Source organism: Lepisma saccharinum, chromosome 2, assembly GCF_977018435.1.
Source record: "Lepisma saccharinum chromosome 2, izLepSacc3.1, whole genome shotgun sequence".
NCBI lineage: Eukaryota > Metazoa > Arthropoda > Insecta > Zygentoma > Lepismatidae > Lepisma > Lepisma saccharinum.
The window spans coordinates 145,353,569-145,641,926 of NC_139230.1; the positions used below are offsets into that span (position 1 = coordinate 145,353,569).

Genomic DNA, 288,358 nt, shown 5'->3' on the forward strand with positions numbered 1-288,358 from the left:
CGACCCGCACCATGTCCTCCTCCCTCCCCCTTTTTTGTGCAAAGTAACATTGAAATTTTGTGCAATTTATGATCCGTTTCGAAATTATTAGGCTGTTGCGAAGTAATATACACTTTCCTCGTACACACACACACAAACACACACACACCGAGCGAGAGTAAGAGAAAGATAGAAAATTATATGAAAAAGAAATAAAGAGAAGAAAGAGTTCTGTGGGATGTTGCAAACAAAAAGTTTACAAGAGCTTGTTTTAAATTCAATTTACCCAAACACAATGGCGTTTGACCTACAGTTGTATCACAATGTAGCTAAGTGCGTTGAGTGCTGGACTCAACGATCTTGCCACCAACGGTCCCAGGTCCGAATCCTATCATGGGTGTTCTTTTGTTTGTGTCCGCTTCATCAGTTCCCTTCCATCACCATGAATCGTCATCGTCAATTACATAAGTGATAGAAAAGAGACGATAAGTGACAAAAATACAAATACAGTCGTTTCACAATTACTGAAAAGAAGTGCACCATTGCCAATGGTGAAGTATTTGGTGTAGGTGGATGTGGGTTATTTTCTGGATTTATATAAATTCTAAATTACAAAATATATTTTCAAACTAACACACTTATTTTCAAGGAAATACATTCACAACGAAATGCAATTTTATTTAATTATAATGATACTTATGCAACTATTTATTTTGAGCTGCTTGCATGCAGAGGATCGACTCCTTTCTAGTTTATGAAGAGATAGGACAACATTCAAGGGAACATATTTTGTGGCGCCGCCTAGAGAAGGGGGGAACAACGCACTATCCCTCCCGCAATTGCACAAGAAGGCCACATATCCACAAAAAAATATCAGTCTTCCGCTTCGCTGTTATTCTTTACTAATATGTTTTTATATGTTAACAGCTCAAAATAGTTTGTTGCCTAATTATAAGTAGCATTAAAAATTAGAAAAATGTGTTCATTACGAATATTATTTCTTAACTTTGTTTTTAAGTTCAGCTTATGCACATAAAGGCTGAACATGGTTAATTTGTGGAATATAGTATTCGAATACTTCTCAGTATTGAAAGTAAACAATAAGTGCCAAACTGCAAGCAACGCGGCAGCATCTATAGATAAGATGATTTTTCCCTGTCTCTTTGTAGTACCATAATATTGCAATTCTGCAATTGTACGTACCAAGACTACAATAGCGTAGGTGATCACATTTAATACCCCAACGCAACGGGTTTTCTCTTTCATCAACATTTTAAGTTCTGTCCCCTTCCCTTCAATTCTGAGGGCGGGTCTGGTTTTCAATGTCTATTCACGTTTATTTAAATCGTCAAGAAGTCTTTGCTACCTCTGCATTTCATCTCATTTAATGCGTGAAATGAGACAATTTACATTAAGTTTTTTTTTAAATGCACCTTTTCATTGCGTGTGATTTTACGTGCACCTCACATCCCTTCCCCACTGGAAGAAGAAACAACGTTCAACTCTTGTCATCGGCTGGGGTGACAACGAGAACGAAGTGTGTACCGAAAGCGTAAACGCTTGCTGTTTTTCATTTGTTTCGCTTTAAACGTGGCAACATCTTAGCGCCAAGAAAGAAGAATGACTTTTTTCCGGGATGTACCGAACTGGGGTGAACAAGCCTGTAATCGGGACTGGGAATACAGTTTAAAGTGAGATCGGAACAACTGTGTACCTCCACCGGGTATGGAACCCAGGACTCCTTGATTACAAGGCGACAATGTTACAACTACGTCATCGTGAAGCACAGAATAACTACTGGATGAGAATGAGTTGTGAGTTCTGATTATTTAGGAGTCTAGGGGACTCCTTTCCAAAATTTTTGTGACCGGTATCACTTACCTTGTATGATGATGAGGTTTCGTTCCTTCATCAATCTGTAAAGAAATAACTGTTAATATCCTCCGTGAGTACTTACAAACGCTTACACAATATTAGGAGAAACCGAAACTAATAGCAACACCAACACACTGTTCAAATTATAATTTGTTGTAATATCGTTCAAATTCTCTGTATTTCTGTGAAAATACTGTTTTAGAGGAAATGTAAAATTAAAGAAATCTGCTCATAGAAACTGAACTGCCATCTACTGTCATTATTTACTACTAAACGTCAGGAAAGGTGAAAGAAGTCTGCGAGACTTGCGAAATTGTCGAATTTTCATGCAGAAGTAGATTGCAAATTGAAGTTTTTGCTTTAAACAAATACCATGGTGTCTGATTCAGAACATTTGTTGACATGCATTGAATATACTGAATATCACAGGCGTAGGAAGCGCACGAGCTGGAGGTGGGGGCAGGTGACCCCTAATCGAGAAACATGTTTTGTATGTAAAAATAATATTGATGTATGTCGTTTGGTAGGTGAAGACTGATACCCTCTTTATCCTATGCCACACTCGCTATTCCATTTCTGCCATGTATCGATTTGTGATATTCACCTACAAGTCTTGAAGCAAATCCGGAACAAAAATTCGAAATCTTTTTATTTGCCTATTTGCTTCATTAATAAGCTTTCTGCTGGAAATAATTTGTAATACTTTAAGAGTTGTATAATGAAATTGAAAAGGAATACACTGACGAAAACGTTAAAAGATTCTAACGGTATAGCCTCTACTTGCGTGTTTCTTGCAAGTACATTTTTCTTCCATATTGAAAGTACGTACTTCACATTAAAGTATGTTATTTCAAAATTAATTTGTTTGTTGCGTCCGCTTAGAATTTTCCTATGGCATAGTATGTAATTCCTTGAATTTTGATATTTGTGTTACTTTGACTTTATTGGCAATACTTACTTCTTTATTTTTTCCAAGCTTAGAAAAATATGTGCTAAATGTATGCAATCTGGAAACTCTTCTGTAAACATTAACAGACCAGTCTGATGTAAGATGAAATTCCCAATCTAAGATAATTTTATCACTATGAGGGCTACTTAAAAGATTACCCAATGAACAGAATATCGTGCAGATAGTTTAATGACAGAGGTGTAATGCTGCATTTTATTATTTATTTCATATTTGTTGACACATCATTATGTAGTTAAATATTTTGTATGTAAAACCACAGAGAATGGATAAAACTATCAACATAAATATTGTCAGTCGGCCTCCGTGGCGGAGTGGTTGGCTCAGCGCGCTATGCCAGGGGTCTCGGGTTCGAATGCCGGTGTTTGTGCTTGTTGGGGTATACTACCGGATAGGGGTATTCCTTTAAAAAAAAAAAGTGGTATCGTGGTTACCTTCTAATCAAGGGTACCGGGTTGGATATCCGGTGAAGGCACATAGTGGTTCGAATTTGTCAGTAGTAGGGATCTACGCCAGTGGCTGTTGCTATTTAATATTCGCAATTAATTTGCACGTACTCATAACTAATTTGCATGTACTTAGAATACTTTACATTTATGTATTTGCATGTTTATAACTTTTTATGAATATATAATTATTTATTTTATGAAAAATATGTATATAGAAGGTAATTAGAGGTACTAAACGCTATGCATATGGTTTTATATTCATTACTGCAAAGTATGTAATGTATAAAATGTTAATATTAATGTTTATAATATTGAAAATAAGAGTTTATGGTTTATGAACCGCTATGAACGGTGGTAATGGGTGTAGGTACAGGTCCAATTACGATTTAGGACGGTCCCGGTACTCGAACCCGCGATATGCAACAGTAATAAATGGTTAGGCCTATAGTGTATACAATGTATGTAATAATTTCATTATGTCATGAAAGACGATGGTACGACACGCTAGACAGAATACGGTCTCTGAATCTGAACTCCGCTCTGAGGGTAGACGAGAAAGGATGTCTGGGGAAGTTTCGGTCAAGGTCAAATGTCGCCAGAACGCCAGAACAAAGAAAGAACCCGATTGACCAATCAGAGAACGCGTCGGTAGATTTTCAGAACCGTTTTTTCCAAGGCTAATCTGAACGCAAGAACAGGGGAAAGCTATGCAATACTGTAGGGCAGGGGAGGGATTGAACCAGACAACAAAGGATGTCTGAGAATGCGCGATGTAAGTCAAATCTCTGAAGCTATGCGTCGCTTGTAGAACCGGTTTCCGCCGCCAATTAATATTCCGCTCAGGGTTGCCCCAAGGCACAGGACGCTTTAGCGCGGGTTTTGGGCTAGAACGCTTGCATGTCAGAACAGGTTTCTGTCTAAGTAAGCCAAGGTTACCGAGAACACAAGAAAAAAGGATTTTTGGATACCCAATTAGATTGGAGCGAGAATTTTACCTTGAACAAGGAGAACGAAGCGTAAGGGTTTTTTTATCTGTACTATGAAGAAGGGAGAGCTATCAGGGACGGGGCCTACAGTTTTCACCATTTGCTTTTATCACGGGGTAACGAACCTAGGACCCTTTGATTATTGATTTAGGTAGTAAATTTATGTTACTGTGTGCTATTTAACATAACATTGAGTTTATTTTTTACCAAACTTTGACTTCATGTCAAACATTCTCCCAGCTTATTTTTATTTTTATTCAAATAACACAATTTAAACGATTCTAGCAAGAGTTTTTATTATATTTTCAACACACAAACTGCGTTCTTCAATTTTTAATTGTTTATTTTTCAAGTTTTGGACACACAAAGTGTCTCTTGTCAACTTTTAAATTTTTATTTTACCAAAATAACACAATTCAATTTGTTCACAAAATATTTTTAGTTACATTTTCGATACACAAAGTGCGCTTAGTCAACTTCTATCTGTTTATTTCACAAGTTTAGGCTTATTATTACCAAAATAGTACAATTCAATCTGTTCAGGAAAGACTTTCAGTTACATTTTCGACACACTAAGTGTGTGTTCTCAACTTATATCTGTTTATTAGGCTTATTATTACTCAAATAACACAATTTCATCTGTTCAGGCAACATTTTTATTAAATTTTGGACTCGCAAAGATATTTTTACAACTTTTTAACTTATTATTTTACACTTTTATACCTATTTTTACCAAAATAACACTATTTATACTATTCAGGAAAGACTTTTAGTTAAATTTTCGACACACAAAGTGTGTGTTCTCAACTTTTATTTGTTTATTTCACAAGTTTAGCCTAATATTTACTCAAATAACACGATTTGAACGTGTTTTTTTATTTTTTATTTTGGACACACACGCACTCACACACATCGACACACACACGCACAGAGAGAGAGAGAGAGATTTTTTCCAAGTTTACAGGATTATTCTCTAGTTTACTCAAATAACACAATTTAGATGTGGTTTGAATTAAATTTTGTACACATGAAGTGTGTTTCGTCAAGTTTTACCCTTTTATTTTACAAGTTTAGGTTTAATGTTACTCAAATAACACGATTTGAACGTGGTTTTTTTTATTACATTTTGGACACACACACACATCCACACAGAGAGAGAGAGAGAGAGAGAGAGAGAGAGAGAGAGAGAGAGAGAGAGAGAGAGAGAGAGAGAGAGAGAGAGAGAGAGTGAGTGAGAGAAAGAGAGAGAGAGATATATATTTTTTCCAAGTTTACAGGATTATTCTCTAGTTTACTCAAATAACTCAATTTAGATGTGTTTTGAATTAAATTTTGTACACATGAAGTGTGTTTCGTCAAGTTTTACCCTTTTATTTTACAAGTTTAGGCTTAATATTACTCAAATAACACAATTTAATCCAGTCAGGAAGGATTTGTTATTATATTTTGGATGCACAAAGAGATGTTTTCAACTTTTTTACTGATTTTTTGCAGGGTATGTATTAATTTTTATTTATTTTGTTTTGTATCATATATACATTTACAATTTTTAACTTAGAGTTTAGTATTTATTTAAATCTTTTCAAAAACACTAAAGAAAAAGTACTTTTAGCTAAAATGTAAGCCACAGAATATATTATTACTATTATTATTATTATTATTATTATTAGTGTTTACTGATTTCCACTATGCTATTTTTGGTTCTGTATTTCTATATGTATTTATTTAGGTCAGGTTACGCCTGCTACGTAGGAAAGTTTGTTTATTTTAGAGTTTGCTGAGTATTTTGTTCAGGTAGGGCTCCATCCATATACTTTTGTTTTTGCTGTTTGGAGATGATGTGATCAGCATCACTCTCCATCTGCTTTTTATTTTATGTACCCAATATTATTTTGAGGCTTAGTGAATTCTAGAGCCTATTTATGCAGGAGAGAGGGCTTGAAAATTTTGATCTCAGATAACCCACAAATATTTGTAAGAGTATTTTAAAAGATATTTTATATTTATTATGTGCCACTAGAATATCAAAGCTTGCTTAATTTTTATGTTTTTAACGCTGTTATTGTATTTCTAGCTAAGGCTTACTGGATAAAGTACACGAAATGTTTATCATTTCGACTATTTACCTTTATACAGGGTCTGTATTTTAAGTAATGAGAATATTTTCTTTCTGCCGCGACTAGACGTCAGAGCCCGCTGGGACCGGTTGGAGTTGGTAGTGGGGTGTGTGACCTTGAAAACGCTCCAAGCGGCAGTTGCCTGCTGGCGTCCGTTGAGGCATGATCACGCGTGGCGTGGACGTCTGCAAAGTAGTGTGTGCAAGAGCAAAATGCAGCAAAGCATGGAACAGCGGTACGCGATCAAATTTTGTGTGCGCCTTGGAAAATCTGGTGCAGCAACGCTGGAAATGATTCGGAAAGCGTACGGCAGTGACAGTTTATCACAAGCGCAAGTGTTTCGGTGGCACAAAATGTTCAAAGAAGGCCAGAAGAGCGTGGAGAACCCCGCGCAGGGCGCCCGTCAACCTCAAGAACCAGAGACAACGAACAACGTGTGCGAGATTTGCTGAACGCGCACAGGCGTGTCAGTGTGCGGTTTATCGCGGATACGCTAGGACTCGATAAAATGGTTGTTCTCAAAATCATCACCGAGGATCTTGGGATGAGAAAAATTTGCACCAAGCTCGTCCCGAAAGTATTGACGAACGAGCAATTGCACAACCGCTCGGTTCAGACGGGTCAACCGAGTGCGACCAGAAATTTCCGCTGATTGGAAGCTCCATCATGACAATGCGCCATGTCACACGTGCTTCGTGGTTAGAGAGTTCCTGACGAAATCTGGCATCACAACGATTCTTCAGCCTCTCTACAGCCCCAACCTTGCCCCTGCAGATTTTTTCCTCTTTCCCAGAGTGAAAACAGCCCTCAAAGGACACCACCACGGAACCCTGGATGCTGTCAAAGCGGCTTGCACGCGTGCTCTGAAGGCTGTTTTAGTTGCTGGCTTACAGGGAGCGTACGACGTGTGGAAAACTCGCCTGCAGAAGTGTGTTGACGCTCAAGGGGCATACTTTGAAGACTACTAAAGATTTGTAGCGATATCTGTAATAAATTTTGTTTTCTGGATTTATTCTCATTACTTAAAATACAGACCCTGTACGAGGCCAAATTTTTAGTGTAACGAAAATTATTGTGTGTTTATAAAGACTGAAATTCCTTTACCGATGGGTCCATAACTGGACGCTTACCAACATTGTTCCTTTTTTTTAAAAAAATATATATAACCATTTATCAATATATTGACAATTCACAGGACAAGACGAAGTTCACAGACGACTGACTATATGGACCATAGGTCCACTTGCACAAGCACAAAAATATTATTAACTATCAACATAATTTCAATCACATTTTTCTAAATTCGTTTAGAATTTTGGAAGAGGTGTTATGTTTAATGCAAAGGGGAATGGGCAATATCATTTTCCAAACTTATTAACTTCTTTTATTTTCAGCCTAGCAGTGGACGAAAAAAGCATCGTGTTAGCTTTGCAAATGAAGATACAATATGGAAATTAGAGGAGGAGGAGATCAAAAGAGACATTTCATAAGTTATTGCATACATAACATAATTTATTTGTTGGATTGATACAGATACTTGGAAATGAATGCAATGTGTTTCTGTTGCCAGGCATGTACCCAACAACTCGACATGCCTCCCCACTCCCACCCCTCGAGGTATGAAATATTTTAATTTGAACCTATAAAAACATACGAAAACAACGTTGACGATTTTTCAGATTTTGCAAGAATTTGGATGTTTTTCTTGCAGAATTAATGGATTCTTTGTTGGGAGAGGCAGGCTCCAGAAGTCTGCAGTCTGCAGTATTTGGTAGTTTTAGTTTTATAACCAATGATGCAAGGCTACCAGACGTCCGATTTAGTCAGGGCAGTCCATTCCTTTTAACTCACATCCCGACTCTTTCCTCTCGGAATTAAACTCTGACACTATTTGCTATAAAGGGAGAGTCTTGCACCGCTCTGAGACTAATGCTAGTTATGTAGGGCATTCTGTAGACTATTGTGTACAGTGCTTCTTTTTTTCCTTTTTGGTGAGGTTTTTTTTTCAGTTATATGAAACTCGACAAATAAATAGGAACTCCTTGAGTAATGAATTGTTTCTTTGATTACAGTGTCATTAATATTTCACATTCATATTCATAGAGGGTAATTTTGTAAACTCTTTACATTATGCAACAATTTAGCTCTCAACCTGCACCGCAAAGTCTGTGGTTCCTATCGCCGCCGCTGAGCAGGAGGATTAAAAAACTTTGTCTTATTTCTGCAAGTGACGTCTATTCTGCCAGTGATGGAATGGCTTAGAATTAATGAATGTAATGTAAATAGAATCTACTTCACACCAGAAGAGTTGACAGATTTTTTTGCCAAAAATTTGCCTGAAGTACTTTTAGCAGACCGTTAATTTTCAAAAACATTCGAAATTAATTAGAATATTATTAAAGAGTTCTGTCAATTGGAATTTATTTTACTACAACTTTTCTACTTGTAATTGCCTTCAAAATAAATACAGAGTGTGACCGTACAACACCGACAACTTTCATAGTATATAGAGGACGTCAAGGCGAACAAATTATCTCAAAATGACATTTTTCATCCTATGTGTATGCAGCCCCATTCAATAGCTTCTTGGTTGCAACTGACATTTATTTTTATTGTCGGATAAGGTTTTAAAAGCAAAAATACGCTATGGAAACAATATTATGCCAGTAGAGACACTGCCAGGGTGAAGTCACTTATTTTAATAGTTCCATTCAGATAATTAATTTACAGGGTTCTCACGGACTTGAAAATCCGGGAGTGTCTGGAGAAGTTAGGGAAACTAGGCCAGGAGTTAGGTGGTCATTAACAGGAACGTTTATAAAAACCTTCAAAACCTGAAAAAATCAGGGGAATTGAATGATTTTTTGCTTGCCAGGATTGGGAATCGAAAACACATTTTGTTTTTCTTCCAAACAATCTTCCTTTTGGAGTAATATTCAATATAAAAAAGTTATTTTATTTTTCATTTGTTTCAACAGTGTTCAACAAACCTGATTCATTTGATAAACTTGGAAAGTTTAAGTGCAACACTTATTTAATGGGAAGTTAAATCACAATACAGTAGATTGGAAAGTTATTTTATAATACCTGGAAACGTCAGGATCTTTGATTTTGCAAATTGGGTGGAGTGGGAACATATCGCGAGCCCCTGGGCGAGATTAGAATGAGAGGGCCCATCGTTCTTTAAATTCGAAATCTCAATGTGAATAGCTACAAAATCTTCAGTTATATGTAAGCAATTTATCATATTTAAATAATAATTATAATAAATTAAAGACGAAAACTATATATTTAATAATTTAATTCACCATAGACATTTATTTCTATGTTTTCCGGGAGTTGGAAATCTGAAGCTGTAGGACAGCCCAGGGGAGGGGCCATGATCCCCCTTGAACTATCAAATAATACAATGTGAAGATATAAAAACCTACGAAAATAACATTGACGATTTTTAAGATTGTGCAAGAATTTCGATTTCGTCCTTGCATATACATACGAATGAGTTGTTTGGGGAGAGAGGCAGGCTCCAAAAGTCTGTAGTCTGCAACGTTGAGTATTTTTTTTTATTACCATTGATGTAAGTCTAAAAGAAATTCCGATTTAGTCGGGACAGTATATTATTTTTAATCCCTGTCCCGACTTTTTACAAACTGCAGTCGTGTTGCAATCATTTAAATAAACCTTGCTAATACGTATAATTTAATTTATAAATATATTATTTTCTAACCATAGAATTATCATGGCTGTTCAATGGTGCTGGCATAAGAAAATTTTTTAAAAAATGTATGATTACAATATTTCTGAGAATTGAATGTAAATAATAAGCACCAAGCTATACGCCATGTGACATTTGTTTGTAAGCTTCATTTTACTTCGCTTTTGTGCAACTTTTGGCTAATTTACGAAGATTGTGATGAGTGATGATATGATGAAATTGATGAATGGACACTCACAAATATCCATGCCCAGGCCGGGATTCGAACCCGGGACCCGTGGCGCCGTAGCTCGATGCGCTAACCACTCCGTCACGGGGGCCGGCTATTGTTTGTGAGCGACTGTGTTGCTCACCGTCGGGTCAGGGGTCGGGTTGTCTGCGAGTTGATTTTTCCCGTTACTTTGGACCATAACATTGCAACTCTACAATTGTATGTGCAGCTAATAGCAAAGATAATAGTAGGGAAATTGTTCATTATTTTCTGCTTTTACTCTATATCATGTGTTGTTCTAAGAGATGGAATTCTATTGAAATGAAAATGATGTTGACATCTGCTTAGTGGCATTTTCCCTTCAACCCATTAACATCATACTGTGGAAAACCTATTGAATGAGCTTTATTACTAGTAATTAAAATAAATTATAATAATAGTAATTACTATTGCCATTGGGTGTACACTTAGCAGTAGCTGCAAGTCTACCATTAATACTCCAACAGCATTTCGCCGACCACCGTGATGGAGTGGTTAGCACAGTGCTGTATGACGCCATGGGTCCAGAGTTCGAATCCCGGGCATGGGTGTTCTTTGTGGGATCCTTTACAATTTCATATCACTCATCCTCATCGTCGCGATTAGTCAAAAGTGTCGGAAAATCGACGTAAAATAACCTAACTAAATCAATCCATCATCATTTCGGATCTTCCCTTTGTTCCATCTTTTCGGAACCCCCCCTAAAAAAATCCTGGGTACGGGCCTGCTGTAGAAAGGTAGAAAACAATGCAAGCATTGCACACTTGCTTCGTGGCAGTTGGAAGTGCTTCATTGTTAATTTATTAAACTCTGGAATGCAATGTCAAGAGAAAGAAGAAAATTCAAGACGTGATTTTTATTCAAGAAAAGATTAAATTGTCATTGTGAATTTTTGCGTAAATGTTTCACATGAGAAATTAACTATAGCTTTTACTTTTTCGGCCTAGGGCCCACCTGCATGTATGTTACAGTCCTGATTTGGTGTATTCATTCAAATTATAACGTTTAAATAGAATTTTAAACCAGAGAAGAACAGATTGTTTAAATTTTATTGCTCACCACAATTAGCCTTTTCCATATTTGTTTAACTTCTATTTATTACATTTTCCGTATCAACCCCATGGGTCGCAAGGTCCATCTATCACTACACACACACGTATTTTGCTTATCGTAAGCTATTTGATGCTTTTACCTGAAAAATAAATTCGTAAGTTTTGCAAGAGATATTTACGCTGGACAGATTCCTATCGTCTACCATATCATACTACAGTTATTTTCACTCTGTGACAGAAGTATATGTCAATATCAATCGTGAATTTTTGTCATGTGGTTGCATACATATAGGTTACAAAATGCCGTTCTTTGGGGGTTCGTAGCATCGAAATTAGCAAAACCTGATTGAGTACATTAATATTGTTTATAACCATACAAAAGTCAACAAATGGAAAAGAATATATATATAGCATCAATATGTGTGAAACGAAATATGTCTCCAGTACTTTATATACACACCTCTACCCACCCTCCCCCACATACATACATACAATATGTGTGTGTGTGTGTGTGTGTTTACAGCATTACAGCACATGCTTTTACTTCCTAGAAAAAATCTAGATCTGCCTTGAAAAAATCCTGTGTATGGGCCTGTCTTGTCTGTTAGTACCCTATTAACTTATGGATTATTTTAATATTTATTCCAAGTTTTACATTAATACGCACAACTATAAGATGTAGTGGGGTTATATTTTTATTTTTAACATAAGACATCGAAAGATGATATTCTTAAGCTGTACACTATAAGAGTTACAATCTTATTGTGAAAAAGTTTGTTCTTATTACATATTAAATATATATTTATGAGGCCTTTCTTACAATGCAATAAAACGTCATTATTTCAATATGTTGTGTGTATGTGTTTATATATATATATAGACCCACAAAGTAGATATTTGCTCATATTGATGTACAGCGAGATATCCTTATTCTTTTTCATACTGAATGTGAAACAAAACCAGTTAAAAATCCATAATTGATTCTATTTAAAGTGGGCTATCAGACTTGAAACCCAGCATGAAATGCCTTCGAAGTGGAAAAAGTAAAGTTTGAATTATTCGATTGAATCAATTAACACAAATTTCTGTAAGAGTGAGAAAGTTATAATATTTGCCATTAAAGCTATTTGAATTGTTAACTATTTTGTAGTATATAGAATGATCTTACCATTGTATTTATGTCAGAAATAAAGTAGTTTATAGAATAATTTTACTATTGTAATTTTGTGAGAAATAAAGTGAAGTTAAAGTTGATCAGTTTACTAGGCATGGTAAAAAAAAAAACTAAAGTGTTGCTGACCTCTGGCCTGTCAGAAAAACTTTTCAAAATTTCTCACATTTCAAAGAAAGAAAAAAAAAAGAAACTACGATTTTCAGAATTCTGCAAAATTGTGTGTAGAATTTCTTCTTGAGCACTTGTGTGCTTTGCTTTCTCTATTGCCTTGATATGTGTGATAGTTTTCTGACAATGTAAGTCGGATCTTGAATGGTCTAGAAGGAATTCTAGACAGATATAATTCTGAATTTGGAATATTGTAGGAGCTCTATATTGTAATATCTATTTGCAAAATATTATATTGTTCTACTCAGGGGTGGTCCGTGACTTTTACAGCAAGGGAAGCACAGGTCGTAAGAAATTTTAAAAAAGCATTATTATTATTGATCGATTGATTTTCTTTATTTTACTTCGCTTTTTGTGCCACTTTTGGCTAATTTGCGAAGATGAGGATGAGTGATATGATGAAATTGATGAATGGACACTCACAAACATCCATGCCCAGGCTGGGATTCGACCCCTGGCGTCGTGGCATGTCATTCTATAGAATGATGGGATACGGTGGTGCGAGGTGCTAACCACTCCATCACGAGGGCCGGCCATTATCATTATTAATATTATTATTACTACTATTATTATTAACGCCTTCTTTATGAATTCTTCTATCACTAGATTGTAGAATTCATATTCTGCATTTTCATTTCATATTTAGCAGCTTCTTCTCAGTTACTGACCTTGGATATTTCCACATTAACTGTGAATTCAGTGAAGTGATGAAATGATCGTTCAGCATTAGCACATGACACTCGAATTGTTTAAAGCAACAAACTTAACTTGAACAATTCAAAAAAGCTTTTCTTCATGTAAAACAAATGTATTTGTACTCTCATGGAGATATATTAATCTGAGGAATAAGCAACACCTATAGTTCACTTCTGTGACGAGACATGTCAAATGTTGATCATAACTCAATTTCAAAGAATAGAAAGTGTATCATATTATCAACTAATTGTAAAAACATTAATTTCTACTTTTGATTCATTATCACCAGTTTGAGAGTTTATTCTCGTGGTTGCAAATGTCAGGAGAATTTCAGCCTGGATTTGAGTTTGTCGATGACGCTGTGATGTTTTAGTAAATTGTTCATGTCATCGAAACATAAACTACTCCACACACCCTTTTCATTTGAAAAGAGGTCCTTCCGGATGGTAGAGTGGTAACATTGTCGCCTTGTAATGAAGGGATACAGAGTTCGATACCCGGTGGAGGCACACACTTTAAACTGCAGGTTCAGTCCCAATTAGCTTGTCTTTGCATGAAGTGGGATTAGGAACAGAACTCATTTGAAAATGGGACACAAAACCAACAGTAGAGTTTTAATGCTCTTCTGCAACCACCTTTTATTTCACATTGGTCTGGATTAAAATGTCGAACACATTTTTTTCTCTATTACACCCGGTAGAGTCTAAATCGGATATTGATCTACCACCAGAAATAACTCCTCTCTTCTCTTCAAAACTTCTTGATCTCAAGTCCTGCACAAAGAGTGTATTTCCAGCACCCACCTGTCACAAGACCCAGAATGAGTTCTGTGGATTCATTCTGTTTAGAGTCAATTGAACTGCACTGATTTGGCCAACTGTTAAGTATGATTTTTAAAGCTATGTTTTTCATACAAATTCCAGAAATAACGCACATGAAATTCACTGCGATAACTGACAACACAAAAATCCTCATAAATAAAGAAAAAATATTGCAAAATAATTGTTTTTAGGAGGATTTAGTTCGAAAGAAACTGTGAGCCTGGAATGAGTAGCATGCATGCATTCCCTATGTCGAAGATCTACGAAGAATGCCAAATGCTTGCTTTCCCTTTGCCCAGGGTGAGCAACACTGACACTGATGGTTATCTGCTGGCTACCGATATAGTAGGACCACGACGAGGACACAAGTCTCGTGGTTAGCCTTTAAAAGTAGATATAAGACTACATACGAATAATTTGAATGAAACTGTAATAATAAATTGACCACATAAATACATTTAATACTTCGACTTTTTAAGGGAATGACTCAGTCCCTTCATCCCATGGTTCTGCTAGTGCTAGATGCATAGGCTATATGTACCAGTTTTGTCACGTACAACTTCAAACAAGATTGTAAAATATGATAAACAGAACGGATAATGCAATAACATTTCTTAGTAAAATATTCTTTATGCTCTTCTCACATTCCCTTTCTTGAAATTGAACTCTTTGATTCTCTTCTTCTATTATGCAAAATTTTCATGATATACATATTAAATAACCCCCTTTTTAATCAAATTAAGCTGATTTACTATTGAAATGTACTATGGGCCTCTCCGATGGCATCATAGTAACCTTGTAATCAACAGATTCCAGTCCCAATTCATATATCTAATCATAAAGTGAACATAAATATGTTTTTGAAACTTTATATATATAATATTCTGTTTTGCGTTATTTTCAGAAAATGGATTGGATATATTTTGAACTTTTTGAAATATCATAAAGATCTTTCAAACACAACACCAGAATAGTTGCTGTCACACTGCAGATTCAAACACACACATTTTGGAGCTTCATTGTCAACTAAAAAAAAGAAAAACTTTCCTGACCAGGGTCGAACATGCAACCTTTACAATGTGAAGCCATAACACAAATTACTCACCTAGGCCTTCTACTGCATATCGGGTATTTACTTTTAATCAGAGACAAAGCAAAGCATCCAGTCATCGGAAGATGCAGCAATGACCAAGCAAGATAATAAAAATATTGCATTTTAAATATTTTAGAGAAGTAAAAAATAACAAGTCAGAATACTCACATATTTGTGCAAAATAAGCCAAGCGACAGCATGAAACAGCTCGAAATACACAAGAGATTCCCTAATCTTAGCACATCGAAATGAGGGCCCAGTACTACCCGTTGTGCTGAACCCTCCCATCAAGTTTCCTATTGAAGGTAATGGTGTTATAGTGGAACCACGAGCAAAACAACCTGCGCAGACCCACGACTCCTGTGCACCGTACCCCCGTGAGTAGGGGAGGGGGAGAGTGGACCATGCTTTCTTATGGCCCGAGGTGGAGGGAACTGCACGGGGACTTTTCGTCCCAAGGTTTTTTTACTTGTGGTCGATCTATAGAAGCCTCAGCTCATCGCAAAAATGGTGCGAATCCCTCTGGTCTCTGCTGGTGCCGAGAACAGCCGAACGCTTCCGAACAGACAGATCTGGGTCATAACAGGTTCTTTTTTTAGCCTCCTCCCCTGTGTTTACAGCCATGGCAGGGTTTCTCTGGAGCAATCAAGATTATTCCGCATGTCCAGTGGCATGCTCAAGGAGGGGTTGGTGAGGGTCATAATCCCAGCTTAGGGTCAATATTATTAAAAAAGAAAGAAAAAAATCGTGACAGGCAGGAAAAGATGGCAAAGTGAGGAATGACTACTAAAAAGTACGCCACTGTGAATGTCTGTTATTTCTATCACAGAGAAATATTGTGCTCCCCCCTCCTCTATGTTAACTAGGTTAAAAGATCGACCCTGACGTTTGGCAAATCTTGCGATGACTACATAAAAATGTCACGCTTCGCCACCACTTTTAATGTAAGTTGTTTCAACACTGGCGACGTGTATTTCTTCTCACCCATCTTCCTTTGGATGTAGTAGTTTGTCCAGACTGCTATAATATTTTGCCTTCTGACACACTCAGAAATCCTTCTGGGACCCAACTCCCCGTAAAGAGAATATCCTACTTTCAAAAAACTTGAAGTGGGAATTGTGTGTTCAGTCACACATTTGATCGTAAAACTTTTCATATTTGAATTTTTGCTCGCAACGCTACCATCAAATGAGCATTTACTATCTAGACAAGAGATACAATTTAAGACAAAAATGTATGACTCTTACGTTATGAATTCTTGTAGGGAAGTTAGAATGAGTTTTGCAGCAGAATTCCCAGATGTTCCTGTTTCACACAAAGAGACAGTACAAGAAAACTTGTGAACAAATTTAGGGAAACAGGGTCTGTTCTTAATAAGAAGCGAAGGGTGAACAGCAGTGTGTGCTTACTGAGAAGAAACTAGGTGTTGTTGGAGCACGATTAGCACATACTCCTCAAAAATTCCTCCCGCATCTAGCACAAGAAACAAGACATTTTTAAGTCGTCTGTGTGGTGAGCTACCAAGCTTTTAAACCTGAATCCATACATTAGATGTATTAAAAGAAAATATCAGGAGACGAAGTGAAGCAATTTCGGAAGATGAACTGATGTGTGTTAGTGAAGATTTCCTATAAAGATGCCATAAATGTGTGGATGCAGGAGGAAATCATTTCCAACACCTCTTGTAACAAGGTACATGCTCATTTTCATTGTAACTGTCAATATAATTGCACGAGCTTATTTTCATTACATAGCTACTGGTTCCAGTTACGCGGATGTTGCATGAAGTTTGCCGGCAGATGCACTCTTACTTCCCAGCACACTAGCCACTGCTACACAGCCACCTTGACCATGAAAGGCACTGTATATTTCTCCATCTATTTACATTTATGAAAATTCAGTTTCAAATTATGTAAGGAAATTAAGATATATTTTCTTTTCCCTAGCAAACATGAAAATTAAGGTGTATGTATGATTCTTCTCAGATTCCAATTTCAGCAAAACAAAATATTGATTGTAGCAGAATATATTCATTTATATAATGAAACATTTTACATTTTGAAATGCTCAAATAACAAATACTTTTTTTACATTTTTCAGCAAAATAAAATCACAAAACTAAAAATAATACTTTCCTTGCCATTACTGTAACACAAATTAGGTGTTGATTGTACAGGAAATGCAACTTTCCACAATGAAAAGAAATTAACACCTTGGCACACAAAATCACATAGAAGATGAGCTTAAAATACGAGTATGAATATAAACTTAAATATTACAATGTAACATTTTTGTGGAATAAAGGCATAAAATAAACATGAAACATTTTCTGTGAAAGAGTAACATATATATTCTTCTATCTATTTATATTTATGAAAATTAGGTTTCAGATTACATAGAAATTAGAATGCAAATATATTTTAATATATTTATGAATATTCAGTTTCAAATTATGTAGAGAAATTAAGATATATTTTCTTTTCCCTAGCAAACATGAAAATTAAGGTGTATGTATGATTCTTCTCAGATTCCAATTTCAGCAAAACAAAATATTGATTGTAGCAGAATATGTATAATGAAACATTTTACATCTTGAAATACACAATAACATAAATGCCTGTACTTTTTTACATTTTTAGCAAAATAAAATAACAAAACTAAGAAAATAATACTTTCCTTGCCATTACTATATAATCAGGTGCTGATTGTAAAGAATATGCAACTTTCCACAATGAAAAGAAATTTAACACCTTGGCACAAAAAATCACATGGAGGATGAGCTTAAAATATGAGTATGAATATAAACTTAAATATTACAATGTAACATTTTTGTAGAATAAAGGCATAAAATAAACATGAAACATTATCTGTGAAAGAGTAACATATACACTTGTGTGCAAAGAAGTAGACCCATCTCACACTTTTGACATAAAATGTTTACTTGTTCTTACTTTTTCTTCCAACTGTTTGCAGATAAAATACATTACGCATTATTAACTGATCTTTCAAACAACATACTTCATACTTCTTTTATTGTCTTATTTTCTTATTATTTTTTCTGAAAAACATTTTATGTCAAAAGTGTGATGTGTGTCTATTTCTTTGCACGCAAGTGTATATTCTTCTATCTATTTATATTTATGAAAATTAGGTTTCATATTACATAGAGAAATTAGAATGTAAATATATTTTAAACACTTAAAACTATTTGCTGGAATAAGAACACAAATATTCAAAATAACATTTACTTATAAAGTAAACATAGAAAATTATTGCAAAAGGAATACAAAAAGGATCTCCTCAATCAAACCTGTGAATATCTATTTACCAACAGGACTATCAAAAAACAGTTGCTGACCATCAATTTGAGCTCTCAACACATATCAAACATTCAAAAAATTTTATGCCATGTGTAGGCAACAGTTTTGTTAAACAAAAGGATAAAAGGCACTTTAAAAGCCTTTAAGACTCCATTCATGAGTCATCATCAAGGCTGGTCAAGGGACAAAGAGGAAGCAGCAGCCAATTCCAATGTTGTTGCATCAGAACTGCAGCTGCTTCTTTTTCTCCATCCCTCGACCAACTCTCATGATGACTCCGAGATTGGAGTTAAAAGCTTGAATATACTTTTTAAAGTGTCCAAACTAAAACTTTGAGTTTTCAATTTGGGGTCTCAACACCAACACAATGATTTGAATTAACATGCAGTATCATAGCCATGGAAAAACACTTTGAAAAATTCTGCAAAAATTAACTTCAATTTTAGTGTTGTTCTTCATACATTGAGGATGAGCTATCAATTTGAGCTCTAAACACATTGAGCTAAGTTAACGTGCAGTATTGTAGCCAGGGAAAAGCTGTTTCAAAATGTTTTGAAGTACAACATTGACTTTAATCTTGTAGTTGTTTCCTAGTTCCCTGCGGCAGAGTGGACACTCAAATATCTTTGAAGCAAATGACCTCATCAAGCAATCCTGTGAATATACATTTACCCCATAAAGTATTAGATGTATGCATAACACTCACAATCACACAAATTCATTTTACAATACATCCAAATATGTTTGAGACAAGTCATCTGCACATTCTGTCATCTGTATTAAGTACATGTGGAACCTCCATCATAATTTTCAGAGTTCTGACTTGCCAGGAAATATAAGGGAGTCCAGGCTATTGTAACAAGAAAGGTCAACTGCATAATGTTCAACATTATAGACATACATAAAATCCATGTTCTACTGATAACCCAATTTTTAAAATTATCATGGAATTCATGGATTGAATTAGGTTCTTTTACATCACTTTCTGACACTTTTGGCTAATGGTGACAATGACAATTAGTTGGGTGTTTTAAGTCGACTTTATGCACAGTAAGGCTAATCGAGACTGAACCTACAGTTTAAAGTGGGATCCAAACCACTCCATGCCTCTACCAGGTATCGAACCTGGGAGCCCTTCATTACAAGGTGGCGATGCTGCCACTGCACGATCGGGTAGCAGTCAAATCAGTCAATGACAATGAGTGATGGTGTGATGAAACTAATGAAGGGACACTCACAAAGAATATCTATACCAAGGCTGGGATTCGAACCTGGGACCCTTGGCATCCAAATTTTCATGGGCTTTAACGAAACATATCACATAACATTTTAACATTTAGCCACAAGTCCATTACACAAAAAAGGTGTCTCACAGTTGTCATGCATACATAAATATAAATATCTTGGCATAATATATATATGTATGTGTGTGTGTGTGTGTGTGTGTGTGTGTGTGTGTGTATGTATGAGAGAGAAACAGATAAATATACAGGGTGAGAGAGAGAGAGAAACAGATAAATATACAGGGTGTTTCAGGAGAAATCAGCAATATATTTCGATAGGTGACAGTATTGATAATTCTATGCAAATAGATTACATAAACATGGGTCTGATTCATGAAGGTTACTCAAGAAATTTTGGTGTGTAGTTGGTAGTAGTTACCTGGTCAGGTGCATTGTGTGAAGCCTTTAATGACATGTGGCAGTACCAGTAGTTGCTTATCATGGGTGGATAGTGACATCTACATGCATGCAGAGCAGTGGTGGCGGGTGGCTACTATGATTGGTAGTGCCAATGACATCAAGAAATCGGGAGGGGGGGGGGGTGGCATCTGGCCACGTCACCAACTGGACGTCGAAAATATCCTACACTATTGCTGTAAAATAAATGTCAAAGGAAACTCGCATCACCATAGGATTTTTTACTTTGTAAAAAGATGGCCCTTCGGATGGATCTATCTTATATCTAAATGTTCATTAAACTTTGGATAAATACTAAGTTTTTGTTTTTTTTCGAAAGTAGGCAGAAAATCACGAATTACTTTCCAATGGGTCTTACAAATCAGTCATATTTAGCAATATATCTCTAAAAGTGGCAGCTATGTCCCTCGTCTTGCCAAGTGAAATGGGCTCGGCTGGTGTCTTATTGCTACCCCCTTCCCTCACCACCTTGTTCCCTGCTGAGACTACTTCAACCCTCTGCACTGCACATGTGTGAACTTGGTTAGGCCAGCTCTTGGGACGGCTCGGATCGTTGCCTCTTGAGGGTACGAAACAGCTGGCGAAGCTGCGTGGAGGTTGGGGGCGGTCGTCGGCTTGACCAATTGCGAGATTCAAATTTCCTTGTATGTAAATTATAAATGTATTAATTTAACACTACTTTGGCAAGGTAGGAGTTTCATCTGAGGGTAGTGCCATGTCACGGCTGCTCTGCCATTCACTTTGAGCTGCCACTGATGCAAAGTATGCAGATGTAGTGTTCATATAAGGATTATCTAATGGAAGTGTTAGTGCAACTGCTGACGAATACTGGGGACAATTCGCATTGTGCAGAGCACCAAATTGAGTGGTGACTGCAAGCATGTTTCACACATTCCAGGGATCTGGGAACCTTCCAAGTCAGCAATAGAATTGGAGAGTGTTAGCTGGGGATGTTTGGTTGAGCTGTGGAGTTATCTGGGGGAACGCTTCTATGGTTTAACATGGTGACCATGAGACAGCTGACAGGGGGTCTTGTGAAAATTTTGCTAGCTAGGGGGGGAACCAACCTTCAGCATCCCCCTTTGCATCGAGCAGTGTGCAAGTGTCATCAGAATGTGCAACTGCACAAAATGTTGATGAACAGGAGAATATTTTTACCATGGTGCAGCAGAGTCCGACTACCTGCATATGATGTGTGTCCTCACATGTGGGTGTGCCACAAAGTCGCATGCATAGTTATAATGTTGTCACCTTGTAATCAAGGGATCCCAGATTCGATACCCGGTGGAGGCACATAGTGGTTCAGATCCCACTTTAAACTACAGATGCAGTCCTGACTAGCTCATCTGTGCACAAAGTGGAGTTATAGCAAAAACTCAAACAAAGCTACACATTGAAAGCAGAGAGTTTGTTCCCATTTCACCTGCAGTGCACAATGATTGTCTGATTTATTTATTTTATTTAACGTTACATTTCTGTCAATTATAGCTAACCATGACTATGCAGATTGATAGTTGAATTGACTTGATTGATTGAATTGTTGTTTTAAATCCGCTTTATGCACAGAAAGGCTAATAGGGACTGGACCTACCGTTTAACCCTTAAAAAGTGCATCGTGGAAGTCAACATGTCTTGCAAATGTCTTGTGCAAGAGATACAGCAAAGAAAGTAGACAAACTCTGTTAAATTATTTCTGGTCACAGATTAATTTACTAAATTCCATTCAGCCAGACATGCCAGAACAGCAAAAACCTATTTTAGTAGCCCAACAGTTACCAAATAGAGTTAGAGAAGCAATCTTAAATCAACCTAATATTAGTCTTGGTACAGCTTCGAAATTGGTTGCGCATCATGAAGCTTTGTATGCAAGTGCTGAAGGTGAAATTAGGAGAGATGGAAGGCCTGTTGGTATTAGACAAGTACAAGTTGTTAATGAACCTATAAGAAATAATCAATCTAGAGTAAGCAATATGCAAAATCCTAATACAAGCCATGAGACTAATGTAAGGAATTCTGGTAATTTCAGGAGATATGCCACTGATAATAATAGTAGTAATGATAGTAGATCTGGTCAAAGGTCTTTGACAGTAAACAGTTTTCCATATTCTGGTAATAACTATAGGAATAGTAACTTTCGAGGTAGATACAATTATAGTAACCAGAATCGTATAAATGCTGATAATAGTAGGCCTAGGTATAGAAATACTAGTACAAACACTGTACCACACGATGATGATCAAAACAATCCTCAAAGAAGTGAGCCTAGATCTAGTACTAGGGAAGAAATAGAAAATGGTAATGGTGGGTCTTCACTTAGGGTGAATGCGACCTGGTTTGTGCCTGAACAAACTTTAAACTAAATAGTGAGTCTATTGTTATTGTGACACAGAATAGCATAGACGAAGATGAGAATATTGTGTCAGTAGTCAATCCTAATACTGAAAATTTAAGAAATAAACTTTGTAATGAAAATCCTAGTAAAGCAAAAAGTGAATCTCCTTAAAAATGTATGTAGGGTAGATATTAATTTTTATGAAGACTTGTTAGAAGATGAAGCGAAATATAGTTCTAATAACTTAATGTTACCTGTAAACCTCAGGAACAAAGTCAAGAATACAACTTCTATCTTTGCAAATATTAATGGGATCGAGAGTAAATGCTTAGTAGATAGTGGTAGCGAAATTTGTTTGTCAGAGAACAAATGCAAAAGCATTACTAGTGAAGTCACCAGATCTAAATTAGAGCCAATAGAAGACATTATTTTGGTTGACTATTCTGGAAAAAGAAAACAGAAGTACTTGGAAAATTTTGTGTGGATATAGAAATTGAAGATACTATGTTTTTTGTTCAGTTTGTTGTCGTCAAAGATTTGACAATAGAAATTCTTTTAGGTTTAGATTTTTCGTATAATGTAGAGGCCCTTGTAAACTTCAAGGAAAATTCTTTATTGTTACATACCAAACAAGATGAAAGGTTAGTTAGTTAAATTATTACCTATATCTTGCCCAACTTTTGATGTGAGTGAAGAGGCAGAGAGTAGTTGTCTTAATGTAACACAAAAGGAAATAACTTTTGCTAGTGTAGAAGATCTTAAATTAAAAGCTATCCAAGCTGAAATACTCGATGAAGATGAAAAGAAGCAACTGTTTGATTTGTTACTTGAATGTAGGATGTTGTTTGATGAAAAACCTGGTTTATGTACTAAATATGAACATCATATTGAATTAAGATACAACAAAACCTTTAGTTTCTAAGCCATATCGAATACCTTATCATTACAGACAAAATGTTAAGAGATCATATTCAAAAATTACTTGAGTGGGACATTATAGAACTTTCTGATTCACCTTATTTAAATCCACTAGTAATAGTTCCTAAGTCTGGTAGAAGTGTAAGGGTATGTACTGACTTCAGGAATATTAATCAACACCAAAAAGTTAGTCAAATTAGACCAATTAATATTGAAGAGGATTTGTTGGTAGACCATATGTATCACTGGTCGATATGTCCTCTGGATTTCACCAGATTTTGTTGTCAGAGTAATCTAAAAAGTATACTGCATTTTTGTTTGAAGGTAGACAATACCAATACAAACATTTAGTATTTGGTACATGTAATGGAGTACAAGCATTTACGATGGCAATGACCAAGGTTTTAGGCGACATTCTGTCAAGAGAATGTTATCATTTATGTTGATGATTTATGCATTAGAAGTGAATCTTTAGAAAGTAACATAGAACATTTAAGAAGTGTATTTTCTAAATTAAGAGAGTCTGGTATGACTGTACGTCTCAAGAAGACATTCCTCTGTAAAGAAAAGTTATTGTACTTGGGTCACATTATTGACAAAACGGGTATAAGAGTAAATCCAGAGAGAGTATAGGCTATTCTCAATCTTCCTACTCCGAAGGATGTAAAGACACTTCAAAAAATAATAGGTTGTTCCTCTTGGATGAGAAGATTCATTCCAAACTTTGCTACCATATGTGCACCTTTATATGAATTGTTAAGGAAAGGTAAGAAATGAATATGGACTAAGAAGACTAAGGACTAAGAAATTTGAAAAAGTTTTATGAAGTATGCAATGGAATTTTGATAAGAGATTTTCACTTTGAGAACATCTGGAAAATCTGTATACCTCAATCTTTAGTTTCTGTAATACTGAGGAATTATCATGACAATATGGGTCACTTTGGTTGTGAAGAAATACTCAGAAGAGTTAGGAAACTGTACTTTTGGAATGTTATGAGAAAAAGTATTCTAAGTTATATCAAAGATTGGGAACTATGTATGAGAACGAAGCCGAGTAGACATCCATCCAAGGGTATATTCCAACAACATTGTAACCAGGGTGAAACTATTTTGTTTTTGGATATACAAGGACCATTAATTAAAGGCTCGCAAGGAGAAAGGTTTCTTCTAACGTTACAAGATGCTAACACTAAATATCTGTTCGCTTATCCAATGAGGTCAGGTACGGCCAACAGTATTGTAAAAAAGCCTTGCTAGAAGGATATGTCAGGCATTTTGGCATTCCACACAGGTTGGTCAGTGATAACGCCACAGTGTTTCATTCTAACAAATATGTGGACACTTTAACAAGCTTAGGTATAAAATTGGCGTATACCCCAATATATCACCCTAGTTCTAATTTGGTTGAGAGAATTCATTCTGAACTCAACTGGCTCATGCGTGTGTTTTGTAAAAGCAACCACAAAGATTGGCTGAAATATATAGATGTAGTTGTAAGCTTATTAAATGATAGTGTACACACACAGCTAGGATTTGCTCCCTCCGAGTTACAACTAAATAGAGATCTTAACTCATGTATTTTGAATCATTTTAATTTACCCCCTAATGAAATTTCTCTGTGGAAAGATAAGCTATACATGGCTTTTGTAAAGGGTTTCCAAGCAAGGAAGAAAAGAAATGACAGGTACAACTTGCAACAAGAAAATAGACCTGAAGTTAAAATAAAAGACCTAGTATTTGTAAAAACCCATTATCTTAGCAGTCTCCTAGAAAATCACACTAAAAAGTACTGTGAGGTCTATGAAGGTCCGTATATGGTAATTGACAAACAAGCAACTAATGTATACATTGTAATAGATTTGAAAACTGGCAATATCAGTGGTAACCATCAGTGATAATCTAAAAATCTGGAATTGTTCCATTGAAAAAAAAAAGTTGTTATTTAAGCCAATTGGAAAAACTAAATCCAAAATTGTACAAACATTTCTTTGGGTAGATAAAAAAAAAAGATTTTGTTTAAATTTATTTATATTTGTTTGTTATGTTTATATTTTCTTTAACATAGATGTTGTATTGATTATAACCAGTGTATTTGACCATGATGTATACCAGTTTAACTGTAATTTCACTTGCAGGAAATATTTCTCCCAAGAGAGGGGAGTTATGACAGTTGTATCATTTGAATAATTTTGTACTCTAGTGTACTGAGGTAGGAGCATTGCTGTGACATGGTGGACGACCTCAGAGCTCCTCATGCCTCGCGGCTCGAGCGAGGTGGGAAGGGGGAGGTTCTAGCAGTTGAAACGGCTGATCGCTTGCCATCGGACTGGGTATCAGGCAGTGGCTCGACATTTGTACGGGGTGTAATATCTGCAATTACTTGTTTGTGTTGAATAAATAGTAAGTCAAGGAAACATTCTCATTACTTCCCGTCGTCATAAATTTTAAAATTACAGTACATTTAGACATCAGTTTCCTTAATATATTTTGATATTGTAAAAAAGTACGTACGAGTTATTGACTTCTTGCAGAAACTACAATTTTCTTTAGTTAATACACAGTTTCCAAATTTTTGTATTTATCCTACTTTTATGTCGCTTTTCTGTAACTTTTGCTAATCATGACAATGAAAATGAATGGTTTAATTAGCACTTCAATTTTCTAGAGTCTCTTTCTGCCACTTTTGGCTAATTGTGAGAATGAGGAAGAATGAAAAATGATGATGAGCAGTTTGTGAATGGAGGAGCAGGATGATCCCATCATCCCAACTAGGCGATTTTCCTAGTCTGTTTTGAGTCAGCTTAATGCAGAGATAAGCTAATCGAGAGTGAATCCGAACCACTATGTGCCTCCGCCGGGTATTGAACCTGGGGCACTTTGATTACAAGGTGACAAATTTCAACTGTGTCTTCAGGGAAGCATTCCAAACAGGAAAACTGACGTAAAGCATCCCTCCACCTGCTTCTCATTTATATCATAGAAGCATCATATAGAACCTATCCCCAAGGTTCAAGCAAGCAACTAAAATTTCCTTTTGCACAACTCATTATAGTTAATTTTGATACATTATGATAAATTCCAAATTATTTTTTTAAAGAGTACTCAATGACAGAAATAGTTTTACATGACTTAATGAGAACACGCACACATGTAAGACGTCATTTCATTAATCTTCCATGTGGGCAGCATGAATATTTAATTTAAAAAATGATCATTACAAAGCATAGTTTACTCTCCAATTATTGCTCCTTCTTTCATTATTTCATTATTAAAATCTGCACAGATGGTAAAATATGTCCATCTATTAAAAAATGAAATATTTATTCTCAAGAAATATAAACATAAATAATCCTACCAAATTTTATTTGTGTGTAGCTGTAATCAATAATTTGGGTATCATCCTAATTGCAATGATCATCTATCAAATTTGAATTGATTTACCGCTTACATAGGTATGTTACTCTCAAACACTATAGTAAAAAATAAATATTTGAAGTAACACTGTTATCAAAATTATTGAATGGCTGGAATCATGATAATAAAGAGCATCATCTATTTTCCAAAGTACACTTCTGTTCACAAAAAGTGGCACACTCGTTTCAGTTGAAGTCCAGCTTCGTGGCCGGAAGTACAGCCAAAGTAAGTGTTCGGAAAGCAGCAGTGTTGATTACTATCAATCAATTTAACCATATGCAGAGAATTTTGTGTCTCTCAAGACTCAAAGAAAAGGGCTAACGGAAAGATTGCAGCTTAAATACACATAACTGGAATTTCCACATCTACAATCAAAGTAATGTGTGAAATATTTCAGAAATTTATTTTAGAAAGAAACGAGTTTTTTGACGTTCGTGACGAAGTAGTTATCACAATTCGTAAGACTGCGAGGGCCCTGGATTCGAATTTGGCCTGAGCATGGGTGTTCTTTTTGAGTCTCTCTTCATCGTCGCAAGTAGCCAAAAATGGAAGAAAAGCAACACTAAATAACGAAAAGGAAAAAAATGCAACAAGAATAAGCAAGACAGAAATAGTGCTGTTGCAATTCCTGAAAATTATGCAAAAAAAAAATATTTTGGAAATAGTGTTATCCTAGTCCAGGAGAAGGCTTGAAGAATAAATAAACTCCTTCCCCATACACTTTGGCAAACAGAATCGCAAAGTTGGCACTGAATATGCGATGGGAATAATAATAGAAATCCTAAAGGAAGAAGAGTTTATGTCACAGCCAGGGGTGCACATGAGAGGAGGTAACCCCACCCCACATCAGTCATCCAGGCTATTAAAAATAAGTCAGTGGTTGTCCTCTCATTTAACTTTAACAGTAAATGGAATTTTTGTAAAATAAAAATTGTCGGGCTTTACTTTTTTTACACGTACATGTTGGTTTTGTAATGGAGCACAAAAATAGAATTGTGACTCTCGTAAAATTCTTACCGAATGAATGAAAGTCTTCGTAGATTCCAGAATAATGACTCTTCATTTGAAATAAATAGTTTAAAATTAAAAAAATAAAAAAAATATGTGCTGTTGGTTAATGAGATTCATAGAGATCCGCTATATTGACGGGAACTAGAGAACAGTAATCATTTAGGTTTGGAAACACTAACATTCCACAATAGCAAGACTTGCCAACATCTTCATTAATTTTCATGCACAAGCTTCACTTGCATTGTGTCAGCAATGTGTACAGCATATGAACCCTATCTGATGAAGCGTACTGCTTTCAAATTAATATAATTAGCAAGAAGCGACATCAAAAGTTTCGAGCTGGGCAGGAAAAGATGCAATCTTATTGATAAATTACTAAAATAGCTTGGTTTCTTCACCATGGCTTGTGGCCATGTTGGTCAAAGGCCAGCTTTGTAAGCTGAAATCCTAGTTTCAAATCCCAGTGTCTCCAAAATATTTTTTCTTATCAAATGGTGCTACATAATGTATTTTATTCTCGACACACCAATTGCAGACTGAAACTTTGTTATCGTTTGAGTGCCAATAAAAAAATATGTATTGAAACTATTACTCATTAAGAGAATGTGACTGTTACTCGAGACTACTTGAAATTGAGATTTTTTATTTGCTGCTAAGCCTCGATATTTACAAGTGCTAAAATTGAAAATTGTTGTGTGATAAAACACACAGTTAATATTCTCAAGAAAAACACTGAAATTAAATTAAATTAGTAAGTTGTGAGGAACATCAGCAGATGTATTTTAAGATGTTCCGTCATTCACGTGTCACTCTCTTCGTTTTATACATAGATAGATATGTACAAGTGACCCACTCAATGAGTGCTTGCACCTTAAGAGTAATTTTCAGATGGGAAAGAAAAAAGCCTCGTCCAAATTGTAAAGCCAAGACATGCGCAGATTGTAGATGTTATCAGAAACAAACAATTAATCGGTAACTACAATTATTTACCTAAACATCACTCATATGGCACTTAGAATAGAGCTGTAAAATATGTCTTTTGGATGATTAGCTGTTTGAGTTATTTCATAGTGCACGAGTAAGTGTTTGGATCAACCCTCTCTTCTAGATCTGTAATTTTGCGTTGTGAAGTACTGCAGAAAATGAATCTTGAAAAGTGAACTGGATAATATATCTGTAGGTTCGAGTGATTTATTTGAACATTCTAGTGATGAAAGTGAAATGACTGAAAATTATGGTGTTTTGTGTGTTGATAGTGAGCATGGCTAATCAGAAAGTGAATCTGATTATTTCCAATTATTGCTTGATGATTTGTTTCTTGAGGAAACTGTCACATACTGATCATACGAATAGTGGTACTCATTCTATGGATATTCCTATAGTTCGTCACATATACAAACAACTAAGCTGAAGAGATATTTCTTTCAGAAGGTATGAAGGTAAATTCACGGATTTCAATGTGGAGGGACTTGACTGTCTTCTTTTACATACTGGGACAGTTGCTGTGCCTCATTTACAGGACTATTGGAAAGTTGATACCCAGAGACGTGGCGTGCATGTAACCGGTGTTACCGCAGGTAACAGAAAAATGTAAAGAAATTAAGAAGTTTTTTCTCAATAAAATAACAACATTGTTAAATAAGTTAACCAACAATGTTGCAGTTGAGTTTATATTGCAGAGGACATTTCTTCGGCAGCCGACAAAAGCGAAGAGATAGGCCATTCCGCTACCCTCAAGAGACAACAAGAGGAAAGGGTGCCAATGCAAGGGAACAGCGGGGAAAGACTTGGAGGCAAGTGTGCTTGGGGGTTATTCATATGCCCAGTTGCCGCTGCCGCCTACCACATCAGCAAGTGTTTTCACATTGGATTTCCAGAAAAAGAGCTACATCCTGCCTAAAATGGGGATACTATTTCTCTGAAGCAACAAGAGCTAGACTGCAAAGCCAAAGCTGGATTTAACTACAACTGAGACTGTTTAGTAATAGATGAAAAGATAAGTACTTGATGCGATTCGTGATTTGGACAAACCTTGCTCCAAAAAACTAAGTTGGCAACAGTAGTACGTACATCTGGACTTCCTCCCACCGCTGGAGGAGGGGAATTCTGTCGTCTGCTCAACGCAGAAACGTCAAACTGACCCGAATGTGTGGTTCTTCTTCCCCTATCCACCTCTTGGTAACAGTAGTATAAGCCGGAGACGGATTTCTTCAAATTTACAGGAGAAAAGACGATATAAAGTACTTACGGAATTGCGTTCTTGAGGACTTTCTGAAGCCAGGGAAATTGTTTTTTCGAATGGTGCAACTTATTTGGCCTGTAAGTAAGGTATTTTTCGTCATTCATGCATCTCCGTTGTATGATAGCTCGTGCCGCCATTACCGTCGACTACATGAATCAAATGTTCCGTGCGTCCGGTTATGTAACCCCGTGTCAGTGTAGCAACCACGCGGTAGTTTTACAAGATGACGTGTGAGCGTTTTTTTTGTTTTTTTTTCAATTTAAGGTAAGACTCTAATTTACGTCCTTTTCCTAAGGAATACGTGTCATATATCGTTGGAAAGCTTATTTTATAAGGAATTCAACAACGTAAATCCCAAACCGAGCAAAAATTTCCTGAAGGAGTAAATCAAGAAAAACTGATGTTGTCTGGATATGCTCAATTGAACGTATTGACAGGGTGGCTACAAACAAGCAGAAATGAAATTCCCTGACTTTTCCAGGTTTTCCAGGACAAAATTTACATTTTTCCCTGACAATTACAAACTAAACTAAATCGATGTTTTTGCAAATGGATATAATAAACTCATACAGATCCACGTACGGTTTTGCTAAGTACCAATATTATCTTCTATTAAATTGACTTAATTTATCTATTCTCTATGATTTGAATTCAAACTGCAAAATAGTGAATTTGGAAAATTATTACAATTCACAAGCTAAGGAAGGATTATGGAATTTTGTCATATGCAGTAAGTTAAAAATAAAATACTTGATTTTTTTAGTTAGGACTAAATGAGATAAGAGTGAAGAGTGATTGATTAAGAAATACAATTTGTAATTTATCAGTCTCCTTATACATTCTCGGTATTATATGTTGATATTTCCACTGAGATTTGGAACCCTCTGCTTGCAAAAACTGAGTGCGGACTCATTTTTCAATGCATAAAGCTACTTCTCTCTTCTCTTTAAAGCAAACCACTTTTAACTCTTGCATATAAGTGAAACAATTGAATCGAACAAAATAAAGTGTCATATTTCCTTACATTATCGATGCGATTTCTGCTTCAATACAGTATATCCAAGTGAAGTGCTGTGAAACTGACAACATGCAGTTATACCATTCATGCTGACGAAAAGGGTATGTAGGTTGCCTATTAGAAATTTAACGCAAGGAATTTATAGAATAGCATTGTATATGTACCTGATTTAGCTAACCACACATTAAAACAGGAACACTAATAATATAAGCTTCTGAAAGTTCATATACGAGGGGAGTGCTGAAAAACGCTCCAAATGGTGCCTATACGCAGCACTAGTGGTCGGAGAGCGACACACACACACATGCAGGCAGGAAGAAGTGGCATGTAGCTGTAATCTGGTACAGTTGCAATGCAGCCAGTTTAGGACAGTTCTAGGTTAAAGATTGAAGCTCTCATACAGTCTCCCACCGACTGCGATGTAGCTTACATTGCACGCTCAGAATTTGGCACAGAGCCACCAGCAATTGTGTGAGTTGTGCAGACCTGACGTCGTGAGTGATAGTATGGTCAGACGATGGTGCAGACAATTCACGGAGGACCAATCGAATGTGCACAACCCCATACAGCTGAGTACACATGGGCCCTTGCGTCACTTCAGGTGAGAGATCTTACACCACTCCCTGTACAGCCCTGGCCTTGAATGTACCGACTTTCATCTCTTTGTTTAACTGAAGAGGTTTCTGGCAGAGCAAAGATTTGACAGCTACATTGCGGTAGAGATAGTTCCAGTCTTTGCTGTCAGACACATATACCATGGGCATACACAATTTAGTGCCATGCTACGACACATGCGAGAACAACGGTGGTTATTATGCCGAAAATTAGGTTAGAATTCACTATAACTAATGCAATAAATTACAACTGATATTCTTGTTTTATTTATGCCTAATCGGTAGGGACATTGATATTTTGTTATTTTTTTCAAATTGGTGTATTTTCTTATTTTTTACTATATTTTCCCCAAAATTCACATTTTCATTTTAGCGGATTTTCTGGCAAATATCTGAAATTATACCTTCATGGTGTTTTTAAACTATTGTTTCAAATTGTAAATCACATGGCTTACGCCTCTTCGCGAGAGTTTTATATCTTGAAAGTTATTTTGGGAATGTTATTTTCCATACCCCTTTTTTAATTTTAAGGTAAGAATTTTAGATAATGGAATTTTCCCCGTATATACTGAAGGGTGCATAATGACCATAAGTGGCGATGCACCCAAAAAATTAAAATCAATCAATCTCACATGACAGATACCAATATATCATGGCACCAAAAATTGGCATTATCTTTTTTGACTTGTTAGTGTTACGTTTCCCAAAATTCGCGTTTTTGTCTTAGAACATTTATCCGCCAAATATACCGAAACTTAATACTCCATTGTGATTTTAAACTATTATTTTAAATTGTAGGTCACATGGTCTACTTATTTTCGTGACAGTTTGATATGTTGGAACAGATTTTTGAGGAAGTAAAATTAAAGTGCCCCCTGCACTTTTCCATGAAGGTGTACAGGGGTGTGGAGTTAGGGCCCCACATTTTCTTGATCACGGCTGAAGGTGGGGTGATGTGATCAGCACCACACTCCTGACTACCTTTATCCCCCAAAGTTTCCTCAAAGTACCAGCTTCATATGATGCTGGGTGGGCGCCGGAGCAGTTTGAATAGGTGGAAAACATCCCAGTTCTCTCCCGCAGGGGATCGACCCCGTGTCTCTTGCATAGTAGTCAGATGCCCTAACGACTGAGCTCCATTATTACTCGCTCGACAAATGCCGATGGTACGCACTTAGCTTGGTAATTTAAAACATATCTCGTGCGACAAATACGAAGATGTGGCACCCGTGTGACGGTAGATACGCACTCGATCTCCTGTTAGAACCCTGCCACTTTGCTCTGTGATGGAAATGGTTTTGATACAAGTTGAAAAAATCGTGGGAAATAAATGATTTAATGTGGCTGTCTGAATTATTCCATGTACGTATAACTCTATAGTTTACTCTTGAGTAAAAAATGTTGGAAAACTTGTTCAGGGTGGCTACAAATAAGCAGAAATGAAATTCCCTGACTTTTCCAGGTTTTCCAGGACAAAATTTACATTTTTCCCTGACAATTACAAAGTTAACTAAATCGATCTTTTCGCAAATAGAAATAATAAACTCACACAGATCCACATATGGTTTTGTTAAGTACCAAAATTATCTTCTATGAAATTGACTTAATTTCTATGATTTGAATTCATGCAAAATAGTGAATTTGGAAAATTATTACAATTCACGGAATTTTTCATATGCAGTAAGTTTAAAATAAAATACTTGATTATTTTTAAAGTTACAACTAAATGAGATAAGAGTGAAGAGTGATTGATTAAGAAATACAATTTGTAATTTATCAGTCTCCTTAGCTATACATTCTCCGTATTATATGTTGATATTTCTACTGAGGTTTGGAACCCATTGCTTGCAAGAACCATGAGTGCGGACTCATTTTTCAATGCATAAAGCTACTTCTCTCTTCTCTGTAAAGCAAACCACTTAACTCTTGCATATAAGTGAAACAATTGAATCGAACAAAATAAAGTGTCATATTTCCTTACATTATCAATGGGATTTCTGCTTCAGTACAATATATCCAAGTGAAGTACTGTGAAACTGACAATATGCAGTTATACCATTACACTGACGAAAAGGGTATGTAGGTATTAGAAATTGAACGCAAGGAATTTATAGAATTGCATTGTATAGGTACGTGATTTAGCTAACCACACATTAAAACAGGAACACTAATAATAAAAGCTTCTGAAAGTTCATATACGAGGGGCATCCTGAAAAAAGCTCCTCCAAAGGTGCCCATACGCAGCACTAGTGGTCGGAGAGCTACACACACACATGCAGGCAGGAAGAAGTGGCATGTAACTGTAATCTGGTACAGTTGCAATGCAGCCGTTTTAGGACAGTTCTAGGTTAAAGATTGCAGCTCTCATACAGTCTCCTACCAACTGCGATGTAGCCTACATTGCACGCTCACAATTTGGCACAGAGCCACCAGCAATCGTGTCAGGTGTGCAGACCGGACGTCGTGAGTGATAGTAAGGTCAGATGATGGTGCAGACAATTCATGGAAGGCCAATCGAATGTGCACAACCCCATACAGCTGAGTAAACACAGGCCCTTTGCATCACTTCAGGTGAAAGATCTTGGACCACTCCCTGTACAGTCTTGGCCTTGAATGTACCGACTTTCATCTCTTTGTTTAACTGAAGAGGTTTCTGGCAGGGCAAGGATTTGACAGCTACACTACGGTAGAGATAGTTCCAGTCTTTGCTGTCAAACACATATAACATGGGCATACAAAATTTAGTGCCATGCTACGACAAATGCCAGAACAACAGTGGTGATTATGCCGAAAATTAGGTTAGGACTCACTGTTACTAATGTAATAAAGTACAACTGATGTTCTTGTTTTATTTATGCCTAATCGCTACGGACCTTGATATTTTGTTATTTTTTTTAAAAATTGGTGTATTTTCTTATTTTTTATTTTTTACTACACGTTGTTATTTTCCCCAAAATTCACATTTTCATTTTAGCGCATTTTCTGGCAAATATCTGAAATTATACCTTCATGGTGTTTTTAAACTACTGTTTCAAAGTAAGTCAAATGGCTTACGCCTCTTCGTGAGAGTTTGATATCTTGAAAGTAATTTCAGGAAAGTTATTTTCCATACCCCTTTTTTAATTTTAAGGTAAGGATTTTAGATAATGGAATTTTCCCCGTATATACTGAAGGGTGCATAATGACCTTAAGTGGCGACGCACCCAAAAAATTAAAATCAATCAATCTCACGTGACAGATACCGATATATTATGACACCAAAAATTGGCATTACCTTTTTTTCACTTGTTAAGTTGAAAAAATCGTGGGAAATACATGATTTAATGTGGCTGTCGGAATCATTCCATGTACGTATAACTCTATAGTTTACTCTTGAGTAAAATGTTGGAAACCTTGCATGTTCTATGTACACAAACATGGCCTACAAAAGACAAGAATGTTGGATTTCAAGGAATTTTTCGTTGTTTTAGGACATTTCTTTAAAAAAAATCGGTAAGAACGCCAACAATTCGCATTTTATGCCAAATTCACATTATTTCGAACGGGCGAAAAATGTGTCCAGACATCATCACTGCACATTCCTAAACATAACTTCGCAGCAATTACCATTTTTCACAGTTTTCGCGTTTGCGAAAAATCAATGTCCTTACTAATTGGAAATTACTTTCTGGCCACCCCTCGTATAAATTAGTAGATGGAAAGTGAAAATTTAGCAGGGCTGGCAGAGAAAAGTCAATTCTTGAAGAAAGTGATTTGCTTTTATGATTGACTGATTCGAGTAAATATGATATTAAAATATTTACGTATCTATTAGTAGTATTTTACTTCATAATATTGGACATTAACCTTACTCAGTGAGAGATTAATGACCATCTCTCATGAGTTTAAACAGACAGGAATTTACAGTGTTGCAGTAAATTTGAGGTTGGGAGCATGCACTTGCCAATTTTTATAACGTTCACTAATGCAGATTTATGTTTCACTTTTTCGTGATAGTATTCAATATATATTCCATTTGGTTGGATTCTTCTTGATATCTAAGAATAGTGCAATGTCATTGTAAACGTATGTTAACTTGTGCAAAACCAGTAATACGTCAGGATGATGAAAGAAAACCTTCGTAAGCACTGCTACATTAAATAAGGTGAAGTGAGCCAGAAGAGTAATAAAATTCCAGCAGCATATTTGCAGTCTAAAGCTCTTCTTGTTTATGCATTCGATTTTTGTTGGATGTTGCAGTCCATGCAATTTCAGTCGCATGTTGTAGTGAGATACTTTGTCGGGTGGCGATATTCGACAAAAATCGTATGTATCAAAGGAACCTATTTGTTTCCATGTTCCTTCAGTTTGCCCAACAAAATGCCTTAGTACGACGTCCGACAACTATCGGACGGCTCCACCCGCTCTTATCCTCTCCATCTGTTGACAAGTCCCCTTACTACTCCCATACGGACAAGAAAAAATGACAATTCAATGCATTTTCCACGTAATATTCAGAGGCTTAACCTTTACTCCCCCGATGATACCATATGGTATCATCAGTGTAAGGTCGTACTCGCCCGATGATACCATATGGTATCATGGTGCTGATTACGAAATGAATGTGCTTTTTGGACCTTCATACACTTATGTTTGGGTGGAAACTCTGACACAGGTCTGGAGCAAGCCTGGGAAATTCATATTGATGACCAACCCCCCCCCCCCCCCCCCCGCCCCTCCGCGACATATCCATGCCACATTTCCGAACAGAGTTTCACATGTTGGCTCATTATTCAACTTGTATGGCACCCAGGAACATGAAATATGTTTCAATCTCTTTGGAAACGTCAATTCTTTGAAGAGAATACTAAGGTTTGCGCCTTCTCCCCAAAATAGCGGCAGAAGAGGGGGCAAACTCGAGATTCTTGTTTTTTTTTTCATGGAAATTTGGTGGTCGCGAACCCAAACCCCCCTTCCACGGTTCGGCATTCTGAATTATACACGGTTGCATGCTATGATGATTTAGCTGCAAAAAAAAAAAAAATCCGAAATAGATTGCTCCTATAGTGCCAGAGTTATAACAATTTTCCTCCAAAAATTCAAATTACATATTTTTCGCAAAAAACAATAATCACATTTTGGCTTATTATTCAACTTGTATGGCACCCAAGAACATGAAACATGTTACGTGCTCTCGAGAATGTCCATTCTTTGAAAAGAATACTAAATTTCGCGCCAAATCCCCAAAATAGCAGAGGAAGTAGGGGCAAACTCCAAATTTTTGTTTTTTCCATTGAAATTCGGGATCGTGCCCCCAGCCCCCCCTTAATCGGTCCGGCGTTCTGAACTGTACACGGTTGCATGCTATGATGTTTTATCTGAAAAACAAAAGTTATCTGAAGTAGATTGCTCCGATAGTGACCGAGTTATAACAATTTTCCTCCAAAAATGCAAGTTACATATTTTTCGTAAAAATAAAAAATTCACATTTTGACTTATTATTCTACTTGTATGGCACCCCAGAATATGAAACATGTTTCATTCTCTTGAGAAATGTCCATTCTTTGAAAAGAATACTAAAGTTCGTGCCTTCTTCCCAAAATAGTGGGAGAAGAGGGGTCAAACTACAGATTTTTGTTTTTCTATTGAAATTTGGGGGTCGCGCCCCCCAAACCCCTTCCTTGGTCCGGTGTTCTGAATTGTACACGGTTGGATGCTATGATATTTTATCTGAAAAAGAAAACTTATCTGAAGAAGATTGCTCCCATAGTGCCCGAGTTATAACAATTTTCCTCCAAAAATGCAAGTTACATATTTTTCGTAAAAATAAAAAATCACATTTTGACTTTTTATTCTACTTGTAAGGCACCCAAGAACGTGAAACATGTTTCATTCTCTTGAGAAATGTCCATTCTTTGAAAAGAATACTAAATTTCGCGCCTTCTCCCCAAAATAGTGGGAGAAGAGGGGGCAAACTTCAGATTTGTTTTTCTTCTATTGAAATTCGGGGGTCGCGCCCCCCAAACCACCTTCCTCGGTCAGGCTTTATGAATTGTACACGGTTGCATGCGCTGATGTTTTAGCTGCAAAACAAAACTTATCCGAAGTAGATTGCTCCCATAGTGCCCGAGTTATAACAATTTTCTGTTCCCGTGCAGAGTTCCATAACGATATCTTTAAATTAAATAAAAAAAAGTCAATGAAGACGAAATTCCCTGACATTTCCCTGACTATTTTTGACACCTCAAATTCCCTGACTTTTCCCGGTTTTCCAGGTTTTCCAGGTCTGTCGCCACCCTGTTGTTGTTTGTTCTATGTACACAAACATGGCCTAGAAGACAAGAATGTTGGATTTCATGGAATTTGTGACTGACCCAATTATGTTTTGTTTAATCTTGTGTTTAATACACACGATGATATATCTATGTTATCAATTTCTGTTTTGTTATATTTTTGAAAACGTTGTTGCATTAATATGATGTATATTAACTATTATCACATTCTTTATAATGTGAAATTACGATGTATAGCTACATTTCTATATACATTTTTGACCATAGCAACGATAAAGAAACAAAACACAGTAGATCAATAAGTGAAAAAATGTATGGACATTTTAAATAGTGACGTCCGAGTTTCATTGAAGTTATCAAAATCCTAATTGGTATTTCGTAAAGTGAATACTAGGATGCTTCGTTGAATTTCAAGTAAAAGGCTTGCTTCAAATTTTTCGTTGTTTTAGGACATTTCTTTTAAGAAAATGCTAAAAACGCCAACAATTCGCATTTTATGCTAAATTCGCATTATTTCGATATTTCGAACGGGCAAAAAATGTGTCCAGACATCACTGCACATTCATAAACATAATTTCGCAGCAATTACTATTTTTCACGGTTTAGGCGTTTGCAAAAAATCAATGTACCTACTATTTGGAAATTACTTTCTGGCCACTCCTCGTATAAATCAGTAGATGAAAAGTGAAAATTTAGCAGAGAAAAGTCAATTCTTGAAGAAAGTGATATGCTTTTATGATTGAATGATTCGAGTAAATATGATATTAAAATATTTACGTATTTATTATTAGTATTTTATTTCATATTGGACATTAACTTCACTCAGTGAGAGATTAATGACCATCTCTCACGAGTTTAAACAGACAGGACACAGAGTGGCATTAATTTCATTGCAATACTAGTGTTGCAGTAAATTTGAGGTTGGGAGCATGCACTTCCCAATTTTTATAACGTTCATAAATGCAGATTTATGTTTCACTTTTTCGTGATAGTATTCAATATATATCCCGTTTGGTTGGTTTCTTCTTGATATCTAAGAATATTGCAATGTCATTGTAAACGTATGTTAACTTGTGCAAAACCAGTAATACGTCAGGATGATGAAAGAAAACCTTCGTAAGCACTGCTACATTCAATAAGGTGAAGTGAGCCAGAAGAGTAATAAAATTCCAGCAGCATATTTGCAGTCTAAAGCTCTTCTTGTTTATGCATGCGATTTTTGTTGGATGTTGCAGTCCATGCAATTCCTGTCGCATGTTGTAGTGAGATACTTTATCGGGTGGCAATATTCGACAAAAATCGTATGTATCAATGGAACATATTTGTTTCCATGTTCCTTCAGTTTGCCCAACAAAATGTCTTACTACCACGTCCGACAACTATCGGACGGCGCCACCCGCTCTTATCCCCTCCATCTGTTGACAAGTCCCCTTACTACTCCCATACGGACAAGAAAAAATGATAATTTAATGCATCTTCCACGTAATATTTAGAGGCTTAACCTTTAATCCCCCGATGATACCATATGGTATCATGGTGCTGATTACGAAATGAATGTGCCTTTTGGACATTCATACTCTTATGTTTGGGTGGAAACAGGTCACAGGACCAAGGTCTGGAGCAAGCCTGGGAAATTCATATCGATGACCAACCTCCCCCCTCTCTGCAACATATCCATGCCACATTTCCGAACAGAGTTTCACATTTTGGCTCATTACACTGTGTAACAAATTTACAACTTTTTTCTCTTTCCGAAATGAATGCAACTGTTTCCAATAGAACTTGTCACGCTCATTACAGTGGTGTAACTGAAATTCCTGTATCAGCCTCCGATTTCAAGAAATAATAGTTGAAAATTTTATTATGTAATGTAGATGCTATGCTATTTGGAGCACTGCAGGACATGTAATGTAACGAAGAATGAAACTAAAAGTAATTCGTTTTTGAAATTACACAGTACAAGAAGCAAAGATTACATGACGACAATGCTATCGATCTGCATAGATACCAGTACAGAAATATATACCCTGCCCGACCCTTGTCCCACATCCCTAGCTGCTCCCTTATCCCACCCTGAGCCAAAGGTACCTACGTAAACGCCTAAATGAAATTAACATCAATTCAAGAACTACAAATATATATTATGAACAAAATATGTATGTATTATGAACAAAATATGTGATGTATTACTCCAATATGTACCAGAAGTAACAATACAGATCAAATTAAGTAATGTACATACATCCAAGGATGGAAAGGATGATACATAAAGTAACATGTATAAAGATGTTCAAGGTAGTCTTATCGGCGCTTCCGTTTGTACTGAGCACCCTCATTTTCTCGTTTCAAGCTCCAACAATAGTCAGCTAACATAGTAATCCCAAACTTTCCCTTGTACCTTTCTTCCAAGACACGAATGGTCTGATGAAATCGTTCACCATGTTCATCTGAAACTGTACCTAAGTTTTCTGGGAAGAAGTCTAAGTGACTGTGTAGATAATGAAGCTTTAGGAACATGTGACAACCCATTGCATGAAAGCTCAGTAGCAGTTCTTCTACAAGTTCGGCATAATGTTCAGATTTTCGGTTTCCAAGGAAATTTTTTACACATTCTTCAGTGCAACCCACGCTCTTTTCTCGTTTTCATGCAGGATTTCGTCGAATGTTGAATGTTTAATGAGTTCTCTAATCTGTGGTCCGACAACGATTCCTTCCTTTAACTTTGCATCTGTGATATGTGGAAATATTGTCTTTAGGTACTGGAAACCACCACCCTCTTTATCTAGTGCCTTCACAAACACCTTCATTAATCCTAATTTTATGTGTAATGGTAGAAAGTACACATTTTTTGGATCAACAAGAGGCGTGTAACTAACACTTTTCTGTCCAGTAACCATCGACTTTCTTGTGGTGCAGTGTTTCACACGATTGTGTTTCTCTTTCTGCAAAAGCAGACCAAGAACCTTAAAATCAGCACAAATGTGCCAAGGATGATCTGCATACTTCATTCTGTCAAGCAAGAGCTTCATATTTTGGTATGATTCTTTCATACCTACAGCATAGGCGACTGGAATAGCAGGGTGACTATTGCCATTGTGTAATAACACAGCTTTAAGACTGAATTTCGAGGAATCAATAAATAAACGCCATTGATTCATGTCATACTCAATGTTTAATGCAGACATAAGTCCACACACATCTGTACAGTACACCAAACCTTCCTGACAGATGAAAAAAATCACTACATCACTTCCACGACAGCGATACATTGTTACTTTCGTGTCTTTCCCAAAAGGTTCCAACCTTGTAGTCTGGAAGCTAATAGTTCAGCCTGTGATTTGGACAATTGCAGATCTCTCACGAGATTCACAGGATCATTTAGTTCTGCTTGGCATATTCCTTTGCGTTCCCCACATACACAGGATCTTCACTTCCTTCACTTTCGGATTCACGTTCAGTATCACAGTCACTCAACGTCCAAGCATTTGGTGGCACAGGAACAGATAACTCATTACAATGTGGAACAGGCCTAATAGCAGAAGGTACACATGGATAGTTAATTGACTTGTTTGTTTTTGCGGTTATTCCACGAATGTTTGTTAAACAAAAATAAGTCTGTGGTGTGGTCTTATGGGTCACATCATACCATTGGCACGGCAAATGGCATTGCCCTGTGTGTTCCGTTCAACCATCCCCGAAGGTTCACAGCACAGGATTTACAACACACGTGCGGAGCCCATTTTTTATCCTGGTTCCCGACTTTGCAGGATAAGTACAATTCATAAGCCTTTTTCACAGCAGGTGTCAGGTGAGTAACATTGGACTTAACAGTCACTCTTCCACATATGTAACAGAAATTGTTTGGGTTATGTACACAACTTCTTGGCATGATTTACAGTAAAGATACATCAAACACATATAATGTCAGAATCGGAGATACTTGTCACATCCGAACAGGAATATCTAACAGTCATACGTAGCAACAAACTGAAAACTTTGTGCTGCAAGTCCAGCTTTCAGTACCTTCTGAGCAGTACATTAACACTGTGAACTCATATAAGAGTTCTCGGAACAGACAAACATCCAGAACAACAATGAATAACACACAAACACACTCTCAATAATGTACCACCGGCTTCTGATACGGATTTTCACACAGTGTTGCAACTCCACAAGGGGAAGTGTTGCCACCTTGAAAGAGGGAAATTTCGTATTTTAAAAATCCCTTTTTTCCCATTTGCGGGAAAATGGAGGCTGATACAAACAAATGCAGTAGTGCTCCTACATCAGGGTACCAAGGGGTATTATGGTCACTACATACCATCCAGGAAAGAAAACCTTTGTTACACAGTGTATTCAACTTGTATGGCACCCAGGAACATGAAACATGTTTCAATCTCTTTGAAAACGTCCATTATTTGAATAGAAGTTTACGGTTTGCGCCTTCTCCCCAAAATAGCGGGAGAAGAGGAGGTAAACTCCAGATTATTATGTTTTTTTCATTGAAATTCAGTGGTCGCGCCCCCAAACCCGCCTTCCTCAGTTCGGTGTTCTGAATTGTACACGGTTGCATGCTATGATGTTTTAGCTGCAAAACAAAACTTATCCGAAGTAGATTGCTCCCATAGTGCCCGAGTTATAACAATTTTCCTCCAAAAATGCAAATTACCTATTTTTCATAATAAAAAAAAATATATCACATTTTGGCTTATTATTCAACTTGTATGGCACCCAAGAACATGAAACATGTTTCATTCTCTTGAGAAATGTCCATTCTTTGAAATGAATACTAAAGTTTGCGCCTCCTCCCCAAAATAACGGGAGAAGAGGGGGCAAACTCCATAATTTTGTTTTTTTTTCATTGAAATTCGGGGGTCGTGCCCCCCAAGCCCCCCCTTCCTCGGTCCAGTGTTCTAAATTGTTCACCGTTACATGTGCTGATATTTTAGCTGCAAAGCAAAAGTTATCCGAAGTAGATTGCTCCCATAGTGCCCGAGTTATAACAATTTTCGTCAATAGTGTGTTCAAAGTCAATGAAGACTAAATTCCCTGACATTTCCCTGACTTTTTTTGACACCTCAAATTCCCTGACTTTTCCCGGTTTTCCAGGTCTGTCGCCACCCTGATTGAGGAATTTTTTAGATGATGAAGCACATATTTATGGGTGAAATGAGTGCTAATGGAACCTAACCTAACAAGCCTAACCTAACCTCGTAGGCATACCTCGACCCCGTGAATGGATAGTGGGGCTATCGTGAGCAGAAAGTGTAAAAAGAAAGAGGTACTTACCCGAAGAGATGCCGAGTGCCGCACCACGATCGCGCACCGCGAACGCAAAGAGGCAATCACCATGCAGATAAGGCCGTAAAGTAGAGTCTAGCCTGAATTTTCGCTTAAAAACCTTTTGTGAATAGTTTGTGCGGCATTTATCGGTTCATAAGTTTGGAAACACTGCACATCAGCTGACGATACTGCATATCAGCTGACGTGAGTCAAAATTTGCCCGCCGAATTAGCAACGACCAATAAATGATTATAATGTTTAAAATAACTCTTTTTCATGGAAAAAAAAAAGTGATCTCCAGCTTGAAAAATGTTCCGCTATGCATATGAGGTAAGTAGCAATGATTATTATTTGAAAATAAAAGAGTTTAATGTGTCTCCGGCTTATACTACTGTTACCCACCTCTTTGCAAAGAAACAGAGATGGTTGGCAAGGCTCGACTACTATTCACTGGATTTTCACGGTAACTCTCTCATGAGTGGTAGTTCATTCTAGGAGTGATTGTGGCTAAATAAATCATTGAGCGGATTGCAGAAGAAAAAAAAGAGAACAAAAATCCAGATCAAAGGCATGTTTGGGGGGGGGGGGGTGGTAGGGTGGAGATGATAACATCTGATGGCCGGTAACACTTTTGAAAAAGTCACGCCAAGATACCCTATTCTTGAGTTGTTTTCCTCAATTTATGAGCAGAGACAGATTTTTTATCCTACTGCGCTGTTTACATTTCTGCAGAAATCCTCGTTCTGATGAGCCTGAACCTGATGATCGTTTATACAAAATAAGATCAGTGTTAGACCATTTTAACAATAAGATGCACTCAGTATACTCTCCAGGAAAGGAGCTCAGCTTAGACGAAGCAATGCTTCCATGGCATGGTAGGCTTTTCTTTAAGCAGTACATAAAAGGTAAAGGACATAAATATGGTATTAAAATATATGTACTAACAGAACCTGATGGCCTTGTACTAAAGACTTTTGTATACAGTGGTGCATATGATGAACTAGGTGGAAAGGGTCACTCCAGTAAAGTAGTCCTGCATCTCATGGAGGAAAAATTATACAATGGACATTCCCTCTACATGGACAACTTCTACAACAGCCATGAACTATCCCAGGTTCCCCTGGAGAAGAAAACGTATTCCACAGGTACCCTTACAGCTAACAGAAAAAAACAAGCCACAGACAGTCACAGGAGCGAAACTCAAAAAGGGGGGAAAGCACAGGGAAATACTCTGATGGAGGCATCATGATCAGCAAGTGGCGCGATAAAAGAGAAGTGCTTTATATATCTACAGAATTTCCAAATGAATTAGTTGAGATCATAAATAAAAGAAATGAAAAACACATGAAACCGATTGTACAGTACAATTGCTACAATTGTCTACATGTCTGGAGTAGACAGGCCAGACCAAATGATGGCTTACTACCCAAGTGATCGCAAGACAATAAGGTGGTATAAAAAACTGTTTGTCCACTACGTACAGCTTATGGTTCTAAATGCTTCCCACCTCCACAACAATTACACTGTAAACAAAATAATGAACCTATATGATTTCAGATTGGTTATAATTAGACACTTGCTGTCATCCAAATCAGCCAGACTGGAAGTTCTTCCAACTCCTTCAAGAAAATCAGATCATGTACCAACAAAGTGTCAGCAAGGACCAAAGGGAAGAACACTGCAGAAGAAATGGCGGGAATGCAAGAAAAATGGAAAGAGAAACTACACTATTTACAACTGTGTAATCTGCCCTGGTACTCCTGGACTGTGTTTGCATTCATGTCTTTTATAATTATCACAAACAAGTAAAGTAATGATTTGAAAATAATGTCTGTATGTCATGTAAAGAATATGTAGAAGTTTTGATGTACCAATATTTTGTTTGCTGTATGTACAAGTAATAAGTATGTAAAATTTTTATCTCTAAAAACGAAAGCAATTATTTGTATAACATTGTATAACATATTAAATCATAATTTTTAACAACTCCATCAGAATTCATGATTGGGAAAAGAGAGACGCGGTAGTATATAAATACGGAGAAACTAGTACTCACTTTTATCCGCGAAGCTGTTTTTTCTTCTTTTTCGATTAATTTAATGGTGGCAGTGGCCACTGAAATTAATCGAAAAAGAAGAAAAAACAGCTTCGCGGATAAAAGTGAGTACTAGTTTCTCCGTATTTATTCCATCAGAATGTTGTGAATGTAGATAAAAACAAAAGTATCAGTGGGTGCCTTTCGGCATTTCAGCACACAGCAAGGAAAATTGATGCTGTGTGCTAATGGCACTGAAAGGCGTCCACAGCCATATTTGTTCATGATGACTTCCATAACCAAAAAAAAATGTGTTTTATGTTGTCTAGTAACTATAAGGAACCATAAAAGTACATAATGTGGAAAACAAAAAATTCATCACCTGGGGTGAGTATTCAAATTTTGATCAGCAGTGAACGAACGTGTTAACCAACGGCACATAAATTATATTATTTTAAACTATTTATTTCAAAATGAAGAGTCATTATTCTGGAATCTACAGACACATTCATTCATTCGGTAAGAATTTTACAAGAATCACGAGTCATGATATTCTTTTGAATATCCATGTGGTTGTTAACTTAAAAAAACTTTAAAATTTTTATTCAGAAGTAGTGTAAAAGTAGCAAAGTAGCGAGTAGCAAACAGGAGTAGCATAGCAAGATACTTTTTGGTAAATGTAGCTGTGAGTAGCTGTAGCTAAGCTACTTTTAAAATGTAGCATTCTGATCACTGACTCTATCCCTGAAATATGTGGAGCAAGGTTGCACACAGCAGCAGACAGGGGGGGGATCGAGTGAGCAGAGCAAAGCAGTACATGCTGCTGCAAAGGCTTGTAACTGCAGTTGCTCCCCCTCCACACAGTTCCGTTCCCTGTTACGTGTTCACTGGTAGAGCAGTCTCACATCACTACTTGCACAGAGACTTGTGTTCGTTCACTTGCTCCAGAGATACCCAAGACAGACTATAAAGATTTATATAGAGCTTGTTGGGATAAAGCGTTCACTGCACATGGAGAAATGGGCCAGTCCTAGTGATATGTGCATAGTATCATATACTCCAATGCAAAAAGTTTCATATATATAAATATATAATCCTAAAGTGAAATCACCTGGATGTCAGGTGACATGTCATGTTCCACTTGTCATTTCAGTGTGAAAACTCCATAAAATCCCCTTGCCCATGAAACAGCAGTCAAAATCAAATAAGGGCAAACACAGCTCCACAGAAGATATGGGTCCTTGTGTACTATATAGAAGAGAGGCAAAGGTGAGACTTGAGTGCCTTCTGAGATAATCATTTCCTTGTACAACAATAAACAAAATAGAGAATTCATGCCCTGGTTGGGGCTCAAACCCATAATCTTTAGCAGAAAAAAATGTAAGGCAATATCTCAACATACATCCATAATATTTTTAATAACACTTTGAAACAATAATTGCCAATAATATGAAATTCCTATACTTGTGCAATTTCCTAATTCCAATGAGAACCTGCAATGATAGATCAAATTTGCAGAATTAAGTTGTCCAGGGTGAGGAAATTTTACAAGAACTGTACATAGAGAAAAGACAAAAACTTAAAATAGAAGGGAAAAAGGTTAAAATCTGACTTCAGCAACTTGCTTGCATTGTGGTGACCAGCAAGTTTTACGGGCACACTGCACGATCATCAACAAAGCTTCTTCCCTCCCTCCTTTACAACCCTCTTACAACACTACAGTAACATTATTGCTCTGCAGTCCACATGTGCACATGAGTGCTCTTCTACAATTAGTAGGTTAAACAGACCTGGATTAAATTATTATAGAACTTACTTTTGAAGATCTTTCAAAATGCATTACTCTAAAATAATATTCTTACCTGACAAGTGTTGTGTATGCAGGGAGTTGTGGTGGGTTTGCTGACAAAATCTTGACAACATACACACTGAAAGCTCTCTGTCACCTTTTCAAGGAATTTCTGCAAATAGAAATATTACCCATTAACTAATTTTACAAAAATTCATACTCATAAAAAAAACTATTGCTAAGGTTAATATTATATTACTTACGAACCTAAAAAAAAGATAGGCATAAAACCTAGGCTCTTCATATTCCCTGGAATTATATTTTTAATTTATATACTCTGTTTCTCATTCAGCATGACAATAGTTAGAAAATAAGAGGTTTTGCACCCTTAAAATGTTCTCTCCAGTGTTAGTATAAAATTTAAAGTCGCAGTTTATCTGAATGCACATTTTCAGATCAGTCTACATTCCAAGTCTTCAAGAAGGAACACATGATGAAGTACAGGTGGTGGACATTGAAACTGAAACATCAGTGATTATAGAACATGTTGCTGGAGGGCTCGCCTGCACCACCTGTTGGTCATGCACAGCATAGTAGGCATTCAAGTCCATAGGCGTGTGTGCCTGCCAATATTAGCTGGACAGCATGTCGAATATTTGGTTTCCCGCAGTAGAATGGGGAACAGTTCCAAAGAGGACAAATTGTTGGTGTTCGAGATGAGTCCATCAGTAACAGAGACTGCGAATATATATAGGGTATCAAGAGCCACAGTATCACGGGTCATGGCAGCATACCAAAATGGAAGATGAACCACATTCAGGAGGAGTCAGGGGAAGCGAAAGCTGTCTGACAGGGACATCAGGGTACTGAAGAGGATTATGTAGAGTGACTAGCCATGTCAGATTATGTTGTTGTATGTATATCTTGGTGTAGCTTGAAAAGGTTCTGGGAAACTGGAACGAAATGTCACAGATAAAATAAAATTATAACCATTAAAAATAACTGTGTTAGATTATTTTGCATCTATAAAAAGTGGTTATGTGAACCTTTACTAAGAACAATATCATATGTATTCAGGATGATGTAGGTAATGCTATTTGTTGTTTTTGCTCTTCACTGCACACCTCCGCATTGTATGTGGTTGCCTCCCCTTCACAGGTTTTCGCTTTTAACTTTTGACTGGGGCATTTCCGGACCAGAGTTCCCTATCTCATTTTGTTGCATTTGTTCCCTTCCATCATCCCTGCAAGTCCACAACATGGTCACAGAAGCACCCTGTACTATTTACATAAAAAGGGTCTGTGTGATTCCTGTGTGTCCAAAAATTCTAATTCTATCCAACTGCAAGGTACACATCATGATTTATTGTAAAGTGTTACATCCTGGTATTCGACTAAAACTATAATAGAACAAACCACACACCACATTTCGCCAACTCAATATTTCTTGTCAGTAGAGCATATTTGACTGCTATGCGGGAGACCCTGATTTAAATCCCTATGGGATGATTTGAGGTGAGAATTTTTCCCTGTCACTTTATCCACCTTTAAATACTTTAGATACAGCAGAATTTATATCAGTTATACTGCAATTAGGGGTAAAATCATCACATATTTGAACTATTGAAAGGTGAGTACCAATAATTTATTTATTCAGTTAAAGTACATTTTATCACCTGTACTATAATGACATTTAACATGCAGACCTAGTTTATAGAACGAAAAATGGTTCTACCCAACCCTGATTTAGAAATATAATAAACCTAAAGTTTCAATTTATTTGTAAACCAATCCAAATTGATTGATTTGTTGTTTTAAGTCCACTTTATGCACAATAAGGCTAATTGGGACTGGACCTACAGTTTCAAGTGGGATCCGAACCACTATGTGCCTCCACCGGGTGTCGAACGCAGACCAATCCAAAAACGTCCCTCCTACCGTCCCTGTTCGATACAAAAATCTTTGCCACTTTGTCCAGCTCAACAGTGTGGAATATGTTCTGGTGATATAGCACAATGCTACGTGGTTAGGTCTTTTCTGTGTCACAGTTGATTGGATGTATGACTTCAATTTAAAGGTAAGCCTTTTGTACAGGATATTAAAATGCTTAAATTGATTTATAAAAAATATTTCTATGTTTTAATTAATTTGTAACAAATATAGAAGACGGGATTGTGTTTTTTCCTTGGTTCACCATTGGGCAAAATATTAGGAAAGGGCAGAGTCCCCGAATCCTCATAAGCCATGATGCCAGTGGTTCAATTAACTACATTTAATGTAACCTCAAAGATTTATAAATCTTTATGAAAAATATAGTAGTTTCATACACAAGCAAGAGTCTTGCTTGTATATTATTTTAAGCAGTAAAGACATTACGATATTTTTCAAACATTTTTCTTATCTAAAAGTTTTAAACTCGAATTTTGACATAATGCTCAGCTGACACAATATGAGCCATACTTATAAACTTTACTGCACTGACAACGCCAGAAGGGAGAGGCACAGAGCAACCCCCTCCCTGGGGTAAACCTACCCCCGACAAGAAAATGATAATTCAATGAATATTTGCCCTCAATATGCAATTTGCACGTGGTGCTTAGACTCCGTCCCTTCCCCAGAAATTTCTACCTCCTCCCGGACCCCAATCACTTTTTTCCTAGGGTTCCTCCATTGTTCACATGCTTTGTTCCTCTTGAGTTCAAAACTTTCTCAGTAATGTTTATAATAATAACTAGTAAAAAATAGGGAATACTTATGAGTACAAAAAATAAAATTTTAGAAAATGGAAACACTCCCATTCTTAAGTCTTCTTCCCAAAATCTTGCACTGTGCCAACAGACAACGAACTGGCACTAAATGCAGTCGAATTTAGGTTATAAAGGAACTCTGTATCTTAAAAGCTCGAAAATTGTTTGACTTGGTGCCATCCCATGACTTGCTGTCTGTCACATTGTTTGCAAAGGACGTTAACAAGTTACATGGATTAAGATAATGCTGCTTTGTTTTCCAAAGCAACTTTATTTTTCTTCCTGGAAAAAAATAAAAGGTAAGATGTGAAAAACACTTGTCATGACATTTATAAATATGTATGGATTCAATGAATTTTGGATTAATGAAAGTTGCATATTTTTAAAGTTTACGAAGAAAAATCCATGCAAAATTCACGTAGAAATCCCGGAGCCAATAATTCATGAATAATTCCCAGAATTCGATTTGATTTGATTTGATTTGATTTAGTTTATTTTACTTCACGTTTTGTGCCTCTTGGCTAATTTGCGAAGATGGGGATGAGTGATGAAATGATGAAATTGATGAATGGACATTTACAAACAACCAAGCCTGACCGGGATTCAAATCCGGGACCCTTGGTGTCGCAGCACGATGTGCTAACCACTCGGCCACAGGGTCGGGCCCCAGAATTCGAGGAATTGTATTAAGTTACACACTCCCATTTATAATAGTTTTTAACAAACTTTTTGCATGATAGTGTGTTAGCTAATAGGAACTTCAATGAGAAAAAGAGAGATGAAAGGGATATTTAAATTCTCAAATACAAAATATATACGAAATGAAATTAAAATAATGAAAAAAACTAGAAACATGAAAAATATTTTGGGGGGAAAAAAGGCATTGCATTTCAAGTCATAGTCAAATTATGAAGCAGATTTTCATACTATCTAAGTGGAAGTATGTGGGATCCTCCAGCTAGGAAAATTTACATAAGCTCCCCTCCATCCATTATATTGCCACAATGTTGAACGATACATCATCCCATCTACTTTCCTCAAGGTTCAAACCTAACTACAGTATTTCCTGTTCAAGCCCAAACATTAACAAAAATATGCATTGTGTCATTTTTCAAACTGGTACATCAGCAAAATAATGTAATGAGATAAGAGTTTGCTTGCAAGCTGGGTCATTGGATGAAATGTTTATCTACAGTCCTGGGAAATTTCCTGATCTCTGCAATTTAAGAGTTGGAACAGGTTACGAGTTCCACTTTTCTGGAAGACATTTCAATTGTAGTAGACAATCAGATGCCACGTGGAATGAACAGAATCATGTGAAGTAGTATATTCCGAGGTGGGCAATTTCAAATATTGAATGAGCAGAAAGTTTGTGGTTGTAATAAATATGAGATCAAGCTGAAATAAAATATTTTAGATGTGTAGTGAAGAACAAAAACAACAAAAAAACATTTATGAGAATTGTCTACAACATCCTGTTAAAAATGACTTATGATGCAAAACTGAATGGAAGAAAGTATTTACCAAAAAACCATGTCCATTAACTTAATATCACTGCTTATAACTGACTGCTCTGTAACGTTACAGAGGAGAAATTGCTTCAAATACATAGATGTTAGTGCAAGCAACCACCTGGCCATGTTTAGAACCATCCTTTGCCACATATCATGGAAAAGACACACTTTAACAAAATGCCACGTATTGTGTAAGGTATTTTAACTCAAATGTCACCGGAACTCATAAGAACTTTATCCCTGTGCTCAAATTTGACTGTGATTTTCCCCAGGTGGAGTAAAACTGGTTCAATTTCAAACCTCGCATAAACTTCTCTTTTCAATTTAAGGATAAAGTGATATTCTATATTCTACTTTTAGGAGTTTTTATGGCCTCCCCAATGGCATAGTGGTAATGTCACCTTGTAATCAAGGTATCCCGGGTTCGATATCTAGTGGAAGCATGTGACACAGTGATGCGTATTCCACTTTAAACTGTAGGTCCAGTCCCAGTTAGCCATTCTGTGCATAATGTGGACATGAAACAACAGCTTATATGAGTTTTGTTTGTGTCATAATAGCACTGATTTATAGTTTAAAACTTGATGGAATATTCGAGAACCTCGCATGATTCTCAGAGTTTCTCTTTCTCTCTCGGAGCTGACTTACAAATTAAGGACTTGGGGTTCTTTCAGGGTGATGACATAAGAAGTTGCAAAGTGTAAAAGTTTCAATTATTGTTCTATAAGTTTTAATTTTGCAGTAAATGAACCAAAATTAGTCACTCTAAACAAGTGAAATGTTAAGTTACCATAACCACACGTTACCATAACTGCAATAGAAAACAGAAGAAATCATGGCCCTCAAACTGTAATATTTAAATTATTAATCAATTACAAAAAGACAATGCTCAAGAAACATATTCATAAGTAGGTTACTTTGTCATGTGACCTCCAGGTAGGTTGCAGCATAGGTATCACCCAGGGAATTTGGAAAGGAAGCGTGTTATAGGGCGTAAGATGTTATAGCGCTCATAAACTTAACTGGACAATCTCAAATTATTGGACTTCCTTAAGGGACAATGAAATTAAAAATAAAGTCAAGTCACAAAAAGCATGTCGACATGCAGGTAAGAGCAAAGTCTACTTTCAAACAAAAAACCGTTACTCGTAGATATATTGAATTACATTAATTTAGGTGATCTCCGTACTCTTCTTATTTGTCTATATTTTCTGAAGTGATGCAAACACTGCATTCGTTATTTTCCCTAATAAGAGAACGAATGGTGTGTGCCTTCTTTCTGTTAAATAAGCACAAGATTTTGTTAAATAACAGGTTACAATTGCTCATTCACAATTCAATTGTGTTTCAATAGTAGATTGATAAATAACAGTCTTTCAATTCTAGCACGCAAACTAACAGTACTTTGTACATCATTATGCCGTGCATCCATTTCGATCTTCAGCCGAGAGATTGGGAGAAGCGTGGCGGGTAGCACTGACGGAGATGCCGACATTTGCGGCCTGTAATGCCCGCTTATTTTTATGGACATATGCAGACATTTATATAAATATTGCAAAACGAGCACTAACCTGTGTTATAAGAGTTGTTCAAAGTGATGTCCACCTACATATGAAATTTTGATACACACGCAAAAGTTCTTCCGTAATTCTTCCAAGTTCTGCCCTTATATTGTCTTTTAGTTCGTCGATGCTATGAGGGTTATTTCGGTAGACTATTTTTTAAGGTTCCCCACAAATAAAAGTCACATATAGTAAGATCTGGCGAATGTGAAGGCCATAAACCTCTAGAAATTATTCTGTCATCAAACACCTCCCTTATAGCATCCAAAGAATCAGCAGCGGTATGGGCTGTGGCCGAATCTTGTTGAAAATACCCATATTGTCTCTCATTATCTGATAACAACTGAAAAAATGGTACGAGTATTTGTGTGCGGTACACCTCTGAATTTATTGCATCTTCAAAAAATATAGGCCCTATTATTCTTTTTGCACTTACAGCACACCACACACCAATTTTTGCTTCATGTAACGGAACTTCGTGTATTATTCGAGGATTTTCAGTTCTCCACTATCTATTGTTCTGTGAACAAACATGACCACCCAAGTGAAACCATGCCTCATCCGAAAAAAAATATTAACTGTGGATCAACAATACCATCTACAATATTCTGCAAAACCCAATTACAGAAATTTACTCTACTTACGTTGTCAGGGAGCCATAATTCTAGCACTATAGAAACTCTGTACGGTTTTAATTTTAGTAGCTTAGTGGCTGTATGTACGTTTATAAGCCTAGTAGAGGAAGCTGCAAGAGTAGGACTCCAAATTAATGAAAAGAAAACTAAATACATGAATATTAATAGAACAAACATGAATAATAATAGATCAATATTAATAAATAATTACTCCTTTGAATGTGTTAGTAATTTTACATACCTTGGATCTATACTTAATGAAAACAATAAAATAGAATTTGAAATAGATGAAAGAATAAAGAAAGGTAATAAGGCCCATTATGCAAATGTATCCCTGTTAAAATCGAAACTTCTGAAACGAAATACAAAAATGAAGATATATCTTACTATGATAAGACCAGTGGTTACATATGCTGCTGAAACCTGGACCCTAACACAGAAAGATAGAAACAAACTAAGTATATTTGAGAGACAAATTTTAAGGAAGATCTTTGGCCCGGTACAGATAGAACATGATATATGGAGAATAAGAAATAATGTGGAACTAGAAAAATTAATCAATGGTGCAGACATTATACGATATATTAAAAGTCAAAGAATTAAATGGTTAGGCCACATACAAAGAATGGATAACATGAGAACTATAAAACGTATACTAGAATGGAAACCTATGGGAAGGCGACCAATTGGAAGACCTAGGATGAGATGGATTGAAGATGTATGCGAAGATTTAAAGATTCTCAAAGTTAGAAATTGGAAAGAAACGGCAAAGAAGAGGAAAGATTGGAATGATTTGTCTGAGATAGCTAAAACCCACAAAGGGCTGTGATGCTAATGGAAGAAGAAGAAGTGGCTGTATGTGCTGATGATTTTGAGACTCCCATCTCCTGTGAAACACGGCGTAGAGATTTGTTTGGAGAACGTTCTAATGCTGCACCAATTTCATCGAGATTTGCTTCGGTAAGAATAGTCGTTTTTGCTTAGGTATTTTAAAATTTAATGATAAAGTTTCTCATAATTTAAGGACAAGATGTCTAACCGTATCTCTATGTGGAGGTGAAACGCCTGGGAATTTCTGTACAAATTGCCTACACACGTCGTACAAATTGCCTACACACGTCTCGACACGAGTCTGTTTTCTTTGTTCTAACGTGAACCTTGCGGCTGGCATTCCAATCGTCTCACTGACACAACACACATACATACTGCAATAACACAGACAAGTAACAGCAAGTAACCAAGAATAACACTCTTGCGCACAGTACGAAATTAACACGCTCCTAGTTTACATCTGCTCTCCACAATATTCACAGCTCGGTCCTCATCTAGTCGCGAAGCAACAAAAAACTCGAGCTCTGAGATTTCAGATTGCAATGAAGCTCACAAAAACAATTGACTTTTAACCCTTAGTACGCCGCGCGGTCTGACGAAAGTAAGCCCAGTGTCGCCGAGGCTTTGAGCGGGAAATTTGAATTCGTATACGTAATGGAGAAAAATCGTAATAACTCTGGCACTATGGGACCAATCTACTTCGGATAACTTTTGTTTTGCAGGCAATACATTGGTGCATGCAACCATGTAAAATTTGGATGCCCCAACCGCGGGGGAGTTACGGGCAGGGGCTGCATGCCCCGAATTTCAATGAAAAAAAACATAAAAATGTGGAGTTTGCCCCCTCTTCTCCAGCTACTTTGGGGAGAAAACCGGAACTTTTGCTTTTTTTCAAAGAATGGACCTTCCGCAACAGAATGAAACTTGATTCATGTTCGTGGGTGCAATACAATTTGAATAATAAGGCAAAACGTAAAACTCTAGCGAATTTTAGCCAATTTGCATATTATTCATAAAATTGTTATAACTGACACTATGGGACCAATCTACTTCGGATAACTTTTGTTTTGCAGGCAGAACATCAGTGCATGCAACCATGTAAAATTTGGATGCCCCAACCGCGGGGGGCTTACGGGCGGGGGCTGCATCCCCCGAATTTCAATGAAAAAATCATAAAAATGTGGAGTTTGCCCCCTCTTCTCCAGCTACTTTGGGGAGAAAACCCGAACTTTTGCTTTTTTTCGTTCACACTTGCATCTTGTGTAGCTACTGTGAATCTATTTCTCCCTTTTGACTCGGCTCTTTGTGGAAATATGTCCGGGAAACGAGGGAAACGATTTTGCATTACGGAAATCGATGAGCTGTTATATGATACGAAGTGTTTATGGTGAGGCCTTTGTTAGTCCTAACAGAGGAGGGAAGGGAGCCTTTGCAATTGTTTGTTTTGTCTATACTTCTGGATAGACGCACGCTTTAGACTCATGCTTCTGGCCTCTGGCTATCGTCAACCTTCATTGCATTTCTAACACCGCCAAACCTCATCCAATCCCCTCTCTCCTTGCCCTACCCCCTCCCCCCCTGCCACTACTTCAGCTGGATCACCAGGTCTAAACATAAAGAAGAATGTGTGCCTGATCAGTACTAAATCACAGCCTTGGAAGCTTGGAGGAAAACAGCATCGTAAATACCAAGCATTTATTGTGTCTGTCAACTGAAGAGGGAACACGTGTTTGGGCTCAATTCCGAGAAAGGAGGGGGGGGATTTGGAATTTTCGAAACGCGATTTCAAAACATGTTCCCAAAACATGTTCCCCAACGAACTGTCAGTGTTTCAACCTCAATATACAAATATAAGTGTGGCAAACCCTCAATAATTGTATCTAAAGGTGTTTGTAACATATGTGTTACAGCGGCTACAAGGGACATACTTTTTTTGTAACATATGTGTTACGGCGGCGAACTAAGGGTTAATGGTTTCGTCTGCAGCGTAATCCTGATACAGTGTTGCACATTCAAAACCTCGAAATGATCCCCATCGACACAAAACTCTTTCAAGGATATAAACTTAAGCAGGACGTTACTGGTCAAAACTATGATTAAAATGTTTATTATCTGTGGCTCTTAACATCGTTTCTAAAGCGTATTTATTTGTGTATATAAGGGCAGAACTTGGATGAATTACAGAACTTTTGCATGTTATAACACAAGTTTTGCAATATTTATATAAATGTCTGCATATGTCCATAAAAATAGGCGGGCATTACAGGCCGCAAATGTCGGCATCTCCCTCAGTGCTGCCCGCCATGCTTCTCCAGATCTCTCAGCTGAAGATCGAAATGGACGCACGGTATAATTCATTAAACGCATGACCGTTTAATTGCATATGCATACATATAGCTTTGGTATCTTTACACAACAAATAAAAAATGGATAACTTATGTACAACTCCGTAATTTCAATTTCAAAAATGTTACTGCCTCTTATACATGCATTGTACTACAATAGAATTTGATCTCATGCATAATTGTCATTTAAGTTACTGTACATTGTAAAAACATAGCTTGGCTCGTATAAGCTATTTAATTAAAGAACCTCATTTATTTCTTGAAATACGACCTTATTGCATGTATTATGTCTTTCTTTAATGATACTGTATTTTCGAAAGTTTACAAGGGATAAAGTGGGCACGTTGTGAAGTTATTGTTGCCTTTTTGTTTCTGGTTGTAGAACATTTGTTATTTTTACAAATTTGCTAAACGATTGTTTCGTTAACAATGATGGAACGAACAAGGTCTTGCTTCTCAACGTTACTTTCAAAGGATGATAACTTGTTTCTGCCTTATTAAATTGATTGCGTTGTGACAAATCATTCTTTGCAAGTGCTGCACTAAAAATTGTGTTGCGTAAAGATTAATTGAATGCAATGTAACTCACGCTGCCGATATCTCGGAGAGAGAATATTCACTGTTCGATACTGTCACTAAAGTTTGCATTAACGTACTTTCACAAATAGAAAAAAAAAGGTTCTAACTCTGGTCACGTAATTTTAAAGATCACTGTTCTGAGATTATCCTGGATTTTGATTGCACTGTTCAGCAAAAACATAGAGGTTCTAACATACCTGTCTATCTGGTGTATTTTGGTATAAACTCATGACAAGCAAACCTGCCATTTTGAGATTGTAATCCACTTAATGTTCCTGCAATACATGTGATTTTGTAAAGAGCAAAATGGCCTCCTTCTTCCTTGTCTTACATTTCGACCAAACAGGTCATGTATGCCAAGCAACTCAATACTGCGGGAAGCCGCAGCAAATATGCAGCAGCTGTTCTCTCTCTTGTCAGCCAGTGAAGAAGCAATGACTTCGGGGTTTGAGATTGGGCAGACAAACGATGCACGAATTTTAGTTACAGAAAGCGCCGTCTGAGGCGGTAACTGTCAAAATAGAAGACAGTGAGAACACAGCCATCTAGTGACGAACAAATGAACTAGATGTGTCGAGAAGCATCACTAGAGCTATGTAGCGGATTTTTGGTAATACGTAGGAGGATGAGAAAATACGCTACAGTCAGTACAATAACAGTTATTATTAAACATATCTCACTGGGAAGTAATATATACATACTTCCAAAAAAAAAAGTCACTAGTTGCAGTCACCAAAACTACTCGATTAATTTTGCACACCATTTTAAAAACTGACAAATTACAGAATCAAATGAAAAAGTTTATTTTTACTGACATTAATGGCCATTTTTCACCCCTGAAATTATTTCACAAATCAAAAAACAAATTCTGGATTATGATACAACACCTGAATTTGTGATTCTGGCAGTAGTGATTCATGGCTTTCAATTAGTTTTGCATTAAAATCCACTACTAACTTCTGTAATGAAAATAAATTTGAATAAAACTTCGGGATCAAGAGTTAAGAATCAGAATGAAAATGTTGCATGTCTATACACAAATTTGACAGAAATAAGGTTAGGGGAAATATTAAGTGATAAAAATGTATGAATGAAACAAATTCTGCAACTTTATTGTGGGGAGGGTTCTTGCTATTCATATCACTAATTTGTAAAACTAGCTCCAAAATATTTACATCTTCAACAATCTGCTACATTTCCTTGGAAATTCTCTACCTACCTGTTTGCCCTCCTTCAGAGTTTCTATGCACTCTGCCCATAGTTTCTTGTTAACATCTTTGTCAATCAATGAAAGGATCTCCTCATCTAATTTGTATGGTGGCAATTTCCTCATTTTTGTAGGTGGTGTTGAATCATTGGCTCCCTTCTTGGTTCTCTTTCGAGATACTTTAGTAGCACTTGATCCTGCCATGGCCTCCTGATTCCCTTCAGGATACTGCAAGGAGAATCAGATTTTGAGATGAGGAATACACAAAGTTAAAAGTTTTTAGTTTCAAAGCATATAATGGAGAGAAAGAAAAATGAGATTAACAAAAGCAGAGCTAATACAAGTATTTTGCAGTTTTGATGCTCATGTACATGTATACAGTGTGTTTCAAAAGTCACGCAACCCAAACTTTGAAAATTGATATCATGAAAACCGTAAGAAATATTTACACCGGGTTTGCTGCATTATAAAGCCTCATCCTTTGAGATATTTTTCAATGCTTGACATTATAAGTTTACTCCATACAAAAAATTAAATAAATTAATAACTGGTGGACGGCAGCTTTAATTTTTTTCCAGAAATGCACTTTTGAGTGAGAAAACTATATAAGAAATTATCGGAGAACCTTAATTAGACGTCTGATGACTGACGCCATGTCAATCTGTCATTTGCAACCAATAATGATCATGTGCAGCATTTGATGGATTTATGATTGGTGATTTTATGGGTTGAGGGGTTGAGGAACAAAGTGTCATTTTTGGGACACATCTCCGAAGCTGGCAACACTAGCAGGTTGAAATTTTGTCACCAGACGCACGCAACACGTGCCTAAGTATTGGCCATACATTCTGTATGTTTCAATTATAAGTCCACAATATTTAATTGTCTTGGCTGATTTAGTCCAAATGTAATACCATATCTGTCCTCTATCTGGATGCTATGAAACATCTGGATTCAAAACATCTAATTTTATCGCAGATCCCATGGTGAAAACATTATTGACCCCCAATTTGGCACTGTAACACTCCAAACATGCACTATATTTTTTAAAAAAATATTGCCGAACTACAGCTTAAGTTTTAATTTTGAAAGAGTCATTTTCTACCAGGGTATCTACCAAAATAACAGAACCAATTTTTCATGACTTTTTCTCGACCTTTCTTTCCTTTTTCTTGACCTTTCTATCCTTTTTCTTGACCTTTCTATCCTTTTTCTTGACTTCCCTCCCTTTTTCTTAACATTTATTTAATCGTAAAGAAAAAAATTAAGTGTTCCCTGTGCTTTGCACCATGTCATGAAGGTGTATAGGGGGTGTCGTTATGGCCCCACACTTTCTTGATCACGGCCGAACGTAGGGGTGATGTGATCAGCACCATGCCCCTGGCTGCCTTTACCCCCCCCCCCAGAGTCTCCTCCAGGTACCCTCTTTATATAATGCAGTGGGGGCCGAAGCCGCTTGAATAGGTGCAAAAAATTCTGGTTCTTCCTCACCGGGGATCGAACCCGGGTCTCTCGCATGATAGTCAGATGCCCTAATGCCGCTACTTAATTAAGAAAATAGATATTTTTATTCAATGAAAAACCTCAACCTAGAGGTCGGTTAAGATGAAAACTGAGTTGTACTTAACAAGAGATTTAGACTTGCTTTAATTTGCATGTAAAAATTAATGCTTCAGACATATCCTGGATGAGGAATTAATATTTTTACAAAACTTCACGCATACAAGAATATAATTATTAAGAAACATAGTGAACAAATCTTAACCACAAATTAAATTTCCAAATATTCAAATTTATCAAATCTCATCACTGGTATATAACAATGTAAATTCATTATATTGTAAAAAAAAATAGCAAAAATTCTTAACCACAAGCATAATTTCTTGACCTTTTTCTCAACTTTCTTGATCTCCCTGTTAATTTCTAGAATTTTTCTAGACATTCTTGGCATTCTTGACTGGTAGACACCTAGATAAATATGTGGTAGTTGTGCAACTTTGCCACCTAAAGAGCATCTTTATGTGCCGCTATGGTTTTCCCACATAAGGAAGCAACAAGTGCTGACACATTGCAAAATTATAAGCTCTGTTGATAAAATGCACTGTGGCTTGTACTACATTAACTATTTGGAGTTTTGTAAGCTCTGCTAAGCATTTCTTACAAGTTTTATTAAACTGTTGACAATTATTCAACCTTACAAGTATTTAAAGCAATAATTTATGAAATATTCTGACCAAGATTTTTTTTTCTGGGGGGGGGGGGGGTAACATGTGGGGATCACTGAGCAGGTCCAAACCAGGTAGAATAAATCAGTGTAATTGTTCAGCTGGATAAATAGGCTTACCATTTTTTTTTTGGGTCCAACACAGGACATATTCGCGATCAACTCGTTACTGCTGAATTTCATGGTATTTTTACAAAAAATACATTGAAATTACTTAAAACCTTAACATTTTATTGGCACATTAAACTATAAATTGTAGAAGAAAAAATATTAACATTATTTTCTAAAATCAATAAATTAATTTTCAAATGTTTAATTGAATAATACATTTTCTGATGTTTAGGAAACCTCTCTGTTCTAGGTAGCATTATCTGTTAGTAGACTCAGTTGTACTTTTCACTAGACATGACTTTCTTCAGAAATGGCTTGTTTGTTTTAATAACATCATAAAATTCACAACATGAAAGTTCTGAATTAATTTTAACATTCAACAGATGTTTAACAGTGGATACAAGAAGTTTAACTTGAATTCCATCCTTTATGCTGAAATATTTTACAACAATTGGAACAAGTTCTACTTCAATTCTGTTTGAACTATCCATCGATAATGTAACATAATTAATGTTTTCTAAAGAATGCAACACATTATCGAAAATAAATGGCGAAATAACATTAACAATTATTGCCTCGGATTTGGTTCTAGCAGATGAAAATGTTGGGTCATATAACTTTTTAACCAGTTTAGGAAGTGCAGTCTGATGTGTTGAAACTGAGTTTGTGTCTAGCAGTGTGATACGAAAATATAGCTTCTTTAGCAGCACACTCCAGATCACTGTTATTCCCATCTTCGGCTTTAAAAAAATCTCTTTATGTTTGCTGAAGCTGTAGCATTAATACCACTCCTATGTTTAACTGTTTTCATGTGGTCTTCAATATCACCTCTTCCTTTATGTGCAAGAGAAAATACTCCATTACAGAGTTTACATTGCACACGTTCACTGTCACTGTCATTACACAGTTACAAGAATTTATATTCCTCCTGCAGGTTAACGTTAAAAACACACTTTATTTAGCCCATTTCCAAATGCAAGACCCTTATAAATAATTATAATTATCAAAAACGTGTAGACGAGTTACTTCACACACTTGCAAGACCAAGACGCTCACGGAAGTATGGAAACGGAAATGCTCGGAAGTCGATATCTCAAAGAAAGAAAAGGTATAATCGATCGATCCTTGCCGGTCATAAAATCACCCCGGACAGCACTAAAAAACCAGGACTGTCTGGGCTAATTCCGGACGTATGGTAAGTCTATGCATAAAGAATGGGAATGATCAGTTACGATAACACTGAGCACACCTATGTGTTTCTTGTCAAACTTTGAGAAAACGATTAATTGCCCAAGAATGATTGAAGCTATAATAAACCTGAATAGACTCTTGTGTTTGTTAAACCTTCTAGCCCATTTTGACAGCCACATGGTCACTTTTTCATGTAAGAAAATGAAGTTAAGATGAAGATGGTGGTTATCTTCTTAGCATGGCCGTGATGTCTCCCAATCACCCAACATCATGTTTCAGGACATTGGTCTGGTATGTGTCAGCTTGTGTATCTTTTATAGGGGTGGTTCCATACTTTTGTCCCACCCTGCATACATAGGAACGTAAATGTTGTAAATATGTGTTGTAGCAGAAAAATTCATGCACTCTATATTCTTTCATAGTCATAAATATAATAATTGTCACTTTGTTGAAAGTTATATTAAATAAAGAAAAGTCTTCAAAATGTGTAATATCAGTGGTTTCTTTTAACTGAACTCACTTTGAAATTTCAGATATTACCATCAATAAGCCATTGAAAATGCACAACTTCTTATTTCATATGATGTTAGAATATACTTAAAGGATTAATGGGAAATCAATATAGAGAGGTTCATTCAAATTCTTGTCTTTGGATAAATGTTAATATCTGTAATTTGATTTTTTCTTTCAGTAAGCAAAAACATGCTTTGCTTAAGTATGATCATTTTTTTGAAATGGTCAGAAAATCACAGAACCCTTCACTCACATTTTAAAAATATCTGCACACTTTGATTGGCATACAGAAAAAGTTTCATGGAACTACAAAGCTTGGATGCTGAATTGTATTTTTGTTCATTAATGTACAGTGGGAAACATTTGTATTCCCAGACAGCAGGGAAGCTTTACCCTCCAGACAGGTAGGATGCTGTCACTAGGTACAAGCCAAGTGGTGTCTGCCATGAACACCTGGCATGCTTGAAATTGCAGCAAAGCTGCAGAACCGGTTTTTGTGTGCTCACAACACTCCTCTAACAGCATTCAAGGAAGGGAATATATATGAAGTAACACATTTGTGATTTCAAGAGGGATGAAGTATTTGTTACTTTCAAAGCACATGTGATTATATATTTAAAAAATAAATATGATTATACAGTGCAGAATGTCAAGGTCATCGCCAGACATTTTTGTGATTCGTGTGGGGGGGGGGGGGCAGCAATCTATAGTAGAAATAATATAGATTTGAATCATTTGATTGAATTGTTGCCCACTTTATGCACAGAATAGATAATCGGAACCCGACCTACAGTTTAAAGTGAAATCCGAACCACTAAATGCCTCCACCGGGAATCGAATCCCAGACCCCTTGATTACAAGTCGATGATGCTGTAACTATGCTATCTGCGATGCCCAAAAATAATAATAATCATCATGATCATCATGGTTATGATTATTACACAATGTCATCATATCAAAGTATAAATTTCCATTGTTAGTGGAAAATCAAAAGTAAATAATACCAGGGAAGATCATCTCCCGTAGCTGGCCCGAAATGGCTGGCGCCCTCCTCACCTGGACCCTAATTAAGTCATCCTGACGTATTAGTTTTCATCTTCCAGATTCTCTTCCAAAGCATTTCTTCATTTTATTGTCAGAAAAGACAATAAAAGTTAGGTTCACAGTCCACCAATACAGAACAAAGAATTACTGAAATTCATATAATCTTAGGTGGAGGGGCAGTGCTTACCGAGACGTAACCTTTTTCTTTTTCAAAACATTGAAATAAATTACCATCACTTCTGTAAAATTAATATGAATACGTGCGCATAATTTTATACTAATCCAAGACTGGATTTACAGTTTAAAGTGAGACCCGAACCACTATGTGTCTCCAGCGACGATGTTACTGCTATGCCACAGAGAGAGGGGGGGGGGGGGTTGCACATGCATTGATTATGAATTACAATGACAAACTAAGGAGCAATTTTTAACTGAAAACATAACTGGTTCAAAATTACTTCTTTACAAATTAGACAAGATGGCACATATAACTAACTAACTCTCTAGCCTTCTTAAACCAGAAGGTTCATGGCTGTAGCAACACAGGCCTTCCATCTGTCCCTATCCTGAACAAGATCTATATACTCTTTTCCATCCCTACCGATAGGCGTAGGTTTGCCCATCTGCTAGGTAGGGGGGGGGGGGGGGGGCTAACTTTATTCATGCTTTTATTCATTACCAAAATCATCACGGACATTCATCTTCGAAGACATTTCATCTCATCCAAAAGAAATGGAATTGTTAAAAGAAATAAATATGCTATTATAGATGGCTGCAAATTTATTAAAGAACACGTTTCATCTTTAGAATAAAGAAGATGTAATTTTAATATGTGATAATAATATTAATGGGTAATCGTGTGTTTATGGTCCTGAGCAAATTATAATGCTGCAAGGCATTTAAAAGCACAATCTATGTAGGTAATGGAATAGTAAAAATTTAAATTTCCTTAATTCTATGCAATGAAACTTCGCATTTTCCTAATGTTACTACAACTGAGAACCACTTTCACCTATTTGTGAAGAAAACTTCAATATACAGGGTGGCTCAATCACTTAACACCCTCAGTACAAGGCCACTCCGGCATGGAATTTGAAATTGGCGATGACCAATCGTTATCTGGCCAAGGGGGAACCACATTGACGCCACCCACATGGTCGGCGGCCATCTTGAATTCAACTTCAGAATTTTAAATGGGAAGGGGGTCGTGCGAATATCAAAATGGGCTAGAATTTCACAAGAAATGCAATGGTGAAGGTTTTTTCGACGTATCTTTAACAAGTAAAAAGTTATGACTGAATTCTTGTACCAATTTGCTCCTTTTCGAGGTGTTAGAAAAATGCCTTAAAATTTGTTTAGCGCTTTGGTAATGCATTGAGATCAAAGTGACGTCTATGGAGAGACGTTCGCATGCCATTGCACATTATTTTAATCGGATACATCCATGAAGAGCTGTGCATTATGAATGGTTGTCGCGAACAATTTACAGTGTGACGCTTCCATTGAATTAAAAGTCCTTCACAGTGACAAGGCTAATGTTTATGTTCATAAGGAAGTTCATAAACAGAATATTCGATTTTATCTGATAACCCATTTTTGCCAGATCAAAGCTGAATGGTTAGTGTTGGTGAGTTAATGGTGTGGCGTGCTGTGTGGAACACGATTGGTTAGTCAATTTTCCATCAACGGAACCTTAAATGCTTAGGGCTACTTGGATTTGTTAAATAAACAGTTTTTTTCATCCTTGCTTATGGAAGAAGGTACTTTTTACAGTTTTTTCAATAGGGAAGAACACCAGAACACTTATATGAACGTTATGAACCAGTTTTTGTCCAAAGTTAGTTATCAGATGACAAGGGTCACATATTCTGTTTATAAACTTCCTTATGAACATAAACATTAGCCTTGTCACTGTGAAGGACTTTTAATTCAATGGAAGCGTCACACTGTAAATTGTTCGCGACAACCATTCATAATGCACAGCTCTTCATGGATGTATCCGATTAAAATAATGTGCAATGGCATGCGAACGTCCCTCCATAGACGTCACTTTGATCTCGATGCATTACCGAAGCGCTAAACAAATTTTAAGGCATTTTTCTAACACCTCGAAAAGGAGCAAATTGGTACAAGAATTCAGTCATAACTTTTTACTGGTTAAAGATACGTCGAAAAAAACTTCACCATTGCATTTCTCGTGAAATTCTAGCCCATTTTGATATTCGCACGACCCCCTTCCCATTTAAAATTCTGAAGTTGAATTCAAGATGGCGGACATCAAGATGGCCGCCGACCATGTGGGTGGCGTCAATGTGGTTCCCCCTTGGCCTGATAACGATTGGTCATCACCATTTCCATGTTGCGCGCTGCAGTGGCCTTGTACTGGGGGTGTTAAGTGACTTATTGAGCCACCCTGTATAACACTAATTACATATTTGCCTTATCTAAAACTTCAATAGAAGTGCACTGTTTTTTGCTCATCTGTATAAATTGCTGAAAAAATCTGTCAGTCAACTATAATTTCCCTTTTTAAGTTTGACAGTGGCGCGGAAGAAAAATTGTCTTGCCCATAGTTGTCCTTATCCATATTTTAATACATCTCATTGCAGCTGTAGCCGAAGACACTGACAGTCTTCCTTAGGTATGTAATAAATCTAAGTCAATTGAAAATGAACACCTACCCAGGCTGCGATTTGTGATTTAATCAGAGGGGAAAGAAAGAATGAACTTAGTTGGTTTGCTACCTTAATAATCTTATAGATGTTGAAAAGGTTTTCTCGGAAACCTTTTCAATATTTGCCGCCAGGAAAGCTTCAAGAATTATTTAATCTTATAGATGTTTGCAAGGATCTATATCTCCCTCAGAATAATATTTAGTAGGCTCTAATAAGTTTCCATTCATTTAAGTATCGCATCCAGATCTTTTTTACCAATATATTATGAATGCTTATAATTGGCTGTTAATTGCTTAATATCTAAACTAACAAAATAATGTGGGACTCTAAAATTAACTGCACTAAACTGGAAATGTCTTAAGTATTATGATGCTTTCAGATCTAAAGAAATTGTTATTTGAAGTAGTGAATAAAGGAAACAAAGAATAATGGACTATTACAAAATTAAGAACCTCACAAGTTACTTAATTAGCGTGAAAGGTGTGCTTATTCTTGGTCTCTATATGTAGACTTAAGGATATATCAGTTTTTAAAGAGAATTACCATTTCTGTCTGAAAACAAGGTCGAAATGAAACAAAATATAACTATAAAAGAGAATATGCACTAATAAATGATGGCATGAAGGATACAGAAAGTTGCTATCTATAGGCAAAATATTATTTAATTATCCTGAAAACTAAACTTTTAAATGAGGATAGTCGACCAAATAACTTTTACATAACCCTGGCCAGTTGATTTAAAAAGAAAACTGATTATGACATTCCAAGCAAGTTTTAATGATCACTTTGTCTATGCAATCTTTAAATTTAATTCTGAAATTCTAAAGTCTAAGCATGTTTGCTCGACGCCTGACTTTTACTATTAACAAACTCTCCAATCAAAAGGAATGATTATTTTGTCATCTGTCACAAACAGTATGAGCACAAAATCAAAGAATGATTTTCATATATTTTCCAATCTCCAAAAGAAGATTTCTTGCTGTTATATAACCAGCATATCCAACCTTCCACGATAATCTTCCTGTGGGTTACTTGAAACAACAAATAAGCTTCTAAGCTTCTTAGAAGAATGAATCTATCCTGAGACTCTAAGAGATACCAGAGATTCCAAGCATCCCTAGAAGTGATCGACAAGATTCACCCGTTACCAGGAAAGTTGTGCTTCATGCAATGAAAAATCCAAATAAACCCAGCACATCTGCATACTTATTGCTGACGTGGTGCAACGCACACAAAATGCTTCGAAAAGAGAGATTTCGCCAATGAACTGTAGTGATCACCATTTAATAAAGCAATTATGCGCGATTCAATTGCTTCTACACATTCATGCAACATTTAGGTGTGCACCTTTAGATTTCTCCCACGATACAAATCCACAGAAATGAAATTCACTTCTTTTAACTGATGCCTTTTCCCTATCAAAACTGATTCTGTTCAAGTCTCTACAATGACAGCTTCTATTTTTCATGTTCAAAAATAGCACAAGTATAGGAAGTCACTGTAGAAAGACTACATTTATGTAAACACTGGTCACAATGCCGCTATTGTTTGAATGTAACAATGTTTACCTAGCGCTCCAAGGTGGAAGGTCAAAATTAGGGATGTGACCGATTAATCGGTACTCTATCGGTATCAGCCAATAAAGGCATATCGGTGTATCGGTTTATCGATAAAATTACAGATTATTTTACCGATCCGATATATCAATAAATATCTGATAAATTAGTGCAAAATTCTGCCATTTTGTTGCATGTTTTATGGATAATCTCCATGCTCTACTTTCTAAAAAAAAAAAAAAAGTAAATGTCTAAATATGCAACTTCTCTTGCACTGCAGTCACCTTGAAACAATTTATTGAGGAGGTTAATGAAACTTTCAGGTTCTTCAAGGACAATTTCTAATTTTATATTGGATTGGTAGAATATCGGTAGACGCACATATTTTTGGTAAATAAAAAAGCAAAATTTCGGCACAAAAACAGTCAATTTTGGGTTCAAAAGCAGTAAATGAAATAAAATGTCGGTGTTATAGCGGTGAATAATCACATAAAAAGTGCTATATAAAATTACATTTTGGTTAAAAAATTGTGAATATAATCCTAAATTTGATTAAAAAACTGCCCTTATTACACAAAATTAACTTATCCCTTCTAATAGCACATTTATGTAGTTACCAGAGTATCAAGTCTATTCCTGTGTGAAGGGGTCCATTTTTGCTTCTGAAATATTTACAGCAGAATTAATCAATTTTCCGTTAATTGCATAACTCACAGGATACTTCAGACTTCAGAAAGTGTCACGTCGGTATATAAATGGTAAATTTCATGTTTAAGAGTATATTTCACATTTTGCAGTTCATTTCGCATTATTTTGTGACAACCCAGGGTAGAAAAATGCACCTCACGCCTTTCTGAAACATGAAAAATTAACATTACAGCATGTTATTTCATATTTCGTGTTTTCGTCAAAAATGAAATTTGCATGCCTCTAAATATCGGTTATTGGTATCGGTAAATTTTATATCGGTACTTTATCAGTATCAGCCAAAATTTCATATCGGCCCATCTCTAGTCAAAATAAATAATGGATATATTTTCTTTGAAATCTTGTTTGGAACATATGGTTTCCGTAAAAAGACGCTTGCACTTCAACTTTCATTTTATTCTACATCAGAACATAATTTGATATTCTTCCCCTATCTGCAACGGCCACACCACAAGAGTAGCAAATGATAATTATCTAATTTCTGTGTGCAGTTTCCCTTTTCCTTAAGTATTTTATGCATATGTCTCATACATTTGGGGGGAGACCGATGAATGGTTCTGGGGGGGGGGGGGGGGGGCTTAGGCCCCACTAGCCCCTACCGATTTCCTATAGATCCATCTCAACGTTATCCCTCCATCTTCATCTTGGCCTTCCTACAGGTCTCTTACCATCAGGTTTCCCAACAAGAATCCTGTAAATTCTTCTTTCTTTTCCCATTCGTGCCACATGGCCTGCCCACCTAAGTCTTTTTGATTTAATCTTAAGTTATGTAACCTTCTCCACTCACCTGTCTCCTCATCCCTTTTAGGTCAAAATATTTTTCTAAGGATTCTATTTTCAAATACTCTCAATTTACGTTCCTCTTTTAACGTAAGGGACCAAGTTTTGCATCCATATAATACTACAGGCAGAATTACTGTTTTGTTTATTTTAACTTTCTTTTTCCTTAGATATTAAATGAGAAGAGAAAAGTAACATGCATTTCCTGAATTAAGCCTGCTTTTTATTTCCTCTTTAATATCATTTTCATTTGTTAATATTACTCCTAAGTACCAGTGGCGAAGCTAAGGCGTAAATACTGGGTATTCTGAAAAATCTGCTTATATTTTTTTTATACAGCAGGTCCATGCATCTATTCTTGTTGGTCGCAAAAGTATCAATTACTCTTTCCTTGAAGCCTTGATCAATAGAAAGTTCTTTACCAGTTTTTTCAATAGCTATTGTACTGAGAGAACTTAATCTTTCATTTTTCATTGAATTACGGAGATAATTTTTTACTCTCTTGAGGGTCCTCATACTTCTTTCGGATGAAGCTGTTGTAACAGGGAATGTCAAGACCAACTTGATAAGTTGTGTTACTCCTTTGTAGATTGTTTGAAGATCATTGTTAACTATGAATTTTAGAAGGTCTGCAGGAGGTAAATGCTTTTCTTCATCAGCATAGATATTCTTTAAATCATTTTCTAATCGTTCTTTGTTGAAAAATGGATATGTGGACAGAAGGTTACTTAATTTCATCACAGGAAAATGTAGTTTATATTCCCAAAAACTATTTTGGTCTTCCAATTCAACAAATGTTATCTTTCCAAGCTCTCCAAAACGTATTTCCAGTTGTACAGTCAGTGTGTCCAAGATTTCGTAGGTTAAGCATCTGAGAGCCACGAAGTCTTGTTCACTTACATTTATTTTACTGCAAATCATCTTAGAGTTTTCAACACATAATTTCACAGTATTATATTTTTATAACATAAATACACTATGTGACACACACACAAACACACGCACGCATGCACTTGAAGTAAATTAACATTCAACAATGCAGCGCGTGAACGGCGCACTTTGCACAAGAAGACTAGAAGCACAACAGGTTGGTTCTGAGGCTAGCCACTTTTACCCAGCGAATCGGCAGTCCCCTCCCCTTACCCTCCCCTTCCACCTACACAGAGCTCACGCTGTAGCTGCCTTTTAACGCGAGGCTTTTCGTCAAAAGCCTCACAGTTCGGCCCAAACGCGCTCTCTCTTTCTGGCCTGACTGACGAGATATCTGGAAGGATCGGCGGAACCAAACGTTCGGATTACATAGTTTAATTCGTTTTAACGAACTTTGATTATTACAGGGTACAAGAACATTTTAATTTCAACATTTTTTGGGTAGGCTAAGCCTCAAAAGCCTCATAGGAGCTTCGCCACTGCTAAGTACTTGAATTTGGAAACTGGTTCAAACAAGTTATCAATAATTAGATTTTGATTATTACATAACACTTGGTTTCGGCCTGTAAGCATATATTTAGTTTTCTCTTTGTTAACTTCCAAACCTATCTCTTTAGCTGCTTTGAAAAATATTTTAGCATTATTCTTAATTGTATTTACATCATCTCCCAGTAAGTCTACTTCATTTGCATATGCTAACAGCTGAGTCACACAGTTTAATTTTAGTTCTTCCTCAGTTTCTTTTACCTTCCTAACAGAATATTCTAAGGCAAAATTAAAGAGTAATTAACCCATCATGAATTGTAACTTTGTCAGACACATTAATATCCACACGAATTTTACTTTCTGTTTCACTGGTGCATACTTTTATCATATTAACAAGATGGCACATATAAACAAGTTTTTATTGAGGTATGCATGTGCAGACATATATGCAATTATCATAAATTTATGTATAGAGTAAACATCTAAATATAGTTTCTGGAAACAACTTGTGCCCCCTTGTCCCCAGCTGGTCAAATGTAGATTTGGGCCTAAGCGAGAACAGTCTTAGATATTAAAACGACAATACACCCCTCCCTCTTGCAACTCTGGAAACACAGTGATTATATTAAACAACAAAGCTATAATATCATGTTCCGGTTCATACCAAAAGACTGTTTAGCCTTCATGTACGCAAAGTCCTTGCATTTTCCTAGAAACATGTTCAAGCCATTAGAATTAGTGGTAGAATTCAAGTCCAATCAAACAAAGATTTGTTTACTTTTTTTTCTTTTAGGGAATCAGTCGTCTTTCATTTACTATACTGTGTATTTACTGTGTATAAAAACAGAACTTCATAATTTTCCCACAAGCGTGTGCTTCTGGGAAAATTATTACCTCAGAGTAAATGTCGAAGTGTTTCAGAGCAGCCATAATTTGAACATATTTTACCAGTTTTAACCTCTTGACTACCACTACGTATGGCCCATACATAGTCAAGCCTGCATGCCCTCCTACCACTACGTACGGCCCGTATGTAGCTGGTAATATTGGCCGAAAGGGTTCTTGCATGATAATGGCCAAGAAAACGTACAAATGCCTCTGGTTGGGAAGGACTGAAGTCTACTTGTTGCTGTGACATCCTTTGAGCACGTAACTCACAAGCAATGAGCAAAGCATGCTCGTTATGCCATCTGTTGCTGAAAGTACGTAACCGTGCTATTGAGGAGACCTGTGTGTTTTCGTTATGTGTAATATTTTGTAAAACAAAAGTAGAAAAATATGGAGGAGGAGGATAGTAGTTCATCGGATTATGTTCCAGAAAAAGAGGAGAGTGACTGTAGTGAGTCTGAATATTCAGATATATCCGATGTGGAAGACTAGGCAAAATTAGTCTGAGATTGGACAGACGTGAACGATCCTTTCAGTGATGCACGTGAGAATCCGTGTTATACGTTTGAAAATGACCATGATTTTCATCCTGCCATCGTGGCTGAAGAACTGCAATACCTGGCAAATGTATTGAAGCATTTCTTTCGCATGTTGTAAAATATTTGTGTGCATGGACTAACATGAGAGCAGACATTGAGTATGATAAATCGGATCATCCGATATTGACAGTTTTTTCAAAATAGTTTGGATTTTCACATTCTTCTTGTGTTTTTTTAACACCCCTTTACATGTGTCTGATGGGGTACTGAATAATGATAATTCTAATCATTTGAGGGCCTCTCCAAAGGTGCAGTGGCAGCATCGTCACATTGTAATCTAGGGGTCCCATGTTCAATACACGGTGGATGCACATGGCACAGTGGTTTGGATCCCACTTTAAACTGTAGGTCCAGTCCCGATTAGCCTTACTGAGCATAAAGTGGACTTAAACAATAAATCAATCACAATAATAAATAATAATCATTTGAATACAAAAATTATGGAATTAGGAACCAATATGATAGATGATTTGCACTATCCCTAGCTGTTGCCTAATGTTCTCCACATAGCATGGTCATGGGATTCTGCTCTCTATCTACAGGCTTGGATTCAAGAGGTTAATAACATCTCAATCCTTCCATTCAACACGCAGTGCGGATTGGAATCAAAAGTCACCAAAACAAGAAGAAGAAATATTTAAAGGTTTTTCAGATATCTTCCATAAATTTTGAATGTGGACAGTCCACAGAGGGGAAAATTTACATATTCTGTGTAAAATTCTGAAGACAGAAAAAATTATTTCTGGAAGAAATAAAGCTAATGAATCTTGTAACTAGTAACTAAATTAACTCTCACTGGAGAAAATATGTAAATAATTTTAAAACATCTTTTATGACTGCAGGACAATGTTTCTACCTTTTTTTTATAATGACGAGGCCCGTAGCCAGGATATTATTTTTTGGGGAAGGCTCATCCCTAATCAGCATAGGCATCACCAGAAATATTTGTAGAGGGGGCAGGCCACTAATAAAACTTAATAGAAATAATAATGACAATAATAATTATTACCACGGTTATAATTGTTATTTAAAATTATAACTATTACAAGTTATTAAAAATAAACCAATTTTAATTCCAAATTTTTTGTTATTATTATTATAAGAATGGGGAGATTTTGCTACTCGATGCACTATATGAGTGAATATGAAACACTGTTGTCCATTATTTTTCTTACACTTTGTACAGTTAGTGTACTGAAATTCATAGTTATTGTATTTGTTATTAACTTTTACACAATCTGTTAAAAATGACTTTAAAAGTTAGGGCCAAATTTTACTCAAAAAGTTGATATTGTGTGATCTCTCACAAAGAAAACTTCATTTCGAGAGCTGTGGATCCATTTATTATTTGGATTAAATGGTAGAAAATAAAAATATAACCTTGTTCCTCTGTTAAACACTAAACTTTTTTCGATCTATTAATTACCACTACATACTATTTAAATTAGATATTGTGGGATTTCAGGGGGAGGGGCTTCAGTCCCCTTAGCCCTCCCCCTGGCTACGTGCCTGAGAATGACCCATATATTGTGTGTGTGTGTGGATTAGGGATGGCCAAACGGATCCGGATCCGGATCCAAAAGTTACGGATCTGGATCCGGATCTGAAAATTCCGGATCTGGATCCGGATCCGAGAGTTCCGGATCCGTGGATCCAGATCTGGGTCTGAAAGTTTCGAATCTGGATCCGGATCCGAGGATCCGGGTCCGAAAGTTTCGTATCTCAATCCCATTATAATATTACCACACCTTAAAAGGTATTATGATCTTCGATTACAAAGAAATTTTTCGTTAGTCCTACAATAATTTTTTCAAGTGTTGTTCCTAAAATACTTTGCTACGCATCGGCTAACACACTTGTGCACAAATGTCCGAGGTGATTTTGTAAATGCCATTGAAACGAATATGTATTCATTCGAATATATTGGAAATGAAAACACACATAAATGTGAGGCATTCCATTCCAGGATGAAACCTTTAACGCATATAACAAGATAGAAATGTTATACAATAATTATACAATTGTTCTACAGTTACAGGTTTACAAATTAAAATAAAACATTATATGCAGTGTTAAATAATTATAAAGTGTAAGACTAACAAGGGAAGTTATCTAAGTGTCCCCCTCCGAATTCCATGAAACTTGGCAGTATAGTGGGGCCCAAAGGAAGAATTACGTGTTTTTTTTTGTTTCAGTTAAAAAACTGTTTTAGGGGGCAAAATCCCCTCAAATGTCAAGATGAGGACAAATTGAAGTGAGGATCTGACCCCTGTGTCCCTCAGATTTCCATGAAACTTGGCAGGTGTATAGTGGGGCCCAATGGAAGAAATGTGTGTTTTTTTATTTCAGTAAAAAACGGTTTTAGGGGGCAAAACCCCCTCAAATGTCAAGATGAGGACAAATTGAAGTGAGGATCGGACCCATGTGTCCCCCTCCGATTTCCATGATACTTGGCAGGTGTGTGTATAAACGGGCCCAAATGAAGAAATACGTGTTTTTTTGTTTCGGCTAAAAAACTGTTTTAGGGGGCAACCCCCCTCAAATGTCAATATGAGTACAAATTTAAGTGGGCATTTGACTTATGTGTCCCCCTCTGATTTCCATAAAACTTGGCAGGTGTATAGTGGGGCCCAAATGAAGAGATACGTGTTTTGTTTTGTTTCAGCTAAAAAACGGTTTTACAGGGCGAAACCCACTCAATTGTCAAGATGAGGACAAATTGAAGTGGGGATCTGACCCATGTGTCCCCCTCCGATTTCCATGAAACTTGGAAGGTGTGTGTGTAAACGGGCCCAAATGAAGAAATACGTGTTTGTTTCGGCAAAAAAATTGTTATAGGGGCAACCTCCTCTCAAATGTCAAGACGAGGACAAATTGAAGTGAGGATCGGACCCATGTGTCCCCCTCCGATTTCCATGATACTTGGCAGGTGTGTGTATAAACGGGCCCAAATGAAGAAATACGTGTTTTTTTGTTTCGGCTAAAAAACTGTTTTAGGGGGCAACCCCCCCCCCCCTCAAATGTCAATATGAGGACAAATTTAAGTGGGCATTTGACTTATGTGTCCCCCTCCTATTTCCATAAAACTTGGCAGGTGTATAGTGGGGCCCAAATGAAGAAATACGTGTTTTGTTTTGTTTCAGCTAAAAAACGGTTTTACAGGGCGAAACCCACTCAATTGTCAAGATGAGGGCAAATTGACGTGGGTATCATCTGACCCCTGTGTCCCCCTCCGATTTCCATGAAATTTGACAGGTGTATAAAGAGGCCCTATGCCCCCTGTTTCTTCCTATACCATATTTACGTGGTTTCGGGGCCAGATCCCCACTTCAATTTCTCCTCATCTTGACATTTGAGGGGGGGGCCTCTATACAAATGCCAAGTTTCATGGAAATCGGAGGGGGAGACTTAGTAAGTGTATTAATTACAAATCGCGCACGCGTGCACACACACTATATATATGTGTGTGTATGTATATTATATATATATATGTATATTAGCAGGTAACAATATGTTATAAGCACATTCTTACTTTCCAAAGAAGCGCATGTGGGATGGCAAAACGGATCCGGATCCAAAAAGTACCGGATCCGGATCTGAAAATTCTGGATCCGGATCCGAAAGTACCGGATCCGGATCTGAAAATTCCGGATCCGGATCCGAAAGTACCGGATCCGGATCTGAAAATTCCGGATCCGGATCTGAAAATTCCGGATCCGGATCTGAAAATTCCGGATCTGAAAATTCCAGATCCGGATCTGAAAATTCCGGATCCGTGGATCTGGATCCAAATAATTTTAGAATCCGGATCCTAAGGATCCGGAACCAACCGGATCCGGATTTCGGATCCGCCAGGATCCGGATCTGGCCATCCCTAGTGTGGATACCAACGAAATTATAAAAGTGAGTGATGCAGGGTCACCAACAGTATTGCCAAATATGTTTGTCTCTATGTGTAATCTAGAATTACTCTCCCAAAACTACTGATTAGAACAAACGTTTGGCTATAACATATCATCATAATGGAGAATTTCTATTTTGTTTTGTCAACAAAACAAAAGGTGTGAAAGCAGATTAATTAAGAATAGTATTATCTATATTCATTCACAATACAATTCTGAGAGAAAATTCAACAGGAATGTACAGAAATAAAAAGAAATAGAGATGTTAACATCAACCCTCACATGCCAAGGTTCCTATTATGTCATGCAGATACAATAGCAATCGAATTACTCATGACAAGACTTAAAAGCTCGTGTATCAATACAAACATGAATCTTAGAAACATTATCAGAGCCACAAGTTGCATGTTAAATTATGTCACCTACTGGAACCTATCATGTCACTGTTCTCTGAATTAATGCAAATATCTTATATATATATATCTTAAATATCTGACCAGCTCATCATTTAAGTGTTACTCTATCCAAGTTATATTTTACAATTGACTTGTCACTTTAGTAACTTCAAAAAATTTTCCAGTTCTCCACAATTTTCCTAAACCCTAAAAACCTAAATCTACTCACCTGTACAGTATCCAATCCCAGTTCACGTATACACTTTTTTCCCTCTCGTGTCCAGGGAGCAGGTGATGGGTCATCTCGACGCAGCAAAAATTGCCAGACAAGGAATCCTGATTTCCCCTTTTTCGGCCAGTATTTGCAAACTTTGTATATGCCATCATACCTATTAAATAAAAACCAGAATCTTAACAATCATGGACTGATATGTGCCATATGCTAAATAATTCATATGCATCCTTTATGTTATTCAGAGCTATAGATATGACACTTTCAAAATTCCAGAACATATAATAAACATATTAAAAGTTCAAAGACTTGCTTGCTTCTCCCGAGTTAACATGAAAGTGATGGGTGCAAGAGAAAATGTAGACAATGACTGTGAAATGTGTATTTTACTTGCACTGTGCGACAAATGTTGCAGAACTTCTAATACCTTCAAGATAAGAATATCAATTATGGGGAGATTATTTAGCTTCATGTCTTCTGATGATCTTCTTTTGCCTGTATCTCTCTCCATCTTCCATATCATATTATAATACATTAATGTACTTTTAATTAGTGACAGTTGACCCATCATAAAAGTGCTCCATTCTCTGTGATAAAGGAAGTGTTTGGAAGTTTATGTAAGCTGCAGTGAGCTAGCTAGCACAATATGTACATTAAATGTAGTTTGAAAAAAGATAAAAACAAAACTTAGATTATTCACAATGAAACTGATTTGAAATACAGTATGTCCATAAATTCATGGTGGGGTTTCAGAGTCCTATAATATCTAAACAAAAACAAAGGATGATTATTACACTGCATTGAAGAGTAAAATCAAAGAGTTTCGGAAGCGTAGCGAAGCGAAGACTTACGATGTGTGTGCAGGTAATCATGCGACAGTGAAGCAAATTAAGAATTCCATCAATCAAGATGTTGATGGTGCAGAACAAAGTTCAATGCATCCTTTGGCTTGCAAAATTTGAATCTGTGACACATGTACGTTGTGAATATCGTCGTGTGTACAATGAAAGAGGCACCACATAAAAATAACATTCGCCGTTGGGAAGTGTGCAGTTTATTGCATGCAAAATGTTCCAGGAGGCCATCGGTTAGTGACTAGTCTGTTGAAGCTGTACGGGAGAGCTACCTAAGGAGCCACAAGAAACTATGCATGTCTGTGTTTGAAATCTAGGCCTAAGACAACAGTTCACAAAGTTTTGAAGAATCGTCTCAGTTTCCTGGGTTACAAACTGCAGTTGTTACATGCAATCAGTGCCACAAATTCAAGATGAAAGTGAAGATGTCATCTTTCAAAAAGATGGTGCTCCTCCACACTACGGCAAAATTGTTCACGAGTTTCTGGATAAGACATTTCTACAGCGGAGGATAGGAAGGGGTGGATGGAAGGCATGGCCACTACAATCGCCGGACCAGACACCTTTACATTTTTATTTCTGGGGCTACATCAAAGAATGTGTGTATCATGATCATGTCAACGACATTCATAATTTGAAAGAGAGAATCATAGAAGCTGTCCAGTCTGTTTCACCTGATGTTCTGAGTTGTGTGTCGCAAGAATTGGAATATCGATTAGATGTGTGTAGGGCAACAAACGGAGGCCACATCGAACTGCACTAAACATGTAAGGAAACTCTTTTGAGTTACTCTTCAATACAGTGTAATGATCATTCTTTGTTTTTGTTTCGTGTAAATATTATAGAACTCTGAAACTGCACCATGACTTTATGGACATATTGTAGTATGCCACATGGTACAGGAAAAAAAATTGATAGTTATATGTCAAATGATAATGTGGACAACACCTATTGACATGTTTACACACAACTTTCACAAATACATACACAGGGTGGCTACAAACAAGCAGAAATAAAATTCCCTGACTTTTCCAGGTTTTCCAGGACAAAATTTACATTTTTCCCTGACAATTACAAACTAAACTAAATCGATGTTTTTGCAAATATTCAAATAGAAATAATAAACTCATACAGATCCACGTATGGTTTTGTTAAGTACCAATATTATCTTCTATGAAATTGACTTAATTTCTCTATTCACTATGATTTGAATTCAAACTGCAAAATTGTGAATTTTGAAAATTATTAGAATTTACAAGCTAGGGAAGGATTACGGAATTTTCTCATATGCAGTAAGTTTAAAATAAAATACTTGTTAAAATAAAGTTACGACTAAATGAGATAAGAGTGAATGATTAAGAAATACAATTTGTAATTTATCAGTCTCCTTATCCATTCTCGGTATTTCTGTATATGTTGATATTTCCACTGAGGATTGGAACCCTCTGCTTGCAAGAACCATGAGTGCAGACTTATTTTTCAAAGCATAAAGCTAATTCTCTCTTCTCTGTAAAGCAAACCACTTAACTCTTGCATATAAGTGAAACAACTGAATCGAACAAAATAAAGTGTCATATTTCCTTACATTATCAAAGGGATTTCTGCTTCAGTACAGTATATCCAAGTGAAGTACTGTGAAACTGACAACATGCAGTTATACCATTAATGCTGACGAAGAGAGTATGTAGGTATTACAAATTTAACGCAAGGAATTTATAGAATTGCAATGTATAGGTACCTGATTTAGCTAACCACACATTAAAACATTAACACACTAATAATAAAATCTTCTGAAAGTTCATATACGAGGGGAATGCTGAAAAAAGCTCCAATGGTGCCTATACGCAGCACTAGTGGTCGGAGAGCGACACACACACATGCAGGCAGGAAGAAGTGGCATGTAGCTGTAATCTGGTACAGTTGCAATGCAGCCGTTTTAGGACAGTTCTAGGTTAAACATTGCAGCTCTCATACAGTCTCCCACCGACTGCGATGTAGCCTACATTGCACGCTCAGAATTTGGCACAGAGCCACCAGCAATCGTGTGAGGTGTGCAGACCGGATAGTATGGTCAGACGATGGTGCAGACAATTCACGGAAGGCCAGTCGAATGTGCACAACCCCATACAGCTGAGTACACACGGGACCTTTGCATCACTTCAGGTGAGATATCTTGGACCACTCCCTGTACAGCCCTGACCTTGAATGTACAGACTTTCATCTCTTTGTTTAACTGAAGACGTTTCTGGCAGGACAAGGATTTGACAACTACACTGCGGTAGATAGTTCCAGTCTTTGCTGTCAGATACATATAACGTGGGCATACAAAATTTAGTGCCATGCTACGACACATGCCAGAACAACGGTGTTGATTATGCTGAAAATTAGGTTAGGACTCACTGTTACTAATGCAATAAATTAACACTGATATTCTTTTTTTGCATATGCTTAATCGGTAGGGACCTTGATATTTTGTTATTATTTTTTCAAATTGGTGTATTTTCTTATTTTTTATTTTTTACTATACTGTCTTATTTTTCCCAAAATTCACATTTTCATTTTAGCGTATTTTCTGGCAAATATCTGAAATTATACCTTCATGGTGCTTTTAAACTACTGTTTCAAATTGTAAGTCACATGGCTTACGCCTCTTCGCGAGAGTTTGATATCTTGAAAGTTATTTTGGGAAAGATATTTTCCATACCCCTTTATTAATTTTAAGGTAAAGATTTTAGATAATGGAATTTTGGTGTGGAGTTAGGGCCCCACTCCCACTTGATCACGGCTGAAGGTGGTGGTGATGTGATCAGCACCACACTCCTGGCTACCTTTATCCCTGAAAGTTTTGTCAAGGTACCAGCTTCATATGATGCTGGGTGGGCGCCGGTGCAGTTTGAATAGGTGGAAAACATCCCGGTTCTCCCCCGCAGGGGATCGACCACGGGTCTCCTGCATAGTAGTCACACGACCGAACGACTGAGCTCCATTATTACTCGCTCGACAAATGCCGATGGTGCGCACTTAGCTTGGTAATTCAAAACATATCTCGTGCGACAAATACAAAGATGTGGTTCCCGTGTGATGGTAGATACGCACTCGATCTCCTGTTAGAAATCTGCCACTTTGCTCTGTGATGCAAATGGTTTTGATAGAAGTTGAAAAAAATCGTGGGAAATATATGATTTAATGTGGCTGTCGGAATTATTCCATGTACGTATAACTCTCTAGTTTACTCTCGAGTAAAATGTTGGAAAACTTGTATGTTCTATGTACACAAACATGGCATAGAAAAGACAAGAATGTTGGATTTCATGGAATTTTTTGATGTTTTAGGACATTTCTTTTAAAAAACTCACTAAAAACGCCAACAATTCGCATTTTATGCCAAATTCGCATTATTTCGATATTTCGAACGGGCAAAAAATGTGTCCAGACATCACTGCACATTCCTAAACATAACTTCGCAGCAATTACCATTTTCACGGTTTTGGCGTTTGCGAAAAATCAATGTCCCTACTAATCGGAAATAACTTTCTGGCCACCCCTCCTATAAATCAGTAGATGGAAAGTGAAAATTTAGCAGGGCTGGCAGAGAAAAGTTAATTCTTAAAGAAAGTGATTTGCTTTTATGATTGAATGATTCGAGTAAATATGATATTAAAATATTTACGTATTTATTATTAGTATTTTATTTCATAATATTGGACATTAACCTTACTCAGTAAGAGATGAATGACCATCTCTCACGAGTTTAACCTTTTAACATGAAAGCCCGAGTATATTCGGGTTTTTAATTCCCATGAAAATATAATATCCCGAGTATATTCGGGGTAACTTTTTTTTATCCGTACACATTTTAAAAGGACGATTATACTCGTTTTTCTATGTTTCTGCATGTTTCCGCTAGATAGTGCTGTTGAAGTTGTTGTTTACTTGTTTTTCCGGTAGTTGTCACAAATAGTGCTGTTGAAGTTTTATTTTCTTTTCCTTTCCAGTAGATGTCACTAATCTCTTTCTTTTGACGTTTATTTTCGTCTACGGCGTTGGTGTAAAAAAGTCAGTTAGGGTGCCTTTGTTTTCTTCAATGTTTCTTGGCGGTATTCTTCTTCTTTTGTGAAAATGGAGAGTGAAGAAGAGCATGATATTGAGTTTAGTGGTTCAGATACCTCCTAAGAAAGTCATGAAGGAAGTTCAGAAGAAAGTGATGTGACATATTCATCGGAAACTGACGTTGCAAGTGCCAGATAGTGGTTAGTGGTTAGTGTTTCAGTGCTACTTTGTGTTTATTTTCATTATTAAAATAACTTATCTTGGTTTTTTAACAAGTTCTATTTGCAATATTTTACTCATTGATAGCACGAGTATACTCGGGATTTTATCTTAGGGGCTTTTCAGACGCATGTATCTCATTGTTGAGTTGTCAACAATCAACATTATTATAACCATTTATCATGTTCTTAACTGATTATTTCAACCGAGTAATAAAAAAATTACATTAAAATCGAAACATTTTTTCTTTAAAAATCTGTATGTTAAGAGGTTAAACAGACAGGACAAATAGTGGCGTTAGTTTCATTGCAATACTAGTGTTGCAGTAAATTTGAGATTGGGAGCATGCACTTGCCAATTTCTATAACATTCACCAATGCAGATTTATGTTTCACTTTTTCGTGATAGTATTCAATTATGTATATCCCGTTTGGTTGGATTCTTCTTGATATCTAAGAATATTGCAATGTCATTGTAAACGTATGTTAACTTGTGCGAAACCAGTAATACGTCAGGATGATGAAAGAAAGCCTTCGTAAGCACTGCTACATTCAATAAGGTGAAATAAGCCAGAAGAGTAATAAAATTCCAGCAGCATATTTGCAGTCTAAAGCTCTTCTTGTTTATGCATGCGATTTTTGTTGGATGTTGCAGTCCATGCAATTTCTGTCGCATGTTGTAGTGAGATACTTTGTCGGGTGGCAACATTCGACAAAAATCGTATGTATCAATGGAACCTATTTGTTTCCATGTTCCTTCAGTTTGCCCAACAAAATGCCTTACTACGACGTCCGACAACTATCGGATGGCGCCACCTGCTCTTATCCCCTCCATCTGTTGACATGTCCCCTAACTACTCCCATACGGACAAGAAAAAAAATCATAATTCAATGCATTTTCCAGGTAATATTTAGAGGCTTAACCTTTACTCCTCCGATGATACCAACCATATGGTATCATCAGAGTAAGGTCGTACTTGCCCGATGATAACATATGGTATCATGGTGCTGATTACAAAATGAATGGGCTCTTTGGACCTTCATACTCTTATGTTTGAGTGGAAACTCTGACACAGGTCTGGAGGAAGCCTGGGAAATTCATATTGATGACCAACCTCCCCCCTCTCCGCAACATATCCATGCCACATTTCCGAACAGAGTTTCACATTTTGGCTCATTATTCAACTTGTATGGCACCCAGGATCATGAAACATGTTTCAATCTCTTTGGAAACGTCCATTCTTTGAAGACAATACTAAGGTTTGTGCCTTCTCCCCAAAATAGTAGGAGAAGAGGGGGTAAACTTCAGATTTTTATGTTGTTTTTTTTCATTGAAATTCGGTGGTCTCGCCCCAAAACCCCCATTTCTCGGTTCGGTGTTCTGAATTGTACACGGTTGCATGCTATGATGTTTTAGCTACAAACCAAAACTTATCCAAAGTAGATTGCTCCCATAGTACCCGAGTTATAACAATTTTCCTCCAAACATGCAAATTACCTATTTTTCGTAAAAAAATAATTTAAAAAATCACATTTTGGCATATTATTCAACTTGTATGGCACCAAAGAACATGTTTCAATCTCTTTGGAAACGTCCATTCTTTGAAGAGAATACTAAGGTTTGCGCCTTCTCCCCAAAATAGCGGGAGAAGAGGGGGGTAAACTCCAGATTTTTATGTTTTTTTTTATCATTGAAATTCGGTAGTCGCTCCCTCCAAACCCACTTTCCTCGGATCGGAGTTCTGAATTGTACACGGTTGGATGCTCTGATGTTTTAGCTGCAAAACAAAACTTATCCGAAGTAGATTGCTCCCATAGTGCCCAAGTTATAACAATTTTCCTCCAAAAATGCAAATTACCTACTTTTCGTAAAAAACAGTTTCACATTTTGGCTTATTATTCAACTTGTATGTCACCCAAGAACATGAAACATGTTTCATTCTCTTGAGAAATGTCCATTCTTTGAAAAGAATGTAGCAAACTCCATATTTTTGTTTTTTCCATTGAAATTCGGGGGTCGCACCCCCCAAACCCCCCTTCCTCGGTCCGGCGTTCTGAATTGTACACGGTTGCATGCTATGATGCTTTATCTGAAAAACAAAACATATCCCAAGTAGATTGCTCCCTTAGTGCCCGAGTTATAACAATTTTCCTACAAAATTGCAAATTACCAATTTTTCATAAAAAAAAATTTACATTTTGGCTTATTATTCAACTTGTATGGCACCCAAGAACATAAAACATGTTTCATTCTCTTGAGAAGTGTCCATTCTTTGAAAAGAATACTAATGTTCGCACCTTCTCCCCAAAATAGCGGGAGAAGAGGAGGCAAACTCCAGATTTTTGTTTTTTCCATTGAAATTCGGGGGACATGCCCCCCAGGCCCCCCTTCCTCGATCCGGTGTTCTAAGTTGTACACCGATGCATGCGCTGATGTTTTAGCTACAAAACAAAAGTTATCCGAAGTAGATTGCTCCCATAGGGCCCGAGTTATAACAATTTTCGTCAAAAGAGTGTTCAAAGTCAATGAAGACGAAATTCCCTGACATTTCCCTGACTTTTTTTGACACCTCAAATTCCCTGACTTTTCCCGGTTTTCCAGGTTTTCCAGGTCTGTCGCCACCCTGATACATATTTTGTAAGAAAGTGTTGCAAATAAATTTTAAGCAAATGACACAATTAAATTTGCTTCAAACTAGATATATTTTTTGTATGGTGGTGGCTTAAACAGTTGCATAAAAACCATTGGCTTGAAGAAAATTGAATACAGCATTTTATGTTTTGCTTCTTAGTGTTTCCACCATTTCATAACTCCAAAGGTAAATCACTATTGCAGACCCCTCCTAGGGGTAGAATCTGAGCTCCAAATCATGCACTGGTCTCAAGTCATAGTATTGACATAAATGTTGGCCATTTTGGCTATTTGTGACATTTTGAAAAACCAGGCTGCCCTTCAGTTCAGTTATGAAACTGAACTCACGGGAATGTACCTGCAGGTAGTAATACAAGCTGAAAAAAAACTTCCTGAAATATAATGTGCGATTTAGGAGGGATGTAGTGGAGGCAAAGATAAGAAAGATATCTATTTTGTGCCCAGAATAACCCCTGTAAAGCTACAATTCATTTTAACATCCTGGACGAAAAACCAATTTTAATTTGGTTATGTATGCTATATTATTCTCTATACATTTGTTTTCAAAACACTAACTACAAAAATACATTTTCAGTGTGTAAGAAACCAAAATCACAGTAGTTTCATGATATTTATTAGGCCAAAATTCTGAGGTAAGATTTAAAAAGATAATGCATACAGCCTACTGCAAATACTTTAACCTCAATAATTACTGTACATTTCAAGTTTTTGAGCTGAAATTTGTACAGCTGCTAGATACCATAAAGAATTGGTATTTTATTTGTGTGAAGGCATTGGAAAATGGTGGGCAAAAACATGATTTTTATTCAAGATATTCAAATCCTGCTTATATTAGTCTAGGCTCCGTATTTGAAAATTGAGAAAAAAAAATCTCGGCAGTTATATGGGAAAGCAGACAAACTTATTTGTAGAAATTCCCTTCTCAAAAGCAATACATATGTTCACACACATAAAAAAAAATTAAAAATCTGAATTTTTGCAGTAAATTTCTTCACAAGCCATAGTAATATGCAGCGTAGTTTATATAAAATTTGAACTGGTACTTCCCAATACTAATACCACTGTATACATTTGCACTGGCTCAGCCCTAGACAAATATCTACAGTGCTGTTCATCATGGTTCATTTACAATATCTTTGTTTTCTTAATATTTATATGATCAATTATGACTTCTGTATGCACTATGTCACCTGTAAGAATTTCAAATGAACAGCTTATTAACCTTTTGGGTCCCAAGCGTCTCGGTCAAGAAACCCTAATGTAACCCTCGCGGTCCCAAGCGTGTCAATCGAGACGCTGTCAAGGTCGTAGTTTTTACGTTATAACTTTTCTATTTTTGGCTAGAATTTCGATTTTTTTATATATATTGTTCCTAACACATGTATTTAACAGAAATGTTTCTTGCACTTTTTTTCTTCATGAAAATGGAGGGGAAAAGGTGGGAAAAGGGACTTCTCTTTTGCATCTCTTTTCAAGGGAAAATTTTTGCCCACAAAGGAAGACCAGCTTTGTTGTTCTAAAGCAATGCTTTTCACTCCCGCCTGGTAACTGCATTCGAAGGAAGCTTGTTAATCAGTATCCGATGTCAAAATGAAAGTTTTCCATGCAGGCACAAGCAGGGGGTGGGGGTGGGGGGAGGGGGAAGACTGGTTGTTGAATCTGCGTTGTGAGAATGGAATTTCGAGGCGCGCTGAAGGAAACCTTTGTTTTTGGGCACAAGTGTTCCACAAGTTGCAACACAGGTTACCCTGCATTGTCTAAAAATAGAATTCCTCTATGGATTTAGTTTTTGAGCTATAGTCATTCAATGTAACTCTGCATTTCGCTCAATTCCGAAGTTTGAGACAGTGGCGTACAAGCCTTTCATTTCAGGGGTACAACTCGCGTTACATTGGTCATATGACAATGATGCAAATATTTTTCAGTTTCTTACATGCCAGCAATAATTTCGATGTGAATTTTGAACTTTTCATATCCTTTTTTTTCGGGGGGGGGGGGGGGGGTGAGAAACCCAATTTTTTAAAAAAAAGTATTTTTCAGGGGGATTTCCCCCTTTTCTCCCTCCATATGTACGCCGAATGTGCATAAAGTATATATCGTCTGAATCTGTGATTCATTCTGCATACAACGGTATATCGTTCATATCTCCAGGGCAAATAGTCTCCAAGCTAAAGTCATTCCAAGGTACCGCTGCATTTTCAAGCTTGAATCAGTGGCGTGCCAACCATTCCTTTTGGAGGTACAACTCACATTACATTGGTCATATGATAATAATGCAAATATTTTTGTGTTCCTTACATGTCAGCAATAATTTCCATGTGCATGTCGACACTGTAATGTACTTTTTTCTTGGGGTGAGGGGGGGCCCATTTTTTTCCGCAATTTTGTAATTTTGAGATTTAGCCCCCTCCCCCACCACATATATGGCAAATTTGCATAAATTTCATATAGTCTGAATCTCCGGTTCATTCCACGTACAACGGTATATATCTCTAGGGCAATTAGCCTCCAATCTACACTCATTTAATTGAAACTCGGCATTTTGCTCAAATCGGCTCGGGACCAAGGGGGTTACATGTGAAAATGGCCTTGGGACTCAAAAGGTTAAAGGCCGTGATGGTCCAGTCAGTAGGGCATCAGACTGCTAAATAGGAAACTTGGGTTCAATTCCCAGAGTGAGAGATCACAGATGATCTGGGACAAACCCAGCCTCTAATCAATGGATACCTGGAGGAAAAACTTGGGGGTAAAGGCAGACTGATGTTGATCGCATCACCTCTATTATGGAACCTCTATTATGGATGAAATCGAGCTCTATTATGAATGAAATCAAGAATAGGCAGGGCACCAACTCCACCTCTCCTTCATGGCAGAGTGCAACGCACAGAGGACAACTTCACCTTTTAACTTGTTAGACAGAAATGTGAAAAAAAGCCAATTTATCACAGGAATTTCCATGCATTTGCAACACGATTTTGTAAAACCCCTGTCCTGTTCAAATTATGCAGCTGTTGATATTAAATGACACTTCTCCAGCAAAGTTTAAAATAATAATGTAATGTGACAAGAACTTACCTTCCGTGTGGTTATTTACTAAAACAAAAAGCACAAAATATATATTGTGGAAAAAAAAAACTTTTACTTAAGGTAAAGAGTATGAACATCAAAAGAAATTGTTCAGAATGACAATTATGATCAAGTTTTTCACATTGGAACTTTTGTGCTATTTTTTGATAAGAAGTTTCCAAACTGTTCTCTCACAAGTTGGGCCAACACTTAAATTTATAGGGCACTACAGGAGATCAAAGAGAGACAACTTGCATAAAGTGTAACCACTAGGCTATGCAGGAAGCCAAACATCATTTCACAATTTAAACAGGATATTCATGTTAAAGGGAATAAAAAATGCGGTTGATAATTAGAATATGTATGCGAGTACTAAAATGATTCCTATGAAACTTACTTGTAAATGTTTGATTAATTTCGGTGGCCTCTGCCACCATCCACTTGGGAAACTCAATGCTTCACTGTTGGGTTGACTTCCAGTTCCTGTTGTTTCCTCCCTTACCACTAGGAGCACTGGTGTAACCAGTTTGTCTGCTGCATGTGATAGGTTTGAGTTGTTGCAAAAGCGGGAGCCAAATAAGAGTACCTGATGACTGTCGATATTCAGCTCGTGCAGAAAGTGCATAATTGCATGCATCCAAGAGAGTAAGAGAGGAAACAACAGGAACCGGAAGTCAAACCAACAGTGAAGCATCGAGTTTCCCAAGTGGATGGTGGCAGAGGTCACCGAAATTAATCGAGCATTTACAAGTAAGTTTCACAGAAATCATTTTAGTACTCACGTACGTATTCTAATTAAGCAAGATGTTAAGAGAAAAAATTCTTTACCTGTTTCCTTCTTGTGGAGCATAGCGTGAGTAAGGCTTAAGTTTGTAGCTCCGCACTACTCTCACAGGCTTTCCTTTTTTCCAGTCCTTGGCTTCTGCACCTGTCTTGTTGTTGAGGCGAGCATGACAACTCCTGGCTAATGCCCTATCCAAAAAGAGTAACAAATAATGACTTTTCTCCTACTGAGCTTTCTATAAACAATTATCATTATACTAGGGATCGGCAGACATGAAAATTTGGTAGATACCAAACAACATAATGATTGATTGATCTGATTTGATTTATTTTACTTCACTTTTGTGCCACTTTTGGATAATTTGTGAAGATGGGGACGAGTGATGGTATGATGAAATTGATGAATGAACACTCACAAACATCCATGCCTAGGCCAGGATTCGAACCTGGGAACGCTGGCATTGTAGCGTAATGTGCTAAGCACTCCCCCACGGGGGATGGCAACATAATGATACAGATAACAAATAATACTACCAATCTGATAAAAGGTTGTTTGTGACCAGTTGATTGCAATGAGTTTTGCTTTGAAAGAAACCAAATATAGGCATTTATTTCACAAAACCAGTATATATGTTTATGTTTATATGCATAAAAATAATGACAAAAATGGCAGAATTCTTGAGCTACATTTCAAAAACTGATACACCAATAAGCCTATTTCTATCAATACCAACAGAGTACAGATTAATCTGTTCCATCCATATACTAAAATAAAAAAAATAAAAAAATCTGTGAAAAGTATTCAGATCTGTGGCACCCTCCTGAAAGCATTTTTTCTACAATGAGAAACAAAACATTTCACTGGTGTTGAAAAATATTGATTTCAAGTAAGTTATTTCTTCATATCTGCAAGGTCACTGGCCACTTCTAAAGCCTGTCAGGTCACCACACAGGCAAAGTTTTCTACAAATACTGTTTCTAAACTCTAGGTCTCCTTTTCTGTTATTCAACAGAAATTTATATATAAGCGACATTCACGAAAACTAAGCTTCTAATTCATGTTGAGGGAAATAAACAACATGGTTGATAATATAAGATGTAAGCGAGTTAATAAAGATGTATCCACGAAACTTACTTGTAAATGTTCTATTAATTTCGGTGGCCTCTGCCACCATCCACTTGGGAACTCAATGCTTTACTGTTAGGTTGACTACCGGTTCCTTTTGTTGTTTCCTCGACTACCACTAGGGGTGCTGGTGCAGCCATTTCGTCTGCTGTGCATGATGGGTTTGAGCTGTTGTAATAGTGGGAGCCAAACATGATAAGCCTGACCCCTGTCGATATTCAGCTCATGCGGAAAGTGCATAATTGCATATCTCTCTTTGATTTTGGTGTCGATTAGGGTGTGTGATGTGTGACTAACTGAAACTTTTTGGATCCTGTGTTTATTGAACTTGAGGTGCCTTGCTAGTCCGGTAGTGGGTTGGGATTTTTTTGCATCCACTAAGTGCTGTTGTACACGCTTGTTGACAGATCTGATGGATCTGCCAATGTAGTGTGAGTTGCATTCACACTGGGCGTCATATACACATGGGTTCTGTGGGGAAAGGAATGATCTCTTATGTTTGCTTAGGGCACTGGCTATTTTGTTCAACTCCCACACAAACCATCAGATCTGTTAATGAGTGTATACGACAGCACTTAGCAGATGCAAAAAAATCCCAAACCACTACCGGACTAGCAAGGCACCTCAAGTTCAATAAACACAAGATCCAAAAAGTTTCAGTTAGGCACACATCACACACCCTAATCGACACCAAAATCGAAGAGACGCATGCAATTATGCACTTTCCGCATGAGCTGAATATCGACAGCAGTCAGGCTCATCATTTGGCTCCCACTATTACAACAGCTCAAACCCATCATGCCCAGCAGACAAAATGGCTACACCAGCAAACCTAGCGGTAGTCGAGGAAACAACAACAGGAACCGGAAGTCAACCTAAAAGTAAAACATTGAGTTCCCAAGTGGATGGTGGCAGAGGCCACCGAAATTAATAGAACATTTACAAGTAAGTTTCGCAGATATATCTTTAGTAACTCACTAACGTCTTACAAGTTTCTAAATTGTAAATAAGTACTTACACTTCCACCATTTTCATCTTAAGTTTATCAAATTAGATTTCACTGACATTTTAACATAAAATGTTAAACTGTAGCAGACCTAGTCCCACACACCTGTAAACCTTCCCCAAATGGGAACTTTTCCAACTTTCCATGATGTATAAAAACAATTAGGCCTCGCGAACTAATTGTAGAAGAGATGACATCGGTTTTGTTTTTTCATTCTTGTTTTTTTTCTTTTCAGAATGGCATGGGTTTTAGCAGAGGTGAAATTTATATATTGTACCTCCCAATAATTAAATTCAAGTGAAGATGAAGAAGAATCAAAAATTTTCAAACAAATTGGTATTCAGCATGAGCCTGTGGCCACCACAATAGACCAGAGCGAATGAAAAATGTAGCATGTAGCAGTAGTACATTTACTTTGGGGGGGGAGGGATAATAATGTATAAGAGCAGCAGTGTTGACAAGTTACTGAAACAATTTCCATAATTTTGCATCTAGTGTCAGCCTTATGGATGCTGGAAGGACCAAATTTAAAGGGAAGCATGACAAACGAGGATATGCAATGACAGTTCCCTAATCTGGAAAAAAATTGAAATTATGCAACATTTTCGAAAGTTGAAATTTTTGGGAAATTTTGAAAATTGGGTATTTGCTCCTGGACCACTAATTGTCGTACATTGGTAAAGTGTTCTTTTGTCCCCATTATTACATGTATAAGTGAAATATGTCAGAAGAAAGTAGTGGTTGAGGATATATCCCATAATACTCAGGGGGAAAAAATTACTTTTTCAAACTCTGCTTGTTAATAATAGTAACAATGGATACATTGTTTTGTAATTCAAGTACATTGTACCTTCATATGACATATGACAAATGAACTGAAATATTGCGTGTAGTTTTCAAGAAATGGAGCATTAATTGCTGCCACATGGTGCTGAGAAGCCACCGTCAACAAGTTTACATGTGGTGGGAAAACCTTTTTGCATCAGTTGAATCTTGCTCTTTTATTTAATACAGTGGTATCGGTATATACCAATACATTGGCATCAGTATCGGCTCAGCCCTAACATCACAATTTTAAGGAGGTACGTAGTAGTTTGGATCAGACTTTAAGATGTACGTCCAGTTCAGATTAGCCTTCTGCAAATTGTGGACTTGACCTTTAGCAGATAGGCGGGAATGGGTCTTTCCACCAGTTGTAACCCCTATTCATAGAATTAATTCCATTTTGGTATTTTGTATACCTGTCAGAATACCTGGACACAACAACAGTTGTGACTATTATCTTCATTGCCTAGACCTCATTACTCAGCAGAGTCCTTGATGAAAGAACAATTCATCAATATAAAGTTTAAAAAAAACATCTAATGAAGGAACCTTCAGTGTAGAGTTTAAAGTTACATGAAACTATCCTATGTTGGATATTTCTTCTAGTTGGAGACCTTGGAATTTTTTAAAATGAGATAACACCGAAAAAAGTTAACTGTTGCAAAGAAGTGTTTATGTATGTTGCAATGACATGTAATAAACATGTTTTTCATGCACACAAAATAATGCAAATTTGGCATAAATTTTGAATTGAGGCTTTTCCCACAAATTTGAAGACATTTTGTGTTTAAAAATGAAAAATACTGTGAAATCCAATATCCCAGGTTACAAGAGTGTGAATTCATGTTTCGTTCAACATTTTAAAAAGAATGAAGTGAAAATTTTAACAAGGGACGATGTGGCAACTCGTGCAATCCCAGAGGCAAGTTTTCAAGGACAAAGAGAAAAGTTAGGTGCGACTGTTTAGCATCGACCTAGTTTCCTTCTGGATATTATATCAGTGTGGTGCTGTGGCATGCATTATTTTCATTTGCAAAATATTGCATTCACATTGTAAGAATAGCTTTTAAAATAATGGAGAACGAAGTCTGACTTCCCACACAAGAAGATAAGAAAAGCGTGTGGAAATTTCAAGTGAAGGTTAATTAATTATTGTTTAAGAGTTTGTATAATGGGAATCTGGAAAGCTCTAATTATGCAGTAATTTTGTAATGAAGAGTGTATTGCAACATTCTTGTGCCTGAATTTCAACAGCTAGAAATGCATTTCAGGTTTGAAAAATAAAAATATACCTATATTTATAATTATTTAATCTACCCTACTAACTACAATTCATCAATCAAAAAATGAAAATCATGATTGATGCAGTAAACGCAGTTTTATACTATTGTGTATGAGAAATTTTGTGTTTCAGTTTGCTAATTTGATAGTTTTTTCAATTAATTTTGAAGGCTCACTGACTTCATTCACTGAGAATATGGCCTCTGGGAAACCGCCCTTAGTGAATGAAAGCAGTGAGCCTTTGAAATTAATCCGAAAAAAACAACTATTAAATTAGCAAAGCAGGAACACAAAATTTCTTGTGCACAAATAATTACATGTTGTTAATATTAGCACTAATTTACTGATTTAAAACAAGTTGGACTATGATATGACCTACAAATTAAAATACTAGTTTAGAAACACAAAGAAGGTATAATTTTCAGTATTCTGGCCAAAAAATTGTGACAAATAAAAAACACAAATTTTGGGAAAGTAACACCAAAAAGTTAACAGAAGAGCAGCAAAGTTGGGGGGGGATAACAATGAAAAATCTAGTCTCTTCACCACAGGTTTATTGTGGTACTTCGCGAAGTAATGCGAAATGTGTGCTTTTCCACGAAATGAACGCTTTTTCGTGAAATATCATCAAATTAAGTAGAAAACACGCAAAAACCGGCAATCGAGGTTGCGCGCGCAAACTGTCGATTTGTAATGAAACGTTTGCCTAAAGTTTCCTACCACTTGCAGCTGAAGAACGTTTTATCTTCGATCACATCAGGAAGACGCTGCAAATTGGGATTTCCCATGCACATAATCTCAGTTCGAAAACTTCGTTGCCTGTCAAGCTGCATTCCTTTCTTCCCCCGAATGTCTACTCAACTTCCAGTTTCATTGAACTTGCTAGCTGTAGCAGCAATAAGATTAGTCTGTTCCCGCACATCGAGGGAAACAATGGTGTCATTGGTGTTCAGTCATGAATGAATTTTGTTTATCATCATGTGATTTTTAACATGTGTTTGTGTATGTACAGTAGTGATTATTTTATTTGTTGGACAGCAAGGATATCCTTTAAATACATACAATGAATAAATCACTTGAGATATGCAATTTAGAAATGAAGTGATTTTGTGTTGATGTTTTCTTTTTGGTTGGACAGCTAAGTACTTGTGCATGTGTACAGTATATAAAAATGAAGTAGTTTATCAATTTATAGCTCTTTTGTATGTTGTTTCCTCTCATAATGAAAAAGTGTGTGCAAATTATTTTTTTTCACCGCTGGTATATACCGCTGATCTAACTTTTTATTTACCGCTCTCCTCAGTTTTTATTTACCATAAATTTGTGTCCCTATAAATTAGTAATCAAACTTACAAGTTGTTCCTTTCTAGCACCTGATCTGAAGTCTGTTTTGCTGTCCGTTTGTTTCCTGACAAGTCTCGTCCTCCAGTACCTGAGAATATAACTTCATTTCCTCTGTCTATGTTATCATCATATCCATTGGCGAGGACAATGCTGTAAGCCCCTCCAGTTGCACAGCCATGTATGCCTGCGACGTGTGGTCTATGAACACCTGCTTCTGACACCTGAAATAAATTAATTCCAATAAAGACATATTTGTTATTTTAAAAGTGAAAACTTTATTTGTTGTTTTAACAGTGAAAACTTTTCATGAAATTTAATTGTAAATTTAATTAGAATCTGGTAATTTGACAATCTAATGTGATATACAAAAAAAAAAAGGTAAAGTGCTCCCCTGTGCTTAGCACCACGCCATGAAGGCGTATAGGGGGTGCGGGGGTAACGTCCCACACTTTCTTGATCCGGTCATGAGTGGGGGTGATGTGATCAGCATCACGCCCCTGACCGCCTTTACCCCCCAGGGTTTCCCCCGGGTACCCATGTTATTCGACGCTGGGTAGATGCCAGGGCCGCTTCCAACGTTAGAAAAGTGATATACAGCAATAGGAAAATTTCAATTTTATACTTAACGCAGAAGTTTGTACTAAACACTTGCACTATTTGACAATACAAATCAAATAGTACTGCACAATATTTAGTACAATGTTTTTCCCACTCCAACATGCACATTTTCCACACTGATTTTTCTTTCTTTTTTTTTTTTTTTTTTAGAACTTTGAGATTTACAAATTCACATGGAGAACATGAAGGTTCAGACAACATTATGTTGGGTATTCAGAAAATAAATTTTTCAGTTCCATTAGTCAGAAATGTTCTGGTGACAGATGTCATTACGAGTATGACGACCTAATTTTTAATGTAGTCCCCACTGGCATTAAGGCTCTTGTGTAGCTGCTTAACAAAGTCACTCTCATAAATGTGTGTGACCTGTGTACAAACATCTTTGTGAAGAGAGAAACTCCAGGTGTTCTTTGTCAAAAGCTGTTTACTTTTACAGAAATCAATCTGAATTTAATGACAAGCCTAGACAAAAAAAAATGAAAAAACCAACAACATTTCCAGATGCCAACTGTATCTTTGCTCTGACCTGGCAACCTTGGAGGCCCAACACTTACTTGTTTCAGCAATATTTTATGTACATCTGATTGATGTGTGATGGATGGATATGTAATATAATGTTCAAACTCTCTACAATAAACACCTAAATTGTAAATACTGCAAATGAAAAACATGTGCAAATACTAGGGATGGGCCAATATAAAATTTTGGCCGATACCGATAAAGTACAGATATAAAATTTGCCGATACCGATGACCGACATTCTACCAATCCGATATAAAATTAGAAATGGTCCTTGAAGAACCTGAAAGTTTCATTGACCTCCTTAATAAATGTTTGTTTCAAGGTGACTGCAGTGAAAAAGAAATTGCATATTTAGACATTTACTTTTTTAGAAAGTAGGGCATAGAGATTATCCATAAAAAATTACGACAAAATGGCAGAATTTTGCACTAAATTATCAGATATTTATGGGCATATCGGATCAGTAAAATAATCGGTAATTTTACCAAAATTAAATGGTGTGACTCAGTTGTTAGCATATGCAGATGATGTAGACTTACTGGGGGATGATGTGAATACAATTAAGAATAATGCTAAAATATTTTTCAAAACTGCTAAAGAGATAGGTTTGGAAGTTAACAAAGAGAAAACTAAATATATGCTTACAGGCCGAAACCAAGTGTTAGGTAATAATCAAAATCTAATTATTGATAACAACTCGTTTGAATCAGTTTCCAAATTCAAATACTTAGGAGTAATATTAACAAATGAAAATTATATTAAAGAGGAATTAAAAAGTAGGCTTAATTCAGGAAATGCATGTTACTTCTCTCTTCATAAACTTTTGTCTTCTCGTTTAATATCTAAGAAACTAAAAGTTAAAATATACAAAACAGTAATTTTGCCTGTAGTATTATATGGATGTGAAACTTGGTCCCTTGCATTGAAAGAGGAACATAAATTGAGAGTATTTGAAAATAAGATCCTTAGGAAAATCTTTGGACCTAAAAGGGATGAGGAGACAGGTGAGTGGAGAAGGTTACATATTTTAAAACTACATAATTTGTATTCATGTCCAGCTATTATTAGAATAATTAAATCAAGAAGACTTAGGTGGGCAGGCCATGTGGCATGAATGGGAGAGGAAAGAGGAGTTTACAGGATTCTTGTTGGGAAACCTGATGGTAAGAGACCTGTAGGAAGGCCAAGACGAAGATGGAGGGACAACGTTGAGATGGACCTAAGGGAAATCGGTAGGGATGGAAAAGAGTATATAGATCTTGCTCAAGATAGGGAAAGATGGAAGGCCTGTGTTGCTGCAGCCATGAACCTTCGGGTTTAAGAAGGCTAGAGAGTTAACCCAATACACCGATATGCCTATATCAGCAGATACCGATAAGAGTACTGATTAATCGGTCCTATGCCTAGCAAATTCTAATTATTTTTTGTTACAAGATTTTCCATGTAATGGACAATCCTCTATTTTTCAATTCTACTTGCAAAGCATTGTTTATTCTGGTAAATACAAGAAATCAAATTGTGAAATTGGCTCTCATTCATCCGATGATATTTCGTTCCTAGTTGGCCTGAAGATTTTGAGGACACACTACCAATGTGTAGAGCAACATTTATCAAATTATTTCATCAAATTATTTCAAACTGTGGATCCCTTTTCAACCAAAAATCTATATTTTTTCTATGCCCGTCTGAACAGAATTGAATTTTTGCAGCCAAGGAAATTCGGGAATTATTATTATGAGAAATATTGGTTTTAGCTCAATTTTAGTGTTTCTGATGTTCTAGCCATGTCGTAAAAAAAAATCATAATATGGTATCAAAGAAAATGCTCCTACATCTGCATGTTAAGTATTCATAAGAAAAAAAGTGTTTCAATTTCTGACCTCAATGTGACAAATGAACTTGTTTCTTCTTTCATAATATTTACATTTCTTAATGGAACAGTCAGGAGTTTTGCTTCTAGCAGCACTTTGTTCTTCCTTCCCAGTGAACATATCACTTGGACATCCTTCTGTTGTGGAGTCATTCTCCACTTCTGGTTTTGAACGGCCTGGCACTGGCTTTGAAACATCCACTGTCAAAGGAGCTTCTTTTCCGATCCATGACAAATGCTCACCACCACAACAAAAAATGTGCAGACTTATGATTCGACACCTTCACCGAATCAAATGAAGCCAAACAAACTGAAGAGATGGCAAGAAACTGGAGTAGACCTTGTGGTGCAATCATGTGTTTTAAATTCCAACAATAGAGCATCAAAGAAGAGCAACAGGGAAACTCTGCTTTGTGGCAGTTTATTCTTTCAGTCGTGCAATCATTGCATTTCAAAAACGCTGCAGTGACCTCACATTTTCGGTGCAATATAATAGGTCATGCTTCTTTTGCCTTTTAAGTTGCAGTGGGAACTCGGGACCTCTGAATGAAAAAAAGTTGCCTCGTAAGTATGAGTGTGTGATGAGGGATTGTTCACAGAAAGCATCGCAAAACCCTAGGGCTCCACGGAGCACACTTTGAGAATCAGTGGTGTAGAGGGTACAGTAACTAGCCATGTAACGTTGTGTATACAGATATCTTGGTAGTGTCAGTTCGAAAAAGTAGAATGAAATGTCACCCAAAGAATAAAATTTAGTTTCACTGTAAGATCTATTATGTTATTTTGTAATATACAATACTGGTTATGCAAACTTTCAAAACAGAATTCCTACCTGGATTCGGTACCTCCAACAGGTGCCTACATCAATTCCTGGAATTGGGCCATAGTAATGTGGAGTAACTAACGAACATGTTTTGCTACGTCCAATGCAAGCCATTCCTCTTCCCCAGTCCCTCTTGACCTTTGACTGAGCATCCTTCTTCCTGCTGTTGTTCAGTTCTCTCCCAGCCCCAACTATTTCATTTCTGTTAATTTCACAATCAGGGCAGTACCTACATGTAAGAAAAATACACAAATATGTATCAGTTTATTTATTATATAAATAGTTAATTTATTTTATGCAGTTTATTTAATATTTAAATAGTTAATTTATTCTATGACAAATACAGTTGATCAAGTTAATATATGAGCCCTAATAATGAATACATTTTTTTACCAATACAATACGGGAAAAAAATATGTATGTACTGAAAGCAGATATGACAAATTTGCACTTTGTTTGAATTTTTCTTTTTCTGAATCCCATCTCCCTATTTTTTCGCTAATTGTGGCAATAAGAATGAATGATGATTAGATGAAATTCATGAAACTTCGTCATTGATGATCACAAGGAACACAGATGCCCAAGCCAGGATGAAAAATTAAAACCTTCGCCAGCAAGATGGTGGGTCAACCACTTTACCATCAAGTTCATGAAATATGTAACAAGCTTCTGACAGCACCAGAGAAAGAAGTTACTTAATAAATATTCATATGCAATAATTAATTTTGATTTATTTTGTTTTGTATTGTAATCACACAAGATCAAAGATATCGGTACAAAAACTGGGTGCATTTCAGTGTTAAAATGGTGAATGAAATTCCAAATTTGACTTGATTGAATTGTAGTACACAAAATAAACATTTCCCTTCTCATGGCACATTTATGTACTTAACAGACTATTAAGTTAATTCCTATGTAAAGAAAGAAGAGTTCACTTTTACTTCTCAATCTTTCACATCAGAGTTAATCACTTTCAATGATTTTGCACCGCTCACAGCATAATTCAGACTTCAGAAAATGTTGTGTCAGTACATAAACTAAATTTTATGTTTCATAGTTAATTGTGCAGTTCATTTCACATCATTTTGTGGAAAAACATGGTAGAAAAATTTACCTTACCCCTTTCAAAACCATGAAAAATTAACATTATCACATGTTATTTCACATTTCATGTTTTTGTCAAAAACAAAATATGCATATCTCTAATCATCATGTTTGGGATATCAATCCTAATATAAATTGCAATTGACAAAGAGGCATTTTGAAAGAGATTTCAATAATACGAACATCCGTGTGTACTGAAAATAAACCTTAAGCTCTGATAGATAACTACATTTGGACCTGTAATTTAAACTATGGTCTGAAACACTGTTGTAGGTGTCTCAACTGTGAATCAGAAGTGGTACCCTTGATGACAAGATGAGAGTTTGTATTATACTGACGGGAAACTCAACATTTATAAGCAGTAAATAACGAAAGCTTAACAAGACTTCTGTTACCACAAAATAAGTGAAAAAGCAAAGCCTATATAATTTTGAAGAAAATTTGGTACAGTCAACAGACATTATGAAAAGTTATTATTTCTAATGTTGGGTTAGTGTATCTTAATGATGTAAGGAAGCAGAAAATTTACCAATTTAGATATAGGGCAGAATGGGGAAATGGCGAACACTGAGGTAATACCGAACATCCAGTTTTTGAACTAAAAGCAATCTTGAAGCCAACGTCTAGTGCTGCCACCTGCGCCGGTAATGTGTGAACAAGTTCCACTGCCTACAAGGTCAGTTGGCTGCTCGGCTTGGAAGAGGAAGTGCGAAACGTGTTTCCGCCAATTTCCTTGTAAAGTTCACTCTACTTTACAGTGAGGTAAGTTTAATTTTGTTACATTATCTTAGCCGTTTATAATGCACATATAGTATAAACATTTTTAGTAGATGTTTTACTTTGGTAGCTTCCATTTTACTTATTCGTTTCACGACTTACAAAGTTCAAACCATGATGGCGTGTAAAGGGGCAATGACGAACACTATGTTCGGCATTGCCCCTTATATGGTTTTAATATTAGCATATCAAGCAAAGAATAAGTTAACCTACTTGATTTATGGTTGAGCCTCAGCAACAAAGGCCACTAGCTCCCAACATAATATAAAAAATATGAAATAAATGAATATTGAACTAATACAATTCAAGAAAATTTCATTTTATTTCTTTTAAATCTTTATTAGAACATTGTAGTGTTTTCAACATAAAACTGTGTAGCCTAAACCTTGTTTTTGAAAGCTAAAAATATCTCAGGGATACCATACAATATATTTTAAGGAAATTCTGTATTATATGCCTAATGGCATTCTTTTCGAACCAGAATTTTTACACCATTACACACAATTCCAATTCACTGTCATCATGTGTGCAGCGCACTTTTTTTGAAGGCTAACTTCACCATTCCTTTTTCTATCTGTTGCAGATGAGAAACCCTAAATGGAAGACAGACGCAGCCCAATGGATGGAGGAAGACCTGGAGAAAGCGAAGAAGGCGAGGTCCATGGGGAAATCTTTGAGAGAAGTATCTAAAGTATGTAAAATTCCAATTACCACTCTACATGACAAATTGAAATCTGGTAACAACGATGCTCCTAGCATGGGTAGAAAACCTGTTTTTACAAAAAATCAAGAGTAAGAAATAGCCGATCATGTGATTTTAATGGCTAATTCGTTTTATGGTATTACTCCTCTTGGTCTCAGATGCATTGCATTTCAATATGCTGAGCAAAATCACATTGCAAAATTTGAAGCCAGTGAAGACTGGTTGACTAGGTTTCTAAAAAGAAATTCCTCCGTGAGTGTTAGGAAACCAGAAGCTACAAGCCTAAATCGCATTAAAGGATTCAATAAAGTTGAAGTAGACAGATTCTATTCAAACTTGAGTGATTTGATGGATAACTACAACTTCAGTACATCAAACATATTCAATGTCGATGAAAGTGGGATAAGTTGTGTTCAAAAACCTGGGTATATTCTGGCTTCCAAAGGGCAAAAACAAGTTGGTGCACCTACAAGTGGGGAAAGGGGAAGAACAATTACAATTTGCTGTTCAATGAATGCTGTTGGAACGTACGTTCCACCTATGATGATTTTTCCCAGGGGTATGACTTCCAAGTGCAGTGCCAGCGAGGTGATCCAGAGGGGACTATCTATGCTTCCTCGAAATGTTTTGTACTTGGCTCAAACATTTTGCAGCTTTTGTCAAATCATCCACATCACACCCAGTTTTGCTAATACTGGACAACCATTCAAGTCATACAATTTTTGTAGGGACAATGGAGTGTTTATGTTATCCTTACCTCCGCATACATCTCATCGTATGCAGCCACTGGACGTCACATTTTTCGGCCCTCTTAAATTTGCTTTTAATAAAGAGTGTGATGTCCATATCCGAGAATATAACAGAATATTGCCATCTGATGTTCCTGTTCTTTTCAAAAAAGCTTACCTTGAAGTAGCAAATATAGAAAAGGGGGTATCAGGTTTTAGGACCACCGGAATCTACCCTTTCAATCCAGATGTTTTCAGCGAAGAAGACTTCCTTAGTGCTTACATAAGGTGTGTCATGAAGAAAATGCCCCTAACAAAGGGGAACATATTCCTGTCGCTGATATTTCACCAATCCCAGGCCCCTCAGGAATAAACAACAACACCAAGCAAACAAACAAGGGTCGTAAGAAACAGCATTCGGAACATTTGACTTCTACTCCCATGAAACACAAGTTAGAAGACAAGAAGAAGAGAAAAGATATAAATGAGAAGAGAAAGAAAGTGATTGCTTCAAAAGAGAATATTAGGCATTTGTTTGACAAACAAAATGATTTAGACTCTTCAGAAGATGAGGATGTGGCGCGAAGTGTAAATGTCTCAAACATCTGCTACAGTGATGAAGATCTAGACTTGATTGATTTAAATGTGGATGGAGAAGAACAAAAGGGAACGCAAGAAGTGTGTTTATCTTTGTGACTTTTGTGAAAATTAACATCAAATTCTTTTCTTGATTCAGCAGGTGTAAAGTGAAAAAAATATAATTTTGCTACTACAAATAACTTTGTATCATGAATTATTACTTCAAGAAAACATGTAGAGGCCTTATTAAAAATAAAATGTATATCCCTTCTATCACGGTAGTTCTCATAAGGGGTAATGGAGATCAACATGTTCGCTCTTCCCCCGAACTTTGGGGTAATGCCGAAAAGTGTATACTTTTTTTCTTGTTAGCAGCTAAGATACTAAAATTTTAAACTTCTCTCAGTGGGGGATTGGTAAAGCAAAGAAGGTACTTTCCACTCAACATTTTAATTGTGATAAAAAAAATTAAAATCTCAGCTGTAACGAAGCTCAAAGCGTGTTTGCCATTCCTCCGTTCTCCTCTACTACTTATTTTTGGAACAGATTCTAATGTAACAGATTTCAATATACAGGGTGTTTCAGAGTGACCCAGACACTACCTTTTCTCGAGAATGGGAGATCGTATCAAGTTGAAACAAAAAAACTTTACCACTAAGTTGTGCCCAAAGAATCCGTAGAAAGTATTTGCAACAGCCCGAAAGCCACCCTTTGTGGTTTTAATGGGGGGCACATGCCCAGTTCGTGCGGTTTTCAAATGGGAAGGGTATGTTTGGAATGCAGATTCGGAAAGGCAGGGAAAAAATATGATGTCATATGAAACACTTGTCTGTACCACCTACCGTTTTCCATGTAGAAAATGGTTTTGCAAAAAAAGGAAGGTGAGCCAAATCAAGTATACCGAGCTTAACAATTAAGATAAGTGCAACACCATAATAGTTTCGGAAAGTGCAGGACACAAGCTTTTCAACGATATGTCATATGATGACTGCGGGACTAAAAAAGGATGAAACCGGTTGACCCAAAAAAGGGGGTCTAAAGTTAGGGAAGGACTCGAAAATTTCAAATGGCAAGGGGGGTCGAGTAATACCTCGTTTTAAAGGTCACAGAAAACCTGAAAAGGATGCGAACATGATTCTTTTAATCCACTGACAGGTTTCAAAATGACGACCAAAACAATTCGGACCCCTGAAGTTGGGTGTTCCAAAGTGAGGAATTACGTATGTAAATAGCAAAACACAAACACTGGACAGAGTACATGAGATCCTGTAAAAAGAATGCCAGCAGAACAGCTGTTTATTCATGACAAGGTTTCTAAATGGTTACATGCCTCTGTGAGTGTACAACATATAGTGAGTAGAACTTCAGGTCCATTGTGTACGAGTAGGAATAAGCATAAGCCCACATGTTGGGTAGGGTGCAGTACACAACACAGCATGCTGGCCCAGTCAACAAATTACAAAGTACGCCAGTTGCCGGTGCATCCAGTTCCATTTGACTGCACTACGCTGTTCCCACTGCCCAGTTCAACAAAGGCAATCCGAAAGTACCACGGGTCAAGGTGTGACGAGCTCTCCTGCATAGCAGTCCGTTCCAGTGTGCTTCCACTGATAATGCGAATACGCCCCTCCAATCTTGGTCTCATTCACCGTTGTCTGTTACAAGTGGTTGCATCGTCGAATGCATTGTGTGGTACCTCAGGACATTCTACAGTGCATTCCTCGCGGGTAGTGTGCATTCCTGTACTTCATTCACAGTGGCAAATTATTGAATGTTAACTAATAATGCCTTTCACGAACGAAGAAGCATTTGATATGCTCATGGTGTTGGGTGAGTGCCAACAACATAGTTCTGCTGCTGCTCGTGTGAATGCTGCAAGGTATCCCAATTGGGAACATCGTTCAAGACATGTTTTTCGCATGCTTGCCAATCATGTACGCAGAAGGGGCAATGTTCAACCTTCTAGCAGTCACAAACATGAATGCATTGCTCGGCCTGTTTGAGATGAGAGGTCTGCTGGTGTACTTGCAGCCTTCCATCTCAATCCTCACGTGAGTATCAGGCAAGTTGCTCGTGATTCTGGTGTCAGCGCAAGTACAGTGAGAAGGATTTTAAAGGATCACAGATTTCACCCGTACCACGCGTCCTTGCATCAAGAGCTACATGGAACTGATTTTCAAAGCAGGCTAGACTTTTGCATGTGGTCTCAAGCTCAAGTGAATGCAAATGTTCAATTCTTTGATGAAATGTTGTGGTCTGACGAGGCTACATTTAAAAGTGATGGTCAGGTAAATCAGCACAACATGCATTACTGGGCTGCCGAAAACCCACGGTGGATGCAAGAGGTTGCTCATCAACGTAGATGGTCTGTGAATGTGTGGTGTGGAATCATCAGCGGACAAATAATTGGACCTTATTTTTATCAAGCGAGGCTTACGGGTGTTGTGTACCGCACATTTCTTCAAGAACAATTGCCCAGTCTTCTCGAAAACGTTCCCTTACATATCAGAACACACATGTGGCTACAACAAGATGGCTGCCCAGCACATTCTGAGCTGACAGCAAGGAATCAGGTGAATGCAATGTTTCGTGGTTGCTGGGTAGGTAGAGGTGGGCCTGTGCCCTGGCCTCCTAGGTCACCAGACTTAACATGTTTAGATTATTACCTCTGGTGATGACTGAAAGATGATGACTGAAAGAAATTGTTTACCAAAATCAACCTACAACGAAGGGACGACATGATCGAGTGCATAGTTGCTGCATGCAGGCAGATTAGCGAGGCAGAAGTTATTGCAGCACAGAATGATTTCAGTGTTTGTGTGCAGAAATGCATTGAGACCGAGGGAAGACATTTCAAACATCTACTGTAAGTTGGTAAATGTGCATAACACTAGGTGCTTTACCTATTCTTCTCATTTTCTTTGTTCATTGGTTTCTGATTACTCTTTCGTTTTTCTTATCATCATTTCAGTTAGGCCTATTTCTCTTGTCAAACAATGGTTTGGCAATCAATTGTGAGAAAAGGACCTTTTTCGTTGGCGAAGCAGCTGTTAAACACACCAACGAATTCCTTATTGTGTGTGACAGTAAACCATTTGTTGCCAGTCCTAAGCCTGGAGAAAGTGTGAATGGCGGTCAAAGTTGCAGCTCAAACAAAGCTTACAGTAGTACGGTGTTTCAAGAGCGGACCCATTACCATAATTGTTTGTACAGGATCTTATGTACTCTGTCCAGTGTTTGTGTTTTGCTATTTATGTACGTAATTCCTCACTTTGGAACACCAACTTCAGGGGTCCGAATTGTTTTGGTCGCCATTTTGAAACTGGTCAGTGGATTACAAAATCATGTTCGCATCCTTTTCAGGTTTTCTCTGACCCTTAAAACAAGGTATTACTCGACCCCCTTTGCCATTTGAAATTTCCGAGTTCTTCCCTAACTTTAGACCCCCTTTTTTGGGTCAACCGGTTTCATCCTTCTTTAGTCCCACAGTCATCATGTGGCATATCGTTGAAAAGCTTGTGTCCTGCACTTTCCAAAACTGTTATTGTGCTGCACTTATCTTAATTGTTAAGCTCGGTATACTCGATTTGGCTCACCTTTTGTTTTTTTCAAAACCATTTTCTACACAGAAAACGGTAGGTGGTACACACAAATGTTTCATATGACAGTCGTATAATTTCCCCGCCTTTCCGAATCTGCATTCCAAACATACCCTTCCCATTTGAAAATCACACAAACTGGGCATGTGCACCCCATTAAAACCACAAAGGGTGGCTTTTGGGCTGTTGCAAATACTTTCTACGGATTCTTTGGGCACAACTTAGTGGTAAAGTTTTTTTGTTTCAACTTGATACGATCTCCCATTCTTGAGGAAAAGGTAGTGTCTGGGTTGCTCTGAAACATCCTGCATGTTGTTATTTTACAGAAATGCCACACAATTTTCAACATACGAAATATAAAAGTGTTATAAAAATACCATTTACTGGATTATAAGAGTATCTTGGGTTGTTCCTTGCAGCATAGCAATCACACTGTATTGTATTAATAACATGCAAAAACTTTTCCTCTGTAATCAAACTTTTGAAATACAAAATTGAGTATTTGAATCTGTTTAACCCTGCAAGTGGGCATGCTATCTGCAGTGGGTTCAATGGATATATTAGTTCTTGGCATTACTTGGCTTATAGCCCCTGCATATGGGGAGCTACGAACTGATATCTTTCATTATTCAGTTCGTTTGCATTTCCGTCACAACATTCCACTCTTCAGAATCTCCAAAGTATTTCATTTCGCACAATTACCAGGATAAATAGACTCTACTTCCCCAGTGGCACACTCTGTTTAACTTACACTTGTATGTAATCAAATCCAAAATTTCTGAAATCCAAAATTTCTGATTTTTTCACGACTTTCTCTTGACCTTTATATTTGTTTTTCTTAACCTCTATATACGACCCCTATTTATGTAAAAAAGTAAAGTGCTCCCCTATGCTTTGCAGCATGCCATAAAGGTGTATAAGGGGAGTGGAGTTTGAGCCCCACACTTTCTTGATCACGGACGGCTATAGGTGGGGTGATGTGATCAGCACCATGCCCTTGGCTGCCTTAAACCCTCGAGTTTCCCCCAGATTGGGTACCTTTATACCTTTATATGATGCTGGGTGGGTGCCGGAGCCACTTGGAACAGGTGGAAAAAAAAAATCCCGGTTCTCCCCTGCAGGGGATCAAGTCCGGGTCTCTCACATGGTAGTCAGACACCCTAATGACTGAGCTACCGCAGCTGAGACCTCCTATTTAAGTAAAGTTGGAAATTAGCAATTAAGAAAATAAATATTTATTTAATGAAAAATCCCTACCAAAACGCCAGTTAAGATGAAAATTGAAACTGTATTTAACAAGACAATTAATGAATCCTAGACTGCATTTGGGAGTCTAGCAAGCATCTAGCATCTGGACACTCAGCCAGTATAATCATATGTGGGGCTCGTGTTGTCAGCCCTATATATTTGCGATTGTCCCTTCATCCAACTTATCTTACCACCATTGGTAGAGTGAACTTCGCCCGTCAATAAAGAATTTATAATTCTAATTCTAATCTTCACAATTAGCCAAAGGGGCAGAATAGTGAAGTAAAATAAACTAAATCAATCAATCAGTCATTGTGATAGCAAAATATTCTTGACCACAAGTATTAATTTCTTTACTTCTTCTGGACTTTCATGACTTTCTTGACTGGTAGATATCCTGATAATACAGTATATTAGATGAGCTTGGAACCATGGTGCTTGCCAATTCAGGAGCCATGTTGAGAGTTTTTCTTGATCTAGGTTATTTTATGTCACTTTTCTGACACTTTTGGCTAATTACAACAAAGAGATTGAGTGATGATATGATGACATTGATGAAGAGACACTCACAAAAAAACACCCATGACCAGGCCAGAATTACAACCCAGAACACAGCTGGCTCCTTGCATTTTGAGTCTTGTATTTTTTTCTCTGATGTCTCAAAACACCAAAGGAGGATCAAGTACAGGGAGGTTATTTCAGTCGTTCACCGCCAGAGTGACGGCCGTTCCGCGGACTCTTCATGCAACAGGTCCCGGCAAATTGCGTTCAGGAAGTCCGTAACAGAAACCGCTTGTTTTGTAATGTTTCCACTTTTCACAATTACAGTTACAATTACAATTGAAATAAGCACGTACCTTGTCGCACGGATGCAGGAAAAGGTGTCCTCCCAAATACAAATATTTCTGGCACCTTATTTCTGACATCTAATCTTAGATTAGTCATCGCTACTTTATTCTCAGTTGTCGCGACAGCGCCTGCAGCTTATCGGGGGTTGGGTGAGTTGTCAGCCGCGAGAGGGCGCTTCATACTGCACGTGTCGGCAGTGATGCCAACCGTAGGGACATGTCCCTACGCATAGGGACTTTTCACTAAATTTCGCCCGCGTAGGAACGTAGGGACAGATTTTGCCAAATGAGGGAAAACGTAGGTACTTTTTTCAATCTTGGTAAATTACATTTTATGAATTACTTTATCTGGATACTTTAGCGAGGAGGAGAAAAAAGAACTAACTAACAGATCTCCATCAGAATTTTGGAACATGTTATCGGTTACCAAAAACTTTCAAGGCAAGTTCCTTTTTGAAAACATTTCCACTCTCGCGAAAATAGTGCTAACATTGCCGCATTCTAACGCGGAAACGGAAAGAATATTTTCAATGTTAAGTGATACAAAAACAAAAAAGGGAAATAAAATGGGACCAAAATTGTTAAAGAATGCAGGAAATACAGCATCACCAACCAACATCTATCTCTTCACAGCAGCAGCATGTATGACTTCAAATAACATAATCAACAGTAAACGACTCAACGTTATTCATTAGGGGTGTGCTGGATTCTTTACTTTAAAAAGTCGTTAATTCTCGACGTTTTCTGCCTTGTAAGTTTCTGGAACTTATCGAAAGTTGTAAGTTTTTATTCTAGAAATGCAAAAACAATCACTTAAAGTGAAAATGACTTGTAAAATTCGAGATTTCCAGTGCTTCGGGAAATTTCGAACATTTCCCGTCCAGAAAATTTTCCGACTTGGTCGGGAAATTGCAAATTTTTCAGTCCCGAATGTCGGGATTTAAAAAAATTACCGTCCCGACCCAAAAAATTCTGTCCAGCACACCCCTATTATTCATTAAGGCAAGAATTTACAATACCGGACCCTTCTGTAATTTCTATGCTACGTCTTATACTCACGAAATAATTATTCGTGATTATTTATCTCAAGTTAACATGTTGGGGTGAGGGGGAAAAAATGTTCATTAACGTGTAGAAGTTGTAAAATAAGCTTTTCAATTCTCGCAATGATTCTCCGTATACAAGTATGGTAGCCATATTTGTTGATATGAACAAATTAAAATTAGTTACGCTGTCTACAGCGTTGCCACACTGTTGATTTCATACTTGGAGAGCATGGATCGTGTAAGAATGGCGGAAGAGAACAGTAAAAAAGTTGTTAATGTTGTACAGATTGTTAGGTGGAGTGTGCAGGAGGATGGCTGTGGGCTAATTAATAAACTTATGGATTTTTAGTATATTGCCCAAAGAACGTGCTTACATGTGACAGCGACAATCACGATGTAGAAGAACTGATTTGATTACAGGTAAATTTGGCAACAGTACATCAATCATAAAATTGCAGGATACGAAAATGGCGTCTTCGATGATGAACGTTTGCCGTTAAAGTGCTACGAAAATAATATTTTTTATCGGTTCGTAATCACAATTACCGCAAAACCATTCAGGAATAGCCCCACTGACCATTCTCGGTAAGTTTAGGTTAAGTTAGGTTAGGCAAATATAGTTAAAATTTGGGCTCGAAAAAAACATGCACGGGTAGCCCAACAAACCATTGACGGATAGCCCCACGAACCATTCAGGTACGGTTAGGTTAGGTTAGGATAGGCAAACATAGTTAAAATTTGGGGCCGTAGTAATATCAGGAATGTATATTTCGTTTTTTAAGTATTGGAAACACAAAATCTTCTGGTAAATAATAAGCAATCGTGCCGATCGCGGACCACTCAATGTCACTTATTTTGCAATTTCTACACGTGACCCCCCAAATTTTAACTTCAAATTCGTGATTAGGAGGCCTCAATTAGTGAGTATGCGAAATATTACAAAAAATCGGGGAGAGGTCCTGTATTGTAAATTCGCTCCTTCATTAATTGTGGAAGCACCGAGCAGAAAGATTTGGTAAGTAAATGTGTATATTTTATCTTCTGTTTGCATGCTCATGAGGTGTTTTTTTTTTAGTCACTTTACTTGGCGTAGGGACATTTGGTCAGTTGTAGGGACATTTTGACTACGTCTGTAGGGACATTGCCGAAAAATGGTTAGCAACACTGTCGGCTACCAGACGTCAGTGTACATTCATGTTCACTTCTGTTCATTTATCAGTACGCGTGTTGCTTATACTGTGTTATTGTAATGTGCTTACTCGTGGCCAGTGCTTTATTGTGTGTTAATTGTTATTCATTCATTACTTATGTCGTTAAACAAATATAGTCTTGAACATGGAGTTTTTATGTACGATAATTACGTGAAAACGAATTCTTGCAGAAAAGTGGTCAGGGATTACAATAGACAGGATCTCTTGAACCTAAGAAACGTGTTGTATTGCTGTTGAAGGAAGTCATTTTCAACATCTCTTATAACACAGGAGGTTAGTGATCATCATTATTATTACTTTTAAATATCATTTTACGCTTTCGGTTTGCTTTATGCGCTGGGATGCTGTCTTCCCTTTCTGTCAACTGAGGATAAAGTAGCGATGTCTAATCTAAGATTAGATGTCAGAAATAAGGTGCCAGAAATATTTGTATTTGGGAGGACACCTTTTCCTGCATCCGTGCGACAAGGTACGTGCTTATTTCAATTGTAATTGTAACTGTAATTGTGAAAAGTGGAAACATTACAAAACAAGCGGTTTCTGTTACGGACTTCCTGAACGCAATTTGCCGGGACCTGTTGCATGAAGAGTCCGCGGAACGGCCGTCACGCTGGCGGTGAACGACTGAAATAACCTCCCTGTATATGAAATGCACTATGGAAGATGATGAGAAATAGTTGTTTCTTTAAAAAAATTTGGCATGCGCATATTACCCACTTAAGGGGTTAAATGTCAGATTTTTACAAATTCTGATATTCTATTTTTGGCCAATATTCAGATATCAGAAAATGGTTGTCACATCTTTAGTGTTCATTTCCTTTGAAATTTTAGTAAAAGAATTCCCTCAACATTTTCTAAAAAACTCTGATCTCCAGTTGCATGTGTGCATGTGTGTAAACAGTAAAAATATTCTAGAGAATATCGGACAAGATCAGGGGATGGCACAGAGCCATACAAAAATGCACCGTAAATAATGTCAAACACACTCATGCAAGTAAATAATATCATAAAATGAACACACATGGATGGAGAAAGAAATCACATGAATAATTCAGTGCAATTAAAAATTAAATAAACTGTTAAGTACAAGATTTCATCTGATAAACATCTCATTAGCAAATACATTGTTTTAAAAAAATAATAACAAATAATAACACAACTTAAAAACAGCATATCAAAGGTTTATATATGTAACTTACATATTAGATGACTTGATGCAACTTGAAATTTCACATGTAGGCTCTCTCCTTGATATGAAGCACAAATTTTACAAGCACAAAGATAGCGAAACAGACATGTTTTGGGAAGTGATACATTCTAGTTTCATCAAATGAAGAATTTAACAAACTTTATCATAGTGGTGTGTGAAAATGTAGTTAAGCGCAAAGAAATTGTATAATGCAACCAATGACAAAATTTTGAAACATGAAAAGGACTTGTCATGTCTATTAGAGATATGCATAGTAGCACATATTTTTGGTAAATAAAAAAGCAAAATTTCCGCACAAAAAGAGAGTCAATTTAGGGTTCAAAAGTGGTAAATAAAATAAAATTTCACTGTTATAGTGATGAAAAAGCTGTACATAAAATGACATTTTGGTTTTAAAACTGCACTTACTACACAAAATAAACATATCCCTTCTATGAGGGGATATCAAAAATTAATTGAGTAATTATTTTACAGGCAAATGGAAATGTATTCACAAAAACTGAAATACACATTTTGAAGGTTGAACATTAGTGTGCTTCAAAAGTATATGAAAAAAAATCAACTTTGTATTTTTCTTGGATCTCACACCCTTATTTCGTGACAATATATATAAAGATAATTTGTGTAAATTTTCAGTAAAATAGGTTTATGTATAGAGGTCGCGCAGACACATGAAATTTTGTAATATCTACGAAAATGGGCAAAATATGTATGTAAAAGCACTATACCTTACATAACACATTATCCTATGTATATGTAGCCTTCGTATGTCCATTCAGCTAATTTGCAATAGAAATTGATGGCGGAAACCCTGGGGGTAATAGCCTGTTGCAAATTCTCAGAAATGTGGCTGTAAAAAGTGTAGGAAGCATTTTTTGAGGAAAAGCGGACAAACAACCTTTTCTGAATGTAATTGATGTGCTGATTCCGAATATTTTGTTTGACACATTCGATTTTGATGATATATGCTTCAAATCGCTAAAAAACAAAATGGCGGCCATACAAAATGAGCTCCAAATAACTTTTGAAGGAGCAGAAACAAAATAGTAATCTTGGTGTCAAACATTATGTTTTTGGGTATGCTGAATCCAAATATGTTTTCTAATCTGAAATGTTAAGCTATATGCTCCAAATCGCTAAAAAAACAAAATGGCGGCAATACGAAATGAAGTCCTAATAACTTTTGAAGGAGCAGAAAAAAAATAGTAATCTTGGTGTCAAACATTATGTTTTTGGGTATGCTGAAAATTATGTTTTCTAATCTGACATTTTTGAAAATTATTGTACTCTTTTTTCCTCTTTTTTAAACAAAAGAACCACAAAAATGACTAAACCTATAATATTTTTTTTTTCTTTTTTTTACTTTATTTCAGAATGATAGAAATATAGAACCATGGATCCACTTATAAATTTGAAAAGACCTGCACCTGTGAGCCTTCATCTTAAGATGTTTCTCATCAGTTCCTCCAAAACATTGCCACAAAGGATTTAGCTACTTCAGACATTCAAGATACTCTCCTCAAAGCTGAAACACTGGGCCAGTTAAAGCTAGACACCTTCCTGAAGGAAAGGATGATGGTCCCTGATAAAAGTCACACACAAGTCAAGTTAAGTGATCCTCTACATAAGTCAAATGCAAAGACCTTTAAGTCCCTCTATGAAGTTAAATTGGTAGTAAGTGGCATGGCCGTAGGCAGGAAAAAATTTCGGGGGGGGTTCATTCATAATTGTTCCCATGGGCGTCGCCAGAAATTTGAATAATGGAAATAATAACAATAATTGTACAATAATAATTAAAATTTCATAATAATAAAACAATTTTATTCCATAATAATAATACTAATAATAATTATTATTATATTATTGTTATATAATTGAGGGGGCTTACTCAATCCAGCAGATGAGTGAATATCCAGCACAAGTTTCTTTCTCTTTTTTTTAAGTTTCATACAGTGTGTACTGAAATGCACAATTATTATACTTCGTCATTAAACTTTAGATACCTTCAAGAGAAAAGCTTTAAAAGTTAGATGGAAATTTTAGTCATAAAGCTTTTGTTGTTTGACTTTAAAATTAAATTTTTGGAATTTTGAAAAGTGTGGAACCAGTTATTCTTTTTAAAAACTTAGCCTGGTGCATGGATTGTAACCTCAATCGCGAACATAATGCGCTACAAAACTGGAGATCCTAGGTTTGAACTCCTATCAAGGGGGATTTTCGACTTATCGGACAGGGAATTTAAAAGCTGGAAATGGAATTTTGGGACAATCATAAGGGAATCTTCAGTCTATATTCCTTGTGACACAGGAGCAACACTGGAAAGATGACAACAGAAGTGATAATGGTGGGGTCGCGGGTTGGCTACGATTCTGAGAATAAATCCTGTTTCACTCAAGTTTCAGAATTCCAAATGTATGAAAAGTCTAGCTCGATCATTTCAACATTGTCTCCATGTATTTTTGTGATGCTTTGAAAAAAAAATTGAAAATTTGTTACAGATTTTGGTTTCTGAACTTCCATTAATCCAACATGTCAGAAGTTTTGGGGGGGGTTTGAACCCTAGAAACCCCCCCCCCCTCTAAATACAGCCATGGTAAGTGGCAAGGAAATCATTTTGAAAATTGACAGGAATATTCTCCAGCCCCTCCTAACTGCCTATGAGGCAGGTCGTAATGTGGATCTAAATTGCATTTTGTGTCATGAACTTATGCCAATTCCAATCTCCCTTGCCAACACAGAGGGTAGTCTGAGAACAGGAAACAAAGCCATTCTAGCTGATGTGATGAGCAAGGATGTAATTTGTCCACCTGATATATCAATTCTGTCTGTGTCATGCCTTATAATAAATGGTCAAGCATTAGTTGTTGCACTTGGAAAGCCTGCAGAAGTTTTTAAACTTTGGTCAACTGGAAGGTGTATTTCTTAACCTTGTTGTTTCTATGGGAAGAAGCTTTAAGACGATTGATGTCACCTTTGATCGGTATAACGCAACTTCAATCAAGGCTGGAACAAGGGATAGGCACTTGAAACATGCTCATTTAGTAAGGAGAGTAATAGAAAATGGATCCCTGCCAATCCCCAACAAATTCAGTGACTTTCTTGCTAACTCAGAGAATAAAAAAGATTTGGCCTGTTTTCTCTCTAATCATTTGATCAACAATGCTCCTGCAGACAAAATATTTGTGGTTTCCGGTGGATTTCACAAGGAGGATGACGTACGGACAAACAATCGTGATTTGTCTACTGAGGGTTTGCAGGCAAACCACGCTGCCACCAATTCCACAATGCTGCTACAACATTGTCACCTGTGGATGCTTGGGTGGTTGTATATCTGCTACATGTTCCTGCAGGAAAGGCCAGCTTGTATGTACTGCAGCTAGCAAATGTGCAGATACTGGCACTAAGAAGTGCATGGATATCCGTGACTATCAAAATGTTATACTACTTTTGTAGGCAAAATAAGGTTGAATAAGGATAACGTGTGGATTTATCATACACTGGTACTGTTAATATTTCAATATGGTCTTATGCTTTGAATAATATTATTATTTTGCATCTTTACTTTAGCAATGTTCTATACTTTTATCTGTATTAAAAACTTATTGTTACACAAGAATCACTGTTTTATTCCTAATTCAAAAGTATGGATACGAAACATTGCATGGATGCACCTAGCCACCATTTTGTTTTTTAGCGATTTGGAACAAACAGCTTAAAATTTCAGATTATATTATTTGGATTCAGCATACCCAAAAACATAATGTTTGACACCAAGATCACTATTTTGTTTCTGTTCCCTCAAACGTTATTAGGACCTCATTTCGTATGGCTGCCATTTTGTTTTTTAACGATTTGGAGCAAATAGCTTAAAATTTCAGATTACAAAACATAATATTTGGATTCAGCATACTCAAGAACTCAATGTTTGACACAAAGATCACTATTTTGCTTCTGCTCCTTCAAAAGTTAATAGGACCTCATTCCGTATGCCCGCCATTTTGTTTTTTAGCGATTTGAAGCATTTAACACCAAAATCGTGAGTGGCAAACAAAATATTCTTTATCTTTGAGTTTCTTTGAGTTTCTGTTTTAAGGGGATAGACTACGGCCGCCATCTTGAAAATTCGTCCCATTCATTTACATGTTAAATTGCTACTGTGATTGTGTAGCTCTGAAATGGAATTTCGACATTCTGCTTGCAGGACATTGTTCTTCGTACTCGTCCGTGTGTGTACTCGTACCTATATTATAGATTGTATAATTACATTAAGCGCAAAATAATAATAAATCGCAAAATACAGCTCTCACGTCTTTCCACTTAATTTTCTTATTTCACAAGAAGAATATTAAAAAACCGACTACGTAGATCACAAGAGGGAACATTTATGCTGCGATTGCTATACTTTTGTTACTGGCAAGATTGCGTATTATTTTGCAATTATGTTAACATTCCAAGCCTGCAACGTATTTTTATCACGGCAAATTGTGCTGCCACCTGCGACACCGCCTGGAACTTCCAGCGGGCGGAGGGATATTCGAGTTGGACAGCTTCTGCTATATAGCTAAACGTTTTTCGAGTCTCGCGAGTGTTGTGTTGTCAAAAAAAAAAAAATAAGAAATTACGTCACCGCCAAGAAAGAAGAGAGGATTGTTTCTATTAGCAAGAAAAAAGAGGAGAGCAATTAACTTGAAAATTTGGCGAGATAACAAAAGCAGTATAACTGTCTTTTATCACTTTCCTAATGCAGATAATATAAGAAAGTATAATTGTCACGCCAACAATTCCGGCCGCAAATTCATAGAACCGCGAAATCTGTGTTCTCCATACCCTCGAAATAGCCGGAGGGGAATGGACTGTACCGTTCCTCGACCCTCCCTCAGAGAGCTGTGTTGTCACCGCCAAATGGTCAAGGTCGAATTTCAGAATCCTTTTTTGGAATGAATGGTCGATTACCAGAGCCAGGCCAGGAAGGAACTTTCTTCTGTTGGGAGCAGGGCTATCTTTTCCATTGAAAAGGAAATATTACGTGTAAATGTACTGAACCCGTTTATTTTATGTTTGTCCAAGCTTTTGTTACATATTTATGCTGGTCGATCACATGACATAATAATAATGATGATAATAATTGACCTCTATGGTGGATGTATGACAGAAATCATAGGTTCGAATCCCAAGCAAATATCACAAAAGTTACAAAAGTGACGTAAGCAAAATAGAAATAACAATAACGTTTTCATTATTTTCTTTACATCCGGATATCTGCTTATTTTTTTCTTGTTTCCTTGAATATTTGAGAAATATTCGGTAACGCATTATCACTAAATTCTATGAAACTATTGGCTGCGTAAGGTCCGTCTCAAGAATAATAGCGAGTAAATTCTGTTTTACTCAATGTGGGGTTTGAGAAATGAAAAATAATGAAAATTAAAAATAAAATATTATTTAGAAGCGGAAATGACTGAGTGAAAATAATGGAAAGTAGTTTACCAGCTGATAAAACTTTTGGGGGCCACGGACAAATCTACTGTATTTTACTGGATAAAAAATGCTATGGTCCTAATAGGTAGAACACGGACTATCATGGTCATATGGAATGGAGGGGGCAAGGGGGCCACGCCCTTCTGGAAAATGAATGTCCACCTAAAACTTATATATTTCACACATAATTTCATTTCAATTACAGTAATTCATGTTCATTATTATAAATTAGTTGAAGAAACATAATAATTTCGGACTGAAATACTGTTTTTCGAAGGGGCATCACTATTATGGGGAAAAAATGTGCCTCCTTTGTTCCCACCTGGAAAGAAAATTACCTTGTTTGCCCCTCCCTGGAAAGAATCCTGGGGACCCTCATGCTGACTAGTGGTGCGATTATACCCAAATGACAGTCTGGCCTAGCTCTACTAACATGTAACGCATCATCATCTTTTATGTGAACGACAGAATTAAATTTTATATAATCTCATAGACAGTAGTGGTGACAATGAGAATGAAGATGCGAATGATTCTATTTCGATGAAAAGGGGCCAAAATGTGATTGGATTTAATGAATTAAATGTAAGAAATTGCTCCACGAAATTTGCAGAAAGGACATTTATATTGTAAAAGATTCTAAACGAAAGCAATTTTTTTTGCTTCAATGCTTCTTGTATTACTATATATTTAATTTACATTGTATACTGAGTCTTATACGTTGAAATACAAAGTGTTCAATTTCCTTCTCTCTCTTTGTGATATTGCAAACTTCATACGTTGTTCCACTATCCCCTTGTTGAAGATAGATGTAAGTTTTGACGCATTTAGTTTCATTATATTTCTTAATCTTTTCACATTGAGCCGAATACAATTGTAATACAATGAATTATTACTTTTCTAGTTTACAGTTAACTAAACACGCACTATATTGAGTGTGATAATATTTGTTTTTCCCATTTCACAATTCATTTTAAACAAACATAACTATGTCATCTTACCCAGAGTTACCTTGTATGTTGATTGTATATGTATGTGTTGATCAGTATGCATCCATTTGCGTAATATTATGTTTTTAGTTTCACCTCATGTCCTCACTGTACCCCTTAGGACTGGAAAAGCAAACGATTCGCCAACAACCAGAAACGATCTATGCACCTGAAAGATCATAATCAAGTGAAAATGCACAAAATCAAATGATCCCTCAAGTGCCGGATGAGGAACTCCCTTTAGTACGTACGGGAGCCGGCCCCCGTGGCGGAGTGGTTAGCACATCGCGCTACAACGACAGGGATCCCGGGTTCGAATCCTGGCCTGGGCATGGATATTTGTGAGTGTATATTCATCAATTTCATCATATCATCATCACTCATCCCCATCTTCGCAAATTAGCCAAAGTGGCACAAAAAGCGAAGTAAAATATAGCAAATCAAACCAAACAGCCAGTGCGGGGTGGGGGGTTATAACCCGGCTACCATTCTCCTCATAAGGGGATACAAATATTGGGAGGGCCAGTTGTCCCGAGGTAACAGGACCCTAGGTTGGACTCGTAATACATGAAATATCATCTGCATTGAAGACACAACATGAGATTTGGAACATGGAAGATCGTCACTACTACTGGAAAGGATAGTGAAGTAGAAACGATGCAAAAATATAAATTTTAGATGACTGGGATTAGAAAAAAGGAAGAAGAAGAAATTTAGTAAAGCCCTCCGTGCATTGTGCAATAATCTCTGAACAAGTCGTTGAAAATCTATCGAAAGGAAGTGACGTCAAATGAAACGTAATGTTTCTCCTACTGCTCTGTGTATGAATCAATGCTGCGTTTCTGTGTAACAATAGAAACTAGAAGTAACGTGTTCTATTTGCTTGTGTATGATAATAACAACAGTACATTATTATTTTCTTCGGGCGCTCTAGAAATCAGTATTGACAAGAGATTCTCTCCCCGCAGGAAATAAAAATTCTGGGTACACACTTTACTACAAAGAGAGAGAGATATCTGTAAATGCTAAAGTCGAAGATTTGGCGCATGAAATGAAAAATTTCGCTATCGAAGAGTTTTACTCATATTACTGCAGTTCAGTTACATTTTCCTTGTAGTTTAACGACCAATTCACATGCTCGATTTTTGGAATTACCGTTCTGTCTCAGTTTCCGTTCGTTCCTTCGTGTGTGTGTGAAGGGGACATGTGTATAAATTGATAATCGCGTTTCTATATCACGCTGATGCCACCTGATTTGCGTGAAAATTTAACCGCTAATTTGGCCACGACAACTGAAACAAAACCCACCAAAAATGTTTCAACCACCATTGAAAAATTACTGGTGACGTCACTGCTTATCTCAATTGGGAGGGGGGGGGGGTAGCACATCGCGCTGCGACGCCAGGGTTCCCGAGTTCGAATCCTGGCTTGGGCATGAACGTTTCTGATGTCTATTCATCAATCTCATCATACCATCACTCATCCCCATCTTCGCAAATTAGCCAAAAGTGGCCCAAGAAGCGAAGTAAAATAAATCAAATCAAATTTTTTTTTTCAATGAGGGGGCGGGCGGTTGGCCCTATTTTCTCGAGGAACAACCGCCCCTGGAGATAAACAGTGGCGTCACCAGTAATTTCTCTTGGGGTGGGTTCAAGGGTAGTTGAAACATTTTTCGGTAGGTTCGGGCTATCATAGCTTCCTCAGCCAAAACCGAAATTTAAAAAGATGATTTCTCATTTGTTGATTTTCTTACAAACTGTAGTTCAGTAAAACGTGATAGGAGCTTGACTGGCGTAGGAACATTTTGAACAGGTGAAGAAAGCTGGGAGGGAAGTGACGGATTCTGAAGTGATCGTTGGAAGATAGACCTTGCTAGGATATTGCGTCACGCCACTGGTTGACAGAAATTTCTGACCCCGGGGAGGGGAGAATAGAATTTGGTGTCTCGTTACCTTATTTCAGCATACTTTTATTTATGCCGAAATTATTTTTCATGGGAAAGAAATATTTGAATTGACTTACCTATTAAAAGGTTTCAACTCCTAGTAGAGCGATCGAGACCATTTATCTTATTTGCAAATAAAAAATATATTGATTTAACACAATATACGAGTTTCTCGCAGCGCCGCCATATTTACGAGCCGACTTGCAAACAAAAAGTAGGAAAGTAACTACGCGTTGCATAAAAGACAGAATGAGTGAAAGAGTGAAATTAGATATATTCCACTTTCTGAGGTTGTATTATTTAATATTACTAGTATTATTTTACTGTTCTTGGTTATTGAAATACTGTTAATTTATAATGTTCGTAAAAATAACACTATTTTCTGGTGAGATATTATGATTTTGCCTTGACGTTGTATTTATTTGTGCCTTTAATATATTTTTATGTCTATTTTCTCCAGATTGAAACATAATTTCTATTACGATTTTTAATAGCGATATGAATGATTAATTCATATGTAGTCCCAGGTAGTCAAATGTTGCTTTCGGTGTGAACTGTCTGGCCTTCTATACCCAATGGGAGTCGCAAATGTCAGTGTTGGCCAAGCATCTTGAGGATTGAAAAGGAGAAGGCTTCGCCAAGAAAGCCAAATAACAGCGTCAACTAGTTTGATTGATTTATTTATTTGGTTTATTTTCTGCCAGTTTCGGCTAATCGCGAAGATGAGAATGAGTGATATGATATTATGAAATTGATAAAAGGACACTCACAAAAAACATCCATACCCAAGACTGGATTTCGAACCCGGGAATCCTGGCGTCGTAGCGCGCTGTGCTAACCATTCGACCACGAAGGTCGGCACGGCACGATAAAGACAATTGGACTCGTTGGACTCCAAAGATAAGCCACTCGGCACGTATTGAACCTCAGACGACATTTTTACCAAGGAGCTTATTATTCCAAAACTGGGTGGTGCAGAACTGACTTCTGTTCTAAAGGCTCTAGGTTCGAATTATGGCCATGGTTTGGATATTTTAGTGCATTTGTTCTATTCCCTGCTTCATCGGCTCAACATTTAACCTCGCCGTGAAAAGCGACGAAGTTTTTGGTTCACTATTTGCTCAGGTAGGCAAATCGGAACTGGTGTACAGTGGAGTTTCCGAGCCACTGTATAATGTGTTCCCACCTGGGATCGAACCCGGTCCCTTTCATCACAAGGCGACAGCGTTATCCACTACGCTATCGAGGAGGCCTGAAATGCAGATTTTGGAATTTATTGGTAACAACACGGAATAACCATCACCAAAACAATCGCATAGGAAATTCCAACCCAACCTGAGTCGCTGGTCAACCTAGCCTCGGGCACAGACAGAAATCAAAACAAAAGCAGTCGAAGGGTGTTGGTTGAATGTTCTGCGAGGAAGGAATTTACAGTCCCGGAAGGATGGGGTGGGGAGCTTGAACTTACTTTGGGTCGGCGCGTGTTTCGTATTTTGTGGGCGAAAGTTTTATTTTTGCGTATACTATTTTTCGCTATTTGTAAGTAAAATACAGAGTGCGAGTGAGTAACTTATATTTTAGGAAAGGAATCAAATGGCAACATTGTACACAGATAACACTGTATAACACTTCCTTATAGTTTGGGAACATTCAACTACACCTTTCATTTTTTTTTCGCTAAATTAAATTGAAATGTAGAACAACCTTCGCATCTTGTCTAGTCTAACGCATAACATACGGCCAAAGTACATCTACGTTTCGTGTGCTGCACTAAGGATGGGTAAATTGTAGAGGAAGAACTGCAGCGACGGAAGAAAATTCAAATGAAACGGGGAACTATATTCCATCGCGGTATAAGCCACACTCTTGCGTTGGGCCGCTCGCGAAACTATCGTTGGTGGCTGCTAGTAATTCGGAAGTTTCACCACCAGATGTCTCAGACGTAAGGGTGGCAAACTCGTCTCCTTGATCCATCGCGTTAAGTCCACTTTATGCACAGTAAGGCTAATCGGGAATGGACCTACAGTTTAAAGTGGGATCCGAACCACTTGTGCCTCCACCGGGTATCGAACCTGGGACCCCTTGATTACAAGGCAAGACTGTGCCATGGGGGAGGCCCTAAAATAAAATATTCTTTATCAGCACATCAAATACATTCAGAAAATTATGTTTGCCCGCTTTTCCTCAAAAATGCTTCCTACAGTCAGAATTTTCGAAAATTGTCCCAGTCTATAAAGGCGGTCAGGGGCGTGATGCTGATCACATCACCCCACTCATGCCCGGATCAAGAAAGTGTGGGGCGTTACTCCCACATTCCCTATACGCCTTCATGGCGTGGTGCTATGCACAGGGGAGTACTTTCCTTTTTTCTTTTTTTTAAATTTGATGGCGTTTTGAAGCACCCTATTGAACATTACACTACTTTTCCACATAACATCCATTCATTTATACATTTGTCCCACCATGACACCAATTTTTCGATGCCCATGCGGTATAAATTGCTCGGCTGGACAAGTAACCAACGACACATGGCTGTCACAACTTCCTTGTCGTAGCTGAAATGTTTGCTGGCAAGGTGTTCCTTCAGTGGGCCGAACAGATGAAAGTCTGATGGGGCCAGGTCTGGACTGTATGCAGGATGCTTGAGAATTTCCCAATGCCAAGACTTGACCTTTTGCATCACTGATGCAGCCACATGGGGACGAGCAATGTCGTGGAGAATGATGGCCTACTCCAGAGATTTTTTGGAATTTTATGGGGCAGAGTAGGTCATAGACGATCCAGTGTTGCACAATATGCAGCAGCATTTACAGTTGCTCCTTTTACCTCAAAATCAGCAAGAATGACACCCTGGCTGTCCCAGAAAACGGTAAGCAAAACCTTTCCTGCAGACCTGAATCCTGAATTTTTTGGGTGGGGGAGAGTTTGTGTGTTTCCATACCATACTCTTGTCACTTTTGTTCAGGGGTGTAATGAAAACCCCCCGATTCGTCCCCAGTAACACTGTGGTTGAGGAATGCATTTCCAGCTCTATGGTACTGGAGCAAATTCTCAAACTATCACATATAGTCCTCCATATGCTGTGGTGTGAGCTGTCTGGGGACTCATCTCGCCGACACTTTTTTCTTTTTAATTTGCTTTATTTTACTTCGCTTTTTTGTGCCACTTTGGCTAATTTGTAAAGATGGGGATGAGTGATGAAATGATGAAATTCATGAATGGACACTCACAAAGATCCATGCCCAGGCCAGGATTCAAAGCTGGGACCCCTGGCATCTTAGCACGATGTGATAACCACTCTTGCCATGAGGACCGGCTTGCTGACACTTTGCAATACCAAAGTTTTTCATGGATGATGGTGTATGCACTGCCATATGAAATGCCCACTGCATCTGATGTTGTTTGGATTGTTGACTGCTGGTTATCCTGAATCAATGCCTCCACAGCATCAACATTGTTCTGTGTGTGAGATGTGCGAGGCCATCCAGAACGAGGTTCATCGAAGACATTTACACACCCTGTGTTGAACTTTACACACCAGTTACAGACATTTGTAAATGTCATGCATGTATCACCATACACTGCACACAACTCACAATACATTTCAGGTGGTTTCTGTCCCTTTGACCACAAAAACCAAATCACACTCCGCAACTCAACTGTGTTGAACGTCTCAAGCATAGCACCATTTTGAAACAACTGCCTCTTGGCATGCGCAAGGTGCACACACCTGCATCTCATGGAAAGGCTGGCAAAATACATGTACTTCCAAATACATATTTCAGTTTTTGTAAATACATTTCAGTTTGGCTGTAAAAAATTTACTCAATTACTTTTTGATATCCCCTCGTAATAACACATTTAAGTTGTTGCCAGAATATTAAGTTTATTCCTGTATAAAGAGGTCCATTTTTGCTTCTCAAATATTTACAGCAGAATTAATCAATTTTCCGTAAATTGCATAACTCACAGGATAATTCTGACTTCAACAAGTGTCACGTAGGTAAATAAACTCTAAATTTCATGTTGTAGTTCATTTTGAATTATTTCGTGACAAAAGAGAGTAGGAAAATGCACCTCACACCTTTCAGAAACATGACAAATTAACATTACCATGTGTTATTTCACATTTAGTGTTTTCATCAAAAATGAAATATGCATGCCTCTAGATATGTACTAACCAATAATCATCTTCAGGCAGTTCCTGCAGTGGTGGATCCAAGCAGCCAATATGATATGCATCATTGCAATCATCACACAGCAACTGTTTCTCGGGTTCTTCTTTCCCTCCACATATGAAGCAGGAACATTTTCGGCAGATTATACGAGGATCATCTTTACAGCTAGAACAGTCTGGAACATATGCTCCTACAAAAGAACATACCATTGTAATGTCTCGCCATAATTTGTGTGTGTAAATCCATTTGTGTAAATGGAATATGAAAGATCAAGGAGAGTGTCCATTCACACAACACATATTTTTACTTTATATCATCATATGTTGGGTGTATGTTTACACTGAATGTATTTTCACTATTATTTGGCCTTTACCTGATATCATCTAACAACACTACTACCCAGTAGTGAGACACAGACATGACAGGTATGGAACATATGAGTGAACAGCATATCACCTTCTGAAAGGTTTACATAACCACAAAACATGACCATGCACAAAAACTTTTAACACATGATTGTGATTTTCCTAAAAGATAGAGTTTAATGATTAATACAGTTGCAGATGTGGTAAAAAGTAACAGATTCCCAACAATTTTTATAGAACAGCACCTATGATTTTATACTGAACTCTCTATTTTCCCTTCAGTGGAAGCTAGGCCTACTATGGGATCTAAAAACAACTACACATGCAAATGCAACAAAAAATCTGTAAACAGATATAAGTTCACAAGGAATGTGTGTGATTTAGGAAAGATTGAGTGATTTGGTGTTTTAAGTCCACTTTATGCACAGTAAGGGTAATTGGGTAATTGTTCCTGTTTATAGTACTTCTTCTCCTTTGTATAGACTAGTGCAACTGTAGGTTGGATTTGATTTTCTGTGGGGTGAGATACCCAACTGAAATTCGCCCCTACCAACTGTAACTTCTGGATCCGCCACAGTTTTCCAGTTTCGAGATTCGAATCGGAGACCTTTTGCATCATAGCAATGTGTGCTAACCACTCTGTCATGGAGGCTGGCACTTTGGTATTTCATAAACGTAAATATTACTTAATAATCAAATTTCTCATTACGAGTTTCTGTGTCGCGTATGTATGACCCAAAAAGGATCTGCAGTCTGGGACACGTTGAAGGCTCATTTGGACAAAATTATAATGGTTGAACTCCCAGGTGCTCAATGAGCATTCCTAGAATACTTATTGCACCTCAAGTGATATGCTTTACATGTAAAATAACACCTGGTTGATCATTATGGGTGGAAGCATTTTTCCAAAAAAGGAGGACATTTACTGATTTCTAAAAAATCTGCCCGGACACCAGACAGACACCTAAAAAGGAGGACATGTCCGGATAAAATAGGATGTCTGGTCAGCCTACAACTGATGATCATACAAACGGAACAATTATTTATGTTTTCCCAAGAATAAGATTGTAAACGGCTCAGGTTCAGATTATGGTTCGTGTTTCTGATTACTTATTGCACTTGTTCTTTTTGTGCAGAAAGATTGCTCCAATACACTTGTGTGTGTATGTTAGGCAAGTCAGGTTTGGTGCTCAGTGTTGCACTGCCATGTGCTGGCAGACCTACTATTTATGTATTTTCAGTGCATTAGGATTGTTAGGTACGAGTGCCTAATTTTTACACATTTCTCTTCATTCTTTGTATGCTACAATGTTTCCCACACAAAAGAACTCTTCGGACAGTGTAACTTATGTATACAGTAACTAGCACAAACCTAATTTTCACAATATAATCCTTCACAAATTAATACTTTCTGAATCTTTAAAATGGATCTCAAAGTCATACTTACTTCCACAATAGCTTCCAAAATTCTCAATATCTTCATCAGTATCCTGTGCAATTTGTGAAAACTATTACACAAACCTATATAATAGCATATTGCATGAATTTGCCACTTGTTTAATTGCATGCATATAAGGCCATAGTTCAATTGTTTCCTACAGAAAATTAAAACTGTAAATTTGGCTGTATTGCTCCCTTCGAAACAATTGGACGGGTTAAAGTTACAGTGGACATAGAAACCAGATCGAGATAACCTGTTAACAGGGAACGTGAAGTAAATCAGAGATTCATTCAACTGGCAACAGGTGAGAGTTTAAGGTCTTGTAATAAAGGAAACAGCTGTTGTGTTGATCAGCAAAGTGCTGTGAGTCAGACTATTTTTTTCTTTTTAACAAAGTGACTTACACCACTGTAACCTTTCACCTGTCCAATTGCTATTTTTCCATTCTTTATCAAATTTTGTTAAGAGTCCACATTACACTCGGATAGACAAATTAAGACTCAGCCTACACTTTAAAGTGGGATCAGAAAGACAACATGCTTCCAACGGGCATCAAATCTCTGTTTCTTGCTTCACTTGGTTGGAGCCCATTAATTTTGAGGTCCTAATGCCTTCACTGTCTGAAGTGTGACAGATGCAAGTAGTTTTGTGTCCAGAGGCCTGCACGAGACCTGTAGAAAACCCATCCACATGGAGGAGCACCTAAAATAATATGCAACACACATGTCAAGCCAGGTGTTGGACGATTGTGTAAATGAGCTTGGCTGAGCAAGATTCCACATGCCTCGAGGCCTGCCAGGTTTTTCTCTTTACCGGGACCTTCCATTTACTTAAAATATCGCTTGGGTTATCCAAAAAATTACAGTTTTTATCTTTTATCAAAGGACCTAGGAGTCACGTGATACCTGATGTAGTTGCTTCAGGTCTGACGTGAGCATCACTGTCAGTGTTGTCAACTGCAATTAAATTTCACTCCACATGGAGACATTTGAATGTATGTTAGTCGCAGAAGCCCTGAGGATCTAAACCTGTTATATTTTTTTAACTTTGCAAATTAATATTTTTCATTAAGAATGTTTCATTATTATGTCAAATTGACAACCATAAATTCTAAAAATATTGATATTTGAGCTAATTCACCCTCTTTAAATGCTAGAAATCTATTCCATACCAGTTTTGCAGTGCTTCAGTCATTAGGACGAAACAAAGTGTGAGCTCTCACTTATCACACAATGGGCCTGGCCAAAGCAAACTATTGTAGGTGGCAGAACCCCTCTTGTCTCCTCATGCTTTTGATGGGCAATTGTTCTTCCATTTAAATGCATGGGAAATTTGATGCTGAACGTTCTGCTATTACATTAAATTACAAGTTTAATTTCACCTTAACCTCAGAAATAATGTTAAGACAATTTAGAATCTAAAAGTTGGCAACAGTGACTGCATGACTCATGTATCTGGAGCAGGAATGAGAGTTCAGCAAGGTGGGATTTTTGGGAGTGTGCAAGGCCTGACAGTTACACATGGGCTTTCAATGCTTGCAACTTCAAACCCCAGGCAGGCAGTTCTTACTCACCGACTTGCCAGGTAGGAGAAGGAAAACTCGACTCTGTGACTAGGTGGGCTTAGTAAGCAAAATGGGTCCGCGTGCAGTGCTCTGTTTGTATCAGTGATTTCTTGCAATCGTCTCCTGCCAGATTTAAAGTGGGATTCTAAGAGTGTACAATGTCCCTCCACAAAAAATCAAACCTGTAACCCCACTGATTACCATGAGAAAGCTTCAGCCACTATGCTCCTGGGGAGACCACACACTTGCTCCAATCAACTAATATTGTACGTGTACAACAGTGGCATATTCTCCCTTGTTATCTGGTTTACTGCTGGTAAACCAGCTTTTTTCATCCATATAGAAATTGCCAGAAAATTTGAAGTTGTCCAACTTCTGTTTTTTATTTGCTTGTTTGCATAGGTATTTTATTTCTATTACATCTAATTAATTCAGATAGTGTATTATTGTAATGAATATATACAATAAATGAAAATTGTCACAGAATTTTCAGAATATGCCACTGGTGTACAATTACCTTTAATTCTGTAGGTTTCAATTTTACAAATGCTGGAGCCGTTTCTTCTCTGTTTAGTGGCAGTTTTCTTTCAATACTTGAACTTCACATTGCATAAAACAGGCAATGAACATTGTGATGGACATTTATCATCTAGTATCTTTGCTCATGACTGTAGCAACTGAGCTAGGTATTTCTTTTTATGTCATTCCTACTCAAAAATAAATGTGTTCATTCAGGAATACAGGTGGGACATCAGGTACATTTCTAATGACTCATGTTTTCTGCATGTCTGAAGTTAAATTTTGTGTGTAAACTGAACAAATGCAGACTAGTTTGAGCCCTGAAGAAGGATGACATGCAAGTTAGAAATTAAAGTTAATGTTAATTTTTCCTTGCAACTGCCATAGTAGCAAGTGAAACACTTCAATACAAATTTATTTAAATAAAACTAATTACTAAATGCACGGCCATGAAAATAGGCAGCTGGGCAGAATTGTGTTGGTGCCATATGTGGGAAAAGCAAAGCGAGGGTGGAAAAAATTGCTGGTTCCCGAGCACTGTGTGGCAATGTCAACCGGACTGCATTGTCTAGTTTGAGCATCTCTTAAGAGTGTTCCCTCTGGGGCACTTTGTGTCATATCTGACCTTTCAAGCAAATACTGTCAGTTTGTATCACATGGATTACAAAGACTAACTCTCTCAGATCTTTCATTCTCTTGAACTTCCGACCACACAGGATTGTGCTCCCATGCGGCAACAGCGCAAACATCTGTTACCTGCCTAATTTCATGACTGTGCAGTTAGGTAGAGATTTCCAATGTGCAAATTTAAGACACACTTACGTGATGGACCAGCTTGCTGTATGTCACTGCGAGCATCTTCACTGTGATTGATGAGGAATGTAGGTGTCTCAATCCGCATAATTTCATTCCAGGAAGTCACCTTACAGTTTTCTATTGCTGTGCTATCTGGTCCAACAAATAGGGTTCCAACAATTCTCTTTGAATTTCTCAATTCGTTAATTGAGGTTATTTTCATATCATACCAGTGTCCTCTTTCTTTTGGATGATCCAAATTGTAGTTTACTAACACAGTAATTCCAACCTTCAATTCTTCAAACTTGTAGGTGTAATGTGTCCGAGGCCTCAAATGTCCACTTCCCAAAACTACTTCATCATCATAACTGAAAAAATGAAGTCAGATTTACACAAGACAATGCTCAAAATAATATTATTCCATATCTTATACAATCTACTGTTTTTTTGCTTATTAATATTATTCAAACTACTACCGTGCGTCCATTTCGATCTGCAGCCGAGAGATCGGGAGAAGCGTGGCAGGCGGCACTGACGGAGATGCAGACATTTGCGGCCTGAAATGCCCGCTTATTTTTATGGACATATGCAGACATTTATATAAATATTGCAAAACGAGCACTAACCTGTGTTATAAGAGTATGGTTTTAATTTTAGTAGCTTAGTGACTGTATGTGCCGATGATTTTCACACGCCCACCTCTTGTGAAACACGGCGTAGAGGTTTGTTTGGAGAACGTTCTAACGCTGCACCAATATCATTGAGTTTTGCTTCGGTTAGAATCCGTCGTTTTTGCTTAGGTGTTTTAAAATTTAACGATACAGTATCTCGTAATTTAAGGACAAGATGTCTAACCGTATCTCTGTGTGGAGTTGAAACGCATGGGAATTTCTGTACAAATTACCTACACACGTCTCGACACGAGTTTGTTTTCACGTAGGTACGTGTCATACATAAAAAAAATCTTTGTTCTAACGTGAATCTTGCGGCTGGCATTCCAATCGTCTCACTGACACGTCACACATACACACTACAATAACACAAACAAGTAACTGCAAGTAACCAAGAATAACACTCTTGCACACAGTACGAAATTAACACGCTCTTGGTTTACATTGCTCGCCACTATACTATTTACAACTCTGTCTTCATCTAGTCGCGAAGGAACAAAAAACTCGAGCTCGGATATTTCAGATTGCAAGGAAGCTCACGAAAACCATTCACTTTTATCGGTTTCGTCTGCAGTGTAATCCTGATACAGTGTTGCACATTCGAAACCTCCAAACGATTCCCATGGCCACAAAACTCTTTCAAGGATATAAACTTAAGCAGGACGTTACTGGTCAAAACTATGATTAAAATGCTTTATTATCTGTGGCTCTTAACATCGTTTCTATAGCGTATTTATTTGTGTATATAAGAGCAGAACTTGGATGAATTACAGAAGAACTTTTGCGTGTTATAACACAGGTTAGTGATCGTTTTGCAATATTTATATAAATGTCTGCATATGTCTATAAAAATAAGCGGGCATTACAGGCCGCAAATGTCGGTATCTCCGTCAGCGCCGCCCACCACGCTTCTCCCGATCTCTCGGCTGCAGATCGAAATGAACGCACGGTACTTGTACATTCAATAGAACCAGCATGATTCTAGTGCATGTTCCTTTCTTTGAAAATTATGAATTTAATCACTACAGAACTTTTTACTGCAAGGCATCCATCCATAGCTCATATTTTGACAACACATAAAGTGAGACTAGTATTACAGGTTTAATTTTTTACTTATTTCATATCTTTCTGTGCAAAATTAATTTGTATTTTTCTATGGTGTTCACACGTCCTTTCTCCTTCCTCTTGTACAAATATATGTTTATAATTAACTTTATCGGTGTACAAACGTTTATTGTCATTAATCTTTCTGTAATTTACCTATCACTGATAATGTCAGGATAGTGACTGACCTGTATATACTTATCTTGTTAAGAGCTGTTGTTAAGAGCTGTTACCATGGAAATTACGATTGTGTTTTGCCTTGACTTTGGGAGTTCGGGCTCTTGGAGTTTTAAAAGAGTGATAAAGGTGAATTGTAATATGCTGTTCTTTCTTTGAAATCTCGATGAAACTTCACACATAAGTATTTTTATTTTGCCAAGAAGTAAAATATACTTTCTTTTCTTAGTGAAAACTTGATTTTGATTTGGTTTGAACAACGAACGAGGGGAGATATTACCCAATACCCTGAGAGGCATCACGTGAATGCTACGAGTCTTCATGTGAATTTATTATTTGGTGTTTTAGTTAAACCGTGTCAGGTGTTTTAGCTAATGTTCAATAGTGAAGATACAATACACGTATAGCATATACGGATTGTACTAATCTTTGATGTCTTAATGCTAGCTTAGAGACTGTAAACTGAGCCCCAAAGATACTTAATGTTTGGCTTTTTCCAGCCTGATGGGGCCTGTCATGTGCACTTTGATCTAAAATCTCCCTTAACGGAGCGTGCATACCAAAGAGACAGGCAACAAGTAACATGGAAGTTTCATGCTGAAACAACAAGCGAAAGCAGTGACATGCACTGAGGAGTAGCTAGTCTAGCAGAGATAGATCAACCAATCTCACATCTCGAATTATATTCAAATCACAATATTTATTGTCTTGTTAAAGCCACCACAGCTCATACGCAACACTTCCCTTTCCACGCGCTTCTCGTCCATCCGTGTGATCCGCGGGCAAAGTTGGCTGGATACCCTAGCTCGCTCTTCTTCCGCCAGACCAGTTTCCAGGTAGAAACGGCCAGCCCGAAGAAAAGGAAGATATCTACCTCTACCTCCCTTGTCCCCTCGCCCCCCACTGCAATGGTTGAAAGCCCAGGCTTTCAGGTCCCCCAGTCTATCTCCTATAGGACAGATAGGGGTTGGTTTCTCATAATTTTTTTGTAAATCCTCTAAAGAACTCAGGGTAAAATTTTCTGCAGTACTTATGTTCTCTGTATTTACACAACCTTTTACACGTTGTACAATATGTGCGTATGTATAATATGGGATGTAGATTTATTATTTATGAAATGGGAATGTGTTATGTGCAGACAATAATGTTATGCTTTCTTTCTTTTTTTTCTTTTTCAAATATGGAATATATAATGATTGAATTACAAATATGTGCTCAGGCTCTCTCTGACTCTCGTTTTAGTAGTGTTTTATTTAAATATACTACTCTTGGTCTCTAACAGTCATAAATACGGATGTATTTATTTGGGCAAGAGAACGCGTGTTCATATTGTTGTTGGTTTGGTTTATTTTACTTCGCTTTTCTGCCACATTTGGTTATCGCAAAAATGAGGATTGAGTGATAATATGATGAAATTGGTTAAGGGACCTCAAATGAACAATCCAGGCCAGGATTCAAACCCGTGATGAGTGCGCATTCTTGTCCTATGTGTTGCAGTGAATAATGAAATAATTTGGAATGAAAAATGTATCTCAGAACTCAAAAAGTCAAATGATAATCATTGAAGAAACTACAAAAAAGTGTGTTGTGTTTTGTTACCGGTCACCAAATCAACCAAACGGGGGGGAGTGGTTATCACAGCGCACTACGACCCCAGGAGTTAAGGGTTCGAACCCCGACCCGGGCATGGGCATTCCCTGTGCTCGTCCCTTCATCAATTTCATCGTATCGTCTTCGCAATTAACCAAATGTGACAAAAAAAAGCGACGCTAAGTAACAAAAATGAAATCAAATCATTGATTGATTGCTCAATTTGGTTTATTTTACTTCGCTTTTCCGCCACCTTTGGTACGACAAAATTGATGAAGGGACACACACAAAGAACACAAATGGCCAATCCAAGATTCGAACCCAGGATCTCTGGCTTAGAGTCAAATCAAATAGTTTTTTTTATTTTTGAATGTGGGTGGGGGTTACGTGTACTTTTTTCTAGTACTCACTCATAATTTTGCAATCTTTTCCTGTTATTGATATTCTTCTTTTTTGTAGGAATACTGGCACTACAGGGAGGAGGGGTGTGACCCACACTCCCCCCCCTTGAGCATGCCACTGACTGCTACCCCAAGTGTCGACGTCACCGCACGTCACTGAGCGAAAGTTTAGTCAATCTGTATGCACTCACCATGCAAATAGTAAAACAAGGTAAGATGGTATTAGAGTCCGAGTGTCACGCTTCAGTTCAAAAGTTTTCATGTATTACGAGGGCCACTATTTATATTTTGAGCCTTGGCAACACTGATTGAAGTTAGGCGCGATTTGACGTTTGCACCAAATCGTCTGGCATTATTGACCATAACGCACTTCAAATGTTTTGTCAATAGCTTCATTTGTGTTGTTTATGTTGCCTTGGAGATTGCGCGACAACAATAAAATGGAATTAACTCATGAACATTTTCGTGCGATGATTTTTTACGATTTTCGACGTGGATTATCAAGACAAGAGTGCATCGATCAACTTACTTCCACATTTGGCGATGAAGCCCCATACTTTGCCACTGTGAAACGCTGGTATAACAAATTTAATCGTGGCCGCCATTCGCTCACCGATGAGATTCGCGAAGGTCATCCAAAATCAGTTGTTGTTCAAGAAAACATTGATGCTGTGCAAAACCTAATACTGCAAGATCGTCATGTGACATACTGTGAGATTGAGGCAACCATAGGCATTAGTTCCACCAGCATATATAAAATATTACATGATCATTTAGCTGTGAGAAAGGTATGTTCTCGTTGGATCCCACACAATTTGACAAAAACTCAAAAAGACGCTCGCGTCAATTGGTGCAAACAAATGCTCAATAAATACAATTGTGGTGCTTCAAAAGACGTATATAAGATTGTAACAGGTGACGAATCATGGATATATGCATATGAGCCAGAACGTAAACAGCAGTCGACTGTATGGGTGTTTCAAGATGAACCCAATTTAACAAAAGTTGTTCGCGCTCGAAGCACATCAAAACAAATGGTTGCCTGTTTTTTCGAGAAAACTCGTCATGTGGCAACTGTGCCTTTAGAGGAACGTAGAACGGTCAACTCTGAATGGTACACAACAATTTGTTTGCCAGAGGTCTTTGGTCAAATACGGAAAACAAACAAATGCCGTCATCCGCCGTACAGTCCTGATTTGGCACCCAATGACTTCTTCTTGTTCCCGAATGTCAAGAATAAATTGTGTGGACAACGATTTTCATCGGCGGAAGATGCCGTTGATGCAATCAAAAATCATATTATGGAGGTGTCTCAAGAAGATTCGAAAAACTGCTTTGACAAATGGTTCGAACGAATGCAAAAGTGTATTGATCATAAAGGAGAATACTTCGAAAAACAATAAAGCAGTTTTCAATGCCAAATTCCTGTTTTCTCATCGTTAGGCTCAAAATATAAATAGTGACCCTCGTATAAAGGGTTAGTTTCCAAGCAACACATATTGCTTGTCGCCTGTGAAGCGACACGAGACATGGGAATTTCATACGAAAGTGACAAACGATATGGCCCCTTCAATCTATAACAAAGCATTCATCGCGTATTCCAATACACCGAGCGACAAGTGATAAGCAACACCTGTAGCTTGTCGTGTCACTTCAGTGCGAAAGACTACGTGTTACAGGGCCACATATATGTATTAACACATGGAAATGAAAAAAACTTTGGGGCCTCATCCCATTTTCGAGAAAAAAGAAATTAAAATGTTAAGAAATGCCATGTAAATTATCACACTTCCTTCCCTATCAAAAAGTGGATCAGCCCTTTCTCCAACTTTTTTATGTTCCAAATGGAACAGCACACGTCTTGACCAGTTGTGGGACAGTTTCCGTTTTTCTTTCTTTGATGGATAGCGTAGTGGTAATGTCGCATCCTTGTAATCAACGGGTCCCGGGTTTAATGCAAGGTTGATATACAAGTTGTTTTGATTCCACTTTGAACTGCAAGTCCCCAGTCCCGATTAGCCTTCCTGTGCATAAACTGAGCTTAAAACAATGCTCTACATACATAAATACAGTGGTGTGCCAGACTTTAAAAAAGGGATGGGGATCTATATCTTTTGCCATCAATCCTGCCTTCGACATTCATTTTACTGAGCCAAAGAGAGAGGTTATTGCTGCTCTATATTGCGAAAAGAGTAAGTTTCCAAAATATTCTTTATTATTGTACCAAAGAAAACTTAACTTCCTTGTAAAAGTCTGTACGTGTAGCACCCAGTTTTCCCACCAAAAAACACACTCAAAATGTGTTGTAAATTATTACTTTAAATAATTGTGAGATTCTAGAATTGTCAACAGCTTAAGAAAACTTGTAAAGTAAAGGCTTAACCAAGCTTATAATACTCGAAATAATTAATGTGGTACAAGTCACAATGGGTTTTTTTCAAGATATTTTTCTCACATCGTGCTAGAAATAGACTTTAACAAGAAATAATATGAACATAAATCCAAGAAACAAAAAATCAAAAGGGTCTGAAATATTTAGATAAAACACTGAACAAACAAAGCTTATAATTTTTAATTGTGATAGTCCTTTAGATATCTGTCACTTCCGTATGTGGGCAAGCCACATAGTTTCACCTGTGACGATCAACTTTTACAATAAATTTTTTCATGTATAAAACATTACAAAGGAGAATTTAGTACATTTTATTGAAATGTCATGAAAGTAGTATAAAGTTAACTGTGGTATAATTAAAACAAACACTTTTCAAATTATTCATTTCATTTCTCAAAATTGAGTATGTGTGCAAGTGTTCTGTTTTCTTTCCAATGCCTTGTACTGAGACAGTGACCCCTCCAGTTCAGTGCATTCATTGAACATAATGGGTTGTTTGCCCATGTAGGATAAATGTTATTTGTGGTTAGGAGCTCTATACCCAAGAAGTTGAGCACAATTTCTTTTTTTCTTAAAAATAGGGGGTGTGGGGTACTCAAGTAAATACAATGCATACATATACTTGCACATTTTTACCATTTTTGACATTTTCAAACCTTCTTAGAGACTACAATTTCGAGCTTTATGCATAAAACTTTCAGGAGCATTGTGACAATACTTGCACTGTAAATTCACAATAAAATTATTGAAACATAATGCACGATTTAGGAGGAGAATCGGTGGGGTGGATGGGCAAAGAAAGACAAGTCGTCTATTTACTGACCATGATAACATGTTTCTGCAGCTAGGAAACTTGGCAGACTGCAATGGTATTGCATGTGAGTGAAATTGAACAATGTGTTTCAAGACGGTGAATGAAAAACTGATTTTCTTCATGTTGCATGCACACTCTATACCATGCTCTCTTTTCAACAAACCTGTCTGTCTGTAATGCATTTTTGGAGTATAAGGAACTAAATTCAGTCATTGTAGATAATCAGTCAGTCCACAATTTTGCAGTAAAACTTTTAAAATTATATTTCATAGTTTAAGAGAGAAGTGGTGGTAAAATTGCAAACATACATTTTGCCATAAATGTAAAGCTTTTGATTTGCAATTTTACAAGTTACAAGATAACTTAAAGGATTGTTGTCACATTGTATTCGAGAAAAAATTGGACGATTTAACATGCATTGACAGAGTTTTAAGTTATGCTAACATTTGAGGTTAGATTTTCATAAATTAAGAAAACAAAGTCTCAGCTACGTTAGGACATTACTTGAGCTTGAAGTTTTTAGTAAAAACTCTGTAATATAGTGTGTGGTTTAGGAAGGATGGGAGAAAGTCACCAATTTTGAGACCACGATATCTGTAGCAAATGTAGTTTTTAAGCTGAAATTCATATCACAAATAAGTACACCCAGGGAATGATTTTATTTTGTATTTGCACTTGTTGAAAGCATTTCAAGATGGTGGATGAAAAATTGATTTTTCATATTCTGAGGTAGCTCCAAATTCTGATTCCACTTTCAAATATCTGCCTAAACTACATTTTTGGACATTAAGAAAAGAGACTTAAATATTTTAGGGCATTCCTTAAGCTATGGTGTGACAAATAATTTTTTAACAATATAGTGCATATGTATGTATGGATCCAAATGCGGGCCACTAATGTTTTGTCTACGGAAATTGTTAGTTTCATAGCAATCAGATATTTTGGAGGATGGATACGGTATTCCATTTGGATGAAATCAGTCAAGACAAATATGTCAGCCTTATAATTGGCATGGTTAATGTTGATTGGTTGGTTGATTTGTTGTTATAAGTCCACTTTATGCACAGTAAGGCTAATTGCGACTGGACCTACAGTTTAAAGTGGGATCCGAACCACTTGAGCCTCCACCGGGTATCGAACCCGGGACCCCTTCATTACAAGGAGAAGATGCTACCACTGCGCCATCGGGGAGGCCAACATGGTTAATGCAGAGGAGATACTTAAACTTGAAACATCCACAAAAATAATGGGAAAACAAAATTGTGAACAAACTGCATTGAAGCAGATTTAAGAGTGTGTGTGTGTGTGCAGATACCATATGTTGTATACTAGGTAAAGGTAAAGTTCCCTGTGCATATAGCACTGCGCCATGAAGGCACATTCAGGGGATATGGGAGTAGGGCATGACATTCTTGATCTCGGCCATTTTGGAGATGATGTGATCACAACCAAACTTCGCCTGCCTTTACCCCGCAGGACCCATTGATTTGAGGCTGGGTGAGTTCCAGAGCTACTTTATGCGGGGACAAGACTGGAAAATTTATGACCTTAGATCATCCACCCCAAGATTCGAACCTGGGTCTTCTGCAAGGCAGTCAGCCAGCCTGTCTACTTTTTTTACATTTGTAATAAAAGTAATACCCCTAAGCAGTAGTATCCCCCATTTTCTCTCTCTTTTCACACACATCAATTTTCTCAATTTTCTCTGTATTCTCATTGGAACAAACACAAACATTCATGTCCGAGCCACGATTCGAACCTGGGGCACCTGGCATTGCAGCATGCTGTGGTAAGCACTGCGTCACGGAGGTTGACTAAATCACCACAGATATCAAGTATTAGTAATTAGTATAGTATTGCAATGTGCAAACCTGGGAACTTATCACAGATCTACTAACTGTTACACCATCCAAGAAGAGTAGAATCAAGCTCTTGGTCAAATATTTCAGAACATAGTATTTTAGATAATTTAATCATTTGTCTCACACTGTGGCTGTGCGGTCATCCTTTGGGCTCTGGCTATGAGACATATGCAGGTTTGAGTCTCATGAGATTTCAGCATGTGTATGACACTGGTGAACACTCACATCATGATTAAATTGGGGAGCTACTAATGAGTAACGTAACCCCATCATGAAAACCTACAACGACTGGGGGTTCGTCGTGCTGACCACACATCACCCTATAACTTGTTTGATGATCTCCCACCTCAGAGTAGGATCAGGTGGGAGAGTGGCCAGTAGTCGGTAGGTAGGCCTGGGCCCTCAATGGTCTGCTGCGGCACGGTTTATGTATGTTTTTAGTTTAATCATTTCAAGGTGTGAGACCTTCATTGTCAATTCTTAACTATGTTAACAGAAAATATTGAATAGTTTTTAACTCAGTAAACTAAAACAATACAAATTGAATGTTCCAATAAATTACTGTCAGAGAAAAATTTATTTCATTTTTTAAAATATATACATTTATATACATTTATAAATATAACCTGAAAAACCCTGGGTTTTATCATTTTTAGCTGAAAAAAACTGAAAAAACTGACCCAGGTTGGTTTTTTTTTTTAAGAAAAAAACAGGCAAAATGCCAAACCTGCCATTTTGTGTGTGCAAGGTTCCCAAAATAAACTAATTAATTGAGGTAATCCTAAGAGCAGATCTTCGTGGTGGAGTGTTTACACAGCACGCCACGATGCCAGGGGACCCGGGTTCGAATCCCGGTCTGGGAATGATTCATTGTTCTTTGTGAGTGTCGCTTCATCAATTTTATATCATCACTCACCCTCATTGTTGAGATTAGTTAAAATGACAGAAAAACGACGTAAAATAACACAACATCAATCTCAAATAGGCCTAGGAAAAGCAGGCTTAGGATATTTCCATCAGCTTTAATATTCTTACTGCAAATAACCAACGTGCTCTTTTCTATGATCATGGCAATTTTTTTAAGATAAATTTTGGTATATCAGACATCCAATTTATATTTTCGGGTGATTCACCTTGCAAACATAATTGGATATTCCAGATGTGCTTGGGTTTTCTTTGAATGGTGGTGCTGAAGCGATGATGAAGCGACATGCACAAAAAAACAATCATTCATAGACCAGGATTCGAACCCAGGTCCTCTGGCATCGTGGTGTGCTGTTGTAACCACTACACCACGAAGATCTGCTCTTCAGGCTACCTCATTTGAAATCTGTTTATTTTGGGAACCTCGCACACACAGCACAGTGCTGCGTTTACAGACTTTTACAAGAAAGTTAAGTTTTCTTTGGTACAATAATACAGAATATTTTAGAAACTTACTCTTTTCGCAATATAGAGAAGTGGCATGCCTAAGGGGGGGGGGGGGGGGTTGGTGCAGATAATAACACCCCTACCCCTTTGGCCCAGTAAAATGAATGTCAAAGGCAGGAAAAAATGGCACAAGATGACTGCCTACTAAGAAAATGTATAGATCCCCATCACTTTCTTAAAAGTCTCTAGCATGCCACTGTATGGAGAGCATTGTTTTTAAGCTCAGTTTATGCACAGGAAGGCTAATCGGGACTGGGGACTTGCAGTTCAAAGTGGAATCCGAACAACTTGTACCTCAACCTTGTATCAAACCCGGGACCCGTTGATTACAAGGATGCGACATTACCACTACGCTATCCATCAAAGAAAGAAAAATGGAAACTGTCCCACAACTTGTCAAGGCACATGCTGTTCCATTTGGAACATAGAAAAGTAGGAGAAAGGGCTGCTCCACTTTTTGATAGGGGAGGAAGTGTGATAATTTACATTTTTCTTGAAAATGGGATGAGGCTCCAAAGTTTTTTCATATCCATGTGTTAGTACATATATTCAGCTACAAGATGGCATACTTAGTTTATTTTTGGCTTGATGCTGTTTTGAGATATGTCTAATTCTAATGTTGCAGATTTCGCAATTTTTGAGTATTCAAAGGGTTATATCTGCTAACAGCATAAATATCCAAGTAATGTAGCTTGTCCTAATAGTGAGCTTCAATGCCAGTTAACAAACTTTTGGGGTACTGTTGCTTAACCAAGATATTAAGGGCTGAAAACAGGAAAAAACTGCATTTTGGACCCTCTTTGTTGCCACATAGCAATGGAAAGCAACAATGTCCCATCAAAACAATTGAATGTATATAAGCAAACAGTCTTATATTAACAATATATCAAAACAAAAGTTTGGGATGTTGTTGATTTCCAAAGCACTCTGAATGTTTCACTTTTTATGAAAAATTGGCAGTCTGACCTGGAACTTTGACATTTTCTACAGGGGAGGGAAAAAATTTTCAAGGTCTCAAAATTGCACAATATTCATTTCCCATGACCTACACTATGTTGCCATTCGTCACCGGACACCCCTTCAAAAAGTGCTTGGGATCGTCTGTACAAGTCATACAACCTATAAAAGGCATTTCCGGTTGAGAATACACTCATACCAGCTACAGCAGTCAATATGGACAGACGACGCGAACTGAGTGAGGTGGAACGAGGGATGATCATTGGAGCCCACAAATTTGGGCATTCGATCCGTGAAATTTCCAACAAATTTCAGATAGCCTGGTCGACAGCGAGTGATGTTATCGTGAAGTGGAAGCGAGAGGGGGGTCATGACATGCCGACCCAGACACAGTAAACCAAAAATATTAACAGATCGTGACCATCGAAGCTTGAAACGTGTGGTGAAGTCAAACCCGAAGGAGTTGTTACAGATGGTGGCACAGGAGTGTCGATCGGATTCCAGTAGTGCTGCAAGTGATCGTACTCTAACCCGGGAGATCATTGCACTTGGTTTCCATGGTCGCGCAGCAGTTCACAAGCCGCATATCACAGCCTGCAATGTGACCCGTCAGTTACAGTGGTGCAAGGAACACCACCATTGGACTCTCGAGCAATGGAAATCCATCCTATGGAGTGATGAATCGCGCTACCAGATGTGGCAGTCTGATGGATGTGTATGGGTGTGGCGTATGCCCGGTGAACGCTGTTTACAGGACTGTATCGTACCCACAGTGAAATTTGGTGGAGGTGGCATCATGGTGTGGGGCCTCCCCATGGTGCAGTGGTAGCGTCATTGCCTTGTAATCAAGGGGTCCCAGGTTCGATACCCGGTGGAGGCACAAGTGGTTCGGATCCCACTTTAAACTGTAGGTCCAGTCCCGATTATCCTTACTGTGCATAAAGTGGACTTAAAGCACCAACTCAAGCCAAACCATCATCGTGTGGTCCTGCTTTTCGTGGTATGGTCTTTTTCCTCTGGTTTTAGTTCGGGGAAACACAAATGCCGTTGCATACCAAAAAGTTCTGGACAATTCTGCGCTACCGACATTGTGGGAACAATTCGGTATTGGCCCATACCTGTTTCAGCACTACAATGCTCCATGTCATACGGCAGGCATTATCAACACATGGTTCGAGGACATTGGTTTTCCAAAAAGATTGGCCAGCCCAAAGTCCAGATATCAACCCCATTGAACACCTTCGGGAAGAGTTGGAGCGCCGCTTGAGAGCCAGGCAATGCTGCCCAAAAAACACCACTGAGCTGTTTGCAGCTTTGCATGAGGAATGGGGCAAGATTCCCGTAGACACGTATCGCAAATTGGTGGAAAGTCTTCCTCGAAGGGTTGCGGACATCATTGCGGCAAAAGGTGGCCCTACACGATACTGATGTGGTGCTGCGACTGGATTAATGTACTGGTATGGGGTGTCCGATGACGAATGGCAACATAGTGTACTTCAACATATAAAAAAATGAAGCCAATCGAAAAATACAACTATCCAAATATCCCTTTTTTGTTTGAATTTCAAAATAATGGCTCTTAATACTGTAGTAGGGTATCTTATTATCGTAAAACACGTCGACGCAGTTATTTTGTGTGGGCTAATTTGGCTGAACTATTCAGTGGACAGCTGATATGAGTTGAGTCAGCATTCAGGAATCTCAATCACATGGCGTGGCGTGGGAACACTGGCGCTGTCTAAAAATAGATCAGTCGCTGTGCTGCTGTCTTTCTGTTGTATTGTGCTTTTAACCTTTCTTTATTGCAGTTTTTGGTGGTAGGCCTACTGTTTCATATTGTTATTAAAGCATTTTCATAACAACAAAATAAAGCTATCACTGTAATAAGTTTTTTTATATTTTTCCATGTAATCTAGTATTATGGACCACCATAAAATACAAACTAATCACCATAAAAAGAAAGAGGTATTTAAAAGCCGAAGTGTCAAACGAAAGATTGCAAAAGAGAAAAAAAATAAGAATGAAGAAGTTATAGCTAAGTCACATTGTCTGACCGATTATATGAAGTTTGTGCCAAGTTCATCTGCTACTTCAAAACACAATGATGAATGATACACATTCACCTGCCAGCCCGAGTCAGCCTCAGAACTTTGAAGATGGCGAAGTGTTAAGTTCAATAAAGATAATTAAAAAAAGTTGTCGAGTGCCTAGGCCAAAATCGCTTTCCATTTTTGCTTATTGAAATTTCTTAAAAATATTTTAATGTTATTATTATTGTTAAAAACCCTCTTTTTAATGATTATATAATTTATTTTCTATTTTTTCACTCTAAATTAAAAATTATTAATTTCTATATATTTTTTCAGGTTCCACAAATTCCAGCAGAGATTTCTGAAAATGCCTAACAGGTTTTTTATGCGGAAAACATGGAACAGTGAAACCATAAAACGTTCATGGCTCTGTTTTTCTCCTAGCAATGGACATGTCTACTGGTATGTATGCAAACTTTTTTCCCGAACACACTCACAGTTTACTCATGGTGGTTATCGTGATTGGAAAAATACTGCTGCAAGTCTGGTGCATGTCTGGTTGAACACGAAACTTCTAAAAACCTCCTGAATGCTGTAATTGATTTTGCATGATGCTCTAAAGAAGTGGGGCATATTGATCAAGAACTGACACGACAAGCAAAAGATGTAGCAAAATACTGGTGAGAAGTTCTCAGGCGATTGATAAGTGTGATAGTTTTTTATCAGTGAAAGAGGTGAAAATCAGACAATTGGGTCACCGAGAAATGGTAATTACCTGGGGTCCTGGGTTCAAATCCCAGTCTGGGCATGGATATTAATGTCATTCATTCATCAATTTCATCACATCATCACTCATCCCCATCTTCGCAAATTAACCTACAAGTGACACAAAAAGTGAAGTAAAATAAAGCAAATCATTCAATCATTATTATTACATGTCAAAACATTTGCTCGGACCCTTACCAAAATATACATCTATATACATGCCTGCAATGTAGTATATAACTACAAGGAAAAAGTGGCCATCTTTGTCCCTGGTGATAAGGAGCATGGTTTCGTGTCAGCAAACAACATTAAAGTGGCCTAATCCTGTCCCTATTTCAGAAAACTAAAAGTACTTTGTGGAAATTACAATAAGATAATGATGGAACATTAATTAATTATGTAAATTGAACTATTATCAAACTAGGATGGTAAAATAGATAATGAAACATAAATTAATTATTAATTTATTATGATATTATCCTTATTAGTAAGTTAGTAAAAAAATTATAAATTATATGCTACAGATATTCCATGTTTGGATCAGTACCCATGGTGCATAGTTAAGGCAACTATTTAATAACAGCAGAAAGATGCTTGCTTTTGACGCTGTATTCTTCTTGTGAGACTGAAAGAAGTTTGTGATTTGCGTTGCCTCAAGAACTATTTATTAAGTATGATAACCCAAAAGCATCTTAATTCTGTAGCATTGTGTGAAGTACATAAGGAAAAACTAGATAATACTGACACTAAACGAACCATGAAGTATTTAATTGAATTGAATTTCTCTTTCTAGAAGTTGAAAATGTTCTGTTTTGAAATGTGCCACTGTTTTATTTAATCAGGATTAGTAAAAATTTTTACTTATACCTGTAAACATATGTGTGCTACTGTTTGTTTACTCCCAACTTTCTGCCAATTTCTGCCCTATAATTTCTTCACAAACTAAATATGGTAGGATAAAGAAAATATAGACGATGGATCGTGCATGGTTGTAAAAAGCTTGTTGCGGGGTCGGCATACTCCCTTTTGCTTGAAACATGTCCATTGGTGAAGTAGACATAATTTTATTTTTCTTTCCTGCAAACATATTCTTTTGAATTCAATATCCCTCTCCCAGGAACTGGCATATGTAGATTATGCTAGATTTTACCATTATGCGAAAAGCAGGTTGTTAGGTGCCAACAAAAATCAAATTGTGCTTTGTTTAGTACCATTTTGCTGGAGTTGGCATCGCTGATTGAGGAAACTCTTGCATGTTCCTCGGTCCTCGCCGATATCCGCATCCCACCCCCTTCCTACATGGAGGAACCACCCCTCATGCATCCCACGAAACAAGTGAAAAAGCGTTGAGTGGCAAGGTTCCAGGTCGCCAGCGTAAAAAAAATGTCAAGAGGCACACTGATGTGTCTGTCCAGGAATTTATGTGAAAACACAAAATTACTGATATGTGGAATTTATGTGAAAACACAAAATTACTGATATGTCTTCTTTTCATGGTTAAAAAGGGCACTGAAGGAGACATGGAATAGATACATTGCAATTATCCAGGTGGCTGCAACAGCTGAGGTACGCAGTATCATACAAGAGGCTTTGGCAGATGAGTGTGAATTCCAGAGGGGACTGTTTTGAATGTACCCAGACAATTACAAATAATTGGTGAATACAATATTTTCATAGTTATTTGACAAGTCTCGAAACTTTCCAGACAAAGGTTGTGTATGTTTATTTTTCTTCCCACTCCTAATGTGAATTGATGGCAACCTGCCTACAACCACCTATTGTGCCAGAGAAACCAGAAAAAGGACAGGGAAGTTCCAAAAGTAATACACCACTGGAAGAAATTTGCACTCTCACAAGTGGGCAAAAAGAAATTCCCTGAAAGCAATGGATACATCTCTCATTTTTTTCCCCATGATTATGTATATCAACTATTATGGATTATTAGGACATTCTAAATCTTAAAATCACAGACCCATGATTTTCCCTTCCTTTTATGTTATTTAGTTTAAGCAAATCAAGACAATGATGATTTTGCTGAAGGGATACTCACAAGGTTTAAGTTGGCGTTTTAAGTCCCCTTTATGCACAGTAAGGCTAATAGAGACTAGACCTACAGTTTAAAGTAGAATTCAAATCACTATGTGCCTCCACTGGGTATCAACCCAAGGACTCCTTGATTACAAGGCAACAATGCTACCACTGCACCATTGGAGAATACACACAAGCAGGGGCGCCGGCTTGTCAAAATTATTGGGGGGGCTCCGATCACTGAAATAAATGAATGAATGACTCATTTCCTCTCTTTTTTAAAAATAAAAATTACGTCTTCGTATAGCAGTTTTTAAGCAGCTATTATATTCCTCATGCAAATGAAATGTAACATGAAAAACGGGTGTCTGATCAATTTTTTTTAGATAACAATTAACATTATTATTTAAAAGTAGGCTATGTATTTACATTAAGAGGCCAACATAACAGTTTTATGCCGGCCTCGGCAGACGAGCGTGTTGGGTGGTCGGCTCAACTCGCTTTGATCCGGAGGTCTCGGGTTCGAGTCCCGGCGAGACATGGGTGTGTTTTAATGTCCTCAACAGACTTGTAAAGAAAGGACATGTGACGGGTGCAAAGAACCTTAGTGTTGATGTACCCATAAAAATAGCGAATATTTACAATATTTAATAGTTTTATTTAATTATTTACATAAATGCTAACACAAATCGCAGGCAAATAGTTGTACATTTTTGTTCTTGCTACAATATTTTACTTTTTAAATTTAATTTTGCAATAATAAATAAACACATAGCATGCCCTGATTTAGGAATAATGCCTTTGATCATAGCCGTTCCCGCTTTCGCAATACAGACCTTTCATAAGCTTTCCTTGCGTACTTTACTGCAAGCCAGTGTTAAATAAACTCAAATACTTTAGAATTATTTTCCCCTCATTCTTTGGACTAGAGGAAGAGATTTCGAGGATAACTAAATATTGTACATATCAATATTGCCTGAAAGTCGTGTTTACGACCTCAAATTGTTCAGAATTCACTAAACAACATGCTGGTATAATTGTCATATCACCTCGCTATTTTGAAACTCCTTTTAGTAAAAATGTTAACAATACTCATAATTATATACTTAGTATATAGTAATAAGTCATGTGTTTTTCTGTCTCCGTTCATAGCCCCCCCAAAGTTGATGGTTTAGCGGTCTCAGCCCCCCCAAGTTGATGGTCTAGAACATTTCAAATGTGTATTTAAAGTTAAGTTCATGTGGCACAATTCAGAGTAAACTTTTCAAGAGAAGCAAAATAATACATTAGATCCTCTTAAGCAAAATTATTTGGGGGGGCTCTGCCCCCACATCATTAACATTGGGGGGGCTCGAGCCCCCCCCCCCCCCCCAAGCCCCATGGAGTCGGCGCCTATGCACACAAGGGAACACCCATGCTTAGGCCAGGCCTCTTAACCCAGAATCTTCATTGGTAAAGTAACGAGTTGAACAATCAACAAACTCATTTTTGAGAGGATTCCTTGAAAACAACTTTTATGGGTTTGAGATTGTACTATTCATTATACTTACAACACAAACTGCACATGATGTTTGTAGCCATCATTGATATGGTAGTTGGCATTACTATGACATCCAGCTCCATCAGAAGGTGTTACAGACTTACGGATACGCAGCACTTTTGCCTCAAACCAAGCTCCAGTTACTGTATCTTTCGCATCCACAATGTCTCCAACCTGCAATATTAAAGAGTTGGATACATTTTCACAATTTAAAATAAACAAGAATATAGAAAACAATAAACACACACACATATACCATACCAGCCATATATGAGAAGGAAATAGGAAACACTAACCAGGCACTGGAAAAGTTTAAATTTTTGCAGCTTTATCTCCAATTGTAGAATAAAGATTAAGACATAACTTGCAGTTGCAAAAATTTAGATTTTTCCAGAGTCCATTGAACGTTTCTGGTTTCCTTCTCATTTGCTAGATCTATATCTATCTATGTATCTAATATCTACATATGTATATTATACACACACACAGCAGATAAAAGAAGCATATACCTAAGTAACAAGTGTCAATGTACAACACAACAAACTTTCACTGTGTAAACAACATCAGGGTTAACAATTTCTCTTAGTAATTTTTGCTCAGAAAGGCTTCTTTTAGACACTATGAGCCCTTGAATTTTTTTTATTCTGCAGGTATATAAACATGTGATACACATCACAGTTAACTCCACACCGAATCATGATGCATGTACCACCATCCATGCTCATGTTGCATTCCTATTTAATATTTCTGCATTAAAGAAGGGCTTTAAGTTTTGCCCAGTGATACTTTCATTTTGAAACTGTACTTGTCAGTGGAAACCATAAATCTATACCATATGGGGAGTGCAAGAGGTGACCATTTGCGAAGACACTAAGACACTCTCATGTCAACCTCACTCTCACATAGTACACTCTGGACTGCATTTTGCACATTAGCAAAGCTCTGGCATCTGAACTCAACCAGTATAATCCTCAGTGAGGCTCTTGTGTCCTCCATACATGTTTGTGATTGTATGAGTGTTTACATTCTCATGCCTGTAACTTTCTAAAGCAGTCATGTCAAACTCAGTTGGTGAGCAGGGCCACATAACATTAATGTCAAAACTCTCTGGGCCACACATCTCAAACTCCAACCCATTGAAGTTCAAAACTAAGGGGTTTGCTCCTGATGGGAAGAATTCCAGTAATTATCATTGCAGAATCAGTATATTATAAAAAATATATGTAGAGTCCCCCTCCCAAGTGCCATAAATTAGCAACCGCAGGAGATGCAAAAACCAGAAGGTGGAATTCACCCTCAAACCCCTTCATGTACCACCCTGCTTAGAACTGAATGATTACATGATTGTGTGTGAGGGTGTATAATTGTAGTAAAAATATTTTAATTATAATCCTCATTGGTTTTATTGAAATAAAATTAAACAGAAATATTTGTTCGTAGTCTGTGATATTATTTTACATGTGTAAATTGGTCACAATTGTGCAAACATTTTGGCAAGAAAAATTCTATGGATAATTCTAAATTTGTTTTCCAGAGATCAATTTTTTTATTATTATTATTATTATTATTATTACAAACTAGCTTCTCAATGTTGGCATTATGTTTTCGTGCACAACAAACTCTTAATGCAGAAAACAAATGTTTGTCAGTTATTCTTGATCCTTTGGCTGTTTTATTAATGTTTATAATGGAGAACAACTGTTCAAGGCAAGTGTTGCCAAAAATGCTAAAATTCTAGCAGCAAAATGACTAATCTGGCGATACTGCTGTGGGAGATATGAGAAAAATCTAGGAACACCCACTTCGTGATATTTCTATTTCAATTCGAGTAACATTGCAATTCAATAAGTTCCATTTGAAGATCGAGACTTGCATACGCAGTATCATAAGAAAAAAGAGCAGAGCAGTGAACAAGAAAATTGCCATTCGCACTCTGTGAAGTCTTGAAACCTCTTTCCAAATTCATCAATTGACTTACATCAGGTTCACAGATTAGCCACTGATATTCCTTACAAGTTAGGAAATGGCTGAAATTTAAAATCATATGCAACTATCTGAGAATAAGGAAGACTGCACCTTTTCAAAATGGCATCAACTTCCTTGTAAATATCTTGTTGTGTTATGGAGAGAAATCATGTCCAGCAGTTCTTCTTCACTGAGATGAGAATCGCATCCACAAATAAATACAGCTAACTGACCTACCCCACAGACGTCTGTAGTTTCATCTTTTGCAAGCGAAAATGCAACATGACCAGCAATTTCTGCTCTCAATTGTTCATTGATATTGACTGCTAAGTCATCGATCCTCTCATCAACTGTATTTCTGATTTTTTTTAATATATATATATATATTGATTTTTGTTATTTAGAATCACTTTTCTGTCACTTTTAGCTAATAGCAATGATGAAGATGAGTGATAATATCCTGAAATTGATGAAGGGACACACAAGAAGAACACCCATACCCAGGCTAGGATTTGAACCTGACCCCTGGTCTTGTATGAAGCTGTGTTAGGCACTGCATCACAGAGGTTGGAAACTATATTTTGTGAGAAAGAAATATTTCTGAATGAATTCTTTACCAGGGGACAAAATTTCCACCCTTTTCACTATTTCCTTCACAACAAAAGTAGGCAATCTTCCATTTCACTTGAAAAAGTTTACATTCCAGTTCTGCAGTTCTTTTCTTACTACCACAAGGCTTAGGAAGCAACATGGTTGTCTGAAACTTTTCCAAAAACTGATGTTCCTTCCAGGAACTGACTCATTGACAACAGAAAGTAAGCATTGCACACTTCGCTCCCCCAACCAGCAAGACATACTTCAGAAATAAACTGTCAATCAACTTGCTTAGTTTGACATTACACCTACATCTTATGTGTCTGTACAGAAAAAATAGCTTGATATTGGGAAGTTTCCATCGAGTCGGAGCTAAGTTTCTCAAGAAAAGGAAAAGTGGGATAATTATAAATAAATAAATAATATTGCATGCATGAATTGTATGTAGGGCGAAGGTGGGCCACATGGCCCACAAGTTTGACATGGCTGTTCTAAAGTAATATACAGTGAAACTAATTTTATATTTTATACTTCTGGAATTATATTCTCTCGCATAATATTACTTCCCAGGCTCTCCCAATACATAACAATGCTGGAATTATTTCCAGGATATTACACTTTCCCACATACACAGTCCAACAATTAAGTAATGAGACTGATTTTATATTGTCCCACATGTGCATTCTATCCACATACACAGTCCAACAATTAAGTAATGAGACTGATTTTATATTGTCCCACATGTGCATTCTATCTGTGAAGTAATGCATTCATGATGTAGTGTGGTCCATAATGCACAATCTGGCAACACCTCGTGAACTTTCCAGGGGCATGCTGGGAATTATGCCACCATGTCGTGAGGGAGGTGTAAGGGTGTTGTCAAGTAATAACTATGGAGCAGCGAGTAAACATCCAAGTTTCATGAAAGACATTCTGAAGACTGCTTCTGGAAATAAACATTTCTTGAATTCTATTGTTGTGGAGGACAAAACAGAGCATTTTCACTATGGTTCTTGTATGAACCGGCAAATCGCTGAATGGAAGTCACTAAATGTACCAAGAGGCAACAAAATGCAGCTCCAAAAGCCAAGGGTGAAGCCAATGTTGTGTTTCTTAATGACAGCAAAGGCATTACTCATATGTAATTGTTCCAGAGGGTGAAAGTGTAATTGGTTGTTACTATCATAGTGCTCTGAATGATTATGATAAAGAACTGACCATATCAAGACCTCAAGATCCTGAAATGGATCCTGCTCCACGATAATGCATGGTCCCACAGAGCAGTGGTTGTCTATGTATTCCTACTCCAAAAACAAGTGAGTGTGTTGAATCATCCGTCTCTACTCCCCAGATTTATCCCTCTGTGATTATTTCCTGTTCCAGAAAGTGAAGCTGCTACTGAAATTACACAGTTTTGATGAAGACAGAAACCATCCAACAGGTTGTGACATCCAATCTTCAAGTCATACCACATGACATGTCATATCGATTGTTGGCCAACCGTGGCAATTGCTGTATTGGTGCAGGAGTGAACAAACAGGTATAGGCAATGTTCAATTATTTTGTTTCCTTTTCATCCTGTCTCATTACTTAATTGTCGGACTTTGTATTTGAGTTTATTAGCCACAGATCCCTCAACTATTGTATAACAGAAGTTCCATCATATTGGATTTGATTTCAATATTCGCTACATGCAATACAACATTCACTTACCTTGTAGTAATTACTAGATTGAACATCTTCTGTAGGAGTCTCAGACTCGCTGTCACTAGAATTTGTTCCAGACTCGCTGTCACTAGAACCAGTCGCCACCTGAAAATCAAATCATATGAAAGTGAGTAATTTTATTCTACAATGAATCAAAGGGACATAAATTCCAGTGTGGAAGCAAGTGGCCAATTTAGAATTAATAATGCAATAAAACTTTTCCTTCTGCTTGCTCCAACCCCCTTGCAGTAACAATCTCTAGTTAGTGAAAGTTAATTGCCCACAATATTTATGCATTAATTTGGCACGTTTCAATGTGCATTATCACCCACTCTCGGATTAAACCTGGGCTCCCATGTGGTAGTCAGTTGGCTTGCTAACTAGACCATGGCAGCTGTTTCTTCTAAGTACTGTACAATATCTAAACTGAGAACAAGGTATTCGCAATGCAGTGGTATGTGTAGCACTGGAGTTATGGAAAGCAAGCTGATATTTAATTGACTTTGCTGCAAGTTCCTCAACAACTAACGAACAAAACTATTTTTGTCTAAACAAAATGGAAGTAGCCCTATCTACATACTGTTAATAAAATAACTTCTGTATTTTTCATCCTTAGTTTCCAAGTGGTTTCACATTTCCAACATGACTATTCATACAATATACTCAAGGATGTGAATCCTGAAGGTTCAAATCCCAGGGCAGGTGATTTGGACCAGGAACTTTTCCAGCTATTCCACCATTTGTGTGTAGTTTTGAGGCATACCCAGCCTCGTATAAATGGGTACCTGGGGGCAACCCAACTATGACAGAGATCAAGAATATGTGGAGCTCTATACCTCCACATCATCTCATATGCCTTCATGGCATGTGTGCACACTCACAGGGGTACCTTTAGCTTTGCCTGTGAACTTCAATTTCAATTATGCATTCAATCACATGATTAAATTACAAACTTTTCAGATAAATACAAGTGAACCAACACCACACTATCACTGGCACCAAAGGAAAGGTCTGCTTCTCTATCTCTTGCCCATACAATTTGTCACTGCATTCAATCTAATATAGATAAATATGAGATGTGAACACATTTGTAACACAAATCAGTAGGAGTTTAACTGAGGAGCTAAGCTACAATTTTGAATTGAAAGTTTGAAGAATTACAAATGTATATCCATACTTGTCTGTGTGTCACAAGAGATGGCTATGACTTGGGAAACTGAGTTTGGGATGGGGTTTAGTGTAGTGTTAGGGTTCCCAAAGGTATTGATAAGACCAGGGTGCCCATCCGAACCCCCTTCAAGACCCTGGATGCAGTTCCTCCCCAATTTGTTCATCATGATCCCCCACCAAAATTATTTTCATAAATATATAGTAACTGATCTTAATTTGGATGCATTAGCCTATCAAGTGGTCATGTTATATCTTAAAATGATGTAAATTTTGGACATGCAGAAAGTTAGCACATCGATTGGTAAGATAATTTGAAATGACAGAAAATAAATTATGTATAAACAGTTTTTTGAACAGTCAATATATGTTACATAGCCCACAACTTATGATAAAATAGAAAAATTTAACTGGGCACACAACTGGCATACGCAAGTTTTATTTTTCCATGCATTGTCGGAGGAGACAGGATACAGTATGAAATATTCCCAAATGTCACTTTTTACCTTCATTTTAAAAGTTGTACAAAGAAAAAAATAGTAATTGGGGGTTGTTTTAAGGAGAGTTTGATTTTATCATTTCTCCATTCCTGGGTTGCTTAAATTTGGAAAAAAATTATTTACTCAAAATTTCAGGAGATGCAGCACTATCAGCTCCTCTCACCCTGCATATGCCAGTGGGGCACACAAAATATTCATGCTGCAATTGTCTTAAGCAATACTGGTAAACAATACTGGTTTGTTCATATGACTGATTCAATTACAGTTTCATACAGAGTTGTTGACAGTGAAAACAGAATTTAGTGCCTCCTGCAAAACATTATCCCACTATGCTTAGATTATTTCATAGTCAAAATTTTCTGGATTGTATCTCAAGTGAAAAATTCACTTCCTGCAACAAGTTAGAAATGCACATTTTACATTATATATTTTTCTGTTGTATCTGGTATGATGATGTAGTATTATGATGTAGTATATTTAATACAATTATTACAGCACAGGGAATAGAAAATACAGCAGTATTCTTAATACAACATCATCGTTAAAAATGGTGCACCTGCAGGAAGAAATCGCACAGGGCAAGTGCTGTGAATAGGTTGGATGGGGAATAAATTGGAAGCAAGATTCATGCTATTTTGCCATTGTGATGCTCGATTTGTGAGACTGCAAGTTTTGCTGTTGAAGAAGCACTATTTTGGCTGTTGGGAAAGTGATCTATTCACCTAATGAATGGCATCATCTGCTGAAAACTTACTAAAAATTTAACCAAGCCTTGTATAGTAGTACACAAACAGTAAGGATTATATATTTTTTAAAACTGATGTTATTAATCCACCACACACGCCACGGAGGAGACTCTGCAACTAGGAAATTTTGTTTTATAAAGTGTAATAAAACATGTTTGGGAGGAGGCCTTCTTGTAGCTTCCCCCTTCACTCTTATGAAGGTAGTGGGGCAGCCGAAAGCAATAAACATTCGTCTGTAGTTGACAGTGAGTCGATTAGTTTGAAAGTGGAGTGATGCACCGTGCGTGCCTCTGTGTATTTAATATTGCCGAATCTCGCTCCTCGTGCGTTCTACTATGATTTGATTTATCTAATTTACAAATCCGGTATTTTTTTTGTTTTTCATTACTTTTATTGGTTTTGTATAGAAACATGCAAGTATACATTTTTTAAAGATTTTGTTTCCTAAAAAATATTGCTTCAATAGTCATCTAAGCAACTTTTGGTGCATTTACATGTTACACTTCCCTTTGTATTTTATTTTTAGTTCATGTCATGTTCAAGTTAGTTCATGTCTTTATTTTCTAATCACTTTATGTCTAGACATAGGCGCAACTTGGCGAGGGCAAGGGGGTCACTTTCCCCCCCAAAAATGTCATGTTCATTAATATTTAAGAGTTAGGGATACTTTCGTTAACATCTTTTTTGTTAACATCCTAAGACCTGGGGAGCTAAGTAATAAATAATAATATTTATGATTTTGCAAATGTACCAGTTATTTAGCAAATAATCCTGAACACTCATTTTTATGGGATGAAAGGTTTTTGACTCTTCCCCCCCCCCCCCCAAAAATTAGCTCCCAAGTTACGCCCATGTGTCTAGATATATATGTATGTATGAGACACATTGTTAGTTATGTATGCAGTGAATGTGATAATAAGATGCAAAGGGTGGAAATGAACTGTCATTCAAATAATCAGTAAGAGAAATTATAGGGGCATTTTTGTCAATATCCAGTGATTTATTAAACTATCTTACTATCATTGGTATCATCATAATTATTAGTAGTATTACTGGTATTTAGTCTATTCCAAATATTCATTTATATTTTAAGCATAAACAATTTAAACAAAAAACTTCAGTGTAATATTTACTTCAAAGAGAAGAGTTAAATCAATAACTTTGTATACAAAATGTAATGACTTTGTAAATGAAAAATGTACAGCCCAAACATGTGAAATATGTAAAGAAATATTTAAATATATGTTTAGAGGTAACAGCATGAATATTAACAACATATTTTTTAACAAATATTGGAAGTACGCATGCGGAGCGACACTCCGCACACGTGTAATGCTGTTACAAGTGCTCGTGCATGTGGCGCGGGGTTAATAAACACCAAGAATATTGTTCGTGTCCAGTAATGCAGCAGCAAACTTTCATGGAGGAGTGGTCAGTACAGCATGCTACGAGGCCAAGAATCATGGGTTCCAATTCCGGAATGGACATGGGTGTTCTTTGCGAGTGTCCCTTCATCAATTACCAGTGGCGAAGCTCCTATGAGGCTTTTGAGGCTTAGCCTACCCAAAAAATGTTGAAATTAAAATGTTTGTAACAATCAAAGTTCCTTAAAACGAATTAAACTATGTAATCCGAACGTTTGGTTCCGCCGATCCTTCCAGACATCTCATCAGTCAGGCGAGAGAGAGGAGAGCACGTTTGGTCTGAACCATGGTTCATGGTCCGAACTGTGAGGCTTTTGACGAAAAGCCTCACGTTAAAAGGCAGCTACAGCATGAGCTCTGTGTAGGTGGAAGGGGAGTGTAAGGGGAGGGGACTGCCGATTCGCTGGGTGAAAGCGGCTAGCCTCAGAACCAACCTGTTGTGCTTCTAGTCTTCTTGTGCAAAGTGCGTCGTTAACGCGCTGCATTGTTCAATGTTAATTTACTTCAAGTGCATGCACGCGTGTGTTTATGTGTGTGTCACATAGTGTATTTATGTTATAAAAAACATAATACTGTGAAATTATGTGTTGAAAACTCTAAGAGGATTTGCAGTGAAATAAATGTAAGTGAACAAGACTTCGTGGCTCTCAGATGCTTAATCTACGAAATCTTGGAGACACTGACTCTACAAATGGAAATACGTTTTGGAGATCTTGAAAAGATAAAATTTGTTGAATTACTAGACCAAAATAGCTTTGGGGGATATAAACTACATTTTCCTGTGATGAAATTAACCTGTCCTCCTGTCCACATATCCATTTTTCAACAAAGAACGATTAGAAAATGAATTAAAGAATATCTATGCTGATGAAGAAAAGCATTTACCTCCTGCAGACCTTCTAAAATTCATAGTTAGCAATGATCTTCAAACAATCTACACAGAAGTAACACAACTTATCAAGTTGGTCTTGACATTCCCTGTTATAACAGGTTCCTCCGAAAGAAGTATGAGCACCCTCAAGAAAGTAAAAAATTATCTCCGTAATTTAATGAAAAATGAAAGATTAAGTTCTCTCAGTCTCAGTACAATAGCCATTGAAAAAAAAACTGGTTAAAGAACTTTTTATTGATCAAGGCTTCAAGGAAAGAGTAATTGATACTTTAGCAACCAACAAGAATCGACGCATGGACCTGCTGTATAAAAAAATATAAGCAGATTTTTTAGCCTACCCAGTATTTACGCCTTGGCTTCGCCACTGTCAATTACATCATATCATTACCCATTCTCATCATAGTGATCAGCCCAAAGTAGAAGAAAAGCGACCCTAAACAACAAAACTCAAATCAAATCAAATCAAATTGGAATGCAGCTATAGTGTAATCATTCACAATCATCTTAGCAATATGTCAGAGAAAATTGCTAAAAAAGTGAGCAGGATTTTCTCTTCCTACCTATTTCTTTGCAAACTTACAAGAATATTATTTGAATTTAATTTGGCATCAATACTTTCACAGGATGCACTGATTTTAATCTTTCCCAGCTTTTTCTCCATTTGCTCATGGCTGAGAACAATGAAAAGGGTGCATCACTAAGAAACAGGGCAGAAAGTGGTAAGACAATCAAATACTCCATTAACTTTTATGTAGATAATATTATCACAAAATGTGAACCGTGAACATTTTACAGGTTTGTGAACATTTTACAGGTTTTTTGGAGAGGTCACTTCCAGCACCCAATTCCCAGTAATGGTGCCAGCCTGATATAAGTAGGGGGCTACAGATTTTGGTTACACTTTCTGGGGGGGGGGGGCTAACTAACAAGGGTGTTACTTGAGGCCTAACTTTGGGGGGAGGGATTTGAATCTAAAACTTTTCCATTTCATAAAAATAATGTCCAGGACAGTTTGGTAAATAACCATTACATTTGAGAAATCATAAAAAGCTTCTCATTTTTTTGTTCCTCAGGTCCAAGGAGGTTAACAAAAACGCCCTTATAAATTTCAGCATCTAAAAATTTTGAGATGCAAGTGCTCCCCCTTGCTCCACCGAGTTATGCCTATGTTAACTAATACCGGTTAAAAGATATTTTTTTAACATTTTACTATGGTATAATTTTAACAACGAGTCAATTTTGCAAAGTTTTTCTTATTGGGGAGAATAGAATACACACACCAAAAAGAAAATAACCTTCGGCCAAAAGTCTTGGTGCACATTCCCCTCTATATGTTCAACTTGGGCCATTAAAGAAGCTTGCTCCACTCTGCCCATCCCCTCCATGTGCAAACATGATGCACAAGAGATGCGATTCTGGGCACTCTTTTGCCTATGGTTCCACTATAATGTAGAAATTATTTTCTAACCTCAAAAATTATAATTGACATGTAGTCCTATCCCTACAAGCAACAACATTGTCCAAACAGGATGGTATATGCTGTATATGCATATATTATTTGTCACAGTTTGAACCTCCAATCTACAAAGAACAATCTCACAGCCACTGAACACATCCACCTACCATGTAGCCAGTCAGCAGAGTATCAAATCAATTTATGATTGGCCAGTTATTTAGTATCAAATGATCAGTGGCCAGTCAGAGAAAACACTGTAATAAAGTAATCTTGTAATATTACCAAAGTAGGAAATGTACTTGAACATGGTCATGCCCCAATGGAAGTTTTATAATTGAAACTATTATGTAAGAAAATTTCTAGTTCTTGTATAAAAATTGGGGGGGGGGGACTTCAGCCCCATAGACCAGTGTAGCACCATCTTGCCTATTCCCCCTTCATTCAATCAGCCTTTGTGTACTGTGAGCAGCAGTGTAAGCAAATCGAGCAAGAAAAATTTTTGGTATTGATTACGAAACTGGCAACAATACTAATTTAATAAGGAGTCATATTTTCACAAGGCCGTTACTCCTAAATTTTTCTCCTTTTGCTCCTTCAGCATGCACTTTGCCTCTGTGCTTGTGGCACCCCCTTGCCTCCCCCCCCCTACAACTAGTGCTGCTTTTAACCATTCCTCATCCTCATTAGCCTAAAGTGGTAGAAAAGCAACGTAAAATAAAAATAGCTAGACACAGAGTTCTTCTTTAGTAGTCTGTGCTATATTTTACTTCACTACTTTTTCAGACTATATTTTACTTCACTACTTTTTCATGTGTCCAATGTTTGCTTTAGGACAGAAGGAACATAAGTCCACTGGCACTTCACTTGGCGAATAATCCAGAGTAAAATCCACTTGATCTATCGACTTCCAAATGATATAGAAAAATGACAGCCTAATAATAATCATCACCATACAAATTTTGTACCAACATTGCCGCCTCATCAACTTCAATGTTTGATCCTCCCTTACTATAGAAATTCTGTGCTAATCAAAGACATAACTTTGAGATCAAATATTTGGTTATTCCCTCTCAAGATTCTCCCCCCCCCCCAAAATTTAATGCTCAATCCCCCCATAGTAGAATTACAGTGATAACCTAAGACTTAACATTGATAGTCAAAAGTTTCATAGTGCCCACCAAAAATAATTCTTAATCTCCCCACAAGAATGCACCCGACAATTTAAAACTTAATATGAACTGGGCACTGCCCACCCCCTCCCTAAATAATGCTTATTACTAGGGCTCTGATAATTATGCATTTTGCATATTGCATATGCAAATGCATATTTAAGGATTTTTAACTAATAATGCATCTCTCATATGCAGGTGCATATTTTTATGAAAATAAGTTGTTGATGTGCATATTTCTCTTGCCTGAAAGATTCCATTCGCCGATTAGAAAATAAAGGGTTACATCTTCAAACAAGCATCGAAATTATAGAAGACGTTAAAAGAGACCCTCACCCATGTTGAAGATGCTGTGTATGTACAGAAATTGGATGTAGAATTAAAAACGAACAGTGGGTATACAACATGCATACAAATGGACAACGTGTGGGTGATCTGGAATTTGATGTGTCTGACTTTGTTGCCCTAAAATACAGTCCCCTGAAAACAGAAGGAGTTTTTAGGTTCGAAATTTTGAGACATCATGTTGTTATCAAATGCAATCATGATCTTGATCTATAATGTATTGTGTTTCGTTAAACACAGAACCATTAATTGAAAAAAATATGTGTAGCAAATGAGCATTCAGAATAATGAATATTCATTGCCTGGCATGTAATTCTTTCATAGTTTGTAATATACAGCATTTATAAATTAAACAGGTTTTTAAAATGCAAATTTAAGTACATATTTTACACTTTTTAGTGCATATTTGCATGCATATTTTGCATCTTATTAGTGCACAACTATCCGAGCCCTACTTATTACTCATCCCTTCGCAGTATATTAGCAGTATACGAAGTGATTATTACATGTTAACGAAGTTCAACTTCTGTCCAATGCTGATTTTTTTTTTATTCAGTCAAATTACCATCACCAAAAAAAAAGCAAAGGAAAAAATCCTGCCCAAAATTTGGGTGGATGCAACCTGCATCTGCAAACCGGCCTGTGGGCACCCCTGGATAAGCCAAGGTACTTGTGTGCACTAGATAGCCAGCAATTTATGAAAAAAAGTGCTTCACAAGTTTCGAAGCTTTTCAAGCACGCCTCGCGAGGCGAAGATATTGTTCCACTGCCAAGTAAAATTTGAATTTTATTTACTGTACATATTGTTGAGAAATATTTTGTTTTCCATGTTATTATGATAATTAACACTCTGGAGAGTGTTCTAAAAAAATGAATGTAAAAGCATTGTGATTGTGAATAGTAATCTCACGTTTTGTTTCTTTTGCTATAGGCTACATAATGTTTTGTCAAATATAACATGTGGATAATTTAACACGTTAACTGCCATGCGAGTTGTATTTAACTCATGCTAGGTCCCATGTCTCATGAAGGGTATTTAACTCAAATGTGTCTTTACCTTGGGAGCCTCGTGGTGCACAGGCAACTCACGCTACCATACTATAACATACATGTTATGTGAAGAGTGGCCCCATGGACAAAATTTTGCAGATGGTTTGTGAAAATCTTATTTAGTGAGGCTGTTATTGTTATAATTAATACAAACAATTAAAAAAAGCTTGGATCAAATGAATAGATGTACATGAACTTCCTTTATATTTATTTTTGCCTTTAAATTTCACTTAAATCAAATAAACAAAAAAAAATGTTCATGGCCAGCTCCTTGCTCCTTGAACAATATCGATACAATAGTATATGGCAGAGTCATATTACAAATAACAAAAGACTCAATGCTCAGAAAAAAACTAACAATGATCAGAAGAAAAAAACAATAAATGTGCCGAGAGTCAAATATAACTCATGTGGGGTGCAGCATAATCATTGATTCTAGGGTTATATGACTCATACACAAAATATTACAAATAACAATTGTTCATCTAATTATCAAGAAAAATACTGTTTTCAACGTTTTCATTATATTCTCGTAATAAAACATCGTGGCCCCATGGATTTTTTTTCTATTGTGGCAGTCAACATGTTAATATCAAATGTTTTTAAAATAGTTATAAAGTTGAATATCAGCAAAAAAGTCATTCATAAATAAAATTGACAAAAATATTAAATAGTAGTATTTTAACCGAAAAAATTGAATAAAATTTCATTTCATCCTTATTTCAATAAATTATTAAATAAAAAAATTAATAAATACTTGCTCCGGTTAATAAAAAAAATAATGGGAAATCAAGTTAGAATCAAACCCAGAACCTTCGGCATGTGAAACTGATACATTAACACCATGCTACTTGGCAGTCATACAATATCTTCACCTCAAGAGGAGCACTTGATAAACTTCAAAACTTTGAAGTGCATTTTCTCTTGCTAGTGCATGCTAGCACCTTGGTACATCAATACCTATAGGCAGTGGCCGCTGGCAGCTAGTATGATGGGTAGTGCCAATGTGATCAAGAAATCGAAAGTTCCTATGATTGGTTTAAGAACGCCCAGGCCAGGATTCGAACCCGTGATCCCCGGTGTCGTAGCATGCTGTGTACGGAGGTCGGCCAGAGTTTCTAGGGAATAAATGCAAATATTAAAAATTCGATGCCTCTCACCTTTACCACTTGGAAAATGATATATGTCATAATGCTCTAATCTGACTCATCTTCACTGACTACCCTTCCTTTCACACACAATCGGACACTTTCATTTCACTAAAAAGAAAAACACTGAATAATTAGAGACACCGAGTAGAACACAGTATCCTCACCTTGCTTTGTTTATAATATGCAACCCCAGCATGGCAGACAGGTGTTACTAACAACAAAATGTGATTGTCTGCTAAATGAACCATGGACCTACAATTTTAAAAATTCAATGCAAGAAATAGATTTATATCTCCCAAGTGAAATTCTTATACTGATATATTTTCTGTGTGATTTTTACAAATATTAAAGTAAAACATCCCCTGGTGATGTGAATTCCCTTTGATATTTAGACAATTCTTTTTTACAGAAAATGTCTTCAATATTGTCAACGTCAGTTGCAACCGTGAGTGTCTGTGTGCGTGAGAGCAAGGGATATATATTTTCTTAAGGAAGAAATCGATAATAAAAAAAAAGTCTGGAAGGCTCTTTAGATGCATCTATCTAAATGGTTATATAAATTTAGAAAGATATTACATTCGCTCTTCCCAAGTAGGCAGGAAAGTATCTTTCTCATGAATTACTTCTCCAATGAATATTACAAATCAGTCAGGATTAGTCACTTCTCTACGAAGTTTGCAACTATGTCAACAAAATGCAAAAGCTCTCACGTCGTGACAGCCGAAAATGGGCACAGGTTGTTGTCTTATGGCCACCACCTCATTCCCAGTTTTGTGCGGAGACTTTTTCATACCTCTGCGCAAGGGCCATACTATGCTGGCTAGGATACCACAGAGAGAAACAGCTGGGGATTCAGTGCAGGAATTGAGGCGGCCGTGAGCTCAAACACTTGCAAGATTCAAATCTCCTTGTTCGTAAATGTATCAACTTAACTATATTTTGGTGCAGCACATGCTTTTTATGAGGGTAGAGCCATGGCACGGAGGCTCTCCCCTTAGACGCGCCACTGCTATAGGGTATCCTGCGATTACACTAAGTCCTGTCCCAAACTAAATTTTCTAAGACATAGCCTCTCCTTGTTAGTTCTACAGCTTACTTTGTAGTTGTCCAGAGACGATGTTTTTTAACATGCATACATGTAAGAACAAACCCATATATATTACATGCATTTTGCAAATTTATGCCCTCTTTCTTTTGCGGGGTCATGAGAAAAAATGTCCAGGAATGAAAGAAAAATTAACAATCCTAGACCTTCATTTTGTCAGACAAAACACTTTCCTCGAGAATTCCTTTTCCTTTGCCAGTTCTACATATTTTATATTACTTTTCATCATTTGTCTTTGCATTAATTGCAGTGAAACTTCATAAAACAGTTCAAACAACCACAAACTACTCAAAATGAGAAAATAATAACACCATCAACATGTACAGTCATGAGAAAATTGTTGCTGTTATAAAATATGATAAAAATCAAGAGGCAACATGGTTTTTCAGGATAGGGTTTGAGGTTTAGAATTACAGTGTTTCTTTTCAATAAGTCCCTAACAATAGCATTTTTCTCTTGAGTACACAAGCATAATATAATAAAAGCAAAAGAATGACAATCTATGTCCTGAGGATGAATGATGATTAAATGAAACTGATTGAGGGACATACCCAACCTGCAAAATTCAGTGACAGGATTGTGCGTCAACTAGCTCAGCCAGCAAGGTGTCATATAAAAGATGTGGCAAGTGTTTTGTTGATTGCATTTCCCATTATACTTCAAATCCTGGGCAAAAAAAAAAAATACACAACAGTTGTTTCCTGGGAAACATATATACATCAGCATACATGATGAAAAAATCATTCAGTAAAAAAGATTAACTCAAGCATGTGCTTCAAGACATGCACAGAATTCACATAGAATATGAAGGAGTTGATTTGATCTTTGTTATTTAGTGTCACTTTTCTGCCACTTTTGGCTAATAACGATTATGAGAATGAGTGATGGTAGATGAAACTGAAGAAGGGACACTCACAAAAAACACCCACACACAGAGATTTGAACCTGGGACTTCCCAACATCTTCATCATCATACTATGCTAACCCCTCTGCCATGGAGGTAAGAACAAATTTACTTGGAGCTATAGAATAAAATGGAACTTCTTGGCTCAACAGCTCTTTGAGGGTTCTTCTTAGATGCATCAGTGCTGTTTTCAAATTTTATGAGACAGAAGTTGCTTTCAAGTAGCTTAGCAATTGTCTGCCCGATTCTGGGTCAACACAAAATTCCAGAGTTACCTGGAGGTGCTTGCACCAAAGGTTTGAGCACTCTTGGAACTTTAGCCTACTGAGGGGAAGTGTACACTGTATCTGGAGATTTTAATGTCCAGATTGATGCCCGATGTGTGTTACATTCTCTAAAGAAAATATGTTAGCTATGGAAAAAAAAAAACAATAATTTATTCACCTCATATTCCTCGTATTCCTTTTCCTGTGTAGGGGGATGATTGCCATCAGAGGATGATGTCGCTTCTGCAATGTCTGGTTTTAATGCCAGCTGTATGACATCATTCAGCCCAATACCATAGTGATACAGCTCATACTCATTTTCAAGCTGAAATTTAAAATAAAAATCACAACAATAAAAAATATTCAACCATACGAAGTTTAGTGCTTCATCATTAGAACAATTTAAAAGGTTCAAGAATCTGACATGCTAATCACTACAAGAAAAATTAACAAAACAATAGAGTGGATGAAAGAAAAAACATCCATTCACATGCTGCATGTAAAAGTGTGGTATAAAGCCCATTTTATGCTCAGATAGATTAATCAGAACTGTATCTACAGTTTAAACTTGGGCCAATATCACTATACTGTGGGACACGAAAATGCAAGCCTCATGCCCACAAGTAGTCAGAGCACAGTGGCTCTAACCTTTTCAGCAGTTGGATATTCTCCATGATCAGAAAATCTAAACTCAGACCTATGCACTGCTTGTGTGAAAGGAAGTTTTCGGAACTGGATTGCTTATTTTCTTCAGCGGGATGTCCACCGCAACAAACGTTCTGCTTAAATTTAAATAACATTGCAAACACATTCAATGTCCTTCATTTGAACATACTGGGCTTCCTACTGGCATTTATCATGAATGCACATACCTCTGGTACAGCATTGAAATTAAGTGGAAACATGCAAACTGGTACAGATTGCATATATAGTTAAGCGGTTGGTAACGTGTGAGCGTGTTGCTCACAAAACACAGACTTTCATCACAATGAAGTTTCTGTCAGTGGCAAAATCCTGGGGGGACAAACTATTTTTATCCTGAAAGTTCCCCACTACCAAACTTATCCTGGGGGGGGGGGTAGTTCTCAGAACAAACATAAGCAATTAGTTTGAAGGTCAAATATACTTTACTGGAATAATATGATAACATACACAAAGAACTGACAACAAAGATTCTCATCTCTAAGGACACTGAATCCAGCAAACATCAGAACACAGAAATTAGTTAGACTTGTTATTTCTATTCCATTTCTAATCGCCTTTCTTTGGCTACCACAAATAAAAACACGTAATAGTATATAGATGTATATTCAGTGGCGGCCGGCAGCCAACGTGATCAAGAAATCGAGGAGAAAAATAAAAACTTCGCAATGCCCACCCCTGGCCCCTCCTTGAGGTTGTGCCACTGGAAGATGTTTATCCTAGTTTGGTAACATGGAAAACAGTGTGTGTTTAAGTAATAACTCACTAATCAGATTCATCTTCACTCACTAACCTCTTTATACACTACAGGACACTTCCCAACAACACAACAATTACAAGAGGAAGGGAAAAATAAATCCTCTCACCTTCTCCTCCCCCATGCACACGTATTCCAACTGGATGTCGAAAATATCCTAAATTGTCGAAATGCCAAAGGAAACCCGCATCACTATAGAATTTTTTATCTTTAAAAAAGTCTGGCCCTCTAGGCACATCTATCTATTATCAGAATGTTCATTTAACTTTGGAAAAATATGACGTTAGTTTCTCCAAAAGTAGGCAGAAAAGTAGATAGTACCTTTCTCAGGAATAACTTCCCCAATGGGTCTTACAAATCAGTCGTTTTTAGAGACTTATCTCTGAAAGGTGGCAACTGTGTCAACACTGCCACCTTGTTCCCAGCTCATGGTGGATATGTTCCCTGCTAAGACTTCTTCAACCCTCTGCACATGTGTTAGGCCAGCTCTTGGGCAGCTCGGACCGATGCCTCATGAGGGCATGAAACCACTGGCAATGCAATGAGGACATTGGGATGGTCATCACGTCAGCTTGACCGATTGCAAGATTCGAATCTCCTGGTCTGTAAATATCAATGAATTAATTTAACAATACTTGGGCAAGGTATGAGTTTCTTCTGAGGGCAGTGCCATGGCATGGCGGCTCTCCCCCTTGAGACACTTCTGATTTTATTAATGTCTCTTAATTTTTGTCCCTCCCCCTTAGTGACGCAAATCACTGTTCATAGCATATTACAATCTTGAATTTGCAATCTAATTTTGAATGAAGGACAGTCAATATATTGTAGAGTTTATAATATAATTTGATTATTTAATAATTGACACACCTGTCTACCTCTACCTCTCTACCTACCTACCCATCCCCCCCCCCTCTCTCTCTCTCTCTCTCTTCTTTTTTTATTGTAGTCTGAAATTATTTTGCCATCACTTCTACATGGGGAAATATTTGTGTCTGTGTTCCTGATTTCCTCCCCTTTCAAAACAGTTCTGATGCACTCAGAATTTCCTTTCTGTATTGTTGATGCTTCTTCAGTGAAAGTTCCTCCTTGTGGGGACAGATTGAAGCAAGATGCTTATCACAAATTCATCCAGCACTAGATCGCAAGTTTGCAAAAAATATGCGAGCATTTCTATTGCTGGATGCTGCATTCATCCTCATCTCAATGCCCTCCTCTCCCTAATTTCTAATACGAATTTTGAATTTATTTATTTTTTATTTTTAGATTTTAGTTTAATATTAATTCTCAATATCTTCACCATCTTCGATCGAACCTCTCAAGATAAATACTAATTTACTTTCATGCATTTGCACTACAAGTGTTCGGTTGAGTCAGGCTGAGAGTTGGCAATACTGGTAGGTGGTGGCATTCTTGTTTCAACCACTCGGCTCCCATACACCAAGATAAACACATGTAAAAGGATAGGGAGGCCTCAAATTCTCTCTTGAAGTGGCAGAAGCAGAGTACACCACCTCGCGGAAAGACTGAGATTTCCACGCAAAGGCAAAAAGAACAGGAAATGCTCAGGAAGAAATTTGCTTTAAGATTGTATTGTATAACTATTATTCACTACCAAATAAGTTTAATAATCCCTTTGGGTACTAATTTACTATAGTTCAAACAGATTTCTTCATTTTTACAGAAGAGACTACTTACTGTAATAAGTTCCTGTAGTATTGTCTAACATCGGGAAGGTGTTTTGTGTGATGTGGGAATGTATCATAGCGGAAATTCATGTTCTTCGTTGAAAATTCATTCTGTCTGTGTTTGCAACGAAAGTTCGAAACATGACGTGTCATGGATGCGTGGTGAAATTCGTACCGGGTGTGAAAGATCCAGTGGATTTTTTAATTTAGTTGAACACAGGATCGTGAAGAAAGGAAAGGAATGTCGAAAACTAGTTTTTACAATATCATAAAATGAGGAAACTGACATGCAAACCCAAGTATTCTAAACGTATTGAAATTTTAAAATCTGTGAACAAATATTATGAAGAAAATAACTAACTCAAGAAAGTGTATGTCTATCGTTCTTGTAATAATAATAATTTCTTGCTGGTGAGACCCTTATACACTGACAATTATCAATGCTGTTAACCTACAGTGTCATTGATTGCTGGCATTATTGCTTTGTCATTGTAGTGGAAAATGGATCGCTCGTCTTTGCACTGCAAGTTTTGTTTTAGACAGTAAATAATGGCATTTTGATATCCACAGGATTTGTTCCAGGGGTGACGCAAATGAGACATCTTGTTTTCCAGATGTGCAACAAACGAGGCATGTTTCTCCCCAAAATAGCAATACAACTCAAAAGAAACCTATCTGTTAGCCGGAATATATTCATATATGTCAGTTAGTTATCTGCATATTTGAATATTTAGATACTAATGAAATATATTACGCAGATATCTATAATCTACAATATCAAGATATTTATAATCTAGATTATCCGAATTTCCATGTAATAGACTGTCTTTGTGAACCTCCTGCAAAAGTAAGCATTATTGTCGATATTTTTATTTTATTTATTGAAATTTCCAGTACAGCAGAAGCCATTTTAAACCGAAAAGAAACAACAGTAAAACAGTACACTAGTGTTAAAATGAACACACGAAACAAGATAAAATAAAATAAAATAAACAAAATATAAATATAAACATAAACAAGTCGAGCCAGTTCCAAGGTAAACAGATGTGTTTCACAAAAGCATTACTTATATACAATTTTTTCTATATTGGTGATAAAAGATGGATATGAACTGAATATATCGGTTTGGTTTGAGATTACATTGAACTGATTTGGTAGCCTATGAAATAGTGAACGTTGAATGAGTGAGAGTCTTGGAGTTGCAGTGTGGAAAGTTTCCTTGTTCCGCGTTTTGTGTCTAGGCACTCTGAGGGAGAGTTCGTGAAGTGGGATGCTGCATCTTAGGTTTCCATTAATTATCTTATGTAGTAATTTCATATCTGCAACGTATCTACGTGATTCTGGAGTATTTATGTTTAAGTTTACAAGCAGATCTCTCTTAGGCAGGTGTCTCAGGGCCGGCACTCTATATTGAACGATGGAGAGGAAAAAGCTGAGAACACTCTCGATCTTGGAGGTATGAGAAGGGGCAGCCATGTTCCAGATGGGTGAACAGTATTCTAGAATGGGGGACACAAAAGTTTTGAAGTAAATGGAAAGTGCTTTCGGGTTATGGAAGTAAGCCTAGCATACGCATTGCCTTTTTTGTGATGGTTGCCACTTTTAAAATTTACCATTACAATATTATTGAAGATAAGACCTGACCAACTTATGAGCCCTCAATGCTGAACCACCTCCTGACCCCCCCCCCCCCCCAAAAAAAAATTATGGAAGCATTTGGGGATATTATTTTAATGCTAATGGCCCTCAGCCTGACTACCTAACCTAATTACAAAAGCATTTAGAGATATTTGCAGGGACGTAGCTAGGTTGATCAGTTTGGGGGGGGGGAGCAAACGTAAAATTTTTCTATCAAACTATTATAAATTAACAAACTATTTATACACCATATAGGCCTATACTGTATACATACATTATATATGTATGTGTGTGTGTGTGTGTGTGTGTATATACTTGCCTCATTCTTTGGATCCCCAGGTGGCATCAAAGCACGCCGGTTTCCTTTGGAAACCAGATCCTCCCAATCTTGAGAATATTGCAATCCTGCGACACGTGCAGGGTGAGCATGCTGTCAACAGGCTGGACGTTGCCAAGTCACTTCCTCCCCCAAGGCCTTCTCTTCGCTGCCTTTCACATTCACAAACTCGGCAACAAGAGAGCAGTGTGAGGTGCGTATGCGAGTTCGTATTCTTCGATTGACAAAGTGTATTTTTTTAAAAAATTTTCTAGTTTATTGTTATATCTTAGAAATCTTACAGGAAAACAGAGTTTGTATCGACATGTGGCGACCGTGGGACACAACCGAAGTTCCAGATCATTCAACGAACCAAGATAATCCTCAACCAAGCACTTCCGGAGCACCGAACAGAAAAGTATCCAAAACCAAAACATTGAACAAACAAAGTCAGTTATTTGTATGTAATGTGCACGAATATGTCGAAAAGAAAAAGCTAGGAAAAGGAGCCATTGCAGAGACAGCCAAAATATTAAAGTTAGACAGAAAAACCATGCGAAATGTGATTCGGAGAGGTCCAGTCACACCAAATAAGCCTGGAAATAAAAGAAGAAAATTTAACAAAGTGGACGAGTTTACTTGCGATTTTATTAGACGCGAGATTTACAAGTTCTATAGTAAAGGACAGTCACCGACAGTGAGTGAACTATTGAAACTTTTAAAAAGTGTGTCGGACTTCCCTTATGAAGAAACAACGCTTCGAGAACTAATAAAAAAACTTGGGTTTTTCGGTTTGGTCGTTTAAGGAAAAAGAATGTAATAATGGAATCGGCGAGAATTGTTGCTTGGAGATACCGGTACCTGCGGAGACTACAGGACCTGCGTTCGGAAGGCTGCAAACTCATTTACTTGGACGAGACTTGGTACGACACCTACGATGCAGTCAAGAAGGCGTGGGACGATGGTACATGCAATTGTATTTTGAAGTCGCCATCAGGGAGGGGGAAACGTATTATGGTGCTCCATGCTGGGGGCAGTGAGGGATGGGTACCAAATTGTCTCTATCTGTCAGCAAAGAACATTGGAGATTGCAAAGCGGACAGCCACGATGAAATAACAGGAAAAGTTTTCGAAAATTGGTTCGAAAATTATCTTTTGGCAAATATGCCAATCGATACAAAATGCGTCATTATCATGGATAATGCTAGTTACCATTCGTGCCTATTGGTCAAAATCCCAACAATGAATACAAAGTTGCAGGATATTGTATCGTTCATGGAACAGCACAGGATCCCGATACCAAACCCAGTTCCAATAAAAGCAGTTTTATTAGATGTCTTTAAATCTGCAAACATAAAAAAAAGATATGTAGTGGACGAGCTTGCACACTCACGTGGACATGAAGTGTTGCGTCTTCCCCCTTACCATTGTGTGCTGAATCCAATCGAACTAGTATGGTCTCAGCTCAAATTGTTCGTGCGAAAAAACAATGTAACCCCTACACTGAGTGCTAGCGTGTGTCAGCTATTGCGGGATGGTGCAGCGACAATTGACTCCCAGCTATGGTCGTCATGCATCAAGCATGTTATCAAGGTTGAAAGCCAGTACATGCATCACGACACTGATCGTAACCAGGAGCGATTCATCATTCATGTTGGAGAGAGTGACGACGATGAATAAAGGTAAGCCACATTAAATTCTCTTATTAAACGTTACAAAATGCTATGCAAGATTGGACGAATCAGATTATTATTATGATGTATTTTCGTGTCACAGAAATAATGAAACACCATAATTAATTATCTGTGTCGTTGCCTGGAGCTTTGTTGGGGTGGTCTTGCTAAGGAGGTCCTGGCTCATTAGGAGAGGGGCGGGCAGGGTAAGGTTCCAAAGGCAGCCGACTGGGGAACCAATGAACGTGGCAACTATATGTATATAGTCTTGAAAGAAAAGGAGCAAGGGCCTTCTCGGTGGCGCATGGTAGCATCGTCGCCTTTTATTCAAGGGGTTCCGGGTTAAATACCCTGTGGATGCTCATAATGGTTCGGATCCCACTTTACACTGTAGAACCAGTCCCGATTAGCCTTACTGTGTATAAAGTGGACTTAAAACACCAACTCAATCAATCAATAAATTGGAAAGGAACATCATTTACTTCTGTAGCCCCAAACAGAATACGGATATACTCTCGCAAAATCCATTATTGGGGAAACTATATGCAGAATGAACTCATTAGCTTAATGGTTGATACACCAAGAACAATGTTATTAGTCTTTAGATTTGTACATTTGCTGGAAAAAATTGAGAAGTAGATAAAACCATTTTCCGTTGTTTTAGATATAAAGTGCTGGAACCAGGTTTACAAGTATTGACAACAGTGCAAATATGAAATGTGTGCGTAATGAGTTCAAGCTAGGCATCTCATGTATTCAGTTTATACCAGAATCGAATCCGGTATCTCTCTCGTCTTTGGTTCGGCAGGTTCAACAACCTGCCCGGAACCGATTAGCCTTACTGTGCATACAGTGGACTGAAAACACGAACACGAGAATTGGAAGGTTTTAGAAGAACTAAACATGGCTTTTTATGCATCGTACAACTTTCAGGATATTACTACACATGCTGTAGATACTCTTCTGAGGATATCAGTAAAACACATAATGTTCATTCATATCCAATCAATGTCATCCTCATCCTCGCATTTAACCCAAGAGGTAGAAAAGTAGCGTAATATAGAAATATACAGGGAGGTTATTTCAGTCGTTCACCGCCAGCGTGACGGCCGTTCCGCGGACTCTTCATGCAACAGGTCCCGGCAAATTGCGTTCAGGAAGTCCGTAACAGAAACCGCTTGTTTTGTAATGTTTCCACTTTTCACAATTACAGTTACAATTACAATTGAAATAAGCACGTACCTTGTCGCACGGATGCAGGAAAAGGTGTCCTCCCAAATACAAATATTTCTGGCACCTTATTTCTGACATCTAATCTTAGATTAGACATCGCTACTTTATTCTCAGTTGTCGCGACAGCGCCTGCAGCTTATCGGGGATTGGGTGAGTTGTCAGCCGCGAGAGGGCGCTTCATACTGCACGTGTCGGCAGTGATGCCAACCGTAGGGACATGTCCCTACGCATAGGGACTTTTCACTAAATTTCGCCCACGTAGGAACGTAGGGACAGATTTTGCCAAATGAGGGAAAACGTAGGTACTTTTTTCAATCTTGGTAAATTACATTTTATGAATTAGTTTATCTGGATACTTTAGCGAGGAGGAGAAAAAAGATCTAACTAACAGATCTCCATCAGAATTTTGGAACATGTTATCGGTTACCAAAAACTTTCAAGGCAAGTTCCTTTTTGAAAACATTTCCACTCTCGCGAAAATAGTGCTAACATTGCCGCATTCTAACGCGGAAACGGAAAGAATATTTTCAATGTTAAGTGATACAAAAACAAAAAAGGGAAATAAAATGGGACCAAAATTGTTAAAGAATGCAGGAAATACAGCATCACCAACCAACATCTATCTCTTCACAGCAGCAGCATGTATGACTTCAAATAACATAATCAACAGTAAACGACTCAACGTTATTCATTAGGGGTGTGCTGGATTCTTTACTTTAAAAAGTCGTTAATTCTCGACGTTTTCTGCCTTGTAAGTTTCTGGAACTTATCAAAAGTTGTAAGTTTTTATTCTAGAAATGCAAAAACAATCACTTAAAGTGAAAATGACTTGTAAAATTCGAGATTTCCAGTGCTTCGGGAAATTTCGAACATTTCCCGTCCAGAAAATTTTCCGACTTGGTCGGGAAATTGCAAATTTTTCAGTCCCGAATGTCGGGATTTAAAAAAATTACCGTCCCGACCCAAAAAATTCTGTCCAGCACACCCCTATTATTCATTAAGGCAAGAATTTACAATACCGGACCCTTCTGTAATTTCTATGCTACGTCTTATACTCACGAAATAATTATTCGTGATTATTTATCTCAAGTTAACATGTTGGGGTGAGGGGGAAAAAATGTTCATTAACGTGTAGAAGTTGTAAAATAAGCTTTTCAATTCTCGCAATGATTCTCCGTATACAAGTATGGTAGCCATATTTGTTGATATGAACAAATTAAAATTAGTTACGCTGTCTACAGCGTTGCCACACTGTTGATTTCATACTTGGAGAGCATGGATTGTGTAAGAATAGCGGAAGAGAACAGTAAAAAAGTTGTTAATGTTGTACAGATTGTTAGGTGGAGTGTGCAGGAGGATGGCTGTGGGCTAATTAACAAACTTAAGGATTTCAGTATATTGCCCAAAGAACGTGCTTACATGTGACAGCGACAATCACGATGTAGAAGAACTGATTTGATTACAGGTAAATTTGGCAACAGTACATCAATCATAAAATTGCAGGATACGAAAATGGCGTCTTCGATGATGAACGTTTGCCGTTAAAGTGCTACGAAAATAATATTTTTTATCGGTTCGTAATCACAATTACCGCAAAACCATTCAGGAATAGCCCCACTGACCATTCTCGGTAAGTTTAGGTTAAGTTAGGTTAGGCAAACATAGTTAAAATTTGGGCTCGAAAAAAACATGCACGGGTAGCCCAACAAACCATTGACGGATAGCCCCACAAACCATTCAGGTACGGTTAGGTTAGGTTAGGATAGGCAAACATAGTTAAAATTTGGGGTCGTAGTAATATCAGGAATGTATATTTCGTTTTTTAAGTATTGGAAACACAAAATCTTCCGGTAAATAATAAGCAATCGTGCCGATCGCGGACCACTCAATGTCACTTATTTTGCAATTTCTACACGTGACCCCCCAAATTTTAACTTCAAATTCGTGATTAGGAGGCCTCAATTAGTGAGTATGCGAAATATTACAAAAAATCGGGGAGAGGTCATGTATTGTAAATTCGCTCCTTCATTAATTGTGGAAGCACCGAGCAGAAAGATTTGGTAAGTAAATGTGTATATTTTATCTTCTGTTTGCATGCTCATGAGGTGTTTTTTTTTTAGTCACTTTACTTGGCGTAGGGACATTTGGTCAGTTGTAGGGACATTTTGACTACGTCTGTAGGGACATTGCCGAAAAATGGTTAGCAACACTGTCGGCTACCAGACTTCAGTGTACGTTCATGTTCACTTCTGTTCATTTATCAGTACGCGTGTTGCTTATACTGTGTTATTGTAATGTGCTTACTCGTGGCCAGTGCTTTATTGTGTGTTAATTGTTATTCATTCATTACTTATGTCGTTAAACAAATATAGTCTTGAACAGAGAGTTTTTATGTACGATAATTACGTGAAAACGAATTCTTGCAGAAAAGTGGTCAGGGATTACGATAGACAGGATCTCTTGAACCTAAGAAACGTGTTGTATTGCTGTTGAAGGAAGTCATTTTCAACATCTCTTATAACACAGGAGGTTAGTGATCATCATTATTATTACTTTTAAATATCATTTTACGCTTTCGGTTTGCTTTATGCGCCGGGATGCTGTCTTCCCTTTCTGTCAACTGAGGATAAAGTAGCGATGTCTAATCTAAGATTAGATGTCAGAAATAAGGTGCCGGAAATATTTGTATTTGGGAGGACACCTTTTCCTGCATCCGTGCGACAAGGTACGTGCTTATTTCAATTGTAATTGTAACTGTAATTGTGAAAAGTGGAAACATTACAAAACAAGCGGTTTCTGTTACGGACTTCCTGAACGCAATTTGCCGGGACCTGTTGCATGAAGAGTCCGCGGAACGGCCGTCACGCTGGCGGTGAACGACTGAAATAACCTCCCTGTATAAATGATTGATTTGGTTTATTTTACTTCGCTTTTCTGACATTTTTTGGCTAATCGTGAAGATGAAGATGAAAATGAGTGATGTGAAATTGATGAGAGGACCATCTTAAAGAACACACATGCCCAGTCTGGGATTTGAACCCAGGACCCCTGGCATCGTAATGCACCTTGTTAATCACTGCAAAACAAATAGAAACAGAAAATGCTTGATAAGTTATTTGCTTCTCTATAACTCATGATTATATAGTAAGTATTATTCGCTGTATGACTAGGGATTAATCATATTTGTATGTCTAGCCAACCTAGCCATCTAAGCAGCAGCAGCTTCAGCATTTGCAGGTGGAAGCGAAATAAAGAAATATCACAGAAAGTCAGAAAGATATCCAAATTTCGTAACATAATACTTATAGAGCATGCAGATGGCTGTAAAAACAAATGCTACATACCTAGTTTCCTTCCTTAATTGAAACATGGTTTATTCTTCATTATACACGAGATCAACCACCCTGGGAATTGAACCCAGGATCTTGTGTGGTAGTCAGACTCTCTTTTAGAATGCCAATATGTTGGATATTTTGTCGATCAGTCGATCCTGATCCATTGTTTCCAGAGGAAGACAATCTGGCAGCTTCTCATTCGACATTTCACTCGCGATGAAGGAAAACGAGATCACAAACACTTCGCGATTCTATCTTCTCGCGTTTACAGAAGTTTACCACCGTTCGGACCACAAATCCTACTTCAAACTATCTGACAGATATCAATTGTCCACCAAATCAACAGATGAACCGACCGCTTCGTTGTTTCTCCAAATTTTCAGAAAATGGCATTTCTCCTCCTTTGCAGGGCAGGTCATTAGCAGGAGGGTTGAGTGCATGTGAGAAGAACCGCTATTTCATTCATTCTCGCACCGAAAAAGGGACAAGCAATAGAATTCTGTTCTTGGAATTTGAAACGCATGGGGATATCTTTTCCGAACCATAAAATAATAAACCCAGAATGTTCTAGCCACCCATATCTAAATCTTCCTGTTTGTGTCGTCCTTTCGGAGCCCATGGTGCCAGTGCAGGGACAGATGAAGAGAAAGTACAGGTTTTGGGGGATCCTGGATCTGGTGTACAGCAGGGAGGAAAAGTGCATTTTCAATAGGTCTCAGACTTCCCTGACCGGGGTGGACCACGAAACCATTAACTGCATCCTCTCCCAATACATCTGTTTATGTTCAACAAGCAAGAAACAGGGAAATAAGAAAGAAATACCTTGCTTGGGTTCGTGCTACTGAAAATTGAAGAAGTGTTGCAAACTGCAAGCAAAATTTACTGAATAATTATTTTGCAATATATGTCATCAAAGTAAAATTTCCAGCAAATACAGAACAGTTTCCCTAGGCCACGTGGACATTTGCCGGGGCCAGTACCCCCATGTGCCCCCCCCTAATGACGTCCCTGGGTATTTGGAGGGCATAGGACTGTAGGTAATGTGCTGCATGCACTATTTTATTACCCCCAGGAAGGGCAATATGTTATTACCCCAGGAAGGGCAATATTTGACTCTCCAAGAACTTGAAGTTTCAATGACATGTGAAATTAATAAGATTTAGTCCTAAAATTTTTCATATTTGAAGTTTTGCTTGCAACACAATCAGCAGCAGAGGATTTACTTTCTTGGCCTTAGCTCATATACAATACTGTACCTCAAAAATTTCTAAAAATACTTTCAAATACTAGTTTCAAGCTACTTAAAAATACGTAGTTTCAAGCTTCGGTTTCTGTAGACAATGGTCCACCTCTGATTTTTCATACTTCTAATTTTCTTAACAAATGAATGTATATGGGTTATTTCCAGAAATGTGTATATATAAATATATTACTAAACTATTTAGTGCATTGGTGGGGGAAATACAAATTACATATAGCTGCCCTGAAAAGAGAATCGACACGAGTTGATATTTCCAGTCTTTCGCTTCATTTGTAGTCAGTCACATGCTGTACAATATTTTCAATATTTGTAACACAGAATCCTTCTAAGATTACTAGCTAACCTGGGTATCAAGAAACAAACTTGTGTTGTAAATTATATATGCGCATACGAAGGATGATGAAACCGCAATGAATCAAAAGGAACATGGGCCGAAAATTTTGTTCCCAAAGCAGAACCAACCAAACCATAACAGACATGCAAAAAATGGTAAAAAAACAAAATTACACAACAGAGAATTTTGTGTGATTTCACCACGTAAAAACGTGAAAGAAATTATTGTTATGATTTAGAGCAGCAAGTTAATATTCTTCAAAACTCTAAATGCAAACAACCGAACATAAGCAGGATAACACCATGATTGATTGAGTTGGTGTTCAAAGTCCACTTTATGCACAGTAAGGCTAATCGGGACAGTTTAAAGTGGGATCCGAATTACTATGTGCCTCCAGCGGGAATCGAAGATGAGACCATAAGTCTTAAAAAAAAACATTATCTAATGAGCATGCATTACCTGTCTCTTTCCTTCAATATTCTGGAATATGGAATTTCTCTCTCATATCATGTCAATCACCAGTAGACAAGTTTCCTAAACTTAATTCAAATCCATGGGCTATCCATATTCCGATAACAGTTTCATACATTGCAGACACATTTCTTCAATACTTACGGAAATGAGTTTCTCCAAGGTTTACAACGTTCGTCGAGGTATTTTCTTTCATCATAGAATATATTTGACAGGGAAATCGTGTATTTTTCAAGAGAAATATCTCAGAGACCCACAATTTCCATTGCTTTCATTTGCTTCCCTACGACAACCAGATGCTGCATACATTTGATGACGTAAGCCCTTGTCAGTGTTTCAACCCCCCCACTTCTTTTTACTATGCTTGCCTAACGTACCCAAACCTAACCTAACCTTATCGTAAATGTTTTGTGGGGCTATCCGTGAATGGTTTGTGGGGTTATCTGTGTATGGTTCATGGGGCTATCCATCAACTACCCGTGCATAATGTATAATTTCCACCGGTGACAAACACGATAGTAGTTATTTTTCGGTGCAGAAGGCTGAAACACTGCATACCCACAACATGAGTCAAGATGTGCCCGCCATATTGTGTGTTCCAGAAGCGAAGACAGGAATAAAAAAAAGCACTCAGAATGTGAAAAATTTCATTTGTTTTCATGTAAAAAGCATAATGGCCCCTTGAACTATGTTCTGCGGTACTAGTTTACTATCCTTCGGACACATTTATTTATTTTTACAGAAGAAACTACTTACTGTAATAAGTTCCTGTAGCATTGTCGAACATCGGGAAGGTGTTTTGTGTGATGTGGGAATGTTACATAGCTGAAATTCATGTTGTTCGTTGAAAATTAATTCTCCGATGGAGAATAGTGTTTGGTGCGTACACCTTCGTACACCATCATGCATCTTCTTCTTCTTCATGCATCACTCGTCGTGATTGTGTTTTGTTCATGTTCATTGGGTATCCAGTGTTTCGAACTGTCTGCGTTTGCAACGAGAGTTAGAAGGATGGCGTGTCGCAAGCCACACGCATGTTCATTGGGTATCCAGTGTTTCGAACTGTCTGCGTTTGCAACGAGAGAAGGATGGCGTGTCGCAAGCCGCACGAACCATTTGCGCGTGGTTAGGTTAGGAAACATAGTTAAAATTTGGTGTCGTATTAGTATCAGGATCTAGAAATTGGAAATAATTGCGAACCATTGACGCTAGCCCCACGAACCATTGACGCTAGCCCCATGAACCATTGGCGCTAGCCCCACGAACCATTGGCGCTAGCCCCACGAACCATTGGCGCGTGGATAGGTTAGTTCAGTTAGGTTGAGATCGATAGTTAAAATTTGGTGTCGTGTTAGTATCACGATCTAGAAATTGGAAATAATTGTGAACCATTGGCACTAGCCCCATGAACCATTGGCGCGGGGATAGGTTAGTTCAGTTAGGTTGAGATACATAGTTAAAATTTGGTGTCGGGCATTTCTTGGGTTCCGAAGGTTGAAACACTGCATAACAATTGAAAATCGATAAAAGACACGGCTGATGTGTCATCCCGACGTGTCATTATTTACGAAGGAGTCTGCGCCATATTGTGTGTGAGGCAAGCGGAAAGGCTAGGAGAAAGAAGTACAGTAGAGCGTCGATTATCCGAACGTCGGTCAACCGAACGACCGCTTAACCGAACTGTGTACTCGCTCACTTTCAGATATCTGTAATGAAAAAAGTACGTGACTTAGCTGTTCGTAAGCATGTAGGCTTGCTTAGACAGACCAAAATAAAGGATTTTTTTTAAACGTTAATTTTGTGTAGTGTGTGTATTGTTCATGCAAAATGCGTATGTAATATGTACATATTTTTGTTTAATAAACTGTACCACATACTATATATTCCTACTAAAGTTGCCTTTGTACGTTACTTTGTAATACATACTTAAAGAGATGCCTGTTTTTATGAATAAATTTACTGTACAGTACTTCTTTTTGGCAAATAAACATGTACAGTTCGATTATCCGAACAAACCAGTTTTCCGAACACCGATGTCCCCCAATTACTTCGGATAATCGACGCTCTACTGTACTCGTAATGTGAAAAATTGCTCTTACTTTCATCAAAACAACGTCAATACACCTTGAGGAATGTTCCGCGAGGCACATACATAAGTACGAATGTCAAAAATTTGACAAAAGACAAGCACGACGCGCGATTATGTAGGAAGGTGTACTCGCCATATTGTGTCTCAGGCAAGCAAAAAGACGTACCAGAAAGACGTACTGGTAATGTGAAAAATTGCAATTAATTTCATCAAAACAACATTAATACACCTTCAGGAATGTTCCGCAAAGCAGATAAGTAAGAAGGATTCTTGAAGGTGGCCTTTCGTTTCTTCCACGCAAATAATCTCAATTTTAAGACATATCAAGTAATTTTTTTTTGTTCGCTTTCGCTTGTGTTACACGCGATACAGCGGAGAAATCTTGACTAGCGTTGTCCATGATCAGTGGTTATGCAGTGTTGCAATCTTCTTCATAGAAAAATACCTACTTTCGTGTTACTGATTTTGTATTTCTTTCCAGGTTCGAAAAACGCACGAACCATGCACTGATACCCCCACGAACCATGCATGGCAAGGTTAGGTTAGGTTCTGTTAGGTTAGGCAAACATATTTAAAATTGTTTTTTAAAATTAGAAAAATATTTTTTTCCAGGTTCGAAAACCCCACGAACGGTTGATAAATAGCCCCATGAAGCATGCATGGCAAGGTTAGGTTAGGCAAACATAGTTAAAATTGTTTTTTAAAATTAGAAAAATATTTTTTTCGGGTTCGAAAACCCCACGAACCATGCATGGCAAGGTTAGGTTAGGCAAACATAGTTAAATTTGTTGTTTTTTTAAATTAGAAAAATATTTTTTTTTCCGGTTTGAAAACCACACGAACAATGCACGGATAGCCCCACAAACCATTCACACAGGTAGCCCCAAGAACCATTCATAAATAGCCCCATGAACCATGCACGGCAAGGTTAGGTTAGGTTCTGTTAGGTTAGGCAAACATATTTAAAATTGTTTTTTAAAATTAGAAAAATATTTTTTTCCAGGTTCGAAAACCCCACGAACGGTTGATAAATAGCCCCATGAAGCATGCATGGCAAGGTTAGGTTAGGCAAACATAGTTAAAATTGTTTTTTAAAATTAGAAAAATATTTTTTTCGGGTTCGAAAACCCCACGAACCATGCATGGCAAGGTTAGGTTAGGCAAACATAGTTAAATTTGTTGTTTTTTTAAATTAGAAAAATATTTTTTTTTCCGGTTTGAAAACCACACGAACAATGCACGGATAGCCCCACAAACCATTCACACAGGTAGCCCCAAGAACCATTCATAAATAGCCCCATGAACCATGCACGGCAAGGTTAGGTTAGGTTAGGTTAGGTTAGGCAAACATAGTTAAAATTGTTTGGGACATTCCAATTCCTTCCATGGTGAATTACAAATTCTACTGGATCTTCAACGCTGTGCAATTTCACCACGCATCCTGTGCACATCATGTTGTCGCAAGTTGTAATCAGAAATGATGAACAGTAACACAAGTTTATTTACATTCCAGAATGGTATTGTTTACTATCCATCGGACAGATTTCTTACTCATTTGGGGGCAGGTGACTCCCGCCAATTTCTAACATGCCTTTAACAGGGAGTATATAGAAAAAGCCGGGGAGCCGGAGCGGAGGCGGTAAGTCAATTACCCCAGGGGTGGAGCCCGGAATCGGTGGGAAATTTGAGTCAAAAACTTCAAACGAAAATATTTTTTTTGTTTAAATTTCGCACCGATTCCGGGATGGATAGCCCTAAAAACCATTCACGGAATGTTCCGCGAAGCAGATAGGTAAGTAGGAATGTCAAAAATTGACGCAACTCGGAAATTATAGGTATCCGAGGGATAGTAAACTTTTACCATAAACTCATTTCGGTAAGTACTTTCTCCTGTAAAATTGAAGAAATACGTTTTGCGGAAACGAAAATTTTACGAAAGAAAGAATAATTTACGTCTTTTTTTACCATGAAAAAGCATTGCACCTTAGCAGAAAAGAAAACTTTCCTTTTTTAAACTGTTGCACAAAACTGTCACAACTTTGTCAGTGGCGTTGCAATCATTAACAAGTGAAGAGCCGTCATCAGCAGTTACTAAAGAACGCGAGAGAGCTCAATCCATGAAAAGGTGGGCAAAAATGGAAAAATTACATTCATATTGTAACGCGTTACCAGTTCCTAGGTTCCAATACCGAAGTAAGGTATGGGTACTTCGTACTTGTTAACCTTCTGTGAATTTATATTGTTATCCAGTGATCGAAGTGGAAATTCCTAGCTGATGCTGCTTAATTTAATTACTTGTTTGCTATCCCTCGGATACCTTCCTTCTTTATATTTCGGTATTTTCAAGTTCATCGGGTTGAATGATAAAATTGACATGGGCATCGCCAGGCCGTTGATATATAATGGAATAGTGTAAATAATAAAATACAAATAATTAGTATTATTATAAAATATTAATTACTTGGGGATATGCCAGATTAACATATCATACCGTTCATAATCTGAAATACTAAGTTTTACTGTTCTGTTATTAACTTTTCTCTTACACACCTAATTCAAGAAAATAATTTAAAACTGGGGAAAATTTTATTTTTGAAGTTCACGGAGGTGTGACCCCCTTTGCGCGGCCCGAGCAAACGGATGATGTAACAAACAAGGTTACAAGCAGGGTTTGGAGCCTAGGACCCTGTACTCTTCCTTGTGGGGTCTGGCTGGCAGGGCGCCATGCTGATCATTCCGCCAGAACTAACTGAATTGCTAACTTCACTTTATGCACATATAGGCTAATCGGAACTGGTCCCTACAGTTTAAAGTAGGATCCACACCACTGTGCAATGTACCTCCATCGTGTATCGAACCAGGGACCACTCAGCCAGAGATGTAACCACATAAAAGTTAACAATAGTAACAATAATGTCTTCATTCATTCTCGTAGTTGCGAGTATCTAAAGCAGAATTGTGACGATCTCTTTCATGCTGTTCATTCCTAAATTCCACTTATCAAAATTCATCCCCTAGTCGTGGTTTAAGTAAGAGATAAGACAGAGGACATAAAATAACCAAAACGCAAAAAGATAAAGAATGATCGATTTCATTTTAATGAAACTTGACCATTTGGGGATTGATTTTTTCTCACGTTCCACCTTATTATAACAAGACTGTTGGGTAATTGCATAACATAAAGTTAAATTCACGATAAATCCACGGGCGTTAACACAAGAGCCCAGCACATACATAAATTTCATTTCTTTCGAAGTATGCAACTCTATTCGCGCTTTCTACTGTCAATGCTAACTTGTAACATTGTAAAATTTCTGATTGAAATAAGTACATTATTCAGGGAAATGATAGTCAAAAAAATGTGAAAAAATTTACCTCTTTTCCAAGGTAGAAAAGGCGCTGCTTCTGGGAAGGCAATGCCTTCTTTTCTTCTATTATTGCCTTTAATTCTCGGACTGTAGTACGTCTCGAGGTATTAATGGTTTCCGTAGCACTTCCATTCAGAAACCTGATCTGCACATACATGTCCTAGATGTACAATACAGTTTAGCAACTTTGAAAATGAAAGCTCCGCCGCACTAGCACCACCGTCCTAGACGAAGGAAGAAAAATTGTGCAAGAAAATAAAGGTTTGGTTCAGTGTTGCCAGTTCGTTACAAAACGTGATCGGTCACTTTGACGAATCACAATATTACTTCATCTTCAGCCACGCCTGCAGAGCTTCTGCCTTGATGATTGGTTGTTGCGTTTGTCGGAATGAGGTCAGCGCAGTGATGTTTCTGGCCAGAGGAAAATTTCCCTTTCGTTCTTGAAATTACCCTCTTTCAAAACAGTAAAAAAACACTTATTGATGGTTTATCCTGCCACGTAGGAGAGTGTACGAACGTTTTAGGGGATGTAAAGGCAAATTTAGCATTAAATTAGACCTTTGTGAACACCTTTTTTGGGGGTGTGACGCGTGACAATAAAGATTATTAGTATGCTGAAGGAGAATCTTGTACTTCTATTATGTACTCAATTCATTTCCTTTCTATTATACATTAAATTTACAAAATTTGCTTTACCTTTCGTCTTTATTACTATTAATAATAATAATCCGTGGCTCGACAGCCATAGAAGGGCCTTGGTCTATCTCCCGACTGCCCGTCTCCAGTGGAGATATACAACCGGTAATGGGGTGACATGAAGTCAGCACGTCGAAACCTCAGCCGTTATAGATTTACCGGATTAGGCTAATCACTCGTAGCTCCCAAATTTCCTCACGATGATGGGTTGCCACCGGTCCTATACACAGGCCGAGAACCCAGAGGCGAGGACTCGAACCCATGACTTCCCCCAGCCGGGAGTCCAAAGCACAGCACAGCGCCTTAGACCGCACGGCCACGGAGGAGGACGTTTAGTCTTTACTATTAATTAAAATTAAAACTTCAAAGTTTTTACACTTGTAATTTCGTTCAATCAGCTGAGTTCAGATTGAAAAGAAAGACAATGAGAATTCAGGCGCTTATATACTCCACTAGAAGAGGACAAAGAGAAGCAACACTTTGTTGAAAATAAGCAATTGAGTAGTGCATTAATGTATGAGGTATAATTGCCCTGTTTCTTGAACATTTTTGGATGTTTCTACCTTTTTTCTCTTTCCTTTAATTTTCTGCTCCAAATTTTTCTCCTTTCTGGGGAAGTTCTCCGCTGGGAACATCACTGCTCACAACAAAAAGAAAAGGGTGTTTCTGCGAATGACATGGGATGTAACGGAATGGTTGACAGCTGTAGCTACGCCTTAAAGGTGACCATAATATTTTGTTCTAAAAACGGGACATCCAAGGAGATCAGTTAACCCCCCCCCCCCCCCCCGACCCGCCTCCTGAAATATCTGTTAGGCCTAATTATACAATTATTATTATTTATTAAAAAATAGATCACATAAATGATACACCATAAACAATAAGTGAATATGATCTCGTGAAACATGTTAAGTGACATTGTGGTCATTTTTTAGTTACAAAGTAAAATGTGCCATCCATCAATTTTCGAGTGAAATTGCAATGTCATACAATTTGCATTGGACTCAGTGAAGGCTTCTCAAATTGGTAAACACAACACAAAAACAATTTGTCTACAGTATAGCTTCAAATAACCTATTTTCTTAATGAACTCAGAAATGACCAAAATGTCACTTACCTTGTTTCATACCCGAGCCCTTCAATTAACATAATCTCGGCATGACTTACGCAGTGTTTTTAGTCCCTTCTGACGGACTTTTCATGTTAGTCCTACGCTAAAATTGAGGAATGCCAGAAGTATTTATCAGAAAAAACAATCTTCTTGAGAGCAGCTTTATTCTTCACCAACCGTTCATAAATCTCCCCAAAAACCTTATCTCACCTGTCAGACACACAACACGAGATTTGTCTTTTGAGCTTGCGTCAAGGTACAGGAACATTTAAATTGTTGTTGCAGTTCCGTATTGAAACTGCATGTACAAATAACGGAACACCCACAAAAAATAAGGGCCTTCCCTATAACGCAGTGGTATAGCGTCGTCGCCTTGTAATCAAGGGGTACCGGGTTCGATAACCGGTGGAGGCACATAGTGGTTCGGATACCACTTTAAACAGTAGGTCCATTCTCGATTAGCCTTACTGTGCATAAAGTGGACTTAAAACACCAAATCAACCAACACACAAAAAATAAAATAACTTTTTTGGCATGAAATAAATGTCTCTCAAATTTAGACTTGGTTTTCATGATAACTCCTAGACTTTCATAAAACGGGACAAATGGTGGCTGTTTAAATATATCGACGGGACGGCCAGGACACGCCTCTGAAACGGGACTGTCCCGGTCAAAACGGGACGTATGGTCACTCTAGCCTTAACGAAAGAGACAAATAAATATACGTAAAAAGGGCAAGTTATCCAGCACGAACTGGGTTTAATGCAAAAGTTTGATTTCTCTTTCACAGGACCGTAACCAGGAATTCTTAGTAGGGGAGGGGGGCAAAGTTAATCGTAGAGAGAGCAAATTTTTCATGTATGATGTCGCTGTAGTGTTATATTAGCTATATGGCTTGTGCTACCATGCAATGACTTATTTCATATTACCAAGAGACATTACGAACGAACTCGAACACCGCAAAAACAAAGTTTAGGAAAGGCCGAGTACTCATTCTCATTCCAGCCGAGGTGGTCTAGTAGGTAGTGGACCTCTGTGGCGTAGTGGTCCCGACACCAGAGGTCCCGGTTCGGACATGGATGTTGGTGTTTGTCTGTCCTGAATGAAAACGTCGAGAATATGAGGTTTGTGTGAGAAAAGTTTCTGCTTAGGGTGTTTCCTTAAAAAATAAGAAGAAGAAGAAGAAGAAGAAGAAGAAGAAGAAGAAGAAGAAGAAGAGGAGTCCGGTAGGGCGTTTGACTGCCACGCGGAAGACCTGGGTTCGATTCCCCAGGTGGGTGATCTAAGGTCGGAATTTTTCCGGCCTTGTTCCCGCATAAAGCGGCTCTGAGGCGTACCCAGCCTCAAATCAGTGAGTACCTGGGGGCAACCTTGGAGGGTAAAGGCATCCGGAGAGTATTGCTGATCACATCACCCCCAAAATCGCTAAATCGAGAATATGTGGAGCCCTACCATCACATCCTCTAAAGGTGCCTTTATTGCACGATGCTATATGCACGGGAAACTTTACGATACTCATTCTTAAAGAATAAATTTTATATAGTACTTCTTCCTAGAGTAGAATTCCTAAAATACTAATTACATTTTCACCATGTTTGCTAATTGACCCAATAAGCTGTCCTACATTTTTCACTTCCTCTCTATACCCCCTTTATGCATCACTATCACCAATTAGACATTGGAAACTAATTAGCCAGTTCAAACTTCACAACTGCACACCCAAGTTTAATCATATACTTGTTTTCTGAAATTTCTTTTATACGCAAATTTGTCAACACAAACGTAGTTAGTCAAGGTCTCACATCACATTTTCTATATCTTTTTTAAGTCTGTTCAATACCTGATCCACTCAAATAATAGCTCATTCTGCATCAAGCAATCGAAGCCTTTATTTTCAACACGAATACATTTTTTGTGCTTTCCCAATTACATCATATCTTCATTTGTTCTCCACAGCACACAATATAGTTTAATTTAGTTTATATATTTGAAACAGAAGAAAGTAATTTTATTAACGATAATAAGCACTGTGCTATTGCACATCATATTTGGAGCTACCGATTACATCAAATCTGCTGTAATCTTCTTTTTGAAGCGTAATAAAAATCTGTCCAAGTTAATTGTTTGTTTCCGTTTGGTTTTAAGTTAATTTACTCACAGAAAGGCTAATCGGGACTGGACTTACAGTTTAAAGTGGAATGAGAACCACTATGTACCTCCCTCCACCTGGTATGGAACTCGAGACGCCTTGAACAAGGAAACGGCGTCCAGGTCAAGGCATTCAGTTCATTTCTTTTCAAAGGCAAGAAGAACTAGATTTGGTTGTAGGGTATAGATCGACCACAAGGAAGAAACCTTGGACCAAAAGTCCCCGCGCAGCTTTCCCTTCTTCCCTCCACATCGAGCCATAAGGAAGCATGGTCCACTCTCCCCCTCCCCTACTCGCGGGAGTACGGTGCACAGGACTCGCGGGTCTGCGCAGGTTGTTTTGCTCGTGGTTCCACTATAGTAGTCATTGATCTTCTTGGGCTGTCCATCTGTGTTTGAACAGAAAATGTGGACTCACACATATAACAGTACTGCAGGAAAATGTTCTTACTTGTTGATATGCTCAAAAGATGTTCTCTATTTCTTAATAAGCCGGCCCCCGTGGCGGAGTGATCAGCACATTGCGCTACGACGCCAGGGGCACAGGGTTCGAATCTCAGCCTGGGTGTGGATGTTTGTGAGTGTCCATTCATCACTTTCATTATATCATCACTCATCCCCATCTTCGCATATTAGCCAAAAGTTCCACAAAAAGCGAAGTAAAATATAGTACATCAATCAATCAATCTATTTCTAAATATCTAGAAACACGCAAGGATCATCAAATTCTTGCTTGTAGTTTTTCACAGCTATTCCTTCTTCTTTTCCTTAGAACTTATACAAACGCCCAATACCTGAAAATGTTTTCAATTGTCATAAGGGGCAGATCAGGGTCTCGAGGGGAGGGGGCAGGTGCCCCCTATTCACTTTTAGCTAGAGGACTGCTATTACAAATTAGTGAAAATAAAATTTCAAACAATCTATGCAGTACTAGAGGGAAATGGCATCGGCCAGATGGGAAATTTATGCAAAGCATCCCCTACCCTCCAGAAGTCCAACCCCATGCTAAATCATAGGAACATCACCCACCTAGCCCCAACGCTGAAGCAAAAAGACATCCCTCTAAAAATTTCCACTCGAGCACTGATTCTACGTCTTATTATGGCCGACCTCTGTGGCGGAGTGGTTAGCACTGCGCGCAACGAATCCCGGCCTTGGCATGGGTGTTCCTTGTGAGTGTCCCTTCATCAATTTCATCATATCATCACCCTTCCTTGTCTTCGCGATTAGCCAAAAGTAGCAGAACAGCGTAGTAAAATCAATTGTTCTGATGCTGGTATAGGGCTTGTCAGCTGCTTCCTGGTGTTTTGTCTAAATTTCTCAACATCGCAGTCGTAAAACGAAGTGAATGAACATGGTGGCTGTCAACTTGCCTGGCATTATCTTTTGCATCCGACGTTATCTGTACATTAAGACGAAGGCTATGCTTGTGGTGTTTCCAAGATTTTCTTAAGACTAACTTGTATATTTTTCAGTATTAACATTTAGAACTGATTGAGTTTGAGTTTACTATCAAGTCCAGTTTATGGATAGAAAGGCTAATCGGGACTGGACCGATAGTTTAAAGTGGAATCCGAACCATTATGTGCCTCCACCGGGTATCGACCCCCGGAGTTTTGACTACAAGGCGACGACGTTACCATTACGCCATAGTTGATGCCCTTAGAACTTTTTGTTCAAAACTAGGCAGGACATTGTATTTTCTTAGTTACGAAACGAAGACGGATAATCTCGAAATGTGTAAAGATTATATAAAAAAAGTAATGTGCTCTCCTGTGCTTTACACCACGCCATGAAGGGGGTGTGGAGTTAGGGCTCCACACTTTCTTGATCACGGCCAAATATGGAGGTGATGTGATCAGTACCACGCCCCTGGCAGCTTCCCCCCCCCCCCCCGAGTTTCCTCGACCCTGTTCAGGCACGTTGCACAGTGATTCGGACTCACCTTAAACTGTAGGCCCAGTCCTGATTAGGCTATTTAAGCACAAAGTTGGTTTAAGACAGACTTTGCCAAGCTTATTTTGTCATTGGCCTTCACCAAAGATTCCGTTCAAGCATTCAACTGGTACGAGTGAGTGAAAACGGAAAACTTGTCAAACATGAAGCCCAATCCTTCCAAATACGAATATAATTAAAATCGTGCACATGTAAGAAATAACGCTATTTATCCATTAGTGTTCATGCAGCTTAGCTTTGAACAATGCCCCATGCCATGAAAATGGGAAGGCCCATTATTTACACAGAAAAATCAAACTTATTTTTGGTCATGTGAATGGAGAAAAGTTTGTTTCTTGACAGCAGCTCAGATCATAGATAAACCACTAAAAGCTCCGTTGTAGCAATTTCTCAGCTATATCCTGGAAATGGCCAGCTTAGCAAAGAAGTGTAAATGGAAGCGGGTGGGCGATAGACATCATGGCTATGTTACCACAGGCAACAAAGGGTCTACTGCGTATATAGTTGGATTGAAAACAGTGTTGCCCTTCCACTGAGAAGGAAAAGAACGATCACCACTAGTGACTGTAACAACAGCAGAATGTAATTCAGTGGGGTTTCTTCATTTTGGAACATCTCCCATAATTGAAGGAGTTAACACATTTTCATGAAAACTGAGAACAATAAGTTTATCTTTTAGTTTACCTCGACCAATTTCTAGGATTCAATGTAATTTTAAGTCATTAAATATCTTGAATTTGTATCAAAGTTAAAATAACTAATTGACCCAAAGAACAAAGAATGCTAGTCTATGACGTCATCTTTCAGAAACATCTCTTCTTCACGTACAGTCACCCGCAATAAAAATGGGAGACCCAAATCCTGAAGTACTTGCTTCCTTGAAAGGTGTTATGCAGGGTTGTTTATGGTCCAGGAATTTTAAGTAAATTTAATTCCGGTCCAAGTATCATTGAATGATGGATGTATTGTATAAATTACCGGTTATATTGTGTGAAGGAGAACTGCGTTATCCGTTGATTGGACGTTCATGGCTAGACAGTATTCATTCAGGTTGGAGGAACTTGTTAGCACAATGTATCACAATGTTCACAAATATGGGGTCCGGACGAAATGATAACGCTGATATTAATACTAAAATACCGGAAAGTGAAGGTTTGAGAGCGCAGCTGGAGAAGAAACTTGCTCAGAAAGAGGAGCAACGAAAAATGATTTTGGCCAGAGTAGATCCTGATAAAAGATCGAAGCTCCAGAGAGACAGGGAGAGGGACATTAGTGAAATGATTCCCCTTGGAAAGCCAGCTAAGAGCATGGGCAGTGAAGACACTCAGTTTGACCGGAGGCTGTTCAACCAATCAAAGGGGATGGACAGTGGGTAGGGAGATGACGAAGCGTACAACGCGTATGATAAACCTTGGAGGGATGCAGGGACTCTGGGCCAACATATTTACAGATCAACAAGAGATCTGGACAAGGCTGTGTATGGAGATGATTTGGAGAAAATAATGAAAACAAACAGATTTGTCCCAGACAAGGAATTCAGTGGCACGGAACATGGAGCAGCACGCAGCGGACTTGTTCAGTGTGAGAAAGATGAAGACGATCCTTTTGGTCTGGACTCTAGCTAAAAGAGCTACCAATAGACCTAAGGATGCAGAGAGAAGAGATAACCAGAACCAACCAAATACAGACGCTGGCCACACACCAATCAGAAGATCAAATAGACTTAGGAGATAGATATGGTGAGACCAGCACTTAAAACAAAAAAAAAAGAGACTCCAGGAGGAGATAATAGACGTATGATAAGAGGAAGAAGAAGAATTTGTATTATATATCATGTTATTGATTGGTTGTCATAGTAACAGTGTGTAAGATCTACGTGAATGGTTTCCATGCATTAAAGTTATGTTGTTTAATTTGAACCTACGTGTTTGTATGTCTTGTGTAAGTATAGATAAGAAATCATACACACACAACAGTACAGTATTTATTTTATTGAATATATTTATCATGTATTTTTTTATTTAAACATTATTAGTATCATTATTATTATTGAGAGACTTGGTTCGGGCCTCCCCCTCGAAATATACTGTTCTAGATACGTGGCTGTTGGTAAGTAAATATTCCATTTCTATTTCCGCATCAGAAGTAGTACAATACGTAGACTATGTAATTACGTCTAAATTACACTATATGCACACATGAACGGGGTTTTAGGGTTACCGGATCCTCCCTACGTTTTGTACGCTTTAATACAGAGTTTGTGAAACAGAGAGAGAGAAGGAATGCAGTTTTTTTTCCCCCCGACTGAACTCTTCACCTTTGCCACCGCCTCTCTAATCGGAGGACGTAAGCACGCCTATACCTGAGCTACAGTATATGCCATGAAGGCATATAGTGAGTGCATAGCCCAGCACATTCTCGATCTCGGCCATGACTGGGATGATGTGATCAGTACCACACTACTGAGGTGCCCCCAAGTATCTATTGATTGGATTGATTGATTGATTTGCTTCATTTTACTTCGCTCTTTGTGCCACTTTTGGCTAATTTGCGAAGATGAAGGCGAGTGATGATATGATGAAATTGATGAATGGACACTCACAAACATCCATGCCCAGGCCGGGATTCCAATCCTGGATCCTTAGCGTCGTAGCACGACGTGCTAATCATTCCGCCACGGGGGTCGGTTCTATTGATTGGAGGCAGGAAGACCCCAAGAGCCATTATATGCAGGGACATTTCAGGAAATACCCCCCTCCACTCCGAGACCACCACCCCAGGGAATCTTGCCTGGGTCACCCGTCTCCTCCCAAGTTGCAGTGAGAGGAACGACATAACATATCCAGATACCGGGTAAGAAATAATAAGAACGTACAGTGGGATGCATAAGAATTACCAAGCAAATGGTCTATCCCAATATTTATTCTCTTGTTTTACGCAATGAGAGCTTAAAGAATTGGAGCAAAACGTAAAAAAAGAGCTGCTGACAACCTCTGCAACAACATACAATACTAGTACAAAACAATCCATTCCTCATAAACACTTAAGATGCAAGAGAAAAAAATAATGAAAATAGTCATGGACATTTTGCCAAGCAATACTTGTGCATCACACTGTACATTAAATAATGAACACCTGTTTAACTCTGTCCCGCCTGTCTCTGGAGCAAGCGAACCAAAACAAGTCTCTGCGCAAGTAGTGACGCTAGATGACTCCACCAATAAAGACAGGAGAGGGAATGGGATCGCGCAAAGGGGGAAAGCGACTGCCTTCGCAGCAGCTTGTAGCTTGTACTGCTTTGCTCTGCCCACTCGACCACCCCTTCTCTGCCGCTATGCGCGGCCTTGCTCCAGAGAGAGCAGGAACAGAGTGTAGTATGCAGGAAAGACTTCTTGAAAGAGAGTCTGACCAAGAACTCATTAAGAGTTGTAATAGCAATAGGCTGCGCGAGAGCTAATCATATATTAACAATCCATTTCTGTCTAAAAACGGGGAGGCAAAGTCAGTCACGTGTTGGGGGGGAGGGGACTTTGGAGGTTTGTAACTCCATACAATAAACTCAATTAACACTGTTCTCCAAAGTGTAAAACCAACCATGCAAAACTGTTAATTGTGTGTGATACAGCAGGGGTTATACAACACCTCTCCTCTTCCCTATAGGTCAATGTAAAATTCCCATCCATTGGTTATTTTGGATAACACATTCCCATATGACGAATAAATTATTGCAAGCCATTTTGGAGAATTTTATGCCAAATTTAAAAATTCTCATTTAAATAATAAATATTCATTAATAAGTTCTAAAACAATAAAAACTTTCGCTAGGCAAGGTGTTTGAGGGCCAAGGTCTCCGCGACGACTCGTTGGGTGGCACATGGTGAACGCATCGAGTCCTATCGTCGCTGTTTTTCTGGCTTTCGAGACGGAAGCCCTTGTGCTCGGAATACTGCGTGAACACCAAAAAATTGGATCTCCCAGATCCCCTAGGGGATCGAACCCGCTACCCAAAAGCGCTAATATTCATTACTTGCATTACCGAAATGCCTGAAACAACCACTTTACGTAAAAGAACCAAAATAGAATAACACACACAGAATTAAGATTTCTAAGTTTTTCTCTGGTAAACTCGTGTGTATAAAATGTTAAAGAGAATATAACATCCGTCCCAAATTTATTTATATATCTCTGGTGAATCGTAAAAAATATCGAAAAAAAATGGGGGACTGGAAAAGCACCAATGCCACAACCTAAGTCAAGTTACAGTGATCCGAAGAATTGATTTGGTTTGTTTGAATTCGCTTTTCTGCCACTTTTGGCTAATCACGAAGATGAGAATGAGTGATGATATGATGAAATTGATGAAGAGCCACTCACAAACAGCAGCCATGCCTTGACCGGGATTCGGGCCTGTGACCTCTGTGCTAACCACTCGTCCGCGAAGGTTGGTAGAGATCTGAACATGCTGGCGTGTGTGGAGAGCTTGTCCGCTCTTGTTCTGGATTTGGGAAGAAGGAGACGAGGGGAGGGGGGCATGCAGGAAATGGGGATCATACGGGACCGATTGGAGGACATCAGCAAACAAAACGTTTTGGCAGAATGTGTCGGGAAAGTGCGAAAATACGTAGACATGTGTGGAGCGAGTGACAGGACGGGTTTGGCATGGTTCAGGCTAGGGGGTGGGCACGATTCAAGCGCGTGAGAGAGGACGGGAGTGCAGAATGTCCAATGTGTGGGGAAGACGAGACGAAATTCCACATTCTCCTCCAGTGCAAAGAAACAGCAGAGGCTAGACGGAAATACATAAAGGATATGAACGAATCTAAGATGGAGGGGCAAATGAAAGCCATTACAGGGAGGGAAATGACTGGAAGGGACGAAACTTAAATAAGGGACATGGGAACCTTCCTACATTACGTCTGGACAAAGAGAGCAAATAAGTTGAGGGACGTGAGTGAAAGTGCCTGAGAGCGGTGTGCAGAAAGCTTCTTTTTGACAATATAATAACTAGTGCTATAAGCGTAAAATTATGAGAAAAATGAAACAGGTTGATAGATTGTAGTGAGAGAAGAACCCTCAATTAGTATTATGTTAGTGTTATATTAGTATTAGAAAGGTAAAGTTGAACGTGTGAGGGCATAAGGAGAGGGGATATGGGTGGAAAAAAGAAGAGGGGGAAACCAACTTAATCGATGTATGGAAATGTGTGTACAGCCGCAAAGGCTCATACTGAAATAAACCTATATTCTATTCTATATTATAGTCTTTCACTCTTGGTCCTTTCACCCAAATTCGTGTTCTCTGTTGTTCGCTTTTACTATTGGTCATTTTTGCTGTTATTGTTCGAAGTGCGTAAGGTTAGTTTCGTCACAAATTCATGTCACAATCACGCTTTAGCTGTACTGGTTCAAAATTTCCCACTTGCACCAGTTTCCCCCAGTTCTAAATGACATACAACATGCATATTTGGACTAAAAAATCGTTTACTGTTTCTTCTATCTCTTATTTGATTGTGAGAAAGTGGTAGAGGTTCACCCTATAGTGCGATCACTGATATGTACTTTAATAATTCGGGATAGAAGTAGACTCGTGTCTTCTGGATAGCTGTGTTGTGAGGTCAATCAATCAATCAATCTTTACCCAATGGAGGCATATAGTGGTACAGATCGTACTTTAAACTGTAAGTCCAGTCCCGATTGGTCTATCTACGATTCCACGTGTCCCGGGTTCGAATCACGGCCTGGGCATGAGTGTTCTTTGTGAGTGTCCCTTCATCATTGATTCACTGATTTGGTTAATTTTATTTCGCTTCTCTGCCACTTTTAGCTAATCGCGAGGATGAGGATGAGTGATGATATGATGGAATTGATGAAAAGACGTATACAAAGAATACCTATGCCCATCCCGGGATTCGAATCGTGGATCCATGTCGTTGTAGCGCGATATGCTAACCACCCTTCCACGGAGGTCGGCTGTTCCTTATCAGTTTCATCATGTAATCACTCATCCTTCTTTGCGTTTAGCCATAGTGGCAGAAAAGCAAAATAAAATTAACCATACCAATCACAATCGATTGCCCTATGTGAGCATAAACTTTTTACACACCGCCGCAAGAAATAAATCACTGTGAACAGTGAAATTGTTTAGTATAGTGATAGACTCTGTATTGAAACAGATGGAATTGAGAGGAAACATATCAACAAGATTAAAGCAATGTATTGCATATGCCGATGACATCCTTATAACAGCAAGGACAAAAAAGACATTAATAGAAACATTTGAACAACTAAAACGTGAAGCTTTGAAAATGGGTCTCGTAACTAATATGAAGAAAACGAAATATCTCAGATGTGTAAAAGGTAAAAGCAAATTACAAGACCTAATTATAAACGAAGAGAGAATAGAAGAAGTGAGATCTTACAAATATCTTGGATCAGTTGTAAATGGCGACAACACAATTGAAGAAGAAATTAGAACTTCGCCAACTTCGCTCTATTTACGTAAGAGCGAACTAATATCTAAATCTGCGAAACTGAGACTTTATTATAGGATAATAAGACCCATAATCACATATGCATGCGAAACTTGGACCCTCAAAGACTCCTGTAAACAAACTCTCAATATTCGAAAGGAAAATGTTAAGAAGAATTTATGGACCTCTGAAAGAACCTGATGGAGAATACAAACCAACGAAGAACTCAACAAGTTAATCAGGAATGAAAATATCATAAATTTCATAAAAATCACAAAGACTAAGATGGTTTGGGCACGTAAATAGAATGTCTGATGAAAGATGAGGCCCGTAGCTAGGGGGGCAGGGGGCAACTGCCCCCCCTGAGAGCCTGGTTTGCCCCCCCCTGTGAAAAATACAGAACACATCCCTACCTGGAATTCTCACTAATCTTTACAATTATATCCTCTATTACTCCAGCAACATAACAAAGACACTTATTGTTGTGATTTATTAAGGGGTGTGGTATTCCGAATAATGTCGTACTAGGACAAGGGAGAGAAAATCCCTTTCTGATTCAGACTTCGGGGAATGATTTCGTAATTTTCAGTATCTAGAACAGTTGTGACATTTTGAAAAGTCTTGTATTAAACGTGCCTAATTTGTTTGGATGTTTTTCTTGGATGTGTTGCTCGAAGTTTGAACTGCTTACTTTTTTGTTTCCCAAGTCTACCTTTTGGTAATAGTGATTCATGCAGTAGAGAGAGGGAATGGATATTTAAATTTTGTTACTTAGCGTTGCTTTTCTGCCACTTCGAGCTAATCGTGGCAATGAGTGATGACGTGAAATTGATGAAGAGACACTCACACACAGTGTTGCAACCACAGCAGGGGGCAGGAGCATTATCCCCCCACCCCAATCTTGAACGGAAGTCCAATCTAGGGGGGGGGGGGGCAAACATTGAAGTAAGATGGAATTAGTCTTCAAGTGTTTCTTGCATTTTTTTCCATATGGCCAAGGCCACTTGCAGGGGGCACAGAGGGCCAACTGCCCCCTCGATTTCAAATTTTATACAAATGAAAGTACATTTCGTAAAATTTTCTTGCTCGCTTCGCTCGCATGCACAGGTTCTGCTCTTCATATAGTCCAAGTTCAGAGTCATAGCTATGGGGCGGCGGGAGTCAGCCCTGGGAACCAAAACGATCTAAATGAAGAAAAAAATTGTTAAAGAGAATGCCATGGCACCCCGTGAAATTATTTTCGCCCTATTAAATCAATATTGTTTTCAGTTTGCAAATATTTGGATCTAAAGATTTTCCTGCTCGCTTCGATCCCAAATGATTCTTCTCTCTCCAGAGAGAGAAGTAAGGTCAAATACATATATACTTCTGGTTGATACTGTTTAAATGCACGAACAATTATTTTGAGGAAAAGGAGCGTGCACATTTGAGAGACAATTTGGCTGATCAATTGATCATGTAGTGTATTTAAATTATATATATATATATTACAGAAACTTTGAATACGTACACAATTTAGCGTTAACATGTTGTATATGTATTTTCTTATTTTACGTCGCTCCATGTTGCATATATGTTGTACATGAAAGTTATACGTGTCATATGTACAAAGAGAATACGTTTGTCGTGCATATTCTGTCTTTGAAACATACAGTTTGTGAGTTTGTTTTCCATTATTAGCAAATATGAAATTGAAATTGAACCAGCTTGTTGTAATATAAGCAGAAAGGATGTAACTTTCCAATTCAGCCTCATGGCGGCGCTAATGTGCATGGTAACAAAGGTGGTGATCACGTCACAACAGCGCACACAGTATGTCGTATGGTATGCGAAATTTTCGAGTATTACATGGAGGCTACTGCCACCACGCTACGAGCTGAAGTCCGCAAACCTCCACTCATTCGAAACTTAAATCCTTTCTGCTTGTATTACAAGCTGCTCGGAGATACGTACATTAACCTCTTGTAATACAAAAAATGTATTACAAATTTTTACGCACTTCATCAAAGTGTAGATGTAATGTAATCATTATTATTTAATTAATTCTATTTTTCTTGCATAACACAACACAATGGTGGTGTTGGATTCTCGTTAGATTCCATTGTGCACAAAAATCTTGCATACTGGAAACTAGAGGGAAACATTATGAAGGAAGGACTTCCTTAATCAGTTCTGCAGAGAGGCCCAAAGCTGTTGGCACATATTAATCGTTTATTAACATTTTCGACCTGTAAATATGAAGTAGATGCAATCGCTATTTATGTTAAACTTTATCTTTGTATTCTTTGGTATTCCGAAAGGTCATTATCGAAATATTGTTATTTGATGTTGCTAGAACTTTTTATGTTCATTGGAGTTTCAAGATATCATCCCTTTTCTGTTACTTATCACTTTTGGAGGAGGGGGACAAGTGCCCCTCTGTACCCTGCTATATCTGCCAATGAAACACAATATATAAAAAATTTGCCCCCTCTAGGATTGACTGTGCCTCCCTAATAAGAATTCCTGGCTAAGGGCCTGTGAAAGATTAGTAAGAGAAACATATAAATGGAAACCACTCGGAACACGAGCCTTAGGTAGGCCAAAGAAAAGATGAGAAGAGGAAGTAATTCAAGATCTGAAAGAAACGAAAGTAAAGAATTGGACGAAGAGCATCCAGGAAAGGAAAAAGTGGAGAGATGTTGTTGGGACTTTCAATACATGAAGTTGTAGTGCCTCAAGAAGAAGAACAGTGAAATTTTCCTACGCCTGGCAACCCTGCTCCAGATCAAATGACAGGATTCGGCCAAGACCTGTGGCAGTCAAAACAAACGCAGAAGAGAGCGAACAATGACCAAGTGTTCCTGTTCCAGATTTAGCCTCTAACCCCAACCCCTATAATAGCAACGTCTCTGCCTCCCCCCTTTTCTTCTGATGACCTCTCAACTCACAGCCAGTTGATATTGTTCCGCTCGTAAATTCTGTCACACTCACACCCCTCCCTGGTGGTCACGACACCTTCTTTCATCACCACCTTTTCCCACGGCTTTTCCAAAACAAAGGAGATGCCTGTTTTCCGAAACAAAGGTGATGCCTGTAGAGCAGTTTTTCTCAACCGCCGGGCCGCGGCCTGCTACCAGGCCGAGGGAGGTTCTCCTGATATTTGGCATTTTAGTTTGCGCAACACTTCTCGCTAACAATTATAAAAACGCATGCTTTGCATATACATATAAATATTTGGTGTGCGAATGTGATAAGTGTTTCATCGACAAGTATTTGTCTCACCGATGGCATAGTGGTAACTTCGTTGCCTTGTAAACAATGAGTCCCAGGTTTGATACTCGGTAGAGTAACATCGTGGTTCGGGTCCAACTTTAACTGTATATCCAGTTCCGATTAACATTTCTGTGCATAAAATGGACTTAAAACAACTCAATAGAACGGTGTCCGGTAAAAATGGCAAAGGAAAAAATGGCAACGGAAAAAATGGCCAAGTAAAAATGGCAAAGGTAAAAATGGCAACGGAAAAAATGGCCAAGTAAAAATGGCAAACGGAAAAAATGGCAAACTGGAAAAATGGCAAAAGTAAAAATGGCAACGGAAAAAATGGCCAAAGTGAAAATGGCAAGTTTTCTTCTTTGGCAGTTGCCCCCTCTCAGCGTGCAGAATGATCGCTACCACTGCTTCATTTTCTTGCTGGATGCACCTGATTAGCTTCCACAATAAAGCCTACAGTCTTTACTCTGTAGGATGTTTGAATTTGAATTGCATTACTCCATGTAAATCATATACATTGGTATTTGGAGGGTTCAGTACAGTTCAGATAAAAAATATAGTTACAAAATTTCTATAATTTACAATCTAGATGTTCACTAACTCTATAATATTCTTTATTAACTAATAGTTTGTTTTTTTAATTTGTTTTTGAAACTTGTCATATTTCCTGATTTAATATCATTTGGTAGGTTATTGAATATTTTAATTGCCATATGTTCCGGTTCCTCTTGAACTAATGTTAAACGTTGACTGCCAGGTGAGGTGAGACAACGTTGACTGCCAGGTGAGGTGAGACACACAAGTGGGTATCACGGCTTCATGAATGACTATACTTGAGACCCACTTTCGGGTCTCATGGCAGTCAACGTGTTGTAAAGTATGGCTTTAGAAGCTCATTATTTCGGGTGTTATATGTATATTCTATTGAACTTCGTAGCGCAATATTTTTTTCTCGCATATAATGACATTTCATATGAAGGGAGGGTTAATATTTTGAATTTCTTAAACCTTCACAGCATCATATTCAGGCGAATGATTATGGTCATAGGAACACACAGGATTTTGTTTCAATAATTTTGTTTTTAGAATTCCTCGACACTTGAAATTGTTCCTCCACCTTATAACATTCTTCAGATCAGACTGTTGTAGAAAGAAGAGCTTATCTCCAGCTTTCCAAGATTTAACATTTTTCATTTTAAAAAAGTAAACAAGTTCGTCCCTCTTAGTGTGAGGGGGTTAGATAAGGGCTGACTTGAAGTCCTACTAGTAACAAACATGCGTGACTGGTCAGCAGGTGCGCGCAAAGCGTAAACTTGTTTCCAGTCAAGATGAAAATCCATTCTATGCTGCACCTCCCCCCCCCTTTAACCCTTTTAAGTTTCATCAATCACACATGCTTCAAATTATTTACAAAGGTTACCTTTTATTAGCATGCGATTGTATAGTGACAGTAACTCCTGCCAAAAGAAATAAAGGGCATTATTTTTGGAAACATCAAATAAAATGTTTCCATTCAAAGACAAATGAATGTTAAAAGACATTAAATTATATTAAATTTTAATTTCAAACTGTGAAATGCAAGACACATAATTTCTCAATTTTCACGTAAAATCGTAATAGGTATATTGTATTTGCCGTTTTCATTCTTGCCATTTCTACCGTTGCCATTTTTTCCCTTTGCCATTTTTTCCGTTGCCATTTTTACCTAAATTCACCAAATTAATTTAATAAAGAAACTACAAAGTTTCTTGCCGACGCACCCAAAAATTTTAATTAATTTATTCATGCATTCATACAAGGTTTCATTAGATCGAGTTGTTTACTTTTAATTTAATCTAATTTAATACTGTATTTGTCATCAAACCAAGACATAATCCAACTACGTATAACTCTTTATGATTATTTCATAATTTAATTATTAATATTTAATTTCAAGGCAACATAAATATTAATTACTCTGTAAAGTTAAATAGAGAGGCATTTATAAGTAATATTGTTGGGATGGGTGCATCGACTTAGAAGAAAAATATCAGGCCGCGATCTCACAAAGGTTGAGAATCAATGCTGTAGACCACATCAAAGGGTCCGTTCCATGAGCTATTCCAGGAAAAAGTTACTGGAAAACGTGTAGGATCATAGTCTCTTTCTTCTCATGTGCGAGACGGCTGGCTACCTGATAGCATGACAACGTCGTCTAGGGTTCGATACCCGATGGAAGTAAATTGCACAGTTGTTCGGATTCCACTTTAAACTGGAGGTCCAGTCCCTGTTAGCCTATCTGTGCATAAAGTGGATTTAAAACAACAACAACAAACGGCTAAAACGAGCTAAGAATAGCCCCGGCAAGCTCGTGAAGTGAAGTGCACAGTCATTATTTGTTTTCTTCTCTCGCTTCACCTTCTCTCGTTTCTGTGAGTCATTCTACTACAGCGCTAAACGGGCATTCTTATCTTGGTCAAGCTGTAAGCATTACATATATATTTTGTAGAGTTGTGAAATATACGTAAATACATTACTTGAATAATAATAATAATAATAATACAAAGGAATAGAAAAAAGATACGTCTAAGTGATCCGACAAGAAATACCATCTTAATTGCACACACATACTCACATACTCGTTGACCAAGTGTCGCTTTTTTGCCAATTTTGGCTAATCGCAAAGATGAAGGTATGTTGCAATATGATTAAATTGATGAAGGGACGCTCTCAAAGAACAACCCGGTGGAGGCCCATAGTGGTTCGTATCTCACTTTAAACTGTAGGTCCGTGCCCAGTCCCAATTAGCTTATCTGTGCATAGAAGTACACTTAAAACTAAACCCATTACGGGACTCGAAATCGGGACGCCTGCAGTCGTAGTGCGCTGTGCTAACCACTTCATCGCGGAGGTGGGATCAAGTACGCGTGGCAAACAAACAATTACCACATTTTTACTTTGGTGTGTGCAATTTGTCGCGTTCTTTCTAGCCGTATCCTCACTTCTCACTCCCCACTTCTTGTATCTTACTCTTTCTTTCCCTCTCGCTTTCTGAAGCTGTCAACCGATTCACCACTTCTTCATTCTCCACACGACAAATTTCCTCCGCTGCTGGTTTTTCTGTTAGTAGTTTTTTTTCCATAAAAAACCGTAGTATTCCACGAAGTGCAATTTGGTCCTTACTCATCGTGCCCACTTTAACTTCACGGTAACACTCGCTATACATGCAGTGCGTGCCTTCACTTGATCCCACTAACCTGCCCTCTATGCCTGCCAACAGGTTTTCACTGGTGGCGCCACCTACCCTCGTAAACTTCACCTCTTGGAGCTCAGTGTGCTGATGGTGCAGGACTTGTGGGACAGCCTGGTATGTAAAATATAAATATAAAAAATTGTAATGAAAGAAAGAAAGAGATACTTCTGGAATTCAATGTAGACGTAATTAAAAAGTCGAATTAATTTATTGTGTTGCTGGAGGAAGCAACGCTGAGGTTCGTTTATTTGTATATTTAGAGATTATTTTAATAATAAGCAGGCCGGGATTTATATATTTGAAGACCCGGAGCTTACAACACCAAGACCCCACCCCAATCCCCTCCACAGTTTCACTTATAACTTTTCGCCCCGCTACATGAGGTGGTTAGTTATACGTATTTCTACATTTTTACATCAGATCCAAACTACCAATTTTTTTCTTTATGTGGTACTTTTCAAAGCAGTTTCTTCCCCGGTGAAGGCCCGGAGTTGCAGCCCTGAAGCTCACCCTGAAACCTGATCTCATTTTGACCGTACCCTGCATAATTTTGTGCCTCTCTGCTTCTAATCATAGAAGTATTAAATTGGTCACAGTTTTCTTGTTTCAAGATCTCTAGCAATATAATATTCATTAGTAAAATATACATGTAATGAACACCACAATAGACTTATTTATTGCAACATTCACTTCACATATCTCGAAGTATATGTACTAAGTGAATTTGATTGGGTGGGCACAGGAATTTTTGGGTGGGCCCACCCCTGTCGCCGTCCCTGGGGTCATATGCCTTGTTTGTCCCTCCGTGGAAAACATCTGCGGACGTCCGTGATTAGGGGGGGATTTCCCTCCCTTGCCCCCCCACCGTGTGCAAGCCTATGCTGTGCATAAAGCGGACTTCAAACACCAACTCAATCAATCAATCAGAATGGTTCTGGTTCTGGGCAAGTTGCGGGTGCCAAGAAATCTATATTATTTATTTTTCGTATTTGTGGCGTGCCCAAGATGGGGCTGATAGGGGTCATAAATCCTACACCCATCGCTTAGCCCAGCATTCCTAAAAAAAATCAAATGCAGGAAAACATGACAAGATATAGAGTTTATTACTTAAAAGGAATGCTCACCCCTTACAGTCATATTCTCTCCTTACGATAATCCTAAGCACGTCATTGTTTCGGATGCTCAGGCCTTGTAGTTCCTGTTCTATCAAGTTTCTTACGGTATTATAACAATATTTTTTTATATATTTGTTTTATTTTACTTTGCTTTTCTGCCACTTCTGGAAAATAGCGAAGATAAGTATGAGTGATGAAATTATGAAATTGATGAGGTAACACTCACAAAGAATACCTATGTCCAGGCGCCAGGCCAGGAATCGAACCCGAGACCTCTGGCGTCGTAGCGTGCTGATGAGCAAACCACTCCGCCACGGTATTATAATAAATTGAGGAATGGCAAAGCATCACGGGGAGACTAATTCATTCTCTTCCCTTTTTATAAATTTTCTATACACACGATCCTATCTCTAAAAAAATTTTAAACCAGTTGTAGTTGCAAATATTTGCGTCAGCGCCTATGTTATTTGCACCTATCATGTCATATTAGGACAAGATAATAGCAACAATGAAATATAAGAAAGGGGTAGAAAATTCAAAATATGTGTCTGGGAAAAAATCATTTTACAGGTACGAACCACGTGTATTTAAAAGTACATAAAGTATACATGCTTGAGGACTGCAAATTTCATGACCGTGGCCAAAATGTCATGCAGTACACACAAAGAATCCAACACAGAACAACTCAGGTCCCGGGTTCGAATCCTAGCCTGGGCATGGATATTTGTGAGTGTCTATTCATCAATTTCTTCATATCATCACTCATCCCCATCTTTGCAAATTAGCCAAAAGTGGCACAAAAAAGCGAAGTAAAATAAAGCAAATCAATCAACAGAACAACTCAAAGAATTAGGAGAAGGAAACAAATGTTCTTGTAAGTTACTTCAGTATTGCCACTTGATACACCACAGTTGTGTGAGCCTCATGCTTTCCGTGTGGGACCTTGCACTTGAGGAGTCCAGCAAGATCTCCATGCGGTGAGAGCTTCACGCCTGCGCATATCTCAAAGTCAGTAAGCACTAATCATCAATGGAAATCTAAGATCTGAATTTCTGCTTAGAGAATTCAATTTCAGAGTTCCCTCTCGATCGACCCGAAACACTCAATTGTTCCACACCTCTAACGCTAGGCTCTCCCTTATACAGCGCTCTGTTCCACAGGCTGCCCCAGTTTTATAATAAACTAAGTCGCGCGTCAGGCTAAGTTTGCAGCAGGCAGCGGTGCCAACCTAGCATAATTTAACAGTCCTTGGCACCTAGCACCCTGTGTTTGGCATAACAGCCAAATCTAGTATAATCTGCAACCGCCGATAGATATTTAACTCAAAGGAAAGTGCTCTGAAGAAGTAAAAATAAAAGTAACTGCACATCTCTATTTCAGGAGTGGACATGTTTCCGACAAAAGAGAGTAACCAACCCAGGGATCCCGTCCACCACCGACGCCTTTCATCTCTTCCGCATCTTCCTGCCATAAAATCGAAGAGGAGGGTTGGGGAGGCCCACCCTCAAACGTTTGTCCTTTCCTAGCACCGACACAAGGGTCAGCCATTTGCGGTGCCTGTATTTTCGCGAGGAATGTTTAGTATAAAATTTCATTGACAAATATAGCTCATGTGGCGCCCTTGGCCCTTCTTTGTCGGCAAATTTGGACCATCTTTGTCTTCGGCTTGTGTTCGGTTCGGTTCAGTCCATGGGTTCAGTCGACTCGACATCTTACCATTTCCGAAGCCGTCTCCCGCGGCCAAAAAAGCGTTGTTCCTGTGTATGATTTTAATTCTTCGTGCGTGCGTCTTTCAGTGTATTTTTGAGCGTGTGTTTGAGTGTATCTGTGAGTGTTTTTTTTCCTGCTTTTTAATTTTTTTTATATAAAATATATATTTGGAACAATTTCGAAAAGTGAGTATCTTCTAGTAGCAAAAGAAGTAACTGTGAAACTCCCGAAAATAAAAATAAAGACCGTGGGGATTTAAACCAGAAATGGGAGTCGTATGCTCAGAAATATAGAAAGGAGTGGTAAAGAGGCAGTTTTTATTTTTTCGTTTTGCGAGTACCTTTTTTCCTTTTCTTTTTTTTATTTGAAAAAAATTATTAGTTTACATATAAATGCATTCTATGAGCATTTGAAAGTTGTAAAGAACTAGCACAAAAGTGTGTCTCTAGCAAGGTGTTGTTGGAGGTGGAAATGGGTTAATACGTCCTTCCATATAATGAAAAAAATGCAGCAGTATACGAAATATATTTGTGAATTATACACCGACCCCCCCCCCCCCCGCACCCGGCAGTAATTGAAAGGTAACGACGCTTAACTTTGTCATGTCATCTTCCTTCTCCCCATCTGCTAGAAAAAATATGTAAAGTATTTTTACAAATTTACTGAGCCACATTCCCTAGTTCGACCCCTGGTAAGGTATGGACATGTAATTATGTTTTATCCATCCCATAGTCCTTAGAACATTTCATCAGTTCTTCATTCACCCTCTTTGTCGTACTTACTCCGAGACCCTAAGGCAAAAAAGCGACTTAAAATAAATAGATCTTAGGGTGGTATAAAATATAACATCTGAAAATAGTAATAAAATATATTATTAATAATAATAGTAATAATAATAATACTGCCCTAGCACAATTGGGTGGCATTCTAGCATAATTTCACAGTTCGAACAGCAGTGGCGTCTCGTGGCCTCACATGAATTACAAAAAATAGGTATTTTTTTTCTTCCAGACTACAAAACTGGACTTACTTTTTTGAAAGAATTTAAAATGTAATGACAAATTACATGAATTACAAAAAAAACGGGTATTTATCTTCTTCTAAACTACAAAACTGGACTTATTTTTTTAAAAGAATTTAAAATATAATGACAATTCACATGATTACAAAAGAAACAGGTATTGTTGTGAAACATACCTTTCTACGAACGTTGACTCCTGTTCTTCTGCTCAGCAACTTTTGCTATTACTTTTTCGTTGAAGCCCTCTATGTTTGAAATGTATTCTTTCTCTATTGTAAGCAAGTGCCAAGGCATTTGGTGTGTCTTGGGCCTCCCCGATGGCGCAGTGGTAGCGAGGCCGACTTGTAATCAAGAGGTCCCGGGTTCGATACCCGGTGGAGGCACAAGTGGTTCGGATCCCACTTTAAACTGTAGGTCCAGTCCCGATTAGCCTTACTGTTCATAAAGTGGACTTAAAACAACAATTCAATCAATCATTTGGTGTGTCTTGTCCCATTGCATTTCTTAAGCAGGTTTTAATAAGCTTCAATGTGCTGAAACATCGTTCAGATTCAGCTGTTGCCACTGGAGTTATTAAAACTATGTTTGTCATTTTTACTGTTTCTGAAAAGGTACCCTCTAAATAATTTTAAATAAAAAATGAATGCAATCTACTGATAGAGTTTATGTTTTACAACTCTTCACTACAATAAAGAACACGAAGTTTCCTCTTTAGTTTTCCCTCTAATATGAAGGGATAATAAAAATCTGGGAAGATGCATCTGTTTAAAGATTGTTCTCTTTCATTATGTCCTCGTAGAGCAAGTTCATGTCGACCACAGAATTTTAAGCAATCGATAATTCTATTTAATATATGCCTATCTTTCCGGACAAATTCATTGTGTCTTGTAATTGACAGCCTATGTCCTTCATCAATTTGTGTTCGAACATGAACCCTGCCAAACTCACTCAAACATAGCGAATGAAAGCCACCACAACACTGCAGTACAACACGCGAGATCGAACGCGACGCAAGGGAACTAGCCCCGAATCAGCACTCAAATCTATTGCACTCTCCCCTCCTCTTTCTGCTAGCATGTGACCTTCACTGTAGCGTAGTAGGGTGTAGGCCACCCCTTCCTTTGCGACGTGCCCCGAAAACCGATAATTGACATCAATGCCGCTAGGAGCGCTGTCGTATCCATTCCAGCAGACGATGAATTTACGTGGGTAAAAATCGCCTTTTAAAAGACTGTGTGTTAGTTATGCGTTATGGTGATTAATAATTACGTCAATACGTACGTTTTTCTTTAGGGGCTTAGCCCCGGAAGCCCCAAGGGACGAGACGCCACTGTCGAACAGCAATTTTCGTAGCTGATGGGTTGGCAACGCTGGCAGCAGGTTTTATGTACCAATTCGCGTGAGAACTGAGCTCAGAATCTTCCGTGCCAGTCTTGCCTCAACCGCTGAGCAGCCTACATCGCAGACACTGAGAAAATCCACAGTATTGCCAACCGCACAACACATCAAAACCCGCATGCATGTCAAGAGGAATGTATTTTTGTTTCTTTTTGCCTCCTGAAACATAACATTTTAGAAGTGCTTTCGGCGCATAAATAATTTAAAAAATGTGTCATTACGCGAAATATCTTCGAAACATGAGAGCATGTGCATGGACGTCCGCAGGATTTTTTCCAAGGAGGGCCAAGGAAGGTATTTTTTTTCCAGGGGGGCAAACAAGTCACATTTTCCCTAAAAAAATTGCTTAAATTTGAATTTATGGTGTTAATGCAATAATTAACACATATTATTGTGGCTAAAATGAAATTATATGTGTGAAATACATAATTTTTGGTCGACTTTCATTTTCCAGGGGGGCCACGCCCCCCCTTCCGGACTCCCATGAACATGTGTGTATATTTCGAGCACGCAAAAATAAAAATAAACATAAACAAAGATATAAGTAAACAACGATAGGCTCTCTTGAATTTAATGACAAATTATTGTTTTTGGATTATAAAAAAATACATTTATGAAAAACTTGGTTACTGTAAGACACACGCACTTCAAGTTATACCAGCAAAAAAAAAAGCATGATTTGTTATTGGTGATATATACAATCAGGTGCATTGTCTGCTGCTATTACTGTGGTTTCAATTTATGAATCACTTCACTAAACCAGGATTCAAATCTTGGTCTGTCCATTTCTTGCTAATCATCCTTCCCTTTCTTTGCATGGAACAGTAAATATGCGCCTTCAACAAATACTTCATTGCTGCCAGTGGGTGAAACAAACGAGACTCTCACGGCAGCCTGGGCTCCCCCACCTCCTGCGCTAGCTTGCGGTGACGCATGCGCACGAAGGTTTTTTGTAGTGGACGGGCGAAGTTGAGCGTCGTTGTTTTTTGATTTGATTTGATTTATTTTATTTTAGTTCGCGTTTTGCGCTTGGCTAATTTGCGAAGATTGGGATGAATGATGAAATGATGAAATTGATGAATGGACATTAACAAACAACCAAGCCCGACCGGGATTCGAACCCGGGACCCTTGGCGTCGCAGCGCGATGTGCTAACCACTTTTTTTTTTTTTTTTTTTTAAAGGAAATACCCCCTACACGGAGGTATCCCCCACCATTCACTCTTTTTATCACTTTTACACTTTTCAATTCTTACATTTTCTTTGTTTCTTATCAACTGGACGAACACAAATACCCATGCCTTACCCGGGACTCGAACCCAGAACCCCTGGCGTTGTAGCGCGCTCTGCTAACCACTTCGCCACGGAGGTCGACACCACTCGGCCACAGGGTCGGGCTTGAGCGTCGGTGTGAACGTGGAACAAAACATATAACATTTTCATGCGCACGAAGGATTTTTGTTTTGGGGGAGGGCGGAGTAAGCGTCGTTTTGAGCGTGGAACAAAGAATATAACGTTTCCACTTTACTTATCGAGAAAATATGCCCACTGTTGATGAAATCATGCACATCAAATCACACTTCATATTCTTACATTGTAATAACAAATTAAAACACGTACCTGTGAATGTTGCCTTATCATTCAATGTGGGGTCCAACTGTTCATAAGTAAACTTTCAAGTGAACCACTGCTTCCTACACACGGTTAAGTTGAAGTTGAAAGGTTTGTGATATTATCCTCACGATTTAAGAAAAATCTAGACGTCTATACACACAAGTTCACTGTTTTCACTCTCGTATCTAGACAATTTTATAATTATTATTCGATGAAGATTTTTTTCGGAAAATGTGACCTGACCAGGATTCGAACCTCGGACCTTCGGTATTCCGTGCCGAATTATGTACAATGTCCCGGTATTTTATGATTAAAAATATATAGAGTATAAAACAGATGTATATACAAGTTTACTAATTTTCATACTCGTATCTATAAAATGTTATTATAATCATGTACAATGTCCAGGTATTTTATTATAAAAGAAACATATAGAGAGTATAACACATTATTTACAATTTCACACACGTCTAGGCAGACGGTTTTTCCTTTCAAAAAGATATGTTTCAGTGTTCTGTGCATAGATTCCAGATGCATGTTTGTGTTGATTCCAGCATTTATTCTGTAACAGTAAGCCCAAATCTTGCAGCACTTTGTGTAGTTTTGTTGGAAATAAAATGAAAAAACTTTCGTGGCTTCGTCCTCAGTAAGTTGTTGCACAAAAGTATCTAACATAAGCTGAAATGCAGTTTCATCTGTTTCCTGTAAAAGGGTCCTTAACAAATCGTATGTCTCTTTCTGTTTTTCTGAATCTTTAATTTTTTATAGATTCTTCTGCCAGGCTCTAAGCACATGCCAAGTACAATACAAGCGTTTCTTCGGTTCGCCCAATATGTCTCGCCATGCGTTATAAAAAGTGTCTGCCATATCCGACATAAACACATTGCAGCTTATGTGTCGACTTTTTGTTTCACAGCTTCAAAAAAATCCTCAGGCTTGTGGAATCCATTTTATTTGATATGAAAAAGGCACAAGGGAAGCCTTGCCTTGGGTTGTCAAGAACAAGCAACGTTGTCATTTCGAAGCCATAAGCATTCATTCCATGAGTGCTGTCGGCACATATGACATCTGATCCAAACTTCCTAAGTATTTCTTCTTGTGCCTCTGTCATTATGCAAGAATGAAATCTTTTTCTTGCAGTTGTGGATATTCGAGTAGTTTCTGTTTCAACCCAAGCTTCCACGCTGACTGCATCATTGGAATGCCTAACTGCTTCACTATTCAAAGAAAAATCTCTCTCAATATTATACAAATCATGTTTTGTTGTCAGGTGTTTTCGGTTCAGTTCGTCTTTGCTCACGGAAGACCGCACATTTGCTAAAATGACGTCATATGGCACTTTCATTGCAATTTTCGTGGCAATTTCTTTTCGTTCATCTAAATTTAAATATAAGTGAGCTAACTCATTTTTGTGGCCTACATGTGTTGCACAGTATTTCACAAGTACCTGCCCATCTTCACGTGAAATTATCTTAATCCTCGCAGGACAGTAGGCATCAATTTTTGAGGAACCCTGTATTTTCAACTCTCTTTTTCTACTATCAGGTGGAACTTTCGGAGTGTAGAATCCAGACCGATGACACTGGAAAGTAACTAACCGTGAATTAGAAGCTAATTTTGTTTCTCCTCTGGACTTAACAAACAAAGTATTGTCGCGATCTTCCACTGCTCTCTTCCAGCTGTAGAAGTCAGAAAGCGTAGTAAATTCCTTTGTTCCAGTTTTCAGAGTGATATCATTGGCTTCGGAAATATGATCCCCAAAACTATGGTGATCACGAGAATTAAGGTGGCACACAGGACATTTGAATGTTTTGCTTTCTAACAATGGAAGCTCTTGCAAGTCGTGCTCGGGATGAATATTGGAAAAATGAAACTCTTTTTAAATATTTTATTACACAAATGGCAGATTAACTGAGGTGGTATTCTTGTATTACCTAGACAAAATGATAAGAGAAAACACTCACGCACGCACAGTCAAAGAAAATTCACACATACTAAAGTTCCTTCCTACAGAAGACAGATACAGAGTACAAGCACAAAAAAAACACATTTCCTTTATGAGAAACAACAGAATTCGCGCGCAGGAAAACACGTACGTGAAGCTCTCAATCGAACCTCCCACTCAACAGCTGACGCTAGCGCATGCGCAGACAGAGGAGCCCAGGCTGCCGTGAGAGTCTTGTGTGAAACAATAAGCTTCTCCCTTCCCCTCTCCCTTTCTCGTCAGTTTCTTCAGCCCTGGCGGTGGTTTTGCACGGTGGTATATATATATAAAAAATTAATGTACGCCCCCACCCCTCCCCTCACCGAGTTAAAGCACGTCTGGACCAAATAATAAACATGTTTCTTCTCACGGGGATTCTTTTGTCGTCAAACTACAAACAATCGTTTCCTCTTCCTAAACTCAAACCGCAAATCATTCAACACCCGGGATACAGTTCGTGCGCACATAGACGGCAAATCACTTCACGCCCTGTTTTACTTTGATCTTGTTTCCGTAAGACGGATTATGCATTTTAAACACTCGCTGAACAGGAGACCTCGATTCAGCCATTCTCGCTCCTGTATGGCACGATTAATAATCACAATAAACATAGGGTTAAAATAGTGGGATGTGCAACACTGGTATCACGGATTCCACGCGCTCTGCAACATATTCAGTCTTGCTCGACTCGCACTTGGCCTTCAGCGATTGTTCAGCGCAATACAAACTCCAGTTAGCGAATATGCGGATCCAATTTCGTCTGCACAGTGATTGCAACCGATCAAGTCCACACCTGCTAATGGAGTATTATTTTGTCTGTATTTTACAAATTAAATAACTGTTTTCTTGCAAGTATGCAGTTGTGTCGGAATAGAACCCGTCTCAGTGGAAACTATATTCTGCGCGCACGTTTGGATCTACATATGCGAAAACCTGCTGCTTGGCTTACCCACAAACATCGACATTTTTGCCCCTGAAAGTATTTTCCGATCTTCTCTAAGAACGAATATGTAAATCTTTTGTTTGTTTTCTTGTTTACGTCTTATCATGTTTATATGTATCCTCTTTTGTTATTACCTAAAACCATCTTGACTTGTTCTTGTTGATTTATTAGTTTTCAGTGTAAAATGGCGTTACAAGTGCTGTATCTGAAACTTGGAATAAATAAATAAATAATCTTCTGTTCCTTCTGTCATGCTTAAAATGCCACACTGCACGGTTGCTCGCGAATCAGAGGACGAGAGGTTTTCCACTGTACGCACGCGACCGACGAAGCCTCCTACCTAGCTGCTCACTCTGCGGTCCACATGTGCATATGACAGTGCACTTTCACAAGTACGGCGGGTTGACCAGGACTAGTTGAGATGCTGGTATCTATCCAAGTACTTATTGGGCAAAATATGGATGGATCTTGCCGAGAACTTTTCGAGATAGGCACATTTCACGGAGTGCTGGATTCAAAAAACGTCCCACCTTAACACGATACTTAATAGCGTATTCTTTCGTCTAAAATGAAATAATTGTGTATTTTACATAGCTTTTCTGCATTTAAATTTAGTCGTGACGATGAGGATGAATTATGAACATGACATGCTTTCACGAGGGGCTAACAGAGTAGATTCTTGCAGCATAGACCATAAAAGTAGCCCTCTTAATATTCTCGCGGGGCAAGGGACCTTGAGCCCTCTGAAAATAAAATAATAAAGGTGAAAAAAAATTCAAGACGAATTTTAAAATTTAAAATTGCAACGAGACAAGGCTAGATTTTTTAAAATACGTGTAGCAACGGGACGAAGAACGAGGCATTCCTTCAACATCAAGACTGAGAAGAGAAAGAAACGGGTATTTATACATTGAGACAAGAACCATGACATTGAAACAAGACCCAGTACGAGACAGGCATTATTTATAGCTGGAGACAAGACCGAGAGCGAGGTAGATTTCACCAATGACATGAGACGAGAGACTGACAAGTACAATCTACTCTGCTCGCACGTTTTTATATATATATATATATATATATATATATATATATATATATATATATTATTTTGGTGCCCTGAATTTTGGACTATCTATTCTATTTTGTCCATTTTCCTACACATTCCAATGATAAATTGAAGATTAGAATATTTTTTTTTAAAAAAATCTTCTTGTCCAGTTTCTTGACACCAGCAAACATTGAAAAATCAAAAGAAGATACGACGTAGGCCAGGGAGGTGTATACCCTGTAGGTAACTAGATATATAACACCTGAGACTGCGTCCTGTTCTTTTACATAGGTCACGTTCATAGTAGCCAACGTGTCGCCTGGAGCCTATTCAGGAGCAGAGTAGTTTTCGTTTCACACATTCATTAGCAAATTCTGCCAACTTACTCCCCTTTCCATATTTAGAAATGGTCAGGCGACACAATTATTGTCCAGGGTTCAATAGCCGCATTTGAGCAGGTGTGTTTCGGCATCGGGGAACGCAAAGGAATGGGTTTGTTTGTACTCCTGCTACAGTTGATGCCGGCCTCCGGGGCGGAGTGATTATCACAGCACGCTACGGCGCCAAGGTTCGACTTGTGACTAACTCGGGAGAAGCGATCGCTTAGTTTCATGTCAAAAAGGCATAATGGCATTTTTAAACGTCTGGGTGTGTGGGAGGGGGGCGCCTTGTCCCCTCCGCCTTCCCTCTTTGCTATCATAAAATATTTCTCTAAAACCTGAAATACCTAAGAGAAGGGCCCGACCCTGTGACCGAGTGGTTAGCACATCGCGCTGCGACGCCAAGGGTCCCGGGTTCGAATCCCGGTCGGGCTTGGTTGTTTGTGAATGTCCATTCATCAATTTCATCATTTCATCACTCATCCCCATCTTCGCAAATTAGCCAAGAGGCACAAAACGCGAAGTAAAATAAACTAAATCAATCAATCAATCAATCAATCAATCAATCAATCAATCAACCTAAGAGAAGGGTCATTGATCTGTAATGGCCTGTGAAGTTGAGACCGGTAAAAACAACACTACCTCCTGGTACAATCTAATTTTTTCACACCGAACTTTGTGTTTCATAAAATGAAATGGTTAAAACACTTTCTGTGTTATTTTGGGTGCAAAATAGGAATAGGGGGGAGATTGTGTTAATACATGCCCTATAACAAGGAGAGCAAGATGTATTTGGAAATGCATAACTGTAGTAAATGTCTCGCCAGGGATAAACAAAATATCCTGGGTTTGATAAGAATTTCATTTTTCTGCAAATATCATCTGTCACCGTCACGTCGACGACAGGTTCCTGAGCGCATCAATTAACGCGTACATTATTAACACTTTATATACTCTACATTTCTATATGTGAAACCCCACCACATTCATGCTCCTACACGTCTCTTATAGAAATCTACGTTACAGGCCCAGTTTCGGTAAGCCCTGTGTATAAAGTTGAAGACGATAGTCTTCTGTCGATAACAGTATCATGAGCAATAATTCCATATGTTCGGTTTTCTTTTATAGTAAAGGATGCAGGAGATACACAACAAATTTCGTGGACCCCCTAAGGGGCGCCTAAGGCCGCGTTCGTTCTGTGTTTGCAAGATAAATCTCTTAAACACGCCAAATATATTTTCCATGGTTTAATTCCAGTAGGTCCACTACATTGAAACACCTTGATAAATTTCGTTCAAATGCAATACCAGTTATTTAGCTGCAATGAAAATTACAGGTCAAAATATCTAATTTTAAGCCAGTCACCGTAGTCAAGTATTAGTGACTTGCCTCATGACACCCAAGTACAGCTAAACCCTGTAAATTTTTGCATTCAAAGTTGACACAAAATTTGTGACTACATTTCGTCCCTCACTCCTCCTAAACAACGTATATAACAAACGTTATAAAGTTGTAATCACGTACTTATAGTTAGAATGGTGCCAGAAAATTGCTAATATTCACGTCTCTTGTTCAACAAGGTTGTATTCTAGAGTCTATAGATAAATACGACCAAATTTGAAGCTGTGACAAGATATAGGATATAGGGTTTAGTGGAGTGATTGTGTTCAATTGCAATTTTTCACTAATACTCTAAGGTATCATAAAGTATTAAAATTTCAGCTTGAAAGTTTTAAATTTGTGCCAGTTACTATAGTTAAAATGTTCTTTACCCCCTCCCCCTCCGCCCTGACCTGTCCTTTAATAATTACACATTACAATTTAAACGTTTTATACCCTAATATAACTTAATTTAGAGCGCCTAATGCCTAACATATAGGTTTTATCCGCCATTCGCGATCGATCGATCGATCGATTGGATGACTAAATATTTGGCAGTTAAGGTGGTCACACCATTTGTGACGAAAAAAGCCATTTCTTAGGTATGGAGGGGCATGGAGGCAATTCTACTCTTTCCCTCTAAACCACCCAAGAAAAAGGTAGCCGATAAACAACACTGAAACTTCCGTGATACAGTTATTGAACCTGCCTAAAAATAGATTTATTCATCGTCCTCTCACATGTCCCATCACACTTAAGATAACAGTGAGAATAAACGACTTTAAACAAGTCAAAGGATCATCAATTGACCTAGTTAATTAAATTATCCTGGTCTGTTTGAAAACCAGATGTAGAGGATGAAAGAATGAAAATCATCAAGGACCCAAACGACAGCTGCAGGTAAATGATGGCCACAATTTTCAGCAGGAAATTGCGTGTGTGTGTGAGTGTACAGCTAAACGTACACTCTACACATTGCACCAATATGCTATGAAGGCATATGAAGGATATGGAGGTAGGGCCCCACCCATTCACAATATCGGCCATTTGTGAAAGGAATGTGATCAGCATCACCCTCCGGTCGCCTTTATCTTCTAGGTACCCATTTATTAGAGGTTGATTGAACCCCAGAGACGGCGCTCGAAGGAACATTACTGGGAAAATTCTCACCTGAAATCACCTATCCCAGGAATCGAACTCGGACCTCCGCGTGGCAGTCAGACAGCATACCGACTGAACCAACGTGGCTCTACATGTATACATTCATTATGTATTGGAAAAAAATACTGAATGTGAGTTTAATAATGCTATCAAGAAATTGAAACCTAAAAAAGTAGCAGGTCCAGATGGCATACCGCCTTACGTATTAAATATCTTGGAAAAAACTTTACTGGTCATATTTAATTTAATATTGGAATTACATACCTTTCCAAATATGTGGAAATTAACACGGGTGTGCCCAGTTTTGAAATCTGTAGATAGTAGTAACATGTAAAATTATAGTCCAGTTGCAATCCTAAGTGCTTCACTCAAAGTACTAGAACAAATTCTACATGCTAGAATTTTTAATCATGTAAAAAGTTACATAAATAGTAACCAACATGGATTCTTTCCTCATAGATCCACTGTAACAAATTTAGTAAATTTAATTCAAGATGTTTATAATGCAATTTATAACCGGTGAAGTGTTCACACTATTTACATGGATTTCTCCAAAGCCTTTGATAAATTAAATCACGATGTATTACTATGTAAACTTGCAAACTTTGGTTTTACGAGTGACATGTTATCTCTTATTATTTCGTATCTTCACAATAGGAAACAATATGTGGACTTACAATCAGATTCACATCAATACATTGTAAAATGAAAAGCTGGAAAAAGTGTACTCTGTCAAAGATCTTGGTGTTGTTGTTGATTGAAACTTGTCGTTTGAGGAACATATCTCGAATATTGTTAAGGATACCTAGGTACATGTCGACGGCTAGGATTTCTCATAAGAAGCTCAAAGAGCCTAAATAATTTAAATGTCATTATGCTATTGTATAACAGTATGATAAGATATAAACTCAAATATGCGTCGGTTGTATGGTCCCCTGGGTATACATATTATAAAAATAGAATAGAGCAAATTCAAATTTCTACGGTACTTATACTATCTGTAAAGAAGACTCAGGGATCTGCTTACGAGATGAAATTATCTTATAAGTATTTGTTGAAAGAGTTTTGTTATGTAAGCCTCAGTAAGAGGAGGGAATTTGCACAACAAATATTTCTTTACAAAACAGTAAATGGAATTCTGGATAATAGTAACTTTCTTCATCAGTTTAAATTTAATACTAGAAAATCTAATCTCCGGATGCGACACGTTTTACTCTGTGATATCCCGAGAACAGAAAAATACAAATCATCACATTTATTCAGACTCTGTTCGACATATAATAATAATTCTTGTATCTAAAAACATTCAAAACCAATTTATGAAACAGACTACATATAGCTACATATGTGATATATGTGAATCCATTCTACTGTGCATTATTTTTAATTATTCTGAAATTATTTTACCTTCTATTTTCCTTACTCATCTCTTGTATGTATGGTGACTATGCATGTCATATATACGCTAAAAAAAATGTTCCAGTTCAATACTATGTCAAGGTTATGTTCTGAACAATGAATATATGTGTATATGGATGGACATATGTTCCTTTCCTGCAGTACTTCACTTATTATATTGTGTGTATAAATGCGTTTGTGTGTGTGTATGTATATATGTACTCTACACTGTTATATGTTTATTATTTGATTATAATATATATATATAAGCTTTCCTGTAATTGGAGATTCTTTCTGTTGGAGGCAAACGAATAAATAAATAAATAAATATGTGTGTGTTTTGTTAACAAAAAAAAAAGAAGTGCATTTATCTGTATTGATAAGCGACGACCTGCTCGGTGGAGTGGTGAGCACAGAGCACTACGACGCCAAGGGTACTGGGTTCGGATCCCGGCCTGGGGATGGATGTTCTTCTAGAGGTTTCCTTAATCAGTTTCACCATATCATCTCTCATCCTCATCTTCGAGATTAGCCAAAAGTGGTAAAGAAAGCGAAGTAAAATAAACCCAATGAATGAATGGATCAATCAATATGGATGAGGCTGTTACATGGACACATAATACACTAAAAAGTGCGGAAGGAAGATGCAAATGCGTAGAGCCAGATTATTTTCAAAACATCTCCAGTTGCGTGCGAGAGACTAGCTAGCGAGCCTACCAACAGCGTAGAGCGTGAGCAAGACAGTTAGCGATTGGTGCTGGGCTGACATGACGTCAGTGGACCACTTGTTGATTGCTGGCTTCTGGAGTTATGACTCGCTCCCAATAAGTGGGCATTTGCCTGTAGTGTTATGTCTTTAAATAAATAAATAAATGTTACGGAAATAAGCTCACTCTACTCTACAATGGTGACGGTGGGCGGGAACACTTATTCTTCTGCCAGGATCGTCTGTAGGATGAGAAGCTAGGCAATATAAGCTGGGAAAGAGTGCTCGAAACAATTGGAGGACAAAGAAACATGGAAACACTAGAAAAAGTGAGTGTGCGTACTAAAAGTTAGGGAGAAAAGGGGTGCGGTGCAGAGGCGGAAAAAGGAAGAGGACGAAGTGGAATCTTAAGTGACAAAAGAAAGAACAAACGAGAACTACTATGATAACACCTATACGGAATGTGTGGGAAAGTGCAAGCTATACCATAGAATAGCTATACTGAAAGAGAGGAAAATACGAAGTGATGTACTAAAGTTGATGTAGTGAGCAAAGCTGATGGCTCGCTCATGAGAATGAGAAATAAATCTAAAGAAGACCAGAAAGAAGTACAAGGAACATCGAAATTGTCGACTTAGCTCGGAAAATAATGTCACAATAATCTCCCTACTGTTTCACGGTACATACAAAATGCAGCCGCTCGACAATACACAAAACTCTTAGGTTTATTTTTAATTTTCTCCCTAAATGTATCTACTCTACATTAATGGTAATTTTATGTAACAGGGACCAACTTTGGAGCACTTATTCCAAGCTCTCAAATAGCTTCTGACAGACGGAGTCTTTATAAGGACTATAGTCAACTTATGAGATAACCTTTTCATTTCCACTATTAACGTTAAGAATATTACAGAAGAAAAAACAACAATTCAATTTACGTTTTTGTTATTTTTTTCTATATTCACAGTGTGCATACGCTTGCTTATACGCGGACCCCTTATTCTCAAGAAAAGCCTAACCCAGAAATTTGTCCTCGTGTGTCTTGACGTCTGAAATTTATGATACTGCAAATTTGTAAGTGGCAATATCAAATGGTATAAAACTTCTAATGTTACAGTGACTTTTTAATACATAAAAACATGCTTTCGATCGATAAAAAGTTACACTTAGACAGGAGCGGGGCCAAGGGTGAGCTAGCTGCCGACTCACAAAATGAAGTACACATTTACTTGAAGATTTGGCCAAACCAAATCTTTTGACAGTCATCCTGGACTAGAATGTTTGACACCTCCATTGCACTCATGGCGTGTCCAAGGGAATTAGTGGGGGTTATAACCCCCTTTGGCCCAGTATTCCTAAAAAAAAAGAGCATCAAAGGCAGGAAAAGATGGCAAAATAAAGTCTGAAAACTAAAAAAAAAAGTCTACGTAACTCCTTTCCCCCTTTCAAAAATCCTTGGCACGCCACTGCACGCATAGCACTGTTATGACATTCCTCTCTGATGTTGGTAAATGTAAAGAGTTAAAATAGCTCAAAGGCTTCAGAACGTAGAAAACACTGTGCAAATCTCAAATACGGTATTCATGTATTTAACGATCAGCATTAAGGTTCTGAGACTTTTGAAGCACCCTGTATCTCAATTTCCTCCGCGAGATCACCGCGGACCATGCGTGTTGTGCGCAAACGCGAACCACCGCTGCTGGTGTTTTGTACGAGATCTTCTTCGACGACGAGGGATTCCCCGGCACTTGACCGGTGACGCGGCAACTGAAAAGGACGCTTCCCTTCGGCAGTGTTGCCACATGAAGGAAAATTTCCTGTCTTGCAGGGAAAATCGGACCGAATTTTAAGCGGAAAGAAACACTATGTGAAAGGTTCCCAACTTTCAGAGAGCCGGCCCCCGTAGCGCAGTGGTTAGCACATCGCGCTACGACGCCAGGGGTCCCGGGTCTAAATCCTGGACTGGGCATCAATGTCCATTCATCAATTTAATCATAGCATCACTTATCCCCATCTTCGCAAATTAGCCAAAAGTGGCACAAGAAGCTAAGTAAAATAAAGCCAATCAATCAACCAACTTTCAGAAGGCATCAGACCCAACATTAGAATAGATTGTTTTGTGTGTCTTTACCTAAAAATTTACAATAATCTGAATTAGCAAACATTGGCCTATTAATGATTTTATCGTAACACCACTAACAGTGGCTAAAATATATTTTAAAAACATCAATTTTCAGATAGTATTATTAACCATTTGGAACCTCAGTGGTCCACTGTAAGATAAATCAAATCCAATCGATGTCCACTATTACTCGACAAAAACCATTTACGATGATTATTTGCCGTTATTAAACCACAATTATTATCAGTTTATAAATTACACAGAGCTGCTCCATAAAATCGGTTTGCACGTCTTTTTCCTGGGCGTGGTTTTGATTGCTACTGTTTTGTAAATAAAATTTCTGGATTGAAGAAGGGTGGGTGGGTGCATTAGCAATCGAAGCTTAGCTCGGGAGAGGGATAAGTCCGGGCTGTTTTGTGAAGCTCTGTTCTATTTATAAATTAAAAACATTATCTTTCCTACGTGATTACTGAGTATTATAGTAAACAATATCACATTGCTATTTTTTTGTTTTTAGAGAGGGGGGAGAGAAAGAAGGGGGACCATGAAATCAAATAACTTGTAATTTGTAACTGAACTGGTGGGAAAGGCGCGCGTCACTTGTCACTCTCTCTTCTTGGTTTCGTGCATAGCAAGCAACTGAACCAAAACCAAGTTTCGTTTAGCCCTATGTCGTAATTGCATAAGTTGGCAACTGTAATAGTTACAGACATCTCCTCGCTTTGGGCACCTCAATATTCGTCGCAATAAACAACGGGCGGTAGTGTTGTCCACGGGACGAGACGGGACAGGCTTTTAAAAATTCTAGACGAGACGAGATTGACCATGTGTCATGAGACAAACGTATATTTTCGAGACGAGACAGCATTTCCACGAGACAAGACAGGCCAAAGTCTCGTCTCGTGGGCAACACTAACGGGCGGCAACTTTCTTTGAAGAACCAGCAACAACCAGCGCCGTTAGCAAACGCTAACTATACTCACGAGGCCCTAATATTATGAAAATTAAAATAAAATATTAAATAATTATAGTATAATTATAATTATAATGTAATAATTACAAATAAAAATATTAAAACTATGTACACATTCAATTCCTTGCAAAATTCTACACTACGACAAAAGTAATTATGCCCTCCTCCCCACTGAATTCCGATCGTGTAGTGGTAACGTCGTTGCCATGTAATCAAGGCTTCCCGGAACAGTACCAGTATTGGCTCGAATCCCATTTTAAACTGTAGGTTCGGTCCCAATTAGCCTATCTGTACATAAAATGAACTTAAAACTCAACTCAAACTCCACCCCCCTTTACAGCGCAAGGAACCTTGGCAGCATGGAGAGGAGATCACGACGAACAGCTTTTCTTAACTTTTTGATAGTTTACGTCTTGTTTCGACGCTGCCACCCCTCGAGAAACAATATTGTACCCTGTGTGTATGTAGCCATGCACTGCAGGTGCATTCTTACCATTGATATTTTTTCTGTTAGATACACTAAAGACGTTAGTGCTCTACGGAAGGGAGATCACGCTAGCAGAGAAGCCGCTAGGATGAAACCCCTGATTTTAATCGTTTCGCTCAATGCATTCATTGTTGCTTATTGTATATTATACCCTTGCATTAGAGACTCAACTTTTATTCGGAGATATTCTGATGGCGATCATTTCCTATCTGTCCGTTGCGTACTTAAGATTTTGACATTTTCCTGCAGAAAGAAACTGCTAGAAGCAACCGTGAATGTGCTACGTGGCTGCAAGCATACAGGATAAAAATTCTGTTTCTTGAGGGTTTGTAGAGTTGAAGTGAGACCTCAACGAACAAAATGTTATAAAAAGAATCTTCACATTGAGGTCCTGTACATACCGTGAAAGTTCGTCGGTGGTTCACAGCAAAACCCTGGGTACATGTATATCCACATATATATATAAATGTGTGCGTGTTACTTAAAATCCTTATCGATGCTCTAAGTGGGGAGATGGTGTTCCCCCAGGTTGGAGATTTTATGCATAAGCATCCCTTCAGCTACCCCCAAGGTTTAAAAACATCCCCTCCCACTAACAATCTCTACTTCGAGCGCTGATCTTTACACATTGATATTCTGAAAGTGTGAACATTTCATATATTGTATGAATAGTATGAATTGTATTAATAGTATAGTATGGTAGAGGCAGGTACGTATCTAGAAATATATTTCCGGGGGGGTCCGAACTAAGTGTCTCAAAATAATAATAATAATAATAATAATAACTGTTGTTGTTATTATTAAGTATATTAAATTAATTAAAATAATTATAATTAATAACAATATTGATTAAAATATTCAATTAATTAATATATTTTTATTAGATGAATAGGTAAAAAGACGGCATAAGGGTAGTGATATATAGCACGTATTCATTATCTACCTTACATTAGCTAAGTTATACAAAGGAAATTAATGTCAAATAGATAAAGAATTGAATATTTATTGAATACCAAAAAGAGATGATCCAGTTCATGAAAAGTAAATTTATTGGTAATATTTTATGCATATTACTATAAGTACTATAGTAATAAATCTTGCATGAAACTTCTTTGGTACTGAATGGTCGTATGATCCCAATATAATCCATGCCTTACAATAAGTTTGGCGGAAATAAATAACCTTTGATTAAACAAGTATAATTTCATTGTTTAATTTTAGTTATTTTATTATTTCATTATTTTCATTATTTAATTTAAGTACTTAGTAACTCTTTCGGGATGGGTCCAGACCCCCTTAAATACGTCCTTGAGTAGAGGGAGACTGCTTTAAAGAATACAAATACAATGAAGATAAAACAATATAAATTACCTCTCATATGTAATTTACCTTGCCCCTTTGCGTAACAACATGGAAAAATGAATTTTTACGTCACACAACTATTGTGATAGTATAGTTTTGGAAAAATTTTCAGTGTGGTGATGGAAATTTCAGTCACTGCTCCTGAAGCATCGTGATATCTATATAAATTACATATACAAGGTGAGTCACCTAAAATTACCACCGGAAATACGTATTTCGTGAACAACAATAAATATTGAAAAACTGCTTTCGTAGATATAAAGGTATGAGAGGGGCTCATGAAATTAGTGAAGACAATACGTTCACCTACGTAAGGAAATATGGTTTTCAACACAAACTTAATTTTTTTTAATGGAAGCCCCATTTTATTTTAGCTCATTTGAAAGTACGGAAAAATTCATTAAGAATGGAGTTTGTTACATTGTAATACGTCAAGTAGTTCTCAAGTAATTGTAACGTGAAGTTGACGCTTGAAACAAACATTCTCACAAGTTCATTCGTGTGTCGTAACATACATATCCCCCCTTTTGCGGCATTCGCGTATCGTAACAAACATGTTACTCTTCCGCATACTCGGTGGAGGCACATAGTGGTTCGGATCCCACTTTAAACTGTAGATCCAGTCCCGATTAGCCTTCCTGTGCATAAAGTGGACTTAAAACACCAACTCACTCAATCAATCAATCTTCCGCATACTATGCGTTGTGCTTAGGAAAGTTGTTACGTTCCAACAACTGCGGGTTTTACAATAATGAGTATGAGTATATGAGTAAGCTTTGACAAATTATCTAAAAGGTTATGAAACATCTGTCTGAGTTAATAAATATTTGTACATTAAAAAGTATAAATTTTAAACATTCTGCCATCAGTTACATACATAAAGGTTAGTACATTAACATCTTTCCAATTTTTAATTGGCGTTCGTTCATTTACGTCATAATTTTTAGTACATCGGAACAATCAACTCTTCTCGTTTGGTCATGACAAATCTTTAAGTTTTCAACTTTTAAACTTTGCATCTTATACATTTTTTCTTTATTTTTTTTTCAAATTGAATTATCAAATTTATAAAATAATGCATGGGCGTAACAAAGTACACTGATTAACCAGACGTTTGTAATAGTGTACGTACGTCAGAACTATTGCTGAGAAAATAGTATTTTCAAACTGTGAAAAGGCCGAGATCATACTTATCTATGGCGAGTGTAGGAAAAATGCAGCACAAGCGTGCAGGCTGTATGCACGACGGCAATTGCGCTCGGCTCTGCCGACAGGCATAGTGGGGATGAGTATTCACGCTCAACTTCACGTTACAATTACTTGAGAACTACTTGACGTATTACGATGTTACAAATGCCATTTTAATGAATTTTTCCGTACTTTCAAATGAGCTAAAAATAAAATGGGGTTTCCGTGGAAAAAACTAAGTTCGTGTTGAAAACCATATTTCCTTACGTAGGTGAACGTATTGTGTCCACTAATTTCATGAGCCCCCTCACACCGTTATATCTGCGAAAGCAGTTTTTCAATATTTTTTGTTGTTCACGAAATATTTCCGGTGGTAATTTTAGGTGACTCACCCTGTGTAGTCCTCCGTGCCACAAATTAGGATCAGAGAGGGGATGCAGAAATTAGAGGGGGATTCTCCATCATCTACCCTTGAAATTCCACCCTGGAGGAGCATTTTTACTTTAAAAAAAAAGCCGTTAGTTCTTTTCAAACGAGAGGTGCTCATTTCGGCACTCTGCTATTAGCGATTTATTTTTTTTTGTTTTGAACTTAACCTGCGAATATAATACTTGAATGGAAGATACATGCATTACTGGTTGAAGTCAAACCATCATGACTTGAAACTTGGCACATTGACATAATGGCTTAGTGGTAAAATCTGATAAAATCTGCAATTTCCTCTGGGTTTGAGGAAATAAAAATAAAAGTATCTCCAATTCTTGATTTCAATTTTAGCAGCAATTTTGTTCCCCACCAATAGGAATATGCCGACTGAGACAAGTGTCCCTGCCAAAATCTTCCCCAAGGTCCGTTGACCTGCGATTGCCGCCTGGGTCTAACCTCTTGTCATCTTTTCATAGGAGAGCGGGAGGCGGCGCACCCTCAAATTTGGTGTATGTGGTCCTCCATACAAAGAATCAAGACCCTCTCGAACAATAAAGTTTATGAGAGGAAATTGGTCGAAGGTTCGGGTGGGACAAAAACAAGAAATACAAGTGCGCTACCGACAGCGGGATTTTCCTTTCACAAAATCTTTCCGCAGCAGGCGTGCGATTTCTGTCCGAACCTAGAGTTCTATCATTAATGTACGTGCCTTTTCTTTCCTTTCGTCTGTGCTAATGTGATATGTATGTGAATAGAAGATGCAATAATATTATGTAAAAAATATATCGGAAGCGCGCCCTCAAAGCGCAAGACCCTAACGGCGGCCCTGAGTCAACCAGTTCCTTTCATCACTGCATAGTTTATGCAGGATATAGAAGGTGCGGCGAGACTGAAAATGCCGCAAGAGAAGCAGGTGCTTCCTTTGCGGTGGTGGAATGACTATGCCACTGACTATGTTGTCTCGGAGGGGACGGGTGCCTTCCCACGCTCCCTCCTCTGAAGTTCTTTTTGATGCCCCGATCTTTCGCCGTCCCCTATATCCGATATCTGGCGTATGCAGAGGGGGCTGAAGGGGCTACAGCCCGAAATTGTTAGAAAATAAGAAATTGAAATGAAGACAGTGATGAAGTCGGAAAAAAACTTGGAAATGATCCACGATAAACACTTTTCTGTTTGAATATCTTCTAAAACGAAGGTTTAAAATGGTAAGTGCAGCTCATATCTCACGAAAATAAAACACCAACAACAAGGTATCATCGAAATTGATTTACGGCGATGCATTCTATGATCCAAGCAAATAGCCTATTTAATCTCACTCTGTTCAGTGTACAACGCCAATTAGATTCAAGGAACTGAACCCGCGTTCACATTCAGCTGTAGATATTGGTTTCAATTGATATTCAATTGTAGTGGTAACTTCGTCGCCTTCTAATCAGGGGACCGAATTCGATACCTGATGGAGGCAGTGGTTCTTGATTTGATTTGGTTTATTTTAACTTCGCTTTTCTGCCACTTGTGACTAATTGCGAAGATGAGGATGAGCAATGATATGATGGTATTGATGAAGGGAAACTCACCAAGAACACCCATGCCCAGGCCGGGATTCGAACCCGGAACCACTGGCGTCGTAGCGCGCTCTGCTAACCACTCCGCCAAGAAGGTCAGCGGATATTCCTATCGTTTAACACGGTGACAATGAGACAACTGGGGGATACTTTGCGAAAATTGTGCTATACCGGGGGGGATCCATTCCCCGCATCCCCTCCCAGTTCGAACACTCCAGGTACTGAAATTTGATAAAAAAAAGAGCAGATTCTCCTGAGCTGTAGAATCAAGATACAAAAATGGGAAGTTATAAATTTGTTACACCCTCCATCCCCTATGGTGTTCTCACTGCACAGAACCTACAGTTGCCGGAATCCTTGAGTCGTCAGTGTGACGCTCAACCAAATCAGAGGTTCCACGTTCGAATCAGTTAATACCTTGATGTTTGAATTTGAATTTAATTTTAAAATTTTGGATCTAACGTTGCATAACTAAAATTTTAAAATATTCTGACTTCCGTTAAAAGCTGAGGATGTAACGGACACTCAGCACACATAAGAACAAAAAAGCCAGGACAACACACAGAATCATACTGGCCATAGAACCAGTCGCCAGAGCCTCATTTGTCTGCAAAATGCAGTCCAGGGTGTACAACGGGAAGTGAAAGACCTTGATGTATCATTATGTTTCTCCACTCATTCATTTCAAGAGTCCATTCTCATCGTCGCGACTAACCAAAGAGGTAGAAAAGTAAAGCAAAATAAATAATTACAAAGAAAAAAATAGTTATAAGCCGGATTCACATTGCTGAAACGTGTCGCATCCTACCGGGAATCAAACCCGGGATGCCTTATGTGCATTCAGGAGAGTGCCCAAGAACTTTGTTAGGGTGAGGATACAAACTTATTTGCAACTTGGTAATCTTTCCAAGTACCTGACACACTTTCATTTTTAAAAGGAAATTTTTGGCCAACGAAACTGTAAAGGCAGACATTATAATGTTTCAAATCAGACTTAAATATCACAAAACTTCTTGAAATAAGGTATTCACGTCCACCTGTTCATTTCCGCTTTGCTGAATAATTTCCTCAGCTTGGGTGCAGGGATCATGGCGGACAAAACTCGGTTTAGTTCAGCCGAAGGCGCTGCAGGATTGCCAGTACCTCTGTAGTAATTCTCCCACCCAGAACGAAAGAGAGGGGAGGAGAGAGAGAGAGAGCGAGAGAGAGAGAGAGAAGGAAGTCAAATCACTGCTTAAAATCACTGTGATTCCTCCTTCAGGAGGGAAGAAAGGTGTCGCTGTTTAGCTCATCACCCAGTTTCTGTAGGAGAAGCATTATTGCATCAGACGATGAAAGCCATCTTTCAGCAAAGAACGAAAACATGTCATGTTTATGGAAGACCATTCCCTCTGCTTATCAGTAGAAGGGACTTCCCACCAAGACTCTCGACGAAGGGTATAATAGCATTTAATTGCCTGCGGACTAGACATATGGGCCATCTACTGGCAACGTAGGTAAACACTATGATAAGACAAATATTGATGGCACAAAAGCATTCAGCGTTGTTTTCCCATTCCTGGGCTCCAGACCCAGAGACGTGCAGAGTAACCTTTCCTAAAATAAAATAAAATATAGGTAAGGTAAAACCACAGCTTTAGTATCTGTGGTACAACTGCCCGTGAATGAAGGTACATTTATGGGATGTTGGGGTAGATCCCTGCACATTCTCGACCTCGGCCATTTTTGAGGTGATGTGATCAGCAACATGCTCCGGCCACCTTTAACCCCCCCCCCCCCCCCGGTACTCATATATTTGAGGGTGGGTGAATCTGAGAGTCGCTTTATACGGGGATAAGGGCAGAACAATTCCGATCTTAGACCACCCACCCCGAGAATCAAACCCGGGTCTGCCTCGTGCCAGTCAGACGCCCTGCCGACTAGACGACCTTATCTAAAATATAAGCAGTCAAATATACATGAACATTATAGAACAGAACTACGCAAAAAGTGAATTCTCTTTTGCGGTTCCTATCTCCTCCTTTCAAAATTCCTGCCCAGGTTACTGAATGTTTGTAATTCTCCACTGTTAAGTAGGTATCTTAATGCAGGATCAGCGAATTCACATTCGACGAAAATAAAATTCATGTTGAAAATAATTAAATTATGTAGGCTAATCAATCAGGAGTTTCCACGCCCATGCCTTTTCAGCAGATCTAGTTACAGCCTACAAACACACGTATTCACAGATGAAAGAGAAACTCCCGAAATGAGAATAGATCACGAGTTACTTCAGTCAATGCAGTTATGAAACAGAAATGAGAACTGTTACGGAAAAGGGGGTGTTTGAAACAGAGGCATAGTTCATAATGCTCCATATATGATTTTACATTCATGTATAATTAATTGACTTTCACATGTTCCGTGAAACACATATCCGTAATTAGAACAATAAAATATGGTTGATAAATTTTAGTATATCATTATGTTATTATTAACGAGGTATTCAGTGGTTGTATTTTATTAATAATAATAACTGATGAATGCTCAGCGGTGAACGATGAGACTTACTGAAGTACACAGACTCCTCTCAAGTACAGACAGAGGTTGTGTTAGGCAACGAATATTTCACAGCACCGAGGAAAAAACAAGATTACTGCCGTAGATGAAAATTAAAGGATTTGTTCTTCATTTATTACAAATATAATGCAAATATATTTGGAAGGAATGTTATAATTTAGCCTTATCGGTGTCTTGGCTCAACTATAAAACATAACCTCAATGCATGGCTATCGGCGTACCTATTGTCGCATAGGCCTAGCTTGCGCCCCGAACTACCATACCAAGATGTATGTACAACACCGAGCAGTTATTTTGAGTTTAAATTCTATCGACGATCTGAGGCGAATGTGTTAATTTCTTATTCGAAATCCTCGCTTTTATACTATTTCAAGATGGCGACTCGTGGCTTTTTCGGAGTGTAGGAAGAAGTTATGGTAAACGGAGGAAGGTTTTAAAAATGCGTTCAATTACATTCAAGCGTATTGCTTATACGTACTATCCTTTGCATTTAGAATGTTAGCCGCAGGCCCATGCTCAGGGTACTTTGAACTATGAAATATTTAAGTGTGAACCTATAAAAACCGATGAAAATAACATTGAAGATATTTCAGATTTTGCAAGAATTTCGATTCTCTTCCCCTCCCTGTCGTCGTGTGGAGTGAGGATAAAACGTGCTGCTTAAACTCTGAAATTATTTAAAATGATTCTAAATTGTGCTAGGATTTATTATTATTTATTTTCTTTTTAGGATAACTGTAATTCTGCGTCTACATTTCTAGAGTTTTGAACTTGCGTTACTTATTATTAACAGTTATCTAATAGTGTAAAATTTCCCACAAATTGTTTAAAATGGTGCAACAAGCGAAGTGGGTTCAACATCGAACATAAAAAGGTTTGAGAAAATTGTTTACCCCCAACTTTCTACCGATTTCCTTCCATAAAATCTCCTGACGAACTAAATCGGGCAGCATGAAGAAATGATAGAGGATGGATCGTGGCATGGTTGTAAAAAAGCTTGCTGCTGGGTCGGCATACTCCCTTTCGTTTGAAACATGTCTGCTGGTGAAATAGAAATATGATTTTGAGATAATTTTATTTTTATTTCCTGGAAACATATTCCCTTGAATTCGATTTCCTTCCCCAGGGACTGGCGTTTGCAGATTTCCAAAAGCAGTGTGGGTCCTAAGTGCCAACGAAGTTCAAACTGTGCTTGGTGTAGTACCATTTTGCTGGGGTTGGCATCGCTGATTGAGGAAAGTCTTGCTGGTTCCTCGGCTCTCGCCGATCTTCGCAACCTCCCCCCCCTCCCTTCATTGCCTCTTCTACTCCTCGCCCATCTATCTGTCCTGTGACCATCGTCTTTGGGCTGCTGCTGGAGCGAGCGAGAGCAGTCAACTCTTGACAGTAGCTAACCTAGGCAATTGTACGCAAATTGTGCTCATAATTTTATAACGCACATAAACTCCTAAAAAGCAGAGAACTGGAAATAAGTACAAATGAACTGTAGGAAGTTCCTCACTTCTTACATGGAGGAATCGCCCCTGTTTCAAGATCACAGATCAAATACAGATGAATCACTTGCTGTTTACAAAAAAATGCTACAAACGAAACTGACATCTACATGGGTGTCTATCACAGATTATACAAAACACTTTAAAAAAAAACATTACCCAATACACAATAAAACATAGAATACAATAAATCTTAAACAAGAGATATACATTACAAACAAGGTGCAATTTACATACAATAACACAAAATTTACGTGTTCTTTCACAAAAGAATACATAAGTGACATATTTTCAAGTTGTGACGTCACAAAAATATGGATCATATCATGGTTGAGATTCTCTGTATTCAATCTACAAAAAGATTGTTCATTCAGCGCTAACTTTTGAGCATTCAGTGGTCACCCCTCTTGCTCTCCACCCTATCCTGATACGTTTCGTGCTCTTTGCAATTATTGTCATAATGCTCAGCCATTCTCCATATTATCATCTGCAGTCAGAACTGAAGACCTAAGTTATAATTGAGAAATAGGAGTAAATATCCAAAAACACTGCCATAGAGAAAATGCAATCCGGTAACGGAAGGAAAAATTGTTGGAACCTGTCTGAATTCGGAAAGGGGGGGGGGGAGGTTCGGACACGGAGCACGACACAGAGAAAGATAGGAACTGACCAGCCTACATCATCTGGTAGTTCCATATTATGCACCTCCGGGTAGTAATACTACAACCTAACGCCACCAGTCCCGGCGAGAGAGCACAGCTCACGTATAGGGTTAATTAGTACCACAGATATACGTACAACATCCGAGCCCTCACTTTCTCATCTGTACAAGGGCGTCCGCAGAGGGAGGGCAGGGGGCACTTGCCCCCGGAGATATCTGGAAAGACTTCATATTTATTTATTTCATCTTGTTAAGAGTGTGGAGCCTTTTCTTCCACTTGACCATGTTTACACAGTTTTTGAATATGAATTATATAATTCTTATGGTGAAATTATAGGGTGAAAACATGGACGAGGGGTGCCGGAAAGACAGCAGATTAAATGTTTATGCAAATTATCCCAGTGAGAGATGCTTTGTGAGAATTTTCTTAACTGGGAAAAGCATCACCCGAAGTTTCCTCCACTATGAGAACTGCTGGCCCCCTGAGAAAAAATCCTGCGAGCGGACTAGCGTGTACAGTCACCGTCAATAAAAATGGGACATCTAGTTCCTGAAATACTGCCTTCCCTGCAATGCGTTATGTGTGTTGCCTAACTCTGAGGCGATATCAGAACTTCTCATTGAAAAGTTGCAATACATACAATGCATTGCAGGGAAGGCAGTATTTCAGGATCTAGGTGTTCCATTTTTATTGACGGTGACTGTACATGCCTTTCGACACACTAAAGTGCGGATACAATGGATCACAATTCTTGTTTTTGTTCTAAGTGCACTGAAAATCCTTTATGCTTTCTTGAAAATAAACTTAAAGTTTCATTTTACAGGTTTCAAGCATGAGAACATTTCCGTAACCTTTGTAAACTATTTCTGCATCAAAGGACAGCAAAGCTGACTGCGGAATGATCATTTCTGAACATTTCTAGAATCATCAATATTCACAAGAAAATTATTCGTGAAATTCAACCATAATATGTATATTTAATTGAAGCATATTTTCCTAAATGTATATGTTTTTTCATCAACTTGTTTGGGTGGGCAATCAGGTGTGCAGAGGAACTTTTGGCGCCCTGGTGGAACGAACCAATTCATCCTGAATTAATGCTTAAAATTCCAGCGATATAGGCAAATGAAAGGTAGGTGTTGTTCGTTTTGCGCTTTCCTGACGGAAGACGCGAACGTCATACGCATAGTCATCATGTCGGAGACAATAGAGGGGCTACAAAGGGGACTAAATAGCATATACGAGGGGTGCCAAAAATACAAAATGACAGTTAACATTAAAAAAACTAAAATCATGGCTTTCAAAAATGGGTATACTTTCAGCAAACAAGAAAAATGGAATTACGGGGGGGAAGTAATTGAGCCTGTCAAGCGTTTCACGTACTTAGGAGTAACATTATCTATGACTGGAAGTTGGACGCAACATATACAGACACGAAAAAGCAAAGCAAAGCTCGCAATAGACCAAGTAATACGTACCATAAGTAAAGTACCGCAAATGCCGTTCTCAGTGATTCAGGGTTTGTACAAGTCAATAATAACAGGAACTTTGAACTATGGGGTTGAACTGTGGGGGGCAAGAGGAGGGAGCACAGTCGCAAGCATTCAAACAGAATACTACAAAAAAGTGTTGTGTGTAAGTAGAAGTACTGCCAATTGTGGGGTACTTAAAGAATTAGGTCTAAGCAAAGAGACAGTACAAGCTAGGATGAGAACTTTAAAGTATTGGCTTCAGCTAGCAAGGGAGGGTAACACGACACTTAAGGGTCAATGTCTGATAATGCAAGTAAGAGAAGAAAATACACGGAACTGGGCGAGGGATATAAAAAACATGTTGAACTCTATTGGGATGGGGTGGGTTTGGGAAGCAGGAGGGAGGGTAGATACATCAGTTGAAAATCAAATTAGAGGGAGACTTATGGACATAGACAGACAAGAAATACTAGCCGACTGTCAGACGAAGACTTCACTAAGAGATCATTTGAAATCAAGGGATTGGGGGAAAGCAAGATACATAAACCTGGTAGGCAAAAAAGAAAGGGGAGGGATAGCATGGTTCAGACTGGGGGGTTGGAAACAAGTAAAAATTAAGAATGAAGCAGGGGAAACTATATGCTCTTTGTGCGGGGAGGGAGAGACGGGCGAGCATCTGCTCTCTGCCTGCCCCTCTACGCGTGATTTACGGGACAAGTGGGTTGAGAACGTAACAGAGAGGGAAATAATGGAAGTGGTAGAAGACAGAAGAGGAATCATAAGTGAGATAGTGCAACGAGTGGGGAGATATTTGTGGGAAGTGAGGGAGCGACGAGGAAAGGCGTTAGCGGACAGCGATAAGAACGAAGAAACCGCACAAAGTGAACCGAGCGTGTAATACGCGTACTGTGGGTCTAGCAGTGTGCAATGTATATGTGTTTTGTTTTGTTCTGTTCTGTTTTGTTTTTCACATTATTCAACAAAGAAATTCAAATTCAAGTAAGTCTCCAGACAGGAGGCCGAATGAACCGGACACACAACTTTATTTGCATGTGCAATATTTCGATTGTTAAAATATACTAATTATGTTTAATTTTTTCTTTTGTATCTGATCAACTGCTAAGAGTTATTTGTATACTAACGTAAAGAAGGTACAATATTAATACATGACTTTGAGGGAAGAGAAAGTGTGTGTAATGTAAAATTAATGTAGTGCGTACAGCGTACAGCTCGCACAAGGAAAATGTAAATAAAATACAAATACAAATACAAATACAAATTGAAACGCTGTCATGGCAAGTTTTCAGTTTTCGTCAAATCCGCCAGAGGCGCTAGTGCATAGCAGTTGCAAGTATGTGTCCGTCTACTGGAGACAAAAGCACATTAAAGGAGGTTCTACGCAATTAGTTTTCGTGCCCCAGGGCAGGCGGTAACTCGTTCTGGTGTATGGTTTCAGTTTACTGACTGATTCCGATATGGTTATACGTAGGGAACGGAACTTTATGTGCTAAAAAACTCAGAAATATTTATATTTTTATGTCTCATAAATGTTGAAAATATGTGATAAAAACAGGAAAATATGTGACAAAAATAAAAAACATTTGGTAACAAAAACAAAGTATTACATGCATTTTAAACACCTGAAATCAGGAAGAGTTGCAGTGGATCACCATAGTTTTTTCCAAATTCTCCATTGTAAATCTGTGACGATTATCTCTAAAAAGGATCTTATATTGTGAGAAAGATCGCTCCACGTCACAAGAAACAATTCTTGCATATTTGAAGCACGAAATGCCTCTAACGCTGAAGTTTTCCAAAGCTTCCTCTACTTCACCTCCTTCCAAAACAGATGCAAATTGGCACAACGTTTGAAAACCTTGGGTTTTCCAAAAAAAATATCTGTACATTTAGACATTAGCACTTGTGCGTTAGATCCAGTGGGGGGGGGATATTTTCCCCCAATAGGATCGTAGGCGAGGCGCCAGAAGTCTGCCAGCGAGCGTGTTCAAAGACAAAATAAACCTAAAACTCTGGATATGAAAAAGGTGCGGAGAATAAACCTTTTTTCCTTCGAGGATTTCGAGGTAGCTGAAGACAATGAGCGATTTTATGTATTTAAAACGAAAATTCGCAAAATATGTATTTACATACGGAAAACTGCAAAATATGTGTTTTTATGTAAAATAAAATTTGCTGTGTTGACATATAAGGCTATGATCAGAATTTTGGCAAAAACGAGGGTCTCTATCTTATCGCAGAAAAAAACATTTATTTACCTAAAATTCCGTTCCCTAGTTATACGTCAAAACATCGACGCAAAAACATCGACAACAAAAACATCGCCTACATTTCATCGACAGTACAAAACATCGACAGCACAAAACATCGACGGCACAAAACATCGACGGCAAAAACATCGACACCAAAAACATCGACGACAAAAACATCGACGCCAAAAACATCGACGACAAAAACATCGACGCCAAAAACATCGACAGCAAAAACATCGACACCAAAAACATCGACGCCAAAAACATCGACGGCAAAAACATCGACGGCAAAAACATCGACGGCAAAAACATCGACGGCAAAAACATCGACAGCAAAAACATCGACGACAAAAACATCGACGGCAAAAACATCGACGGCAAAAACATCGACGACAAAAACATCGACGCCAAAAACATCGACGCCAAAAACATCGACGCCAAAAACATCGACGGCAAAAACATCGACGGCAAAAACATCGACGGCAAAAACATCGACGGCAAAAACATCGACGGCAAAATCATCGACGACAAAAACATCGACGCCAAAAACATCGACGCCAAAAACATCGACGGCAAAAACATCGACGCCAAAAACATCGACAACCAAAAACATCGACAACCAAAAACATCGACGGCAAAAACATCGACGCCAAAAACATCGACAACCAAAAACATCGACGGCAAAAACATCGACGCCAAAAACATCGACGCCAAAAACATCGACAGCAAAAACATCGACGGCAAAAACATCGACGGCAAAAACATCGACGGCAAAAACATCGACAGCAAAAACATCGACGGCAAAAACATCGATCCCAAAAACTTCGACGGCTAAAACATCGACGCCAAAAACATCGACGGCAAAAACATCGACACCAAAAACATCGACGGCACAAAACATGGACACCAAACACATCGACGGCAAAAACATCGACGCCAAAAAACATCGACGCCAAAAAACATCGACACCAAAAACATCGCTATTTTTTGTCATTAAAGCCGTTAATTTATAATGCAGTCATGTTTTATTATTATTGGAGGAAGGCGGAAAGTAGGAGGAGCAGAGTAGAAAGACTGGGGTGAGTAACAGAATGGAAAGTAGAGGGGCGCTAAAACTCCAACTCGCCCAGGTGAAATTTATATCTTGATTCGTTCCATGAATAGGATTTTGAGTTGTGATAATAGCATCATGAAGCTATAGCTCTTCTTTGTTTCGACCAAACATACCTACATTCGTCGATCTTTTTTTTTAGATTTCTTATCAGCCATGGTTGTTGTGCAAGAGCGGCATTTTCATTGATTCGATTATTTCGCGCTGCACGCGCACCTTCTGACATCAAAACAATATTATTATTAGCACCTGATTCTTGCCTCAAAGTTCAAACAATGGAATCGTAAACAATGCGAAGTGTCATGTTTCCTTCTGCTTTCTAGCAAGCTGCTTTTAACTTCATAGACGGGATAGTTGTATGCTCGTTATATTGTGTATGTGGAAGAAATGTTCTTTTATGACTATGGTACGAACCGACTGAGGGCACCTTTGCTTTACCTCCCCCGCCCACCTTCACACAGCAGACCCCTTGTGACAGCCACCGGACAGAAGCCTTCAAAACATCGTCTCTCACAAACATCGGGGTTTATCCGCAACTTATATCAATTCTGCCAGTCACACCAGAAGGGTTTCAAGATTTTTTGTCACAAATGTAGATTGTGCATGAAGTGTTTTCAACAAACAACGTGTTTTATTTTTTAAAAATACACAGCCTTATATGAACTTAAGAAAATAAGGAGAATAATTTAGCTGTAATTTTTTGCTAGTAGTTTGTGTTAGACATAAATATACAGGTTGTCGCCATACACATAGGCGGATATAGAACGTGTTTCTGAAATGATGTCCTCCTTCATCCACATATTTATAGGAAATTTTCACTAACGTATCAGTTCCTCTTTCGAAATTGCTTCAATTTATTTCTTCATATTTTCTTTCGATTCTTCTGATATATGGCTTCCGGTATAAAAGTTTGGCAGCTTGCCACGATGACGTTAGAAATATGTATGTTTCTTGTGCAAGGCATCGGAGAGATTTCTGAGGAGTATGTTTCATTCGTGTTCCAACGTCGTCTAGTTTATCCTCAGTAAGCACATGCCGTTTTATCTTAACAAGAGCATACCCTATTTTCCTAAATTTGTTCACAAGTAACAGATCACTCTGTCTGTGTGAAACAGGAACATGTGGGAATTCTGCTGCAAAACGCCTTCTGACTTCCCTACAAGAATTCGTAATTACATAAGAGTCGTATATAAAAATTCGTTGTTTAAAATTGTACGGATAGCGTGGCATTATTAGACTGCAGAAAGAACTGGCAATACATAAAATAAAACAAAACAATCTAAAACACTTGTTAAGAATTTAACACTTCACAAACATGTGCAAACTGGACAACAGCTGTCTGGATACTGAAGCACGGACGTGTCCAATGTCAAGGTCAGCGTACAGTTGTGGGTTTAAATGCCGGCAGATGTGCTCTTACTTTCCGACGCGCTAGCCGCCGCCCAACGGCCACCTCGGCCGTGAAAGGCAGTGTATACGTATATCCTTATCGCTAAAAATTCCGAGAGAGAGAAATACCACGTTATGAAATCAAGGAGTTAACAAACTATGAATTAGAAATATTAAAATTAAGCTCCACACCCAGGTAGTCTGGCAATAAGACTGTTGCCTTGTAACCAAGTGTACCCGTGTTCGATCCCTGGTGGGGGTACATTTCATTAAGTGCCTCGAATTCCACTATAAAATACTGCAATTTGTGCAAAAGTCAGCACGATTGGGCAAGTTAATGCTCTTCGGAGTCTTAGTATGCCTACATTCCCCAAGCGTGCTGATTTTTGCACCGTATTGCAGTATTTAGTTGGTTGGATTTATATTAACCTCATTTCTGAGGTTAGAAAATAATTTGTGCACTGTCATAGTAGCCCATTTCGATTCCACCATGTGAAAGCAGAAGAGCTACATGTGAAGAGAATATTAAAATTATGATTTATTAATTTCTAAATTAAGGGAAGGCTTTACTAATTGTTAATTGGATTTGGCCGTTTCAATTCAGAAAGTTCCGAATTTATGAACTACGGAAAGCTGAAACGTTCAAAATTGCCTTTAACGAACTTTATAAGCTTTGTGTTATTCATTAACAGTTAAATGCAGTGGAAGCGATTGGGTTACAAAACTTTGGGGGGGGGGGGCGGGGGCAAGAACAATTTACTTTCTCTTTGTACATACGGTTTAGCATAATGCGGGGGCAAAAGCGGCAAAAAGTGTGTGTAGGGGGGGGGCATCTGCACCCCCGTGCCAACCTAATCGCCGCCACTGCACTAATCGAGAATCAAAAAGTTGTTCCATCCCTTAAAAATAATATCCAGGACTATTTTGTTAAATAACTGTTACATTTGAGGGAATAAATACAGCACTCAACCTCCAGTTACCAATCCCATTACGAAGGTAACCCATGATTTGCTGGAAAGTAGAAAAATGTTCTTTCACATTTAACTAGTGGCGGAGTTTATGGGGGTTTCAATCTCAGGTTCAGATTGAAAACAACTACACACATATATATATATACACAATATATACTGAGCTTGAGCCTCGAAATCTCTTGGCTACAGTTAAACATGGAGGTGGTGGCGTTATGGTCCGGGGCTGTATGTCAGCCTCAGGTGTTGGAGAACTCGTCTTTATTGAGGGAACTATGGATAGATTTGTCTATTTGGATAAAAAAGGTAAATTGTTCCCCTGTGCATACCACCACGCCATGAAGGCGTATAGGGGGTGTGGGGGTAACATGGGACCCCAGGTACCCATGTTATTCGACGCTGGGTGGGCGCCGGGGCCGCTTCCACCGTTAGAAAAGTTCCCGGATTTGAACCGGCCGGGGATCGAACCCGGGACCTTTAGCATGGTAGTCAGACGCGTTACCGACTGAGCCACCGCGCCACCATATCCAATATCTATTTGGATATTCTGAAGAATAATTTGCAGCAGAGTATCAATCATTTGGGTCTTGGGAATGATTTTTACTTCCAGCAGGACAACGACCCTAAACATACAGCTGAGATTGTCAACCTTTGGTTGTTATATAATACTCCCCACACACTCAAAACTCCACCTCAGTCCCCCGACCATAACCCCATTGAACGTCTTTGGAGCCATTTGGAAACCAGTCTCCGAAAACATGACATAACAAGCAAGAATAGACTGAAAGAGGTCATTTTGCATGAGTGGCACAATATTACATCTGAAATAACCACGCCTCTTGTTCATTCCATGCAAAAGAGACTGACAGCTGTTCTCCATAACAGAGGAATGCATACTAAATTCTGACGACATGGTATTTGTTTCTTTCTTTTCTTCAAAGTGAACTTTTATGTTGGTGTATGAATACTTTTGTCCAGCCAAAGAAGCGGGTATTGAGAATGTATTGTATTTTATTTTTCTACAAGCAGCATCTGATATTTATTTTTGTTGTCAATATACTGTTTGGTGCATACATGGTACAGCATTAACAGTTTTGACTTCCTTATTGTTTTCCTAGCTGCTGCAATTCGTCCTTTCGTCCTTTCAGTTCCACTGTATGATTACTTTTGTCCATCACTGTATATTAAGAGCCCGGTCTCTGGCACCGTGAGCGATCAACAAGCTAATTATTCTCGTGTGACCCACGAAGGGTTAATCGGAACTGAACCTATAGTTTAAAGAATCCATACCACTGTGCAACTTTCCTCCACCGGGAATCGAACCTCGGACCCCTTGAATCAAATACAACAGCAGTACTGATACACAGTGAAGGCGCTTCGTCGTGCGACACCCGGGGAAAATGTCTGGAGAGGAAGGGGGCAAGGCAATATTGCAAGGGGGCAGTTGTATTACTTGCACCAGTGCATGTACCAAAAGAAATTACTAAGGTCTCCTGCGTCTAATAAACAAGGAATAACAATAGTCGGTGGTCTTTTCATCTTTCGCACGGAGGAGCCTTCCTTTCCCTTTCCCCCGACCACAAACGCTGCCGGCGAGAAGTCATAAATGGTTACCAGAAACTAAACAATCACGTTCACTGCGCAACCTCATTGTTTGTAATTTTATCAATAATAATAATAATAATAATAATAATAATAATAATAACGTCTTTATTGAGAGGGCGTGTCTCGGCCTCGCGGACCGTTCTTACAACAATGACCATTATACATTGGTAGCACGGTAGCACTATAAGTTGGAAACTTGAGTTCGCTCATTACACATTGTTCGTTTCACTGAAACACTTTATAATTTAGGGTAGCCAATCTCAAAATATTCGGGATTAGATCTGAATTCATTAGTGTGGAAAACTTTGTAAAAAACTGATTTTCCCGTCGATGTTTTTACCGTCGATGTTTTTGATGTCGATGTTTTGGCCGTCGATGTTTTTACCGTCGATGTTTTTGCCGTCGATATTTTTTCCGTCGATGTTTTTACCGTCGATGTTTTTACCGTCGATGTTTTTGGTGTCGATGTTTTTACCGTCGATGTTTTTGCTGTCGATGTTTTTGATGTCGATGTTTTTGCCGTCGATGTTTTTGCCGTCGATGTTTTTGATGTCGATGTTTTTGGCGTCGATGTTTTTGCCGTCGATGTTTTTACCGTCGATGTTTTTGCCGTCGATGTTTTTGGTGTCGATGTTTTTGCCGTCGATGTTTTTACCGTCGATGTTTTTGCCGTCGATGTTTTTGGTGTCGATGTTTTTGCCGTCGATGTTTTTGATGTCGATGTTTTTGATGTCGATGTTTTTGATGTCGATGTTTTTGATGTCGATGTTTTTGCCGTCGATGTTTTCGCCGTCGATGTTTTTGCCGTCGATGTTTTTGCCGTCGATGTTTTTGATGTCGATGTTTTTGCCGTCGATGTTTTTGATGTCGATGTTTTTGGCGTCGATGTTTTTGCCGTCGATGTTTTTACCGTCGATGTTTTTGGTGTCGATGTTTTTGCCGTCGATGTTTTTACCGTCGATGTTTTTGCCGTCGATGTTTTTGATGTCGATGTTTTTGGTGTCGATGTTTTTGATGTCGATGTTTATGGTGTCGATGTTTTTACCGTCGATGTTTTTGCCGTCGATGTTTTTACCGTCGATGTTTTTGCCGTCGATGTTTTTGATGTCGATGTTTTTGTCGTCGATGTTTTTGATGTCGATGTTTTTGGCGTCGATGTTTTTGCCGTCGATGTTTTTGCCGTCGATGTTTTTGATGTCGATGTTTTTGATGTCGATGTTTTTGCCGTCGATGTTTTTGATGTCGATGTTTTTGCCGTCGATGTTTTTGATGTCGATGTTTTTGGCGTCGATGTTTTTGCCGTCGATGTTTTTACCGTCGATGTTTTTGGTGTCGATGTTTTTGCCGTCGATGTTTTTACCGTCGATGTTTTTGCCGTCGATGTTTTTGATGTCGATGTTTTTACCGTCGATGTTTTTGATGTCGATGTTTATGGTGTCGATGTTTTTACCGTCGATGTTTTTGCCGTCGATGTTTTTACCGTCGATGTTTTTGCCGTCGATGTTTTTGATGTCGATGTTTTTGTCGTCGATGTTTTTGATGTCGATGTTTTTGGCGTCGATGTTTTTGCCGTCGATGTTTTTGGCGTCGATGTTTTTACCGTCGATGTTTTTGGTGTCGATGTTTTTTATGTCGATGTTTTTGCCGTCGATGTTTTTGATGTCGATGTTTTGTGCTGTCGATGTTTTGTATCGTCGATGTTTTGTACCGTCGATGTTTTGTTGGCGATGTTTTGTCGGCGATGATTTGACGCTACACCTTCCGATATAGACCCTGGGCAACCTAAACCCCCACCCTTCACTCCACAATGAATTTTCAAGACGTTCCTTACGTTGCAAGTTGCAGCTGTGACGGCGCCAGAGGGGAATGGAGGGTGGGGGAACGCATGCCTTCAGGTCGACCCGTCCGCCCTTTCTTCGCTCCCAGCAAACAAGAAAAGCTAGATAGATAATTGCTGTTTTATCCCTAATATGCATTTTTGTATGGTACATGAAATGTATGTGCTCTCCAGAGAATGTTACCGCCCCTCTCTGCGTCCTACCGTCCTATAGTAGCCAGGAAAATATAAATTCTAATATTTTCTATTGGGTTCCATAGCAGAACCTTTTCTGTTGCACAATTTAAATTCGGCCCAAATTGCGTATTGTTTCATTACAATATGGAACTCCGAAAAAAGGTTCCGGACCGAATTTAAATACTTTAAACACCCCCCAAAAATAATGCTCAATCTCCCACCAGAATTCAAGTGTCAATTTAAGGCCTACATATGTAAGAGTTGCCCCCCACCCCGCCTCTACAATGCGTACAGAGTTGTAGGGTCCATATTTTATGAAAATACCATAAATGCACAGAGATATACAAGGGATGACATACCATTCTTCGAACAACTAACTAACATGTGTCTTGTTACCAAAGCTCCGCGAAATTTCCTAAAAACATGCCACGAATGTATGGATGCAAGGGGACAACATTTCCAGCATCTCTTATAACAAGGTACGTTCTTATTTTTATTGTAATTTGAACTGTAATTCTGAGAACTTGAAGTCTAGCTGTTTCCATAGCGGAGATATCACACGCGATTTGCTGGGAGTGGCAGTCTGGCCGTCCGACATGCGACGGAAATACACACGTACATTACCCATTACAATTCCCTTGGAAGTCAACACATTACTATTTATATTAATTAGAGCAATGGTTAATTGAAAACGTAATTCAACTTGTACCCAATGCTGTACTGTTCACTCAGTCAAATTTCCATCACAAAAAATCCCCCACCCTAAAAGTTGTGTGGATGCAGCGTGCATCCACAAACCCGCCTGTGGTCGGTCACCCCTTCCCCATAACGTTTTAACATATGTATATTAAAGAGAATATATAAATGCTGAATTTTATATTGTTCTTTTTTTTTAACAAAATTTCAATTGCGCAGTCTGCGCAATAATCCCCCTGTGGGTGCACCCCTGCAAGGTATGGCGATTGAAACTGAACAGAAATGGAAAAACTGATCTGGAAATTGTTTTGGGGTTAGATGGAAGACGAAGACGGACAACAATTGAACCTCGCACAGGAATGAAGTCAATCCAATTCAAATCGTTTCGGTCATTGTGAACCCGAACCATAAAAACTCCTCCCTGCCACCTTTTTCAGAGAAAAGTATTTTTTGCATTTTCCTTGTGCAAGTTGTACGCTGGAACGCACTACATAAATTTTACTTTACACACACTTTCTCTTTCCTTACAGTCATGTATTAATATTGTACCCTATTTACGTTAATATACAGATACTCTTAGTAGTTGATCAGATATAAGAAAATTAGACATAATAAGTATAGTTTAGCAATTCAAATTTTGCACATGCAAATAAAGTTATGTGTCTGGTTCTTTTGGTCTCCAGTCTCTATATATCTTTATTCCAATCTTTCACTTCCCACACAAACTCGCCCCTTGCACTATTTCTGGGGCTGCCTTTCACACTTCCATTCTCCCCTCTTCTTTATGTGATAAGGGGTGTTTACACTTTACGTTACACTATAAAGATGGCTCGGTTTGAGAATGATCGCTAATTTCGCTGTCTTCTCTAATAGCTTTCCCCCGCCGTTCTTTTATTTCCCCCAAGTATTTCCCCACTTGCTGTCCCGCATCTTTTGTCTTTATCATTTACCACTTCTATCACCTCCCTCCCTGTTAAGTTTTTCAGAAACTTGTCCCTTAGGTCACGTGTAGAAGGGGAGTTCAGGAGAATAATGTAAGTAAGTAACGTTGTAGGGAGGGCGGTGCAGACTCTGGCGCCATAATGACATTCGGAGGTGAGCCAACAGATGCACGTGTCGAGTGCACTTCGTTGCTATGCGATCGGCTGTCTTCAGTGCATTCACTGCGTCGACAGTATTGTTTTGCTTCACAGTGGAATATACGTTTATCCCCCTTCATTAATTCGCCGATTTAGACTTTGTTTTCCAGTTGAGAAGGATGTCAGGAAAGTTACCGTCTGCGCAGTACGGGTTGAAGGTCAAGGTAAGAAATAAATCGGCACAACGGTCGTCGTCTTTCGTGTTATATCGGTCGTATGACAAAGGCTACAATAACGGTGCGTTGAAAATTGGTTCATTTCCAGCATTAAATACGCACGATCCGAAACTTCCGTGAAACGAGTTAAGCTGAATGCCTTTTCCAAATCTCTTACAAAAATGCATGAACTTAGTCAAGTGTCATAAAAATTGACCTGGGTTGAGTTTTTTACATCAATTAATTACTGAAGTTAAAGTTAGAAAATATTTTATTAAATCCCAATTGACTGGTAAACTGATATTAATCGAAATTAATTTTCTTATGAAATTGGATGGAGGGGTAGGGGGTCAAAAAATTAAATATCATGTTGGGTATAAAGTTACAGATAATTTCATCAAATATTAATTATTTATGTTGTTAGATACTAATGTGTTTTTCTTTTTTACATATTAAATCATTGACTATTGACTTCTTCACGGACTTTTCTCATTCAGTAATATAACAGCCCCCTACAATATTTTCTCGCACCCCTTTCGACCCCCAGTCACTTTCCCCTGGCGCTGTCACTATACGGAAAATGAGTTCAGCCAATACGCAGCCAGTGCTAGCGGAAAGGATACGCAGAGATTTCGCAGTGTCCAATATTCAGCTTTTTATATATAATGCATGCACGTGATATTTGAGTACAATGAAATATATAGTAAATAATTCTACATAGGATTATATCATATCACTGCAGCATATAAGAGAAACTCGTACCTGAAAGAAGTTTGAAGGTATTTATTATAGAGGAACTGCAAAATCATGATCATTACTCTCGTCTCTGTTTTCTGGCATGTTTCCCAGAAGATTTGAATAGGGGTTTACCGATTTCTGTGGTAGATACGTTACCCTGTTTTATAATACGCAACACAGTATGCACACAGACACCACACGCTTTAGCCGTAAGTTCTCGGCTCGGAGAAGACACTGTTTTAGCACGCACTTCTTCCGACGCCAATTCCTTGAAACAAGAATACACTTTAAAACTAAGATTTCTGTCTTGTGAACGTAATATTTTACCCTTGGTGCCTGTACTACTTGTAATAGGTTTGGAGAGCGAAATTATTAATTTCATTTGCTTTACTTTATTTTATTTAACTTTTCTGTCACTTTTGGCTAATTGCGAAGATGGGAATGAGTGATGATATGATGAAATTGATGGATGGACATTCACAAAATCCATGTCCAGGCCGGGATTCGAACCCGGGATCCCTGGCGTCGTAGCGCGATATGCTAACCACTCCACCATGGGGGCCGGCGCTAAATTAATAAGTAACACTCGCGGAACACATACTATTGCATAACTATCGAACATAAGGGCTGGACTTCACAGCGCACTCGACGCCAGGGGTCCCGGGTTCGAATCCCGGCCCGGGCATAGGTGTTTGTAAGTGTCCCTTCATCAATTTCATCATAACATCATCCATCCTCATATTTGCGATTAGCCAAAGGTAGTAGAAAAGCGAAGTAAATTAAACCAACATTTAATCAATCAATAAGGGCCATATTGAATCGTCTCACAACTGTTATTCGTGGCGTACGAGTACAATTAACACCCGAAAACGCTGAACTGAAAGTTACTCAGACTCGCAATGTTCGTAAACGCCCACGACAAAGAAGGGCCATTGTTCATATTCAGCCGAATTTGACACCCATAGCTTTACCAAGACACAACTCAGCGGGGTTAACAAGGTGGCAAATAAAAAAAAACAAAAAAAAAACAGACGGAACACTGAAGGAAAACGAAGGGTCTTTGTGTGTGTGTGTAGAGACGCGCTGTTTCCCTTGTTTCTTCGAGAAACGATATCTCCGGCTGTAGGCGACGGAAATGCATGGGACTTGGACAGTCAAGTTCATAATGTCGTGTCCCATGCAATGATGAACCTTAAAGTGGCGAGTTTTATTAATAACTTCTTGCGCGCAAAAAAAAAAAAAAAAAATACAGAACACGGCGCTTAATTTGCTCGCCGCAGTTTCCTAACTGTACAACGTTGCAATCCTGCTATTGGCTGGTCGCCAAAGACATGCTCTCCGTAACTCCGCCCGATATCGCTTCTAAAACGGTGCGTCGTTTTTTTTTTATATATAATACATGATTTTGCACGCAATGTGGGTGTTGCACTTTCAATTTTATTAACTTTGCCGGTAACTGTGGCAAGTGGCGAACGAAGCTTTTCGAAACTGTGGCTAATAAAACAACTTATCTTCGATAAACCATGTCTGAAACGCACTTGAGTGGTATAGCCATGATATCCATAAAGCACCAGCTGGCTGAGACATTAGATTACGGCGATGTGATCAATGCTGTAACTAATGCCAATACAAGAAAAGTTGCCTTCAATTAATTAAGGTATGTTTAACAACTATAGTTATTTATCACTATATTTTAGTGTAGGTGTCTAAGTAAAAATTAGAAGAGGATATGTTGTTACGCTTTAGTTACACTTAAAACCTACGTTTTTGTAGTTTTATTATTTTAAGGACTGTCTTAATAATCAAAATTGTTTCCATTTTATGCAAGGTAGCATTATAAAAATTAGAGAGAAATATTACATGTACATTTTTTAAAAACCTAGTCATATATCAGAGGCCTTCAACGGCAAAAATATGAGTGAGGTCAATTCTTCAAAGCATATTGATACGGTAATGTCGCATTTTTAGTTTTGCTGTGGTCGAGACACCTCTTTGTTCATAACAGTATTGCAATACCATACCGTTACAAGTTTCATTATTTACTTAGGAATATATTAATTTTCAAGACGTGGGGGCAGTGGCGGATTAAAGACGTTCTCTCGGAGGGGGCGGACACTCATTACGGCGCCCACAAACTACGGTCCTACTATGTCATAAAATCACTGTCGTAACTAAAACGTTGGAGGCTCAGCCGTGTGTCATGTTTTGCTCCCCCACCCCCACCATTCAGCCATACAATTTATTGCGCTATGTGACGGTTACAATTATGCATTACATGCTTATAATGTTTTGAAGTCAGAAAATCCTTATCGTGTGGCTGATGTTTATTGAAAGAAGTTTGCATTTTACAACAAACCAAGTAATGAATGTGCATTTTCGAACAATCAAGATACAAGGAATAAGTAACGATAGTAAATTCGGCTTAAAATAATTATTTGAAAAACTAAAACATTCTCTTGCGTGCTTTGGTATGAGCAAAGTGTTTCACAGCGTGTTCAACGTTTAGCCGTTCCGTTTGCCTGTGCTCATTGTTCCAAATGGATATGTTTCTTTTTTTTTGCTGAGGAACACTATTCTGCAAATAATATTTTATTGGCTGAAGTTTCGCGTTCTACAGAGGTCACGGTTACGGGTAAAGTGAGGAAAATAAAATAGGCAGTAAATAAACCAGGAAAAGAAGTGTAACACTCGTTTTCCAGGATAAATATAGTGACGTTTCGAATGGTCTAAACCTTTCTGATCAGAGGCGTGCTCTAAGGGGGGTTGATTGGAGTCATAACCCCCCTTTGTCCCAGTATTTCTAAAAAAACAGAAGGTACATCTCCTTTCGAAAATCCTTGGCACGCAACTGTTTGTGTTATCTTCCATTGTATAGTGTGTGAATGTATTTGGTGTAGAACTAACGTTGCTGGTACACTTTTGAAGTTAGTTTTTTTTTATAAATCAAGAAGCACCGCAGGGCAGGACAGCACGTACATTTAGTACAAACTTGTGTTACTTAATAAGTGGTAAATAAGCGATTGATTGATTTGGTGTTTTAAGTCCACTTTATGCACAGGAAGGCTAATCGGGACTGGACCTACAGTTTAAAGTGGGATCCGTACTATTATGAGCCTCCACCGGGTATCGAACACGGGACCCCTTGATTACAATGCGACGACACTACCACTGCCCCATCGGGGAGGCCCTGATAATAAATAAGTGATATTTGTTAGGATTTGTTAGTGTTTTAAGTCCACTTTATGCACAGGAAGGCTAATCGGGACAGGACCTACAGTTTCGAGTAGAATCCGAACCAGTATGTGCCTCCACCGGGTATCGAACCCGGGACCCCTTGATCCGTAAGTGATATGTTATTGTTTTCTCCAATATCATCCTTATTCAACTCTAGAACCAAAAGAATAGAAAGGAAATTCTAAATTTTTAGAAAAAAAGCTACGCGCAGCCCCAAAGCTTGAAGCATTGCTTGTTGCACTTCCGGTTTTTATAGCACTGTATGAAATACTCCCAACGTTTTTGCTGAACACACCAATCATTCTAAGTTTTTTAACTTTAAAATAATAATAAAAATAAGACTGTAAAGATTTATCAAATATCACAATAAATTGTGACTGCCGGGAACAGTGCAGCAGCCTAACCTACTATATCTTGTCCGAACAGGCAAGAAAAGCACCCCTTCTGTGTCACCTCCCATGGCTGCTAATTTTTAGCTCTTAGGTATCTCATAGAATGCCACAATGTTTGATGTATTCATTCCAACTTTGCAAATTTATCAATAACTAAAATAATAAAGCCCTTGCGTGAGGGGGGGGGGGGGGGTAATCGGGAGGGAGCGGCATTTGCCGCGAACGCCCAGAGCGGAAAAATGACTATTGCCCGTCAGGCGTTGCAAAATTCAAGCATACTGTTTCAAAACAAGAGGAAGAGAAATATAAGAAAAATTCAGTCCCACGTTCAAGGTTATATTTTTTATAGTTTTCATTTTCTTGGGCCTTCTAGCGTAAGTACCGTCCTGGGGACTTGACTTTACTTGTGTATTTTAGGTGATTTTACCCTTTTTATGTTTGGGTCATTCTACGTATAAAGGAGTGGGTGTGAGGTTTGTTCCCCTAAAACTGCAAACAGGAGGGGGGAAGTTAACATGTGATTAAGTAGTTTAAGGACAGAGGTGCCTTAACCATGTGTGTTATATTTCATCCTGGTCTAGGGGAGTGCTAACCATCTGTCCTTTCATACAACAGAAGGTTATAGCCGATAGCTTCCCTACCCTACTACAGTGTTGCATACTCTAAACAACACGTATTCATGAATATGTACATGGCTTTGTTTCTTACTCAATTTTTTTTAGAAATGTCTCTCTTACACTTCCATGACACAGTGTGAAATGTGACGCCCATTCCGCAGTAAGGTAAACGAATTATATAGTAGAGTTTGCAACTCTTGCAGACACCCGGAGACGGCAAAAGCGATTTCTTCTCTGTTTGGCTAGCCAGAGCCATGCGTTCTTTTACCAGAACAAACTTGGATAGACAACCTAAGTCCACGAGAGTTAAGTTGAATAATTGCTGTTTTAAGTCCACTTTATGCACAGATAGGCTAATCGGGAATGGACCTACAGTTTAAAGTGTAAGATGCCTCTACCGGGTATCGAACCCGGAACCCCTTGATTACAAGGCAACGACGTTACCACTACGACATCGGGAAGGCCCGGGCACGAAGCATTACCATGGGCGTCCGGAAGGGGGGGGCAAGGGGGGACGTGGCCCCCCTGGAAAATAAAAGTCAACCAAAAATTATATATTTTGACATATAATTTCATTTCAGCCGCAACAACATTTATTAATTATTGTATGAATATGATAAATTCAAATTTAAGCAATGTTTTTTGAGGGAACAATACTATTATGGGGGAAAAGGTGCCTTGTTTGCCCCCTGGAAAAAAATACCTTCCTTGCCCCTCCCTGGAAAATATCCTGCGGACGCCCATGAGGATTACAGGGCAAACGCGAACAGAGAATCGCATATTTCCTCAATGGAGAACATTGTTTTCTGTGACTTATAGGCTGTAAGTTACAGTAATTACTGCCATGTCCAACAAAGTAACTAGAAAATGTTTTCGCAAGGGGCATTCGAATCATGTTGTTTTCGGGACGAAAATTTTTGGTCGGGCCTGGATTAGGAAGATTTTTTTTTTAATAATCGAGACGTTCGGTTTGAGTTGAAGTCCACTTTATGCACATGAAGATTAATCGGGACTGGACCTATAGTTTAAACTGCGATCCGAACCACTATGTGCCTCCACCGGGTATCGAACACGGGACCCCTTGATTATAATGCGACGATGTTACAACTAAGCTAGAGGTGAGGCCAATTCCGACGTTCAGAACAAAATAAATAAATAAATAAATTAAAAATTAAAAAATCGAAATTTCCCGGCACGGTGAAAATTTCGAATTCTACACACTGCTTCTCACATGTAATACGTAGTACAAGTGGAAATCGACACATGTTAATAAATTATATCTCAAACGTTTGCGCATCGTTTGCACATGAAAGCACGATCAAATGATTGTATTTGCCAGTGGCGGCTCAAAGGGGAAAGCCGCCGTGCCAAAGGCACTACCCTCAGAAGAAAAGCATGCCTCGCCAAAGTATTGTTAAATACAAGGAGATTCGAATCTCGCAATGAGTCAACCTGACGACCCCCCCCCCCCCACCTCCTCGCTTCATCGCCAGCTGTTTCGTACACTCGCTCCGAGCAGTCCAAGAACTGGCCGAATCAAGTTAACACATGTGCAGAGAGAGGGTTGAAAAAGTCTCAGCGGGGAACAAGGTACAAGTATGTATTGTTCATCTCATGTGCGAGTCATTGATTGATTCGAACACTCTTTCCAAGCTTATGTTGCGTAGCTTCTCCTCCTGCAGAACGCGCGTGTCCTGACATAAGAATAAATGTTCTGGCCCATCATCACCATTGCATAATACGCGTTTATATCTCCCTCATTTTTTTGCTGTATTGTGTCTCCATCCCCCCAGCCTCATCCATGCCAACCCATTTCTTGCCACCATGCTCACCTACTTGTTCCCATTCCCGCGGTCCCCTTCTTTGGAGCTCGAGCGATCTCTTAGTTTCACATTCCACTATTATTTCCTGTCTATCTATATCCTCGAATCTTTGTTTCACTAATTGCAATGTCCCCTGGTCGACGTATGGGGAACAAGGTGGTAGGGGGTATGTTGGTGATTCATAAGTAGGGTTGTGCAGTTACGCGTTAAATAAAAGGTTTTCTACATGACACTTAATTACGCGTAAAAATTCGTAAACTTGTACATACAAAACGTTAAGTACGTAAAGTAATAGAATCAAGCATAAAAATTAAAAGAAACATATTTTTTGTGATTGTTATTGTTTTCTATGGCAGTAGGCAGTGGTAGAAAAAAATACTTAAAAAAACCTTCCTTCCGAATTTGTATGTGCTCTTACAATGGAATTTTACAAACTACCATATTCACATTCAAGTCATAATTAGCCTATGCAAGTGAGTGTACAATACGTATGAAAAAGGAATTTGAACCTGTTACTAAAACTATGAAATCCAATCCAAAGACATTGTCGTTAATCGTTATGTCATTATTAACAAGTACTTGCTACACTCAAAACTCACAGGCAGCAGGCAGAAAGTTCAGCTTCCGCGAGGATCGTTTACCGTAGCACCAAGGACGTATTTAAGGGGGGGGCGGTTCCAGGGGGTCCGAACCATCCCGAAAGATTTATCAAGTACTAAAATTAAATAATGGAAAATATATTATTTTAGACTTTGTTGTATAATTTCCTCTGAACTTATTGGAAGACAAGGATTATACTGGGATCATACGGCTTTGAAGGACGTATTTAGGGGGTCCGGACCCCTCTCCCCACCCGAAATATTTATTAAGTACGAAAATTAAATGAATATATACTCGTTTAGCATTTGTTGTATAATATTAATTTCCTCTGAACTTATTGGAAGACAAGGATTATATTGGGATCATACGGCTTTGAAGGACAGGAAGGACGTATTTAGAGGGGTCCGGACCCCCCCCCACCCGAATGATTTTAAAAGTACGAAAATTAAACATAATGAAAATATACTCGTTTAGCATTTGTTGTATAATTTCCTCTGAGATTATTGGAAGACAAGGATTATATGTATTGGAATAATACGGCTTTGAAGGACAGGAAGGGCGTATTTATGGGTGGTCCAGGGGTGCGGACGCCCCCAAAAAAGACTTACGAAGTTCTAAAATTAAGTTATTAAAATATTAGCATTTGTTGCATAATCGAAGGTTATTCATTTCCTCTGAACTTTTTAGAAGGCAAGGATTATATTGGGATGATACGGCTTTGAATGCCATTACAAAGAAGATTTATGTACACTACTAAAAATAATATGCATAAAATATTAATCAGAAACTTCCTTTTCTCCAACTACATGTAACGTCATTCTTGTTATTCGATAAATATTCAATTATTCATCTATTTGACATTAATTTCATTGCCAGCGCACTTGTTTTTATGTAAATTATTCCGATCTTAATTACAGGTAAGCTACGTAATGAATATGCGCTGTTATATCTCTATTCTTATACAGTTTTTTTTACCTATTCGTGTAATAATAATATAATATTAATTTATGTATTGTAATTAGTAGGGTAAGAACGGGGCAAACGGACACCCTAAGCACAATTTTCAAAATAACCGTGAAACATTTTATTGAAGAATGAAAATAACTATTGGCATAAAAGGTGTGAACCTTCAGTTAACACATGATAGCACATAGTATGCAAGCAAATGAACATCTGTCTCAAAATAGTCTGATCAATCCCTGGATGCGGCAGTGTCAGGCCCGTAGCCAGGAATTCTTTGTAGGGGGAGGGGGCGAAGTCAATCCTAGGGGGGGGCAAATTTTTAATACATTGTGTCGCATTGGCATATATAGCAGGGTGCACAGAGGCACTTGCCCCTCCCCCAAAATAGATAAGTAACAGAAAAGGGATGATATCTTGAAACTGCAACGAACAAAAAAAGACTTCGAGCAACATCAAATAGTAATATTTCGATAATGACCTTTCCAGATTGCCAAGGAATATAATGTTTAACATAAATAGGGCGAAATGGGACTGTATCTACTTCATATTTACAGGTCCTCTCTGCAGAACTGATTAAGGGAGCCCTTTTTATAAATCATGCTTCATAATGATTCCCTTTAGTTTCCAGTATGCAAGATTTTTACGCACAAAGGAATCTAACGAGAATCCAACAACACCATTGTGTTGTGTTATGCAAGAAAAATTGAATTAATTAAATAATAATGGTTACGTACTATCTACACTTTGATGAATTGTGTAAAAATTTGTAATACGTTTTTTTGTACTTGCTAAAACATTAAAACATGGGTCCCTTAGTCCACCACGGACGCTATTTCCTTCAAAGGGGAATGCCTACTGGTTACGTTGACTATTTTGCAAAATATTGTGGGAATTGTATTATATTATAGTTGAAATACATATTTTGACACCTGACAAACAAATAGAAATCCCTTGATTGATCAATGACTTCTTGGATTACAGTGTCATCAGTAAAATTTCATATCAAGTTTCATAGAGAGAAATTGATTTAGTAGGGCGAAAATAATTTTACGTGGCGCCATGGCACTCTCTTTAACATTTTTTTCCCATATAGATCGTTTGGCTTCCATGGCCGACTCCCGCCGCCCCATAGCTATGGCTCTGAACTTGAACCATAAGAATAATAGATAGTGCGAGTGAAGCGAGCAAGGAAATTTTACCAAATGTATTTTTATTTGTATAAAATTTGAAATCGAGGAGGGGCGGGACAATTGCCCCTCTGTGCTCCTTGCAAGTGCAATTGTCCGTCTGGAAGAGAAATGCAAGGAACACGTAAAAACTAATTCCATCATATTATCCAATTGTCCTGCTATTCTTAGATTCTCCTAGTCTTGTTTTTTTACTTCAATGTTTGCTTCCCCTAGAATGTATTTCCGTCCAAGGTCGGGGGGGGGGGGGGGAATGCCCCCTGCCCCCCAGTCGTTGCAACATTGTCAATGAGTGTCTGTCACAACTGTTCTAGATACTGAAAATTGCGAAATCCTTTTCCGAAGTCTGGATCTGGAAGGGAATTTTTTCCCCAATCCTAATACGGCATTATACGGAATCTCATACACCCTAATAAATCACAAAATCAATTTAGTGTTTTGTTATGTTGCTAGTGTAACACATGATATAATTATAAAAGATTAGCGAGAATTCCAGGTAGGAATGTGTTCTGTATTTTCATAGGGGGGGGGTGCAAAGCAGGGTCTCAAGGGGGGCAAGTGCCCCCCCCTGCCCCCCTCTAGCTACGGGCCTGGGCAGTGTCCGTTTACCCTGCACGTTCGGGGCAGACAGACACTTGATCTGGGCAGATAGACACGTGATGATTTATGAACTATCATCACTCTCACAATAACAACACACATAATATGGGTCATTTCCCTTTGCAACACAATTTACATGGAACCAGAGAGAACACTCTAAGCACTGCATCCAATTTTGACCCTGGTTGTTCACATCTTTGGACTTACGGCACTCATCATTTGTGGTGTGTTTAAACTTCTTTGATTTTTTGCTGCAGTTTACAGTTTTTTGTACTTGAGGCAAGCGATGAAGGAAGGATCCCTCAATACATGTGATTACCCAGTTTTGCGTTTCCTGCTGCAGGTCCCAGAAGTTGATGGCAAAGTGTTTAGCTCTTTAAAACTTCCACGATATGACACATCCTCTTCTCTTGCTGTAGGCTCTGATGATCGCTCGTCTTGAACATGGACAGTTGCAGGAACAAAGACGTGCGCAGGCAGTCGTTGCGGATTAACGGGATATATTCCATAAGCATTGAACAAATTTACAGCATTGTTCGTTCTCGATATCTCACCATCCTGTAACTAGGGCACATTGTATTAGAAACAAAAACATTTGAGGGGTACAAAATTCATTCTATACAATTCAGACTTGCCATTTCCATTGCTGAGTCAAATATACATTAGTATCTCAATCAAAAAGTACCTAACAATAGTTAAATGCAATACAATTCATCTATGTCCGTTTGCCCCAACGGCGACCTGTCCATCTGCCCCACTTGTAGCCTTTGACTTTACATTCCGAAAAAGTCCACCAGATGGCAGCACTATGTTGTCAACACGTGTGTATACTACATAAAGGAATCACTGCCTTCACCACACTTCAAATCACAACTTCGGCGGGACCATAGTAACCTATGTTCGCAACACATTTTTTTTAGTATTCAAGGTTTTGCACGTACATTTTCTGCTTACCTGGTCTGGTTTTTATGCTGGATTCGCGTTTCTTCTTTACGATTTCTTCCGATGCTCAACACAACTGCTCGCAAACGTTCAGGTTCGTACACAACTCCAACTGCTGCACTGTTGCTAACTTCAAACCGAAAATATTCGTACTTTTCTTTGGGGATGTCCGTTTGCCCCAGTGTCCGTTTGCCCCGTCCTTACCCTATTAATTTTATTTAATATAATTATTTTAATTTAAACATTATTATTATTATTATTCCTGAGACACTTAGTTCGGACCCCCCCCCCCCGAAACATATTTCTAGATACGTGCCTGCTTCCCACGTGGTCGTAAATACTCGGGTCAGAGAGCAGAGGACGGAACGAAGAGGCGAGAGCGCATGCCAACAAACGTCCAGGCAGGGGAGTTTCTCTTCAGGGCATAGGCGTGCACAAACCCTCTGATTAGGGGGGGGGGGGCAAAAGCCTTGAAACTTCAGTCGGGAAAGAAAAACTTCATTTTATCTCACTGTTTTAGTTTTATTGCATTGATGGGTGTATATGTATGTATATATATTATATATATATATATATATATAATATTTAAATATATTACATAATCAGGGTGGCGACAGACCTGGAAAACCTGGAAAAGTCAGGGAAATGTCAAGGTATTTTGTCTTGACTGACCAATGTTTCTTTGGTGAACTGTAGATGCTATGTGATGCAATGAACCTGCCAGGCATTTGATTTTGAAGAAGTCGTAATAAGCACTGCACTTAAATGGGAAATCATCTTGCCAGCCTTTGGTGTAAACGTTTAGGTCTCTATTATACATTGGACACAATCACGGCGCCAGAAACAAGTACGGAAGATGAGGAGGTGGGGGAGGAGAAATTTCCAGTGAGGCATACACATTTGATGAACCTCTAAATGTCACATGTAAAATGTATTGTCATATTTTTTGTCTTGTCTATGGGAGCTATAAGGGGTCGGACCTGTCGAACACAAGGGTGCAGCACCCACTCTGGCATCGTCCGAAAGATGTCCGACATCATAGTACGGCCTTGTGTGGATATTCTGAAGGAACATTGAATCGAATGAGGTCTTTGATCGGACCTGAATTTTTTGTCATATGCCGTGGAACGACATTTCATCCGCCAAATATTTGATGCATGTATTTTTTGTTGGATAAATCTGACTAATGAAAAGATTCTCTCGGGCTATCAGCCAGGTGAGTTGTGAAGTTCCTGAAGATGTTAGTGACGTTAGCTCTCGAAAGCTTGGGAATCTTTTCAACAACTCACCTGGTCGATAGCCTGAGAGAATGTTTCCATCATTCGTCCCTAGGAAAGCTTCGAGACTTACTTAAATCTGACTAATGTCGAATTTTGACAATCAATCTTCCTCTGCCAGCTCTACTGAATTTTCACTTTTCGTCTGCTGTTATTAAACAGGCTAAAGCTTTATGCGAGGATGGTCCAGAAATTACATTCCAATTAGTCATAAATTAAAACAAAAACTTCTGTAATAAAAGACATTTTATTGTATTAATTACAGTTACCCATAACTTACTTTTCGACATATTCATCACCGTTCATCAGGTATTTGTTGTACTGTGGCACTAAATGTTGTATGTCCATGTCACGTGTCTGCCTCCAAAAAGCGGAACCATCTGTACAGCAGCGTTACTGTCAGAACTTTTGTCCTGCCAGAAACCGCTTCAGCTGAAGGGAGAGATGAAAGTCGTAGTGCGTGAGATCGGGGATCCCACTTGAAGTGATGCAAAAGAGCCCAGGTGTGTGGGGTCGTGCATGATAGATCTGCCTTCCATGAATTATCTGCACCATCCTCTGACCATACTGTCACTTATGGCATCCAGTCCTTACACCTCTCACAAGTTCCGGTGGATCTCTGCCAGCATCCACTTCGGAGCGTGCAAAAATCTGATTACAGCATGCAGTTGGTATAGTAGAACTGCCATCTTTCTCATAGAGTTGAGCCAAGCTAACTCCTGCCGGCCCCCGTAGAGGAGTGGAGAGCAGGGAGTCGTAACGTAACGAAATGGAACGGTATTTTCAATTACGGTTTCCGTTACGTTACAACCAGAAACAGAATAACTTTTTTCGTGAACAGAAACGTTACCTCAGGTATATGAACATTACGTTACAGGTGTGCATAACGGTACCGTACCATAACTGATCTCTAAAGGAGTAGGTCTTCACGTGACACTTTAACGTTACATCCATTGACGGCAACCAGTAACGTTACAGGGTAAGAAAGAGGTTCGTCACGTATTGACTAGTAACTTTAGTGTGTGTGGAAAGTGATAGTAACGTTACAATTAACCAGTAACTTAATTGAGGTCACGGCTGTAAAAACGTTACACTCCTGTTTTCAAAGCAACAACGTTATTTATAGCTGGTATCATACAGACGTTCCGATGTGCAATACCGTGTCCGATGCCGTGTTCCGGAGAGAATAACATAGGTCTCTCGTATAATTGTGCTCGTTACTTTTGTAACGTTACAGTTCTTTTCCTCCACAAAAGTCTATTTCGAAAAAGTGATACACATATCCGTTACGAATAGCAAATACCGTTATCGAAGGCGTTTTCGAAGAAGCCTCATAATTATGATCGGCAGCATACTAACATTACAGTACTTTGACCCCTTGAAAGTCACTAAGTTATAATACGTATTTTCGTTTTGGATGTCAGTGAAAAAATTAAATTGTAAAACAAAACGTTTGAAAACATCCGTAAACAAGATTCGGCGTGACAAAAGTTCTGGTTATTGGAATTTACTTATTAACTATGTATTTATCACAAATATATTTCTTTTCTGCATACATAATCGCTTTATGTGAATTTGTTCTAATTTGATTATTTATGCTAGATGAATTTTAACATGTACGTTCACTTTATACGATAGCAAAGCAAACGTTTGTTGAGGGAAAACGTTTATATCTATCTCTCTCTCTCTCTCTCTCTCTGTTTACATGTATTACATCTTTTTTTTTAAAAAAAATACAGTTGTTTGGCGATGAGAATGATTCGTGCTTAGATTAAGTTGCTGAAGGACGAAACATAAAGGACTAACCATGGTCGAGCCAAAAAATTATTCGTGCCACGCGTTCGTCCACCTAAGCGAGAGGCAAGCTTTCTCCTATCGGAAGACGAAAAATAATTGCTTGTTGCGTGACCTTGAGAAGGCGAACCGAACTGATAGCAGCAGCACCATGCAAAATCGGAAAATCTGAATCCTGAAACTTTGTACACGTGACCTTCGATCACGAAGCATCCGAGTAGACAACGCCTTGGGGCTATATGAAAGGCACTTTTGGCAAGTAGAAAATGCGTAGAAACGAAATGTTAGATGGAATTGTTGTACGAAACAAACGAAACCGCGTTTGTGCAACTGGTCTGTAGCTTGACAGGGCCATTGGACTCTCAAGAAGGCAAGAATTGTATGGAAAGTGATTCTCAAAACTAAGCGAATAAAAGGACAGTATATTTTATCATTTACAAGGGCCCTCATCCGCTTACAATTTTGAAAATTACTTTCAGTAATTCTTGTCTTCTTGGACAGGAGGTGCATGAAACTTTTTGGTGTAGAAACGGACAGAACGCCCGCCTACCTACCACGTTTGAAAGAAGGGCATAGACAGACAAGAAAGCAATTTTCAAGAACGGAAGAACGGCAGTCGACATGGGCATTGAGCAACGTGTGACTGAGAAATACAATCGGAACAAAGGACAAGATTATTCAAGAAACAGTAATTTTATAAAACTTCCTATCATTAACTCAAACTCAGTTCATCCTTTTATCCTCTTTTGTTTGTTATATTTTTGTATTATTCATGTTTTATATCGCTTTTCTGCCACTTGTAGATAATCGCGACGATGAAGATGAATGATGATCATATTAAATCTATGAAGGGATGCTTACAAAAAAACCAGCCATGCCCAGATGTCTACTCGAACTTGAAATGTTTGGTGCCGAGTGTATGAGTGGATCACTAAACGACTTCAGCCTTCGAGGCTACGGTTTCAGTTGCAACATGCAGTATAATTACGTTTCTACTACTCTGAATTGACCAAGGCATGTGGTATGTATCCTTCATTTTACTTAAAAAGCCCCCTTGATACATGAGGTACTACAAATAATTTCAGGCATACCCTCGAATTCTGATTGCCTGGCACTTTTTTTTTTTAACTAAGTAATCAAGTGACGTTTATATTCATATTAGGCCTACGACTAGCTCGAACTAAAAACTCTTGTAAAATACTGTGTATATGTTATCCTTGTGAAGTGAGGAACTTCATATTTTGCTAAGAAAATATGTATGAAAAATTATATTTGTAGCTACTACTTGAAGAATTCAAATTATTATTATGATGGAATTTCAACTTACGTATACTCTGCATATAATGTGTTATCGGAGAGGAGTTTTTGTCTCGCAGTCAATTTATTTTTAGTTGAGGAACTCGAGAGTAAGTTGGAAATATATAATGACCCACGTTGTGGTGTGCTGTTCGATTAATCAGAATTGGAGTGAGAGAAATCTGTAGTTAACTTCATTCAACACGTCAATTTGTAACTGTGAATGCAAGTTTTCTTTGATTTATCAGGAAATCAGTCTGCTATTCTTGTAAGTAATAAACGGAAATATATATATTTTCTGCTCGAGTAGGAATCCGCAGCCGTTATCCAATCAATCAGTTTCTGTGTGTGAAACTTCTGTCTAGGAAAGCTACATACAATTTGCTTTTAATAACAGCAGCTTCAAAATAACCTATTCATTCTTGTCATGCCAAGTAATGTTTGATTTTGATTTGTTATATTTAACTTTGGTTTTATGCCACTTTTGGCTAATCGCGAAAACGAGGATGGGTGATGAAATGACAAAATTGATGAAAGGACATCACAAAGAAAATAATGCACAGGCTGTGATCCGAACTCGGAACCTGTGGCGTCGTATTGCACTGTGCTAACCACTCCGCCACGGAGCTCTGCAAAGTAATGTTTGACCATACATTGTTCATGAAATAAAAACACAACATATACAGTGGCTCACATTAGTAATCAAATACGTAGCATCTTGCTGCATTTCTTCACAATATTTGAAAATTAACAACATGTACATAAATATAAACGATGGTGAAATATTTATACGCATTTCTTAAAGTTATATGTAACTTTTTTTTAAATTTTGGGTGCGTCAGCACTTAGGCTATTTTGCACCCGCCACGTTATACGGGGTGCAGCCCTTACCATAACAAATAACATAACTGTAATGTCGCATAACTGAAATATTAAAATATTCTGACAGGTTAAAAGCTGAGGCTGTAAAGAGGTACTCAGCGCATATGACAGAAAGCAGGAGAACACACAAAATTATACTGGCCATAGGGTCAGTCGCCAGAGTCTCGTTAGTCTGCAAAAAGCAGTCCAGGGTGTACTACGTGGAATGAAGTTGAGGATTGGATATAATACGTGGAAGGTCACCCCTTACACCCCTGTTACGTTTTCAAATCTGAAAATAGTTATTTATGTTTGGGTGTGAAAAAAGAGATCACTTTAATATTCAGACAAATCGTGAAAGCCTTCTGTTTCTGTTAAGCTACGTTTCCATTCTGACAAGTTCCAGACCCATGACGCGCAACATGTGCCGGCGCATGTTGCGCGTCATTCACTGCACTGTTTCCAATTCAAAACTACTTCTGCAAAATACGCCCGCAACAGCACCGGAGTGCAGGACTTGAGTGTAGCGTTGTTCCATTGTGCTTTAGAGTAGTCAGTGTTTCTTCTCTCTTGTAATAATTTAGTAGTGATTTAACTTGTGTAAAGATGAACAATACAACTATGGCGGGTTTTGTGGTTATGGCAGGCGCGTACCATGAACTTGTAAAAATAAGAGGCGAAAACGACCTAGATGGTGGATTAGAAGTTTTCTAGCGAAAAGAAATTCGGAAGGAGCATATAACTCGTTGATGAGAGACTTACGTCTTCAAAGTGGATACGAAAACTTTGTAAGAATGACTGTAAGTGATTTTGCATTGTTATTAAATTTTGTTGGACCACAGATTATAGTCGCGTCGTCTGTTTCTACTCTAGTGCGCATGCCCCAGGAACTTGCTGCAGGCTGTTTCCATTGTCCGCGGCGCATGTTGTGTGTCTTAATTGTTGGGGCAATTTTGTCCCTGGCACTTGCGCCGCGGCATGTTGCAGACAGTTTCCATTTCAACAAATGCTTGGCACATGCAGCGTCGCATGCCGCGCGTCATGTCGCACGGCAAATTTGTGGTAATAGAAACGAGGCTTTACATAGTTTTTTTTTTACTGGTCAACTACAGTGCGGGGAAGGAACAATTGATGCTACTTCCTGACTACATTTGTTACCAGTAGCTGCATTGCTCCCTGACTGAAGTACGAGAAAAATGGGTAACAAAAACAAAAATACAACATTTGACGAATGGCAGCTATTTATTTTTACCGTACCTAACCAAAGGGTACAGGGAAATTTAAAATGTTAAGTAGTACATGTAAGCGTACCGTGGGTGATGCAATAAAACGTAATGAAAAGCAAAATGAGGTAGTCCGTATCTCAGAAAATTCAACCAAGAGAAATAGGAGAACGAAATGAACGAGCTTCAGTATAAAAAATCAAGACCCTTTCATCATCCCCACCCCCTTTCCAAACCAAGAGCTCCGAAAGCAGCTGTGCAACTTGGAGCAGGCATTGGGACTGCTGCACGGTTCAGTAGCGTTTCGTCCGAAAGCGAAATTTCTAGAAAAATGCTACAGTTCGTCTGCGACTGTTTAATGAGTTGCGTTTCGTTCGATCCTGGCTGATGATGAGTCACACCTTGACTAACCACTGGCAGCGATGGAATTCGTGACTAGTATACCTCGGTTTACAACTTTTAAAACTACATTGCATAGACAGCGGAGTGCAGACTCAAGACAAATTGTCGAGAGAGAGGTCCCGGGTTCGATACCCGGTGGACGCACAAGTGGTTCGTATCCCACTTTAAACTGTAGGTCCAATCCCTATTAGCCTTAATGTGCATAAAGTGTACTTAAAACAACAAATCAAATCAAAACAAGTCGTCGAGAGGAAGTGAGCTTGGATCTAGAAATTTTTGTCATGGCAGATGGCAACACTTTCTTACTATCTGACAACTACGAAGGTGAGATTTGCAATTTCCAGAGGGAAAGAAATATTAAAACAAAACAAAAAAAATTTCTTCGATGGAGCATTTAAGAGTGTTAGCAAGAGTTTGCTTCATTAAACACTATTAGGATGGTAGCCCTCGGACGAAACGCTACTTGGTCAGGCAACCGTAAGTTGCCTGTTCCTGGAATTCGGACGCGAAACGCTACGCCACGTGCTGTACACCTGGCGGTTCAGAAAGCGAAGATGAGCATGAGCGACAAATGCTGAAACTGATGAAGGGACACTCACAGAGAACACTCATGTGCAGGTCGGGATTCGAAACCGGGACCCCTGGCGTCGTAGTGCGCTGTGCTAATCACTCTGCCACGTAATATTTTTATTTACTCATTTTTAGCTACTTCCTTTTAAACTAACTAACTCTCTAGCTTTCTTAAACCCGAAGGTTCATGGTTGCAGAAACACAGGCCTTCCATCTGTCCCTATATTGAGCAAGATCTATATACTCTTTTCCATCCCTACCGATTTCCTTTAGGTCCATCTCAAAGTTGTCCCTCCATCTTGGTCTTGGCCTTCCTATAGGTCTCTTACCATCAGGTTTCCCAACAAGAATCCTATAAACTTCTCTTTCCTCTCCCATTCGTGCCATATGGCCTGCCCACCTAAGTCTTTTTGATTTAATTAGTCTAATAACATCTGGACATGAATACAAATTATGTAGTTCTAAATTATGTAACCGTCTCCTCATCCCTTTTAGATCCAAATATTTTCCTAAGAACCTTATTTTCAAATACTCTCAATTTATGTTCCTCTTTCAGTGTAAGGGACCAAGTTTCACACCCATATAATTCGAGCACTACATACAAAATTACTGTTTTGTATATTTTAACTTTTAGTTTCTTAGTTATTAAACTAGAAGACAAAAGTTTATGAAGAGAGAAGTAACATGCATTTCCTGAATTAAGCCTACTTTTTATTTCCTCTTTAATATAATTTTCATTGGTTAATATTACTCCTAAGTATTTGAATTTGGAAACTGGTTCAAACGAGTTGTTATCAATAATTTGATTTTGATTATTACCTAACCCTTGGTTTCGGCCTGTAAGCATATATTTAGTTTTCTCTTTGTTAACTTCCAAACCTATGTCTTTAGCAGTTTTGAAAAGTATTTTAGCATTATTCTTAATTGTATTTATATCATCCCCTAATAAGTCTACATCATCTGCATATGCTAACAACTGAGTCACACCATTTAATTTTAGTCCTTCGTTAGTTTCTGTTACCTTCCTAACAGCATATTCTAAGGCAAAATTAAAGAGCAATGGATATAATGCATCTCCTTGTTTTAACCCATCATGAATTGTAAATTTGTCAAACACATTAATACCCACACGTATTTTACTTTCTGTTTCACTGGGGCATACTTTTATCATACTAGCAAGCTTCTTAGGTATTCCAAACTCGACTAATACCAGGTGGTTATAATTAAAGTGACGGTGTTCAGAGTGGTACAGCACGGGCTGTAATGAGAGTAGCAGTCTGAAACTTCGTAGATATGATAATGAAGCAATGCGCTCGCGAATTATGCAAAAAAAAAAAAAAATACTTCCAATTCTCGCCACCAGGGTAAAAAATGGCGCTGTAAGAAGTCAAAACGTGGAATTTTCCGTAACTCTGACGTCAAAGTCGGTGACATTGCCTAACCATTGTGTGAGCTCCCTGGTTGTTGTTGGTGACGCTTGTTGCTTTTTTTTCCTTTAGTGATGTGAATGTTCGCCGAACATTAAAAGTTTGATTTTTCCCGTGTAAAAAGCAATGGCTATTGCGAAGAAAGACCGTGCACTGCTAGTGAAGTTGTTTTACCAGAATGGGAGCAATAGTAACGCTGCACTGCGGAAATACCGCCAACAGAAAGGGCTGAGAAGAGGGCCCATGTCAATTAATGGGCTGAAGAAGATGATGAAGAAATTCGAGGAAACAGGTGAATTGGGTGTTGCACCAGGGAGAGGAAGGCGGCCCATCCCCGTGGAAGTTGTGGACGAAGTTGCTGTAGCTGTAGCTGACCGTGCAGCACATGCCTCAACTTCTGCAACCAGTGCTAGAGCTGTGGCACGTGAATTGTCACTCCCCTGGTCAACAGTTCGCAAGGTATTGCGGTGCATTACACTGGTATCCCTACAAGATTCAAATTGTGCACCAATTGAAACCCCAAGATATTCCACAACGCCGTGAGTTTGCCCATCGGTTTTTGGCACGCATGGAAGTGGATGACATGTGGCCGGGGAATATTCTGTGGACTGACGAGGCGCATTTTACTCTGGTCGGTACAGTGAATACTCAGAACTGTCGCATATGGGGTTCCACTCGTCCACATGTTGTGCAGGAACAACCATTGCACTCAGTTTACGTGACTGCATGGTGTGGGTTCACTAGCTCCTTCATTCTTGGTCCGTTTTTCTTTGAGGAGATGACACCTCGAGGGCCTGTTAGGTGTACAGTGACATCTGCACGTTATAGGGACCTCCTTGTGCAACACGTGATTCCAGCTTTGCAAGAACGGAACTGTGAACACACCACCATTTTCATGCAAGATGGGGCAACACCACATGTCGCTCGCCACGTGAAAGATTTGCTGCGAGAAACCTTCACTAATGACAGCATCATCTCTAGGCAGTTTCCAGATGATTGGCCTTCCAGATCCCCCGACCTTAATCCATGTGACTTCTGGCTGTGGGGATATTTAAAAGATCGTGTCTATCAGGGACATGTCCGGTCTCTGCCTGATCTGAAGGCTAGCATACAACGACATGTCGCTCAGATTTCACCAGACATGCTGCGAGCAACCGTCGACCATGCCGTGTCACGAATGCAGCATGTTGCTGAATTGGGAGGTCATATTGAACAGTTCTTGTAACCATAGTTCCTAATAAACATGCCAGAGCCATTGTTCTCATGTATTGATCTTTCCTGCCTTTTTCCTGTAACTATACCACGTTTTGACTGCTTACAGCGCCATTTTTTACCCTGGTGGCGAGAATTGGAACTATTTTTTTTTTTTTTTGCATAATTCGCGAGCGCATTGCTTCATTAGCATATCTACGAAGTTTCAGACTGCTACTCTCATTACAGCCCGTGCTGTACCACTCTGAACACCGTCACTTTAATTATAACCACCTTGTATATTATATAATTTATCTCTTTTGACCGAATCATATGCTTTTTTGAAATCAATGAATAGCTGATGGACATTTTGATTATATTCCCACTTTATTCAAGTGACTTCCTTTTACCTACGCTAAAACAAGAAATTTTAAAAAAATAATATTAGTCTTTTTTTTTCAACATGTCCATTGAGAATGTAAATGATCTGTCCATTTTTCATTTTGTCAGAAAACCTTTAAAGTTTGACATTATAGTTATTGGAACTTTGTCGCCATTGCACTGAAAGTTTACATCAATGCAAAGGTTGATATATCTATCTACCAGATAGAACACTGGAATTGAATGAGATTAGGTAGTTGTTCTGTAATGGAGATAACACAATTCCATTATAACTTTGTCATTCGGTAAAATAATCGATTACTTTGATTTCACTATTATTCAAAATGTACGTATCTATCTGTTAAAAGCAAAAGTAAGAACCGAAGTCCACCATGCCAGCAACACTACTACTTCTAAGCAGCTCCCACAATTGACTGAGGTTAGAATGAAAGTTTATCTTGTTTTAAGTTCACTTGTATGCACAGATAGGCTAATTGGGAGTGGACCTACAGTTTAAAGTTGGAAATGAACCACTGTGCCTCCACCAGGAATCGAACCCGGTTAGAATGCAAGTGGTTTCTCATACTCAGATGGCAATTGTAGTTGATTGAGGGAAATTTTAGGCTGCAATTGTTTCATCTGATGTCTACATACAAGCAATTTGGTATATTGAGTGTGTTTTTCGTTTATCTACGCAATATGGCAGCAGCCACGAGAATGCAAACTCAAGACAGGCACACAAATTTGGAAGTAGTAAATACTGTATAGATGAATGAACAGGGCAAAATTTAAATTAACACACAAGTATTGCTTTCGAAAATTTTAGCATGCTGTGGAGCAAATTGTGGTTTTGCATTAAAGGGAAGACACGCGAATACCACTACTCACTCGTGCATGCAGTGATCGAAGTGGTAGTTTGTAGCTAGGGTGAAACGAGCCTTGGAAATCGGTCGGGAAGTTGTTTGTTATTGTTTCACATAATTTGTAGGTAGTCACACGTAGTCTGAGAAACAGAAAAGTCACACATACAAGAACCTTGCTTGCAGGCCACGGATAATAATCCTGGGGAAGTGGCGCTACCAGCTCCTATTTTCCAAAATTTGGCACGTTAGGTATTACACCAGATGTGTCATTTGGGTATGATACATTTTTATTATATTCCTGTGGAGATTCGAACAGTGTTCTCGGCTTGCGAGCCAGCTTAAATCGGCGTTAGCGTCCAATGTTTCGAGCGCATACATTGCTCCCATCATAAGGTAGAGAGCATCCTGCTTAGAGCAATGTATGCACTCCATTAGTTTGAGAAAATCTAAAATAAGAGGAATTCCTATCCCTGTTCTCGTGTTGATATTTCTTGGCAAATAAGAGGCTGTCGCGGTCTATTGCCGCGCTATACATTGAAGAAACAATGCTTTATAACGACCGCCATGTTGGGCAGATTTCAGTTGTATATTGGCATTTATCTTATATGTATATTTTCAAGTTAAGAACTTGGATTAAATTATTTATAGTTAATTGTTTTTATAATTCATGTATATATAACGTTCCTTTATATTTTATAATATTATTCACGTATTTTTTTTACTTTCTTTTTCGCGTATTTTTGCAACATTTATTCAGAATTTATAGGATCCCAAATACTATATGCAACGTTTTCATTGTTTTTGAAGCACAAGTTAAATACATTTCTTCTTAATATCGATTTTTGTTCAACAATGTACAAGATTGAAGTAATTTGTCTTCCTTATAAACTAAATCTTTATTTAATCATTTTTTTATGAACAAGGGCAAATATGATTTATTTGATAAAATCAGTTTAGTTATTTCTATATAGTTTAATATTGTCATATTATAGCAAAGTATTTCTCCCTCGTTTTCAATAAAATATCGTATTCCTATTGGCTGTTTATGTTAGGAGTAGGGGAACCACGCTTCGTGTTCTTGGAGATGTAAAAACTTCCACGTTGGCATTTTTAATTGTTGCCAACCTTAACTTTAGCTTACTATCGCTAATTAACATTGATGTGTTATATAAATTATCAGTTTTTCTTGTGTTATTTATGTTATGAGTTTGTATTGTAAGTTAGAACAATCTGTTATGCTGCACCTCCCGCTTGAGGTAGCAGTTGACGTCTTGCTATTAACTGTGAAGGCGGTGCGCGGACTCTCGTGTTAAATAAATTGCTTATGACTGCCTGCGAGCGTGCATGACCCAATAAATTATAACTTTTAACTTGTGCGAATCAGTATGTACGCGCGCGATTCGTGATTAAAGATTTTGGACATTTTAATTATAAAGTATTTGGAATTTTATTTACTTTCTGTCGTGTGTTGCCAATTCGGTGGTTTCCTTCCTGGAGGAAGGGTGGATCGTCTTAATCCCGATCCCTGGGTGAGAACTGGTGCTCCCAACTGACCAGCCGGAGCAAGGAGCGGTGTGTTGCCAATTCGGCATACCCTGGAGTTACGAGTGGTGGCACGTTGCAGCTTTATACTCCGAAGTCGATACCAAAGGTTCATGGACATCTGCAGGATTTTTTTTTTCCAGGGAGGGGCAAGCAAGGTAGTTTTTTTCCGGGGGGGGGGGCAAACAAGGTGCATGTTCCCCCATAACAGTGTTGTCTCCTCAGAAACCATTGCTTTAATTTGAAGTTATCATGTTCATGCAATAATTAACATATATTATTATAGCTATAATGCAATTGCGCGATATATATAATTTTTAGTTGACTTTCCTTTTCCAGGTGGGTCGTGCCCTTGCCTCTTTTTCGGACATTCATGCAAAGGTTCTATTTTTATTTCGCGTCTACCACTTTCGGTTAATCGCGATGATAAAGGATGTGATAGGTGATGGAAGTGGTATAAAGACAAATGACCCATCCATATTTTCTAATGCGACATTAGACTTCGCAGTGTATTACGCTAACTAATTTGCCACGGGATCGGCTTCTTCGTGTTTGTCTGCTCATCAAATGATTGATTAGTTATTCAAACTATATAGGTAGCAAAGCTATATAAAATAACGAAACAGAAAAAAAATCCACTTGACGTCTTGTAGTACTATCATCAACCTACAATTTCATGCTCTCAAATCCACACAGAAAACTTCTTGTGGCATTAGTTTTACGGAATGGCCTTCGGGAATAAAGATCGCTCATTTTCTGGTTCAGCTCGAAACAATTCAGGTGCCTTATCGAAGCTGCTCTTGAGCACGCAGGGTTTCTAACCTACTTCGCCGTAATTCAGTTGTTGTATCTTGTTTAATATGATGTATTGTAGAGCCAACCGCAGTTTAAATAGGAGGAAAAAGACTTTTTTCCGACGGAAAATAAGTTGGCAATGCTGCGAACACCGAGGCATTCTTGATAAGACGCCTGAGGAGGGTCGAGAAAACTTTCCTGAAAAAGCGCAACCCCAGTATCGAAGGTCATGCTACACGTGGATTGGCAACTTTTGGGAGAATGCTGTCTGTCTACACAATTCTACCCAAATACCTGTTTGAAAATGAATCTTCTGCTCGCATTTTATTTTTCAAATGTAGTTCTGACATTGTAGTCATTTTGCAATTATTTTTATTTGTTCTTATTTTGCTTTGCTTTTATGTCACTTTTATAATTAATCGAAACTATGAAGATGGATGATAAATAGATGAAATTGATGAAGAGACACCTAAAACAGATATTTACAGACCAGGACTCGAACCCGGAACGAACTGGCTTATAATTTTTGTAATTTCTCAGGAGTATTTTTTGTTCTGTTCATGCATAATGCCTGCTTTCGGAAACTTAATTTATAAGTGACACACTTCGTTCGGTGGGGACAAGCCACGAATTGTTTGAGAGGAGGGACAAATCTCGTTCATATACTACATACAATCATGGACTATACTTGAAATGGCCTCCCCGATGGCGCAGTGGTTGCGTCGTCGCCTAGTAATCAAGGGGTCCCGGGTTCGATACCCGGTGGAGGCACAAGTGGTTCGGATTCCACTTCAAACTGAAGGTCCAGTCCCGATTAGCCTTACTGTGCACAAAGTGGACTCAAAACACCAAATCAATCAATCATATACTTGAAATGTGACGTGCTAAACACTACTTTCGGAGATCAGATGGACATGGCAATTTTGATATACAAGTTGCACTTTTTCTACTTAGATTATTTATGTCCAAATTTTATCCTAATAGATAATCTCGCAACAACGCAAAATGTTTAAATTGACTCGAATTCACAATGGCTCATATACAGTGGGTTTATAAATGAACGGTGCGGCTTCAAAAATTAATAATAAATCTATTTATTACCTTACACGGGCAAAACTTAAACCGTAATCAGCAGCAAATGTCCAAGTTTATATAACTTTTTTTAAATTGGAATAAAGATAGAAATCGAGAGGGGGCAATTGCCCCTCTGTGCCCCCTTGCAGGTGCTCTTGGTAGTGTTGCCCACGGGACGAGACGGGACAGGCTTTTAAAAATTCGAGGCGAGACGAGATTGACCATGTGTCATAAGACAAACGAATATTTTCGAGACGAGACAACATTTCCACGAGACTCCACGAGACGAGACAGGCCAAAGTCTCGTCTCGTGGGCAACACTAGCTCTTGGCCGTCTGGAAGAAATAGTGCACGAAAGACGTGAAATCTAAATCCATCTTGAGTATCCTTTTGTCTTGCTACTCTTAGATTCTGCAACCTTTCTTTCTATAGTTCAATGTTTGCCTTCCTTACCTCCTAGAATTGATTTCTGTACAAGTTTGAGGGCTAATCTCCCCTGCCCCCTGTGGTTGTGCCACTGCACCTTCTTCCGCCGTTGTTCCTTTGTGAACTTTCATCGGCTTCAAAATACTTCATTTTCTTCAAGAGCATAATATCGTTTAAGAACCGGCGATATGATTCCTCTACCCTAAATTTCTGGAATAAAGTATAATAATATAGGGGCATGGAAATCTGGAAGGGGGGCGAGGATGGCCACCTCTCCCCTTTAGAAAACGAATGTCAGCTAAAAGTATATATTTCACACGTATAATTTGATTTGTCATAGTAATTTACATTAATTATTATAATGGGGATGCAGGAATGCGATAATTTCGAATTCAAGTGGTGTTTCTTGAGGGGGCAACACTATTATCGGGTTAATATGCAATTGCATATGGCATATTTCCCTGCGTCTAAAATATCGAAAGATGTCCATGACGAGGGGGGGGCATTTGCCCCCCCCCCCTTGCACCCCGTGCGCACGCCTATTGCTACTCATTTCTACACTAGTTGGAAGCTTTATTCAATTTCGAGCCAAAAATGTAATTAATATCAAATCAGGGTTGTTAAACGTTCACGAACCCATAAATTCTAGTGGGTTCTATTAGGTTCCGCAACAAGACCGGAAACTTTTTTATCGCACAGTTTAAATTCGGTCCCAAGTTGCGTATTCTTTCATTTCAATGTGGAACTTAGACCGTCTTTAAATTGATCCGGAAAGAAGGTCCCTGTGCCGTATTTCAATTGATCAGGAGAAAATGTCCCTGGAACGAATTGAAATACATAAAGAGGCTCTTTACAGTCCAGATCCATTTATGGTTGCTAATATTCCCTGCTGAACCGGAATTGAATTGATTTAAAATTCCTGACCCTTTAACAACCCTGGTTGAAATTCATTTTTTTACAAACAACCATATTTTTCACGGCTATTTCACATTAATCCCATACGATATACTGAGTTATTTTTCGCAATGTTCCAATGAAAGGTAAGAGATTTTGGCTATTGCTTTTTCTTCCTTGATGTTAAATAGATTATATTCGTCACGCGCCTATAACGTTACTAGCTAACATTTGTGAATTGTTCTTTCCTTGTAACGTTAACATCTACCATACTGAATTTATTTACGTTCTTTATGCAGATGGTATGTACCCAACTGCATTTTGTTCCGTTCCGCTACAGTGGTTTACATTTTGCTACATTCCTATGTAACGTTAGTTAACCATATTGCCTTTCACTTCATTCCGTTACGGAGGATTGCATTCATTACGTTCCTATGTACGGGTTATTTACTACTATGTTGAATTTCGTTACGTTTTTGTAACGCTAGTATATACCATATTGCATTTCGTTACTACGCTCCTTGTAACGGTAGTATATACCATATTGCATATTACGTTATGTTCCAATGTGCTCATTTCGTTACGTTCCTTTATAACGTTAATATCTACCATAATACATTTTGTTACGTTCCTTGTAACGTCAATCTATAACATATTGCATTTCGTTACGTTCCATGGGTACCAGCAGTTGAACCATACTCTTCCTCCTACAAAATGGAACGTACCGTGTAACGCAAATTGGGTACGTTACGACTCCCTGGTGGAGAGCACATCGTGCTACAACACCAGGGATCTTGGATTCGAATTCTGGTCTAGGTATAGATGTTTGTGAGTGTCCATTCATCGATTTCATCATGTCATCACTCATCCTCATCCTTGCAAATTAGCCAAAAGTGGCACAAAAACGAAGTAAAATAAAGCAAATCAATCAACTAAGCTGGCTCCTGGCACGGGACCTGTGTTTATGGCAGTGACCCGCTGTTGTCACTACTACCTATGAAGAAACTTGCAGTCAAAGAGCCAATTAGGCCTACCGCGCCCCCCCTCCTTGAGCAACGATCGGCAACCTTAGAATCCCTCCCCTCTGCAGCGGCCAGAAGGGAAACAGGATTTGGCCGAAATAACCGTTCTGGCCCTGGTAAAACACTGTTCTTAAATTGACTCCCTTCACAACAATGCGACTGCACCACATTACAGACACATACCACCTCTTCCTATCTGCAAGTGCACGTCATGCTCCAACCACTAGTGCATCTTTCCAATGATATCAGAACAGAACTTGCTTTCTGGACATGCCTCATATATAAACTTACAGACGCTGTTATTAACAGCTTGTTCCTATCTTATCCTGGCTGATTAGAAAAATCAGATGCCTGTGCAGTGCAGTAGATTTCCCTACTATAAATTGCTTGCATTAAGTTTTTAATATTATGTATATACAAGTTGTATATACACATACATACACACACACACACACACACACACACACACACTTCTTGCTGGCAATATAGGTAACAGCGTGTTGTCAGTTTCATGGTACTTGGATATACTGTGTATGTTTGTACTGAAACAGAAGTCTCATTCATAATGTAACATAATATAACACTTTGTTTTGTACAATTCCTTTGGTTCACTTTCAGAATGTTTTGTCCCGAGAAGCAAGTTTAAGATATTTTAGGGTTTTAGATGCCAAGCGGACGCCATCTGTTGCATGTTGCCATGTTCACATCAAACAAGCCGCGAATTCACCATACCAATATCTCAATCATGTGTGCATGGATTAAGTTGTTTGAGTGCTTTATATAGAAAAGAGACATAGGATACAAGTGTTAATACTTCGAAAATAAGTTTGCAGTCATGGTTCTTGCAAGCGAAAGGCGAAATATCAACATTTAATAACGAGAAAAGCTTAGAAGAATGAGAAATTACAAGATGTCTTCATTAAAAAACTACTAATTTACTCTAATCTCATTTAGTCATAACTTTAAAAATAATCAAATATTTTATTTAAGCCTGTTTGCAAATTAGAAAAGCCCTGTAAAAGTCCCTCCCTAGCTTGTGAATTGTAATATTTTTTTCAAATTCACTATTTTTCAGAACGAATATAAATCATAGAGAAATTAAGGCAATTTCTTGTAAGCTAATATAGATACTTAATACAGTCCATACCTGAAAGCTGTATGAATTTATTTTCCATGTACAAATACGTGGATTTAGTTCAAAATTGTCAGGGAAAAGATGAAAAATTTGTACTGGAAAACCTGGAAAAGTCAGGGAATTTCATTTCTGCTTGTCTGTAGCCACCCTCTCAATTCATCCCCATAACAAACCAACAGCAAAAATTATATAAATTGTCTCTGAATGTGCGCGCTCCTTTTCCTCCAAACCAAAGTGTTATAGCAGCAACTACCTGAATTACTTCATTGTTCTTACTTCTCTCTCTGGTAATTTACAATGCATTACAGAAAACAAATTGCGAGCGAAGCAGCGAGCAAGAAAATTTTTCGATCCTAATTTTTAAAAATTGACAACAGTGTTGATGTAATAGGGCGCAAAAAAATCCATGGGACACCATGGCATTCTTTTATAGAATTTTTCTCATTGATATTGTTCGGCGCCCAGGGACAACTCCCGCTGACCCCTAGCTACGACTCTGAACTTGGCAAGTGAAAATATTGGAATTACTCCACCGAGTTTCTCGGGCGAAATGAAAGGGAATCGAAGGAAACCAATGTTTTATATTCCTTGTCAATCCTCTATCACTCTGTGATAGACTGGAGTACCAGAAACCAAGAGTTTTTTTCACCATTGCACTGGCCGGAGGGTTCGAGGTGAGGGGAAGGGAGAGTAAACCCAGAAATCTTCCCTTCCCCGAGGGGTGAGAAGCGCGTGAAAAGGGTGTTGCATTTGAACTGTAGCTTCAAGATGACAATAAATATTGCGATTTAAGGATAATTAGATGCGTGAGATCATTGATCTATCAGTGCTTACTCGCTACTCCTCAGTGCACATCACTGACAGTACGGAATAGCATTTCCAGCTCTACAGGGATCGCAATCCGAATCCAGTGGACCTTTCGAAGTTTCGATCAACTCACACCGAAAACCGAAGTGGCAAGGAAGGAGGTTGAAACGTGATGCATGGGCATTTCCTGGAACAGGCCCGTTGGTAAGGCCTCGGTTGACTGTGGGGATCATCCAGTGTTGCCAGGTCAGATTTGAAATAATCCAATGATTGTCCCTGAAAAGCCTGGAGATGTGCTAAAAAAAGGAAAGTCAGAGATGAAAGGTAATAGTGGCGGATTAACGATGTTCTGGGAAGGGGTAGAGTGGGAAGAGTTTTCCAAACTGTTTATGGAAGATTTATATTATTACCTTTAGATGTCAAAAGATAACAATTGCTCTTATGTTGAAACAACATGTACATTTAATTTTCGACGTCAAGGATACGATCACTTCCGCCCCTTCAATTCACCCATTGTAAAGGTAACGTTCCACCTACACATTGCAAAATGCCGTGGCATCGCTCGAAAGATTCCCAGATCGATTTTATCTCCGAAATATTCCCAATGCTAAGTTATTAAATAAAATTAACATTTTATGCGATTGCATGTGGAATTAACGTAATTGTTAACCACAAATCGTGTACTACATTTTAACTTCGATTCGAATTCCATGTCGAGTATTGACTGTACGCAATATAATATGTTTCGATAATATTAATAAAACTACACCAACACGTTCGTGTGGTTTTGATTTGATTGATTGCATTTGGTTACTTTACGTCTCTTTTCTGCATTTTGGATAATCGCGACGATGGGGATGAATGGTGATATGATGAAAGATGAATGGAAGTGAGGTTGACATTTGGGTGCTTTCCGAAAGGTAACCACACCCCATTTTGAGTGGTGTTTGCTGTAAAAGTTGTAAATAATTTTGATTGATTGATTTGGTTTGTTTTACTTCGCTTTTCTGTCACTTTGGCTATGAGGATGAGTGATGATATGATGAAATTGATGAAGGAACACTCACGAAGAACACCCATGCCGAGATTGGAACCCTGGACCTCAGGCGTCTTAGCGAGCTGTGCAACCACTTCACCACGGAGGTCGGCTTAGAAATTTGGTAAAGTATCACGCAAATATTGTCAATGTTCTGAGGTGCAACTGCAATGTGTTCATGTACTCTGGCGAATAGACATAAAGTTGCATAAAGGCTTGTGCCTTAACTTCGCCATCCAAAAGAAGAAGTAAATAAATAAATAAAAATATACCCGCCCTCCAGTGGCGTGCCCAGGATTTTCGAAAAGGAGGAGTTATGTACACTTTTTCTCACATAATTTTTGCTCGCTTTCGTACACAACATTGCACATCTTCTTTGGCGCAGACTGCAATCCACAGGAAATTCATAACAAGACGGCATATGTGTTAGCCTTTTTAGTGTATGAAACAATTCGCTTAGTGTTTTGGACCCAAAACTGCTTCAGAACTGGAAGTGCAAACATCCTGTTGCTGGTAGAACGCCACCAAGAAAGGGAAAATCTAAGTACCATAACGGGAAGTAATACTGCAAAAACGTTGGTCACGGGCCTCCGATATATAAATTTCTGACTCGTATACCCCAGCCTGGTCGATGATCTTTCCACCCCAAATATAATAATTGAAAATTTGAAATTTGCAGTTGGACGATACTCAGCGACAAAAGTTCCATTCGGAGGATACCCACTCTTTGAAAACAGTGTTTGCAACTGGGTAGATTTCTTGCTATCAGGTACATTGAAACCTTGTTAGTTTCAAATAATTGCCACTCACAAAGAGGCAGAAAAGCGACTTAAAATAAGAATATACAAATGCCCACTCTCACCAGTAATTGTCAGAATAGCACTTCAGTCAGTAGGGAGTCTGACTGCTTTGCGATTGTAAAGGATTCGATTTCCAGGAAGGGTGAGGGGGATAATTTCTAGGTTTATAGTCCTGCATAATCCGATTTTGGAAAAGGGTTAAAGTGAACCAGAGCATAATTCTAATCACGCCGCCTGTACTATGGTCGAAGTGGCCTTCGCGTCCTCTATGTGCCACCATAGCAAGGTGCAAAAAATAATGCAACATCAATGGTTGATTGATTGGTTGGTTGATTTGGTGTTTTAAGTCCACTTTATGCACAGTAAGGCTAATCGGGACTGGACCTACAGTTTAAAGTGGAAACCAAACCACTGTGCCAAGTGCCTCCACCGGGTATCGAACCCTGGACCCCTTGATAACAAGGCGACGACGCTACCACTGCGCCATCGGGGAGGCCCTGCAACATCAATATATATATATATATATATATATATATATATATATATATATATATATATATATATATATATATATATATATATATATATATATATATATATATATATATATATAATAAAAAATGAAAGTTAAAAGATTTATATAATTATGACAAAGAAAGAAAGTCTTTTGTGAACAAATATGCCCTGATATTGGAACAGAAGTACTTGTCTCCTGTGATGGTTCTCTTACTCATGAAGTGCCATAAACCAATTGTAACTTGTCTCTAGTAGATGTACAGTCACGGACACTTCTGGGTTGTAACGACCTAATTGAATTTCAAAGGGATCCTTGCAACCCAGAAGTGTGCGTAACCATACATTTCTTATATATCTTAGAAATATATTGTTTTAATTTACAACAAATGAGTCTGAACATTGAATAGTAAAAATGACAGTTGTGGATCCTTTCATTTATGAAACACCTAAAAATAACGTTAGGTAACGAACCAATATTCGGAAGGTCGCAGGCCCAATACAACGGCCCCTCTTCGTGACTGATTTATTTTCCAATATTTTCTGTTACTTCAGGCAAATAAACGTCGTTAATTAAATCATCTTATTACATTGGACGATTACCTGGTGTAAAATCAACGAAAGGACCTTTCTACCGCCACAATATTGAGTACAAAGTGAATATTGAACAATTGCAGAAGTAAGTACACCCACAAAAAATAAGAACAAACAAAAAAATTGAATGGTAATGAACTCTTTTTTTCAAAGTTGGGGGGGGGGGGGGTCGAATCCCGACCTGGGTATGGGTGGGTTCTTTGTGATTATCCCTTCATCTATTTCATCCTCATCTTCGCGATTAACCAAAAGTGGAAGAAGAGCGAAGTAAAATAAACCAAATCAATCAATTTTTAAGTTGGGAGATGACTGGGACAAATAAAACTGCAACGTATAAACCTACAGCAACTGCTTTCCAAGATTTTGTAACTACAATCTTTACCTGTGTTCATACTGTGAAATATATATTTTATAGTTATATACTTGAGCCCGGCATCTATCATTTCTAAAATCAAACACCACACATGAAATGAAATGGCAATTGTTAGTAAGTATAGTTGGCAACATCGGTATTTAGCTGTGATGTTCTTGGTCCAGAGGGAAACTTCCCTGTCGTATTCCTCCCCAGAAATGCCTCTTTCACAGAAAGTAAAAAAAATGTATTGAAGTTTTATCCGGAGATTTCGATCAAGGAAAGTGCATGAACGATTTTAGTGAGGGTGTAAAGACAAATAAAACATTTAATTAGGCCTTGTGAACACATTTATGGAGGCGTGTATTTCATTAATTTTCTTTAAAATAGACAATAAATTTAGAATTTGCTTTACCTTCAGACTTCAATATAAATTTAACTTATAACTTGAAAGTTTTTATTTATATTAATTAGTCGAGTTCAGATTGAAACAAATTGCGATATTTCAGCAGCTTATACTCTACTAAAGGAAGAATAACTGAAGCAACCGTGAGTAAAAAATAAGTAAGTAAGTAAGTATTTATTGCTTATCTCATGTGCGAGCCATCGGCTGTGCGCACTACATCTATTTGTATTACACAACTATGATTTTTCCTTACAGACTACACTTTCCATTACATTCCGTATAGATCTTAAATAGCAGTTCTGGTAGTTTTAACTGTTCTCACTTAAACTAACACTATTCTTCTTCCTTATCCCGTCTCTGTGCAACACTTCTTTTCCCCCTAACTGTTTGTAAATATACCCCCACTTTTTCCAATAGTTCCATGTTTCTTTGCACTACGATTGATTTGAACATAGTTTCTAAGCTCCTGCAGAACGCGCGTGTCCTGACATAGGAATAAATGTTCTGTCCCATCATCACCATTGCATAAGCAATTGTGTAGTGCATTAATGCACAGGGACGTCGGAACTTATTTTGGAGTGGGGGGGGGGGCAGGTTTCGAAATCCATCAACCAGTTTTTACAATCTTTCCCCCATATATATATAATTGTTAAATATCTTATATTTTATTGTTATAATTACATATTTATTACATAAATAATAAATATATAGTTATTGAATATATGAATATCCACAGTGGCAAAGCCTCATAAGAGATAAGAGGAAGCCCAGAGGCCTGCTCTTATCTCTTATTAGGTCTTACGATAATTACCGCAAATTTCCATTCCTGCATGGCACCCGATCTTTGCATGCAGAGAGGCATTCATTGCTTTAATGATTAATAACAAAACTGAAAACGAGCTACTTTTAAAAGGGGGCGAAGTACACCTACAATCGTATTGAGAAAATCCATGTTTCTGAAACTTTGTCTTCGATGTGTTGCAAAGAAAGTTGCCCGTGTTCTCATATCATTTTATAAATCGTAGTATAATTTTAACAAAAACGTCGCATACTAAAAGAAGAATTACATGAATGAAAGAGTTAAAAAGAAATCATTTAATGAGAGATTTAGTTTATTTTACTTCACTTTTCTGCCATTTTTGGCTAATCGCGAAGGCAGACGATGAGATCGAGGCAATATGGTATATTTTATTATGTAGACGCTATATTTTTCATAATTTAACATACCGTTGACGATTTGTAATCACGGGGTCTCGGGTTCGATTCCCGGTGGAGGCACACAGAGGATCGGATCCCACTTTAAACTGTAGGTCCAGTCCCAATTAGCCTCACTGTGCATGAAGTGGACTTAAAACACCAAATCAATCAATCAATCATAATTTAACATATAAAATATTTCTGCTTCTAAAATAGTGTACAAGAATGATTCTTTCACCTTTACTGATATTTTCAAATCTCAGACTTCTATTCAGAGACTGAGATTAAGAAATGAAACTATCAGTAATTTTAGAGCATTTATGCTAGTGAATGTATTGCAACGAAGACTTTCAAATATATTAAGTACATGGTTGTAGAGGGCCGAGGTGTCAAATATGGGGCAAGTCGCCACGCTACGTCAACAGCTTTAAAATTAGATATTTTGATCTGTAATTGTCATTGCAGTTAGGTGCCTGGTATTGCATTTGAATGAAATCAGTCTGAACTTTACATGTCTTTTCAGATCAATGGGCCGTTGAGAGACGAACGAACCTAAGACTTGAGAGGGGCGATCGTCCCCGCCCTCCGGTTAGTCTAAAATATCGATCATACCTCGACCTTGCCACCTAAAACTAAACAATTATTTCTCACAACGTAAAAATGAATCACCCGTGAACATAAGAATAAATTTTGTTACCTCTCTCTGAGGTCAAAAAATACGCCATCAGCCCCGAACATGACGTTTAAAACAAAGAGTAAACTTTTAATAAATATAAATGGCCAAGAAATAAAAGTTCTTCCCTTTCCACGAGAGGAGGTGGTTTGTACATTCCAAGATTTGCAGCGTTAAAGTCCGAAAGAGCAGAGAATTGATTGTATATCGAGACGATACTTGTCTGTTTCTAGTCTCGTCTTTCTCTGTCCTTTCACTCAGAAAATATAAATTAGTAAAGAAAACGTAAGGAGAGAAGTAAAACTTAGCAGTATTTTGATTCTACATCAGGCGACTAGTGCAGTGCAGTGATCTTCCGACACGACCTTGCAGTCGGTGTACTTCCTGCAAATGATTTACACGTATGTATGTACAGTTGTATCGCTTGGTGCGGAAGGAAATCCAAACTCATCACTACAATTTGCAGAGTAAATGCCGAAACACGCCTTCTGCAGTTATTCTACTCTGAACAAACAATGAATGTGTCGTCTGACCAAGTCTAAATTTGGAAATCGAAGGGGAGATAGCTTAGACTTGAATTTCCAAGAACTAACAAGGTGCACCCGGTGCACCCTTTCTCATGGCCGATGACCTTTCTCACAGCAAGGGGTCCTTAAAGGAAGCTCGTGTTCGGAAAGTGCACTGGAAGATTTAAATGTTAAGCTGTACTCTGTCCCTCTTTCTCGATGTATTGTTAAATGTGAGCACACACTTGCAGGTAGTACAACACCTGGCAGGTTTCAAAGTAAAATTGCACGTTACTATTGATTTGCTGAGACGTGGCTGCGATTCTTATCTGCATATGGATCTTTCTGTCACTTACTTCTTGTTGGTACAGATGTTCATATAACTAGTACAAGAATATTTCTCCAATTTCTCAAAACGAAACATAAGTTGGAAATAATATAGCGCGCAAGCGGAGGGGGGGGGGCAAGCCGCCCCCCTGCTCCCCGGTTCCGACGTCCCTGTTAATGCATGAAGTCCAATTGTCCTCTTCTACATTTTTGGATGTTTTTCCTTTTTCTCTTTCCTGTTCCAAAATTACCCATCGTGGGCAAATTACTTGCTGGGAGCACCACTGGTATTTAGCCAAACTCTCCCTTGACAAAAACCGCACCTGACCTGGGGGGAGAACTCCAGGGAGTGATGACTCGACGTCGAAAGCTAGGACACCTGTCCTTCCGTTACCAATTGTGCAAATGGCTGAAGGTGCCGCGCTCGTTTCTCAATGTCATTGATCCTGGTAGAACACCCCCTTCCCCTGTCCCTGTGGAATATTCCTAGGCCTTTGTGGGGCCTCCCCGATGGCGTAGTGGTAGCGTCAAGGGGTCCCGGGTTCGATACCCGGTGGAGGCACATGGTGGTTCGGATCCCACTTTAAACTGTAGGTCCAGTCCCAATTAGCCTTACTGTGCATAAAGTGGATTTAAAACACAAACTCAATGAACCCTTTGCATTCGACCAGCTTAACATGTAAAATTTAAATCAACTTTCGATTTTTTTCTTATTGTGAACCTAATATAACAGTTCCACTTTAAATATTTATTAAGGAAGTAAAAAATAATATTTCCATATTTTCTGAAACTTATCAGAAAATAATCGTGCTGAAAATCAAGAAATCTGTAAAATCAATAGGCCTGGCAACACTTCTACCATCTGGCATAATATATCAAACTGGCCTCTTGCTCTCCTTCCAGAGAGTTTATACAACACAGTGTTGACAGTTCAGCGTTTGAATACCTAAATACACTTTTCTTGGATGCATTACGAATTTGTAAATTTTAACCCCGAGTCAGTGAAATTCACATTTTGTTGCATTTTTCTTCCGCTTCTTTCATGTGAAAAAATACGATAAAAATAAGAGAAGATATTCAAAGATATAAGTTGCACTTCTTATTGTGTCTTCTTATTGTTGCTATAGTTAGCAACACTATTTTTAATTTTGCTTAGCAAGTTGTGTGAGTTCATGGTGCGAGGTGGAAGATTTTGAAGTGTCAGAAGAGACCAGTCAAGTGTCTTGGGTCAGTCTCGGTTTAGCTTCCATGGTGGAGAAACGATCATGTGTAGCATCTTAGTTTATGTGTTGTAGTGCTTGGTGTAACCGTGTCTGAAATTTCAACGCAAAAGTGGTTGAAAAAGAGAAGGAATTTTAAAGGCGAAACTGAAAAGTAGTAAGTACCAAAGCTGTTCAGTGTATATCGGTATAATTTTAACCAACGGATACCGATAAAGTACCCATTGACCCTCTTATGTATTCGATATAAAACGGTAAAGAGTTCATGAAAAACCAAAGTGATTCATTCACGCTCATAATTTATGTACGTTATCATGGATCAGGGTAGCAACTCGCCGTGAATTCCTTGAATTCCGGGAATTGTGCATGAATTCTACTTTAACTTTTCTCCGTAGACGTGAAAAATTACAACTGTTATTAATCCAAATGAATTCATACATTTGCAAATGCCCCGAGGCATTTTTTCACAGTATAGCTTTTATTTCTATCGAGGAAGGAAAGAGAAAGTTGCTTGGAAAATAAAACAAAATTCTCATAGAATGAAATTAGATCATTATATTCCGTAACATTTGTGACTTGCGTTTGTAGATGTAGTCGAGTTTGAGTATGTGTAATTGAATTAGAATTAGATTATTTGGATACATTGGAATCGCACAGATCCTTATATTGTTAATTATTTGCGTGTATGTGTGGGGTGGTGAGAGGCGGTAATATGTTAAGGTTGAAATAGAGAAAGTACCTGCTTTTGGGTCTTGAATTTTGGAAAGTTCGCCTTGAAAACCGGGGATTATACTTGAATTTTATCATTGTCTCAGAGTGACCACCCTGTGGAAGTTTTTATCTTTGTAAGATAAATTATATATTAGAAAGAGGGGGGAGGCGAGCTGGGTGGTTGCCCCGGCCGCTAAGGCTAACGAACAAGTAAAAACCGATAAAAATCGAAATGTGTTAACGTCGTGGTGCCGTGTGAAATTCCTGCAGCCGATTAAATTAATATTATTGTCAGTTTGCAAATAAATAGAATTAGTAAAAATAGACTCCTCGTTTTGTTCGCAATGCATCATCATCAATGCTGACATAATGATATATCTACATTTTTCCAACTTTTCAGGGGAGGCAACACAACTATAAGTAATTAAACATAAAATGAAATTTAAATGTAGCCCTGCTGTGACCGAGCGCGTTGAGAGTTGAACCTCGCTACCGAAGGTTCTTATTTCGATTCTCGACGTGGGTTTGGTGGTCTTGCATATTTCGGTAATCCATTAAATCATTCATCCTCAATGCCATGATTAATTTTAAAAGTGTAAACCTACGTGTTCAGAAGTACCAGCAGGAATTACCCGAGAGTTCGTGGTTACGCAAAATACAATCGTAACCACAAGATTGCATAGATTCGTGAGGTGGCAAACTGGACATGAGTGTCTCTTAATGCGTGTCCCTGCGTCAATTCCGTCTAATCATCCAAATCGCAGCAACGTAAAACGCAAATGTAGAATTGGTCAGTGGATAAGCATTCGAACATGTATGTTTGGGCATCAGGGAAATCGAGAGAATCATTCGATTGCATTAATTTTCAATTGAAAATATTTACCGAATTGTGAAGTCACACTGGATGATCACTGTACTGAAGTCGGTCGCCTGATTTAGAATCAGGCAAATTTTTACTTATCTCCTTTTTATTTTCGATTTTTTTTCGTTTTAATGGATATATTGCTATCTAGAGACTAGTAGAGGAGTAACCAACTTATCTCGTAGGAAGGGGAAGTGGCCGTCTCTTCAGTGCCTTAGATTTTAGACGTCAGAGGGAGGTGTCGGCATTTATTCTTATGTTCATGGACGATTTATTGTTTAATAGGGAATAGTCATTGATGTTTTCAGAATGATGTTCGACTACATTCATGTGAAACGTGGATGCTTCTTTCGGAAGGAAACCACTCAGAAAGCAGCACACTTGTTTTGCGAGACAAGGGATGGGGGGGGGGGGGGAGGAGATCAATGTAAGTGGTGCAAGACTATTTTCATCATCTGAACAATGTCATACCCAGGCATTTCACAAGAGAGGGTATTACTTTCCTTCATTTGTATTTTATTTTGTTATCTGGCGGGGTGTGAGGGCTGACCTTTTCTGGAGATCCCCAAATGTCAACCTCTCTTCCCTGTACTGCATTCTTGCAGACTAACGAGGAACTGGCGTCTGAACTGCCCACACACAACCTTAATCGCCGCCACTGGGTTTGTAATAATAATAATATTTACGTCTCTTTGCTCCGAATTTAGGTCAATTGTGAACTAAACGTCCTCGACCACTGAGGCGACACACGTCTCGGTACGTAATAGCACGGTAGATTACCCACGTGGTAAGAGCAAAACTCTCGTCAGTACAAGACATTCCATTCGAATAAGTTCATCCCAGCAAACCGTTCCCTATGCAATTTCGATCACTGATCATGCGCAAGCCTAATCGATTCATTCACTTCCAAATCATTCATATTCCATAATTCGCTTTGAAATCATTCATATTTCATTTCAACATAAATCACTCGCTTAATAATCGATTATTCATATGTATTATTTTTTTTTCTAGCAATCGATTGTATTTCAATTAGGCTATTCATACGCGTATAATTCGATCATGCCCATCACTTAACTGAGGTTGTTGACCCTCATCGAGCCATACACACCCGAAGACAGATGGATCTACGTAGATCAGCCGCCAGTCGAGCCTGCGATCAGTAGAGGATGAACGATGACTAGATGAAATTGATGAAGAGATACTCGCATGTGAGCTCGAACCAGTGGCGGCTCGTGGTCTGGCCCTATGGGTGTGAACCTTGGCCTCGCGTCCAGAAGAAGTGTTGTTATTCCCACCCAATTATTCCTGCCCGTTTCTGCTAATCGGATTTGCAATCCAAGTTATGACGCACCTTTCCCTGATAATGAGACGATAGCAGAGTTATATTTAATTAGAATTTTAAAAAAATAAGATTTATTACAAAATCGAAATATCCTAGTGATTTTTTTAATCGACCACGAGAGGAGATTTGTTGTTTGGCCTCTTTCGTGACCTGTAGAAAATTCAGCATTCGACGACCTGACAAAATCACTCGCAACGCTATACCGATTAACTGCTATGGTTTGTAAAGGATAATAATCTTGCCAGAATTTTGTGTAATTGCCGTGTTTTAATAATGTATATTATCTTTCTTCAATGTAAATATGTCCCATCAGAAACCCAAGTTTAATGTCACATAAACATTTCATCGTACACTTAAGGTAATTACCATTTTTAATGTACTTATTCACTTTAGTCATTGTAATGAGGATCCTCGAAACCCTAACCAAATGCAACTAGTTCTTGCCAGCACCTTTACAAAAATTATCTCAAATCAGTGACATAATAGTACAAGTTACAGTTCTCGTATGCACTGAATAAAGAATTGGATTGACTGTTCTGTGACAAAAATACACGATTATTTGAAATTTTCGTTGAACTTCCGAATACAAGTCAGAGCGTCTAAATTCACCAATTCCTATGACATTGTGAATGTTTTTAATTCAGACCGCTGACATTTTATAAAACTATTTTTCCAGTGCCTGTATCAACGTATTCCACTCATCGCATCTGGCCTTGCATGGTTAAATACGCTCGTCACTACACGCCACGCCCTCACGCAAAATTTGTTGATTAGCGGCCTGGAATTCGTCGTTCTAACTATAACTCTTGTCTACTCTTACGGCTTTAAGAACCTTTTCTCGAGCAGACATCATCTCCAGGAAGCTATCAACTCGGGGCAAGCCCCGGCACCTAACAAAGTGTGGGTTGCGGTGAGTGAAGGCAAGGACTTTTAAGAACCTTTTCCTGCTCCCACAAAATTAGGCAATAGTTAGGCTGGAGAGTTTAATGAACTAACCGGCCCTCACACTGGCAAGGGGAGCGGGGAATACGCAGCAGACCAACCAGAAAAACGGTGGCGCCGAGAGTTACGACGTCGAGAGGAAGAAGCGCTGGGCGCACCTCGTTCTACAGGCTGCTGCGTTTCTCATCGCGCTGGTTAGGTCGCTTCCCCACTTACCTTGCCAGCATGTAGGGCGGCCGCCGTGAGACTGGACAAGATCTATAACTGTAAACGATTGACATGCGAAGTAAACTAGAGCTTATCTGCGAACGCTCAAAAGTTGAGTCGTAGTGTTGTAACGAGTGCACTCACGGCCCCCGAAATGACGTGTCAATCATACCCCGGCACGGGGCCAAACGTCGTTACGTGTAAGGGAAACCGGTCGTGACTCACGGTCCAGGTTTTCAAGTTCGGTACTGAGACGGTCGTTTATTGTCATAGTATTGCGAGGCGGAGATTAATACCTTGAAATGTTACACTGTTTTGTTTACCTTTGATATGTAGATTCGAACAATCATAAAACACTAATAGCATAATATCCGGTACCTGAAAAACGTCAAATAACAACACTGACGAACGGTAAAAAAGTGAATATATATTGTAAGAACAAAAAATATTGCAGTCAACAACTGTTTACAAAGCCTCCTCAAGCTCTCCCAACATTCACTCTATCTCTCTTTCACACACATGAGGTATTTTTACATGTGAAGTATGGATACAAATCATGGATCTCATTAACATATCATTCCTTTTAACTTTTAAACCTTTATGTGAATTTAGGGCATTTGTCTGCCAGCTCCTGTGCTCTTTTAAATTAACTTAAGTGCCAGCCCTCGGAAAGCGGTTAACTAAGACAATTGGGTCGGCGTGGTTAAATCTTTCGTTCGAATGAACGTATGCATCGAGTCGTAAGGACGACATATACAAGTTGCTCGGACGGGGGTATTACACCTCAGCCTCTCTCGTCCAATGAGAACAACTACTCAATTACATAGTGATGCAAAACTTAATTGGCTCCAGCTGCCGGAATACACTAATCAATCGTCGGCGCGAGCAAAAATTACCTTAAAAACCACCATGCAACAAATAAATACTATTTCACGCACACGACCTTGCGATAAAAACAACTACGCTTTCCACAATTAAAAAAAAAGGACTCATCAGTCAAGTATTGACAAATTAAATGGCGCGACCGGGCGGTTGGTTACACAAAAAATGGAGCACACTTTGACAATTTACACTAAATATTAAAGAAATGAAATGGAGCTTCTAACGCTGAATGCAGACAATTAAATTAGCACATCTGAACATGAAATGACTCTTTTTATAACAATACCAAAAATTATCAGACGCGGAAATTAGGTTCGGGTTTTCCTGAGTAACTTTGCAAATAAATGAGACTTCGGCGTTAACAGTACGGTGTTGATACTAACGACGCACGTTTACATGTACATGAGACCCTCTGAAGTATACTGTACCAGACTCTGCTACATGGCGTGGTCATTCATCTCTCCTGGACGCGGGACTTGCACACGGTTCCTTTGTGGCGAAATTGTCCTCCGAGGTCGATCGCGACGAAGAATAATTGCGACGATCTGTTGTACTTGCACCTCCTTAGTACTTCGGGCTTTCCTCTTGTCACTAGCGTCGGGTGTACGTGGTCACGCGCCGGTTCGGAATCTCTCTGGTGCCTGGCTTCGATTCGGCGTCGTTCTGGAAGCGTCGTTTTGGAGTCGTCCTTCAATCTCTCCCTCTGGCTTCAATCGGCGTCGTTCTGAAAACGTCCTTCGGGCTTTGGGCAGTGTTTGGCTTCGGCGTCGTCTTTGGCGTTGGCTGACTGGCTTCGGCGTCGTTGCAGGCGTCAGGGGGAGCGACGGCTCCCTTCTCTATCTTCTCTAGCCCTCCATCATTATGTAGTCCACGCTTGGCAAAAACAAATCACCGCGTAATCTTCACCAAAATAAGGCGCACACTGGTAACTCCCTATCTGCAAGTCGCTCACAGTACGAAAGGAAACAAAGTTCACGGACACAAAGCAACGATCACGCGAGAGTGTAGCGCGGAGATGCTCTCTCTATGAAATCCGGGTAAAAACTGTCTCTGGGATCGTGGTACTCTTGTTTATATGTCCCTTTCGAATTTGTCCGTTGGGGATGACGCTAAGGTAGCTTGGCTTCGCTTTTGGAGGAGATGCGAATGACCTGTGTCCATTGTCTTGAAACTCGGTCACCGAGGCGTCTTCGATACTTTCAGGCGTGGGGTCCAGCTGGCTTTCCTGGTCATCCGTGAACATGGGTTCGAACGCCTGCTGCGACTCAAGCTCGGTAGCGGCGAAAACAACCTTTCCTTATCTCCGTGTTGGTGCAAATATGTCATGTCCTAAGCCGAAAAGACAGTTCCGCTGTCACTCAAGAAAAACCTTCTCCCAACTCCCGACGTGTGGCTCGGATACAAGTTTATTCACAAAATAAACAACCTCACACTTTCAAGTTGGTGCATAAAATGAATCAATAAACAAAAATAATTTTTATCGAACTGTGTTTTACATGTCACTAGATACCGTGACATCTCGCCCTCCTTCCGATCAAAAAATTCTGTAGGCGAATAAAATTTTTCACTAACCAGGGGCACAAAATTTTGACTACAAATTTTTTAACACCCTGTACAAGAAATGTTAACCAGTTCGATAACATAAAACACATCATATAAATGATACCTCCAATTTACATAATAGATCAACATATTATACACTCAATAATTTACACAAAAATAGGATAAATGTACCTCACATCCTAATCAGAATTCAATCCAAAGACTCGCTTGTGCTTTTATATCGCGCTAACCACTCTTGGCGCTTTTCGTCGGAGCAGTTCCACCTTTTGCATTTCTCTGCAAAAAATACGGCTCGTCGTACATGAAAAACGACTTCTTGATCTTTCCCTTCACTTGCATAGAGCGTGGAAAGTGCGTTAGGAAAGCTTCCCTAAACGCCGAGTACGAATGAAAGTGCCTTTCATTCTGATCCAGTCTGTTCTGTGCTCGATCTTGCACCCAGCCTTTCAGTATAAGCAATCGCTCTCCATCCGCCAGTCCTAACTCCCGGGCTGTTGCTTCGAATTCCTCGACGAGGGCAGACGGCGATATCCTGTCGTCCCCGGAGAACTTCTTGAAGTTTTTCTTACATTCGGACGGGTACAAAGCTCTCGCCGACGGTGGTTTAGACCATATGTCGTCCCGGCTTGAAGTTTGGGCTTCGAACGGTCGCGACGATGGAAGATGTAGTCTCGATTCCACTTCGCTTCCTCGGTTGACACCTGTAGTCGGCCTTGCGTCACTCGCGCTTCTTGAAGGCGAAGGAACTTCAGCTGGCTGCGATGACGTCATAGCTGCCGGCTCTCGCGGTGATCCCGGAACGTCGGCTACGTTCAATTGTTGCAGTTTTTCCTGGATTCCCTTTATCTTCTCGGAATTCCCTTCCGCTGGGTTAGCTGCTCGCCGCACTTGTCGCTCGAGGGCATCGTTGCTCCGATTGCAAAGGAACTTCAGCTGTGCACTTTGCTGGCCGATGTGTTGCAAGGCTCCTTCTCGTTCACGTACGCTCTGGGCCAGTGTTGCCACCTTGGCTTCTTGGTCCTTGATGCGAGCGTCGGTCTCGGCGGTCCTGGATTTGATTCGAGCCTCGGATTCTAGGATCGTTGGGGGAAGTTGTCGCGTCATTTCCTCTCCGGAGGCGCGAACTGTTCCTTGGAGGCGTTCTTCCATCCCTCGTACGTTGGTCTGCATCCTGGTTTCCAACCCCTGGATATTGGTCTGCGCCTCGGTCTGCAACTCCTGGCTGGTGGTTCGTACCTTGGTTCCCATTTCTTGGATGTTGATCCGCATTCTTTGCATGCTGGCTAGCATCTCGGTTTGCATTTCTTGCATGTTGGCTTGCAACCTCTCGGAGTCGGTACGCATCCCTTGGAGCATCTGGAGGATAAGCTGGAATTGGTTGGCACCACTGCCACTTCCTACGTCATCTTGTTCCTTGCTGTGGTCGCTGTCCGCACGTGACGATGTACCCCCTTGGGCACTTGGTATCTCCCTTTCCATTTCCAACGGGCCCTTGCACTGGGGACAAGCCGATCTGGCCCCCTCGCTGTCGATTTCGAAATCAGCAAATTCCTTTCCACAAGCCTCGCAAACCATCATGACGTCACTCTTGTTCAAACAGTCTATACGACGATTTCTTAATCTCATGAAGGCCTTTCGTTAATTATCTGCTCAATCTTCTGTCGCACTTTGGAACAGTTACGCAAACTTACGCGAGCTCACACAAAATGTGAATTACAAATCGATACATAAAAAGAAAAGGAGGTCCGTCGGGAATCCCCTTATCCCGCAACTCAGCCTGATGTCATAAATTACGCCAACAACCAAAAATAGTACACAAAAAGTACATAAAAAATGCCCTATGCAGCTGCCCTTGCTGCTTTCGCCGAAAAAATATCTGCCCTATTGTTACTAATTACGCCCAAAAACGTGTCCTTACACGTGAACCTACGACAAATACATGAAAATAACCCTCGAAATACAAAACGAAAAACACACAAATAACCAGGAACCTAACACAAGAATTTTATGCATGACGTATACAACAATGAAATTTCTACCGCTCTCGCAACCTGGCTTTCCTGGAAAGACATGACAAAAGTTGCCGTCCCATGTTCGCGGCGCCAAATGTAACGAGTGCACTCACGGCCCCCGAAATGACGTGTCAATCATACCCCGGCACGGGGCCAAACGTCGTTACGTGTAAGGGAAACCGGTCGTGACTCACGGTCCAGGTTTTCAAGTTCGGTACTGAGACGGTCGTTTATTGTCATAGTATTGCGAGGCGGAGATTAATACCTTGAAATGTTACACTGTTTTGTTTACCTTTGATATGTAGATTCGAACAATCATAAAACACTAATAGCATAATATCCGGTACCTGAAAAACGTCAAATAACAACACTGACGAACGG

The 288,358-nt window shown here is 38.3% G+C and overlaps 2 protein-coding genes and 1 non-coding gene across 3 annotated transcripts in view; 1 reads left to right on the plus strand and 2 right to left on the minus strand.

The window, feature by feature from the left end:
• Nucleotides 1-17,731: 17,731 nt before the first annotated feature.
• Nucleotides 17,732-181,571, minus strand: LOC145984136 (E3 ubiquitin-protein ligase UHRF1-like). The gene is made up of 13 exons (XM_083117578.1): nucleotides 181,381-181,571; nucleotides 162,690-162,836; nucleotides 150,343-150,441; nucleotides 146,081-146,244; nucleotides 128,336-128,676; nucleotides 123,628-123,814; nucleotides 97,994-98,213; nucleotides 94,161-94,372; nucleotides 88,615-88,758; nucleotides 76,943-77,102; nucleotides 58,724-58,939; nucleotides 47,366-47,464; nucleotides 17,732-19,316 (listed from the first exon to the last, which is right to left on the minus strand). The coding sequence occupies exons 1-13, from the start codon at nucleotides 181,528-181,530 to the stop codon at nucleotides 19,170-19,172; spliced, it is 2,286 nt and encodes a 761-aa protein (XP_082973704.1). The 5' UTR covers nucleotides 181,531-181,571; the 3' UTR covers nucleotides 17,732-19,169.
• Nucleotides 181,572-200,300: 18,729 nt separating this feature from the next.
• LOC145984527 (uncharacterized) overlaps nucleotides 200,301-288,358 on the plus strand; it is a 217,744-nt gene continuing 129,686 nt past the window's right edge. Inside the window, exon 1 of the mRNA XM_083118182.1 lies at nucleotides 200,301-200,354. Within this exon, the coding sequence (XP_082974308.1) occupies nucleotides 200,328-200,354 (27 nt within the window). The 5' untranslated portion in view covers nucleotides 200,301-200,327. The remainder of the gene's footprint in view (nucleotides 200,355-288,358) is intronic.
• LOC145984581 (U6atac minor spliceosomal RNA) lies at nucleotides 246,627-246,732 on the minus strand. The gene has a single exon (XR_014441368.1). It is a non-coding gene; the product is annotated as a U6atac minor spliceosomal RNA (small nuclear RNA).

Coding starts and splice junctions, on each gene's coding strand:
- LOC145984136 (XM_083117578.1), bottom strand. CDS start 181,530: ATGTATGTGCAGATCAGGTTTCTGAATGGAAGTGCTACGGAAACCATT. Junction 146,245..150,342: donor AATCTAGTAATTACTACAAG/GTAAGTGAATGT, acceptor TTAATATTGCAG/GTTGGAGACATTGTGGATGC. Junction 58,940..76,942: donor TGGGATTGGATACTGTACAG/GTGAGTAGATTT, acceptor TTCTCCTTGCAG/TATCCTGAAGGGAATCAGGA.